General features: G+C 38.0%; 12 protein-coding genes and 1 non-coding gene across 16 annotated transcripts in view; 7 read left to right on the top strand and 6 right to left on the bottom strand.

Moving 5' to 3' along the window:
- The window catches only part of LOC112050369 (uncharacterized protein C1orf198 homolog), a 9,646-nt gene extending 7,778 nt beyond the window's left edge, over window positions 1-1,868 (top strand). Inside the window, exon 3 of the mRNA XM_052883177.1 lies at window positions 217-1,868. Within this exon, the coding sequence (XP_052739137.1) occupies window positions 217-350 (134 nt within the window). The 3' untranslated portion in view covers window positions 351-1,868. The remainder of the gene's footprint in view (window positions 1-216) is intronic.
- Window positions 1,869-2,099: 231 nt separating this feature from the next.
- Window positions 2,100-5,909, bottom strand: LOC112050370 (protein dj-1beta). Its single transcript, XM_024088623.2, has 6 exons — window positions 5,752-5,909; window positions 4,555-4,663; window positions 3,859-3,978; window positions 3,292-3,406; window positions 2,950-3,092; window positions 2,100-2,327 (listed from the first exon to the last, which is right to left on the bottom strand). The coding sequence occupies exons 2-6, from the start codon at window positions 4,639-4,641 to the stop codon at window positions 2,223-2,225; spliced, it is 570 nt and encodes a 189-aa protein (XP_023944391.2). The 5' UTR covers window positions 4,642-4,663; window positions 5,752-5,909; the 3' UTR covers window positions 2,100-2,222.
- Window positions 5,910-6,149: 240 nt separating this feature from the next.
- LOC112050361 (zinc finger protein 567) lies at window positions 6,150-14,796 on the top strand. Its single transcript, XM_024088615.2, has 3 exons — window positions 6,150-6,499; window positions 7,885-8,761; window positions 13,495-14,796. Exons 1-3 carry the CDS (start codon window positions 6,431-6,433, stop codon window positions 14,775-14,777), a joined length of 2,229 nt encoding a protein of 742 aa, XP_023944383.2. The 5' UTR covers window positions 6,150-6,430; the 3' UTR covers window positions 14,778-14,796.
- Window positions 14,797-29,491: 14,695 nt separating this feature from the next.
- Window positions 29,492-31,441, top strand: LOC128198302 (uncharacterized). The gene has a single exon (XM_052882827.1). The coding sequence runs from the start codon at window positions 29,492-29,494 to the stop codon at window positions 31,439-31,441; it is 1,950 nt and encodes a 649-aa protein (XP_052738787.1).
- A 15,749-nt stretch (window positions 31,442-47,190) lies between these two features.
- On the bottom strand, window positions 47,191-82,350 carry LOC112050368 (homeobox protein engrailed-like SMOX-2). The gene is made up of 5 exons (XM_024088621.2): window positions 81,503-82,350; window positions 65,579-65,701; window positions 63,457-63,528; window positions 61,914-62,059; window positions 47,191-47,784 (listed from the first exon to the last, which is right to left on the bottom strand). The coding sequence occupies exons 1-5, from the start codon at window positions 82,212-82,214 to the stop codon at window positions 47,425-47,427; spliced, it is 1,413 nt and encodes a 470-aa protein (XP_023944389.2). The 5' UTR covers window positions 82,215-82,350; the 3' UTR covers window positions 47,191-47,424.
- Window positions 82,351-88,610: 6,260 nt separating this feature from the next.
- Window positions 88,611-129,251, top strand: LOC112050379 (SID1 transmembrane family member 1). The gene is made up of 31 exons (XM_052882826.1): window positions 88,611-88,987; window positions 93,184-93,293; window positions 94,115-94,279; window positions 94,673-94,728; window positions 95,137-95,354; window positions 96,827-96,973; window positions 98,006-98,154; window positions 98,994-99,119; window positions 99,725-99,852; window positions 100,734-100,900; window positions 101,650-101,885; window positions 108,245-108,362; window positions 109,892-109,961; window positions 110,585-110,681; window positions 112,509-112,631; window positions 114,393-114,663; window positions 115,070-115,190; window positions 115,783-115,866; window positions 116,472-116,641; window positions 117,512-117,648; window positions 118,452-118,577; window positions 119,218-119,320; window positions 120,067-120,178; window positions 120,584-120,766; window positions 121,196-121,316; window positions 121,703-121,825; window positions 122,606-122,722; window positions 123,435-123,567; window positions 124,935-125,060; window positions 126,139-126,217; window positions 127,036-129,251. The coding sequence occupies exons 1-31, from the start codon at window positions 88,749-88,751 to the stop codon at window positions 127,210-127,212; spliced, it is 4,332 nt and encodes a 1,443-aa protein (XP_052738786.1). The 5' UTR covers window positions 88,611-88,748; the 3' UTR covers window positions 127,213-129,251.
- An 804-nt stretch (window positions 129,252-130,055) lies between these two features.
- Window positions 130,056-219,449, bottom strand: LOC112055764 (GTPase-activating protein CdGAPr). Of its 3 annotated transcripts, none has more exons than XM_052883168.1 (26): window positions 218,922-219,449; window positions 162,417-162,517; window positions 161,620-161,699; window positions 160,416-160,522; window positions 159,628-159,760; window positions 159,347-159,506; window positions 158,947-159,131; window positions 157,910-158,001; window positions 157,398-157,455; window positions 157,173-157,317; window positions 155,756-155,934; window positions 154,981-155,176; window positions 150,539-150,667; window positions 149,826-149,976; window positions 149,284-149,373; window positions 148,994-149,085; window positions 148,546-148,684; window positions 148,190-148,250; window positions 147,939-148,045; window positions 147,113-147,234; window positions 146,339-146,477; window positions 142,952-143,049; window positions 141,967-142,074; window positions 141,135-141,209; window positions 137,013-138,986; window positions 130,056-135,974 (listed from the first exon to the last, which is right to left on the bottom strand). In XM_052883168.1, exons 2-26 carry the CDS (start codon window positions 162,494-162,496, stop codon window positions 135,896-135,898), a joined length of 4,779 nt encoding a protein of 1,592 aa, XP_052739128.1. In that variant the 5' UTR covers window positions 162,497-162,517; window positions 218,922-219,449; the 3' UTR covers window positions 130,056-135,895. The 3 variants fall into 3 exon arrangements, with proteins under 3 accessions (XP_052739128.1, XP_052739127.1, XP_052739129.1); XM_052883167.1 differs by lacking the exon at window positions 218,922-219,449 and adding an exon at window positions 169,520-170,332; XM_052883169.1 differs by lacking the exon at window positions 218,922-219,449 and adding an exon at window positions 169,520-170,332 and having other exon boundaries at window positions 157,173-157,299.
- On the bottom strand, window positions 143,846-145,295 carry LOC128198332 (uncharacterized). Its single transcript, XM_052883170.1, has 2 exons — window positions 144,410-145,295; window positions 143,846-144,309 (listed from the first exon to the last, which is right to left on the bottom strand). The coding sequence occupies exons 1-2, from the start codon at window positions 144,564-144,566 to the stop codon at window positions 143,966-143,968; spliced, it is 501 nt and encodes a 166-aa protein (XP_052739130.1). The 5' UTR covers window positions 144,567-145,295; the 3' UTR covers window positions 143,846-143,965.
- Window positions 197,050-197,122, top strand: Trnak-cuu (transfer RNA lysine (anticodon CUU)). The gene has a single exon. It is a non-coding gene; the product is annotated as a tRNA-Lys (tRNA).
- Window positions 219,450-220,772: 1,323 nt separating the features above from the next.
- On the bottom strand, window positions 220,773-229,253 carry LOC112051141 (arylalkylamine N-acetyltransferase 1-like). Its single transcript, XM_052883122.1, has 5 exons — window positions 229,120-229,253; window positions 226,096-226,264; window positions 225,136-225,305; window positions 224,342-224,508; window positions 220,773-221,100 (listed from the first exon to the last, which is right to left on the bottom strand). The coding sequence occupies exons 2-5, from the start codon at window positions 226,262-226,264 to the stop codon at window positions 220,899-220,901; spliced, it is 708 nt and encodes a 235-aa protein (XP_052739082.1). The 5' UTR covers window positions 229,120-229,253; the 3' UTR covers window positions 220,773-220,898.
- A 143-nt stretch (window positions 229,254-229,396) lies between these two features.
- Window positions 229,397-244,761, top strand: LOC112051143 (ankyrin repeat domain-containing protein 65). Its single transcript, XM_024089645.2, has 10 exons — window positions 229,397-229,540; window positions 237,139-237,254; window positions 237,601-237,755; window positions 238,074-238,206; window positions 238,710-238,892; window positions 239,283-239,388; window positions 240,386-240,526; window positions 241,481-241,572; window positions 242,672-242,821; window positions 243,679-244,761. The coding sequence occupies exons 2-10, from the start codon at window positions 237,144-237,146 to the stop codon at window positions 243,997-243,999; spliced, it is 1,392 nt and encodes a 463-aa protein (XP_023945413.1). The 5' UTR covers window positions 229,397-229,540; window positions 237,139-237,143; the 3' UTR covers window positions 244,000-244,761.
- A 6,840-nt stretch (window positions 244,762-251,601) lies between these two features.
- On the bottom strand, window positions 251,602-259,665 carry LOC112051144 (importin subunit alpha-5). The gene is made up of 11 exons (XM_052882883.1): window positions 259,459-259,665; window positions 258,001-258,151; window positions 257,557-257,704; window positions 257,041-257,122; window positions 256,251-256,468; window positions 255,476-255,567; window positions 254,886-255,064; window positions 254,258-254,451; window positions 253,526-253,697; window positions 252,717-252,818; window positions 251,602-251,760 (listed from the first exon to the last, which is right to left on the bottom strand). Exons 1-11 carry the CDS (start codon window positions 259,519-259,521, stop codon window positions 251,629-251,631), a joined length of 1,533 nt encoding a protein of 510 aa, XP_052738843.1. The 5' UTR covers window positions 259,522-259,665; the 3' UTR covers window positions 251,602-251,628.
- A 1,381-nt stretch (window positions 259,666-261,046) lies between these two features.
- LOC112051150 (homeobox protein PKNOX2) overlaps window positions 261,047-266,929 on the top strand; it is a 38,842-nt gene continuing 32,959 nt past the window's right edge. Inside the window, exon 1 of one of the 2 annotated variants that reach the window (XM_052882881.1) lies at window positions 261,047-261,877. The gene's annotated coding sequence lies outside the window, so the exon portion shown is untranslated. Of the gene's footprint in view, window positions 261,878-262,429; window positions 262,597-266,929 lie in introns of those variants that run through there. The other variant, XM_052882882.1, reaches the window with a different exon arrangement.

Below are 266,929 nucleotides of genomic sequence, written 5' to 3'. Positions count from 1 at the left end.
GTTCTAACTTCAATATTGTATACGTAATAATAACCAGTGCACAGTAAAACCAACTGTGGTTTGTGTTGCACTATGGTTAATTTAAATATGTATTTTGTAGAATAATAAATATATAAATAAATGTATTGAGAACATAGTGCCAAAATAATAATACAACAATTCACTAGCAATGATTTCAAATTCTTATTTATAAACAATAATAACTTGTTGTTACAGATCTCTCAGAAGAGAATCGCGGCCTCCTTTCTTCAAGTCAGGCCTCGTCGGGAACGGATTTCCAATCCACGGAGACTTTGACGGACTCCACAAACCTACCAAAGACTGGATACGATTTCTTAGATAATTGGTAACATATTGTAGAGAATCTCATAATTCTTACCCGCGCAACGAGGAACAATCTTGAAGGCTAAATTTAAAAAAAAAACACAAAACTTACCAGTAGTTATTCCTGCTTTACAACTAAATATATCATACAGACAAAAGAAAATAAACATAGAGAATAAAGTTCGTCTAGACTTGTATTTCGGTAAGCTTGATGCGCGCCAAGAGATTTATCTACATTGCTCTCTTTAGTCTGAGCTCGATGTTTTTAAAGTAAAACTTACTTTGCTTGAGGAGTAACTTGGCGTTACGAAAATTGTAATCGGGCGATGCGTGCTGCCATCTACAGGCATAGTGAAACAGTGTTTATTTGAATCTACCAATAGATGGCGTTTTTAGAGAACTTTGAAACAAACCCTTTTTCCAACCAAACTTTGAAACATTTCAAGAACCTGTTGCGATGCAGCTATGCCTGAGGTTTCATATTGAGCTTTTTTATTTATGAAAGAAGTTTTACTAGTCATATGCTCACATCACACTCGTTTTTTTAACATCTCAAGCGTTTTAGCGAACAAAGAGCGATAGTTTCGTAACATTTTCGTTCTCATATGTCAAATCTCAACGAAAGAGAGCGATATGTTTACATATAGACAAAGTTGTCTCGTTGTCTTGTGATCTTGAAAAAATATCTTATCATAGGCGCACTGGAGGTTGCTTCTGTAAGACAACCCCAAGTTTGCTGTAATACTTCGAGTACAGATGAAACTAGGAATATTGTGAAAAAACACAAAATCGGTGACAGTTCCTCTGTTGCATAGGTAAATTTATCTATTAGGTTTACTTTCAGATACTCAGTGTAACAAGATGTGCTAGTAGTTGTTGTATGTGTTCATGCGGTCTTTGATTTTATGTGGAAGGCCAAATCGAAAAAAATTAAAATATACTCGAATTTTGGGCACTAAAACTGTACCATTAATTTTAGTTATATTATGTTTTACAAAAAATATTTTTACATAAAACCCAATTTTACAAAAATCGAGTTAATTTTATGATAAAATAAATTGTTTTTATTTGTACCAACAAGTGACACTTACTCGTTTATGGAACAAATTCTGTGAATTATGCTACCACTGAAATTAGTACTTACTCAAATATTTATTCAACTATGCTTTGGTTATTTTACACTAAAAGTATCATATACCTAATTTTTTTTTGAACATTGAAGGAAAGGGTGAGAACTGAGAAGTAATTAAAATTCTATTTATATCATACAATAGACAACAGAAGTTAATATTTTAAGAGGTACAACCCATAGACAAGTCAAATAGAATGCTAAATTCCTAAAAAAAAGGTGGAAAGTTCTATTATAATGGACATTACTTATTTTAAAACTCCAGTTTGAATTTATACTTGCATGCTCTCAAATATAAATGCATTTATTTTCGTTTATTTATAGTATTATCATAGTCATTATTATTTAATCTATGTGCTATTTTTTTTTTATGTAAATTTTGTAATAATGAAAATAAAACTTTTATTCAAACAAATTGGGTTTCATTTATTCCAACAAGTTACTTGTATCTGCCCTGATCCTAGATATTAAAAAAAATGATGTTAAATTCAAAGCAGTTTGCTATAAATGGAAACATTCATTCAAAAATGATCCATAGTCACAAATGCTAAAAAAGCTGGAGGTAATTTTTTGTAGCATACTCAATACTTGTATATTAAAACCATAGATATACGAGTCAGTATGGATGAATAAAACAATAGTAAAATAAACTTAAACATTTTATTGTGATGAAATCAAATTTCACATATTAATCTTAAATTACAAGCCAATTATCACTTTTCAACTATACAATATACTTTGAGTAAATTTCAGATCATGTTATACATGGTTAGTAGCCAGTTATAATCATCCCCTTCTCTACTTGGTCGGCCTTCTCCTTGCCGGTTAACATCTCAATGAGTTTCAGACCAAACCAATAGGCTGTTCCAGGACCCTGGAAGAAAAGCATAGAATATACAATAATACATGGCTACTACGGCGACCTGGGCCTGCTAAGATTCTGAAGCCTGCCTGGGCCTGCTGAGCTTGGCTGGATGGAGTGAATCCAACTGGAACCTACACCGAAAACCCATGTACGATGGCCAATCACATGGCCAAGTGCGGAAATGGCCCAGAAGGACGAAGAAGATACATGGCTACCAAAAGATAAAAACAAAATTGAAGTTTCTTTAAATGTGCTGATCTATCAAATTGAGTGTAAACTAAAGAAAGCTTGGCAAGTTCGTTGATGACACTCCCATGATATGCGGGCGACGGGAGGGGAAGGACTGCGCGGGTGTGAAGTCGGCCTTTTGTCACGCCCCTAAGAAGCGTATTTATAGTGCGTCAAAAGATAATATCCTATCAAGTCACATCACAAAGAGATAGCATAAATATTTAACGGCCTCCGTGGCGCAGTGGTATACACGGTGGATTTACAAGACGGAGGTCCTGGGTTCGATCCCCAACTGGGCCAATGAAGGTTTTCTTAATTGGTCCAGGTCTGGCTGGCGTATATTAAAGTGGACGGATAACTGTGCCTCTGAGTATAGTTGGACAATATGATTACAACTTACTCTGCTTGTAACAATGTTGTCATCCACAACAACTCTCTCCCCCTCCACATAGCTGTAGTCTGAGGTGATCTTGTCCTTGGTGGTGGGGTATGACGTCACGCGCTTGCCCTTAGCAACGCCGTGCGCCACAAACGCCGTGGGAGCTGGAAATATGTAGGATGTTTCAGTATAAGAGTGAGTTCAAGCTCGTGACTAGTTGAACCTTAACTTAAGTATTTGGTACGACTGTACGAAGTCCCTGAGTGCCACACTTATTTTTAATTTTTTTTAAAGAATTATTTAAAGCACAAGCATTTAATTTCTTGGTTCTTATTATAGTATGTATTCAGTACAGCAACTCACCAGCACAAATTGCAGCAACTATCTTGCCAGTGTTCTCATGCTCTTTCAGCAGAGTGCCCACTACGCTGGATTTGGAGAGTCTGTCGGAACCTTCCAGACCACCGGGCAGTATTACCTGTAATGTTACATTTGTAATGCATGAAGTAATAAATAAATATATGTACATGTATTTTTTTCTACTTGGCTTTGGATGTAGTGGTAAGATGTTATATAGACGTTTACGTTTTTACAATATTTTTGACGGACTCAGGGGCCCAGTGGTGCACAGTGGATTCACAAGACAGAGGTCTTGGGTTCGATCTTCAGCTGGGCTTTCTCCAGGTTCCAGGTTTCCTTATTTGGTCCATAACATAACATTATTTCGGTTTTACATAACATAGTACCGGAACGCTAAATCGATAAAATGTGGCAGTACATCTTTGTCGGTTGGGTGTTTGGCATCACTCCGCGCGCGTCTCCCACTTACTCTGCGTCGCCTCACGCGGCTTGACGTATGACCAACGCGTAAATACTACCACAGCTCATTTCGGAGACATCATAAATAATGCATCGGACTATAACACTCACAGCATCATACTGTTGCTTCTCAGTGAGAGCATCAGCCAGGGACTTGTCTGGCACCAGGGTGATCTGTCGGGAGCACAGCACCGGGTCACTGCCGTCTAGGCCTGCCACTGTCACTGTCACCTGGAAATTGATAATAATAAGCTATTCTATGTAAAGAAATTAATAATTTTTACATACATTGCATTTTGTTTTAATTTTTTTAAAGAATATCTCTTAACATAGTGTGCCTCTCGGCATAGGCCTCCTCCAGCGACTTCCACTGCTTGTGTGCCTCAGCCTATCCATTTTCTTATGGCCGGTCATGCTCCTCTCCATGGATCTTGGCACCTGGCCAGTTTAGCTCTTTGAGCTATGTTATGTTATGTTAGGCATGGCAAGATACATTTGTTGAAGGCCTTTCTCCTAATTCCCATGCCCAGTTCATGCTAAAAATTGATTGATGTTCGTTTATTACTTATTTAGACCACCATTATAAATACCAATACCAAAATGATATTACATATGAATGGTCAGTGGAAGGTTGACCATTGTACAAAGGGTCCATTAGATGCTTGACCCCACTGAAGTCACGCCAGTAAACTCCTCCAGAAACTTAGCAGGCCATGCAGGTCGCAGAGTTCCTAATAGAATGTTGCTGGGGAGCCAATGTATGTTGGTGTGTACTATTCTAGTTGTACAACATATTTTCTGACTTACTCCACCCCTCCTGAGCATGTCAACTGTGATGACAGTTTCCATCTCCTCAGCACCTTGAGCCAGGATTACCAGTGCTGACTTGGACATGGCTGGTGTGGTGGACACTAACCTAGAATTAATACAATAACATAATTCAACATTATTAGGTGATAATGTTAAATTCATTAATAACCAAAATTACATAGAGACTCATTGCTCAACGGTAAAGTGTTGAGACCCATTACTGATGGGTGGTGGATCAATCCCTGCCTACTGGACTATTGTCGTACCCACTTCTAATACAGTCTTTCCTGAGTAGTTGAAGGGGAAAAGGAACATTGGTCAATGGTTGTGTTTAAAAGATATGGCAATTATTTTTTTTAAAAGATTTTTTTCTTTTCTTTTCTTGATATCTGTGATCAGTCGTTAGACTATAAGCAGGTGAGTTCTGTGACTTAGGGACGGTTTCTGACAGGAGAGCCAGAGCTCTGCCATCAACTACTCATTGAGCATGTCAGCTTGTTTCAGGCACTTGATTCACGCCTGAAGCGATGCCTTTTTTTAAACGATGTTAATGAATTTGACTTGACATCTTAATGTACTAACTCTGTGCTGAGAGTTTTAATTTACCATTTCTTACATACTATTATTGTGAATCGCAGCAAACTTTCAACAGTGAAATAAACTGTCACCCACACCATCCTACATGAAATGAACTGTAGTCTAAGATTTAATCATTTATTTCTTGCACACACTTAAAAGCCTCAGGTAGAAAGGAAGCATTATAGGTGCAAGTGCATTGAAGGTTTTCTTTTTGCCCTACAGCCCCAGTATCTCATATGCATGTAAATAAACTCAACCTGATTTGAATATGATTTACACAGTCATCTGACCGAAACAGAGTAATCTGATTGAATAAGAGTAGAGGTCGAAATAACCAAGCTTCCCCAGACAAGCTCCGTCACAAAATTAGTACTATAACATCTAACAATAACCAATTTGTAAGCAATTTAAAAAGTCCTAAGTTGTTTGCCGTGAACTCACAGGCAAAGAACAAGATTCGCAGCTTGTATTCCATCTGGATTTTGTAATTCTTTTGGTATTAGTAAAGTATTTGGGTTTTTTAAGGTTACCGACAAATTCTACAAAATAGTATAATGTACTACTTTGTACGAATAACTTCTTTATTAGTTAGGAATATTAATTTACAATACGTACCTCGTTTGAAAATGCGATAATTTTATATAACTTAATGAGGAAACTGTAAACTTGAACAAATTATATTTTTTCGTAAAAATAACGTTTTTGACACGAAATAAACATGGAAAAACAGAAAAAAGTTCCACAATTTTTGAGTTTGCAAATTGTCAAAAGGTCAAGTTTAAAGGTCAACGTCAAACAAGCACTCCCTTGACGAATTTAAAATTTACCTTAATTATAATAACAAGAATTTAATAAATATTTTTTTGCTTATTTATTACATAATTATTAAAATAATTTGAAAGATAGACAAATAAGAAATTAATGTAAAAAAGTTATAAACCATAGAGACAAAGAGCGGTAACCGGCTATCAAAATCAAGATTAAAAAATCACTGACCGACAGATGTTCATTGACGGAGCCTCTACTTTGTCTTTGACCAGCTTCCTTTCTTCTCGATAACGTCAAGCGACTAAAAAATATTCTTTTTGTTTTATTAGTTTTAAGAATAAACTTGACCTTTATACGTGAAACATGTAATTTCGTAACCCCGCTAACATTTGGTTTTTTCCTACAATTTTACGTAATTGTTTTATGTTACTACCGAGTGTAAATACTATTGTTAGGTTAGGAATTGAACGTTATAAAAAATTAAGATAAAACATCTATAAATGATTTGAAAAGTTACCCATTAAATATGGATTTCGTGAAGCGAGAGGAAAATAATATCCTGGATGAGGAGAACTATAAAATTTACATGGAAAACGTAAGTTCTAATTAATGTTTTTGTTCACAATCTAGATGAACTCTGAGAATGGCATTATTTTACTGTTATAACTCTCATTTTTGAGTTTTACAATAAATTAAATATTTATTATAACAGACTATCGATAACTCCTTTTATTCTTATAAATATAATCTACTAAAATTAAATGTCAACTGCAAAGGGAAACTTCTAAATATACTTTTGCATGTATGATGTGTTACATTAAGTAAGTAAGAACACATAATATATCGTTAATATTTTACTCAAAGGATGTCAATGAAAATTTTAACTTTATGTCTTGCCAACATTCCAATAACATATACAGCTACTTTAGTATGCTATCATGATTTAGTAATCAGTGAAATTTTGATTTTATACAAAGTAACTTTAATAACAGCCCAGCTAACGTGCAGGATTTCATCATCCTCCTCATATTCCTCGTATTTCCCTATACCATTTTAAATTTAATTTCCCTCAACTACTCTTGTACTTAGTTGGTAAAATTGATAAAGCAGTTCTGGAGTTTTATATAAATTAATAACAAACTGTATTTTTTGGTAATGATTAATTACTTACTAGTTAAGCCAGTATTTATTTTTATATAAGATTAGTAACATAGTGACACAAGTAGAAATTTAATCAAAACCATTTAGATATCATTGTGAAGCAGTTATCACAACTGTTAAAGATAATTTTGTTTCTAAGCCAAATTAACATAATATCTGAAAAGCTGGGCTTTTTATAATTGAACTTCATATTATATAATTTTGATCAGAAGATGCTTCTATATTTTACATCATGTTTAAGGAATAGTATACAGGCACATGAGGCTTTGTAGGGTGTGTTTCTTCATGTACTGTGAAGTGGTTCTCTGTTTATAGGTCATGGTTGTTCACTTACAATCAGATGGACCATTGGCTTGATCTAAAATTAATAGACAATAAGCTAAATGAGACTTGATAGCAGATATGACTTCTGCCTTAGATTCGGTGGGCATAAGTTTTGATTCCGGTCCGGGGAATGCACCTCTAATTTATCAGTTATGTTATAAATTTATAAAAATTAATAATATTTTAAGAAATTAAAATATCATGTGTCTCAAACAGTGAAGGAAAAACATTGTGAGGAAACCTGCATACCTGAGAATTTCCTAACTCTCTTTGTGTGTGAAGTCTACCATTTCATATTGGGCCGGCATGATGAACAATTGGCCAAACCCCACTAATTCTGAGAGGAGACTCACATTTAATAGTGAGCCAAATATGGGTTGCGAATGATGGAGCTAAATGTGGGAATAGATTGAGGTGTCTAGTAAAAATAAAAATAAGAATATTTTATACTGAATATTAAGATTATTGTAATATATTCAAAAATATTTTTTACAGCTGCAAAAGTCACATCAAATTGACACAACCGACTGTCATCACACAATGTCAATGGAGCAACTCCATCAAGCGGTCGTCCAATCATCCTTAAACACCAGTACAATTGTTCACAACTTCCCACTGCCTATATCGCCGAGACAAATTTCTACACTCATGATGAAGACTAACCATCTCTCACGTTCCCTAAATTTCAATGAAATACCTGCTCACTTGCCAAAAAATTTAGCAATGGATATGGAATTATTGGGACTACCAAATGACCTATCACATAACTTGAGGCACGAGGAGTTGTTAAGCCAGAATTTATCCAGAAATATAGATAACTTAATGCTAGCCCGTACTCTAAACAATGATTTTGAGCTGCAAAACAGTTTAGCGCACATACAAAGTTTGCAGGAGCAAGAAATTAATAGAAGTTTAAATGCAGAGATGGCACATAATTTGAATAGAGTTAATCTGTCGCAAAATATGAGTCGAGATATGCAACATGATTTGGGCAACGAAATTGACTTGTCTCACTTAAGCCGTCAGAATTTAGAGCAAGATGTTATAATGGCCCAGGAAGTTGCACGACGGAGTCCATTAGTACAAAATGTTGATAATCATTTATTAGAACAACATATAGCTCAAAGGTTGGAGCAACACATGACATTGAAATTGGATCAGGCTGTAGATAGAATTGACCATTCCCTCTCACAAAGATTTGATCAAAGGTTGGACCCAAGATTGTTGAACTCTGGTGCACTGCATGACCAACGAGTGTTAGAGCAAACTGAGCAATTGTTTCCAATGCCAATGAATATAAAGTCGGAGCAAGAAGACGATGGGTATTTCTATGAAAATATAAACCAAGGCCTTAGCAGTACAGGAATTAATGGTAAGTTTATAAATCATACCTCTCAGCTACACATATGGCATGCATATTTAAAATAAGTTTTAATTATGTACTAAGGTTAAGAACATTATCAATCTTTAAATTTGTCTAGTTGTTATTTTATTCTGAATGATATAACCACTATTTATAGCTCAACACATCATATAGTGTCCTTTAAAAAGATTTACTATTCCCTGTTCTGTGCTTTTAAATACAGCAATGCTGTTTTTGACTTTGACATAGGGTTCAACCACTGTATCACAGGTATCAGAACTGATTTCACTACCCACAATTCTCACATGACACTTTCAGGGTACTTTCCTCCTATAATCTTATAGTCCTGAAACACATCTGTGGCAAAGTTTCTATGCTCAAAACGCCCTGGTGATACTGCTAAGGTCTCATTATTTCTTTTTTTTACTAGTAGTTGTTCACCTTCCTCCTGCCATAACTTGATAATTTGACTTGTGCAGAAGGCAAGGGGAAACCAGTGCATTATTTTTTTTATTACAGAAATGGTATATCATAACTTGATAGGACTTTGTGTTTATGCGGCTATTGTCAGATGCCACCTACCCGGGAAGCTGGTGAAATATGTGAACCTGTAGGTTGGGATCATTCCCAATCATCGTTTTTCCTGATTCATACCAGGTTCAACCTAGTATGAACCAGGAAAAACGAAATTAAGTAACAATTGCAGATATGTCGTTTATTTGAATAGAAAAGTAATTAAGACTTCGTAGGTTACGAAACTTCCTTCCTTTATCTACTAAAATTGCGCTTGCACAATCTCTCCTGTTACCAATTCTCGATTACGCGGACACTTGTTATCTAAATTTGAGTGAAGAATTACTGGATAAACTTGAGCGCATTCAGAATGTTTGTATAAGATTCATATTTGGACTTCGCAAATATGACCATGTTTCCGAATTTCGCGAAAAACTCAAGTGGCCCTCGATCCGCCTTCGCAGGAATACTCACATTCTGTCTTTTTTGTATAATGTCCTGTTTAATCCTACGACTCCGATTTATTTAAAAGAGCGTTTTAGCTTTCTAAGTGATACTCACTGTCGCTCCCTTCGCTCTGAAGACAACCTAATCTTAAAAATTCCTTCCCATAATACTTCCTTCTATTCTAAATCCTTTTCTGTTAAAGCTGCTCGGCTCTGGAATTCATTGCCCTTAGACACTCGGCGTGCCCAATCTCTAACCTCTTTCAAACGGCTGGTAAACATGCACTTTTTTCCTCCCTGATCTTTTAATTTAACTTATTAATCCAAATTACGCTTGTATGTGTATGTTTATTTATTATTATTTTTGAATTATTTTGTTTATTTATTTTTCTTTTGTCTTCCCTTAGATGCCGTCTTGTTTTTATGTTTTGCAGGTTTTCATGTATGTATGTATGTATGTGTGTATGTATGTATGTATGTATGTATGTATGTATGTATATATGTATTTCTTTGTATATATGTATGATGTAGTTAAGTATAGTCTATGTATTGTTATTATGTATTATTGCTTAATATTTATGTATTTAAATTACTTAACTTTTCTTATTTTTTGTGTGCGTATACCCGAATCGGTGCTTACGTTTTTTTTCTCTTCCACAGTGGTTGTCTGGAAGAGATCGCTCTTTAGCGATAAGACCGCCATTTGTACATTAGTTTCTAAGTGTTATTATAAGTTATTGTTTATTTTTGTTTTTAATGTACAATAAAGTATATTTCTTCTTCTTCTTCTTCAAAAGTTTGATTTTAGTAAATTACCTATGTTTTAATAAATTCATTGCTCAAGTACTTCCTTCGATCATATTATATTGAACATCAATTTGTATGGTTTGAGTGAAAACATGACCTTTAATAATACAAGATAATTAAACCAGTGATATTAGAAACTTGTTCACACTTGACCTTTCTGTCTTGGCGCTAAATATTCATGATGCCATTAGGGTTGGCACTTGATAGTTTTATCTATTCTTTTAATAAGACTTAACAGGTCACATTCTGTACATTGAAGATATTTTCAAAATTTAAGTTGGAGGGCATTCTATAATCGAAATTGAAGCCAAAAATATATACATATATTTTTATTTGTTGTCTATCCGTTTTTTTATAGAGCAGGCATCACGCTGAAACTACTGAATGGATTCCAATGGAACTTAGCACGCTTTGAAACCATAATACGAAAAAGCGAAAATTAAATCAGAAGGGGTGAAATAGGGGTTGAAAATTTGTATGAAAATTCCTTAATTTTTCAAGTTATTTTTGTATTTTTTTTTAGCTCAATAGTCATGACATGATAGAATGATAAATTACTGGGTGATGCTAACTACTAACTAGCTCCGACCTCTGTACCAATGAAGGTGTTGATTTTGACGTATTGTAAATCGATGAGCGCCGGCTGCACGCATGAAAAAAAATGTTACGTTCCGCCTGAGCCGAGCGTGCAAGCGAGAGAGCGGAACAAGCGATAGAGAGGCACGATCGGCCTTAGCATTGGGCTTGTTTTCTTAAATGACGTTATCACGTAAACCGACTTTACAAATCAATTCTTTTTACTTTAGGATGACTCCATAGTTGGTTTAAAATCGCAGACATACGTATGGTTCGAAAACGGAACATTCATTTTTAATTTTTTGGTAAAAAAACTGGTGGCAACCCTAACCGCTATTGACATAATATTGTTTATGTCATAAAAGTGAAAAAAAAACCACGTTTTCACAATTAATTACCACTTGCTTCATTATAATTACACTTTGTGGCCATTTATGGCACTGAGGTGCGGATGCTGGCTCGTCTAAATGCTAAATGTTCCGGGTTCGATGCCCGATTATGTTTGTTTCAATGTGAAGGTCATATTTGGCCGAAGGTGACGCCGATTCGTCATTTCCCATAACCTTTCGGCGGGAGATTTTAAATTAGAATTGTATAAACACTTACATCGACTCTATTTGATCCGCGGACTTAAATTTAGCTAGAGATTTCAAAAGTGCTTACAAACTGAGCCTAAACTTGAAATAAATGAATTTTTAATTTTGAGGTTGTCTGTTTATAACGCGTAACATAGGCGCTTGGCACTATTATTAAGATAAGATAAGATAAATATACTTTACTTGCACACCACAAAGACAAAAACAAGTGAAATAAAAAACAAATTGAGAAAAGATCAGCATACAAAAGGCGGCCTTATCGCTAAGTAGCGATTTCTTCCAGGCAACCTTCGGTTTAGGAAAACTTAAGGACATCAGCAGGTGGCGTAAAACAAAAATAACCATAGTATTAGTAATACACATACATACAAATAATTTACATCCTAATACATAAACAATATTACAACCTACAATAATGAATAAAATACATATCAAAATATACTAATAAATACCTTATATTGAAAAGAAATAATATATACAGATCGTCTTTACTGCACCAGATAATGAGTCTTTACGGCATTTTTAAAAATGCCGTAAAGACTCATTATCTGTTAAATTAAATTATTCCGGGTTTTCGTGATCGGAAATGGATGTTTGGATGAACTTGCTTGTAATATCTAATTAAATATTAGCCCACGGTTTGGACCTAAAATATTTGCTGAATTTTTACCACATAACTTTAAGTTAAGTTTACCATTTTAGTTATCATCATTTAATGTCAAAATTACATTTAATAAATAATTAATTCAACATTATTTAAGTCAAACTTTGGTCAAATGAGTCTCAAAATAAACTTAGTAGACGTCCGGATTTTGTGAGAGGGCCGGATTAAAGAGGTCTAGGCACAGGTGAAGTCGCGGGCGTCCGCTAGTTTTAAATAAACGAATTAAAATTTACATTTATTATACGATATTTAAATACAGTAGGTATATAACGAAACACTTTTTTGTTGGAGTTTTTTTTCTTAAACGAGCAGACTATGGATGAGATGTTGTCGTCTTAAAGTTCAGGCAAAAATAAAACACCAACCATAAACCGGGAGCTTGATATGAAAGTAGTTTTACCTCATTGTCTGTTTGTGTTCACGTTTTTATATGCCAAACATCCATGTTTATTAAGGTCATACATTTATGTTTTTTGGTCTTTCTACTTTCCGAAGACATTTTGGCTTTGGATGTAAGGTGTCATGGCATGGTCATTATCATAATCAACCAATTTTAACATCAATGATAATAATAGCCTTTGTTACATGAAATTATTTACAAACTAGCGGACGCCCGCGACTTTGCGTGAAACCCTACCCCTACCCTACCATCGTTATTAAGCCATATTCGGCTCACTGCTGAACTCGAGTCTTCTCTTATAATTTATTTATTTATTTATTTATTATTAATTAGCACGGATAAATCCAGTTACACTAATTAAAAGAAATGTACATAAAAATTAAAAAGAACAAAACACCACAGTAAAAATAGACAAAAATAAGAAAAATTAAACATAAAAACTGATGTACAGAAAGCTTATTGACTATCTTAACTAAAATAACAATTACAATAATTATCAAATAAAAAAATATATTTAAATTACATCCTCTCGCAAAATTGCAAGATATCCCTGCACAATTTGGCCCAATTATCGAGAGGGGTTAGGCTAATAGTCCACCACGCTGGCCCAATGCGGATTGGCAAATATAAAACTAGCAGACCTGGCAAAACTACGTTTGCCAGGTCAGATAGTTTTATATTTACATAGTTTTTTTCTGTTTACATAAATATAGGAACATATATTTTAAATTTGTTTTCAGGAGAAATTCTGACTCACACGGAACACCCGACCCAACCGAATGCGGCAATACATCAAGAGCCTTTGTACACGCACCCCGTCTACAACAACCAGAACCTGCCGGTACCCGCTTTGAACCCCATCGACATATACTCGCGACCGCAAAACTACGTGCAGAATTACATTACAGAGAACCCTCAAAACTTGGTGATGCAACGACAGTTCGAGAACGCCAGCCCATACACGGAAGATTTGAAAAAGTTACGTCAAGATTCCATTAAAAAGAATGACGTGAAAACCGCGCAACCCAAAGAAAACTTAAAACCGACAGATCAGAACAAAATATACTACGGTTATGTAAACGATTACGCTATAGTGGAAAAGAATGAGAACGATTCCAGTTCTCACAACAAATTGACCGAGGAATTAGCTATGAGCATAAAAGGTGAATACATTTGCTATAAATGCAACGAAGTGTTCCCTTCGAAAAGAGTGTTGAAACAACACGCTAAACTATGTGACAATGCCGAGGGGGCAGATTTGGAAAAACTAGGTAAATTCACATGCAGCCAGTGTGCCTACAGATGCCAGTCACCTGCTATATTGAAAATTCACGAAAGGACTCACACCGGTGAAAAACCTTATGCATGCACCTTTTGTGATTACAAGTCTGGACAAAAGAATAATGTAGCAAAACATATATTAGTTCATATGAAGCAGAAACCGTTTGGTTGCCAGTACTGTGACTATCGGTGTGCGCAGAAAAACAATTTGGTGGTGCACGAACGAACCCACACGGGAGACAAACCATTTGCATGCCCGTACTGTGATTATCGGACTGTGCAAAAACCTAATTTAGTCAAACACATGTATTTGCACACCGATCAGAAACCGTTTAGCTGTGATCTATGCAATTATAGGTGCGTACAGAAAGCCAATCTGACGAAACATAAGCAGAGGCATATGAATGAGAAAGACGGGGAAAAAGTTGATGTTAAAATGCAGATGAAACCGTACAAACCCAGGCAGAAGTCTGTCAAATGTCCACTCTGTTCGTACAGATGCGTGCAAAAGTCTAGCCTAGAGAAACATATGCAGTATAAACATGTGGACGCTGTCGATTGTCAGGAAAACTTAGACTGTGGTCTCAATCTGATGAAAAGTGTTTGTGATAAAAATGATCTTCACAGTGAACCCCATCACGATCACAACAGTGACAATGGATTGAATCTTATGAAAAATGGACATGTCAATGACATTGAACATGTTTCTATATTTCCCAAGTGCGACAAAAGTTCTGTTTGAGAAGTGAAAACACTAAAGTGCTGGAACATTTTGAATCTAATTTTTTGTGTTTGTTTTTAGGTCAGCGTAAAATTGACATTGACTACGAAAATCGTTAATAGATTTTTAATCCACTTTTGGAAATCTGTTTGGCTTTTGTTGTAGTGGTAAGGCATGACAACAAGAACAGAGAAGGGGAGTGTTACTTAACTGTCAAGGACATCTTTAATTCTGCAAAGATAAGTTTGCGCGTGACCAAAATCGGAACTAATCTAAAGTGGCGCCATCTTGTCGTCTATCTCTATCTATCTCTTGGCGGGTAAAAAGACCACTAACGCTGGCAACATAATAGGGTAGTCGAATCATATCAAATGTAATTTAAACAATATAAATTTCGTTTAGTACATGTACTACACGAATCGTTTAGTCCATGGACTAAGCGTCCGAAATATATCGATATCAATTAATAAAAGTTAAGGATTTCTTATAAAACTTAATTTAAATATCACGTATTTTTTCAAATTTCCCTAACTTCAAAAACGCTGTCGTCGATTTTGTGACGTCACTAACACACTTGATGTACTGAACATCAAACTAAATTTTTAACTAATATTTTTGTCAAACTCTCCGTTTGTAAAGGTTTTTTATAGTGACGTCATGACCATCATGGCCGACAGGCGTTTTGGCTCGTATTGTCAAAATCTTATTTTTGAATCTAGTATAACAATAATGAACTATTTAAGAACATTTAAAAAAAAGTGTCAACTAGCCTATTGCGCCGCCAGTAGCGTGTAGACTTATCTTGCGCACACTACACTTAATTAATGAAATGTTAAGATATTTGTCTTGAAGTTGTGTAAAACTGAAGATATATTCTTTAACAAAACAAACCTTCAATTTATACACACAGCCACAATAAGTCTGTCATCTCCACACTACATTCAAAACCAAACAGAGTTCCCAGAGTAGATTGCTTTTATTTGTCATTTAATTTTTACAGTGGGATTTGAAAAGCTAAGCATATTTTTTTGTATATACTGTGAATCTAGTGGATTTTTTAAATTTTACTTTGACGTGAATATATTTTGTGTTTACTTGCAAAGCATACGACTGAGTCCTCTCCCGCGTGGTACAGGGGTGGACGAATTTGACCCATAGACTTGCTTCAGTCCAGAAACTAGAAGGAATCACCTTAGGAGCAAGTTCTCCAGCTTCTTACCCGGGCAAAGCAAAGCCTCAAGGCTCATACCCCCATCTGATGAAGATGACCCAACAATGCTCTGTGTCTCGCTGTAGAGGACTTGTTATGTGATTTGCCTATAATTAGTTATTCTTAGGTAATGTGCAGTTCTTTTATATAATTTTTCAATGAAATGACAAGCGCACATGATGATTTATTTTTGTATTTTTATTAAACTTAGAATGACGTCATAATGACAGTTTGAACTTTGAAATGTTCACTAATGAAACAAGTGCCTGTGATTGCCAGACCTTCTAAATCTAAAATGTTATTTGATTTTTGTTTGTTTGTTATAATTTGACTCGAAAATTTTTCAACGGATTTTAAAAATTCTTTAATCATTACAAAGCTACATCTTTTGAACGTAATATATTTTATCCTTATATTCCCACAGGAATGGGAACTAAGCTGAAAGTTTGTTAGCCCATCTGAGCACGTGCATTATGGAGGTCTAGTCTTCACAGGCCCAATGTGGCTAGTGATAAAATCTTCCTGTAGGTAGGTAATAAAATAAATACACGCTAGGCATGTTAACTTAATATTTTTGATTGATTTGTACTTTTTCGTGTGCATTAGTTGCTCTCTTATGAAAATTGCAGTTTTTAGGTTCCATAGTCCTTATTTAAATTTGAAGATTACATTATCAGAATTACAAAAAAAATAATATAGATATGTTATTGGACGAATATATTTTTTACGTTTTTTAATTTTTGGCTTTGACTATTTATCCAATAATTCATTTGACTGACTATGGAACTCATGCTACGTTTTGAAACTCTGTTTTTGTATTCAGTAACTTGGTTGCTTTCAGTAAAAAGAAGAGATAATATATCTCTCGAGACGAAAGGGAGAGTGATATGTTCGATTCGCTCATCTGTGTAGGCAGTTTTTGATTTATGAAATGCATGCCACTGTCTGTAAGACATCGAGTTATCGAATAACAAACTTGACCAGTGATTTTCCAATTAAGTTTCTGATATAAGTATTTTGTAATATTTACGAGAAGGTATGTTTTTATACTTGACTGATAGCCTGCTACAGCCAGACATACCTTGTTTTATGAAAGCTGAAAGGAGAAACACAATCTCTATAACGACTCGGCCCAAAAAATACATAGCTGAAAATTGGCCATAATTTATAATATATAAGGAGATTTAATAAGGCGAATTTTCAGAAAAATTTACATTGGCTAAATCAGCTAAATTATTGTTTGTTAAATTTTTGCACATTTGCCCAACTTGATTGGATCTGTTTGACATCAAATTAATTGCGTTATCTGTGTCAAACTGAGAGTTTTTCTAGGGTTTTGACATTAGTTTGACACATTTTGTTAAAATCTCTAGGAAGACTGTCAGTTTTACAAAGGTAGTATCTATTTATAGTATAAATTAATTTACTGTCAAACATATGCGATGACATTGACATTCACAAAGCTAAGGATTTGGCGACTGGAAACAAAAAACTACATTTTATACTTGGATTGGTTTTTGGTTGGTTGTCCAAGTATAAAATGTGGATTTTTGTTTTTTTTGGTACGTACGTCACACGAATCACAAACGGTCCAAACTGCATAATTGGCTATCAACAACTTTGTGAAACTTTGTCTTCGTAAAATGAAGTATGTCTGTCTATTGCAGGCTCTCGTATACAAAGTCGTTATAAAGTATTTATAGAGATACCGGATCCGATGCGACATGAATCGGATCTGATCTAAAATATCGGTGCGATTACAATTTTTTTTTTTAAATAATTTGTTTTACAATTTTAAATCTTAAGGCTAGTCATTTAAATACTAGATCAACAATTTATTGGATTGGATTGGGTAAAATGAATACTTTTTAACAAATTTTGCTTTGTTATTTCTATGTACAAAAAAATACATTATTTATAATTTTTAGACAGAAAAAGAGGTGTGCTAAACCGAATCCAAATAGTTTGCTTTCAAAGAATTTTGTGCTTTGGAGATGTAAAAGACCTCTTGATCAACTTTTCCCGTTGTACATATGAGATCTGTGTGCCTAGTGGGAGTTTTCCATATTTTCATACTGCTACTATCACGTTGACGTAAACGCAAATTTATATGGAATTGAAACAGTTGTGCAGTAGTGCCACTAGATGGCACTGTTTCAATCCTTTAGAAATTTGCGTTTACGTTACGTGACAGTAACAGTATCAAACTGCCACTAGGCCCTCTGATCAGCCTCTTAAATAAGAGTTTTTAATTTATATCTTCCTTAAAAAGCACGGAGTGTATATTAGATTTTTACAGTGCGTTAGAGATTAAACAATTTTTGTTTATTAAACCATTGAATTAACGTTGGTCATTATCAGTTTTCATCCGTCGACTGCTGGACGTAGGCCTTTTAAACTTTAAGCGGGAAAGAAATTTGTCTTAGTCATACTCAGAGGAATGTACCAATTATGACATTACCAAAAACCAGCAAGAGGTCTTTCAGATCTCACAACACAGTGAACATAAATAACCTTGCCATCCCTTTTCAGGTCCATTATTTTCCTCTCTATTACCATTTCTTGGGTTTTTTTAAATTACTATTTGAGTTTATGTTTAGCACGCCACAAAAAGTTGCTAGAGTGCCATAAAAACGTAAAAACATCCAGAAATCGTGAATTGTATTCAATACATATTTCAATAATAATAATAATCAATTATTTCAAGCTTTTTTAAAGCTGTTGGTAATGAACTAACCGTTGGTTCTGAGTGTTGTTCCTATTGAGAATAAATAACAGGTAAGAGGTCACGGACTTATATTTAGTAGATGCCGCTTTATTCATGAGTCCCCTAACCGTAGCTATGACGTCATGACATGTTTCAATCAAAAGTAGGTAATAAAAATCATGAGTAGTTACCCTAACCGTAGCTATGATGTCATGACTTGTTTGAATTAAAAGTAATTAAAATCATGAGTAGTTGCCCTAACCGTACCTCTGACGTCATGACATGTTTCAATCAAAAGTAATTAAAATCATGAGTAGTTACCCTAACCGTAGCTATGACTTTATGATATGTTTCAATCAAAAGTAATTAAAATCATGAGTAGTTGCCCTAACCGTACCTCTGACGTCATGACACGTTTCAATCAAAAGTAATTAAAATTATGAGTAGTTACCCTAACCGTAGCTATGACTTTATGATATGTTTTAAACAAAAGTAATTAAAATCTATAGTAGTTACCCTAACCGTAGCTATGACGTCATGACATGTTTTAATCAAAAGTAATTAAAATCATGAGTAGTTACCCTAACCGTCAGTGGCGTGCATAAGATTGTCGATGAGGGTATGCACTAGTAATAAAATTAAGCAAACTGGAAAAATCTGTATTTAATAATCATTAAGAAGACAACTCTTAGGGTATGTAGTACTTTTATGCGTGTATGAAGTGCACGCCACTGCTAACCGTAGCTATGACGTCATGACATGTTTCAATCAAAAGTAATTAAAATCATGAGTAGTAAGCTTAACCGTAGTTATGACGTCGGAGATAAAATGGGACATTGAAACTTAGTGGTTTGTGGACTAAAGATCATTGCTCACGGGATCACCCGGTGAATAGGTGCATTGCACTAACATTTCGTGCCACTAAATATAGGTCCGTGTACGAAACTCATTTTAATATCCCTATTACGAGATTGTTAACTTGATGGTTATCAAAATACAGAGTATAATGGACCGTAAAGTGTATAGTTTTAAAGTTGTAAAATTATACTACCCATATAAAATTCACAAAATTGAATGTTTGTTTCTGTGAAACGAATTTCAACTTTATTACTCATAAGTTAAGGTTCATTATACTGTGTCGGTTTGCAATTGCTTACTGAATAGAGGTATTGAACAGTTGAGTGTTGTCATTAATTTTAATATGTATGCCTTTAGGCTGTGATGGACTTTCCATGATAGGTATAATAATAATAATAAATAGTGTTACCAGAGATTTAATGTACCTAATGTAGGTTTTACATCACGTTTTCTATTGTAGGGCTTAAAATTGTAAGTTTTTTCTAGTGATATTTTTTTAATGTTAATCATTTTTGTATGTTCATTTTTTTGTAATTAAATGCCGCTTACCAAAGTGATTGTGGTTGTTTTATTTTTATGAAATTAAGTCTTGTTTATTATTATTGATTATTTTCTCACATTTATTTGAATATCCTTTTTTATTTTACCAATGTTATTAATACTAAACATTATTAAAATTTGATTAAGATTACTATTAAAAATATTCACACTATTAAACAGAGGAAATAAATCATAATCTCTAACATCCTATCCATATTATGTTCAGGTTTCTTCTTTCACAAGACGTGTTTTAACAGCCTTTGTTTATTAGGACGAATTTAGTTCCATTTTTTCCCGTACCATAGCGACAAGCGAGGCTTTATTTTTCTAGTCCTGCTATCATTATCGCAGGAAATTCTCGTAATTTATCGACAATGATATTTATTTAATCCTTGTTTCTCTTAAAATATAGCTTAGATTGTTTAACGCCATCTAGTTTTAGGATGAAAGCTTACATAATATATTTTAAATTTGTTGCTACTTGTGAATAGATGTCGCTTATTACTTAATGAAACTATTCCTCGACAGATGGGAGCACAGTATAAAAGGATAAGCTTAGAACGTATAATTTGTTACTACTTTACTAAACTTCTGACGATTTATGTGTCTGGTATACGGAGCACAGGGAGCAACAGAGTTTCAGGCCTACTAAACATAGGCGCTGATTATCTTCAGCTCGGCCTTTACTGGTAGTCAGGATTGCAACACTTGGTGCAACGTCGACCCTGGCCTGCCTGTAGCCTGCTGACACACGGCGTATTCCATGTGGGCCATGGTCAGGCTGACGTCGATGGTGCAAGTCATGTAGACGTCTGCCAACTGCCATCATATGTCTTACCCTCGTAGAATACGTAGCGACCTCGGAATGTCGGTCGCTGTGGCGGGCGTTTTTTCCACGTTAACGGCCATTCTCCATTTGTCCAACTATTAAGGTCATAGGTCCTTGATGTTGGAGCTTTACTTTACTCTGTGTATTTAAGAGTTAATAGAAATCATTAACTTATTCGCAAGTCGTAACCTCATTTATTGGTCACTGGTACTTATCTTATGACATTACGCCTCGTGACTTCGTTTTACGATTCGGGTTCAATTCCTGCGTGAGGCTGTAAAATATTATATTACTTCATTATCATAACTAACAGAATGACTTCTTTTGCGTGACGTGAAATATAATTTTATTATTGCAGAGTTGGAGTCCCAAGGTGCTGGAATGGCCGTACCGGAAAGCGCAGTGTTGGTCTATTCTTCAAAAAAAGAAATGCACACCATGTAATTGTTCACCCATGGGCAAGGTACCCAATATGCTGGCGTTAGCCTATTACCCCTCTGGATGGCAATTGGCTAGGCGTATCCTTTGCGCCAAATAAGCGCCAGCTCTTGGGTCAGTGGTCACCTGACGCTTAGATCGATTAGTTAGACGTAGAATTGAAAAAATATGTTGGTATCTGATGACCAAGGGCCTAAAGCAGAGGTCCCCAAACAAACTTTTATTTCTCATGCACCACTAGCTGAACCACTATGAAGGCAGATCAATTTCCTCTCCATTTACGAATTCTGTACCTTTTTTAGGCTTCAAAAATATTTTTTGACACTGGCGAAATAAATGTACCCAATTAGCCACTTGCGTCGGCCTAGGTTGACAATGATACAGTTTCATCATTACAAATACATGATAAATATTGAACATCTACATAGCGCCGTACAGAACCGTTCATTTACTACACAGTGCCATCTGTTAGCAAAGCTATGAACTAATAAGATCAGTTTCTATTCTTGAAACTCCTAGTATTTCCTACTCCTTAGTGCCGTACTTAAAGTAGCTTGTCGTTTTTACATTACGTCATCTTTGTAGTCAATTTAATTGTCTGCATCTAATCAAAATAACCTTTTAATACGAAAACGATCAGCTGGCCTATTCACTATTTTGATCTATAATATCAACCAATTAAAATTAAAATAAAATCAATTGAGAAATCTACTTACTGTATGATATCAACTCAATAGGCATCCGATAATATTTGTTACATAGAATCTTAATTTTGTTTAAGTCAACTAGCTTAAGACAAAAATAGTGAATTAGCCTGGTTGCTTCCGTTGTAACGTCATGAACTGCCTGCGAAGGGACTAACGAAAGCATTATTATCGCGACCGTCGACTTCCCATCATAACTTTGAAATTCAGAATCACGCTGAAGACACTATTATACAACAAACTTCAACCTCGTTAGAATTATCTCAAACCAACATACCTAATTCCCGGAAAATCCACAATTTTCAAGATTTATACATTCAATAATTGTATTTTCAAATAAAAGTTTTAAATTGTTACTTTTAGCGGACTGAGAAGTGATTACAAAAATAAGAAAACTAATGTCGAACAAAGGTATATATAGGTAATGATTCACAACATTTTTGTCAGGACAACTTGATTAACAAATCAAACTGTAACCATAATAAGACCCTAGAATGACCTTGAGTGAAGTCTTACTGAAGGACTTACTCACACGTTCGTCCATCAATGCCTCTCTTGCCAGCCGCTGCAGTAATGAATTACAGTGTGTTTTGTCCTGTTTATTTCCTAAAGCATTTTTTACAAGGCGGTGTTGCCATATTTATGTTTAAATCTGTACTTCTAGTTTATCATAAATTATATTATGGTAATTATTTGATGTGCAAAATGTTGACCTGTCAAATAAAAAAATAACAAATAAGTCAACGTTTTAAAAGTGCTTATAAACTAAACTACTACTTGTAATAGATTATTTTTATTTTTTAACCGACTTCCAAAAAGGAGGAGGTTCTACGTTCGGCTGTATGTATGTTTTTTTTTATGTATGTCTGTTTAATGTTTTAATTAAAGCCGTTTATACTACAAAATTTCTGTGGAAACAGAAACAGCTTTAATTAAAACACAACACTGTCTTGGCACCGCCTTCAAACTGATGAGAAGGTAGCACATAGGTAAGATGTTATTTTTTGCTTTTTAGTTTAAGTTTAAGTTGGAAGTTGGTTGAATTTTTTTATTAAAATTTTTATTTTGACACCGGACTTGACACCGCTCCAGCGCAGGACAACGACCATCTACGGTGTGCAAAAGGTTTCTTACAAGGTAATTTATGCGTTTTAATTGTAGAATATGGAAAATTTCTTGTCCAATACAGGTTCCTCAGGGTAGGAAAGTGCCTTTTTGCAGCTATGCAATGCACCCTAATGGCGACAACCCACCTAGGTACTCGAGTGCAGTACTAGGTACATAGCACCAGCCCCAGCGACTAACCTCAATGAACATGACTCGCTAACTTTCATCTCCAATTTAATGATGAAAACCGCCTTAAATTCCTTTGTTATTTTATACCAAAGGTTCCCAAACTTTTTTCCTGGTTCCGGTGGACCTTCTGCTAAATTTCTATTCAAAACTTTTATTTCAACTTTTATTTCAACCTATGGAAATTTTTGCTGAATCAACAGCCACCATGAAATAAAAAAGAATTTCTAAGAAATTGAAACAGTTGTGCAGTAGTGCCACGAGATGGCGCAGTTTCAATTTCTTAGAAATTCGCGTTTACGATAACGCGATAGTAACAATATCAAACTGCCCTCTGTTAATTCTTAGTTTTAATTTAATTACTTCTCAGTCGAGAATATATGTATACAGTATGTAAAAATTAAGAATTAAATTAAAAAGTGTTTTGGTTTTGGGATCATCATTACGTAGATCCTTTAACCTTCACATTTTTCAAATAAGTAATTTGAAGACTACAGAAGCCAAATTAATTCAATCCGAGACACAATCAGTGTAATTAAACCAGAACGTTTTGTTTTTTAAGCCACGAAAGTATAAAAGACACGCAATTACGTCGAATGTCCTTTTCTTTAAAGTTCAAGCCATAACCGCTCGTAGGGTTATTTTTTAAGCGAAATGCCGAGATTTCCTACGTATTGTATAAATAACAACAACCTGCGACAGCTAGACTTACCTCATTTCATCAGAGCTAAGAATTTCTATGTTCTTACCATAGGTTAATAAGGACTACGGTATCAGTGTATGCTTTTATTTTATGTTGGTACTAGTATGGTCTCCAATTATGGAGATTGAACTGAGATGGCTTTGGATAGTAACAGGTTTTAAGGATCAAGCTAGCCTATTCACTAACTTTGGTCTATTAGCCACCTAATTTAATAATTAACATCAAATCAATAACAACCGCATTTTGCGTTTTCCATAGGGCTAATTGTCAACAAAAATCACAATGTCGAATTACCTGGTTAGTAATTTTGATCAGTTAGCAATAAGTAAATAGCGAATTCTAAATCACGTGACTTACGAATTGCTACAACAAGAAACATTGTTGCACAAAATCGTTAACGCGACAAGCAGCGTGACGGCGTTCACGCTCCTTAACAATGAATTGAACTTAAGTCATCAAATACCCTCTTTTTATATTATCACTGTTGTAACAACTTCATACATATATTTATAATAATATAAATAACGCTGGTTCCTGTTGCCGTAGGAATACGGGAATAATATATAGCTTAAAGCCTTCCTCGATAAATGGGCTATTTAACACTGAAAGAATTTTTCAAATCGGACCAGTAGTTCCTGAGATTAGCGCGTTCAACCAAACAAACGAAGATACAAACAAGAAAACTCTTCAGCTTTAATATTAGTATACATGAATGTTAATACCACCCGTACTCGAGAAACTTTCAGCCTTCATAAAATGCGGTAAGTCTAGCTCTGCAAGCTCGTTCTATAGGTATTGTATAAAGAACGGGGTAAAGACGTCCCCGCTCTCGTTTCTGCTGTCAAAAGCACTCCCACATTATCTTATCTGCGCGCCTTTCATCTGTTTATGTATGTGTGCCGGGGTCACTGACCCCGCCGGGGCTTTTCTTTAGACTATGTTCTTTATACTTTAGGTAATGCGTGACATTGCACTGTATCTTCAAATAAGTACATGTAAATGTTTAAACCTAGTCAGTTAAATTAAACCAACATATTTTAGTACAAAATGTAAATATGCATACTTATACCTTTTGGAATTTTGCCTTGATCCAACAATCTAATGTTCTAATTAATCTATACTAATATTATAAGGCTGAAAAGTTTGTTTGTTTGATTGAACGCGCTAATGTCAGGAACTACTTTTCCGATTTGAAAAATTCTTTCAGTGTTAGATAGCCCTATCGAGGAAGGCTATAGGCTATATTTTATCCCTGTATTCCTACGGGAACGGGAACCACGCGGGTGAAACCGCGCGGCGTCAGCTAGTTGAAAATATATTGTGAAATAAACATTAATTAGTTAAAATAACTTAATGTGTTTTCCATTCATCACTACACGCCCCCCGGCCCGCGCGTAACATCGGGAGTGTTACGAACGAAGTTTCCGAGCTATACCTAATAGCCCCATTAAGAGCTACATACAAATGTACCTAATAGTCGTCGTCAAACCATATTCGGCTCACTGCTGAGCTCGAGTCTCCTCTCAGAATGAGAGGGGTAAGGCCAATAGTCCACAACGCAGGCCCAATGCGGATTGGCAGACTTCACATACGCAGAGAATTAAGATAATTAATTCTCTGGTATGCAGGTTTCCTCACGATGTTTTCCTTCACCGTTTGAGACACATGATATTTAATTTCTTATAAAATGCACACAACTGAAAAGTTGGAGGTGCATGCCCCGGACCGGATTCGAACCCACACCCTCCGGAATCGGAGGCAGAGGTCACATCCACTGGTCTATCAGGTGTTGTACCTAATAGTAATAGGTAGATAATATCGTACATACTACCACGTTCTGACAGTAAATTAATTTTGAATTTCAACTGTTTGTGTTTGACAGAAGTTCCGAGCTTCATCCAAAACCGAATGTCGGTCAAACATTTTCATCCATTACCGTAAACAAAACGAGTGAAGCAATGGACGCGTGCGAGGGCGCCTCGGGCGACGTCCATCCAACTGTTCGCAGTTCCCAATTTGTACCGGCTGTAACTGCGCTAACTGTATTAGTTGATGTTTCTGCCTCTGACAGCGGGTTGTTTTTGTTGATATCCTGATTGTATTAACTTTTGATTCATCCGTAAACTATATTCATTATCTACCTGGTTCATTGATTTTGTCCGTGACGAATTCATTTTATTTCATCATCTTTACTAGTCGGCCTCCGTGGCGCAGTGGTATGCGCGGTGGATTTATAAGACGGAGGTCCTGGGTTCGATCCCCGGCTGGGCAGATTGAGATTTTCTTAACTTATCCAGGTCTGGCTGGTGGGAGGCTTCGGCCGTGGCTAGTTACCACCCTACCGGCAAAGACGTACCGCCAAGCGATTTAGCGTTCCGGTACGATGCCGTGTAGAAACCGAAAGTTGTGTGGATTTTCATCCTCCTCGTAACAAGTTAGCCCGCTTCCATCTTAGACTGCATCATCACTTATCGTCAGATTGTAGTCAAGGGCTAACTTGTAAAGAACAAAAAAAAAAAAACGATGCATGCTCACTGCTAGACATAGGACTCTAAGATGTAAAGATTTCAAACACCACACCTATGCGTATGTTAAAATATACATTCTTTTAAATATTTTGACACAATAAATTAAATAGCCTTCCTGGTGTTTCAAAATAACGTAACTTTGTATAATATCATACGCACAATCTAACGCAACTCTTGGATATGTAAAAGGGAATGTTTGATTTGTTTTGCTGTTTTCTGCGAAATATCGACGAATCTAAGTGATATCATCATCCAAATCCATCAGAATATCCTCTACGGAGGTACGTTTCACTCCGAAACAGAAGCATTCTTGGCCCTTGGGAGATGTAAACTCTACGATGTAGAGTCGGAGAGATTAGACAGTTAATGATATTTTTAATGAACCCTGCCATTACTAAGTAGGTATTAGAAAAAATCGTGTTAGTCTCAGAAGTGATAACTAGTTAAGGGTTCATTTACACGAGTAGGCGACTGCCGTCGACTGACGCAGAAACGTCGGCGACTGCAGTCGACTTCAATCGTCGCGTCGGTAGCAGTTGTTGCTCGTGTAAATGAACCCTAAGTTATACTTGCTGCTCCTTTAAACGTGAGTGCTATAGCTATTCGGAGTAGAGTACATTACTTACACTTCAAAAGAAGCAGGGGCTGGTATAACCGGCGTAACTGCTGTTAACAATTAATAATAATAATAATAATAAGCCGTTTATTCCCAAATCACACAGATCACATAAAATTATACAATACAAACAATTAAAAGGATAAAAAAAAACTTAAAACTAACTTAAATTTAACTGAACTTAATTTTAAGATAATGAATAATTATTGTAGGTTAATATTATTAATTAATTGTTGTTGTTTATTTGGGTACCCATTTTCGGGTAAAGGCCTCCTCCATCATACTCCAATGTGCTCTATCTGCAGCAATCCTCGTCCATGTATGACCTGCGATCTCTTCGATATCGTCTCTCCAACGAGCGTGCGGTCTGCCGCGCGGCCGGATGTGATCACGCGGCCACCAATGTAACACTCTCTCGCTCCACCGACCATCTCTAGTGCGCGCCAGGTGACCTGCCCATCGCCATTTTAGTTTGCACGCCAGTTCTGCAGCATCGATCAGCTTTGTCTTATTCCTTATGTCAACGTTCCTTTGACGGTCACTGAGTTTAAGGCCTAACATGCTGCGCTCCGTCGCTCTTTAGAATTTTTGTATTCTATCGATAATACGTTTGATCAAAGTCCACGTTTGACACCCATATAAAAGTGTAGGAAATATTGTGTTTTCCATTGCCTTCTTTTTCAACAACAACAATTAACAATTACTATGTAGAAATAAATAATAATTTGCGCAGCTTTAGGTAGTCGAGGGACACTGACACGCGATATCTGTAACTGGACCTGCAGCAAAGTGCTCCGCAAACACAGGGGTCACTTGTGTTTAACATTACTACACAACACAACACTATCAATACTCTAATACTTGAACAACAACTAATAGCGTTGGGGTTAACGGACAATCTGGGGAAATAGAAATAATGTAATCAATACAAATTATGTTTATTGTAAATCTGAGTTAGAAATACATACCCTTTTTTATTCTTTACGAGTTAGCCCTTGATTACAATCTCAGCTCATGGTTAATGATGATGCAATCGAAAGTGGAAGCGGGTTAATTTTTTAGGAGGAGGATGATCCCTTTCGGTTTCTACACGTCATCGTAACGGAACGCTAAATCGCTTGGCGGTACGTCATTGCCGGTAGGGTGGTAACTTGCTAAGAGCATGTCTTGTCGAAGAGCAAGTCTTCAGCCCTGTCTAAACTCTAAACTTAAGTAGGTACCTACCGTTTTTACCGTTGGTATTCTATTATGGTAGGAGGCTGACAAAATTTCAGCTTTTATAAAATAATAGTCTGGCATAAGCTATTTCCCCTTTTTTCATCATCATCATCATAAACAACCCATATTCGGCTCACTGTTGAGCACGAGTCTCTTCCAATGCGGATTGGCACACTTCACACACGTATAGAATTTATAAAATTCTCAGATATGCAGCTTTCCTCACGATGTTTTTGCTTCACCGTTTATGACACATGATATTTAATTAGGTACTTATAATGCTGACTGATGATGAAACTGAAGAGTTAGATGTGCATGCCTCGGACCGGATTCGAACCTACACGCTTAGAATCGAATGCAGAGGTCATATCCACTGGGGTATCACATCTCTGTTATGTTACATAGATTTTATTTAAAAAAAAATATATGTACCTACACATTTACATCGCATACTTAGGTAAGTACCTACAGTATATATGTATGGAACTGGCGAAGTAAACAACAGTCCACTCGCGTTCGTATCGAATGTTAGCAAATTGCTGCGAAATGTAATATCTTTGCAGTTTGAGAGCGCACAGGGTCGGACTACGACTATGGTTAATAAATAGTTTTCTTTGTGATAATTCTACACGTTTTCTGCCTTTATATCGATAGGTGGAAATTTTTTGCAGCGATGTAATATTTACATTGTTAGATATGTAAAGCCTGACTATAAAAATAATAAACCTCGTCATGTTGAAACAACGGAAGGAACTAATTTCTTCCATTAGCACAAGACACATGGCTAGACGCGGATAAATTGGCGCCCCTAATCTAGGTTACCTAAAGATAAATGACACAAGAGGAGAGGAAACCCGAAAAAGACATGATAGTAAGTGAAAGATGATCATGAGTTATGTGTGTAAGAGGTGGTGGTGATATAATTAGTGGAATAAGGACGGGTAAGAGTTGCCAGGCAACTGTGTGGCCGTGATGTAGTGGTGACGTCACATCGCTGCGGCGCCGAGCATGTGAAGCGGCGTGTTTACAAGCACTACACTCCGCCTGTCTGCGCGACTATTGATGGCTGCACGCGACGGAACGCGCGGCGGATGCGGCAACTGTGTGGCCGTGATGTAGTGGTGACGTCACATCGCTGCGGCGCCGAGCATGTGAAGCGGCGTGTTTACAAGCACTACACTCCGCCTGTCTGCGCGACTATTGATGGCTGCACGCGACGGAACGCGCGGCGGATGCGGCAACTGTGTGGCCGTGATGTAGTGGTGACGTCACATCGCTGCGGCGCCGAGCATGTGAAGCGGCGTGTTTACAAGCACTACACTCCGCCTGTCTGCGCGACTATTGATGGCTGCACGCGACGGAACGCGCGGCGGATGCGGCAACTGTGTGGCCGTGATGTAGTGGTGACGTCACATCGCTGCGGCGCCGAGCATGTGAAGCGGCGTGTTTACAAGCACTACACTCCGCCTGTCTGCGCGACTATTGATGGCTGCACGCGACGGAACGCGCGGCGGATGCGGCAACTGTGTGGCCGTGATGTAGTGGTGACGTCACATCGCTGCGGCGCCGAGCATGTGAAGCGGCGTGTTTACAAGCACTACACTCCGCCTGTCTGCGCGACTATTGATGGCTGCACGCGACGGAACGCGCGGCGGATGCGGCAACTGTGTGGCCGTGATGTAGTGGTGACGTCACATCGCTGCGGCGCCGAGCATGTGAAGCGGCGTGTTTACAAGCACTACACTCCGCCTGTCTGCGCGACTATTGATGGCTGCACGCGACGGAACGCGCGGCGGATGCGGCAACTGTGTGGCCGTGATGTAGTGGTGACGTCACATCGCTGCGGCGCCGAGCATGTGAAGCGGCGTGTTTACAAGCACTACACTCCGCCTGTCTGCGCGACTATTGATGGCTGCACGCGACGGAACGCGCGGCGGATGCGGCAACTGTGTGGCCGTGATGTAGTGGTGACGTCACATCGCTGCGGCGCCGAGCATGTGAAGCGGCGTGTTTACAAGCACTACACTCCGCCTGTCTGCGCGACTATTGATGGCTGCACGCGACGGAACGCGCGGCGGATGCGGCAACTGTGTGGTCGTGATGTAGTGGTGACGTCACATCGCTGCGGCGCCGAGCATGTGAAGCGGCGTGTTTACAAGCACTACACTCCGCCTGTCTGCGCGACTATTGATGGCTGCACGCGACGGAACGCGCGGCGGATGCGGCAACTGTGTGGCCGTGATGTAGTGGTGACGTCACATCGCTGCGGCGCCGAGCATGTGAAGCGGCGTGTTTACAAGCACTACACTCCGCCTGTCTGCGCGACTATTGATGGCTGCACGCGACGGAACGCGCGGCGGATGCGGCAACTGTGTGGTCGTGATGTAGTGGTGACGTCACATCGCTGCGGCGCCGAGCATGTGAAGCGGCGTGTTTACAAGCACTACACTCCGCCTGTCTGCGCGACTATTGATGGCTGCACGCGACGGAACGCGCGGCGGATGCGGCAACTGTGTGGCCGTGATGTAGTGGTGACGTCACATCGCTGCGGCGCCGAGCATGTGAAGCGGCGTGTTTACAAGCACTACACTCCGCCTGTCTGCGCGACTATTGATGGCTGCACGCGACGGAACGCGCGGCGGATGCGGCAACTGTGTGGCCGTGATGTAGTGGTGACGTCACATCGCTGCGGCGCCGAGCATGTGAAGCGGCGTGTTTACAAGCACTACACTCCGCCTGTCTGCGCGACTATTGATGGCTGCACGCGACGGAACGCGCGGCGGATGCGGCAACTGTGTGGCCGTGATGTAGTGGTGACGTCACATCGCTGCGGCGCCGAGCATGTGAAGCGGCGTGTTTACAAGCACTACACTCCGCCTGTCTGCGCGACTATTGATGGCTGCACGCGACGGAACGCGCGGCGGATGCGGCAACTGTGTGGCCGTGATGTAGTGGTGACGTCCGTGTGTGTGTGTGACGTCATATCGCTGCGGCGCCTGTTAAGCAGCGTGTTTACGAGATTCTGGAAGTTTAATGCGTAATGTTCTTCTAAATTATACCTACATACAGGATGGTCAAAGATAATGACCACACCGCCTATTAGGAGATTTTGAATTTCTTATTATTATTTTGTAATTGAACGACCCCGTATCGCAGCAGTAAATATATTAATGAGTAAGTACATTAGCACCTCCTTATAAACTTCTTGTAGTGAACTGAGTACCAAAATGTACATTTATAACCTCAGAATATAGCGGCTTATAAGTTATCGCTTTTGATTATAGTTGCCGCATCCACCGAACTTCACTCAGGGTATCAGCACTCAATAGTTGTTCCGATGTACGACAATATGTGCAGACATTCAATTTAGCCTTTTGTAGGTATTATTAATCTCGCATTACATGCGATATTTTTGCGCGATTGCCTGAAAATGGTTTTTACTATTATTTTCAGCCGTTGGTCACGGTTTTTACTCTGTACTCTAGGATCTATGTCTATGGTCACGGTCATTAGAGTTTGGCTAATGAAAGAAGAGACTGAAATCGCCCGCCGAATTTCAAAAAAATCGGGGTAAATTCTCAAAATTATAGAGCACATATTGAAATAACTGAGTTTATTACTTATAGTATAGGTAGTAATGTATTCGCAAATAAAAAAATAATTTAAGAAAATTCTGAAAACGCATGTTTTTTTAATTTGTTTAATTGTTTTTTTTTATTTGGCGGGCGATTTCTGTCTCTATTTTCATTGGCCAAACTCTATCAAAAAAATCTCATCACTCCTTTAGGTAATTATTCTAATAACGACTTCTGTCAGAAATTATTTTTATCATGTTAATGTGCGTGCGTGTAATCGTGCGAATGAAAAAATGGAATAAATGGAATAAAGAAACGGTAATCATCATCATCAAAATTGGCTTAGTAGTCAACGGGTTATGGTGAAACATAAAATAATAATGACAAACAGACATGAAACTCATAGGAACGTTAATTAATTAGTCTTTGTATTAATAAAATCATTAAAGTTAATTTTACGAGTAGCTTCTCGGCGGTCGGCTAAAAATAATGTAGCGGGTTTGAATCTTTCGAAATTTCAGATACATACCTAATTCTTTTTTTTATTGTTTTACAAGTTAGCCCTTGACTATAATCTCATCTGATGATGCAATCTAAGGTATATGAGGGCTAACTTGTTAGGAGGGGGAAAATCCACACTCCTTTCGGTGTTATCGTACTGGAACGCTAAATCGCTTGGCGGTACGTCTTTGCCGGTAGGGTGGTAACTAGCCACAGCCGAAGCCTTCTACCAGTCAGACCACTCAAGAAAACCTCAATCAGTCCAGCCGGGGATTGAACCCAGGACCTCCGTCTTGTGATCCCAACGCGAATACCACTGCGCCACTGCGTCAAACTCCTATTACTATTACTATCTATTGAGCTGTTGAGGGCATATGACACTTGTTTTTAGAATACAAAATACCACCCAAGCTGACAAAACATTTAATCTTTATAAAAAATGGCAACATAAATACGTTCTCACGTATAAAAATCGCGTTAAAAATGTAACTTGCATTCTTTTTGAGATTACGTCGAGCAAAAACTGCGCAATCCAAAAAGGCCTTCTTGAAAAAAGGCCACACGCGATCTATAAATTTAAGTATCTAAATAAATAGTGGGTTATTGGTCAAATATACATTAGGTACATATGCATTATTTAATTAGTGTTGTATTTTATTTTATTAACTTTGATTCACAAATGTAAAAAAAGTCTGTGATGTGATTAATAATAAACTATTTACTAGTAGGTATATCCATGCTAAATCCTGTAGAATCTAATATAGGTAAAGTAATGCTTTAATACCTATAATAATTTTTGGTTAAGATTTTGTGAAATCGGTCGCTTTCACAAAATGAATACCATTGATATCATTTAGTTCCCCTGGCAACGTACTGCCAAGTACCTAGGCGTTAGCTTCGATAACCGCATGAGCTTCTCCATGCACGTTAACAAAGCGAGAAAAAAGGCCGCATACGTAATGCACCGCCTTTACGCTATGATAAATAAGAAAAGTAAATTGTCCCTCCGCTCAAAGCTAACGCTTTATAAAACTACGATCCGTCCGATCTTAACCTACGCTAGTGTAGTGTTTGCCCACCGTCCCAAAGCGACCCTTAGGCCGCTTCAAACCCTACAGAATCGTTTTCTGCGTCAAATCACGGGCGCGCCGTGGTTTTTACGCAATAATGACCTCCATAGAGATCTAGAATTACCGACAATAGCTAAGTACATGAAACAGCTCTCTCAAAACTATTTTGACAGAGCTGCCATCCATCCCAACCAACTAGTGGTTGAGGCCTGCAATTACACTCCCAACCTAAACGCTAACTGCAAGCAGAGGCGTCCCAAGAACGTCCTTTACGATCCAGACGATGACATAACAACCGACAATGCTTCCCAGGTAACACAATCACAAGCTACTCAGCGTCTTCGCCGGCGAAGACGAGGTCCCCGATATCTAACGTCACCCGGACGTGGGTTTTCTAACTCACGATCTTGGGGGCGTCCGGACTGATTCACTCAGGTCACGGTTACCTCCTCCAGAATGGCCTTCTAAGCCGAGGTCCGAGTCTCATAGGAGACGCCCGTAGAGAGCCGTTCCGTCCTCTATCTTTCTTTCAGCCTTCGGGTCACATCAGGCGATGCTTCTGCGCTCGCCCAACCCCCCCGGTGACGCCGTAGTGGTTCCGCAGGGAGCTATCGGCACCTACTCAGACAGGAAAAAAAAAAAAAAATCATTTAGCTTAGGCATAGAGTTTAGGGAATTAAGGATCTTGGAACATTAGGTACATACTATTTTTAACCGACTTCCAAAAAGGAGGAGGTTCTATGCTTGGTTGTACCTATGTATGTATATATTTATTTCTATCATATCATAAAATTAATATCTCCAAAAGTTAACGGGTTAGCAAATAACCCCTCTGATTATTTCCAATCTGGTTGGCTTTGACCGTGGGTCATTTATTATTATTTTTTTTCGTGGATTATTCATTCGTCCTTTCTTATTTATTTTTATGGACAACTCTTTTTCACCTCTTCACAAAGATATAAGTTTACAAAAAAGCTAAAGTTACCACAATATTTTTTGAAAGTAAAATATTTTAATTGTTGGGTAAATTTCATGAAAATAATACGCAAAAATCAAAAAGAAACAAGCAAGTATCAAATCAAAAAGGCCGGTAAAATCCCAGACCCCAAATAAACATTGCGATCACCCCTTCTTTAAAAAAAACGTATGAACGCGTGAACGCACCCAAAAAGAACAAAAGAGGTTGACAATTGTCAAAATGGCGGGCTAATTTGACATTAAAAAACGCGCGAATTCAATTGTCAGATAATTTATCGATGTTTTGATAATGGTCGACGTTTTATTAATGATGTTTTTTTTGTGAAACTCATTCTCTCGCATTTGCAGACCATAAATAATGTTAACTTTGAGGAGTTTTACGCTACAATTCATTTTAAAGCGGTTAATGTTTACAAATTATCATTGTCACTGTAAAGGTTGTTACACACGATTTCAAGAGCATCTTCATTTAAGTGCATTCTCGACTCTCGTATTTCATTCCTTAATAAATAGCTAGAAATAAAATATAAAAAAAAATCTGTGTACACCAGGCTCACACACGATTAACTACAGAGCAAAATAGAACAGATAGACAAAAAAACACGAAAAACTTCAAACGTGTTATTAATAATATCTCCTTCAAAAAGTCCAAAATAGCTAGATAGTCTTAAAATGGACTGTATAGTTTTAGAAATTCCTCACCTTTTGATTTGTCAAATGAAAAACTATTTTTCAATTCTTCAGACTGTAGGTATAGTAAAAGCATGGTATGATTCCTTATGAGATTAGCGTGATCTTTTTTGCTGTAAAAGTGTAAACTGTTAGTAGGTAGCTCCATTATCGAATCAAGAGACACCTTCTCTTCTCTCTCTCTTTGAATCACTACAAAATAAACATACAGAAAGATTTGATTAACGAATTCATGTTACAAAATAATGCTTGTCAGTGTGCAGATACCCTGTAATAAAACTGGTTCTTGTATTTTCGTAATACATTGAATATTTTTCCGCAACATTAATTTTACAATTTAATCTGTACCTTACTCAGTTTTTAGTTGGTACTGGTAAACATGCTCGTACATGGTAACCTAAATTTTAGTTTAGTAAAACCTTTGAAAGGTTATTTTAAAAAGTTAAATTTGATTTTTGAACGTTCCACAAAAATGAAATTTCCCCCGACACCTGAACTTTTAGAACGTCAGAAGCGTTCCAAATTTGAAATAGGCGGGAAGCTCAATCAAAGCGAAACGCTGTGCGGGGCAGCTGTCAGTTTGTAGCGTACTGTTTCATTTTTAGTTTGTTTTTTAATATTTTTTTTTTCACTTTTCACCTGTGTTTCTAACGTTGGCTGAAAGCTGAAATGCTTTGTGTATGAAAGTTGAGAGAGCTTTTGTTCAAAACAATTTTCGTAGATGAGCAATATTAAAAAATGTTAGCGCAGTAATTTATAATGCGTGATATAAAAACATTATTATATTGGACAGTTAGAATGTGTAATAAATCAATGCATTTATAAATCGAGGTCCAATGTTTATCATAATGCCGATTTCGATCTATTCTGTACGTTAGTTACGACCCCACAGATGTCGATATTAATACGTCGTAAACTTGCGAACCCTTTACATTATTTGATATCAATTTGAAATGTAAACTGCGTACAATAAAAGACCTTTTAAAAAAGGCAAGCAAGGTTACACGATATTTGCTCTATAAAGAACCTTTTGAAAAGATAAGAGTCTTATTTTGAATTTAGAATGGAACTGCTTTTGGAAACTGTTTACTCGGAATTAATTGATAAATAATTAATGTTAACTTCTTAGGCTCCATTCACATTGGCCCAGAGTCCAATTGAATTTCAAGTATAGTTTGTTTAAAAAATATATCTAACTAGCGGATGCTCGTGACTTTGTCCGCAATTCGACCTCTTTATTCCGGTCCTATTGCAAATTCCGTTCTCAGCGGATACCTAGTAACTATAGACTACCTCCCTGCCAAATTTCATCTTCATACGTCAAGCGGTTTTCGAGATTTTGTGATGCATTTAAATATTACTAGCGGACGCCTGCGACATAAGTCCGCGTGGATTTCAGTTTTTCACATATCTAACGGGAACCATGGATTTTTCCGGGATGAAAAGTAGCCTACAAGTTAATATAGGGACAGAAAAAAGCGACATTTTTTTACTATGTTATCAGTCCAATTACAGTCCAAGGCATGCCCCTCCAACTAGGTATTTAGTTGGGTGCGTTTTAAGAAACTAAATATCACGTGATTCAAATGGTGAAGGATCGTGAGGAAACCTATGGTCGAAATTTTCTTAGATGACTTTTTTACACAACAATAATGGCCGACTATGAATCAAAGACAATCAGTAGGGTTGAGAAGTTAACGGCGGGCATCGGAACGATATCAAGTAGGTATCGTTATAACTGAAATACCTAAACTAAAATATCCGTTACTATACTACGTTATCTTAAAAGGGAACGTATAGTAACGTTTTTCGCTTGTGTGCATTTTAAGAAATTAAATATCACGTGTCACAAACGGTGAACGGTGCACGGTTTATGCCTATGGGTACGCGTGGTTAAGAAATGGGGTAATCTTTTTTTTATTATTATTATAAATATACTTAAACAATACACATCACTATCTAGCCTCAAATTAAGCATACAGAGTAGCTTGTGTTATGGGTGCTAAGATAATTGATATTATAATATTAATATACAATTATATACTACATATAAATATATAATGTATAAATACGCTACATATACACTTATTCTATATCTATATCTATACTAATATTATAAAGAGGTAAAGTTTGTAAGTTTGTCACATTTTTTAAATGGGGTAATCTTTGGAACTACTGGTCCGATTTTAAAAATTCTTTCACCAGTAGAATGCTACACTATCGGGGAGTGCTATATTTTATATTGGTATCATATATATTAGCCGAGTTATCACAGTTTTTATCATACAGGTCAGACTGAAAATCCTCTTAAACAGACTTATTCGCATGCGCTGCCTTAACTATTGTGTAAAATTGAAATTAATGTATGGAGACTTTATGTATCTTTAAAAGTTCTACAAAAAAGTCCGCGACACCATATATCTATCTTCTATATATTAGCAGATATAGTACCTTTTGTGTTTTAAAAATTATTAATTTTATATACTTAGGTTTACGTCATTATTCAACAACTAAACTTTAATCCTTATTAAAATAAATTATTTAATAATCACAAGGATATTATGGAGATAAGATTTGCCCTTTACAGTATGTTAATTACTTAAATAGTTTCGGAGATAATACAAAATTTCTAAAAGACGCAGAAATTCCGCTATATGACGCCCGGCGCTTTCATTTACTTAGTTCCCGTTCCCGTGTGAATATGGGGATCAAACATAGCCTATGACACTCGCAAATAACGTAGCTTTCTATTGGTAAAACAATTTTCCAAATCGGTCCAGTAAATTCAGAGATTACCTCCTACAACCACACGAACTTTACCTCTTTATATTATTAGCATAGAAGTCTCTATTTCTCTTGGTCATACCACCACTCTCGAAGGACTGGATCGATTTTGCTAAGGGTAGGAGTAAGATAGAGAAGTTACAGGGTAGGGTAGGGTACGGGTAGGGAAGTGTAGGGGTAGTGCAGGGGTAGGATAGGTTTAGGGCCGGGTTTAGGGTAGTGGTAGGGTAGGGGTAGAGGTAGGGTAGTGGTAGGGTAGAGGTACGGGTAGGATAGGGAAGTGGTAGGGTAGGGGTAGGATAGGCGTGAGATAGGGGTACGGGTGGGATAGGGGTAGGAAAAGGATAGGGTACGGGGAGGCTAGGGGTAGGATGGGGGTAGGGTGTAGGTAAGGTAGGGGTAGAGTAGGAGTAGGTTTGGGGTAGGGGTAGGGTAGGCTAGGGTAGATGTAGGGGTTGGGTAGGGTTGGGGTAGTGGTAGGGTAGGGGTAGGGTAGGGTAGGGGTAGTAGTAAAGTTGACATCGAAATTTACGCGGACGAAGTCGCGGGCGTCCGCTAGTAATGTATAAATACACACAGACACTTAAAAACACTCAATCTCATCACACAAATATTTTCCAGTTGTGGGAATCGAACCCACAACCGTGGATGCAGAAAGCAGGGTCACTACCCACTGCGCCACGCGGCCGTCTCTTTCTTTAATCTTTTGGGGACGTACTAACGTCCAAGATTTGCTTATACTTCAAAAAAGTGTGCACGTATCCACATACATACTGGGTGTAAGGGACATGATACCGAAAACTGCATGAAGAGGTTAAATTTAGTTTCCACAACGATATTTTAAATACCAATTACGTTTTTATTTTGAGCACGCAATGTACAGCGAATAATGCGATAACAACGCTCCGCAATCTACTGTGTACGTACCTACGTGTACGTACGCAGTAGATCGACAGCAAATCGGCTGGCTACACTTACCTATCTAATACCTATTTTTTATACTTTACAAGTTTTTAACTAGGTACAGGTAGTTAACTTACTTCAGGTTGTTTCTCGTTTACGAGACGTTATGTCGTCGTAGTAGGTACGATATTCATGAGTACTGAATTGATTTGATCTAATCATTTCAAGACTTCTCAGTCAACACACACAAACACACACAATACAAACGACACAATTGTATGAGTATTCGTTACAGAAAATCACTACTAACATAACATAAAACATACACAAAGGTTTTTGAATTTTGGTTTGTTTGTCAACAGACCGCCGAACACGAACTAAAGAAAAAATAGCGTAGCGTCTAGCGAAAGGACCTAAAGTTTCAATATTTTGAAAATACCTATTAACCGCGCCGCGCGGCTTAGGTTAGAGAGAGATAGCAATTATTTTCCTCGGCACCGGCGGCGGTCGGCAATACAACGTCGCGCAGTTTGTTTGTGACTTTGTATATATACCTATTAGTCGTGACCTGCCTATTTGACCTCTTGGAAAACAGCTGATCGCGCGCATTTTGCAAATTAAATTTACATTGCTAGTTTTTGTTAAAAATCTTGATTTGACGATTTTTATTAAAAATCGTATTGAGATAGATGAAATAAGTACTTCTAAGCTGTAATTAGTTAAAAAAAACTGTAAAAAAAATTTCAATATCGTGAAAAGACCGACAAAAAATTTCAACGCTGAGAGACTCAAAATCATGTACTGAACCACTGGATTAAGTTTTCGTTAGCATGTCCCTTACACCCAGTATAGGTAACCGTATTTGAATAAACTAAAACTGTAGACTCTGCCCTGCATGCATATTTTTGAAATATGTAAAATAGTCAGAAAAAAAGTTAATTATTACGAAAATACTTATAGAGCACGGCGTTTCCATGAAAAAAAAACTCATTTACCCTTCTTCATAATTATTACTCTACAGCTACAACTTAATGTTATCCATACCAGTGTTTGAATAATGCTACTATTCGTAAGATATCTTTTACGCTATAGAATAACGTGAGCATATTTATTGTATAACATTTTCATAAAAAAACTATTTTTTAAAATAAAATGATTATAAAATATCAATTTTCCATCTTTAAACTAACAACATATCAATTATTAAAGAATCATTCATTATCATTTATCGATAAGTTAACGCTCGATGTTATTTACCCATCCTTGCTTTTCATAGACAATCTAGCGTTACGAAATGTCAAATTGCCGTAATCGTATTTAAGCTGTGCAAATTAATCTCGTTGTGATTTTGTTTTTCAGAAAATAAATGTGAATAAATCGTAAATTCGGTGTAGTTTTTGGTGTAATTCGTACTGTACGCGTATAATAAAGGATTTAGACACTTTGTTCTTTAGAAATTACGTATAACGTAAGTGAAATATGTGATTTTAGTGACAAGACGGGTTTGTTTTGTTCATAAGACTTCTAAGAAAATTTCGACCATATATACTTAAGAATCTCTTCTTTTGCCAACCCGCATTGGGCCTATTATCCTAACCCCTCTCATTCTAAGAGGAGACTTGTGCTATCGAATCAGAAATGGGGAGATCCGTAGAAGAACCAAAGTCACCGACATAGCTCGAAGCACACAGTTCGAAGAGCCGATGGACGTTGGGCTCCCAAGGTGCTGGAATGGCGACCTCGCATTAGAACACGGAGTGTTGGTCGACCCCCCACCAGGTGGACTGATGATATCAAGCGAGTCGCAGGGATTCGCTGGATGCAGGCGGTTCAGGATCGTGATGTTTGGAAGTACCTAATAATGTGATAATGATACGGGCATGGAACGGCGTAAACCAAACAGTTCAGTACATCAGTTCTCATGGCCGCGCTACAGATGATCAGGAGGACTATTCTGTAACGATGTTCTGTTTAACTCGCAAGTCGCAAGTCAAATTTACCTATATCTTTCTCTTTCTATAGTATCGTATTAGACAGCGAGAGATAGAGGTGAATTCGGAAGTCACCCTGTCGAGTTATAAAATCCTCGTTATAGAATTGCCCTACAGTCCCGTGTTGTTAGTGGCACAAGTATGCCTCTCTGACTGAGAATTACTTATTTGTTTCTTTTGCCGTGGAGACCCTTGGGCCATGGAGTCGCAGTACCCAAAAATTCCTTCAAACACCGCGGCTAGTTGCCTCAACTGGTGACAGAAGATCTGGCTTATTATTGCCCAAAGGATCACGTTTGTTGTCCAGCGCCGAAATGCATCCACGTGGGCATGATTTGTATAATTATTAGAATAAGTTAGCTTAAGTCGCTTGTATTATTTCTCACAGTTTTAATGTTTAGTTAAAACTTCTGTAGTGCCTATTACATTTACGCCGTGGTCAAAACAAATGTATATAATTCAAACTAAAATAAATAATAAACTCATGAATATGGAGCCGTATGCGTTCGAAATCGACCAATAAGCATTGGGCCAGCGTGGTGGACTATTAGCCTAATCCCTCTCATTCTGAGACTCGTGTTCAACAGTGAGCCACACATGGGTTGTTATTTATGATGATGTTTTCGAAACAAGTTTTGTATTCCGACTCCGACAATAATCACGTTAGTTTTAGGTAGCTGTTTTACCGAAATTTAAAGTGTCTATGTTCGGCTGTAAAGATCTCAGAGCCATAAAGATGGTATAAAAAAATATTCATACATTTTAGTTCCATTTCAATAATTTAAATCTTTTCCCTCTCCCTCTGTCACATAGCTCCGTCTCGCTCGCGCAACAGATGTGCGGCGCGTGCAGGTCACGTGGCCACTTGTGAGGATTTTCTATGCATTTGTGCGTTTTATATCACAGAGTTGTTCCACGGACGGTTGGGCGCATTCTCATTAATCTTTGATCGCGGATTTGGAAAATATTTGGAGTTATTACACGCAGAATAAATAGTTAATACCCATAGAGCTATTACTAGAGGCAACCATAGATACTTAGCCCCTTGGATATTATTTTTTTTATTTTGTATAATCAAGCGCTTAGCTGCAATCACACCTAATGGTAAGCGATGATGCAGCCTATGGTGGAGCTTGCCTAGAAGATGCCTATTCACTCTTGACTTGAAGATACCCATATTATAGGTGGTGGGAAAAAGGAAGCTGGGAGAGCATTCCACATCTTTGCAGTGCGTATAAGAAAAGAGGAACTAAATCGCGTCCGAGGAATTTCGACAACATAGCCGTGCAGATCTCTGCGATGACAATTTTTATTCAATGACTTGGAATCTCACCTGATGTTATGTGACGATTAGTCTAAAATGGAAGCGAGCTTAGGTACTTGGAAGAGATACAAGTTAATTTAATAAACTTGGGTTGGGTTGAATGAATAACTATTTTTTCTATCCGTACCTGTCGGTCTCTACGCGAATCATACCATCCTCCCTAGCCAAGTTGCACGTCGATTCTCTGTCTACGATCGCTAACGCTCGAAAAGTAGAAAAATGTATGGGAATGACAGATCTTGATCACGTGACCAGTCGATAGCAAATATCATTCCCATACATATTTCTAGTTTTCAAATCGTTAGCGATTGTGTAAGAGAATCGACGTACAAATTGGCTAGGGGGGCAGGACTTTTCTGTACTATTGTATGCTACTATTTAGTAAAATAAAATAACTAGCCTAGCCTATCCAGAACTTAAATCACATGGTGGTACTTCTTCATGACTTCATGAGTCATAGGGTCTCATGATTTTTGTTACCTTCCAAACCCACCACAGTTCAAACTCCATAATTAGCTACCGTACTTACCATTAGTACGATAGGCTGATAAACTTTCAGTCTTTTTTATTCTGTACAAGTTAGCCCTTGACTACAGTCTCACCTAATAATAAGTGATGATGCAATCTAATATTTCCATCGTAGATTGTTAATATAACTTCGATTATTGTTGTTTCGGGATGGATGAATATCCACACCCCTTTCGGTTACTACACGACATCGTACCGGAACGCTAAATTGCTTGGCGGTACGTCTTTGCCAACCAGCCAGATCTGGACCAATTAAAAAAAACGTCAATAGGCCCAGCCGGGGATCGAACCCAGGACCTTCATCTTGTAAATCCTTAGTGCAGACCACTGCGCCACGGCGGCTGTCGAGGAGGTATAGTCCTTTTCATGAAAGAAAACCCGAGACGCGGCGCTAAGGTCTTAATGGCTCTCATTGTCATTTGATAATGGCAGTCTTACTGTCATTTGCGTAAGGCGCTGTTTTTAGTACAGGTATTAACCGCGGGACTTTTTTCATGAAAAGGACTCTATGTCTGATTAGCGCATGTTCTAAGTTCTTAGTGATGTGAACATTGTGCTTGAGCTCGCAGCGCCCCCTCGCGTGTAATGCGCGTAACGGCGATATGCAGCGATTAGTGTGCGTGTCGGTGACGTGCCGACACGTGTCTGTCTGGCGGACATCGATCTGTGGAACAGTGGCACGCTGCTGGTGATTTTTGAGATTTTTTGGGATCCGTACATAAAAAGGAAAAAAAGGAACACAAGGATCAAATTGTTGTCTGTCTGTTATCCGTTAGCATTACTAACTTGCTGAACTCCGAGATGAGTATTTTAGAGTAAATTTCTTAGAGTCCTTATATTATTATATGTCCTTATCTTATAGTGTCATCACTAACATCAGATGAAATCGCAATCAAAGGCGAACTTATCATCATATGATCGGTAAGGACAAAAACAGTTAAGCATAGGACCTCATCCTTTTTAGAAGTCTGGTAAAAATACAGGCGTGAGCACATTAGTCTGGTAAACAAATAAATAAAGCCTTCCTGCGCCTGACGCACCAGCACACCTTCCGTTACCGTCCCGCCGCCCCTGGGGGTTGTGTTTGACAAAAAGGTGCGAAGCTTTGGTCGGGCGTTTATTAAAGCGAATAAATATTTTTGAAGTGAAAACTTCTTTGGGCTTGTTACGTGCATTTTATTTATTACTAGACTTCGTCCGCGTGGAATTCAGTTTTTCACAAATCCCGCGGGAATCATGGATTTAGCCTATGTGTTAATCCAGAGTAAAATCTATTTCCATTCCAAACAGCCAAATCGCTTTAGTAGCCACAGCGTAAAACAAACATACATACACACTTTCTCACTTACACACAAACTTTCACCTTTATAATATTAGTGTCAAAAATTTGTGTGACATTAGTGTGACAATAAAACAGAAAGAGAAACTTAAAACTACGAATAGCGTGCAAAGGCGCCCTTATCGATAAAGTTATCTTTCAGATAACCTTTGGTAAAAGGAAATATTAAGTACAAAACTATTTTTAAGCATTTTAGTGTGAGGAAAAAATACTAAAACATAAAATACCTTGATGTGTGTGTTTTGAGTATGTAGCCCAGTTACACATAAATACACTTTCTATCATCGATCACACAAAGAAAGATTTTTATGGAGATAAAGAAAAAGAAAAAATATTGAGGAAAATAGTAGAAACAACACTTTTTATATAAATAGTTAAACCAAAATCCAAAATCCTCGATTCACGAAATTAAAATCGTTTTCATTCATCTTTTTTTGAGTTTGTGATACAAGGTTTTCAAGGAACGAAATATTCAGAAAATTGTGCAGAATGTCGTAAAACATAACGAATAATTTATAAATGTTTTTTATAACTCAATCATGCCTCAACACGGATTTGAATGAAATCTCCCACAGAGATAGTTTCATATGCACATCAGTAGTACCGATATTCCCATATAGAAAAATCTACGTGGACGCCACAAAGCACAGTCGAAAAAATCCTTAACCCTCTGCAAATATGTGTGGAAAATCTCGGAAACTAAATTCCATCAGTAATTTTCTAGATTAGACTTAGATACGTAGGTACCTACTTGTATACCTAATATTTCTGGTAACAACGCTTTCAAATGGTACCGTGGAGCCATACTCTATGGTAGGAGTAAGAAATAAAGAAAGAAATAGGTATGTTTATTCATTTCTAGTGTCACAAACAATATATCCTATTTTAGGATAGGATCCATATGACAAAGGTCTGGCACTACAGGCCTTAGACTAAAACATTTTAATACTGCAGACAGGAATATAAAAAGTAAAATAAAGTAAAGTATGCATTTTATAGTATTTATTTCTCACATTAAATTATGACACATTTATGTTAATATACGACAAAATCTTACAATTACGAAATATTTACAGTTTTTGGTGCATTTTACATTCATAGATAATATAATATTTTAAAAGTTACACTGAGTCAAGTGTTACACAGACAAGAAGAAGTCAACATAGAGTTTAAAATTATTAAAAATAATTGTTATAGCCAGACCAAAGATAAAAAAAATCGCGGCACAAATCGGTAAAGTGTACGCCAAACATCGAGTCCGCTCTGCCGCCCTAGTCAAGTGGCACGTCGATTCTTTTTCTACGATCGCTAACGCTTCAAAAACTAGAAAAATGTATGGGAATGACAGATCTTGATCACGTGACCTGTCGATAGCAAACGTCATTCCCATACATCTTTCTAGTTTTCGATCCGCGTTAGCGATTATTATTAATTATCCTGATGAAATACGTTTCGTACATTGCTCAGCCAGGTCACCAGTAAGTAGAGTTGATTCAAATATGGCGCATACCTACTTTACTTATGTTTTAGCCATCTGAGTATGCTATTTAAAACAAATTAGTGCCTTTGTTTTTCGCAACATGTCGAGGTGTTTTAATTGATCAGACAGAACAGCCATAAAGCGTAGTTTGGAGTAAGTACTGCTTCCTGACATTAATGAGTTAAAACAACCGAACAAACATAAAGTTTTTTATTTATTTGTGTTTTACTATGTGCATAAGATTGGATATTTGGCATAAAAATAGTTTGTAATTTACACAAAATCCTCCGAGATTTTTCGACAAAAGTCTACGGTAGTGACCGAACTCACCCCCAAAAAGTCGTGGTTCGATCCCCGCCCACTGCAATATTATCGTATCGTACCCACTAATATAATTTGATGTGAGGAAACCTGCATACCTGAGAATTTTCTTAATTCTCTACGTGTGTAAAGACTGTCAATCCGTCCGTTTGCCCAGCGTAGTGGACTAAGGCCTAACACCTCCCATTATGAGAGGAGACTCGTGCTCAACAGAGAGCCGAATATTGGTTAATGATGACTCACTCCTAACACAGGTTTTTTCCGAATGTGAATATTGGTCATAAATAAAAGGTATGGCAAATATTCTTCTACAAAAAAAAAATTTGAACTTACTCTTCAATGCTGACGCAATCATGATCAATGGGGTATTGAATCTTTTCATAATTTTCCTTGGTCATAAAAAGGAGGAAATCGTAACACGTAGCTTGCACATTGTGAGTTGAAAATTTAAATTTTAGTTGAAATTTCATTTTGAAAACAAGTTATTTCATAATTTTCGTGTCTATTTTAATTATTCGTCTTACATTGTAACTTCAACTTTACAAACTTATTATATATTATTATACAATTATTTAGAGTTTTCTAAGTATTATTTTACAAAATCGCTTAATTATAGTAAGTTATTATTTACAATTACATAATAAGTAGATTTTATAAATGGTTTGACATGAAACTTTTTTATGTAACTATCTGTTTGTTATAAATGACTAATTTAAATACACATAAAACACTTTGACATTTATTTTTACACTTTTCATATAGAGCACACAGCGACGGCATTAACTAGATGATAGATAGATATTATCATCACTATCAGCCGATGGAAGTCCACTGCTGGACATAGGATTCTTTAAGCATTTTTAACTCCACGGACCCACGATATGGAGCCGCCTGTATCCAACGACTCCCTGTAATCGGATTGATTTCATAGGTTCACCTACTGGATCAACCACAAAGAGTATATAAATGGTCGACCAATATTGCGCTCATGATTATCATAACATAGTTTTTGTCAATCATAATTTTTCTTTTCGTTTCTTCTCAGTTCTGACTTCATAATCAGTGGTAGATTTACTACTAACAGATAAACTTGACGTTTCAAATGTGTATGTAGATTTAGCCTACTTGAAATAAAGACTTTGATTATTTTAGAGTGCCTTGTTAAAGCAGTTATAATCATTTGGAAATACAATAAATGTTTGATAAGAACAGATCCAACAATAACTAAACTAAACTAAAACTGTTAAGTTTTAAATTTCTATCCATCCCGTTGCTTAATCCCTTCATTCGTTGCATTCATCTAGGCATGGAACACAATATTATATTAGCTAATCAATATTTGTTTAAGATCTGATGTACGGAATCCTAGGTACTCGTATCCGCTTGGTATAGAATAATAATCAATGGTACGATCATGAGCATTAATAATAATAATGGCGTCAGTAGATTTAAACTTGACTCGCTCTTGTTGGTTAATTTAATTTTCAGGGCGTCAAATTAATTAATTCTGTTAAAACTATAACAATTAAGTGTGAACAGGTCATGTCACATTGATCTCCTCATCGGAGGCGCTGGCGTCGCTGTCAAAGTCGTCGCCATCTTCGTTACCATAGACGTTTTCCCGCGCAAACAGCGCGCCGCCGGACATCTTGTCGTCGTAACGGTAGCTGTCACTTTGACAGCTGGACGTCGAGGCGTACATTTTGTTTTTTAATTCCTCCTCCTCGTTGCTGGGCGGGGGTGGTGACATTTTCGGCTTGTCGGCTTCGGCGTCTGACAGGTCGGGGTGTGGGTTGTTCTTGTTTGGGAGAGTCTGTTCCCTGGAGCCACCGGAGGCGAGGAGTTCCCGCTCCTTCGAGTTCCGCCACTTCATGCGGCGGTTTTGGAACCAGATTTTCACCTGCAACAAAACACAATCTTGATTTTTTTTTCTTTTTTACTATTTACTCGACCGCCACAATCTACAGGAGTGGCGTGAAGTAGTGAGGACAGTAACCGAAGACGTCGTGTGGCCTTTACTCGTTCAGCCTTATACCATGCCGCTCTATCTGCTCACCGCTCCCAACTTGTCGGTTTCGACTGCAAGTCGACTGCAAGTAATTGCGAATACTTGCGCGAGTAGAGCAATGCGGCATTAGAACTAGATTCTAATCAGAAACATTATAGGAAGAATTTTAGATTTTTAAATAAAAAATATGTTTATTGCACAAAGCATCTACAAGAGAATCAACTCTCAATTGTTCCATAACAAAGACGCCAGACTCAAAACCCCGCTCTCTAAACTAGAACCTTAGGCTTAAGTCGACTAACGACTAACGACTTAAGCCTGTTAGGCTTAAGGCTTAACGAATAACATCTTAAAGTAGGACGAGAATATTGTTCATAATCAACAAGATGTTGCAAATATTCTTAAAAAAATCCAAAGTAACAACAAAAAGAAATACCACATCGCGCCCCCAACAGCCAACACAATAACTCCAAAAAAAATTGTCATAATCGTAAAAATTATAGATTATCATCGAGCGGGGTTGTTTTTTGTAAACACATCGATTCCTCATTTTGGGCACATTTCCGTCGGGTTTTTTCGCGGATTGTAACAGTTTTGCGCAATAATTGGGAGCCGAGCATTGTGCGCGTGACGGCTAGCTTATTGATGGTAGAGGGCGGGACTGCTTTGTCGCCAGAAATGTGACATTTGACATTTAATACAAGTAATAATATAATAATAATAATAATTTCTTTATTTATGGCAACAAAGGCCCATTGGTTAGTTACATTAAGATAACTTATAAACTATGTTAGAAGATGCACAATTATATTTAAGAGGATAGAATAAATTACATTAACAATCTCCTCACCGCACCAAAACAGAAATAAATTTCTGCAGGATTGGTGAGTCAGTCTTGCTTGCTAACATGTTTAAGATACTATTGGGGCTCGCCCGCAGTCTTGCCAGGAGGGATGACTTCCGTTTTCTATTTATTGCATAAAAATCATCTGTCCGCTCCTGCGCAAACATACCTGACGCTGAGCAAAACCGGGGCAAGCCCAACAGCATCCTGAACCCATTGTTATATTGCACCCTTAGGGTGTCCATACACTTCTGTGTGTAGTTAACCCACAGGCTCGCGGTGTAGAAGGTTTGGCAATATGCTTTAAATAGAGTTATTTTTGCTTCCTTACCACACTTCGCGAATCTGCGGTCCAACATGTTGCACCTGGCCGACAAAGCTCTCCTCTCTCTTTCAATGTCTACCTGATCCTCAAGGCTCTCCGTAACATAGTGACCTAGATATTTGAATTGGGTAACTCTTCTTAAAGAAGTCCCACTGAGAGTGATATTAGGTTCATATCGCACTTGATTGCGAGGAGCCCTAAAGATCAAATATTCACTCTTTGCCACATTATATATCAGGCCATTTGCAGCTGCATAATTCTCACAAGCTTTTATCAGCTCTCTGATTGAGCCAGCCGTAGGACCCAGTAGCACCATGTCGTCAGCATAGCTTATATTATTGACGCATATGCCATCGATCCAGCACCCGACTGGTTTTTTGCTGAGTTCTACAATCAGCTCATTTATGTACAAATTAAAAAGCTTGGGCGAGGTTAACCCCCCCTGCCTCACCCCGCATTCCAACCTGTACGGATTAGAGAGCTCATTTCCCCACTTAACATTATTCAGCTGGTTGGCATACCAGTATCTCATGATATTGAGCAACTCCGGCGCTACGCCTGCCTCCTTCATCTTTTTCCATAGCACATTATATGAAACTAAGTCAAAAGCTTTGGAGAGATCAAGGAAACAGGCGTAAACAGGTGTTTTTCTATTTGTATAGTACTGGACTGTCTGCTTGAGGCTCAGTATTGCTGTCTCAGTCGATAAGCCCGGCCGAAAACCGAACTGCGCATCATGAAACTTAAGTGTTTCGCTTAACTTTGAGTCAAACAAACCGTCCAGCACCTTGGCCAAAACAGTTGCGAGAGTAATATTTATACGGTACGATGGGCCAGTGGTTGGTCTTGTGGCGGACCATCCTAATTCGAGCCAAGATTCGTATCCAGCAAGCTTTTTCCCAAGAAATTCTGTAGCTGCCCAGAGTTGGAAAGTTGGTGGCATTACACCGCTTATAGCAAGCCGTTGCGTCGGTCATCTTTACTTATATTATAAAGAGGTTATATTTGTGGTACTGTATGGGGGTAATCAGTAGAAAGTCACTTTATTTGTGAGTGTCATAGGCTGTATTCCCACAGGAACGGGAACTAAGCGGGTCAAATCGTGGGACGTCGGCTAGTTAAATATAAAAAAACCTTAATTAATTAATCTGTTTGGTGTAAAGCAATGTGCGGTTTATGTTAAAACGCGTTTGCATATAAGATGCCTGTTCACTCTCTTGTCTCAAAAGTGCACAAATCTAATGTGTGAAACATAGAAGCGTGAAAGACATTTTATATAGCAGCATATAAGCTGTTTTATTTAGAAACTTTTAATCCAAGTCAAAAAGATGCTAAAGATTTGAGAATGATTGTTATCTATAACATTATCACCAGCCCGTCGCATTGACTATAGTAGAGAGTAGATAGTGTTCTTAAAGTATGTTGAAATAAAATTGTTTAAATCCGCAGCTTGCTTTGAAAGAGTAAACAGTCATATTGAATTAAAAATAAAGCTCTTCGAACATTGCAATGTAAAGTATGAATTCGAAGTGACAAATCACTTTCACCGATTGGCCGAAACGAATCAGTTATTGATCGTTTTCGAAATTCGAACGCGGATCATTTGTCAAAGTTTGAAAACGAACGTTTTTTGGCGCGCAACCTTTGTTCAGATAATTGAAACGTAAAGACAAATTACGCAGGGCTGTCTAAAATTTGTCTTATCTGTTTTAATGATTTATTTTTTTTACAGTTTCATCACCTTTTAAGAATTTACATGGCTGTCTATACGGAGAATATTATTTATTACTTGAAGTCTGTTCACAGTTAACGGTCGCACGAAATAACACACATTTTTTAGTATTTTGTTCATTTTGATTTTTTGTTCATTATTAAAATAAAAAAACTTTAATCCACAGATATTAGGTAACTATGAAATAAAAAAAGCTTTGAATTCAGCAAAAAAACATACAATTTGGTTACCTAAATTAAATAAAAAAGTAAAAGTGCAACGAATATACGAATATTATGTGTGTGTATCTGTTTTGAATTTTAAGTTTTAAAGAGATAAAACCAAAATTACTTTAGGAACTCATAGACTCGGTCAAAAAAGTAGGATTCTGTAAGCGATCGGATAGTCGTACTGTATATTTTCGTTGCATCGTCGTATTATATCTCAGACAAATTATTGTATAGGACCTGCCTCGCTAGACGTTACTTTTCTGTCAAAGTATATGATCAACGATCTAATTAGGTACGAACGATTATAAAAACTGTCTCTATAGAATCGATGTTAAATAGTTGTAATCGTGTTCGTAGGTTAAAGAGCTCCGTAAAAATACCTTTTTGTGTAATTGAATTGTGTAAAAAACGAGCAAAAATTTCTAGTTTAGATATATACAAAATCTAAGCTCGTTTTCCTCAGAAAATGATAGACAATTTTGTTCGTGACTATGAGCGATACAGGTCCTTCTATAATTGGTCTGATTATTATATCTATTTGGTTTGAATTGAAAAGATTTAAAGTGTAAATACATATATTTCAAAATCAGAACGGACCCTTCTTGACCGCGTCCCGTGACGTCACGCGCGTATTTAGCGACAATATGCCGTCGCCAGCTGACGCGACCCTTTCTCACTGTCCTTGCGATTCGCTAGTGTGGGGAAACTCTTTTGGTATCGATAATAATGACTAATAGTAGTATTATAATTATTACATATTTTTAATTACAAACCGTGAAAGTTATAAGCAGAGGTTATAATCAAGAACAAAATTTATCATAGTTATATAGAATTTCGTGTGGACTTGAGAGTAGCTTTGGATAGATTTTTGGTATTCAAGCAGTCAATCACGCTAGAATGGTTAAGCAAATCTGGGTGATATTTGGTACAAAGATAGATTATTTGTAGTTTCGAATCCACATCACATCGATTTAACTTTCATTCCGATATTGCCACAAAAACAAAGATAGCTGGACGTATCTCGTTATGTGTACTTATTCGTATAGACTAAACAATCTAGACATACCTATTCTTTTTTGTATAAATTTCTAGTCACACTCAATATTTATTTGTAATGCTTTTGAATTTATTTGTCCAACAATGTACCAAGTATTAAGTAATTGTTACCTCCTAATAAGTAATTAGTTTTTATAATTTTGCATGCCAGATCTAGGCTTAATATTGTATAAATACTTTATTTTCATCCACTCCACGTGTCTGTAAATAAACGATTGAATTGAATTAAACTAAATTAAGCAATCGATACATTTCACAAAGAAATAAAGCGCATCCCTCAGTAAGACAGGGGTGCGAGCGCCTCAGAATTAATTACTTTTTGACAGATTCACTTTTATTGCGAATTAGACCGAATAAAGAGATACCGAGCCGCGACTAATGCACCGCGAGGGGGAGGGTACTAACGACTGTATCGCGATTAACATTCAGTTCTGTGCAAATGACGTATGTTGTCTTTGATTTGTGTAGCAATTTATACTCGTAGTTCAATTGACAGATTTTTTTCACTGTGATAAATTAAATGTGAAAGTAGATACCTAAGTCTTTCTGTATGTGCCTCTGTAAGTACGATACCTTTTCACGGATAAACCACTGACGTAGTCGTGGATGAATTTTAGTATAGAGATAAATTGGACATTGCTTTTATTCCAAAAAATCCATAGTTCCTGTGGGATATCATGCGAACGAAATCGCGGGAGTCTGAATAGAGATGACATAGAAGAGGAATATCGTAAATATTCATATGTGGAAAATACTATAGGTTCATCACTAATTTTTGGACATGAGAGTCCTCTTGTTTTCTTCCTGTTTGACACTGGCCACAGATAGAAATTATTTACTTGTTTAAATTTTATTGTGGAAAGTGAGGTCATGAGGCAAAACTCTTGTTACAGTCTAACGGAGGTATTGGTTATTATCAAGAATCAGACTTCAAATAAACACGGAATTGAAAGTTTTCCTTACGATTAAAAGCCGTGTTGAAAAATAGATCTGACTTACAGCAGTGAGCAGACAGTGAGTGCATGGATATTGGTGTTATTTGCTTTTTACTATTGATCAATATTCTGTTCTGCTGCAAGCAAGGGGGTGCGGTGGAGGGAGGCATCTCACTTTGTAATGGTAAACAGGCACGAAGCACTGGACGCGTCTATTTCGACCTACCCACGTCCAATGAATCTGATTTTCGGACGCGAGCGTTTCCAAATTTGAAATATTCATATTTGGAATGAATATTCAAACGGCCCGCTGTTTACATTCACGGCGTTCCAATTTCAAATATTTGCATTTATTTATTTTGAATTCGGAACTTTTTGTTGGCGCGGTTTTCGCGAGAGTTGTGATTGACATGCGGCCATGATTGTTTACGTTATGTCAAGTCGAAAGTCAAATTGGTAACTTTATATTTGCGTAGTCAAATTTTTAATTTAAATAGAGCGTATTGTGAACGAATAACATTGTTAGACAACCCTTTTTGCAAACGCAAATAGACAGCGATCCGCAGTTTATACATTTGTTTTTTATTTTATTAAAATTTAATTGTTATGACGATGGGAAGTCAAAATATTAGAAAGAAATAAAAGTAGCTACACGTGTAACCAGCGTATGATACGTTTGAACTTTGAATACAATACGAGTTTAAAAGCTAATAGAGTTACAGTGTGCTAGGTATCTAACTTCTAACTTCTTATTTTACTTAACTTGTGTTATTAGGTTTCTTTTTAATTTTTTATAATCAATGTTTGTTGAAACAAATGAATTGTAGAGTCAACATCAAAAAATTTTAATTTCTTGATTTCAACAACTTTTTTCTGAATATTTAATTTTACTTTTTATTGGTTAGCTGTTATATTACTAGCGGAACCGACAGACGTTGTCAGGCACAGGTTGTGCCCAGATAGTGACTTCTGCATATAAAATGTTTTTGTTTTTCACAAACCCCATAGGTTCTCTGGGATAAAATATAGCTCATGGTCTGTGATGAAGTCCCATAGACATCCCATAGCTGTACCAAAAATCATTCAAATCAGTTCAACGGTTTAACCGTGAAACGATGTAACTAACCTGACTTTGTTTTATTTATGTATAAAAAATAATATAGGTATTTTATTTCTTGGAAAAATACCGAGATAACCTCAGAATTCCGGCATTGCGTTTCTTTAAACCCGTGCTTGACAAAAAACGGCACGGGAAGTCCCTATTCTCGAAGGCAACCCTAGCTCACTCACCACAGATAAACGACAACTCGGTTAGAACAGATTATGCCATTGTTTAGAGAACAAAGCGACAGCGAGATAAACGCAGAGTCTTTGGTTTAACGTCTATTAATACTTACGTTTAATATCATCAATGGTACACCCTGATACGTTATTGTGATTCATTTATTAGATACAGAAATTATATTTATCCTGTATTACAGCTAACAGATGCTAACGTTTTTACTCGCGTAGTTCTCGTTCCCGTAAAAGTACGGGTATAAAATAATAGCCTATCTATCTATCAAATAACGTGGCTTTTTCTTGTTAAAAGAATTTCCAAAATCTCTTTACTCCTTCAACCTTACTTTACAAACTTTACATTTTTATAATATTAACTATACTTAGAAATAAGAACTACCTCGATAGTCATAGTGGTTAGCCGTTAGCCCTTTCATAAGGTCCTTGTTTGAATGTTAATTCGACATATGAAACATTGACTTTAATATTTATGAAAGTAAGCACATAGTGATTATTACGTATGTTTCTTAAACAATGCTCCTTTACACCTATATAACAAACTTTAGAATTTTTTTACGAATTTCGATGACATTTTGCATAGAATCAAAATTATTAGGTAATATAGAATAACAAATAGGCTAACTTATTATCCCGAAATTATTTCGAAAAAAGACCTAAAAGGTTTAACAAAATATAAAAATTTCGTTATTAATATAAAAAAGGTTTGGTTAAAAGTAAAATTCAAATATCGAACGCAGACATTAAGCCGCGCGCACACTCGCAAGGCGTCCACAATCTTGGCGCGCTGCTTGCGTTTGACGTTAAATAATTGTTGGGCGCCGGCCGGCGGGGGGAACGCGCCTCTGCTCTATTAGATCTGGCGGACTATTATTTATAACCGATTTAAAAAGAAGGAATTTTTAAAGTAAAACTTCTTTATATATAACACTCTAGCGGACACCTGCGACTTCGTTCGGGTGAAATTTAATTTTTCACAAATCCCTCGGGAGCCAAAGATTTTCCGGGATGAAAAGTAGTCTATGTGTTAATCCAGAGTAAAATCTATTTCCATTCCAAATATCAGCCAAATCGGTTCAGTATTTGCGGCGTTAAAGTGTGAAAACATTCAAACAAACATTCATACTAACTTTCGCGTTTATAATATTAGTAGAATTTGATCTGTCTATTGGACGAAGACAGTTGACACGGTTGAAGACCGATCAGGGCAATATCATTTCTTCTAAGCCTGAGATCTTGAGTGAGGTCGAGAAGTTCTACGGACAGTTATACACCTCTACCCAAAAGCCTGTTGACAATTTGGCCAAAGATCCTAGAGCCAAATTGACCCGACACTATACCGAAGATATCCCGGACGTCAGCCTATACGAGATTAGTATGGCTCTCAAACAACTTAAGAACAACAAAGCACCAGGTGATGACGGAATCACAGCAGAACTCCTGAAAGCGGGTGGAAAACCGATACTTAAGGTCCTTCAGCGGTTGTTCAATTCCGTCATTCACGAGGGTACAACACCTAAGGCGTGGCACAGGAGCGTGGTAGTTCTGTTCTTCAAAAAAGGTGACAATACCTTGCTGAAGAACTACAGACCCATCTCGTTGTTGAGTCATGTCTACAAGTTGTTCTCAAGAGTCATTACGAATCGTCTCGCTCGTAGGTTTGACGACTTCCAGCCTCCCGAACAAGCCGGTTTCCGAGCAGGCTTTAGTACCATGGACCACATTCATACGCTGCGGCAGGTTATACAGAAGACCGAAGAGTATAACCAGCCACTTTGCTTAGCGTTTGTGGACTATGAGAAAGCCTTCGATTCGGTGGAAACTTGGGCTGTGCTGAGGTCTTTGCAGAGATGCCGGATCGACTACAGGTACATTCAAGCGTTGAAGTGTTTGTATGAAAGCGCCACCATGTCAGTCCGTATACAGGATCAGACTACGAGGCCAATCCAACTGCAGCGAGGAGTGCGGCAGGGAGATGTGATCTCCCCAAAGCTATTTACCGCTGCATTGGAAGATGTCTTTAAGCTTCTAGACTGGAACGGATTTGGCATCAACATCAATGGTGAGTACATCACTCAACTACGTTTTGCCGATGATGTAGTCATTATGGCAGAGACTCTGGAGGACCTTAGTACCATGCTCAACGACCTCAGCAGGGTTTCTCAACGTGTGGGCCTAAAAATGAACATGAGCAAGACGAAGATCATGACTAATACTCATGTACCGCTCCACCCAGTTATTGTTGAGGACTCTGCGCTCGAAATTGTAGACGAATATATATACCTAGGACACACAGTCCAGTTAGGTAGGTCCAATTTTGAGAAAGAGGTGAATCGCCGAATCCAGCTCGGCTGGGCAGCGTTCGGGAAACTCCGCGACATCTTTTCGTCCGAAATTCCTCAGTGCTTGAAGACGAAAGTCTTCGATCAGTGCGTGTTGCCAGTGATGACATACGGATCCGAGACTTGGTCGCTCACTATGGGCCTTATTAGAAGGCTCAAAGTCACTCAGCGGGCGATGGAGCGAGCTATGCTTGGAGTTTCTCTGCGTGATCGAATCAGGAATGAGGAGATCCGCAGACGAACCAAAGTCACTGACATAGCACAGCGAGTCGCGAAGCTGAAGTGGCAATGGGCGGGCCACATAGTTCGAAGAGCCGATGGACGTTGGGGCCCCAAGGTGCTGGAATGGCGACCCCGCACCGGAAAGCGCAGTGTTGGGCGACCCCCCACTAGGTGGACCGAGGATATCAAGCGGGTTGCAGGGAGCCGCTGGATGCTGGCGGCTCGAGATCGTTGTGCTTGGAGGTCCATGCAAGAGGCCTATGTCCAGCAGTGGACGTCTATCGGCTGATAAGGTAAGGTAAGGTAAGGTAAGAATTTATTAAATCGATACCAGCATTGGGAAAATGTGTTTAATTTTATATTAATAAAGATAAATTTTTTAAATTTTGTTTCCTTTATATTTAATTACCATATTACAAATTGTTGGTGTCGAAATATAGATAGAAATAATTTGAGTGACCATCGCGATTAGATACATTTTATTTTTTCACTTTTACTCTAAAACTGACAGTTTTTTTGCTTTCAACATCATCAGCTTATATTTTTGCGCAGGACTTGTATGAGATACTTAAAACTCTAATAGACGTAATCCCTGTCTCTGAGAGTGGTAACTCTATATCGCGGAGGGAGAAGTAGGAATTTATTTAATGACAGCGTGCGGAGGGTTGAGGCGAGTAGGCGACGCTCGCTGCGGGACTTTTTATATTTTATCGCGAATTAGCCGCTTTTGTGATGCTTGATAGCTGACAATACGAAATTGTTTCTAATCTAAGCTAATATCATAAAGAAAAAATCATAAAAAAATCATAAAAAATTATATTATAGTTGTTTGTTACGAATAGGCTCCCAAATGACTAGACTGATTTTGTAAATTCTTAGATAAATCTACATTATTTGCGAGTAATTGTAAAACCGGTAAAACCGTGGAGGATCTGCTAGTAAGCATTGCATACAATGAATTTCTATAGATTTGAGGTAGGTATTTTATTTTATTCAAAATTATAAAATAAAAAGAATAAAAAAGTGTTAAGAACTTTTAAAATGTAATTTAAACTGAAGGAACATGAACTGCCTGGGAGATTATTCTAATGAAAAATTACTATTTTTAGTTAGACGTTAACCCTCTAATATTCTTAATTAGTTTGTTAGCAAGTACTTGTATGTAAAGTTAAAAAGAGTAATAAAGGTTTTTTTTTTATTTTACAACTCATACTTCCTGCTTAGCCCGTGTGGCTTTGGATAGCGAGTTTCTGATTTCGAATCCAAGCTGTGAAATACACAGCTTGACCTAGGACTTGAACCTAAGCTTTTCTTTCTTCTAATGATTTTTCAGTAGAAATCCAAGCCCAGAGTGTAAAACCTTATCTTAATATAGGTAGGTAGATTACCCTACCCTCTACAATGAACAATTGTATGAACCCACCTTAATATCAAACAAAATCTAATAACAAACAGTCAAGTCCATAAACCGACCCATTCAGCCTAATCCGAAAACATTCAATAAACAGTAAAACCTGCTTGCAAGTATCCTATAAAAATCAGATATCATAAAAAGGCCGGTACGAGAAACCGAACGCGGAAAAAAAATAAAAGCGCGGCGGCCAATAGAATACGCGAACACACTTTTATACGATACAAATCGCCCAATAGAATCCACGTTTAAGAAGCAATACAACGCTTATAACTATCTCTTTCTAACTCCCGTAAATTATATCTTGTATTTCGCTCGTAACGTTCCGTTGTCTTGACTTCTTGAGTCGTTTAGGAACGTTATTTTGTAAATTTATGGATGTCATAGAAAGGTACATTTTATTTAGTGGCGGTATTTTCTTTTCGTTTATATTTTATTGGGTCGAAATGATCGTCTCAATGGTTTTGGCGGGTTATTTAGATCTGTGTGGGGTTGGATGGGCTTTTGTGAAATGGAAAAGCAATCTTTGTGTACAATTTCACGTTATTTAAGATTGCGAGCTTTTTAAAGTTTTTTTTTACGGGCTAGTAAAGTTTCTGTATGAAGTTTTGCAGTCTGTTTAGAAATTAAAAAAGGATTATGCTTTGATTCTGTACATTAAAGACATTTTAAAATTTTAGTTGGAGGGCATCATATAATCGATGCTGAAGCCAAAAATATTTCATTTTTATTTTTTGTCTGTCTGTCTATTCGTAATGTTGTCGACATACAATGAAACTAATGAAAGTTGGCAAGAAAAGAGACCATAATACAAAAAAGGTTTTTGGGTGAAATAGGGGTTCGAAGTTTCTATGGAAAGTCCTTCATTTTAAAAGTTACATTTGTAAAAATTTATGTGGGTGGCCAGAAAAAACCTGAAAATAATGTACCTAATTCAAGATTTTAAGATATTCTAAAAATAAGTTAAAAATCTAGGTAAAGGGGTTGAATGTTGTTTTATATTCATCGTTCATGTTTGAGTTATATTTTTTATAAAATGTTTAGTGGACTATTTATAAAACATGCAAAAATATAAACAGAAGGGGTTGAAATAGGGGTGGAAAGTTTACACTGATTTTCACGTGGACAAAGTAGCGGCTTTCTAAATAAGATAAAATACAAGAATTTATTGACATTTATTTAATTTGTAAAACATAAATGAACTGTAAATGATGTTGACCTGTGGATGTGACCTCTACCTTCGATTCGGAGGAGGTAGGTTCGAATCCAGTCCGGGACATGCACCTCCAACTTTTCAGTTGTGTGCATTTTAAGAAATTAAATATCACGTGTCATAAACGGTGAAGGAAAAACATCGTGAGGGCACCTGCATACATGAAAATTTTCTTAATTCTCTGCGTGTGTGAAGTCTGCCAATCCGCATTTGGCCAGTGTGGTAGCCTAAGGCCTAACCCCTCTCATTCTGGGAAGACACTCGTGCTCAACAGTGAGCCGAATATGAGTAGTTGAACTGGTGGTTAGAACGAGGAGGTCTTGAAGAAGATGTCAAGAGTGTCGGTGTATAATTAGTTAAGATTCTGTGTAAATTGATTGAAATCGGTTAAAGTGAAACTCTGCCTGAAAACTGTTATGGCTTTCCTTACTCCGAGATTTTTTTTTTTTTTATTGTTTACAAGTTAGCCCTTGACTACAATCTCACCTGATGGTAAGTGATGATGTAGTCTTAGATGGAAGCGGGCTAACTTATAAGGAGGGGGATGAAAATCGACACCCCTTTCGGTTTCTACACGGCATCGTACCGGAACGCTAAATCGCTTGGCGGTACGTCTTTACCGGTAGGGTGGTAACTAGCCACGGCCGAAGCCTACCACCAGCCAGACCTGGACCAATTAAGAATATCTCAATCTGCCCAGCCGGGGATCGAACCCAGGACCTCCGTTTTGTAAATCCACCGCGCATACCACTGCGCCACGGAGGACGTCGAGATATAACAAAACAATGCCTGGAGGTATAAGTCCTAGACCTAGTCTAGAATTCTACAAAAAAGTCTGCGACGATGATCCTATGGGTACTTAATTCAGTGGCGATGGATAGAATTTTGACAAAGGTAAGCCGTCTCAAAGAATAGGAAATTCATATCGCTTTAAACAAACTCCGGTTTCTCATACATCCACACATATTCATTACAATAATGAATGAAACGTTTTAAAAGGTAACCTGGCGGGAATCGGTCAGTATGACTCTTCGCCGCTGTTATTTAACTATATTTTATAATTTTATCTTTTATCAATGGTCACGTACAATCAAAGTTTACCTAGGTTTTCTCGCGGATAAAGAAATAAAAGAATTTTATTTAATAACATCTGATTGACTATAGAACCTTCTTTATTCAATAAATACTAACAGTGCCATCAAATCCCAGAACAAAGCCTAACCTGCTCCACGAAATTCCAAGATAGCATCGCCCGGAAACATAACTACACCGCACGAAAGGGGAGCACCCTGTGCCTACAACAGGGTGTTACAAAAAACTCACCCTGAGGGCACGAGGGAGTGTCAGACGCAGCCGCGCTCCTACCCTCAACAATTACTAGTTATTTGCATTTTGTGATTCGGATGGAATTAAATGGCTTTTTTTTCGACAATTTTGGGGGTAGTTCGTGATACTTACTGATAATAATTGAGTTGATGATTGTTTCTGTTTCTTTTAATATGTATAATTGTTTTGGTTGACGTGTTGATAGAAAGTACTTTATGGGAGGAGTTAAAAGTACAGCGAAGTGAATAAATAGTTGACATTATTGGCGGATTCATGACGATTTCAATGCATTAGTCGGTTTAACGTTTGCTGTTTTAGTTGCTTTGAGTCAAGAAATCTTGATAAAACTCAAAAACCTGAAATGGACTATCTTCTTTTGACTAAACATCGCCTATAGAAGAAATAATCGCCTAGAACTTTTTACTAAATAAGAGACACTGATTTTTCATATATTGCTGGGCCCAGATTTGATGAATGAACCGTTAAAATGGCCAAATTAGTGTTTCAGACTTATTTAATTTCAGTTTGATTGCATAATCAAGATATGGACAAGTAGGCAGGTAGGTACGAGTAGGTACCTACTTTATAAAATGCACGATTTCACCATATAGCACATTTAATTGAAAAAAATATTAACAACTGTCAATTGTAAGTAATTATTTTTGATTATTTCGATTGATTACAAAATAAAAGATTTTTCGTCATGTATTTTTTCTTTTTTCTGTATTTTTTTGGAAAACGGTCGGTCCTGTCTTGTTTAATTTTTCTCAAGGAAGCTTACACTTTAAAAGAAAGTAAAAAAACTAGTGTTTTTTAGATCTATTGAAGCTCTTTAGCTTTCTCTCTCTCAACGCCCGTTCGCCTCGCCCGATTACAATAGTCGTAACTTACTCCCCAAGTTAAGCGCGCTTTTTCTTTTTTTATTCTTTACAACTTACCCCTTGACCACAATCTCCTGATGGTAAGTAATGATGCAATCTTGGATGGAAGCGTTCTAACTTGTTACCGGTACGCTAAATCGCTTGGCGGTTGGGTGGTAACTAGCCACGGCCGAAGCCCGCCAGCAAAAAACTGCTACTCTCCAAAAATGCTAATGGTGAAGGTCTGTACCTGGCTGTCCTTCAAGCCCAGCTTCTCAGCCAACTTCTTCCGGTCGGGCTTGGAGATGTACTTCTGCACCTGGAACCGTTTCTCCAGCCCCTTGCGCTGCAGGTCGGAGAACACCGCGCGTCGCATCATGCCGCGCCGCGGCTTGCCTGCGGAGACCACTTGTCATCAGGAAGACTCATCATGTTTCTAAGATTTTTGGACTTTACTCCTTAAGAGAGAGAGCCGTGATAGATAGATAAATAGATATACTTTATTTGCACGCCACAAAGACAATAACAAGTGAAATAAAAACAAATTAGGAAGAGATCAGCATACAAAAGGCGGCCTTATCGCTAAGTAGCGATTTCATCCAGGCAACCTTCGGTTTAGGAAAACCTAAGGACATCAGCAGGTGGCGTAAAACAAAAATAACCATAGTATTAGTAATACACATACATACAAATAATTTACATCCTAATACATAAACAATATTACACAAATACCTACAATAATAAATAAAATACATATCAAAATATACTAATAAATACAATATATTGAAGAGAAATAATATATACAGATCGTCTTTACTGCACCAGATAATGATGCAGTAAAGACGATCAGTGCCCAGTGGATATGACCTCTGCCTCCGATTCCGGAGGGTGTGAGTTCGAATCCGGTCCGGGGCATGCGCCTCCAACTTTTCAGTTGTGTGCGTTTTAAGAAATTAAATATTACGTGTCTCAAACGGTGAAGGAAAACATCGTGAGGAAACCTGCATACCAGATAATTTTCTTAATTATCTGCGTGTGTGAAGTCTGCCAATCCGCATTGGGCCAGCGTGGTGGACTATTGGCCTAACCCCTCTCATTCTGAGAGGAGACTCGAGATAACGGCGACGATAACTCCTTAAGAATCGATCTTTCATTAGCCCCCGATATAAAAAAAATATGGGCGGTGAAATTCAATGAACGAATGGCAGCGTTGCGTTTTTTTGGCGCAACCTATTCTGTGCACCTTTCACTTTTTAGGCGTAAGTATTGAGACATACATAGAGAATGCTGCGGGGCAACATTCACTATTTAGACAGTCGATCTGAAAGATTAACTTAAAGTGTGCGTCGGAGCTGACACACACTTTTTTTACTCTATGACAAGTTAGCTCTTCACTGCGATCTTACTTGATATTAAGTGACGATCATAGGCGTATAGAGGGGGGGGCGTGACCACCCTAGAAAGGACCTGTGGCCTAGGATTCTGGGCTAATATACTTGATGTCAGGGGCCAGGCCCACCTTAGGGAATAATCCTACTGATAAATACGCCAATGGTGACGATGCAGTTTAAAATGGAAGCGGACAACTTAGAAGAGGTATGAGTTTATTCAATTCATATTTCATGACGGTTACTATGTGGTAACGTTCCGGAACGCTAAATCGTTTGGCGGTATGTTTTTACCATGGCCGATACTACCAGACACCAGACTCGTGTCAAAAGTAATATATTTTACAAATATAGATAATTGAAAAACACATTTGTTTATAGTCTGCCAATTGGTGCAGCACTTACCTCTCGAACTGTGCGCCCATGGGAAGCCGCCGGGCAGAGGGAACACTTGCGTGTGTGCCTGCGCAGGCCTCACTGCGAACAAAACCATGAATTAGAATGCTGCTGTTTTATCAACAATCATTTCTAATTTTACCAAAACTCAATAAAAATCTTTGATGAAAATATATTGCTAAACTATAGCTATGGCAACTTCGTTCGTTACACTCCCGATGCGGAAGCGAGCCGGGCGTGTAGTGAGTAATGAAAAACCCACGACTGACGCACCTCACGTCAACGCACACACGCGCAGTTTTCCCCCCGGCGCATATCATGAGCGCATATCATCAACGATCTTGCCAAACTATAGCAGACGCCCGCGACTTCTTCCACGGAGAAACCCCTTAGGCTACTCGTTGGACACGTACTACGTACCTATATTTTTTGAGACATAAATACACAAAAATTAAAATGTTTACATATTTTTTGAAAATACGAGCCAAAAGGCTATCGGCCATAGATTTACAATTCGGTACAAGTACCGTTATCGGCCATGTCATCACGTCACGTAAACACTAAACCGTCTATTGATTGAGAAGCAGAAAATAGGACATGCTCTATTTGACGTTTATTCCTCAAGTGACATCAAGTAACAAAAACAAAATGAACGACTGCGTTTTTGACGTTTGGACAAATTGAATAAATACATAATATTTGAATTTAGTTTTATAGAAAATCCAGTTATATTAGTTAATATCGACATATTTCGGACTCTTGTCATGGCAAACTATACGTACTTTCATCATTGTCATTTGTGTCGGCCTACTCGTACTTTGCGGCTAAATTCATATGGCTTCTATAATTAAACTGGTCTTTGTGGCCACTAATGCGTCAGATCATTCACCTTTTCCCATAAAAAAACCGCATGCTGCGTTGATTTTCAGTTTGAACCATAGGCCAGTAATTCAATGGAACGTCATGTTGCTGTTATAAACTAATTTACATTTGACCCACACGCAAGTTAAATAAAAGCTTGTAATTAATTCGCACGTAACAAAATAGATACGATCTTAGCAATACATTGATTCACCGTGCGGGTGGCAGAGAGAAAAACTCAGAGCAAAGTCCAGTACTCGTGACCACTGCATGTAGGGTTAAGGAATTCCTTGACAATTTATTAACACTCCACTTCTGCGCTCGTGTTGTTCTCCCAGCCTAGCCAAATTTCCTATTAGAGCAGCTTTGGATACCCGTTCTAATATAGAACTCGCTTAAATAAAAGTTTATAATACGTAGTAAGTGGTTATGTGTACAAACACCCGCAGTGTTATAGGTTGAAGCCCACAACACAAAAGGCGTATTGTGTGGCGCGCTTTTTGCGATGGGGCTACGCTCAATTAGCAATTTGTTACACAAACAGACAAACTTTGATCCTAAAGATAAATATACCCTGGATATTGTTGTACTATATTTTTATGAACCGTGATAGACCAGTGGGCGTCTGCCTCTGATTCCGGAGGGTGTGGGTTCGAATCCAGTCCGGGGCATGCACCTCCAACTTTTCAGTTGTGTGCATTTTAAGAAATTAAATATCATGTAGTAACTATGGGCCTTATATGAAGGCTAAAAGTCACTCAGCGGGCGATGGAGCGAGCTACGCTTGGGGTTTCTCTGCGTGATCGAATCAGAAATGAGAAGATCCGCAGAAGAACTAAAGTCACTGATATAGCTCAGCGAGTCGCGAAGTTGAAGTGCTGGAGTGGCGACCCCGCACCGGAAAGCGCAATGTTGGTCGACCCCCCACTAGGTGGACTGAAGACATCAAGCGGTTTGCAGTCGTTGGATGCTGGCGGCTCGAGGCCGTTTAGTTTGGTGGTCCAAGCAAGAGGCCTATGTCCAGCAGTGGACGTCCATCGGCTGACAATTATGATTATGATGATGAAATATCACGTGTTTCAAACGGTGAAGGAAAACATCGTGAGGAAACCTGCGTACCAGAGATTTTTTTAATTCTCTGCGCGTGTGAAGTCTAAAGCCTAACCCCTCCCATACTGAGAGACTCGAGTTCAGCAGTGAGCCGAATATGGGTTGATAACGAATGATCGAGCCCCCCAATCCTCCACATGCCCAATAAGTGGATACTCACCTAAGTACGGGTGGTGGCAGTGAGCCAGTAGATGCTGCAGGTGCTGATGCTGCACTGGTATCGGCCGGCTCGCGATCGGCTTGGCGATGGGCCACGGGTTGCCGACCAGCGGCTGACGGTATTCTGCTGACAATATCATCTATATCAATATTATACGTGACGCAATGGTATGCGCAGTGGATTTTCAAAACCGAGGTCCTGGGTTGAGATTTTCTTAATTGGTCCACGACTGGCTGGTGGGAGGCTTCGGCCGTGGCTAGTTTAGCTACCGACAAAGACGTACCAAGCGATTTAGAGTTCCGGTACGAAGTCGTGTAGAAACCGAAAAGGGGTGTAAGGATTTTCATCCTCATCCTACCAAGTTAGCCCACTTCCATCTTAGACTGCATCATCACTTACCATCAGGTGAGATGTAGTCAAGGGCTAACTAGTAAAGAATAAAAATAAATAATAAAAGTGTATTAAAAGTATTTAAACTATCTCTCCGGCGTAGCCGGTAGTGCAGTGGTTCTCAACTGAGAGGTCGTGGGTTTCATTCCCAGATCTTTGGATCATATTCACACTACACTAATAGTTCTAAAAATTTTCTTCGAATCATTTCACCGCGGCTAGTTGCCTTGACTGAAGACACAGGGCTGGCTCGTTTTTTGCGCAAATTGTCAACCTGGCAATTGAATTAATATTCTTGCCACCATTCCACGTGGGCATGATTTGTATAATTATTAGGATAAGATATTAAAAAAAAATCATAATTTGAGACCGTCTTATCCTATATTGATTTATTTATAGTGCTAGTGAATGGTAAGTGGAAACTATTGCCTAGAAACAGTGCAATACTTTGCAGGATATGCAAGAAGCACACTACAAAGTACCGCCCTGTGTCTGGCGTTGCCTGAAACTGACTAGTCTGTCCGGCTATTGGGTTTGGCGACCTGGCAACCCAAGCTGTGTCCATCCTAATATACCTGTAATTATACTGGCAAATCGAAACGCAGCAAACTTACAAACTGGATGTTTAAAAAATTTCTAAAACCAAACGTACTTCATACGTTCGAATAAACAAAATGAATTTGAAATTTGAAAAACTGCAGTGGTACTGAGGAAATCAGAATACCCCATATTATTATTGAATTAAGTAAAGACGCTCCGCGACGAGAATAAAACGATCGAAGCTAATCGTTAAACACCCTAATCGCGTTACGCTATTATAAACACTGAGAGCGGATCTCACCCGCGCTGCGAGCTATAAGCGATCAGCGGGCAGAGTATTTTACTGTAATATCTTTTTTTCATTTTAATCTATATAAAAAATTAAATAAATATAATTGTTTGTAATAAACTAGCGAGATAATGTTAGTTGGAAATAATCATTTAATTTATTTTAAAGATTTCTTTTTACCACGTGATGAATTTTTTATACATGAGTAAATTGTCGACGACTTGTTTATGTAAATTACTAGCGGACGCCTGCGACTTCGTCCGCTCTTAGACCTCTTTAATCCGGCGAAATTCGTTCTTAGTGGATACCTACTAACTATAGAACCTCCCTGCCCAATTTCATCTTTATACGTCAAGTGGTTTCCGAGATGTCGTGATGAATGACATTTCGTATTTATATATTAAGGCTAGCTGACGCCGCGCGGTTTCACCCGCATGGTTCCTGTTCCCGTAGGAATACGGGTATAATATAAAGCTTATAGCCTCCCTCGATAAATGAGCTATCTAAAAACTGAAAAATTATTCAAATCGGACCAGTAGTTCCGGAGATAAGCGCGTTCAATTGAACATACAAACTTTTCAGCTTTATAATATTAGTATAGATTATTAAGATTATCAGTCTGGGAATCCAATAACTCAATGTGCTTGTTGAAACGACGGTACATGGGCATTAGTTAAATAACATAGCATCAAGTGTTTTCGTGCGAATAAAATATAAATTAAAATGAATTGTATATTGAATTGAACTAGGTCAAAATTTCATTATGCTCATTTTGTATCATCATGATACATTTGTTAGGGTTTTCCATCGATATAAATCGTTAGATGGACCCCTCCATACTAAAGAACACACAATTTTATGTCATTATCCAAAGACGTGCACGCACATCTTATCTTAGTACGTAGCAAGCATGCTGTGAGTGGCCGTGGACTTAAAAAAATATTTACTGTTTTAATTACCTTAATTATGCCTTCGTGTTCATTTTGGAAGTGTAAAAACTCAAACATGAATAAAGAGAAATGTGTTACGAGTGATGACGTACTTAATGTGCGAAATCAATAACAATTCCGCGACGCTTTAAAGCCCATCTAACGATCTACGATCGATGGGTTTTTCTACATTAATAATAAAATATGGTAGTAAAAATTAAGTGGCAAACTTCAAATTAAAGTTACTTGGGCTCATGCAGTCCGCCGCCCGTGCCTTGCACCATCGGCGCAACACCCCAGCTATTTCTTACCACCCCGTCTGTCAAAGGCAGACCGGGCGTTATATATTGTATGGCCTTTGTAATGCCATTAATCATGTTCAAAGTGTTTTGTTTTTGACTCCGTGTATTAATTTAAACCTATAGGGTATGAGGTGAGTGAGTGTATCGAGAGGTCCGGTGACTCCTTAATGCTCCGTGATCTTATAAGGGTTGCAGGTTTGACTCCATTATTTTTTTAAATAAAACTTATTTAAATAAGTAAGTGCAAACTGCAATAGCTACTTTATATAGTTATTGAAAAATAATGATTATTATGAAGTTTCCAATAAGTTGTTGACACCTGCTTGGACCTGATTGGTGGTACACATCGCATTTGCTCAACAATAGACTTTATACATGTTTCTTGGTGTTTGTCGCATAATCCGTTGTTAGTGGATACCTACTAACTATAAACTACCTCCCTTCCAAATTCAGCTTTGTAGGTACTTCAAGCGGTTCTCGAGATTTCATGATGAATTCTTTTCGCATTTATATATTAAGATTGTGCGCATAAATCGTGAAAAAAAAAAACCAAAATATTTTAAAATTCAACCTCAAAACGGGGTTTGGGTTTTCTATTTTGTTCTATCCGACTTTTCATACAAACTTTCAACCCCTATTTCACCCCCTCCTCTTTTTATTTTAGGGATAAAAAGTATGTTCTGCTCCAAGGTCCCATTTATCATCATTCCAAAATTCATTTTGATCGGTTTAGCCGTGAATGGTAATAGACAAACAGACACACTTACTTTCACATTTATTTTCGTATGGATTGACAATCTACATAATTGGCATTAGTCATAGTTACAAATAGTATAGTTATTTTAAAGAAAAACAGTTAACGAAATTTCTTTTTTCGTCAAATCCAAAAATAACTGCGACTTTATGTAAAATGACGTTGTCAAGGTCATTTCGTTGAAAAAACTATCGTAAAAACTAAAATACGATGAAAAACCATTTGTTGGCTCAATCGGTATCAAAGTTGTAACAAACATACACACACAAATTTTCGCTTTTAAAATGTGTAAAATTTCTCTATTAACGTTTTTTGCGTTCGGTTACAATAGCCGTATTACCTTTTACGATTCTACTGTCAGTGATTTCCTTGAATCGGCAAACTTTTTTGGAGCATCGCAAAAAACATATCGAAATAATTTGGCTTCGCAGAGGGAACAGGTAATTGTATAATGGAGGCCCGAGGGCGGAGGGCCGAGGAGGCGTCGACACGGAAAACTTCGCCCTGAGCCAGCCCCTGAGTGTTATTTTAATTATTTTCACCTATTAATTTGTTAAGGGATGGAGTTTAATTAATATGAACAAATTTTGCAGAAGATTTTAACTGCTTTTATAAAACTAATTATAGGTATCTAACTGACCCGATGAACTATCTAAAATTCCAATACCTACCAAATTTCTTTCTTCAATGTAAAAAAGCTCAGGGCAGTTCTTCGAGAGGCTATATTTACCTAGCTTAAGCTATATACCTACCAGTCATCTTAATTTATTGCTTAGCTGTGCCTCAAGATCAACCCTTAAAAATATTTTAATTTGCCAAACAAGCAAGTACCATATTGGCATTACAAAATACGATTTTTTATTCAAGAAAATCTATCGACTATTAATAATTGTTTGTTATTAATGTAGGCTATTATTTTTTGTTGCTCTATGGTATTAACATTAAAAACGCCTTAGCTTCTACGAACAAACCGCAAAAAAACTAAGCCGCAACAAAGAAGAACGCATATCCCAACACGTCGTGAAAAGAACATCGAACCCCGAACCCCGTATAACACTTGAGAAAACATTCAAACAAATCCTTATTCGCAATTACAATAAAAGAAATCGCAATAAAATAATCCCCAAACATAAACATTCTAAAAAATGGCCGACAACCGACATGTTTTTTTGCGTTCGGATACAATAGGCGTATTATCTTTTACGATTTTTCGACTTACTGCGCTATTGTTTGGTGCCCGTATTAAAATAATATTAAGTATAAATTCATTGTTGGCCATTTTATTAATGTTTTGATAGGTGTGGACGTGGGATTTAGTGATATAGTTAATTTAGTATCTATTGTAGTTAACGCATCATAAACATTGCTTGTCTGTGGTTTATCTGTTTTTGTATTAATTTTATTCTAATTTAGTGTTACTAAATCATAAAAAAAGAATGATTGTTTTACTTTTCAATTAAACCAAGATCAAATATTATGCAAGTATTGCTTGATTTTGCTATACAAACAGCATGTTTAGTAGCTTACGAAATGAACAAGAACAGACAGGCAAACAAACCGGTATAAAAGTATTCAACGTGTTATATTAAGTCAGAAACAATAATCATGTCTAATTAATCCAAATCCGTTCACTGAAAATCACAAATGTGTAACAATATCTAAAAATACAACAAAATAATGTAACAATTTATTATAAGCCAATTTTACATGTCCTTCTGTGTTATTCCTATATATGTCTATCGTAAGTTAATAATCTCATTATTAATTAAAAATCACCGCCATCTAATATCATAAAAGCCAAATGAAACGTTGAAACAAAAAGGCGGGCATTCGTTTTCAATAAACCCGGTCGTCCCCTCGGGAATCAATTATTTTCACACTTTCGCGCGAAAAATTGGCGCCGACTCGCCGCGACACGGCGGACTCCATCGACGAATAACGGTTAATTAAATAACGTTATTGTTGTACCTTATACCAGTTTTTTTATTTACTTCAGCTTTTTTTTAAATTTCTTAACGGTCCTGGAATCTTGAGAGAGGTGCAACACTAAATCGTTACTTTAATAATTTTTTGCTTTACTTCTTATTATCGTCATCGGCGGTATTAATAATAATAATAATAAAAGCCTTTATTCGCTGACCTTTTACATTTTGACTTATAATTAATACAATTTTTTAAATTCAACTAAAAATAAAATAAAATATAATTTTAGCAACCACTTTGTAGGTCAGGTTGTCCTGCGACATAGGCCTCCCCCGCTTTTTTCCACTCATCTCTGTCTCGAGCTAACCTCCTCCATCCTTTTGGTAAATCAAAACAATAAGTCACTACATCGTTTTTTCGTCATATTTTCGTTTTTGTGATCATCTAACATATTTTTATTCTACGAAATGGCCTTGACTTCGCAATATTACATCAAGTGCCAATGATTTTCTGTTTTTAACGAACATCTTATATTATTATTTCAATGAAAATACGTAAATAATGATTTATCGTTAAAATAACGTTACTACTTACTACCACTAATATACTAATGCCATTTTACGTAATATAACCATGTTATGTCATTTCGTTGGAATCACAATATTAGTTGATTGCAAAAACGAAAATACGATGAAAATCGGCATAGTGACTCATTATTTCAATGGTACACTGAGATATATAATAACCCTGCAGGTGCCCTCTTCAAACTGAAGTTTGGCGATCAGACGAAGAAAACTTTCCCGATCACTAGAAATATTGTTCAACTGGCTGTAAATATTCTTGGTCCACTGCTTAATATCGTCCAAAAATTAACGTCGTTATTGTCCTGGTGCCTTTTTTTCGACTAACTTGCATTCTAGAATCAACCTAGAAAACTCGCAGAGGGGTACTCTTTGCATATGTTCGAAAAATTCAACTATTCGCTTCATTACAGGTAACATCTCGCGCTTGCAGTTTGCTCTCTCCAAGACTTGAGCATTTGAGACAAAATGATATATATTTTCCTTAATCCCCACTGCTCAAATGATTGCAACCGTCGACAGCAGTCCTTTTTCAGGGCCCACGTTTCACAGCAATTTAAAAGAGTGGACCAAACGTAGCATTTTACCTACTCCATAAGCAGCGTTCAAATGTTATCACGTTTAGAAATATTCAAGATCAGTGTAATGTATTTTTGGAATAGACGTAGAGATTACATTGTAAAGTAGTCATCATTTAATAGCCTATTTCAATGGCTCCCTACCAATTCACTATTTTGGTCTTTCTTATCAACCTATTATAATAAACATCGAATCAATTAACAAAATGTCATTTACCTACTATAAGTTTCCACCAGTAGACTCCGAATGACATTTATTACATAGAATTTCAATTTCGTATATGTCAACTAGCGTGCGTCAAAGATAGTGACTTAGCCTGCATCTGGCCTATTTTCTATTTAGTCTAGTCTTTAATATCAACCTATTAAAATAAACATCAAATTAATCGACAAAATAGCATCTACTACTAAAAGATATCCACCAGTAGGCACCGGATGACATTTGTTACATATAATCACAATTTCCACTAGCATACGTCAAAGATAGTGAATTAGCCTGCTGGTCTCTCTTCATATAAAACAGATAGACCTACCACGCTACTACAAGACGAGTTGACGGGCTTAGGGTGATAATCTCTTTCTCTCTCTGATCCAGAGCTGTGAAAGAATTGAAGCTGTGAAAGATTTGTGATGTTTCGGTTCTTCCAGATGTTTGTTAACCTCGTTATCGCATCCCTAGCGATTAGGGTATATTTACATCTAAAACAATCACTATTACATATTTATAGTAATAACCGAGACTGACGGCTTAACATGCTCTCCAAAGCACGGGGCCTAACACCACCAAATTCCCATCTTTGAGCTAAGATTTTTACGGAGAGAGATTTTTTTTGACGAAAGAAAAGCACCTTAACTCAATAAACCCAGGACCGAAGCAACTTAAACTGACTACTGTCCCAACGAACAGTGGTAAAATACATTTCTTTTCCAGCCACTGGATAAAATAATAATTAGCCCGGATGTAAATTAATTAACCATTTTGCTGTTAAAATGTATCAACTGATTTCACAGCGCAAACATTATTACGTCAGGAGCACGGACGCCCACAGTTACCTACGCATGTAATAAATGTGATACAGCATTGTATATTCTGTGATACAGCGTAGGTGGTTTGTAGGTAATAGTTAGGTGTATTCATGTATAATAAATTACACTAATTTCATTTCTAATCTTCTAAATGTAAAAGTGAAGATCACTCATCACGAAGTTTCAAAAACTGCTTGACGTAGAAAAATGGAGGTAGTTTACTGTTAGTAGACGTCCACTAAGAACGGGTTAAAAAAGTCATGGACAAAATCGCGAGCGTCCGGAGTACATAAATTGAAATTTTCTGATAAAATGAAATGAAAACTGAGTTATTCACAAATCCGGAATCGGGTCAATCGTGAAGTTTTCCGCGATAAAAAGTATCCTATAACCTCCACTACCTTATAGATCCCATAAAAATGAGTTCAACCGTTCCAAAGAAATAGACAGACAGACAAAAGTTTTTGAAAGTGTGTGTTTTAGTTTCCTGTAAATAACTAAAATGATACTATATAAGCAGTATTCGAGATACATTCGATACACAGTTATTATAAAATGACAGACATACACTTAATAAGCAATCAGCAATCAATAGTTCAATATGTACTAATAAGCAGTTAATTCAATTTATGTATCTCGGTATATGATTCTGCAGGCTAATTCACAAACTTTGACGATGATATGATGGTTGACTTATACGAAACTAAGATTCTATGTAACAAATGTCATCCGGTGCCTATTGATAACTCTTCGTGGATATCATTCAGTAGGTAGATGACATTTCAAAGTTGATTTGATGTTCATTTTAAAAGGTTGTAAAGTTAATAAAGACCAAATTAGTGAATGGTGGAGATGGGCAGGCCACCTTGGCAGGCAAAAGGACAAACGGTGGACTAAGAAAATTACCTATTGGAAAGATCCACTTAGTAAAAGGAAGGTAGGAAACCCTATAGGAAGGTGGGTAGACGACATTACCGCAGTGGCTGGTCAAGGTTGGATGGAACTCACAAAAGAAAAGGGACAAATGGAAAAGATGGAGGAGGCTTTTATCCTAAGGGGCCCATTATTAACTAGTACATAATTAATTATTTAGATAAATATATAGATTAGTTAAAATAGTTTTAAGATATTGAACTATTTAAATGGGAAAAATAAAGCTTATTATTATTATAAATCAGTGAATGGACCAGCTGGGCTGACGGCTTAAAACGTGCTTTCCGAAGTACGGCGTACACACAAAAACAACTTCCCTTTTCCGGGCTGAAACTTGGACGTCCAATATCTTAGTGATTACCACACTAGATATTTTATTTAAATAAAAAAAAAACATGAAAATTTAATTTTTGGTACCACACCCGTCGCTTTCCTAATTATAATTACTAGACCTCCGATAAAAAAACGTAATAAAAATAGAAACTAGCAGACGCCCCGCGGTTTCACCAGCGTAGTTATAAGAAATATACCCCTCGTTTATCACGTGGCTTTTTATACATAATGGCAGAAATCGCCCCCTCCAACCTCACAAAATTTTCTCCTATAAAATATTAGTACCTATATAGATATCTATTTCCATTATTATGTTATCTTCTCCATTTATTAAACAAGTAAAACTATCAATTTGTATAAATAATATTCTTACAACAAAAATGCTCATATTAAACAAAGGTAATATTTCTGAAGTATAATCATAAAATCCGTTATCATTTCACCTGGAAACCGTAGAAGATAATAGAAAACCCAATAAAACCCACACCCCGAAAGCCGTTCCAAATTCGAATAGCGTTAACTCGCGACCGCATCCCATTGGGTCGTTTAAATTCAGAACGCGTCTGCGGTCGTGTTAACCGTCACCGAGTGTTTCAAAATTAGAACGTGTGTTCAGGTTGTAACGTTAGTGAATTAGTGTCGTGCGGTGTCGCCGACGCCTGTATCAGAGGATATTTTAAATTATAATTATACTCGTACCTGTACCACTATTACGATTATGCGATGACGGAATAGTGATGGGCCATGATAACCTTTTGAATATCGATATTAGGACTATTGAAATTTCGTGTTCCACTCCAAACTACAGAGACCATGTTGCCGACGGACACTTGGATCTTGACCGTGTGCGGAAAAACTACGCACTGTGAGACATACACTACAACCCAAATACGCAATAAGTTGAAAGTTACAAAAAAGGAGAAGGATTACACTTCTTTTGAATTTTGGAGGGGTATATGTCACAAGCTATGTGGAAAGATTACGCATAGGTACAATAGGACTTTACAGCCTTGTTAGTGAGATTTCTTAGATTGTGACTGTCAAAAATAAAAAAAAAATCCATTATTTATTTTGTAAGATATAATAATAATAATCATAGAAAACATTACTAAGACAAATCCGTAACTTTTAATCTAAATGATCAAAAAATGACGGAAACTAACTTTTTGGAAAATCATTTGGATTTTCCGCATAAAATAGGTAGTTCTTTGCCCCCTTTTATCAATAAAAGGAAAAAAGCGTTACATAAAACCCACAGTTAGAAGGCGATATCGGAAAATTCTATTAGAAAATTATGCATTTCGGCTCCCGGACGCCCATATTAACATGTCATTGGACGCCATATTGCGATAATATTCGAATTCCGAACGACTCGGGCGCTCTTACTCCGTTTTATTCCTACGTGTAATATACTTGCGCTCACTGTTACGCTATATTGATCCGTAACACGTTATTATAAGGTCGTCGGAAAATTTCCTACATGTCAAGTTAAGTTTGTCAGAAGTTTATATTACTGGCTGGTTTTTACGCGAAAGCTATAAAGTCGGCTCGTAGATGTAGAAACGATTTATCGATATAAATCGTTTGGGAAAGTTAGATTCGATTATCGACTAAAATAATAGGGATGGGAGTGATTGCTTCCTGCTGGTGCTTTTCGAAGTTTCGGGATGTCGAATACTGACTTTTTTGTATTTTAAATAAATTATTCGCTATTTAACTTATTACTGATTAATATTATTTACCTATATTTCTTTACAAATTAGTAAAAATACTTACTTTTACTGACATTTATATAAATCATACAGATCAAAATAAACCTGGGGTCAGACGGTCGTAGAAAGCGATTAAATACATAGGCCTGAATTAAAGCAATGTAAAACGCTTGTTAACCCCCGACGCAGAATGAAGGTCCTTAGGTATAAGTTTAGCGCTGTTTGTCTGTAGCACCGTAGCTCACAAACGGGAGCTTATTCTCAAAAGGAGTAGAAGTCATCCATAAAGCCGAATTAAAAAAAAACGGGTGAACCGATTTGGATGTGGTGTCTTTTATTGAAGAAATATGTTATGTTTATAACATATCAATCATATAGCTTCGAGTTGGACCATTGTACAATACACACTTGTTTTTACACCCCAAAGCCAAAGAGACTTTTATAAGAAGACAATCTTTACAAAGAACACTGAAAAAAATCAGTTTTCGAATTCTGGAAAAATCTCATCATAAAGATACTAAATATATCAACATCGCCTAAGTATTTATTACATACTTTAATATCAACACAACGCAGAGAAAAATATATTAATAGAGAAATATCAAGCTTTGACATCAATAATAAAATAATAAAGCGACTTGCGTCCAACGAAAATGTTAAGAAAAAGACATATTAATTTCGACACGCGTCGTCCCTCTCCGGCTCACTGTCCCCCGTATAGCGGCGTCTCGCTCCCGCCCCCGCGCTTAAGTGTCCGACCAGATGTTGCCGCTTTTATTGAAAAAGTCAGGCGCCATGTTGCGACTCTGTTAGTGAATTAAGATGTAGCATAGAGAAAATTGTTATTGGTAACGTTATGTTTGGAACGTTAAACGGCACTTTTTTTCGGTTAATTATTTTTTTTTACGGGAACGATATATAAAGTAATTGATATCGAAACGTGGAATAGTGCCAGCGTTGATTATTCAATTGCGATGGTCAAGCAATGATGATTCTATAGTACGATTATTAATTCCAGTCAGTAAAATGACAAGTGCAACTGTCACTGAAATGTCATTTCACTGAGTGGATTTAATAATCATAAGTAAGATTATTCGTACGATTACTAATTCCACTCAGTAAAATGACATTTCAGTGACAGTTGTACTTGTCATTTTAGTGACTGGAATTAATATTCGTACTATAGTCACAGAAAAGATTTCACATATTATTCGGATAGGTTGGTGCACAGATTAATAATAGGCAGATAATAGATAAAATCTATATTCCGTGGGTTGGCGTAATTTTTTTATGAGCTTTAATTTAGCAGTCAATACGTTGTAGTAAATCTTGTGATAGTTGAAGGTTCAAACCCACCATGCATATGACACATCTACCATTGATGGCACTTGATGAAATAAATTGGTCAGGTTAATAATACTAACGATTATTTTTTTAATTTCTTCAACATTATTTTAATGGCGAGCTCATTCATTCATCATTATTTTAAAATAATGATTGAATGATTCTGAAAAAGTCTTAAAAGAAGAAAATATCAACATAAAGTAGACACATGTGCCAATAATGGCACGCTATGAAATTATTCGGTAAAGTAATTTATAATAATTAACGACATGTTTTTAATGGGTTTTGTTTTTTACTACATCATATTATTAAATGCAATAATTGACTAAGTATACTATATACGAGTGTACATAAAACCGTTGAGGGACTATGAAATGGACCACTGATTAGCGTGCGTCGAAAGATATTAGAGTTTGACATAGATTTTGACGTGATTTTCACATCACAACACTACTGAACCATCTGACTAACTTGTCAGGAGATCTACCTATTAGGTCTTCAAAAACGCCCACGCGTCGTAGCGCCGAATAACGAATCGCCTTGTCTCGTTTCTTACAGTCGCTGCATAAGATTTTTGTCTTTCTAAAGCGTATGCGACAGATGCTATAAAAAAGTCTTTTTTTATTGTAGGAGGAAATCATTATGGATGAAATCCAGGTGGCCTGGGTGATGATGTCCGACTTCACTGATTCACGGCGCCCTACGGACTAAAACCTCCTACATTGACCGACCGTCCTTCCCGGTATCGATGTATTCAGTAATACAGTTTTATACTAGTTCAGGAGTTGTTGTAAATTGTACCTAGGCTTCACACATCTTTATATTGCAATAAAAAAATGTATTTACTTCCTATTTAGCTACTGTACTGTTAAAAATAATTTGTAAGTACATGTAATTTGTACATGTAAACATTCATCTGTATTAATATTAGTAAAGATTTAGCTTAAGGTACACATTATTAAATGTAACACTTTTGTATAATAATAAATAAATAAAATAAAATAAATAAAACACACAAAAGAGGCTTTACCAAGCCTCAACTCATGTCTAACGATAAAACTACTTAAACTTAAAACAGTAACGGAACTAATGACAGGGCACTGTTCATTAAATAAACACCTTTCGGTTCTAGGTATAACCGACAGTCCTCTGTGCAGAGCATGCATGGAGGAAGAGGAAACCCCGATACATGTTATGCTTAGATGCAGAGGTGTATCCAAACAACGTGCAGCACACATTGGATCCCCAGCAACACTCCAAGAGACTTTCGGCGACTTGGGCGGCTTGCTAAGCTTCTGGAGCAAGCTCGGTTGGCTGGAGTGACTCCAGCGCGGACCAGCAACAAAAGGATCTACGTACAACGGCCAACCCTAGTGGCCAAGTGCGGAAAAGGCCCAGGAAAGAAGAAGAAGCCCATTTATCGAGGAAGGCATATAAGATATATTTTATCCCACCCGGGTAAATCGCGCGGCGTCAGCTAATTAAACATAAAGCTAAAAGCTTACACGACGCACACCTGTAAAACTATCGGCATGATTTTTTTTTGACATCTTAGCGAATGACGATGATTCGTCTTGCAAATCAATTATCTAATGAAAATATTAGTATAAATCATTCTAAGGAAATTAGAAATGTTTATTAATAAATATTCAGTTTAATATAACAATGGCACCCTGGCCTTTCAACTAGGTAAGACTTCCCTTAGGTAGGTAGGTTCTTAAAACAATAATCTATCTTTAAATTCTTTATAAACAATAATAAATCATGCAAAACGTAAAATTTTTAATAGTAGATTGTTATACAAGGGGCTAAAAAGACCCATTATATACGAGGTATTTTTAGGGCCCGAGACGAAGGCGAGGGCCGCCTAAATAGAAACGAGTTTATAATGGGTTTAGCCCCACGTGTTACACTCTGCTTTTCACTACGATTGCGAGAAAATAAAATAGCTTAGTACAATATTCAATGATTTATTTTAATTGAAAATTAAATGTACAAAGTCTACAATTTTGGATATTAAGGGAGATGCTTTTACCCGGTAACATAATTTCCGACTACTTTGAAGATGAATAATGAATATATGAGGTAAACGTGGGAGATAATAGTTTAAAAAACTCCTTTCGTAAGTGAATCCATTCGTTGTTGTTTTCTTCACTTATTAAATTTTTCGTAGGTATCGTAGGTAAGTATTTAAGTAAATGCGTCTCGACTTTGATGGTAACAGATTGAAAATTTCATCCATCTCCAAATTAGGATATTATCACCATTCTCACTAGACGAAGACAACAATAACAATTATTGTTGAAAAATATGTAAGTTACGGTCACAAATTTACAATGAATTTCGGAAAAAAATCAAGTGTGTATTATTAACGCCAATTGTTTTTTAAATTCTCGCTTTTTAATTTTATTTTTTTCACATGAGTAAAAGGCAAAGGTATTACACCGTAAAGGATGTCCCATGTCTTCAAATCTCGCTTTATTCGCAACTCAATAAAAATTAAGTAAAAAAATAAACGCATTCCACAGACAAGAACGCTGCATTTCATTCCAATTTAAAGTTTTTTATTTATTTTTCAAAACAATCAGGGCCTTACCTATAATGATTCTATTTTCGAATAAAACCTCCTCCGTTTTATAGTAGGCTAGTACTTGGCTAGTACTCGTAACAGACAAGAATTAAAAAAACAAAATTACTTTAGCTCCTAGAGGCTAATATGCTTGTTTAGCCCCGCTGTGGAGTGGTAATATGACAGTGTTCTTGAGCAAGAGTAGTGAAAAATTATTTTCAATATTCAAATTGATAATGATTCATTCAATTATTATCAATATAAAATTGAAGTGACTGACAGTGTTTTCAAAATATAACTGTTTTTCAAGTGATTATATAGATAGCTATTTACACGACACTAAACATAATATTTTGTTTTAATATTTATTTTTTTATTCTTTACAAGTTAGCCCTTGACTACAATATCACCTGATGGTAAGTGAAGATGCAATCTAAGATAGAAGCGGGCTGACTTGTCGGGAGGAGTATGAAATCCACATCCTTGTCCGTTTCTACACGACATCGTACTGGAACGCTAAATCGCTTGGCGGTACGTCTTTGTCGGTAGGGTGGTAACTAGCCACGGCCGAAGCAGGTCCAGGTCTGCCAGACCTGTGAGAAAACCTCAATCGGCTCAGCCGGGGATCGAACCTAGTACCTCTATCTTATAAGTCCACTGCGCATACCACTGGCCATCGAAACGTCTATGGAACGGCTGACGTGATTTTAATGGGAGTTTCACTGGAAGTTAGAGGCGGTTGTGGATCAACAAATAGTCTACTTTTATCCCGGAAAATCCATGGTTTCCGCAGGATTTGTGAAAAACAGAATTTCACCCGTACGAAGTCGCGGGCGTCCTCTAGCTACTAATAAAAAACCTATGAAAATCCTTTCATACCTTTAAAATATGATCGTCGATCTGATTATCTTGCCACGCATCGTATGTAAGCCGACCACTTTTGGTATGAAAATCCAAACTTAACAATCTTATGTTTTCAATAGGCGTTTTGGATGACACTCACAAACATTAAAGTGCTTTTTAGAGAGGATGGGTACGGTGACAGTCGCCTCTATGACGTTCATAATACGTAGGTACCTACTATTATCGTGAATCGCGGCAAACTTTCAATAGTAAAACCACAGTATAACGAACTGTCACCCGCACCATCCTACATGAAACGAACTGTTGTTATAATTATACTCTATTATGATAATTATTAATTACGATATAATTTAAGTACCTAACAATTATTAAAAACCGAGTGGGTGACTTAAATAATTTATTACCAAAGTACCCACATATAACAAGTTATAGTAAAGTTTGGTATAAGCTTGAGCGCTTGCCCCCCTAGCCAAGGTGCACGTCGATTCGCTTTCTACGATCGCTAACGTTTCGAAAACTAGAAAAATGTATGCGAATGAAAGATCTTGATCACGTGACCTGTCGATAGTAAATGTCATTCCTGTACATCTTTCTAGTTCGTTAGGGGCTTATCTGTTCTATGGGTCCAAGACAGATGGAGCAGGGGTACGCTTTGTTTTCCAATTCTAATCAATTAATTAGTTTAAATCACCCGCTTCGTCCGTTGCTTCACGACAATCCGTTCAATAAGCTTTTGAGTTCAGTGCATTCATATAGACAGATGAACAGAGGAAATTTCATTTTATACATATTTCAAATTCGATATACTAATGCGTTAAATGAAAAATTGCGAATAAATAAATTAAAGAATAACATACCGTTAACATTATTCTTAACAGTGTCTCGTCCTTGCTCCCCCAGTATCGCACTAACACTAAATTTAAGCAAAGGTTTTTTCTGTTCAACATTATAGTCCTCACAACTCCTAACCATGTCCTCTGTATTGAACCTCTCTTTGCCATCCTCATCGCCTGAGTTCTCCTGATAATTGTGCAAATTAAACCGTTTTTCTAATTCCTCCAAGCGACGGATCCCTGATTTCTTGCACGCGAACGGCGGGCAGTCGAAGGAACCACAGTGACATCGGCGCGAAAGGTTTGGGATATTTAAAACTTCTTTCTCGTTTCTGTCTTCAGTTCTGTTATAGAAATCGTGGTTGTAATAACCGGCCTCGTTTTTCATATTGAAGTCCTCGTCTCTACTTTTCGAATCTTCGTCATCGACTTTCTCTATTTCATCTGTCCTGTCTTCTTCGTTATCTATCTTCGTTTCGTCAACCTCTGGAGAGTTTTCACGCGAATAACTCTGACTCTGCATGTAATTCTCTAACTGCTGGTTCAAGAACTGGTTGTGGAAGTTGACAGTTTTCTGCTGGTGCAATATGTTGTCGACCAGGAACGGTGACGTCATATTAAAACCGTTACTAGTTTTGTTGTAGCACAAGTTCTGAATAGTTTTCAACATAATGTTGTGATTGGACGTGAAGGGATTCAGTTTTATCGTTCCATTTTTCAAATCGGTCGGGTACATAACGTTGTTTTTGTAACCGTTATTTTTTCGCACTCATTATTTGTGTTTCACTTCACTAATGTCAAGTTTGAATATCGAATGGGCGAATTGATTCAGCGGAAAATGAGGGTGTAAGGGGTGTAAGACATGCGCTCCCTTTCCCGTCTGGACGTCGACTGACATATTTGGGAGTGGTTCTTAAAAGGGGCGGGTATAGGGGTGGTTTTCTACCGACGCTTTTGTTAGCGCGTCCAATATAAGTTGACCTTTACCACCCCTTATATCGAACAATAGAATTTACTGTAAAAGCGGGATTGCTTGTAATGTCTTAGCTCTTTTGCAGTGGTCACTTGGTTTGGCGTGCAATTTTGGTTTTGCACTTGATGACAATCGAATTTAAGCGTTACCACTTTGGAATAAGATGCTGTTTTGTTATTTTAAACTTGCTTTTATTTTTGTAAGTCCCGTATGCATCGCTGTTTATAATATGTGGATTTTATTCATAGGTTAATAGCGAAAGGGTGTAAGTTTGGACCTCGTTGGCGTCCATTTTATCAAGATGTTGGTTTAAGAGTCTTAAGCCATTTAGTTCACTTATACATTCCTTTAGAAGTAGCTTTGGTTTTATTTATCCTATTAGTACCCATTGTTGGTTTATTTTTAAATAATAGCAATGAATTTCAATTTTCAGTCCATAGTGTACAATAAAGTATATTTTCCCGTCTTCTTCTTTAGTTTAAAAATCTTTTGTAAAATTATACATAATTATTTATTATTTCAATTATATCAAAAAATATTGTTATGTATATCAGTGTACACCACAAAAATACATATTAAATAATATTTTTAATGTTTCCAATACAAAGTGTCGTAGTACGATGTAGCGATATTGCTACGAAACGTCTACAAATTAACGTAGCGACCGTAGCGACTCGTAGCAAACTTCGTAACTTCCGTTTGAATAAAACCATGCTTCATGGAGAGCAACGACGAGGTACCTTAAAGTGCTTGTACGAACTCTAGAACGTACCTACGAATGTCGAGTACTCTTTCTTAAGCGCCACCCTTACACAGTCAAGTTTGCCGTCAAGCCTGCAGCGCGCTGCAGGGATGTGGGCTGTGAATAAAATAACACGACCATACTTATGAGTATACGATATATCGAAATAATATATGAGTAACATTATTTCGGTTTTTTTTTAATTTCTCACATCCCTTAGTGCGGTAGATTTGATTGTGTGTGTGTCTGGCGTGAGGGTGCACAAATCAAATGTAGAATAAAACACGGACCCCAAAAGAGCATCAGATTATAAGATTTATATAAGTAGGTACTTTTAATATTATTTTTAAATATACCTACACATTAGTGCAAAAAATATATGTAAAATAAATAAATTAGTAAAATAAACCTATTAGACACGATTTTTGATGTCGATGTCGATATCTACGTAGAAGATGGTCATCTCGTGTATATTTAGTGAATGAGATTTGTTTTATATAAATAAAATTAACAGATCATAATAATATTATGTGAATGTCTTATTTTATATCGGTTGATTTATAAGTCTGTTACTAAAATAGCAGTAACCGATAAAACCGTCGTCTTCGACGGTCCATCGAAGACTGCCAGAAAATTAAAAGAAAAAGCCCGAAGAGAAAAGCATTCGGATTTTGAAATTAGCCACACCCCTTGCTTGTTATTGGTTACTCCTCGCGGAACGGAATAGCTTATCTGTCGTAGAGAATGCAATTAAATTTGAGCTTTAAAGTAAATAGTATGAAGTTGGTATTACATTGCGTTGGTTTTAAAAGAGGTTGTAAGAAAAAAGGTTTTAAGGTTTAGAATATGAATATATTTCGCTGTATTTGAAGGAGAATAATGGATGACGATGGAGCTTTTGGATTTTTGTATGAATTTTATGGACTTATTTACGTAGTCATTTAGTTGGCTGGCTTTAATGACCAAACTTATGGCAGGTCTAACTTGAATTTTAACTTAATTAAAGTTCAGGGAATGGACTTCGGAAACAGACTCAACCATGATTTAGGTAAATAAAATTTAAATCTATATTTATACAAATTAAACAAAGTTGGTTTATAATTGCGAAACAGCTAAACCGATCTGGAACAACAGATATAGCTTATTATACTCGGCAATAGCAGATATTATCATAAACTATTTTTTCTCAATATCTTCTATATAAAAATGAATCTTGAATCTTCTTAAGCGCATATCTCGAGAAAGGCTGAACCGATTTCGCTAATTCTTTTTTAGAATAAGTACTCCTTGAAGTACTAAAATGGTTCTTACGGAGTTTTTTTTAGGGTAGAAGTAGGGTAAAGTAGAAGTAGGGTAGGGATAAAGAAAAGTGCAAATAAATTAAAGCGAAGCTTAACCGGCTAGTTGTTAATATTAATGCGGATAAAACCGCGAACTACTAGTAAGTACATTTATAAGTCGGGGTAACCATTTACAAATCCAGAGTGGGTAAACGGGTAGACAAGAATTTTATCACTGAGATAGATTATAATCTGGAATAGCATATAATAGGCTAAGTTTTGTGCAAACAGAGTTAGAGTAAAGTAGTCATTATTTTGCAGATAAACTACTTAGGTGCTTATTTAAAAAAAAATTAAATTTTGAAATCTCTGCTTTCGCTTTCGCTTCACATACGCAGATAATTCAAAAAAAATCAGGTATGCATGTTTCCTTGCGATGTTTTTCCTTCACCGTTTGAGACATGTGATATTTAATTTCTTAAAATGCACACAACTGAAAAGTTGGTGGTGCATGCGCCGGACCGAATTCGAAGTTGCTTACTTTCACATTTATAATATTAAGTCCATACTTAATATTATAAATGTGAAAGTAGACAACGTAGTAGGGGTCTTAAGTCCATATTTAAAACCCCTTTCATATCTGGGTCACAGTAATACGCCGCCACCCCAGCGCGATGCTGCACCGCTATTGATGCAATTACCGCGATCCGACACGGACAGTTGCGGAGGGGAGCGCTGTCACAACACAGCTTTGTGTTTTTAATCACAGCTAACTTTCACCCGCGACTTTCAACGAGATGGGTTCAAAAATAGATAGATAGACATGTTTTTTATTGCATACTAGGAGAACGTCGCCGTTTCACCCGCGAAGTTATCGTTCCGTGAGAATAAGGGTATAAAATATAACCTATAGCACTCTGAGATTGTGAAGTTTTCTAACAGAATTTTTCTGTACAGTAGTTTCGAAGCCCTTTCAATGCAAACAAACAAACAACAAAATCTTTCCTATTTATAATATTATTAGAATAGAAGTAAATGAAAGTAAAATGCACTTATATTAACTTCTTTAACTTATAACTGGAAAACTAAAAATCAACTTATCCTTAAAAGTATAGAAATTAGGGCCAATTGAAATGGTGGCAAGAATACTGGCTGCATTTTTGCATTTCAAAGTACACCATTTATACTTACTTTACTTACTTTGGGACGTAGTGATATGTGTATTGTGTAAGTATATTACATTTATTTGTATTTAAATACTTGCGAAACGGCTGAACCGATCTGAATGAAATTTAGCACAGAGATTATAATATAGAGATAGCTTACCTGCAACAGCAGCTAAATTATTTTTATTTCAGTATTCTTACGGGAATAACTTGAGCCTAAATGCGACTCATGACCGAGAGGTGGCGGTTCGATCCCCGCCCGTTGGACTATTGTCGTACCCACTCCTAACACAGTCTTTCCTACTAATTAGAGGGGAATATTAGGTACTCATATCCCAAAAATATTATAAATGCCCAATCATTTAATATTTGTTGTTCTGGAAAAATTCTTAATAAAAAATACAAGAAAATATTCGTTAGAGCAATTATCTATTAATTCTGCACACAGGATAACATAATTATAAAATATTATATATCCTAGTACATATTTATTTTAAAAGGGCAACTGCTGATTTTCTTTCAATCTTTGCTCTGCAGAACTTTTACTTTACTTTCCAAACCTCTAGGACAGACTTGACTTGTATAAAAGTCTACTTAAAATAAATGATTTCGAGATTAAATTTTCGAACATCTGCAGTTATCATCTATATTATGGTTGCTGGCTACTAATTTGAAAAAGAAAATAATTTAGTAGAAAAGTAAAATGCTATCATATTAATATATTTCAAATTAGACTCATCCACAGATTATGACAATAAAAAGAAGGAAATTAAATTATTTATGGGCGAGTGCGGTTGTCAGTTGACGCCGATTTGCGCGGGAGAGCACGTGACGCCATCTTTTGTCTATTTTGTCACACTCCCGTTTAGAAATTAGTAACGCAGATTTGGCCGAGTTTAGTTTCGTTGTGATTCGGTTTGCGAAATTCGTAGCAAGCTCTATAGTTTATGCTATGAGTTTAAGTAATATAACTTTAACCAAACCGAAGGTGAAACAAAAGCATGCAAGCTTTGAAATAAATAAATATGAATTCGTTTAATTTACTTATAATTAAATTATTCGTTAAATTACTTTTATTTCAGTTATTTGATAAAACTCATTTCTTCTCCTATGTAATGACATTATTTATTTTATGAAATCTAGACAAAATGTATTTATAATAATACTAGCCGAAGTCCTGCGGTTTTTCCTGCGTCATTCCCGTTCCCGTGAGAATATGGAGATATATTCAGTCAGTAAAATAAAATGTTAATTTACAAGTAAAACGACATTTCAGTGACAATTTCACTTGTCAGTTTACTGACTGGAATTAATAATCGTATTATAGATATGACACTCACAAATAACTTATCTTTCGAGTGGTAAAAGAATTTTCAAAATAAGTTCAGTAGATTCAGAGATTATCCCTTACAATACCACAACCTTTACCTTTCTAAAATATTAGTTTAGAAGTAGGTTTAGATATTTTTTTAATAATAACTGTAATCTGTTTTTAAGTGTAATCTGTAACACTGCGACACTGAGCGCGGACCGCGCTGTAATGTAATCGTTCTTGAATATTTTATTATTAAAAATTTATTTGAATGCAAACTAAACGTTAATGACATTTTTACGCTTTGATTTAAGTTAATTTATAGCGATAAAATATATTGGATTATATTAGTAAAATATTTAATAGGTTTTTTAAAACCGTGACAGCCCAGTGGATATGACCTTTGCCTCCGAATCCCTGAGGGTGTGGGTTCGAATTTGGTCCGGGGCATGCACCTCCAACTTTTCAGTTGTGTCCATTTTAAGAAATTAAATATCACGTGGTCTCAAATGGTGAAGGAAAACATCGTTAGGAAAGGAAACCTGCATATCAAAGAATTTTCTTAATTCTCTGCGTGTGTGTAGTCTGCCAATCTTTTACTTTTACAACAGCAGGGTAAGTAACAGTCTCCAATCCCAGGCTCCTCACCTACCCTCTTTAATTAATATTAAATAGTCTCCGCGAAGGTTTTGAGGAGGTAATTTTATTTATTTCTACTCTATATTATATTTCTCACTGACAACTACTAATATTTCATTCTGAGAGTAGACTCGAGCTCAGCAGTGAGCTGAATACGGATTGATAGCGATAATAGGTCTAAATTTTGGATTTTCAACGATCTTTTTGAGTGTCAATGTTTTAAAATATATTCGCGACTAAAATATTTTATTTACTTTAAAATAATCTATAATAGTTAAGACAAAAAGAAATTGTTTGTTACGTCTTAACTTCGTCGTCCACTTGAAATACAGTTTTCCACAAATACATTTCACAAATAATTTCGCGGCATCCATGGATTTTTCGCGATAAACGGTAGCCTCTAAGTTGTTCCATGACCTCGTCTATCTTCCAGTAAAGTCCCGTTAAAATCGGTGCAGCCGTTCCAAAGATTTCTTAGCCCGGACAAACAAACAGACATACACAACCAAAAATCTTGACTGTGTTTTACAAATAACTTGTAAAACTGTAAGCACTTGAAAAAACACAGTTATCTTGAAACCGCAGACAGACACTTCAATTTTATTTTTAAGTATTGATTTTAAAAATTTTATAAAAATTAAAAATTATTTTGTGTCTGTGTTGCGACATCTATCTCCAAATAGTTTTTAAATGGACTTCTTAAAGTGACATCTAGTGGTAAGTAGCAAAGATTTGCAGGATATTAAAAAAATATACTAGATGGCGCTCTATTAAAAGCTCTTAAAAGTGTTGTTATAAATACAAATCTTTTAGAATATTAATCGTAAAATTAGTATAGTTTATAGTAGAGTAATACAATATTTAAGTTTCTATAATAACTCTAGATTATTTTAAATTCCTTTTACATATTTTTGATAGAATCAGTTTCTGAACGCAACTTCGTTATTTTTAAAAAAGCCCAACCAATCCAGTGTCTGAATTCATCTCACCGGTTTATCTTTCCGCTGTGATTGGTTGATCAATTTAACAGGTGCAATGGTGGTGCTATGCGTCATCCGCCATTACTGTTGAAAATTGTGAAAGTGTTTTACGAAGCTGTTTGGAATAAATCAGAAAACCCTGTGAAAAAGTTGATAAAAGTGAAATGTGTAATTGAACATGAGTGATTATAGGATGAAGGACGATATCGACAAAAATTCGAATACATCTGAATTGTCAGTGGAAAGTTCTTGTGAAGTTTCGGACTCGTATGACATGTTTTTGAACAATATATCCATACCGGTTTCTATAGTGTCGAGGAAGCTAGATTTCAATAATTTGGACGATGATGATGGCAATGGAGAGACTCCACGGCCGCCGACGTTTAGCCCTCCGTACAAACGGGTCAGGGCTCTCAAGTAAGTGTCACCACCAGATAGTTGACAAAAATACCACGCTTTAGCATTACGAATTCTTTAAACGCTTTCGACATCCATTCCCAAGACTACGACCTAGAAATTTCCGTACTTTGAGTCGAATTTTAACAAGAACTAACGGAACATGTATTTATGTATGTAAATGTATGTTTAGTTTTCATACAAAGTCAGAAATTAACTTTTGGATGTATAAATGGTGCGGTATTTTGATTATATAGTATTATGGTGGTATAGAGATAAATAGAATCTTGGAGCAGATATTTGGGCTACTTTATATTCCAGAAAAATCCATGGTTCCAGTGGGTTTTGTAAAATATTGAAAGAACACGAACGAACATGAACGAACCTGCAGGTAACTGCTAGTTGCTTACAACTGGAAGTTCTTAGGTTCATTCCTATCTCAGGGCAGTTTTGAAACCCATAATTTAAAAATTCGCTGACAATACTGGAGCCTCTGGGCTTGTTTATTTTGTGTCAAACGGTGTTCTTCCTAGTCTTATGGCATCTGTGCAGTGTACAGAAACATATCTATATACCTGCACAGTTCAACCATATTGCAATTTCAAAAATGGTATTTGCATATTGAGAACTAAAACAATGCTCATGTTATAGACAATCAGGTGAGATGTGACATTAAAGCTAGTAGTAATCCTGACTAGCTTTTATTTCTAGCAAGCTATGAAAGTAACGAGTATGTTACTTTAGAAGCTTACTAGCAAGCACCTACAGTTTTGCCCATTTAGTCTGAAGTTTGTCATTTAGTGGGAAAATGGTGATAAAATATGTAGCCTATAAAACTCGGAGGTAACAAGACTATCTATTGGTTAAAGAATTTTCAAAATCAGGTTAGTATGTCCTGAGATTATCCCATTTTATAATATTAGTAAAGCAAAAGTAAATTACAACATGTTTGAAGGAGAATCTATTGATTATGAAATCAATGTAGCATATTTATTTAATGACTTCTTATGGTCTCTTAAGTTGATTAAAATTTTCTGTAGTTAAATAATTGTTATTACTCTTAAATATTTCTCATTTATTTAGAGCAAGATTTCTCAAAGTAGGGTACCCCAAACCCCTAGGGTTCGCGATTCAACGGTAGGGGGTTTGTGACAAGATTTATGTAATGGTGGCCTTCACAAATTCCTGTATATACATGTTAAAACATGATTTGAGGCAGGATCAGTTTTGCCTTGTTGCCTTCACTAATATGCTAAAACTGGTTTTTGAAATATTAAGGTCAAACAAACTTTTGCATTGGAGATGGATTGAATAAATTTGTTAATAAAATACCAATATGGAAATGTTATTTTTATATTTTACTAGCAGATCCCGTCAAACTTTGCTTTGACTTATGTGCACTTCTTCCCAATTCCTACTCTACAGTACTCTACCCCTACCCCCTTGACTCTAAATGTATGTCTGAGAAATAGAAAAGGGTTGTTTAATGGTTTTCTCAACAATTATTTAAATTTTTGTCACCTTTTAAACCTTCCCTATACCTCCACGAACATTTCAAGACCAAGATAAGATGAATCTGTTCAGCCGTTCAATATTATCTGACCACAATAAATAAATTCAGGATTGAGGGTGTCACTAGTGCTTTCTTGTTGGCTGATCTGATTATATTATATTTAATGTAGCATTAGTGTCACATTTCACCTGCCAAGCCACATTGGACCAGATTGATGGGTCTAAGCTCTATATCCATCGCTTATAAGGAGCAAGGACTAGCCTTATAGTAGGCGGTCATAATAAGGTGATAATTATAATTTGATATGACCTGGTGAATTTGTTGTTGTTCTATATTAGAATGGGTATCCATAGGCAATCTAGCAGGATCCTACCAGAGCTGGTGAGGGAGAACTACACAAACAGAGAAATCAAATGTTGACATGTCATAAGGGAGTTTCCAGGACTTGTAACCCAGGTGTTCCTAAACTTTACAACCAGGTTACACAAGACCTGGCTACACCTAGCAGGTCTAATATGTAACCAAACAATAGACAACCAGAAATATTGTATCTCTTTAATTGCATTGGACAAGAGACTGGGACTACTCCGCTGCCATTGGTCAATATTTTATCTGTTTCTCTTCATAAAATAGTTGCATGCTAGGGTTAAGGATTTCCTTGATCGATTGTCAAGAAATTCCTGAACCCTACATCCAGTAATCACAAGTCCTGGACTTTGCTTGGTGTTTTTCTCTCTACCACACGATGACACATGCACAGTGAATTGATGGAATGCTAAGATATTCGTCTCACTGTACCAGCCTCTGCTAAGACCCTGCGTATTTTTTGTCACACGATGGACCTTACACCCGCATGGTGAATCCATATTGTCTTGTTAGCTTTGGTGACGCATTTTAAAACCGGTCGCCACCGCCGATACATTTCTCGGTTCAAATTTCGGTTGAGAAAAATCAGTTAAACAACAGTTACGGCACAATAACAAAACATATGATCCAAACAGCTGACATCTGCCGCAAAAAACGCCTACGACGCAAAAGAAACTGCCATTTATAAATACGAACAAGAGAAACACCTTTACGCCGAAAAAAACCTGTCTCGCTCAAATGCACCTTGTGCTCTCGACGTAGGGTTTAGTTTTGCGTGTTTTTAGGTATAATTAAAAAAAACATACTAAAGTTTTCTTACATTGTAGGTGAACAGCTGAGATTTTGTGCTATTGAGAAGCTTTCGAATGCAGTTTTTTATGTGAAAAACAGATTTTGCTAGTTTTCGCGTAAGACTGAATGTGTATGACGATTATTGTACCGATGCAGTTGGCAATGTTTTCGTTTATATATGTCTTGAGTCATAGGATTTCGTTTATCTTATGACTCGACTCTCGTTAGACTTTGATATTGCGGTCCTCATTCGCACGAGAGTTTTTTTAACGGACGTTATAAAAGCGTTTAAATATAGTATGAAGGTCTATTTCCAACGCCCAAAATTGAAAATGCAACAGCTCGGAAAAGCGTCGATGTTTTAAAATCGTTTGTTGAATGAAGATATATTTAGGAATGAATTTGTTGTATTTACACGCTTTTTTAACGGACGTTAAAAAAGCACTTGTGAGAATAAGGGCTTAGGTAATTGTCTATCCACCCGTGAATAAACTTCAAATCGTAGTTAAGTTCGAACATTTTACCTACTAAAGTGTCTATCAACAAAAACGAAAGCGCATTTGCATCATAAAGTTGGCAGTTAGAAATTGGGGCAACTTTCCAAATTAATTTAAAAAAATACGATCTCTCAAATAGCTCATAATACAAACTAAGATTTGCATTAAAGACAATCTAAATATTGACGTACGAAAATTAAATAAGAGTAATCAAAATTGGTTAAATATTTTGTCAAACCTCGTCATTTATTACTTTTAGTGTCTCATCAAATGGACGGCTACATCTATTCAATAATATCTTTAGAATCCCTCTTTCATTCTATCTCAGGTGCTCCATAAGAATAGCGACTTGTGCTAGTGTGCGTGAATGCCGTCTTGCAAGTGTGTATTTATTGTTGCGCACAAGTGTGCGTGCGAGGAAGTTAGGGGAAGTAACAATTGACGATCGGTTAAAATTTCGCAAGCGCTCTTTTTTTGTTGATCCTGTGTTTTGGAGATTTCATAACTAGTTTGACTTTCGTATAGGTAGGTCGTGTCGAATTTGTAGCGATCTTTTATTTATTAGAGATTATCGTATTTTTTTTTTCTATCAATCGGGCACTGGTCTGGATGAGAGGTTCTTATATTCCATTGGTTCTCAACCTTAAAACGCGCCATTTCTTCATACACAAAATTCAACTTCTTATGTTCTTGAAAAAATTCGATTACAACATTTAAAATGCATATGTAGATCTGAATATGTTAAATCTCTCGGTTCAAATGTAGTAGTAATAATAATAATTTATTGTGTTGTGTAGATACACCAATTTGTTTAAAATGTTATACTGAGTTAATAACTTATTCACTCTGTATAGCCCGCGGTTTCATTCGCGTAATTCCGACCCCTGTGGAAATATAGGGATATAATGTGGCCTATGACACACAAATAATATGGCTTTTTATTAAAAAGAATTTTTATAATCAGTTCAGCAGATTCAGAAATTAACCCTATAAACCTCACAAACCTTTTTATAATATTAACATAGATTATTTTTTTATTTTTGTTGCAGACTCTTCGACAGCCCGCACACACCAAAAAGTCTCCTTCTCAAGTGTTCCACGCCTTCCCATCCCTCGCCGAGGACTAGACTTCACCCGCCGAAATTCAATGTGCCCACTGGTTAGTGCTGTCACTTACTCTCCTGTTGTAATTTTGAAAGAATTTTGGGATGTGGAGTTAGTGTACTGGTTCAAATATGACTTATTTGGATGCTGTGGATTGCCAAGCCTGAAGATTCATTGATTTGTTTCTTTCAAAAATATTTTATGAAATATTTTACTCTGGCTTAAGTGATTCTAATGGAGACCAGCACCTAATGGACTTATATACAATGGCCAACCTTAGTGGCAAAGTGTGGAAAAGGCCCAGGAAAGAAAGAAAGAAGAAGAGTGTACTCAGAAATATAAAGAGAATTAGATGATCCAGTACACCTAAAATGTGACATGACTTATCTCGTGGAGACAAAATCACATATTGTCATCCAATATAAGTCGTTGTTCTGATACAATGAAAGAGAGAGCAGTATTTCCAGTTTGGTCGCTCATTTGTCGTTTTGTATACAAGATATACATAGTTTAAGCCAGCGGTTCCCAAAAGGTGTTCCGCGGAACCCTGAGGTTCCGTGAAAGGCCCTCAGGGGTTCCGCGAAAATTCAAGATTTTCATATTGTAAATCGTTTCAATAATATTAACTGACGGAAATAATTATACATTTTCAATTAACTTGTTTTAAAATATTGCATTCCAAAATTCCATGGCACCATGTAGGAAACCGATATGATTCTGGCGCGCTACCACACGCCACGAGACGTAAGAGTTTTTCGTCTTTAGTTTACTTCTTTCTTAAGCTTGGATTCCGCCGAAAATGGTGAAACAAAAATGGTTCCGAAGTCAAAAGAATTCGGGAACCGCTGGTTTAAGTTTTGGCATTTTTTGTCCCAGGCATGCCCTCGGGCTCCAGCCACCACCTGCACCCGCCGTGCGCGGCGCTGTACACGCACTCGTCGGACGAGGACAGCGGGCTGGGCAGCCTGCCGCCCGACGAGCTGGAGCACAGCCGCCGCGCCTCCGCGCCGCTCGCCAACATCAACCCCTTCACGCCAGACGGTACCGATCATACTTACTGAATACTCAAAACATCACTTACTTTTATCAGACTCTTGACGGCGCAGTGGTATACGCGGTCTATTTACAAGACTGAGGTTTTCTTAATTTAGTCCAGGTCTGACTGGTCATGGTTAGTTACCACCCTACTGGCAAAGACATACTGACAAGCAATTTAGTGTACAAGTATGATGTGTAGAAACCGAAAGTGGTGTGGATATTCATCCTCCTCCTAACAAGTTAGCCCGCTTACATCTTCGAATGCATCATCACTTACCATCAGGTGAGATTGTAGTCAAGGGTTAAAAAAGACTTGAGTTTCAATTACTTTTGGTGGTTGTATAATAATACATATAAACTATGAATCTGGTCACTAAATGATATTGTATTTTGCAGGCCCAGCGTTGAAGAGAGCCCTGTCGAAAACACCTAAAAGCGACCGGCTAGTGAGAGTGAGTTTTGATTTTTTTTTATCTTGATTGGTTAGGGAAATATTTTATTTAAAAACATATATTATTATCGATCTAATCACAATCCTATACCTCGGCAAGTTTGTTTATGACACTCCTATGGTACACGGGCGACGGGGGAAGAAGGACTGTGCAGGTAGAAAATTGTGCGCATGGGGCAGGGGCTGGAAGTGAGGTGCATTAGTTGTAGACAGTCACTGTCAACAATAACTTAACAAGTTATGTTTTATAGGATATTCAGAGATATCTGAAGACTTACTCGTAATAAGTTATGTATAGTAGTCAACTTTTTTCTGTCCTCCGTCCCCCGCGGACAATCCCGAGTGTTTCGAACGAATTAGCCAAACTATAGAAGCAGAAGCATGAGATGTGACGTGTTGTGTGTTACAGGAGACGAACATCTCCCGGTACAACGTGGAGTTCGTGGAGCTGGACGTGATCGGGCGCGGCCACTTCGGCATCGTGACGCGCTGCGTGAACAAGCTGGACGGCTGCGTGTACGCGCTCAAGCGCTCGCTGCGCCCCGTGGCCGGCTCGGCCGCCGAGCGCGCCGCGCTCAACGAGGTGCAGGCGCACGCCGCGCTGGGCCAGCACCCGCACCTCGTCACGTACGTCACATCTTCATACGCTGATACTTCCAAACACAGCCCGCTTGGTGTCCTCGGTCCACCTAGTTAAAGTCAAAAAAAAAAAAATCAAAAATCATTTATTTCAAGTAGGCTCAGTTTACAAGCACTTTTGACACGTCAGTTGGTCCAAGAGGTCCAAGAGTCTACGGAAGACTCGGCAAGTGTCTGCGTTGGCATGACATAATCATCCACTGATAACGTCTCTTGCATGAACTTCCAAACATCCTGCTTCATGTCCTCGGTCTACCTAGTTAAAGTGGTCTAAGAGTCTACGGAAGACTCGGCAAGTGTCTGCGTTGGCATGACATAGTCATCCACTGATAACGTCTCTTGCATGAACTTCCAAACATCCTGCTTCATGTCCTCGGTCTACCTAGTTAAAGTGGTCTAAGAGTCTACGGAAGACTCGGCAAGTGTCTGCGTTGGCATGACATAGTCATCCACTGATAACGTCTCTTGCATGAACTTCCAAACATCCTGCTTCATGTCCTCGGTCTACCTAGTTAAAGTGGTCTAAGAGTCTACGGAAGACTCGGCAAGTGTCTGCGTTGGCATGACATAGTCATCCACTGATAACGTCTCTTGCATGAACTTCCAAACATCCTGCTTCATGTCCTCGGTCTACCTAGTTAAAGTGGTCTAAGAGTCTACGGAAGACTCGGCAAGTGTCTGCGTTGGCATGACATAATCATCCACTGATAACGTCTCTTGCATGAACTTCCAAACATCCTGCTTCATGTCCTCGGTCTACCTAGTTAAAGTGGTCTAAGAGTCTACGGAAGACTCGGCAAGTGTCTGCGTTGGCATGACATAGTCATCCACTGATAACGTCTCTTGCATGAACTTCCAAACATCCTGCTTCATGTCCTCGGTCTACCTAGTTAAAGTGGTCTAAGAGTCTACGGAAGACTCGGCAAGTGTCTGCGTTGGCATGACATAATCATCCACTGATAACGTCTCTTGCATGAACTTCCAAACATCCTGCTTCATGTCCTCGGTCTACCTAGTTAAAGTGGTCCAGGAGTATACGAAAGACTCGGTGGGAGTCTGCGTTGGCATGACATAAAAATGGAGATTCAAAAGTGGGGGTCTGCAAAAATTTATCTGGTTTCAATGGTTCCAATGGGGAGTTTTCTAAATAAAATAATTGTGAATTGATTGCTTCCTTGTTCTTTGAGTAGATATCAAAAAACTGTTATTTCGTAGATGCTGTTGATTCAGCTGCAACGAAAATTTCCATAGGTGAATCTAATAACTTTTTTTTGTTAAGTTTTGGATAGGTATAAATTTAGCACCACAGAGGTCCACCGGAACGAGTTAAATTAGGAAGTGGTCTATGAGAAAAATAAGTTTGGGAACCTTTGACCTAGTGGGGTTACTACCCCAACACTGCACTTTCCGGTGCAGCAACACCAGTTCCGGTTATTTATGTGCGTTTCTCCTACCTACAGTTACTACTCGGCGTGGAAGGAGAACAACCACATGATCATACAGAGCGAGTACTGCGACGGCGGCTCGCTGCAGCAGAAGATCGAGCAGGGCGCGCTGCCCGAGAGCGAGCTGCTGTTCCTGCTGGCGCACGTGGCCAGCGGACTCGCGTAAGTGGCTGCCTTACTCAGTTGTACAGTGAAGGAGGACATTGTGACGAAGCCGGAAGTAGATAGATACTTCTTTCCTGGACCTCTTTCCGGACTTGGCCACAAGGGTTGACCATTCTACGTCGGTCCATTTGATGCTGGTCCCGACTGGAGTCACTCCAGCCAACCGCGCTCGCTCCAAAAGCTTTGCAGGCCGTCCAGGTCGCCGAAAGCCTCATGGAGTGTTGCTGGGGATCCAGTGTGTACTGTGCGTTGTGCGGATACACCTCTGCATCTAAGCATTACATGTATCAGTGTTTCTTCTTCCATGCATGCTCTGCACTATCTACACTGTCAGTTATACCTAGAACTGAAGGTGTTTATTTAGTGAGCAGTGCCACGTCATTAGTTCTGTAACTAATGACAGGGCACTACACTGTCATGTGGCCATGTTACTCGTCCTACTGCATATCCTGCCCATCCTCAGGATGAGCGAGAGTCATCATTCATCATCTTTAACAGCCGATAAACGTCCACTACTGGACATGGACTTCCAAACATAACGGTCTCGAGCCTCCACCATATAGCAGCTCCCTGCAACTTGCTTGATGTCGTCAGTACACCTAGTGGAGGGGTTAGAAAAAGCGTTGTGTGGCTGTAGCATTAAATACAGACATTTACTAGCCCCGCACGTTGATATTGCGACTGGCGCCCATCTTGGTGACAAATGATAATTAAGGTGGATATAGTAAAAGAGAAAAAGTTAGTCATTCAAAATATAAACTGCGCTTTAAAAAGTCTAACAATATAAATAATTATAGAAATATAGATAGTAATAAGAAGATTTTATTTTTAGATTATATTTATTTTTTTCCATCCAATTTAAATTTTATCACATTTTTTTTGCTAGCTATCCTTTTGTGCGACGGATGACGTCACGCAGCTGTTATTGTGGCAAGGTTCCATCGCAATATCAACGTGCGGGGCCTATAGAAGTTTTTTTACTAAGCTAGTGTTACAAGTTACTAACAGAACTGTGTACAAATTGTCCAGGTACATCCACTCGCGGCAGCTGGTGCACCTCGACCTGAAGCCCGGCAACATCTTCATCTGCCGCGACGACGTGGCCGCCGCCGCCGACAGCGAGGACAGCGCCGACGACGACGACGCGCCGCACAGCGCGCACTACAACTACAAGATCGGTGAGTGCTGCTCCAGTTGGATCGTGTGAACGAGGCTTTACAACACTATAAAGCGGGCTTTATTGTATACTGGCTCAGACTAAATACATAAGGACTAGTATCGCACCCAAATTCACGAACAAAATTTTCTGCCATTTTCTAAGGAAAACGAGCTTAGATTTTATACATATCTTTTATTAAACTAGCAGTTTTTGTTCGTTTTTTATACCATTCAAGTACACAAAAAGGTATTTTTACGAAGGTTTTTAAACGACGGACACGATTGTAAACTATGAAACATCGATTCTATAGAGACAGTGTTTATAATCGCATAAGATCGTTGATCATATACTTTGACAGAAAAATAATGTCTTGTGAGGCAGGTCTTTATCTAATTAGTCTGAGTATACTGGTATTGCATGCAGGTGCCAGGTATGTGTAGGACCCGGCACCTGCACTGTGAATCCATGGAATGCTAAGATTCGTCTCTTGTCTAAGATCGGGTCTATGTCTAATATCAAGACATGGGTTTTTTGTAAGGACTGAAAAACTCAATGATTTTAAGTTGCATTCATCGGCATTTGAACTATGTTGTTACCACATCAATTGCCACTTCATTTTGCGACTCTTAGAGGTATACCAGTGACTTTGGTTCTTCTGCAGATCTCATCATTATTTGATCACTCAAAAGGTAGTTAACCCAAGCATAGTTTATGGTGCATGAATTATACACAACTTATAAAATAATATAAAATGTGAAAAACTAAACTAATACAAGAAAACTTCACAAATTAATTATTATTATCAATCAGTTTATATAATCCCTTTTGAGCAGAAATTAAATAGCTACGTAATTGCAGGTGACCTGGGCCACGTGACGTCGACGTCCACGCCGTCGGTGGAGGAGGGCGACTGCAGGTACCTGCCCAAGGAGGTGTTGCAGGAGGACTACACGCATCTCACCAAAGCGGACATCTTCGCTTTCGGTGAGTGTACTGATACCTCACACCAATAGGACCTGCCTCGCTAGAGGTTACCCCTTTTTTTTTGAGATTTCCCTATTGCAAAGACTATCGCAAAGAATGTTTACTCTGTGACCGCTCCGTGTCAGCCATCGGTCTACCACCCTGTGATATCTTTAATGCCACCTTTTCAAGTCCCTAATTAATTCACTCGTCCTTCCTACCCGCGGAAGGTTACTCCTCTGTCAAACCTATATCACTTTTATTTTGAATCATCATCATCATTATCAACCCATATTTAGCTCACTGCTGCACTTGAGTCTCCTCTCAGAATGAGAGGAGTTAGTTAGGCCAATAGTCCACCACTCTGGCCCAATGCAGATTAGCAAACTACACACACTCAGAAAATTCTCTGGTATGCCAGTTTCCTCATGATGTTTTTCCTTCACCATTTGAGACACGTGATATTTAATTTCTTAAAATGCACACAACTGACAAGCTGAAAGTGCATGTCCCAGACCGAATTCGAACCCACACCCTTCGGAATTGGAGGCAGAGGTTGCATCCACTGGGCTATCACAGCTCTTATATTGTAAGTGGTTAAACTAAAAGAGTAATGTTGTCCGCAGGCCTGACGCTGTACGAGGCGGGCGGCGGCGGCGCGCTGCCCATGAACGGGCCCGAGTGGCACGACATTCGCGACGGCAAGCTGCCCGACCTGCCCGCCCTGTCGCGCGACTTCAACCAGCTGCTGAAGGTATGCCGACACTTGTCTACATAATAGCGGACACAAGTCTCCTCAAGCCTCTCAGAATGAGACGTGTTAAGACGAATTTGTATTTAACTTTATATTTGTGTATCAAAACAGTGAAAGAGGATGTTCAACAGTGTAGCAGCACTTATAAATAGCGATTGGAACACCATCGCAATCCACCGGCAGCTCAGCTCACTATACCAGACTATCTCAAACATCTGAAAAGAAAAAGAATCTTGGAGCTGGATGTGTAATACTCCAGTCTTAACAACAATATGAATGTCTCTAGTGGGGGATACTCATGTCATACCAACATCAAACATAAAACCCATTTGCTCATAGTCTTTTTGACTGATTACACGATATTTCATGGAACAAAAAAAAAACTTTATATTTGGCCACGTGTCGTGTCCACGACGTGATGGTAACTATTTGAATACAGTCGTGTTCTGATGTATCACGACAATGTTTTGAATCAATACAGTCGTAGTTCTTGAAGAAGTCAAAGCTGTGAATGGATGTGGACCTAAAAAATATTTACTGTTTTTTTTTTAATTCCTTAATTATGCCTTTGTATTCATTTTGGAAGTGTAAACACACAAGCCACAACATGAATAAAGAGAAATGTGTTACGAGTGATGACGTACTCAATGTGCGAAACCAATGACAATTCCGCGACGCTTTGAGGCCCATCTAACGATTTACCATCGACGTGCAGAATATATGATGTCGATTCGTTTCTAATGCGTCACGACACGACTCGTCAGACAAATATAATTTCGCCTATAAGCTATACTAATTTGCCAAGCTATACTACTACTGCACATCACTATTACTTCTACCATATTTATCGATTAACTGAATAATTTGATCATTCGTTACAGAAAATGGTGGACCCGGATCCGGCTATGCGGCCGTCGGCGGCGCGCATCCGCCGGCACCCGCTGCTGCACCCCGGCGGCAACAAGAGCAAGGCGCAGCTGCGGCGCGAGCTCAAGGTGGCGCGCATGGAGAACGAGTTCCTCGCCAAGAAGCTGCAGGAGGCCTCCAAGTGAGTCACTTGTATGACGTAACGAGTAGCAACGACAGTGATTTCGTATCATCATTTTAGCGGTAGAGGAAACACCTCGAGTAGGTCCCAGGACTTGTGACTTGGGTGTAGGCATGCAAGGGTAAAGGGATCCGCACATGTGAGTATGGAGAACATGTGATTTATGATCAATTAATACAAAATAACTCATCAATTATCTAAACACATAACATTATTGCACAAAATCACTAACGCGACCAGCAGCATGACGGTGTTCACGCTGCCTAACATAGAACTGAACTCAAGTCATCAAATACCCTCTTATTTATACCATCATCACATAAAGTCACTGACTCTGATAGCAGGAGGTGCCAAAATCAGTCGGATGAGTGTCTGATAGCTTATTCACAAATTTTGTCTGAGTTGTTTAAAGTCACAAGACTTGAACACTTATTTGAAGAAGTCAGACATAAGAGATCTACTTGTATATCCAGTAGTCAATGTCATTTCAATTTGTTTGATCTTTACAGACAACTATTATTGATTAATTCATTAATCGAACGTTTTTGTATATTAACCAAGTTCATTTTTGTATATTTTCAATTTAATTTATATCAAAACTGATTACCAAATCTTTAGTTGTAACAGTACTCTTCAATCAATATGTTTTGACTTTTAACCCGCAACCATCCTATAATAAACAAACTTTAGTCTAGTAGTGTTACAAAAAAAGAAAAATTCGTATATGTAATTTTGATCCTTATTCTTAGGTGCATAAAGTCGCTAACACCGAGAGTGCCCTCCAGCGGAGTGGTGCAAGAGTCGTCGAAGTACCTCACCAGGTCGGCCAAACGATTGCAGGCGGCCACCAGGCCGACCAGGGGCACCAGGAAGTCAGATGCCGACGTCAACAGCAGTAGATACAGTGCGACGAGCAGTAAAAAGCAGAAATTACAAAAAATCGATCGCTTTTTGATTCAAGACGGAAAAATGTCGACAAATTGTTAACAACAAATCTATATTTTTTGAAAATTTTGAACCAGAACTAAGAAGAAACCTAAGAAACTTGGGTTATAAGGGACTTGTTTCACCACCTTTCTTTTATGTGTTGGGTAGTCTAAACGTGAGTTTTGTCACTTTCCTTCTATAAGAAAATGACAAAGACTAAATTATAAATAAGCTCTCTGACACTCATCAGAAGGTGGTGAAGCCGGCCCTTAATATTTCAAGTCAATAAAAGTCCAGGACTTATATTAACGTAGACGCCGCTAGTTCGTTCAATAGTGTTAAATGTAGTTGTATCAATTTTTGTTACCTACGATGACGTCACGAGTTACATCGTCATGTCTAAAAGTAATTGAGACAATTTTATTCGCCATACGTGATAAATATTATAAAAAAAGATTTTAACTTAATTAAAACTAAAGTACCAATAAATCAACAGAGGTATGAATAGAATAAGAGTTTTTTCTAATTCTAAGCATACCAGCATACCTATTCCAGTGAAGACAAAATGCCATATTGTCGACCATTAGCGGCGGACCGAAAATATCACTATTATATATATACACTATCGTCCCACCACAGTGAAAGAGAGCGATATTTTCTGTTCGGCCGCTATTGGTCGGCAATATGTCATTTCGTCTTAACGATATGTTTCTTGGCGCGCATCTTGGGCCTACAAGTAATATCAGTATCTTACGAGTGCATTGTGCACTGATACATCAGCCGCCTTAGCCAAGTGGCACGTCAATTCTCTTTCTACGATCGCTAACGCTTCGAAAAGTAGAAAAATGTATGGGAATGACAGATCTTGATCACGTGACCTGTTGAATGCAAATGTCATTCCCATACATCTTTCTAGTTTTCAAAGCGTTAGCGATTGGAGAAAGTGAAAGAGAGGCAAATAGATTATAGTGGTTCAAATCGAAAGAACTACTAGAATCATATGCCTAACATTTTGAGTTGTATACCGATAAATGGCTGACATACGAGTCAAACTTTACCGTAGCACAAAAATTTGGGTCTTTAATCTTTCTCATCAGAACTACCTGAATGTATGTGAGAAATAACTAGTTTTCTACTTTGATTATACCAACGAAATGATTTAAAAGTGCCTTCAATATGTTGAATAACCGATATGTGATCTATAAATGCTTTCAAATCGAATTTACTGTGCATAAGTGTGATTAAATTGAATGAACATGTGTACTATTGTGATATTTAAAACAGCCTTACACAATGAAATACACGAAACTTTTTACTTTTGATCTATTCGCAGGTGTTACTTTGCGAAATGTTATAATGCATACTGAAAACAAGGTTATTTTGTCACTTTCTGCGAAAATCTGACAAAGATGTTCGCCATGACTTACCTTGTGAAAATTACATATTGTCAACCAATAGCGGTCGAGCGAGGAAATGTTGCTCTCCCTTTCGTTGCGAAAGAGAGAGAGATATATCCGGTTCGGTTCTAGTAGTCTCTCTTATGTTGTGGCGCGCATCATCTGTCTGTCGTGCTTTCCCTGGCCACTCAACCAGTTCACGCCATTAGGATGATGTCGAGGTTGGGTTTAGATTAATTCGCGTTTTCTATAACTTCGTTGTTTTTTCCGATGTTGACGTAGGCTGTTTAAATAACACAGTTCTTTGATATAATATCTTCCATTTTTCTCTTCATGTGATATTTGTTTGAAAAAAAATCTTAATACGTAAGTTAGGTAAGTGATATATATGTTAGAGTTTTAATTTTTTTCTTCATAGTATGTAATAAATTCCTTATAGCTATAAAGTAGAAGTAATCATTTTTAATAGGATATAATTTATTTGTTGTATTAACATGCGAGTCCATATTGAAACACATTTTATATTTTTAGCATAAGGCAGCGTTATAAAGTATAAAAATGATAATTTAGTTGGTAAAAAAAAATAATAATTTATATTAATTGTAATTTTTAATAGTGTATAGTTGTAAAAAGAAATGAAAATAATAGTTATTATTATTATTGTGTAACCATTAAATTTCGATTTAAATTATAATATTCATCCATCCAGTATATAATGAATAGTGTAAGTTATCATAAAATTAAAGTGAGGGTATAATTAGACATTTACATTATTTAAGGTTTATATTTTTTGTAGTACGTGTTGGGTAAACGCTCTACTTGTGGTTAGGGGTGCAACGCATGGGCGTAGCGAGGTACCCAAATCAACGAAATCTATGACCGAAGTAGTAACATTATTGTGTTGTCTATAAAAAATACAAGAATTCATTCATTTTTAAACAATTCCTTTATTTGAAATTATCAAAAGTTTATTGCACACTACCACAGCAGCCGTTCGGATATCGCACAACTTCGTCTATACTAACTTACTCGTATTTGCGTAACACACGTACTCTTTGCGGTTTCTGTTATACCTAACCTGCGATTAACTAAATATCTAAATCTATAAAAAAGATTTTAACTTTAATTAAAAAACTAAAATATCAATAAATCAACAGAGGTATGAATAGAATAAGAGTTTTTTCTAATTCTAAGCATACCAGCATACCTTTTTTGAAGACAAAATTCCATATTGTGGACCAATAGCGGCGGACCGAAAATATCACTCTTTCGTACCACCACAGTGAAAGAGAGCGATATTTTCTGTTCGGCCGCTATTGGTCGGCAATATGTCATTTCGTCTTAACGATATGTTTCTTGGCGCGCATCTTGGGCCTTCAAGTAATATTAGTATCTTACGAGTGCATTGTGCACTGATACATCAGCCCCCTTGGCCAAGTGGCACGTCGATTCTCTTTCTACGATCGCTAACGCTTCGAAAATTTGAAAATGTATGGGAATGACAACTTCATGGGATTAACTAAATATCTAAATCTATAAAAATTGGTGTGACGTCCTTTTAAATAAAATATTGATAGATTTAATTTTAAAAGCCATATTTTATAATATTTTCTTTAAATAAGTAAAGTTATAGATATACATACTTGTAACCTTATAGATCCCTACAATAAATAATTAAATAACATTTCATAAAATGTAAGCTAAATTAAATAATTTACCTTACATTTTATGAAATCATATAATATGTTATGCTGACGTACTTTTAATTAATGTCATGCAGGAAACTACATTTAGATTTACATTCTCACTTGCCATCAAGTGAAACTAATATTGAGGTTTGTATATCGGTGATTTTTCTTGTTCGGATGGTTGAATGAATGAAACTTTATATGTGATTTTTTTTATATTTCCTTTTTGTAAAAATTAAGATTTAATCATTTAGTTTTAAATATTATTAAGTTATATTTGTTTCCTTCGAATGTGCCTTTTTAATTTTATTTTAATACATGGTGTTTCTGTATCATATCACAAATATTCAAGTCTGTTGTAGTAGTGCAGAACGTCAATAAGCATATTTATAAAATCTGAAACTGACAATATATTCTGTGTACACTGAAATATGCACTACAACAATCAGCTTATCAGCCTTCGGGTTATAGATAAACCTAATACTTATTACTGCTAGATTATCACATTATTATCAATAGTTAGGTTATTATTAAACTGCCATAAAAATTATTAACTTCACTGTTACCACTAAATAAAAATGCTGGATTTTGAATGAAGTATTTAACCAACTGGTAAACGTAGTATTTTTTTTATTTTCATTCTTAACTATACCTCCGAGAAAAACCAATAGAATTGTATCTGTTTTGTCATTACTATTATTATAATGTGAAAAAAATAGTGTATAAAATATTTATGGCTGTCCCACCTAGTGGGTTGTCTTAGGATCTCAAGCTTTGTCTTTTCTATTGATTAATACACTTATTCTTTTTTTATGTAATTATTAATGATTAACATCGACTGTGTTGAATTGCGTGGGTCAAATCTTTCCTTTCCTAATTATATTGCTGTTCGCATTTTAAAACAGGTGAACCGCACGCATCGAATTTACGATTTTGGATTTTAATTTGCTATTAAAAATTCATATATTATGGTTTCTGCATACTTTTCCAAAAGTTTTAATAGTAAAATAAAAAAAATCCTATAACCTTGTAATTTAAAAAAAGAATTCAATAGTATTTACTAGTATTTTTGATAAAAAAAAATTATTTTTCCCTTTTTTGGATGGTGATATTTTTTTAATGGCTAGTAATTTATTAACTATAGCGTATGGGATTATCAAACACGGTTTTTTTGTTTACCATTTCAATACCCCTTTTATAGCGTTTGCGGTTCAGCTCCTATGTGTGATTACTTTATAATATTAATTTGCTTTGTGTTTTTAAGTCAAATATAGACAAAAAGTTAACAGTAAATATGTTTTGGTGATTAGTTGTAAAATTATTACTTTTTATAAGGCTTATTTCGTTTGTAATAAATAAAAATTCTAAATTATATTACAAAAAGGGTGTTCCTCTAATCAATTGGGTACTAATTTAATAAGATAAATATTCTAAAAAAGAACTTTAACTGTATAAACAAAGATTATAACAAAATTGGTGTATTGATAGGTTATTAAGTACTATGTCAATAATGCTGGTGTGATAAATCAATACTTGATTTAAAATGAAATTTAACTATACACACGAATTTAGGAATCTTTTGTCTGTACTATTCCAAAAACTATTTGTATCCATACAATATTTTTTTTAAATAAAGCCAACAATACAAGATAATTTCCAAATAAATTAACAAATTCAAACTGGGAGACTTCATTTTATGCTATGTATATGTATTGTAGTTACTATTATTAGCATAAATGGCAAACTAGAGAAAATGACAGAAAATATAACAGCAGGCATTTCATAGAGTCGTAAAAGAACTGCATAATTTTTAATTAGAGTTCTTTTTTTTTAGTTTTTAGTACTGCTATTATGTGAGGAGATGTCCTCAGATATGATCTGACTTATGGCATGTTCCACAAACTTCAATACTTTTTATTCAATTAAATTGGTAATTTTTCTGCACATTTAGAATGATATTCCATTGCTTATTTCATATTTAGTTAAAAACACTGCACACTTAAGTGTTATGACTCTAACTTTTTAAATGTAATGAATTATTATTAATATTAATTTGTCTTGTTTAGTTGGCTTGCTTTTTGGTTGTTATTTAGGTAGTTAAAACGGTTTGTTGTACACAAAACTAAATTAAAAATGCTTGAAATGTGATGCACACTTGAATTTACTTTGATATATTTACTATCTGTATATAAATAATTTTGAATTTGCAATTTCCATCTCGTTCTCGGCACATTCACACATGTCTATGAAATGCAAGATTACTAAAAAATTACATCTATTTTAGTTGTCATTTACACAAAACAAGTGAAGTTTTTGATGTGCTGAGTAAAAATAATCAATATATTGGCTAAAGATTTGCTTTAATTTTGGGCATTCTAATTTCAAGTTTAACCCGTATACTTGCAATCAGGGTTTTAAGATTTTTAATTTCAGTTTTTTGTACCTACGTCATTGTACCAAATGTCGAAGTCAAAAGTGGTATATTGTTTGCAACATCTAAATTGTTATTAATCAGGTGTATTTTTCGATTGTTTAAAATAATGATTAGATTTGACCAAAGTTGGTGTCGGTAGCTGTGAATGTATAATATTTGCTAATAAATGAATATTAATAAATGTGCTTGTTTCGATTAACGTTTAGTTTTATTTATAACAGACGGCCGTCCCGCGGTTCTACCTACGTAGTTCCCGTTACTGTGAGAATCAATACAAATATTATAAAGCTTAAGAGTTTGTTTGCTTGTACGCGCTAATCTCAGGAACTACTGGTCCGATTCTTTCAGTGATAAATAGCCCATTTTTCGAGGAAGGCTTTATATATTATCCCCATAGCGTTACGAGTCGGTACAATATTCCTGTATTCGTACGCGAACGGGAACCATGCGGGTGAAACCTTGCGGCGTCAGCTAGTCTATAATAAAATCAATGAATAAAGAGTTAATAATACTTGCTTCTTTTACTAATACTAGCGGATGCGCCACGCTAACTATGAGTTAATCCAGAGTAAAATCTATTTCTAATTCCATTCCTAGTCAAGTCGCTTCAGTAGCCGTAGCGATATAATATTAGTGTGATAGGTGTGATGTGATTAGTGTGATGTTTTAGTAGTCTGTGCAAACATACATAACCTGTATATTACATAACCTGTGGTCTTTGATTGTCAAATGTCAGATTCAGATGTCACTGTCAAAGTGACAGTGATTGTTAATGAAGGAAGAGGGTTTCCCATTTTCTCTGCATTTTCCAGTTTTCAAAAAAATATTCAAACAATATGCCGGGTTCTAAGTAATATTCAGAAATAAAGGTTTCACATAATCGTGCTCAATTAAACAGTAAATGTCCGTTGCGAAAATAAAATGGAGGTGATGTGGATGAAGTTTATAATTTTATTTATTCCGTACAGTCTGAGCCACACGATACGTGAAGAAATTATATTTCATTATAACAACACGTAAGTTCTTTTGTGTTCTTTTATTTTGTTATTTGTTCCAATAAGAACGAATCACTGCTAACATAAGGTTAGCACTTATCAGGTTTGCTATAAGATGTTGTTTATGAAGCAATGTGTCTATTTCATGATCTATTGATTTAACAAGTTACTGCAACGAAGTAACTGTTGCGGACACAATTGTTTCAGTGTCTATTCAATTATGGATCAATCTTATTTGAATTGAACAGACCAAACGCCTTTGTCGTGGTGTATGTATTCAAATGTTTTTTTTTTGGTGTACCAGTTTTGCATTTTTTGTAGATTATTCTTTATCATACTTATGATTTTATCTAGTCTAGTCATTATATTTTATCTGGTATTATAAAACCCAATGTATGAAATAAACAAAATATAATATGATGACATAGTATTTACATGAATGTGTTTGGCCTACATTAATGATATTTCTTTGAAAGTTTTCTTTATTTTTTTGACCTTATTGGAGTTTTTATGGGACCTTAGCGGCGTCACCGGGGGGTTTGGGCGAGCGCAGAAGCATTGCCTGATGGGGCCCGAAGACAGAAGTAGAGTAGATGGGCGGAACGTCTCTCTAAGGGCATTTCCTCTGAGACTCGGACCTCGACTTAGTGGGCCGTTCGGGAAGGGTGTTTTGGCCTGAGTGTTTCAGTCCAGGCGCCCCCAAAATTGTGTGTTAAATAAAAAGCCCACGTCTGGGTGACGTCATATATCAGGGACCTAGTCTTCGCCGGCGAAGACGCTGTGTAGCTTGTGTTTGTGTTGCCTGGGAACTTAAGTTATCTATTTTAGTTAGTATTGCAGACCAAATGCTTATATGGACTTGTATCACACCCAAATTCAGTAACAAAGTTTTCTATAATTTTTCGAGAGAAGGAGATAGAAGCTCACATTTACACCAATAAATATATTTTGTGTCCATACACTACACACTAATATAAATTTGATTCACAATACAAATATTATGCATCATATTTACTTCAAAATTTTTCAAACATATCTTTGTGGTTCTTTCTGAAACTCCTTTAGTTATCATGCCACTATGTTTGGCACCTTCAAACTAACATACAATGTTATTTTTTTTAGTTTAGTTTAGTTTAGTGGCTCAATTTTTAGGTTTCCATGCCTTTACAGGAAATAATTGAAATCTTGTAAGATCACTTTGCTCTTTATCTGTATATCTGTCTGTCTATCTGTATCTGTCTGTCTGTCTATCTGAATGTCTGTCTGTCTTATTTTGGGAGTGTGTGAAGTAATCAAGTTCAAATTAAAACTGTATACTCAGGTTTACTTGCCATGAAGTTGGGGAAAATCAAATTTTTAAGTTTTTGTAAAACCAACAGGTAATTTGATATTGTGTTTACAATTTATTGTAAAGAAAAGCAATAGTGATAAATAGTCACAAACCTAAAAGACAATGTACTTGGCTTATCTCATCTCATTACAATAATTTATATGTATAATCTATTTAGCAGGAACATCTTGTAAATAAACATTTATTTTTATGTTTTCAGATATAAATACAATGAACCCTATACCGTTGAAGTCAGTAAAACTTCTGAGTTTATTATGGAATTTGCAGGAGTGAGTATTGCACATTTGGTATGGTTAGTATACTAAGTAGTAGCTATGTAGATATATTTCACGTTGACCTTGTTGGGTAAATTAGTTGCAAACTCTTAAACATGGTGGCGAGAAACTATACTAAAGCCAAAAAAGTTGTAGAAATCTACAAATAAATTAAAACTGAAGGTAGAAATCTCATTTTTATGCATACACTCAATAGAACACACACACAGACATTCCACAGACAGTCTGACTTCAGTTTATAAAAATAATAAATGTTGTTCTTAAATATAATTTGTTTTATTAAAATAATATGTTAAGTTTTTTTTTATATTCTGAATATTTACGCTTGACTACAATCATGCCTGGTGGAAAGCAATGATAAGGTCTAGGTTGGAGCGCGCTTGCCTAGAAAATGCCTATTCACTCTTGCCTAGAAAATGCCTATTCACTCTTGCACAAAAAAACTGAACAGAAGGGCATTCTGTATCTTTGTTGTTCTTATTAGAAACATTGATCTAAACGTTTTGTGTGAGTAGACTGGACATCAACAACAAAAGGCTGACAATTTGCACTGTGTTTGTTCTGTGGTAGAATGAAAAAAAAAAAGTAGCAAAGTATAAATATCTGAACTATTTCAGGATCACGACGGATACAACACTCCAGCGCGCGTGACAGTAGCGAGTGACTTCGCCAACCGAACCTACCCGCTGTTTATTACTGCGAGACAACAAAAAGGTTCGCATCATTATCTGCTTGTATCTCAGACTAATTACTGTCTATTGGACTTGTATTGCACTCAATTTCACTAACAAAACTGTTTGTCGTTTTTTGAGGGGGACGAGGACAATACTTGACTCCAATTAATATATCCTTAAAATACAAACAACCTTAAATTTTAAATTGTAATACACGCACATGTAATTTTACCACAATGAAACATTGACTCTATTGATGTAGTTTGTACTAACATGTTAGATCATGATCATATATTTTTGTTAGAGGGGTAACCTCTAGGGAGGCCTGTCCTATAGAGGGTAATTGGTCAGAGGATTGTATTATTGAACCACTAAGCCAGGTCTATAGGAAAGGGGTTATGGACTCACCATGCTGCTCTCGGCGACATTTGGGTGATAATTTTTGGCTCTTTTAAACTATGACTGATTCCAAAAAATCGTACGTCTGTGCTATACAAGATTTATTTAAGGTATCACCGGGAACATATCACGTGACGTCATAAAGATTGCATCGTACTCTAGGAGATGTTAATCATAATGACTGGGGTCAATAAATTAACACGCTCTTTTAAAAAAAGGGGTGTACGCCACTAACTTCTCAACTCCGTTATGATGGTCTATATGCGCGGTGGATTTACAAAACGGAAGTCCTGAGTTCGATCTTCGGCTGGGTCGATTGAGGTTTTCTTAACTGGCTCAAGTCTGGCTGGCGAGGAGTCTTCGGCCGTGGCTAGCGACCACCCTACGGGCAAAAACGTAGCGTCAAGCGATTTAGCATTCCGGTATGTTGTGAAGAAACCGAAAGGGGTGTGAATTTTTCGTCCTCCTCCTAACAAGTTAGCCTGCTTCCATCTTAGATTGCATCATCACTTACCATCAGGTGAGAATATAGTCCAAGGGCTATTTCATAGCCATAAGACTTGAACCCAGAACCTCGTCATTCGAAGCAACAATCAGCTTACCACTGGACCAACAAAGTACTCAAGAAAATTCAAATATCTATACTAATATTATAAAGCTGAAGAGTTTGTTTGTTTGTTTGTTTGATTGAACGCGCTAATCTCTGGAACTACTGGTCCGATTTGAAAAATTCTTTCAGTGTTAGATAGCCCATTTATCGAGGCTATATATTAATCCCTGTATTCCTACGGGAACGGGAACCACGCGGGTGAAACCGCGCGGCGTCAGCTACTTAGTTATGAAATGGCAATTAGTTTTTAAAAAAAGTTACTATAGTTTCATTTCAGTCAGCCTTCATTGTTTATCATGACATCATTGTAATTCCAATATAATTGTCTCCCATACAATTTTAAAAACATCTGAATTTGCTGTCTGCAAGAGCACCGTCAAACTATTTCTGTAACTTGCTTAAATACCTTGGCCTCACTAGAACTGCAGCATGTTACATATTAGAAAGGGTATCTAATGCTGCTCTAGTGATCTTACCAAATTAGCTCAGCAGGGAGAACAACACGAGAGAAATTGCAGAGTGTTAGTTAACAGTCTAGGATATCTTTAACCCTACACACATTGCTCACAACTCCAAGGATCTGCTTAGAGTTTTTCTCTCTGCTACACATGGTCTCTGAAACTGATGTTTTTGATTGACGTGTTATTCCATAAATACTTCACCTCATTGTTCAATAAAAAAATAAAAATGTAAAGACTAAAAATTGTGTTTTCAGCTTGATTCAAATCTTGCGTTAATTTTGAAACACCCTTTTTTGCTGTACTCCTAGTAAAAATCCCATATCCATCAGTGATAGATGCACATATAAGATTAAGTATGTAAGTAGTCCATAAACTGATGGTGTTTTTTAAATTTCAGGTGTATTCTCATGGCAGCTGCCAATGTTGGTGCAAACTCTGGACACACTGGAGCAGTTCACCAACATATCGCGAACACTGTGTCCGCATAACAACATATTCTCTGAAGATGAAGACACGTGTGGTAAGCATCATTATACTTAACAGTATTTGATTTGGCCTCATACATTTTTCCTCGTTTGGAACAGATTAATTTCCCATTATCATTTTAATTAATTTCTCTATTACTCTTGGTTTCCATGTAGTTCCCGTTACTCTGTAAATACAGGGATAACTTATTATATGGCACTCACAAATAACTCTGCTTTCTATTGGTAAAGGAATTTTCAAAATCGGTTCAGAGACTACCACCTACAATATCACAAACTTTACCTTTATGTAATAATAGTGCAGATTATAATAAAACATTCTGCTAGATTGTTTCTAAATACATTTCTGATAAATATTGTTGTACAGTTATCACAACCATATACTTTCACTGCCCACATCTCTAAGGCAACTACCACACCAGAAGGCTAATTTCGGATGTATGCTGGTTAATATATATAAAATTGAGATTCTATGTAACAAATGTCATCCGGTGCCTAATGGTCATAGGTTGATAATAAAGACCAAAATAGTGAATAGGCCAACAGAGCCTCCTATGGGCGCCGGTGATAATGGAATGTTAATCTTTTCCTATATTCCTTTTATGATATGTAAGAAAGTAAATGTATGGTAAGTATTCTATATTCTAGCTGTATGTTGAATGTATTGTACAATTAGTGTATATATTCCACTGAGACTCTAGAACCCTGATTATCCAGATTATTTTATAATGTGACTTCTCTTTGTGTTTATTGCATATGCATCAATCTACATGTACTTGTAATTCGCTGTACTAAAGGCTGATAGGTTCTGGCTCTCCAATACATGACAGTTTGACTGCTAGCATACCTATTATCATACTTCCTTTGAAAATGGGTAATAATCCTTTTTTTATGAAAAAATCCTCTCAAGGTATAGTTAAACCTCAATCAAACAGAATTCTGGATAGTCAGGTTTCTGCTGTGATATTATATTGGGGTTATATGTTAGGGCTCTCCTAATGCTTTATGTTTTTTGTTCACGCCTTCTTAGTAAGTGGGAATCGGATCACCGTCTACTGTGGTCCTTTGATACGTAAATACCTTCTCTTTATATTATTTTATATATCACACGCCCAATCGCTAATACACGCGTTTTCAATGCTATTAAAATTTCATAATAATTATGTTATTCCAAGCTTCACACTATCTCCTTGATCAGTTTTGATAAATTAGGCTTAAAAGGGCAAGAACCCCGAGCCAGTTATAAAAAAAGCAATGACTAAAAATTACCTAAAAAGTAGATGATAGTGGGCTTTATTATATACTCCGAACAAATGTAGATGCAAACTAACGTTATTTGAATTTCGAAAGACGCTCAATAAGACATGTATCCAGAGAGACTGCTTATTCCAAATTAGTTGATACATTTGATACTCCTAATAAATTATTCTACAGATGAATTTTATTGAATAGTTCTAAATTTAAATCATGTTATTTGCCACGCGATGGACACGGCACCCTCGCGGTGAATTCATGTAATGCTGATATATTCGTCTCTCTATTCTATAAAATGTTTTTATAAAAGCGATTCCCATAAGGCTTGTACAGATCCTACCCCAGTTGTGAATTTAATATTTATAGAGGGCGGACGCTCAGGATATCTTTTAAAGCAGTCGGGTCTTTTGATTTCGTTGCGCGCCAATTTTTAGTTTCAGAAACAGCTTTTCTGCGCTAGTGAGACCACAACAGTTTTTCCACCTTAGCTTAAATTCCAATTCTTGTGTAATTTCTCTCACGCACCTCTCTGCTTGTTACAGACGTATCTTCCCTCAACACGCCGATTGTGCACCTCACGTCGTCTTCCCCGGACCCCATAAAGGTCACCATAACAGTGGAGACGGTGGAAGACTTCTACATCAAGCTGAACAGTGTCACCAACCTCACGAGCACGCCGAGCCAGCCCAAGTACTACTTCTATCCGTTCGACCAGGGACCCAACAAGATGGTGGATGTCAACTCGCAGAGCATCAAGAAGAAGTATATATGCAACAGGGATTTGGATATGGAAGAGCAGAGGACACTCGAAAGGTGGGTTATCTAACTTCTAGTTTAAGTAACATTATAAATGCTGTACATGGATGGAATGTTTGATTTAGCTCAAATATATTTATTTACTAAGAGTGACGTGATAGCCCAGTGTATATGACCTCTTCCTTCGATTCGGAGGGCGTAGGTTTGAATCCTGCGCATGTACCTCAAAAATACTTTTCGGTTATGTGCATATAAGAAATTAAATATCACATGTCTCAAATGGTGAAGGTAAAACATCATAAGGAAACCTGTATACATTGGAAGAAGTGTGTGAAGTCTGCTAAGTCGAAAAACGATTTCCATACTATAATCATAGTTTAGAAAAGAACATTGGCTATATTTTAACTCACGTAGGGTATGTTATCCTGTAGTTAAGATATTTTCTAATATATGAATGTTACAGGTACTTCGTGAAGAGCAAGCAGCGCGCCGAGAGCAGCTGGTGGTCCAAGCCGCAGAGCGTCATACTCATGATAGAGTCGGACGACGACATCTGCGCCGTCGTCTCCATACAGAACTTTTCGGTAAATGACAATAATCATTTAAAGGATGGCAACAAATGCTGCTGCTAATGTCTTGACATTACTAGCAGGGTCACTGAGCATCAAGTGACCCGGAAGCTTTGTTTGTCCTCCATTAAAACAAATACAAACCTCCTATGTACCAGCTTTAAAAAAATTTGATTTCAAACTTCTTTACAAAATGAGTGAGTTTTTTGCGTTACGAAGTGTAATTTGGCGAGGCTATTTCAAGACTTAAATTTGAGTTAAGTGACATCTATTGACACGTTGAAAACTAAGTAAAAAAACAAAAGCCATTGTATGATAAACATTTCGAACTTTTCTCAAATAGTACCTTAAGTTTATAATAGATGGCGCTAAATGATGAGAGCTAAAGAAGTTTTACTTCAGTTGTGTGGTTTATAGCACACTAGTATCTGTTTAATTTTTCTGGCATTAAAAAAGGCATTATTAGTTTAACTTCAAAATGATCAAAGATCCAAATGCCTTTTTTAGTGCTGGGGATTGTACAACTTGTCATAACTTTTTTGCTGTGACACTGGAGGTTTTTTTTATACTTTGTTATAGCATTGCCAATGTTGACAATCGTTTTCAGTGCCCGGTGTTCGACAACGAAAGGGACATTCTATACGACGGGTACTACTTGACGATGACGAGACGCGGCGGCATCACGCTGACGGTGAGCATTCTCTTTTATTTATACCATCGCCTGTAACAGCAGTACTTCGCAGCTTCACTGACTCCTCCTACAATGCCCTACCTTGTATCCGTACCTTGTACCTTGTGTGTGTACCTTGTACCGTCTACCTGAGGAGTGGCTGTTAAGCTGTGTACCATCGAAGGTTTGTGGCAAATTTTTAGAATGTGGTTCCTGATCCTCATTTTGTATAGTTTTTGAAATAAAACTTCCTTATGTAAGTACACTTAACTTGAAGAGTAAGTTGGTAAATGCCTTACGAAAATTGTAATCAGGCTCTGCGTCCTGCCATCTATAGCCATAGTGAATCAGTGTTTGTTATTTTAACCTACCGGTAGATGGCGTTGTTAAAGAACTTTGAAACAAACCCATTTTACACTTCAAGTATCTAACTATACAACAAAGCGTAACTATTGCGATGCAGTTACGCTTTGTTTTTTATTTTTAATGTTAGATTATTTTTGAGCTGACGGACTGCGAAGTATTGCTGTTTTTATAGGCAATAGTTTTGCGCCAATCGTTAATTGTTTAAAAAAAATGAATTTAGTTAAATTTGACATATTTGCCATTTTGATTTAATTTTGCAGCAAGACACGTTTCCTCTGGGCTTCTACATCGTGTTCATAGTGAAGACCTCTGACGACGACTGCACGGGCAGTGTGTCCAGCAACACATCGTTACCCAAGATGGTGCAGTACTTCGGTTGGGATGACTCGGTCAGCGTCGGGACCAACGACGGTAGAGTCAAGAGGTTTAGGTGAGTCATTTACCTTCTGAAGTAATATTCTTTTATATTAATAATAATTGAGATTTTTATAACCTGTACAGGCATATCGACCGTGACTATGTACCACCCTACCGGCAAAGACGTACCAAGCGATTTAGCGTTTCGGTACGATGCCTCGTAGAAGCCGTCAGAAATATGGGTAGAATAAGCTGGTACCTCTTCCAAGTATGCCCGCTTCCATCTTATCTTAGACTTAGACTTAACATTAGGTGAGATAGTCAAGGGCTAAGTTGTCATTAAATAATAATAAATAAAGAAATCTATACAAGAGACTTATTTTCTAAAAAAGACGTTCTTCGGCTGATTGTTTTTGACTAATAACCAATCCGACATAATGTTGCTTCTTATTTTTTTTTTATTTGAATAGGACACCAACCGGTTACAATAACAATCTTACAATAAAATATAAAGAAATATATAACTTATGGCAATTATTGCAGACCCATTTATTGGTTGTCACAGCATCCACTAACATTAATAATATATAAGTAATATAGATTTCTTATGTACAAAGACGAACAATATTAAAATTAGATTAAAGTTAAACTACATGAAAACAAAATATGTGAGTATAGAACAAAATACAAAAACAAAACACTGTCTAACTCTATAGGTAAAGAAGATGCAAGGTTTAAAGGATTTGCAAAGCAATAGTTTTTAAATTAATTTTTAAAACAATTAAGACTATCAAAGCTTATTTATATATCAGTTAGTTTACTGATGTTATTATATAACATAAGCGTTCTATTTACGAGTGCTGAATAGCCAAGGTTGGTTTTAAATATATGAGGTCTGAATGGTAAATATTTGTTGCGTAAAGAAGTTGTACGTTTTGTTCAGTTTCAAAGTGATCCAGACGATATCGTACAAGGAGTACGCGGTGGCGGCGGGCGCGGCGCTCGGCTTCTTCCTCGCCTTCTACGTGGCCTTCGTGCTCGCCGTGCTGTGCCAGCGCCGCGCCGACCACCGGGACACAGGTACACTGACCACGACACTGAGAAGCGGCTATGGCTATGGCCTATGAGCTATCTAGGCAATTGCTTACGACATCCCGCATAGGGGGCACTAGAGACGACTGAGAAAAAGAAGAGTACATGAAAGGTAATGCAATTTGAAAATCCGTGAGTTTTTAATCCACCTTAATTGATACATATTCTACCAATGGTACGTATTATTTTTTTTAATTAATTCTTTGTAGTACTCTTAAGGATAGGAGGGCCTACAGGATAAAAATATCAAGCATCAAGTTTCGTTAAACCAGCACTGCTGTGTAGATAACTTTTTCGTTTTTCTACTGAATAGGCACCTTGTAGGTAAGCGTGTTCCAAAATGGGTTGCATCATTAAATACCATCATAGGCTTGATTCCAGCCAAATGATGGTCTGGTCATATAAAAAAAGAAAATTTTACAATAACTAGCAGAACCTCGCAGTTTCACCCATGTAGTTCTCATTCCTGTGGGAATACGAGGATACAATCTAACCTATGTTGCTCTTTGATAATGTAGCTTTCTATTTGTGAAAGATTTTTTCAAGCTGGTCCAGTTATTCTCTTTATAATATTAGTGTACATTTAGTTCAGGCACGCAAAAGAGATCCACCTGTAGCCCAAAGATGCGTAATCGACGTATCTCCTGAAGAAAAAAAAACATTTTGCAGGCCTACTGGAGCATTCTCTTTTTTCCCGAATGTCGGAGGATAAATATTTAGAATACACGTAATAGAGATAAGATACGTTTTAAGTTTACAATGTTAGCTTTTATAACAAAAGGTATTTCCAGATTCGTTAAGTGCGCCCGTGCTTCCCCACAACAACGAAAACGTGCGCGTGTGCACGCCGCGCCGCCGACACGTCGTCAACGACACCAGCAGCAGCTCGCGCGACCTGGTCGATGACAACCATTCGGGTAAGTGTTGCATCCTCTGAGCACTATTTCATTCGGCATGATTAGATAGATAGATGATAAATGGAGAACACACGACTGAAGCAAAATTTCTTTCAAAACAGAAAAGAAAATAAAGCGCCATCTATGAGCCTCAGTCCTAACTGCATCGCAACAGGTTCTCGATATGTGTACAAGAAGGGATTGTTTCAAAGTTCTCCGAAAACGCCATCTATTGGTAATTTAAAATAAACACAGTTTCACTATGCCTACTATATGACAGCACGCATCGCCCGAATACAACATATTTTTGTAACCAACTTGCTCCTCAAGTCGAGCGTGCTTAAAGAAGTTTTACTTCAATAAAATGCCACAGCCGGACTTATAAGCACACAAAATGCCTTTTATCAAAATGAAAATAAAAAATCTTAAATAACAAGTACTGTAATTTATGAACCCCCTAGTAAGGCAACGAATACTACGTGTTTTAAAGAGATAAGAAAAAAATAAAGGGAAAGAGATTGCTATAATATTTTGTTATTTAACAAATACTCAGTTTCTTAAGAAGATGTGGTTTTAAAGTGTAATTGATTTATTTTCGTGAAAAACCAAGGAATCCAATTACCATCACCCAAATTTGACAGAATCTTTATGTACATTGCAGGAGGCAGTTCGTCCTCGGACACGGAGTCCGGCGCCTCCACGGAGGAAGCGGACAATGACGCCTACCCGCACGGCGGCCGCCTGTGTGTCGCTAGCCTCGCCAGGTACCTATCACAATGATTATAATAACACTAGCTGACGCCGCGCGGTATTACCCGTGTGGTTCCCGTTCCCGTAGGAATACAGGAATAATATATAGCCTATAGCCTTCCTCGATAAATGGGCTCTCTAACACAGAAAGAATTTTTCAAATCGGACCAGTAGTTTCTGAGATTAGCGCGTTCAATCAAACAAACAAACAAACTCTATACTATACTAGATTGTCACTGATCGAATCGATCGACCGACTTCGGTCAATGCGTGTTGCCAGTGATGATTTACGGATCCGAGACTTGGTCGCTGACTATAAGCCTTATTAGAAGGCTCAAAGTCACTCAGCGGGCGATGAAGCGAGCTATGCTTGGAGTTTCTCTGCGTGATCGAATCAGAAATGAGGAGATCCGCAAACGAACCTAAGTCACTGACATAGCTCAGCGAGTCGCGAAGCTGAAATTTCAATGGGCAGGCCACATAGTTCGAAGAGCCGATGGACATTGGGGTTCCACGGTGTTGGAATGGCAACCACGCACCGGAAAGCGCAGTGTTAGCCGACCCCCCACTTGGTGGACCGAGGATATCAAGCTGGTTGTAGGGAGCCGCTGGATGCTGACGGCTCGAGACCGTTATGCTTGGAGGTCCATGCAAGAGGCCTATGTCTAGCAGTGGATGTCTGTCGGCTGATAAGGTAAGGTAAGGTAAATCATCGTCATCATCATCGTCAGACGATGTGACGCGATATCCGTGTGCGCAGATGCCGTCCGCGCGTGCTGCAGGCTCGCTCCAAGATGTATCTGTGGAACGTGCTCACCGTGGCCGTGTTCTACACGCTGCCCGTCATACAACTGGTCGTCACCTACCAGCGGGTGAGACGTCTACCATACTTTTTCTTAAACGTTATATTGTTTAGTAGCCTTGGATTCCAATTATTTGATGTGTAATAAACTCGTGAGTTTGTTGAAGTTATCCTTCAATGACTGGAAGAATACTTGGAGGAAATTCGATCGGTGGATTGTAGTATTTGTAAGCAGATACGGCTGACGAACCTTGTTCCTTCTAGACAGAAAGAACTCTTTCTAGACAGCCTCAGGATCTGATATGGGTATGGGTACCATATTATCCTTTTCTTGGCAGTCTCAACTTAGCCTTCGTATTTGGTATTTTGCAGATAATATTACCCTTTTTTGACAACCTTAAGCTAGCCTCAGGATTTGACGTTTTTCTGAAGTTCCAATGTCATGTCAGTTTTAAATGAAACATTTGTGCACCAGTTGCTCAACCAGTCGGGCAACCAGGACCTGTGCTACTTCAACTTCCTGTGCGCGCACCCGCTGTCGGCGCTGTCGGACTTCAACCACGTGTACTCCAACCTGGGCTACGTGCTGCTCGGCGCGCTGTTCCTGGCGCAGGTGTGGCGGCGCCACCAGCAGCATCGCCGGAAGACGCCCACGCAGGTGACACACGAACTAGTCGTACTTGCGTCATTACAGTAGCAGGCACGCCAATTTCTTATTTTGATTTCTCTTCTTCGTAGTCATCCTTGACAAATTGGTTGGTTTATCAGAGGTTGTAGTAACCTTCGTAACGTGGAGTTGTTTGCGAGCTGAGTTCTCCTCGACCTTCGGCCTGTCGCGCGCTTCTTGTGTCTTCTGCTTGCTATAGTGTTTTCTTGCCCAATTAAAAAATATAGTTCGATGAGCTGATGGACGTTTTGGTGGCAGTACAACGGCGAATGTATAATGTATACTGGATAATGCAGTGTCGGCTGTCCCCCACTACATCCAACAGTAGACATCCAATCGATCTGCGAAATGGACCTTTTTTGAAGTTTTGGTGATTGCGACCTAAGTATAGTATAAAGTGTTATTGGTTGTCGTAATCAGAAGGAGCTGGGCATCCCGCAGCACTTCGGGCTGCTGTACGCGATGGGCATCGCGCTCGTGAGCGAGGGGCTGCTGTCCGCCGCCTACCACGTCTGCCCCAACAGCATGAACTTCCAGTTCGGTGAGCAACACATGCAACACCTTGAACTTCCTATTCTTAGAGAAAACTCAGAACACCATAAACTTCTAATTATGTAAGAAAACTAAGAAAAGCATATGAGAGAGTAGATTTGGGGTCAGTAGTCTTCCTGTCGGGTTTCCATTTCATCCCACCATAATCAGCTTAAAAAGTTGTTGTCGGATGCCAGTACGCTTAGACGCATCACATAGAGACAAATATCGCTTTATCTTTCCTTGCGATGGATTGTTAATTATGCTAATCGTACCGATGCGCATCTTAAGCCTACATAAAGAACTGAGAATGCATACGTTCTTTGTTTTCAACATTCATGCACAAACTAAAAGGATTATAAAAGGGTTATTAGTAGTTTAACGTTTGGTCCTCAGACACATCGTTCATGTACGTGACGTCGGTCCTGTGCATGGTGAAGATCTACCAGTCGCGGCACCCCGACATCAACGCGCGCGCGCACGCCACCTTCGGCGTGCTGGCGCTCATCATATTCATCGGTACGTGTCTCCACTCCGTCGGGAGTTCCTCATAGTCAGGGATCCGTAGAATATTTTGTACAACTGATTACTATCAAGGTAATTTTTCGTGAGTAGCTTCATCTGGATGAGACGACCAACTGTTTTATCAACAAACATTCTTGTTTCTGGTAGTTAACTGAGTTACCAGAAAATAAAAATGTTTCAGCGTCGGAACGAGATAATGTACCACGCAATTTGTAGGATGTTGTTGTTAAGTTGTATAACTATTAATTAATCAACAGTAAATAAAACTTCTGGTTAGTAACAACTTTTGATAAACTACCCTCCTCCCAACTTGTATCAATAACGAGGTTATTAATACTGTTAGTACTGTAGTTAGCTACTAGAATCAAGAATTTTTGTTAATAAAAAAGTTGATCGTCTCATTGAGATGAAGCTACTCACGAAAAATTAACTTGATAGTAATCAGTTGCACAAAATGTTCTACGGATCCCTGACTATCATGGATAAAGTTTCGCCACGGAAAGGAAGACGGTTGTGTCAGACTCTAACCGACTTAAACCTTGGTGTGTCAATTTCTCGACTGCCAATTAACCTTCATTTTTCACTAAGCTTTCTGAGAATTTTAGAAATCTCCACATTTCTGATCCCATACTCTAAATATACCAAACATTCAATTCTCCCATTTAACCCTATTGTTGTGATTAAAGGGGAAAATTATAGCATATTGTGTATTCAATAAATGACTCTAAACGTCACCGTGAAGAGTTAGACATACCATGATGAATCCTCCCTCAGGTCTGGTGGGCGTGCTGAACGCGAACTTCTACTTCTGGGTGGCGTTCACAGCGCTGCACCTGGTCACGTGCCTCATCATGACCTTCCAGATCTACTACCTCGGCCGGTTCCGACTCGGTAACTTTGCTTTTAATCAAAACATTGATTATAAATTGATTTGAAAATTTTTGCATGACATGAAATTTCGAATTTACCGACGGAAATTAGAGGATTTTTCGACTTCAAGAATATCGGATGTTGAAAATTGTCCCCAATAAATGCTTAAGTATCAGAACTAACGAGCAATCCGATCATAATAGTAGCTTATGGAGTTATTACAGCATTATTGGAATCGATTAGATGATAAAAGGAATAAATGGTTATATACTTTTTTCGCTTTCAGCGGTGGAGAAAAAAACTACAGAATTTAAAGATTAAAGAACTTTTAATTATTTTGGCTTACTGATATCATCAGAAAACATGAGCAAATATTCAGAAGATCATTTCATTCAAAATGAGTGAAAAAATTAACCGCAATCGTGGCTCAATAACAGAAATATAAGGGTTTTATTTTGCAACTTTGGAACCCTCCCATTCCATTACGCTACGCTCAAATCGTCAGTTTTCCGAAATTGACACCTTTTAGCTATCAATTCATCTACTTAATCTGACGTGCTGGTTGAGTATTTCTGAAGTTAGTTTTTTTTGGTTGCCCTAATCGCACCCACCAATATTAAGGGCTCATACTTGGTGGAGGTACTGAACAACGTGCAAGGTATACTCCCTTATGTTCCTGCCGCGTTCGGCTCCCGTACTATAAGAAGCACAATTGACCGGTGTTTGTCGGCAGACGGCGGCGTGGTGTACCGCGCGGCGCGCGCGCTGCTGCGCCGGCCGCTGGCCGCCGTGACGCCCACGCACTGCGGCCGCTGCGTGCTGCTCGTCATCGCCAACGTCGCCAACTGGGCGCTGGCCGGCCTGGGGTCAGTCTCACACGTGTGCGGACTGCGCCTGACGTTTAGAACTTGTCCAGAAGGGGCGCATTCATACGCGCGTTGTTGAAGTACTAGACATCAATACATCGCGTCCACATGCATCACGCGAAATCAAAATACGCGCGTAAATCGCGTGCACTACGCCAGACTCTCGACTCGCGCGTGATTCGTGCGTATTGCGCGCGAGTCGAGACACTAGGGACGCCTTGTAGCGTCCAGTTAACGCGCGAACTCTAGAGCGAGTGCACGTTCAACTCCATGTTTCGTACTGAATTCCTCACCAAATGCTCGCACGTTGGTACGCGCCTTGTGGACGCAACGGTCGCGCATAAAACGCGCAAGAGAATCGCGGCGAATTCGCCCTTTCTGAACTGAGCCTTACCATACCAGCCGTTGCATTCTCTAAAAATATATATGCATGGACTCTGTAAAGAAGCGAAACAAAGAGATTCAATGTTCGGTATTGTGACACGTAGCAGAATTTCCAGACCTGACAAGTCAAGACTGTCTGACAAGTCTTTCAATGATAGATTTGTATGCTAATCACACTTATATTACAAATGCGAAAGTTTGTGTGTAAGTATGTTTGTTCCCCTTTTACGCTGCAGTTACTGAAACGATTTGGCTGAAATTTGGAATGGAAATAGATTTTGCTCTGGATTAACACATAGGCTATTTTCAATCCCGGAAAAATCCACGGTTCCCGCGGGATTTGTAAAAAACTGAATTCCACGCGGACGAAGTCGCGGGCGTCCGCTAGTATTAAATGAAAATAAAACTTAATTAAGGCACATAATTACAGCCTCAAATAGTTGCAAATGATAAGTAATGCAACCTAAGTAGTATACCTACACAAGTGTCCAGACATGACATGACACTGTGGTGTTTGATGCCTCTACTTGAGTTTTGGTCTGGCCTGGTCTTGTCTTGGTTCAGACATCCACAGACATAAGAGGTAACTAGATTTATAATGTGCCATTCTTTGCATTGAAACCAGCGTACCAGGGGCGTAGCCTAATATTTAGTGAAAAAAGAAATATGTTAGCCTTACTTTAGAGTTGAATATTATTTTTTTCTTTTATCAGTAAACAAAACAAGGCTAGTACATGCGCGAAAACGCTTGCGATGTTCCGCACACCCGGGTGTACGCGGGCCACGCCCCCTTGCTACTTCTATTGCTAAAAGCGTTAGCTTTTAGCGCTGTCTTTTCTGTGGAGGCATCAAATACTACAATAGTACTTAAGAATTGTGTTGTGTGGCACAATTTGAGAACGATTTTTTTCCTAATGCTTGCATTGCACTAGTATCAAGTAATTGCACGAACTGATCACCATGACGACCGAGACTGTCCGCAGCATGTCGGAGCACAGCCGCGACTTCGCGTCGCACCTGCTGCTGGTGCTGATGTCCAACCTGTTCCTCTACACGCTGTTCTACATCGTCATGAAGCTGCTGCACCGCGAGTCCATACGCTGGTACAGGTCAGTACATATATTACTTTGACTATTTAGACTATGGACCTGTTTCGCACCCAATATTCACCAATAAACAAAAATGTCTGTCGTTTTTTGAGGGGGACGAGGTAAACTCACACATTTTTTTTTTATTCTTTACAAGTTAGCCCTTGACTACAATCTCACCTGATGATAAGTGATGATGCAGTCTAAGATGGAAGCGGGCTAACTTATTAGGAGGAGGATGAAAATCCACACCCCTTTCGGTTTCTACACGGCATCGTACCGGAACGCTAAATCGCTTGGCGGTACGTCTTTGTACGGTACATCGAAAATATTTAACACTAATAAATATATTCTGTGTCCATACACTACACACAACTATAAATTTGACTCGCAATACACACACGCGTAATTTTTACACAGACTAACAAACACATCGCTTAGACTATCCACAGAATATATACATAGAATATTCGATTACTTGATCGATTTTTTGCTGTTCCGTCAAAAAAATCGATTCTTTATAGAAATTGTTTTTTTACAAATTTGATAGAATTAAGATAAAAATATTTGCGAGGCAGGTCCTGTTATTAATGGTCTAAGCATATATTACAATGAAAACTTTTATCAGAACAATTTGTTGAAGAAGAACATCTTTACGCACGCTTGACTTCCAGTACCCTGTAAATATGAATGCGTTGCGAAAAGTAATCGAAATGACGTTCTGTTAATTTTTCAAAGCGCCATCTGTAGTAACACTGCTAAACTACGACACAACAAGTAAGCCCAGCGCCGAATCCGTTTAGTATTTGACGGCATAATTGTGAACTAACTAGTAGGAGCTTGTGAATCAATTTCGACACGATAGATGGTGATGCTATTTTTTAAGCTTCTATTTCATGTATTTATTTTTAAGCAGACAAAAGTTTTTTTTGCATACTTGCGTAGTTGATATCGTAAAATTACTAGCGATATTTATAATTCATCGTTCAGATCATTTTTTTATTTTTTTGTTGATAAACATTCCACATCTTGTGAGTTTGACTGTAATTTTTGACTGAATGTGTTCAAAATATAATGGAGTGTATATGTGTGTGTGCAGTTGGATCTTCATAGCGACGACGTACACTATCTGGTTCGGCTCCAGCTACTTCTACCTTGACCTCAGCACCAACTGGGCGGTGAGTCCTAGCATTTACACACACTTCTAAGGCCTAGGATACACGCGATAAGATGTCTCGTGACGAGAGAGACTTTTACCAATAGCAATCGAAAAGAGCTCGATATTTCTGATTCCGTTTCTATTCGTCGACAGTACAAATTTCTCTTGTCCCCAGATATGTTGTTATTGCATCCTAGGCCTACTGGTTTTGTTTTCACACTACTACTACGAGACTACTGTACGTAATTGTTTATTATCGGAGAGACTTTTGAAGCTATCTGCTCAATTCTGCTATACAGGTATAGTATAGCGCCATGGAGACAATATCGTCTGATGACCGGAAAGTTTATATTATTGAATTGAAACAGACATGTTTTGATAATTTTTTTTAGAATTCTGTGTGGCGTTGCCACTCTTCAGAGCTGAAACAAAATATGTTTATTATGATTTCTTATAATGATAGTCATCATCATCATCATTATCAGCCGATGGAGGTCCACTGCTGGCCTCTTGCATGGCCAGCAGTGGACCTCCAAGCACAACGATCTCGAGTCGCCAACATCCAGCGGTTTCCTGCAATCCTCCTCTGTCTCCAATGTCCTCGATCCACCTAGTGGGATGTCGACCAACACTGCGCTTTCCCGTGAGGGGTCGCCATTCCAGCACCTTGGGACCCTAACGTCCATCGGCTCTTCGAACTATGTGACCTGCCCGTTGCCACTTCAGCTTCGCGACTCGCTGAGCTATGTCGGTGACTTCGGTTCGTCTGCGTGATCGAATCAGGAATAAGGAGCTTATAGATAGTAGATTAACATGAATATTGTATTGTGTCGTCAGCTGACGCCGGCGCAGTCGCGGCAGAGCAACCGCATGTGCTCGCTGCTGCAGCTGTACGACTCGCACGACGTGTGGCACTTCCTGTCCGCCACCGCCATGTTCTTCTCCTTCAACATGTACCTCACCATCGACGACAACCTCGCCGACACGCCGCGCGACCACATGATGGTGTTCTAGTGCTGTTGTCATTGCACTAGTCGCCAAACAGATCCGACAAATTAGCGTGCACTTATATTTTCATGTCTTATTGAAGTAAAACTTCTTTACGCACGCTTTACTTAATGAGTAAGTTGCTGTAGGCGTTACGAACATTTTTAATTGGGTGATGTGTGCTGCCATCTAGTGGCATAGTGAAAACTGCGTTTTTTATTTTAAACTACCAGTAGATGGCGTTCTTAGAGAACTTTGAAACAATCCCTTTTTGTATACTTTAAGAATCTGTTGCGAGGCAGTTGTGACTGGGGCTCATAGATGGCGTTTTGCGGATGCGTCGCGTTGTATGTAAAGAAAGTTTACTTCATTGTAGGCGTTAATATGAAGGAGTTTTTAAATTAAACGATCTCTCCATTAGTTCATAAAACTGTTCTACTTGTAAACTGTGCTATGATGGTGCGTGTTAGACAAATTATAATAATTAAACTAATATTTTGCCTTAAAAATCATGAAAATCTGCATTAAATTATTTGAAATTAAAACTCTTATGCAACGCTATTTTGCACAGCGTTGAAGTTTAGCAATAAAATTGAAGACCTGATAAACTTGTTAATTATAGGGTTTAAAGTGTATTTCACTAATTAAGGAAATCTAAAGAAAAATGTTCAGTCATTTTAATAGGCCACTTCAAAACTTTCTTTAGGTGCCTTGAAAATTTTTCATTAGGTATTATTTACCAATACCAATATTAAAACGATTCTTGTATTATCAAGAAGTTCCGCTTAACATATTTAACATTAAAGAGGCATATTAAAATGACTATACTGTTAGATATGACAAAAAATTACAACATAGTGTTACGAAATGTTATGATTTTATAAATTCCTCTCTATTCACTTAAATGAAAGAAGAATGTGGACACATGTGAGTGTAGATATGTAAGTATGGCTATACTAAAAACCAACAGTAGCCGTCTGCTTAAGACAACTGTAACTACCTACATAACCTAGTATTTTTATTTACTATGTCTATGAATTATGAATTGCTTATGAAAAGGTATGAATCGTGTTCTTATGTTAATAAATGTAATATGTGTTCTTATGTTCGATATAGTTGGTCATATTATGTACTTGCTAATTGTTTAGGCCGTGAACAACCCATGTTTTGGTGTGGACGGGTAAAGAGGAGCCATTGTCTAAGAATCACGGTGCGAATAGTTGTTCTCGTTGTATGAATTGTTTAGTTGTACAGGGTATATCTACAGTCATTATATTATAGTTTATAATTATTAATATTAAGAATCATTTATGATTTCTTATGAACCAGTGCTTGAGTTTGTTTTTCTTGATCAGTGTAGGCCACCAGGGCTTCCAAATATTATGGAAAAACACAATCTTTATAGTTAAAAATAAATTAATCTACGTACTTCTTTATTGAAGGGGGAATTATGGGCCTGACGTTATTATTTCAGGAATTTCATGAAAGTAATAGCAAATTATTGACATTATCTCCCTAGGCTCCGAGTTATTCCAGAAAATACAGAAATTTTAAATATAACAGATTTATATGAATAGAAATATAGAATATTCTTGGACACGTTTTTTTATGTATTTAACATTTTCTTCTTTCTTTTTTAACATTTTATTGTTTTTTAAAAATGAGTAATAGATTTTTATATTTTTTATTAGTCACAAATCATCAAATTATGGAATTATTTAAAAAGTGATATATTTTATTAAGATATTTTTTTATTTGATCCATAGGCTAGTCCTTTTCCTAGTAGTATCTAATAAAAAATGGCGTCCGTGCACGAAAATCACAATGTCACTTATCCTCTGTACTGTTACGGCCATAATAGCATTATTTTTAGTTTTCTGTATGAATGGTTAATGTACGAGTAATTGTAATGATCTAAGAATGTTAAATCGCTCGACAAGATCTCGCGGGGAATGCGTTTGTTGCAGAAGTATCTATTCTGATGGCTGTGTATTGTGTATTTTTGTACAGTACTGAGTTTATGTAACTACGATTAGGATCTTGTAAATAAATAGCTTTTTTATGAACTTTTGTTTTATTTGAGTATTTTTTCTAATTTAATTTAAATATTTGATGCAAAAAATCAAAACTAATCAGTGATTCTTTGGGGTGTTCTCAAGAACACTCCTTAACAGCTCATTTAAACTGGCGGCACGTAGTTAACTGCTGTTGGTAGAGACAACTGCTGCCGTCGGCACATGCAAGTGTCGACCTATAAAAAATGTGGCAAATATTCTTTAAAAAAAAGCCGTGGATGGATAAAAAAAAATATTGAAAAGTTTTTGCTCGTTTCTTCATTAAGTGGATAGGGTGCAAAAAAAAGTCCCATCTTGTTTTTTCGTTTTCATCAAGTAAAAAAAAAGGTCCATAAAAATGATTTTTTTTTTGAATTTTGTAACTAGTTCCTGTTTGAAGAAAGTTGACGACGGCTACCGCAGTCCGCAGATCATTGACTGCGGTCAATAGGTGGCGACAGCACGACAAACAACAGTTGCCTCTGCTGTTGTCCGACGTGCCCCCCGTGTCTATGAGCCCTAAGAATCACTGATTGAAGTTAGTTTTTGTATCGTGCAACCCTGATGAAATGTTGCAATTTAAGGAAGTTCTAGAGGACTAAGGGTAGCTATCAGCTCTTGATAGAGGCACCAGCTCACCTCATTACGCTATATGATGTTAAAAATATTTTACTATAAAAACATGGCGCCATTTGTTGCTGGGTGCGAATTATGAAAATTACCATATCAATCGAAAAGTTTACAAAACCTTACACGAATTGCACCCACGCATAGCACAAGTTTTGGAAGACAGGAGTTTTGAAGAAAACATCTATATTCAGTAATACCTTTTTATTGTGTATAATCAATTTTCCATCGTCTAATCTAAGTTACAAGCCGGTAGAATTTGTTACTCGTTACACATCGTACAATACAATAAATTACACTTTATTTTATTTATTTACGCTTAATTAAATACAGCAAGCTCCCGGGGAGACGCTTAAAGCTCAGTTTTATTTAACATTACTACTTGCGACTGCATTTAGACGAGTTTTTTGGTCTTTATTATCAGTAATTAATGGTGGGTAATCTAAGAAATTGTAACCTTGTTAGACCTGTTAATTTTCGTTAAAGACGTTTCACAGTCTTTAAAAAATAAATGAAAATACAGATAATCAATCAACAAATTAACCATAGGCACGTCACTCCACAGACAGTCCAGAACTCTACTGTTTATGTATAGAAAATAACTTTTTAAGAAAATTTTATCAAAAACCAAAACTTAAATCCTAATCTATCTTATACGAAATAGAGAGCGTCAATGGAAACAATGTATGTATGTATGTATGAAAATGAATAAAACAATGTATGAGCATGAGTATAGACATTAACTTATTACTTGTGTCATAAAGAAAAACCTAATTGTTCACCTTTCTTACTACCTACACAGTAAGTAGTCCATCTATCTACATCTATCTACTAGCAGTAAAATGCAATTTAACTAATGTTATAAGCAATTGTCCTGTAAAATTATTAATGTATAAAATCGGTAAATGCAAACATCAAATTAGAGGTATATTTAATTACAATAATTTGCATTTGTGACTCAACTCAACTCGACATGTCAAACAGTCCAAACGCAGTCTTGTAGCGATGAAAGTTTTTTCACATATTTTACAATATAGCCTTATTATATTCCTTAATGTTTTGAAACTGGATACAATCTATAGAACCTTATTTATGTTTCTAAGTCCACCGTAATATAAAAACATGAATATTGAGGTATTCATAATTTGAAGCTTCAGTAAAAAGAACATAAACCCAAAGCAAACTATTTTTAACAGGCACTTTTACAGTTGTATTAAAATCTCTGCACTAAATTGACAGTCCTAAACTACTCAAACGTGTTTTTTTTTCATCACTGCACATTGTGCACTTATCATTTATTTTACACCTGTCAATTTAGTGCCTAGAGATGAGTTCATAATCAATTTAAAGTAATTTTCTTTAACATGAATTATATTTCGGTGTGTATAGAAGTATTTTTTACAAAATGGAATAAGTATACAGTATTTATTTATTTGGCAGATTTACAGTCTGTTACAATTGATGAAATTATCACTATCTATTCAGATATTTATTTTGAATTCTTACAGCATTGTAATAATTTTGTGACATCACCAGCACTGTGACATTAACATTACTGTGGCATCACCAGCACTGTGACATTACCCTTACTGTGACATCACCAGCACTGTGACATTACCATTACTGTGACATCACCAGCACTGTGACATCACCAGCACTGTGACATTAACATTACTGTGGCATCACCAGCACTGTGACATTACCCTTACTGTGACATCACCAGCACTGTGACATTACCATTACTGTGACATCACCAGCACTGTGACATTACCATTACTGTGACATCACCAGCACTGTGAGATTTCACAGTAGTATGATTGTAGTGGTTGTTAATTAGTCAAATGTTTCATTATATTATTTCACCTCATGTTGGTTTTAGTCCAGGATCTGTGGTGCATTTTTACAATTGCTTACTATCAAGCAAATTTTCCGTGAATAGCTTCATCTTGATGAGACGTTCAACTTTTATATTAACGAAAATTCTTGATTCTGGTAGCTAACTGGGTTACTGGGTAATAAACATTTCTGAGCGTAGGAACAAGACATATTGTATAAATATTAATTAAGCAACAGTAAACAAAACAGTTAGTTTACTTTTTGATGAACTCCCCTGCCCCAACTTGTATACAGAACTTTATACTTGAGGTCAAAAAAAAATTTGATAGTAATCGATTGCAATAATGCTCCCCGGATCCTGCACTATTTGACATAGGTTCACTACAAAATTAGCTTGGTTAGTGGTTCTTCATATATACAAAACAGTTTTTCCTACACTCAGAATTTAATTATTTTGCCTGCCTACCTTCAAAAACTTTTTCTCAGTTACAAAATGACGTTACTGAAGATCATTTCACAATTTCCATAGGTTTTCAGTAAAATGTAATTGTATATTATTTATGAAAAAATTTCAAGAAAGTAGTCTAATAATAGTTATTTATACAAGAATATCGAAATATTTTACCTTTTAGTTTATCAATATTCTATGAGAGTCGAAAAATGAGATTATTATTAACAAGAGATTAAATTTTATCAATTCATAATTTTATTGTCTGCTTAATTTTAGTTAAGAGTTTAAAATCAGCAACAGATTTATTAAAAGTATATATTTTAAGGCTTTTTCTCGTAAATACCCACCAGCAAAGAGCATAATCTTTAAGCAAATATGAACTTTAATTTGTACATAATGCCCGGTTCCCAAATATGATGAAACGATTTTTTTCGCAATTTAAACCGATTTTAACGTCGTAGTCTTTTACCAGTCATCAGCAGTGAGCTATGCACTTTATTGACACTACAAATATGAATAGGCTCAAAAGGGCTAGAAGTTCGAGCCGTAAAACCAGTTTATAAAAAAAAAGGTTAAAATGACAATGAGTCTACATTTTAGTTTAGTAGTCCATGGACCAGACACATATTTTTTGCTGCAGATTTATTATTTTTGTCAAGATACCTCCCGCACCGATTTCGATTTTTTTTCGGACTTTATTTACTAACCCAAACAGTATTACGAGTTAATAACGAGATTCATTCAAACCGCTCGTATTTTCACAACTCAATAAGAAAATAAAAGAAAACAAAAAAAAAACAAAGCACAATCTTCATTAATACTTTAAGATCGTGTTGATTAATTGTGATGGAGCGTCCAGAAATGTACATTTATTTAATGCGCACTGACAATTTCTTTTTTAAAACACCAAAAAAAAAATGTCTATGGTATGCACAGTATGCATACAAAAAAATTAAAGACGGCTTTTTGGCGTACTATTCCTGGACAATGTGTAAATTCAAGTAGTAGTAGTAGTATAATATGTACAATAATATATAAATAAATAAAAATAACGTAACAACAACGATTACAATCCGCATTACAACATTATCTTGTTATCTGTGTATGTAAAACAGAACCTTTTAATGAGTTTCTTTTTTTACAAAAACGTTTTTTTAGTACAAAGTAATTTGAGGAACGTCTCTCAATTACGCAGCCAAGAACTCAGACTTATTACATAAGAATCTGCCTCGCTAGGCGTTACTTTTCTGTCAAACTATATGATCAACGATCTAATGCGATTTTAAAAACTATTCGGTAAAAGAGCTCCGTAAAATTATGTAATTAGTCTGAGGCCAAGAACCGTATATAGTTTTTTTAAATCTGTATCAATACTACAGTTACATTAGAAATGTAAAACCAAGATTATGGCAATTTTCATTTTATTTAAATGTTTGAAATTAATTTGTCTATCAAATTAGTAAGTTGACACTACGACTACAGATTTGGATAAATTTTTAAAAACTTAATTTTTTTTTTACAAAATAAATAAAAGTTCTAATTACATACACAGTAAAACACTGCGACAAATGTAGAACTTATGTGATTGTGAGAGAATTATGAAAATTGAATTTTCTCATACTCTCTCTCGTCTTATCCGGCATTCTATTGTAATAAATCTCCATTGAAACGTTTAGTGAGGAGTTATTTTGCATAACAAGTTTTTTTTATCATTTTTATTATTTTTCAAGTTGACCGTGATGCTTTGGAACAATTGCTGCACATTTTATTCTCAATTTTTGATTTAAATATGAGTGATCACTAATAAAAAAAAAAAAACAAAAGTGCGCATAGAAAATTGTCAGATATTTGAATACCCTTTGATATTAGATATAAAATTAGGCGATGATTTGAAACCGAGTCAGTAATGTATGACTCTAATTGAACAAATTAAATGAATTCAACTTTAAAAAACGATTTTTTTGTCGCAGTGCCTTAACAGTTACACACTCAAGACACAACGTCGCAGTCTCATGTCTCGCGACCGGCGCTTACACACTAATCATACGTTTTGCGACTAATAAAAAAAATATAATTTTCGAAGCATCCATCCACAATTTTATACAAAAAAAGGGTATTTGTTTGTAATAATACTTTTTAAGGCCTCAGTACTTTCATTAAAATGTAAAACAAGTAAAAAAGATTTCTTGGAAAAAATCCGCGAATTGGATGTTTATATGGAATAATAACATGATCTTACCTTACTGGCATAATATTAGAACCATCGCACACTAGCGTTCCTCCACGTTAAAAGCTAAATAAACGCTAGTGTGTGAGAGACTTTAAGGATTATGACGTCAGTGTTTTTAATTTTCGAAAATCACCAAAATCAAATACCCCACAACCGCAATAATAAAGAAATAAAGATTAAAATAACAAGTTACATTAACAAAATGTAATACAATACAACCCGCACATAACTTCTCTAACTTTAATAACACACGAAATGCAGCGCTCCTCAAACTTATGTTATCTACGTTTTGGATACAATACCTAGTTTAGGCGTTAATTGCAATATGGTTTATATTAAAATAACCACTAACCATTTAAGCATGATCATATAAGATAGAATAATTAAAAAAAAATATTGCCAAAAATGTTGCTAATAATTGTAAGATGGCACGTTAAGAAATATTGTTTTTAAGAAAAAGTATTTCAATTTAGTTATTTTTGTTATATACAAAAAAAAACAGTTTAAAATTTACTATTAGACAGCCATTTATTAAAAAAATATATGGTTGTCTAACCTGACAACAATGTATGGGCATTGTCATTTGGGATTTCGTTACATTGATACTGTTTCTTAATATAATCCAGTTTTAGGTTAAAAACATTTATTGTGTTCATTTTGTTATGCGCAAACTAATATAAAGCATATTGCAACACCAACTATCCACAGTTAATCTAAAATAACAGTTTATTAAATAATTTAAAGCGTTACAAATATTATCCACATTCGTAACGGTATAACGATAAACGCGTTACGACTTTTACAAAAATTAAAAAGTAGTGTCCATTATCGGTATAACGGTTACTGTCACTGTTAACAAAACTAAAACTGAAATGATATACTGAAAATAATAAATAAATTATAAGTAATACATTATCCCGAAGTTAAAAAAATAAAAAAAAAGTTCTCCTTTTCTGTAAAGCAAAACATTTCGTTTTTCATTTAATGTGTAATGTGTAATTAGTACGACTTTTCTAACAAAGTTTGACATGCATATCTCTTGTATACTTGCTCACTGCACACTTTACTTCTTTATTTATACTACAATACAATAAATGCGTCAGTATGTTCGTGTATTTTTTAAAACTAAATGAATCGGTATTGTTCGAAAAATCTTTATGATATTCAGCACTGAGATAGAGAGTCATAGTTTAAGTATATATAAAAAAGAATGATTCTATGATATGCAGCTAACAATGTTGCCCCTCAAATGCATCATTTTATATATTTTCCTATTTTTCACAAAATCTGTGTTACGCAGATAATAGCAAAATAAATCAAATCAAAAATAAATCATTAATTTTTTTTAAACAATGCAAAAGCGTCGCCATACAAATTATGTATTAATTCTAGAAACAGTGACAGTAAGCAGTTATCGACGTAAACTCGTTACAGTGATGAAGTATAATAACGTTATTGCACGTTATAACCGGTTGCTCGTTATAACGGTTATTCGTTATAACGAGGCGAGGGTCAGCCGTTGCCTTGTGATTTCTGTTCGAACATGGCGGCCATGTCGCGTATGTTGTATGACGGTGACACTTTCTCTCGCCTGCGAAATTAAATTAATTGAATTAGGTGATAAACTAAATAAAAGATATATATTATATATACAGGGTGCTCGGGAGCATTTCCCATAACTCTAGGGTTATATTCTTTAAAGACAATTAATTAAAAATATCTAAGGAACGTGTGTTCTAAAATGAATATTTTCATTTGTAAATAGATCTGATATCGCATCCTTATGACCTATCCAAATTTATTCATTGGTAAATATCATGAAGTAGCTTACTAATGAAGTGCGGAGTGTCAGTTGTCTGTCAATATCTCGTCGATATCGACAGTTTTACCACGTAATCGTACGTTTCTATTTCGTCGTCGATTTTTAAATGCAAGGATAGATAAAAGCAAAGACATGGACATTCGGAATTATTTGAATTAATTTGTATGAAAACATATGAAGATATGGGAAATACTCTGCAACATCCTGTATACAGCAATAAGTTGAGATAATGTTTGTGAACATGATGCTATACATATAAAACAAATATATAAATATATATAATATAATAATATATAAATATCAAACGGCCAGAATGGCTAACTGGTTAAGGATGAAATTTAGCAATAATATAGATCGCAGCCTGGAATCACATAGGTTACTTTTTATCCAGTTATTCGCAAAGAAATGAGAGAAGATATATGAAACTGTGACGCACCAAATGAGACCAAAATGAAAATCTTGGGTTTTTAAACTTATTTTCAGGTACAAAAAACTTTTGAAAAAAAAAACTGATTTAGCTCTAGTACACACATGATACATGATTATATTAATTTTAAATGTTAAAATGATAACTACAGTAAATTACAAAAAAATGCTAAAAGTGTATCAGTTAAGTTTTGTGATTCTTCTATTAATATTATTTATGTACTAAAGTTTGATCAGTATCCAAGTATGCTTGCTGCTCTAAAATTATTATTATACTCCCTAAATATACTCAGAGGCACAATCATTCGCCCACTTTAATATACTGGCGTCATATTACAGTGGGTGGATATTGTGCCTCTGAGTATAGTTTGTAGTACATACCTCTCTTCTCGATTAATATCATCGGCGTCCCCATTCCTGGGCAACTCGTCTGCAGGGCTAATAGGAGATGGAATCGTGTCCAAGTTGTTGGCGCTTCTAGCCAAGGAGAACCTCATTCTCTGACCCAAGTCCACCGTGTTTCTCCTCTCAAACTTTGGCAATTCTTCTTTTAATCTCTCGCACTCTTTCTCATCCTTCTTTAGCTTGATTCGAGTTAATTGTTCGGGATTACTTCTAAAGGACTGCGAACTATATTTTTCCCTTAAAAAATTACGCCTCTCTTCTTTATATTTCTCTATTCGTTCTCTGCTTAATTTTTTTTCTGTGTCGAAGCCGATTAGGTTTTTCAAATCGGTGGGCTTTTTAACGTCGAATCTTTGTATTAGGGATAGTTTGTTTTCAGTTGTAGGCGTTATACTCTCCAATTTGGTCTCCGGCTCCTCCATGTTTAAGTTTAAATCGGGTAAATATTTGGCCTGACGCTTTACGTCCTTGACTTCTAAACTTCTTCTTCTATCCTTTTCATTGCCAAACTCTTTTACGAACGCGTTCTCATCGAGAGATCTTGCATTGGAATTCTTGGATAGTTTGTACGTTTTTGGGGAAATCGGTGGCGGTTTTGTGTCTTTTTTCTTTTCGAGTTTCTCCTCTTTCCTTTCGAGAGTAGGATATTTAACTTCAGTCTTATATTTGTCGAAGTTAAACGGACCCTTTTGTTCCGTCGGACTTTCGAAGCGAATCGCCAGTTCTCTGACATTCAAATTCTTAGTTGTAACTGTCGGTTTTATAACGTTGCCGTTCTCTTTTTCCAAACTTTCATCCTTTTTAACACTACTTATTTCTACTTTATCACAGATTTTGAGAGTATCAACGTTTATATTTTCGTAATCGCGCTGTATCGTTTCTTCAAACTCTACATTTTCATACACCGAACACGGCTCTTTCTCCGGAGATTCTAATATCATGGCGTTCACTTCCTGTATACTTTTTCTAAAGAACTTCACTTGACTGTACACATCTATGTTATCTTCTGCGGTAGATTCAGTGGGAGTTTCCAGAATGATCAGATCTTGGTCGAAATCGTCGGGTTGGCAAGCTTGCTGCGTTGGCAGGCTCGCATCTGTTTGAGGTACCGTAGCTTCCTCGACTATAGACAAATTCTTCTCAAGATCTATATCCTCGTATACGGAATCTCTTTCGTTCGTTGGCGTTTCCATATTTCCTATCGGTTCATAATCATCTGTTTTAACTTTAACTGGTGAACGGAATGTTATACTAATAGTAGACTTTAGCGGGCTCTTCAACGGACTGCCGGGGGAACTTTTAGACGTGCTAGAAGATAAATTAATATAATTCGGCCTTGAAAAGTTGTAGCACTCGTACAGCTCGTCCTGTTTAAAACTGACATTGGAATAACTGGACGAACTTTCGTGAGACGAGGTCATGATTTTCATGGCGTCACTCTCTTTCTTGTGCGAGTTCTGATCGGAATTGGACGACGTAGACACCGCCGACAGCCTGTTGAGGTTCTGGTAACTTATGTCTGTGGAATGCAAGGGGCTGGCTTCGAGGCTGTCGTGTAGATTCTGTTCCGAGTACTGTCGCGACATGTCTTTGATGTTTTCGTAGTCTGTCGCTTTCAGTTCGCATTTGAGACATTTTTCCTCATCACAAGTCTCGCAATCGTTGCTCTTGATGGTGATCGTGTGCTTGTTGTCGCTCACTTCGGAGTCGCTTTCCAGAGGATCGTAAATCGGCGTCAAAGGAGTGACGGGACTAGAATTCAAAGTGCTAGTAGTCAAATTGCTTATAGAGGAGTTCTCTGCTGGCCAGTCGATTTTTATGAGCGTGGAATGTCCGTCTTTGCCGTGCCAAGTGAGCCTCGTGACGGACTTGTCCGGGTCGCTCAGAACCGGGTGATGCATGCCGCTGTACCGGGCCGAGCCTTTCTGTTTTCGCGGTGAGTGGCGCTCTCTGCAAGCGGTGTTAATAAGCGTTGTTTACTTTGTGTTAATGGTAAACTTGTGGGCCGGTTTAGAATGATGTTTAGTGTTGCGTGTGTTATATTTATTTTCATTACCTGTGGTGTTTTTTCGGGTGTAAATATAGTAAATTTGATTATCCTGAAATGAGGAATAATTTTATTCTGTAAAACGAGTATATTCATTTCGCATTATGTACAATTCCTTTTGACGATGGTTAACTTAAAACTTGTGAAAACAAAATCTCAATTGCTAATAGTTTTTAGTGCTAGACATCATTCTAAAACAGCCACTATTTATACATTTCAGGTTTAAATTTACAAAAAAGGACATTTTTAAAACATTCAATTTATTTTCAAGATATGATTCTCAGAGCATGCTAAATATTATTTCGAATTATTTTGTACATATTTTCAAATGTCATGACTATTTCTAGTATGGGACAATTCAGTTATAGGAACTAATAACTACGTATAATTTCAATTAAAACTACTCGAAATGGAGAACTAAATATATATGGGTATCGACATTGATGTTATTATAAATATATGTATGCCATATTTCTGCCTAAATTAGTGACTTAATAACTAGTGTATTTTGCGTAACATGCAATCAAAATTATATCAATGCTGTGTTAAAATGTGATATATAAGTGATATTTGTCGAAATTTAAGGGCAAATTCTATCAGCATTATAATGTTTAGGCGCACGCAATATGAAAGTTTTGTTAAAAAACTGACCAATTTTTATTAGATAAAACCTCTGACCTTACTTGCTTCAGTTTACTAGAAAAAAAATGAAATGTGTGTTGTTTTGTTTTGTGTGAGTGAATCTATTTTGTGTTCCTTGTCTTACGGTAAGAATAGGACATGATATTTTCAAAGAAATTCAAAAAAATTTTTTTTTTTTTTTTCATTTTGTTTAATGTAACATGAGTTTATGAATCCATGGTAATGTTTCATACAATTTACGTGAAATTAACGTCCTTTTCTTACAAATGGCAAAAGAGTCATGCAATGTCTTAAAATGTGGAGGCGATTGCCGATACCCATAACTTCACTATATTCTACTTAATTAAGTGAGAGGAGGGGGCAGTAATGGCATATCATTCACTCGTGTTGTCTCACCTCTGTTTACATTGTCACAGTCTAAACTGTCGGACCTATTTCAAATCGTAAACATTTGTTAGTAATTAATCCTTCGGCTGCGAGGGTTGGGGAATTGGGAAAATGTTGTTAACTGGAAATGAGGTTTGATTGTCAACTTTTAATTGTCTTTTATTTCTATACTCATGGAATAAGAAGTTGCATTTGATGTTCCATTTTTAGGGCAATATCACTAAGAATATGTCGTAGGATACCTGATCCTGTCAACTTAAAGAATATGTTTTATTGCCTCATAAGCATTGGTGTGCTACTATCGTGGACTAATAATATTAAAAATTAAATTTACTATCGACTGTAAATGTAAATGCCTAAAGTAGCTGCTATTTTAGTAACATCTAAATATTGAATAGATAAACGATAATAAAATTGGCACTTGAGTCAGATTTTATATTACAATACAGATAATGAAATCTTATTTAGAATTTTAGTTGTGAACTGCCTGGTATATAGAGAATGTTTTATAATTGTTTATGTAACAGACTAAATTCATATTTATTTATTTAATAAACTCTAGCTCAAAGCTAAACCACACTTTAGTACAAGTGTGTGGACTGTTCTTTGTCCTGGTTCTAGATGTTGTAGTGAATGTCCCAGTAAGCCTAAAGACAAACTATGCGAATTACGAAACATGTTACAGGTAATTAAATTCTTCACAGTCAAGGGCTAAGTTACAAAGCAAGTCGTTCTTTGGACACTAGAGAGGAAATCATATTATGGCTCAAAAATTCACAAGATACAATTTTGGTAATGTTTAAAAGCTATGAATGAAATTCATTTAGGTATTTCTTTACCTTTCTAACTCAGTTTAATTGGTATGGTCTATCCGCCTACAAACATGAAATGTGGTAAATATTTAGCATACTATAAGATTGGGTTTAAGAACACCAAACAACAGATAATATTACGACACAGAATGGTTTTATTGTACAGGATGTATGAACGTCAAATAAGTATTCATGCAAACAATATCTCACCTCAGTTTGACGTTCGCTAGAGACGTTTGGAAATCCGTAGTCGAGGACAGAGGACTGTCGCGGTCTTTGCATAGTCTGAAAAAAATTAAGATTTATTGCATATTTGCACAGTCATCCTTTAACTACATTTTAACCATGGGTAACCCCACAATTGTAATAGTACATTATGATATAAGTGCGGCAAGTCGAAAATTACAGCCGAGCCGATGTTGCTAGCTCGAGCCGTAGGCAAGCTAGCCGAGGTAAGAAAGCAGAGGTGTAATTTTCAAAGCACACGTATGTCATACAACGTTTTATAACACATTTGGAAGGAAAAAAGGAAGGAGGAACTTTGAACACACTTTCTGAAAATGAATTTTCATCTTTGCCTTTCTAAAAAAATTAACTTTATTAATGTGTCAAATGATGAAATGAAAAGATTTTAAACTAAACCTGAAGTGAATCTTTGATGTTTAATTATTAACACTTTTTTTTTATTTTAAAAATGCATAATGAACTTTTAATATAATATTAAAACTTTAACTTAATATAATATCAATATAAAAATTAATATTAAAACTTTAACCAAAAATCATCCTTTCTGTTGCGGAGCTGTTGAGTGCCCAAGCAACCGGTGGTCAGGGCTCTTGAGTGTAGAAACTCCTCAAAATACGCACCGACTCGAGAATCACTGCCTTTTGTATCTGACCCTCTTCAATAGTCAACAAAAACCGAAAGGAGTGTGGATTTTCATCCTACTTCTAACAAGTTAGCTTACCTTAGTTAGGTGAGATTGTGGTCAAGGGCTAACTTGTAAAGAATAAAAAAAAATATCTAGTGTAAAAGGACTCACCGCTTGGGCGCGGCAGGGCGCTTGTCGGGCAGCGCGGTGTCGGGGTCGCCGTCGATGTAGCCCAGCTGCGCCACCTGCGCCTCCAGCTGCTCCAGCGCCACGCGCTTCCTGCGACACAACCACACCAGGGTTATTATGTAAGTAGGTGATCATCATCATCATCATCATAGTCCGCCCGGCCACCTACCTGTTCTGACACCGCCCCGACGCAGGAGATATCGAGCAATTGCAGCGCGTGGCTCTAGGATTTGACACACAACTCTTGGCCGAAGGCATCAACCTCGAAAGGGGTTGAAAGAGTTTACTGGGGGAGCAAGATCCCCCGCAAGGTCCCGGGCAAAGGCGAAGTTTCGAGGCCCGTACCCCTGTCCATTTCACGGGAGGAGAAGATCCACACATCATAGGCGAATGAAAAATACATCAAATGATAGCTATTAATTGTTTTTACGATCATCTGTCGTGGTTATTTCACCGAGACATCACAGTGGATCTTTTTTTTTAAAGGTCACTAGCACTACTAGGGATTTATTCAAGATGCAACACAGAGTATGTCTTTCACTACAATACAGTAGTCGACAGCCGCGACTCCTTCTGCGGAAGTCTGTCGCGCAGCTATTTGAGCTATTTATTCCGGAGTTATTTTAAAACTATGAAATCTCTCAAGATATTCAGCATCATGAATATTTTGTTTAAAATTAAATATTTTTGACAAATATTGAATATATTTGGGTAATTATTGATATAATGTTTATAAAAACCCAATTTTTAAAACAAATTTAATTACTATAAAAAAAATTATAGCGAGTTACTTTTTTTCCTCAAAATAGACATATACTGTCGCTGATTTTCCGATAACCAACCGATTCACTTTTGATTTGAAGATACCCATGTTGTAGGTGCTAGGTATATGTTTAGTACCGCCGCTATTGGTCTGTGTGTGCGTGACCTATAGCGTGTGCGTGCTCACTGTCGTGTCGTGACGTACCTCTCCGCGAGGTCGGTGTCGGGGCGCGGCGGGCGGCGCGGGGAGGGCGCGGCGCTGGCGGCGCCCGACTCCGGCGGCGACGAGCACAGCGAGTCGTCCTGCAAGCGACAATACAGTTAAACGCATGTTGTCTAAATGTTCTCAAAGGTTCTAGGTTGAATCACTAATACATCACTCGCTTCGACGCTTGACGAAGCTCATTTGAGGAAAGTAGGCCCAAGGCTGGGCATACATGAACAGCTTGAAGCAGTCAGGATAGTGGTGGTGGTGATTGCACGCTTCAAGGTGCGACTGAATCTTCTTCTTCATAAGGAAGAAGAAGATTCAGTCGCCCCGCACTTGGCCATGTTATTGGCCGTTGTACGTGGGTCCCCGGCCGAAGGGTATTCATGATTTTTCTCATTAATATTTTATTTCTTCCGACAACGACCCCGATCAGAAGTTCAAAATATCTGGCATATTTGAACGGATAATAATTAGAAAGAAGTCGCCTTGACCGAGGGGTTTTGGGGGGAGGGGGAGGCGGGGTGTAGGTGGGGGACCTCCCTACGTTATTTATTTACCGCTGAAAGTAGTAGTTTTTTTATATGATTTTTTTAAATTTACGAATTTTTTAGGTTAAGTACGTATATTTTTAGGTCAAACCTCACTGGTATAATCATCACTCACAATCATCTTATGCATCACTTGTAACACAAGATAATTCACTTTTTTTATTCGAAAATTCACTAATAAATTCGCAATTATTGCCAAAATTAATGGATGGATGGATGGATACTATCTTTATTGTACTGATAATGGCAAACTTCTTTGTTATACACAAGCAATATTATTTTGTATAGGTACAACGAAAGAGTGAGAAGGAAGGAAGTGGGTAATTGGTGCAACATAAATGATACAAAATACTTTAAAATTATTTATTTATGTCATATACAAACTTAATTGCTTCCAACAATTTAATGAATGGATCTTTTTTATATTTCATAACATTTCTCCTCCACATGTATTCCATGATTAGATCGGCAAAATTATTAGGGTTATTATAATTTTCTTTTTTGAAATATCTTTTACCCCTCTGCATTGGGACTCTATTCTTTGAGTATAAGTCCCATCTGGAGCAACAAAGGGGTTTTCTGGATCTGAATGGTTAACTATCTTGTGGGTGTACCCGTGATGACTAAGGCAATCATATGCCTGCCAAAAGTAGGTGTGTATTGTGGTGCCCACTTCTACGTGTTTCTTTATAAAGGGCACCAACACATCCGCACTCCGAATATTATCCGGGCACACCTCCAATCTCAAGTCTCCAGGTCCATCTTCAATCATTCCAATAACCCAGTGTCCTTCTATATGCCGACCTGAAACAATAAAAGACAAAAATTAATGAATAGATCAAGTGTATGTAAAGTAGAGTAATCTGGTTTGGCTTTATTAATTTTTTAAAAGTTTAATAATTACCTTTATTATATTTTCTCTTGCCAAACTTGGATTCATCATTCTGAACTATCTTATTAGGTCCTCCAATTGTTCCTACATTATCTTGTTTGTTTATAAAATATAGTACAGCTTCCCTGCAATAATAAAACCAATCCGATATGGTGGCTCGGATAAACATTTTCCCTCTTCTTTTAATGGGTCCTCGTGTATTGTAGTGTCTTGGTTAAAACCATGGGCGTATGCATATATTAAATAGAAAACATGTCTTATGTCAATCTTGACATTTTCAAAAAATGTTTCTTTGGCTCTGGGTATTTTGTTTTTATTTTTACAAGATTTTTTGTAACAAGCCCAAGAACCAAAGGAATCATTTGTTGCTTTTAAATGCAACGGCACTTGGTGAGTCCGGCATATTTTTTCCTCTGCCACCATATCTTTTTCCTCCGCGAAAGTCACACACTGCTCCTTTGCCCCCAGTAATCGGTTTAATCTTGTTATATTCCAATGATTGACTACTTCCGACACATACAGTCTGCGTTTAACAGGTGGTTCATTAGAATCACCTACTCTAGATGGGCCAGGCACAGGGCTCTCAGCCGTTAAGTCGCCTGCCGCCGTTGAACCTTCAGCCGTCGAACCGCCTGCAACCGTCGAGTCGCCTGAAGACATATCTGATGGTCCAGGCACAGGGCTTCGTAAACCATCGTCCGTCGTATTAAAAAGAGAATCAACGTCCATCTTGCCAAAAGCGAAGTCCAGTGTGCGTGGCAAAATCGTTCGTGTGTGCAAAATCAGAATCAAGAATACGTGCCAAGGTCGTTCGTGCGAGAAATCGTCGGAGTCCGGTAAACAAAGCAAAGTCGTAAAAAACACAAGAAAACAATCCACAGGCAAGCACATTCATGAACTCGGATGGTAACGGAATGAAAGATTTTTGGATAAGATGGACGCTCTAAGCGTCCTGTCAAACCACAGACTAAAAGCTTAATTAAAAAAAAATCAAAGATACATTTTTCTTTGTATTTTAACTTTAGTGCCAGGTCAAGTTCTAATCTAATTTTGGTCTGTGGCAAAGTTTTACTAATGGCAGAAAGCATTATTAAGTGGCTACGTCAGAAGACTCGCTTCGTCGCCCCTTCATTCAGCTTCACCTATTCGGACCATAGCCCAAATTTTGAATTTTTTAAGTAATTATCTAACACTATTTCATTATCTATGGTTATTCTAGGTTTACTGTCATACATCTGTAGCTAAAAACACGTTTGCTATGTTAGTCTGTGACATTATTATTTTTGTCAATGCAGTTGTCAAATGAAAATTGTCAAAAATATTAATTGTATTTAATTATTTATGTTTTTTTGGGATTTCTTGTTAAAAATGTGTATTATCTTGTGTTGTGAGTTATGCTTGTGATAATTGTGAGTGAAAAAATATGAAACCAGTGACTTTAGACCATAAAATCTGGCCAAAATATACGCATGTAACCTAAAACTTTTTAACCAAAAAAATAAAATACTATGAGTCTCGGGTATAATCATGTTGTAGAGGTATTATAAGACCGCACAATATAAATAAATAAATATACTTAAACAATACACATCACTATCTAGCCCCAAAGTAAGCATACAGAGCAGCTTGTGTTATGGGTGCTAAGATAGTTGATATTATAATATTAATATACAATTATATACTACATATAAATACTTATATAATGTATAAATACACACAGACACTGGAAAACACCCATGCTCATCACACAAATATTTTCCAGTTGTGGGAATCGAACCCACGGCCGTGGATGCAGAAAGCAGGGTCACTACCCACTGCGCCACGCGGCTGTCAATATCCTCTGATATCATAATCTTATTTCTAGGAAGGCGACCGCACTCTAATGCCAACCCTTTTGAACTTCTGCTCTGGCAACCCTAGCCGGCTGCTGGCAGCGCGTACCTGTGCGTTGTGCAGGTGCACGGCCGTGTCGTCCTCCTCGCTGAACATGTTGTGGTCGCGCTCCTGCGGCGACAGGCGCAGCCGCATGCCCGCCAGCTCCGCCTGCCACGGCTCGAAGTACGAGTCGCACGACGACGACCTGCACGGGAAAATAGTTTTTATTACACACAAGATAAAGGTCAATGTGGTTTTCTTTTAAAAAAAAGAACATTTGCCATATCCTTTAAATATGATCTTCCCCTCCTAAATAGTCTGTGCAGGACTTACACATCTGAAAGTGCAGTGTTAGTCCTCCACATTAGTTTTGACGGCCTCCGTGGCGCAGTTGTATGCGCGGTGGATTTACAGGTCCTGGGTTCGATCCCCAGCTGGGCCTATTGAGTTGTTCTTAATTGGTCCAGGTCTGGCTGGTGGAAGACTTCGGCCGTTGCTAGTTACCACCCTGCCAACAATGGTATGATGTCGTGAAGAAACCGAAAGGGGATGTGTATTTTCATCCTCCCCCTAAGTTAGCCCGCTTCCATCTTAGATTGCATCATCACTTACCATCAGGTGAGATTGTAGTCAAGGGCTAACTTGTAAAGAATAAAAAAAAAAAAGGTGTACCACATAAAAAGTGCTTAAGGTAGAATTGGTCTGATGACATCGAATTCGTAGAGCTGCTGAAGGTGCTTACAAAAGACCTATATCTAACAGTGGACCTCCATCAGCTAATGATGATGGATGATGATGAATGTATCTATAGTGTCCACCGGCAACGTCGTGATCACTCGCCTGGTGTGGTGCTTGCTGGGCTGTGCGGCGGCGGCGGCGAGCGGCGGCAGCGCGTCCGTCTCTGACGTCAGCGATTCGCACGACTTGGCGGGGCGCAGGCCGGCCGCGCACGCCACCACCTCCTGCAGAAAACATTTCATGAATGAACATTCAATAAATGAGTAGTGATATTTTCAATGCGAAAAAAAAAACACTTGAATCGCGCCTTTTTGCTAAAGCCGCCAAGGACCCTAGGTAATTTCAGCCCTGGCCAGAAGCCCTAATATTGTTGCCGGCATCCAAGCTGCATCGTAGCGCTGTTCTGCCTCAAACATAACTCCTCCTGTCACCTTACTAAATGTGCCCGAAGGTGTTGTGGGAGGGAGGGGGGGACTTGACTGATATAGTCTGTGGACAGACCATCCATAAAAGAGTCTCTTTTAAGTGCCGATTTCGAAAATGTAAAGTAAGCAATGAAGCAATCGAGCTATTGTTACACGTTCCTCAATTACAGGTGATATTAACATTCATTATTTACGTTATTGCAGAGGGGAGTTATCAGATTTGTTATTAATAAGAGGGTATTTGATGACTTGAGCTCAGTTGTTTGTGAGGCAGCGTAGACGTCACGCTGCCAGTCGCGTCAGTGATTTTGTGCAATAACGTTTTGTGTTAAACGTCGGGCAGGTGAGGTAAGTGTTTATGCTATCTAAAGGGATCCCTTAAACCTACTCCCAAGGTCACAAGTCCTGGGATCTGCTTGAGGTGTTTCCTCTGCCACAAAATAATGATACCTCGCTCGTTACTACCCGTGACGTCACACTACATCAGAGGAGCTGTCGCTAACCTGCTGCGGCGGCGTGTCGGGCGGGCGCGCGGGCGCTCGCTGCAGCTTGCTGCGACTGAACAGCCCGCGCCAGCCCGACGGGGACCGCTTCAGCGCTCGCTTCGACCCTGAGACACACAATCATTACTTTATAGATCACTAGCGGACTAACTTGCGGTGACAGACGGACAGACATACAAATTTACTTTCGCATTTATAATATAAATTTAGTAGTATTTTAGTTACGAAATACGTAAATAATAAATAGAGACCTGCAACTGGTAGTTCCAACACAGTGTGGTACTGCGGCAGGTTGTTGGGACCGGACCCCACCTGCAAACAATATTCATTATTTAAAACCAACGTTATTCAATTCCTTTAGTTTAGCTAAGTAATCATCACTATAAGTGAATTGTTAAACTCAAAATAAATGTCATACCTTAATGGTCAGAGTAAAATGAACCCTAACATGTATTAATAAATTCAATTATTTTAAAGACAAGTAGAAATTGTTACCTCGATGTACTTAGACCTATGGTGTCTGTGTGTTAAAGGTGTGGCTTTCAAAGTAAAATAAACCCTAACCTGTATTAATATGGTCTATTTTACAGTGACATGTAGAAGTTACCTCGATGTACTTTGGCTTGAGGTGCGAGGCGGGGCGCAGGGTCTCGCTGGCGGCGGCGGCGATGGCGCCCGAGGCGCCGGGCGCGGGCGGCGCCGTCTCGCAGATGATGGACTTGCCGCGCCGGCGGGCCTCCTCTAAGCTGTAACACAAACATTATTAATGTTGTTGAACACACACACACACATACACAGGTATTACGTGTTAGTTCATTCATCACGTACATGCGCATCGGTGGACGCACGCATGCCCATACGTACGCACGCATGTACGTTAGCAAGCACGTATGTCCGCACGCATGGACGTCAGCACGTACGTATGTGCGCACGCATACAAAAACCTTGCAGGAATTATTTTATCTCATATATTTTTTTCTTCTTTAACTTCATGTGTGATTAACCGTGTGCATGTTTCCGCAAACACCTTAAATAATCAAACAATAAAAAAATACCTTAATAATTTAGTAGGTGGGTGCATAGGCAAACTTTTCGGCCTCCTTCCGGCTTCTAACCCTCTCAGTTCCACGTGAGAGTCGTATTGGTCCTGCAAAATCAATTACAGGTCTAGTAATACTGTACGTACATATACGGACAATCATTTAAGCACAGTAAAAATTCGATTATTCACATATCAGATATACTTTAGTTATATTCTCAGATGTACAATTATACGCCCACTTTAATATACACGTCATATTAGAGAGGGCGGATAACTGTGCCTCTGTGTATAGTAGCATTGTACCTGTTCCAGCGACTGCGGGCCCGAGTCCGCGCCCTGCTCCTGCGCGAACAACTCCTCCGCGTAGCAGATCAGGAACTCCGTCACCACCGCCTGCCAACAAGTTATTATTATTAGCGTCGCTATGTATTTTCTTATAAACTTCGCGATTTTTTCATCCGAAACTCCTCAGTGCCTGAAGACAAAAGTCTTTGAACGGTGCGTGTTGTCAGTTATGTTACGTAGCTTATGGTTACGAAACTTGGTCGCTAACTATAATGGGACTTTTAAGAAGGCTCAAAGTCATACAGCGGGCGACGGAACGAGCTATGATCGGAGTGTACCTTCGTGATTGATTGATTCAAAAATTGAGACATCCATTGAAGAACTAAAGTCACCGACATAGCTCAGCGAGTCGCGAAACTGACGTGGCAATGGGCGGGCACATAGTTCGATGAGCCGATGGACGTTGGGGTGCCAAGGTAAGGTGTTGGGCGACCCCCGACTCGCTGAGCAGTGACACTGCACAGGCGGGGGTCAGGTGTCGTGTGCTAGTGTAGCGTTACCTGCACAGCGACCCCCTGCAGCGCGTGCTGCGGCTTGGGCGAGCGCAGCAGGTTGGGCGCCCACACGATGGCCATGTTCCGCGCGGTCATGCCGGTCGACTCGCTGAGCAGTGACACTCTGCGCAGGTGACGCATTAGGTATGCTAACGTTCTGAAAAAAAAATAAAGAAAATATTTCTAAAACTTTTCATCATTACCCTTCCTTCTGGCTTTACCATACTCGGGTAAAAAAGAGTATATTGGAAGAAATCGGTACACCTGTACGACTAGACATTACAGATGATGTGCCTTCTCCAGTGACAGATGACATTATCATTATCATCATCATCATCATCGTCGTCGTCGTCAACGACTGCTGAGCTCGAGTCTCTTCTCAGAAGGAGAGGGGTTAGCTCAATAATCCACCACGCTGACCCAATGCGGATTGGCAGACTTCACACACACAGAAATTTTAGAAAATTCTCTGGTATGCAGGTTTCTTCACGATGTTTCTCCTTCACCATTTGTGACACGTGATATTTAATTTCTTAAAATGCACATAATTGAAAAGTTGGAGGTGCATGCCCCGGACTGGATTCGAACCCACACCCTACGTAATCGGAGGCAGAGATCATATCCAGTGACAGATGATATTATCAAGGTCTACAAAAGGCTATTAGAGTTAGGGCTACGAGAAGTGGCAGTGGGTAGTGAGTAAGTGGGAGGCGCGTCACCTGTAGTGCGGCGGCGGCAGCTTGACGACGGTGTCGCGCATGGCGCGCAGGCGGCAGTCCTCGGGCGCCTGCACGGCCGACACGAACCCGTCGTACAGCTGGTACGTGCACAGCGGGTTGGGCAGCTCGCTGCGACACCAAGCAACACGTTGTACTGCATATTCATCATCATCATCATATCAGCCGATGGACGTCCACTGCAGGACATAGGCCTTTTGTAGGGGCTTCCAAACGATATTGAGTCACCTGCGTCCTGCGACTCGCTTGATGTAGTCAGTCCACCTGGTGCGGGGTCGCCATTCCAGCACTTTGGGACCCCAACGTCCATCGGCTCTTCGAACTATGTACTGCATATTACAGTTTATAAAATTCAATGTCTAGTAATATAAAATACGACTGCAATAAAACTTCTTTCTAAAAGGAAAAAAAAGCGCCATCTATGAGTCTCATGCATAACTGAAACAGATTCTTGAAGTGTACAAAATGGGATTGTTTCAAAGTTCTCTAAGAACGCCATCTATTGGTAGTTTAAAATAACAAATACTGTTTCACGATGCGTTTAGATGGCACACAATATATGAAAATCCTCACCCGATTACACCTTTCGTATCACACTGACCAATTTACTCCCCAAGTCAAGCGTGTGTAGTTTTACTTTAATAATGATTGCATTATCCATCATTTCAGACTATGGACGTCCACTGATTAACGTATTTTATTATTTTTTTTTTCTCTCATTTATTTATTACTTCTTTTTTTTTAAATTTTTAACAATATAAGTATAATAAAATACAAAACATTATTAAAAATTTATAAAAAAAAATTCACCCTCCCGCTGCGGGACATTTGAGTGTCCAAGCAACCGGTGGTCAGGGCTCCAGAGTGAGGAACCTCCTCACAATACGCGCCGTCTCAAGAATCACTGCCTTTTGTATCCGACTCTTGATCCAACAGTTAAGCGAAAGCTTCCTAAGGTGTTGGTCGAAGCTTTTCGCTATAAGACCATTGACTGAAACAACTATCGGAACAATAATAGTTGACTCAACATTCCACATGGCGGTAATCTCGTGAGCAAGGTCCAAGTATTTTGATACTTTTTCCTTTTCAGCTTTAACCAGATTATCGTCATGTGGAATAGTAATATCAACAATTATTGCACGACGCACTGACCGATCGACTAGCACTATATCAGGTCTATTGGCTACAATATACCTGTCAGTGATAATCGTTCGGTCCCAGTAGAGCAATGCACTGCTATTTTCAAGAACTGACGCTGGGTCGTACCTATAGTAAGGCGGCATCTCAAAATCGATAAGGCCATATTGAAGAGCAAGCTGTTGGTGGATTATCTTGGCTACTTGATTATGTCTGTGCAAGTATTCGCCGTTAGCAAGGTGAGAACACCCGGACACAATATGCCTGAGGGACTCCCCAGGACGATGACACGCTCGACAGATGTCTAGAGTGCCATCTTTCATAATGTGTTTCCGGTAGTTTCTCGTCTTTATAACTTCGTCCATAATTGCACAGACAAAACCCTCGGTTTCCCCAAAGAGGTCACCGAATTGCAACCAAGATACAGATGTTATTTGATCTACATCCGGCCCAGTAAGGGCCTTGTAGAATCGTCCATGCAACTCCTTGCTCTTCCATATTGCCACACGATCTGAGTTACTGATTACTATAGGCTTGCGCCAGTTCTCTTTGCCTAGGGATAGCGGGGTAAGTCCCTTATCCACTGCAACGACATCCTGATACATACTCACATTCATCTTGAGAAAATGATCTCTGAGATTGCACACCTCACGATTATGGAGGTTCCTGGCGTTTAAGAAGCCACGTCCTCCACACTTGCGTGGGAGGTACAATCTCATTACAGATGAACGGGGGTGATGCATCCGGTATGACGTCAGCAGTTTGCGGACTTTACAGTCCAGGGAATCCAGTTCGGTTTGAGTCCACTTTAGAATGCCAAAAGTGTATATGAGTAAGGGCATGACCCAGCTATTAAAGGCACGCACCTTGTTACCGCCTGATAAAAGACTTTTTAGGACTTTTTTCAGGCGGCCAAAGAAGCGTTCCTTCACTACCTGTTTCATATTCCCTGCCTCAATACAAAGTGCTTCTGTCATTCCAAGGTATTTATAGGTCTCGCCTTCAAGGAGTGATCTGAGAATGACAGTTTCTGAAATAACTATATTCTCGGAGCTCACTATCCTTCCTCGCTCTACATTGATGACCGCACACTTGTCTACACCAAATTCCATCCTTATGTCATTGCTAAAGGTTTGAGTAATCTTCAGCAATGACACTAGGTCTGTACGCTTTGATGCATACAGTTTGAGGTCATCCATGTAAAGCAAGTGGGATATGAGCTCACCACCCCTGCGAAGGCGAAAGCCTAGCCCTGAATCCCGCAGTAAAGTACTGAGAGGATTAAGAGCTAGACAAAACCATAGAGGGCTCAAACTATCGCCCTGGAAAATACCTCGCCTAATCCCTATCAGTTCATTCGATTCAGAACACTCAGAAGCGCCTGGGTGACGAAGAACTGTCATCCACTGTCTCATACATGACTCAAGAAAAGAGCATAGTGTTGTATCGACCTTGTACAACCGCATGACCTCCATGAGCCATGAATGAGGCACTGAATCATAGGCCTTCTTGTAGTCTATCCAAGCAGCCGTGAGATTTTTTCTGTTTCGCCGAACCTGTTGGCAAATAGCAGTGTCTATGAGGAGAAGTTCCTTTGTACCACGAGACCGGGCCTTACATCCATTCTGTGTTGGGGCCAAAATATGATTTGCATTTATATGCATCGTTAATTTTGATGACAGAATGGATGTAAGGAGCTTATAGATGGTGGGTAAGCATGTTATCGGTCGGTAGTTTTTGGGGTCTGTGGTACTTCCGGATTTGTGTAGCAGGAACGTGACACCAGTTGTTAAAAATGCCGGTAGCGATCCAGTGTCAATGGCATTTTGAAATTGCACTGCCAAGATAGAATGGGCGCTACGAAACCATTTTAACCAGAAGTTGTGCAATCCGTCCGGTCCTGGGCATTTCCAGTTTGACGCCGGACGAATTGCACAACTTACATTTTCTGTAGTAATGGATATCGGAATCATTTTTTCCACCATTGCACACTCTTCCTTGACAGTACTCATCCAATCGCCTTCAGTGTGGCCTACGGGGGCCGACCAGATGCTACGCCAGAAATCTGACATAGCATCAGAAGTCGGAGGTTCCCCATCTGTCACACAGACACTGGATCGTTCCCAGTTCCTGTACACTTTCCGTTGGTCACTTTGGAAGATCCTATTCTGATTATACCGGTCAATACGCTCTTTATAACGCCTAATGCGTTGTGCCCATGCATAGACTTTCTGCTTCAAGAAGTCAATGCGTTCGGTGACACAAGCCAAGTACTGGAACGGACGTGTGTCAGTCCCAGCAAAAGCCTGAGTCACAAATCGCATAACTCTAGGGCGATTATTGCCCTCCTTGAAGCAGATTAGCTTAGCTATGAGAGTTCTAGTCAGTGTGATACGCCTTTCGATTCTGGTCCGCCAAGCTGGTGCTTGACCCGTCCTCTGCGAAGCCGTGCGTGGTTCAGGGAATTTGACACCCGCAATACGACACGCCGCAACGGCTCCACAGAATAGAATCGAATGCGTATCACTTAGGTCCTCAGATGTTACGAGATATTCACCTAAAACCTGATCTAGAACCCCCACTAACGCCATATTTCGTCTATGTACAGGCAAACGAGGCAATTTTGGACTTAAATTAAGAGGGATGTACCTATATGTCATAATAGAATCCTCCAAAGTTCTCCTCAATTGCTCATAATTCTGGCTACTTACTTGCATATCGATACCATCCTGTAGCACCTCTGGGATGTTGGTTTGCAATGTTTGCTGAGGTAAGCTACGGATGGTATCGATTTGTACTGAAGTAGAGCGCAGTCGTTCAAGGTTAGCTTCATCCAGCAGATGACGTCGCTGGATTGCTCGCACCTGATCCGATAGTCGCTGCGCAGTCACGGTCACTGTTGGCTCAAGAGTCTGAAACATAGACAACATCCTTGACCGGTACGCAGTAAGGTTAGTTCCCCCCTCTGTTGCCCCATAGTACGCACGCATGACGCTCTCATTGAGTGGACGAGACCATCTCATGCGGCGCACTATACCACCGGTAGCGGGAGCACTCACTGGAGCCCGCAGCTCCACTTGCCCCAAGCTCTCCGGTAGTATATCGTCGTCACTCTGCTGCTGGTATTGTTGCTGTTGTTGTTGCCGCCGCCGTGTGGTGACACCCCGATGAGTCCTCCGAACCGGAGTGGGTGTCACATCCCCCGCAGATGTTGGCGGGGTTATTATTATTATTATTATGGAGTAAAAGCCAGCGGTTTTTTATCATCATTTTTTGTGACAACTCACCGGAAGTACATCTTGAGCAGGCTGGCGAGCGCGTGCGGGTCGCGCTGCAGCGGCGCCAGCAGGTCGACGGGCTGGCCCGCGTCGAAGGCGGCGCGCAGCCGCTGCGTGAGCGCCGCGCCGCCCGACAGTCGGTACACGCCGTCCACCGCGCCGCGCCGCTCGATGGCGCGCGAGCACTCCACCAGCACCAGCGGCACTGCGGACAACCACCACTGTCAGCGACAATCCATACTCTGCACATGCACTCTAAAGCTTCATGTACACTATTCACTTCGAAGTAGGGATGTTGGACATGTACCAGCCTTGCCTTCCCACAATAGGGATAATAACAGTTTTTTTTAAATTGTATATAAATTAAGAGTATGCTAATAGTAAAGCAAATTTGCAAACGTAATTTGCAGGGTATCTGCGATCATTACTTTCGGAGCTACAGGGATTTAAAGGATCCTTGAAAAACGCCCCATACAAAATGGTACGATTTAATGACATCGTAGGTACATAATGATCGAGATGATGGGGGGGGGGGGGGAAGGCGGTGAGCTACTCGCTTCGAGTGTAGATCTAGTAGAGTAGCGCTTCGTGTGCAATGTTTCGAGTCCTTTCACACAAAAACAACGATGGAGAGTAGAGCGAGACGAAGCTAGGCACGAAGCGAAGCGAAATTTGTTTCTACACTGTTGTATTGGGGAAGTAACATTAACTGAGACGAACTTCGTATGATACACAGAGACACATAATAGCTGGTGTAGAGCCAACAACAAGATGAAGCTCCCACCGTCGTGGCCGCAGTTGAGCAGGTGCTCGCCCAGGTCGCAGCCGAACACGCGCTCGCGCAGGATGCCCTGCTGCTTGAGGCTGCGGCGCGACGGCCGCGACAGGATGAAGCTGCGGAACAGCGAGATCAGCTTGCCGTGCTTGCGCAGCACCGGCTTTATCGGCGCCACCGCCACCGACCTGCCGACAGATGACGATCTAGTTAACTACGTTTTTGAAGCAAAACTTCTTTACGCACCCTAGACTTGTAAACTCGTGAATGTATTACGAAACAACATTTATTACATATAACGAAATTAAATGTTTCAACGGCATAATTATGAAGTAGTGAGTAGTTTTATTTTAGTCTTTTAACGGCATAAATGTGAACTAACTAGTAGGAGCTTGTGAAGTAAAGCGAATCCGACACGCGAGATGGCGCTGCTAACCGCTAGTAATTTTCAAGTTTCTCTTTCATATATAATTTTTTTTGAAAGAAGTTTTACATTCTTAATGGTCTAAAGAACCCTGTGCCTGGGACAGCACTTTACGTCGGTCCGGGTCATTATCATTACATCTGATAGAGGTAATTAATGAATTTAACATTATCACTATTACCAACACGCATCAGAGCAACCTGTCTAAGCCTATATCTCCTTTCCTATAAGTAACAAGGCTTGGCCCTGTAGTGGGCCATTAAAACAGCCGTGATGGTCCAGTGGATATGACCGGTCCGGGACATACACCTCCAACTTCTCAGGTGTGTGCATTTTAAGAAATTAAATATCAGGGGTCTCAAAAGGTGGAAGGAAAAACATTGTGGGGAAACCTGCATACCTGAGAATTTTCTTAATTTTTATAGCCTATCATCACCGAGGGGTGGTTCGATCCCTGTCCCGTTGATCTATTGTCATACCCACTCCTAACACAGTCTTTCCCGACTAATTGAAGGAGAATGGAAATATTGGTCATATTAAAAAAGATATGGCAAATATTTTTGAAAAAAAAAAATCTTCACGTGAGTGAAGTATGTGACTCGTGCTCAATAGTAGCCGCATATTCGGCTACTATTGAGCACGAGTCACATACTTGTTGGTCTTGGTTGTTAACTCAGACTAATTAGATAAAGACCTGGCTCGTATGACATCATTTTTCTGTCAAAGCATATGATCAACGATATTGTGCGATTATAAACACTGTCTCTATAGAATCGATGTTTAATGGTTTACAATCGTGTCCGTCGGATAAAAAACTCCGTAAAAATACCTTTTTGTGTAGTTAAATGGTGTAAAAAACGAACAAAAACTGCTAGTTTAGTATAAGATATGTATGAAATCTAAGCTCGTTTTCCTTAGAAAATGGCAGAAAATTTTGGGTGATACTAGTCCTTATGTATTTAGTCTGAGGTTGTCAATGATGAATGATGACGCTGATCTCACCCCACGATGGGCGGCGGCTGCGTCATGTGGCGCGGCACCTTGTCCCCGATGACGGCGACGCAGTGGTGTGGGAAGAAGCCGACGCGGAAGCCGCGCTTGCCGCGCCACCACAGCGACTCCTGCGGGCCTGCCGAGAACGACAACACTATTGGCATTTTATTATTCGTTCCTTCCCATATACAACTGCATGGCGAATTATGTACTCCACAACTCCTCCGGCCTTACCTGGCATGTCGATGATTGATATCATGTCGCCGACTTCGAAACTAATTTCGTCCCGCGCCTGCAATACAAAAAAATCATTATTTTTTTGGGTATTTTTACAGATACCAGAGCCCCTTGTCTCCTCGGTAGTGTTGGAACAGCATCATAATATCTCATGATGCTATGCTACAGTACATATTTATAATAATCTATCGTAATACGATATTTTTGATAATGTATGCGATGGACCCGGCACCTGCACGGTTAATCGAATGCTAAAATATTTGTCTCGTGTAATGTCAAATTTGTCAAATTATAAGGCATTTTTTTGGAAAACAGCTCAATATGTCTCAGACTACAAGAGCTCTGTGTAGTACTCTATAGACAAATCCAAAATCTGAGACTGTCTTTAAAAATGTTTGTTAAATTAAATATTTCGCAACCTTGTCGGTTTTTATACAAAATTTGTATGTATTGTATCTATGAAATTAGATTGATTAGTTTCACAGTATGTACGATAGGATCTGCTTTACCTGTGATACATATTTCCTGACAGAGTATGCGGCGGCGACGGCCGGCGTGTTGATGGAGCTTGAATCTTCATTTGAGACCAACAGTTTGTGACCTGGGACAAAATACCAATAATATAATAGATTCCTCCAAAACAACACAGCCTTTTAATATAAAGTGTGTCAAATCGCTTTGTCTATGGTTCAACTTTAGAATCCTTTGCTTCAAGTTGTATGGAGTTTTATAATGTATTTGTGGAAACTTGATGTTCCAATAATTATTAATATTAATTCACGCAAAAACAGCGCACGATTAAATAACATGCAAAAACTGCACCTTAGCATATCAATAGAATGTTACGAGACTGAGTGTACTAAAGACAGAATCCTAAAAGTAGTGAGCGGTTCAATGGTGCAAGAACCAAATCTTTCATCAAAACCAAAAAAGCGGCTAAAGATTTCGTTTGTCGCAGATAGGTTGAACATCATTGGTTGCTTAGTATTAGTACACTAACACAAGCAACCAATGAGGTTGTCAAGTTAAATAAGTTCTATTATTACTGGGTCTAATAATAGGCTAGTTGTCACTTTTTGTAAATGGTCTTGATTGTTCATTATCATTCTACAAGATTGAAAAAATTTCTCATATATTTTCGAGACGTGAATACATAAAAATTTAAATTTTTATATAATTTTTAACAATAAAAGCCGAAACGCCGTCGGCCGTGATATTGTATCGTTTGATGACGTCACGTAAACACTAAACCAAACGGTTTAGTGTTTGTCAAAGACTTTTATACCTTAGTACATTAACATTCTGACGTCCCAAAATGGACGACAGCGTTTTTGACGTGTGGAAAAATTTATAAAATACATAATTTTTAAATTAAGTTTTCTATTAAATTCTTAACTTTTACTTAATATCGATATGTTTCGGACCCTTATTGTTATTTCATATACTATACGAATTTAAAATTGTTTATATTAGGTGAGATATTCACCTAATATAAACAATTTTACTACTATCCTATTATAATTATAGGTTCGGGAGGTCAACTGACCTTTGTTGTCCATCTGCAGCCAGTTGAGCGCCGGGCCGCAGTTGATGGAGTCGTCCGCGATGATGGACAGGTGGTGCACGTAGTCGGCTATCAGCTGCCGGTACTCCGCCTCGTCGCTCACCAGCTCCGGCGTCATGCACTCCTTGAGGTTCGGGAGGCCGGACACCTTCCTCTCGTATATACATCTGGAAATTGGAATATCTTCGATTTACTTCGAAATTTAAATTTAAAATATATTTATTCTAGATTAAATCATGATTTATATCAATCACTCGATAAGCTCGTGCTTTATTTTAGAATCCTTGACTTTATTTATAGAATCCTTCGCTTCAATTTAGAATCCTTTGCTTCAATTTTAGAATCCTTTGCTTCAATTTTGGAATCCTAAGTAGCAAGTTACCTGTGCAGCATCTCGTCCAACTGCAGGAAGTTGTCCATGTTTCGGGTAAGCGTCCACTCGCGCACATCGCTCGCCTCCGTCCAGCTGGCGCTCAGCGCACGCGACTCAGACGACTCCTCCGCACTGTTTACGTGTGACCGCACCTTTAGGCACACCCAACCTGGAAAAATTTATACTTTCAGACAAGTCCAAAATGGAAAATGTAATACTTTCAGACACAATCAACCTGAACATGATATATAATAGATAAATGTTATAGGGGTAAGATCTATCGCATTTACCTTCGCAGGGCGAATCTCCGCTGGTGTCGCAGGGGACGAGTTCCACGCACAGCCCCCCCAGCGACACCCGCTCGTAGTGGAAGTGCGCGCACTCCTCCAACTTGGGGAACCGGCACGCGGCCGGAGGGGGTGGCTAGAGGGAACAGAACATGTATTACTTAGGGATGTTTATTGCTGCCTCTATCTAATGTCTACTTGGCACGTTCGTTGATGACACTCTTACGATATGCGGGCGACAGAGGAAAGACTGCGCGGGTGTGAAATCATGCGTGCGGGGATGTGAGGTGCATCGGTCGTAAATTTTTCATTCATCGCTACACGCCCCCCGGCCCCCGCGGACTATCAGGAGTGTTACGAAAGAACTTGCCAAGCTATAGTTTTATCTTGTTTAGTCGCGGTTTTGTTAGAAAGTGTTCCCACGATCTGACGTTGAGTTTAGTCGGTAATAGTGCAGTGTCACTTGCAGTGGCGTGCACAAGGTTTTTAACTAAGGTATGCACTGTATGTAAAAATTTGAAAATTCCTTGTCCAACTATGTATTGTGTGGTCCAACATAGGTTGTATTGAGTCCTCATGGTAGGCAGTGCATTTTTGCATCTATGAAGTGTACGCCACTCGTCATTTGCAGTGTTAAAAGCCGGTTCACCAACATCTACTCAATTTTGGATAATCTAATTCTTCTACTTGTACTTTATGTTAAATGACAAAGACAAAACATAGGAATAAGCTATCTGACAATAATCAGAAGGTGGTGAAATCGGTCCTAAATGGCTTGTATTGTATCTCACCGAGTCAATGTCGATGTCAAACGTGGTGGAGGCGGTGGGCGCCGACTGGCTCATGGCGGAGCCCTGTGACATCGGCGTCACCGACAGCGCGCTCAGCGACATCGAGCCTGGAATTTTTTTTAATCAATGTTTAATACTCAAAATAAATATTAACTGAGCCTAGTATTCCTAACAGCGACTAGGCGTGAGGTGCATTTACATCACAGGTCAGAGTCATAGATATTGTAATATACTTAATAACAGTCTGTACGTACCTAATTCAAAAAATAAGTTCACTAATACTAAGAGTATTAACGCTACAGCCAGTATTTACATTGTCATGACTCATACTCATACCTAGTAATTTTATAACAAGGAATTATATGTTATCTTCTTCATCTCTTCTTCTTATCTAAATATATATAAAAGCAAAAGGTCGTCACGAAATCTCGAAAACCGCTTGACGTAATAGAGATGACATTTGGCAGGGAGGTAATTTATAGTTAAAGCTCCCGCACACGGGCCGCCGGCCACAACCACAAAGCGCCGCTACCGGCATAATTTCTGTGGTTTTCATACATTTTATATGGACTCGGCGGACATGGTAGACGTCGGTAACCGCCACACGCTACAATCGTCACTGCTCGCTTCTTGTGGCCCGCACCGGCCACTAAACGCCGACCCAAAACGCCACGACACAGGGCCGGATGGGCCTCATAAGAAGGCTCAGAGTCACACAGCGGGCGATGGAACGAGCTATGTTAGGAGTATCTCTGCGTGATCGAATCAGAAATGAGGAGATCCGCAGAAGAACCAAAGTCACCGACATAGCTCAACGAGTTGCGAAACTGAAGTGGCAATGGGCGGGGCACATAGTGCGAAGAGCCGATGGACGTTGGGGTCCCAAAGTGCTGGAATGGCGACCCCGCACTAGTAAGCGCAGTGTTGGCCGACCCCCCACCAGGTGGACTGACGACATCAAGCGAGTCGCAGGGATTCGCTGGATGCAGGCGGCTCAGTATCGTGATGTTTGGAAGTCCCTACAAAAGGCCTATGTCCTGCAGTGGACGTCCATCGGCTGATATGATGATGATGATGATGATGAAGTCGCGGGCGTCCGCTAGTATTACATATTTTGGCTTATTATATATTCGCTGGCTTCATTTCTCATGAGTTATAGGTTATTCCCCTATTCCCAACGCACTGGTGTTTTAAACCACTTTACCTGGCGTATCGCGCTTGCATTCTGTTTCGTTGGACGTCCTCGTGGTTTGGCTGCGGGAGTCTGAGCTGAACCGCACCGTTCTGTAACGACAAAGAATACTGTTAAGAATTTTAGATAAATACATCTTGTCCTTATTTTGGTGGTTGGTTTATGACTGGGTACTCTCTGGCAGAATGTGCGTCGCAAAGGCACTAACTGGTGCCTCTTCTTGACAGATACCTTTTGCTGTTGAGTATGTAATTGACGAGGACTGATGGTCTCACGTGCCTTTTCATTAAACCGACATCTTCTTAAAGGAGACGTCGGAACGAGAGAGAGAGTGAGCGGCTGATACACACCCGCTTCGCAGAAGAACGGGTGCTAGGAGACGCCAATATGCGCACCTCTTGCCACCCTTGTACCAGCGACTGGCAGGACATCACCGAGTCTATGCTACACACGATGGCTGGCGACAGACACGACGCGCGGTGCACTGTACCCTCAGACTAATTAGATAAAGACCTGCCTCGCAAGACATTATTTTTCTGTCAAAGTATATGATCAACGATCTTATCCGATTATAAACACTGTCTCTATAGAATCGATGTTTCATAGTTTACAATCGTGTCCGTCGGTTAAAAACCTCCGTAAAAATACCTTTTTGTGTAGTTAAATGTTGTAAAAAACGAACAAAAACTGCTAGTTTAGTATAAGATATGTATGAAATCTAAGCTCGTTTCCCTTAGAAAATGGCAGAAAATTTTGTTCGTGAATTTGGGTGCGATACTAGTCCTTATGTATTTAGTCTGAGACTGTACCTGTGGAAGGTGGTCCGGGCGCAGTGCGAGTCCTTGTCCGGCTCGGCGAAGGCGCGCGCCGCCAGCGACTGGCAGGACATCACCGAGCCGTGGGGAGAGCCCTGCAACAACAGTTTGCACATGCTACAACAATGTCATTCCTTTTTAACAGAATTCCATAAAGGTTCTGAGCTCGGTTGAAAGTATGTTTATTTGACCACTATGATATTCGTCCCATCGCATCGAAAAATATCGCTAATTTCGATCGCTATTGTCTTTCACTTGTCTCGAGATATGTCGGGCTGCGTATCCTTCCTAGGCCTGGACCAACCTCTATGGTACATGGCCTATGAGCTGGCAAAGTATAACAGCTTTTATAAAATGCCGAAGATCCGGCTATCATAGGCCTACAATCTACAATATTTTGTTGGTAAATAGTTTCTCAAGTGCACTGTTTATCTCAGGCACGCTGCCCAAATCAATGAATCACTGGCACCAGACTCTCGACTGTTATCTCAACAGTCACCGTGTCGCGTGTCGGCCTGCTTACCGGCTAACGATGCGTTTCGCACTTATCGGTACCGCCTTTGAGGCTATGGTACAGCCATAGCATCATTATCCTATCGATTTTTAACCGACTTCCAAAAAGGAGGAGGTTCTACGTTCGGCTGTATGTATGTTTTTTTTTTTTTTTTTTTTTTTTATGTATGTCCAGCGATAATTCCGTCAATTATGGACCGATTTTGAAAATTCTTTTTTTGTTTTGAAGGGTTTACTTTCAGGGTGGTCCCATTTTTTTTATGTCAGGATCTGATGATGGCATCCTGGAGAAATTGAGGGGAACTTTCGAAAGTTGTAGAGACGGCTAGTGCGTTTGTTAGTGTTTCCATAAGGTATTTTAAACCACTACATTTTTATGAAGGTTTGGAGTTGGTCTGATGATGGAGCCGAAACACAGACGATGGAACTCGTCAACGATTTACAGCAGTCACCTTTTGTTTGGGCTTGATTAATTTGTATTGATGAGTACTTTCCACCTATATGGGTTGTGACTGTATTAAGGGTCTGGTGATGAAGACGAGGGACAGTGAAGAGAACTCCTCGATGGTTCACAGTAGCTACCTCGTGTTTGGACTTGATAAATTTGTGTTGATGAGAACTTTCCACCTAGATGGATTGTGACTGTATTAAGGGTCTGATGATGAAGACGAGGGATAGTGAAGAGAACTCCTCGACGGCTCCCAGTAGCTACCTTGTGTTTGGACTTGATAATTTTGTATTGATAAGAACTTTCCACTTAGATAGGTTGTGACTGTACACACGCAGTAGGTATGCTAACACTAAAAATAAAAAAATAAAAATTTTAATAAAAAAAATTCAACCGACTTCCAAGTCAAAAAATAACTTTAACTAAAAAGCAAAAAATAACATCCTACCTATGTGCTACCTTCTGATCAGTTTGAAGGCGGTGCCAAGCCAGTGTCGTGTTTTAATTAAAGCTGTTTCTGAAAGAACCACAGAAATTTTGTAGTTAAAACGTGTTTAATTAAAACATCACTGGCTTGGCACCGCCTTCAAACTGATCAGAAGGTAGCACATAGGTAGGATGTTATTTTTTGCTTTTTAGTTAAAGTTATTTTTTGACTTGGAAGTCGGTTGAATTTTTTTTATTAAAATTTTTTTAGGTTCCGCATCGGGAAAATTAGTATTCGTTAGGGTTCTCTACAGTTGCTCTTTTTTTTGTTTTTTTTTTATAAATGTAAAATATCTATTAGTATTAGTTCCAACCTCTTTAATAAATCCCCTAAAAGAATGATTGTTGATATATAAACTCGAGCAAATATTCTCGAACTATTACCCATTAGGTATAATTAGCATAAAACAATTTTCCTTATTTATTTTCCTTGCAGTTCTAGATGATTACGCAAAGTGATATCAATTTATTCAAATACGCGTTAATTTGTAAAGCGTATTGATGAGATGAGAGGCTCCGCGGTTTCACCCGCGTAATTCCCGTTCCCGTGAGAATATGGGGATAAAATATAGCCTGTGCCGCTCACAAATAACGTGGCTTTCTAGTGTTAAAAGAATTTTCAAAATAGATTCCATAGATCCAGAGATTACCCGCTACTATACTACAATCTTCACTTCTTTAAAATACTAAGTATAGATTATAGAATTTATAGATACGCAATATAATGTTAATGTATGTCTGTCACGTCTGTACATACTCGTATACTTGTAGGACACGTGTGCAACAACTTGTTTAATGCTCTATTAATACCATTTAAGAATACAAATATTCAAAATACTATATGTATATTACGCTAAAGCTATCATTAAGTAGCTGGCTTAGTAGTACTTTGACTAAACGTAGGCGTCCACGTAATGTCAGACAGATCTAGTTAAGTATGTAAGTATGTAGATTTCTCTTGCTCATTTTTAATTATTTTTTAAGTTCATAGTAGATTAGTATTATAGTATTATACAGTAGTAGATTTAATTACAGAATTACAGTATTGCAACGGCGAAGGGTGCACAGAAAAACTTTAACAAGTTTATGTCTGCACCTTTTAATTTTTATCATGTAATTATTATATATAATTAAATAAATAAAAAAAAAATAGAAAAATATTCTTTGAATAGAAAGTTTTACAAGTGTAGCCAAGTGGCACGTCGATTCCCTTTCTACGATCGCAAACGCCTCGAAAACTAGTAAAATTTATGGGAATGACATTTGCTATCAACAGGTCATGTGATCAAGGTCTGTCATTCCCAAAAAGTGTAATTTATCACTTTTTCGTTCTTCATGCGTTCGGCTTCGTTGACACACTTTGTGGCAGTCTCTGCCGAAGGGTTGTCATTTAGCTAAATGTCTAGCGAGCAAGGACACGATTTCTCATGTTGTCGATGACTACGAGTAGTTCTGCTAAAATGAGCCCTATTAGATAGATAGATTCTTTATTGCACATAAAAAAAAACAAATATAAAACAATATTCATCAAGTAACAAAATAAGTAGGTAGAAATATGCACAAAGGCGGTCTTATAGCTAATAGCGATCTCCTCCAGACAACCCGCAATGCAAGAATCAAGTAATAGAAAACGGATAGTGCTATAATAAATAATATTATTGACCTATTATTGACTACTAATCTTATAAATATCATACTAATATAGTTTAGAGCTAAAGTTTGTAGTGTTGTAATGGGAAATCTATAGATCTATGAACCGATTTTGAAAATTCTTTTACCACTAAAAAGTCACGTTATTTGTGAGTGTCATAGGCTACATTTTATCCCCGTATTTTTCCGAGAACGGGAACTACGCGGAGGAAACCGCGGGAGTCGGCTAGTATTATACTAATTGTATAAAGTATAATATACCTTTAAGCAGTTTATTTGTTATAGTTACCCGTTTTCCCTAACAAAATTCCACAAAACGTTTATAAATTCGTTACAAAATTCTTACAATGTCTAGAGGAGATTGCTATTAGCGATAAGACCGCCTTTGTTCATTCTATTTTATATTTTGCCTTGTTATGTCATCTCGGGAGTGCAATAAAGAATTTATCTCTCTATTTCAATCTGAAATAACTATAACTTTCAGTATAATGATCTAACATAATAATATAAAGAATTTATGATTTTATATTCTCATCTAAAATGCTATAAATGTAGCATAAAGCGAGGCACGCTTGATGGCATTGTAAATTTTTATAACATCTCAGTTATGGGCCGTAAAGTGTCACCGTGTCAGTTGTAGACGCAGAGATGGACGTTTAACCTAGTTTAAAGCATTTAAACTATGCTCTCTCACAGGGAAACGCAATATAATATATCTTTTTTCAACGTTTTTCTGTTATCTTCCTGGATTATAAAAGTTGTTGGTAGTTTGATGGGTTGTTGAAATTATGCGCAAGCTTTTGCTATATGGTAGGCGTCCACATATCCGCATCGGACTCATCAATCGGATTTTTAATTTTACGGTAGATAAAAACAGTTTCATGCGACGCGTCCCATACCTATGATGCGGATCTGTGGACGCTTACCATAAACATTTTTGTCTTAAATCTTTTTCTTCTTCTAATATTATAAAGAGGTATAATTTGTTAGTTTGTAGGGGGTAACCTTTAAATCTACATAGCCAATTTTCACGGGTCTACACTACAGGGTCTTTTTATAGAGGGGGTATGCAGCTTTGGTCCACCACGCTGCACCTATATGATGCGGGCTTATAAAGATAATGTTAAAATGATTACACATAAACTTAACGTGCTGTCCAAGGCACGAGTGTAACACCATCAACTTCATAACTCCGCCCCAGGACTTCGTGATCAGAAACCACATAGCCTAATAACCCAATTTGGCATTTAGAACAGGGCCATATTTAAAAACTATTATTAGAGTTAATACTACTTGTATCCCTGGAATGGCGCCCCGCACTAGAAAGCGCAGTGTTGGTCGACCCCCCACAAGGTGGACTGACGACATCAAGCAAGTCGCAGGGATTCGCTGGATGTAGGCGACTGAAGATCGTGATGTTTGGAAGTAGCTACAAAAGGCCCATGTCCTGCAGTGGACGTCCATCGGCTAATATGACGTATGTCTAGTGCCTACCCTACTTAAGAAACTTGTGCACACCACTGACAATGACGATACATAACAAAAAAAAACGTGTAAACAAGTTAGATCAAGTGGTGCGGGGAAGGCGCAGCGCATCTGTCACGCACGTGGTACAAAAACACGCTTCTTGCGCGAATCGTTGCGACGCCGGCATCGCTTCCGTGACGACAGAGCAGCTAGAGAAGAGACGGAGCCGACTGTACGAGAGGGCATTGACCTATGATAACATAATAGGATATTGTTATGAGAAAGTACCTATTACTTGAATAAACCTAATGGTAGACTCCAATTAACTTTAAGGCTTATTTTTTTCAACTAAAACAAACTTAGTAATTTTTTAATCTATTTAAACTAATATTGTAGAGGTAAATTTGTTTTTTTTGTTTGTTTGTTAGGAGTAGGTTCCACAATGATGTTAGAATTTTTTCATCAACTGAAAGTTACATTATCAGCTAGTAACATAGGCTATATTTTAACCTATTTTCAGTTTCTTCCACATACTTTCTATGCGGGAGAAACCACAGAGAGTCTGCCAGTATTACATATAAAGCAAAATAAAGTTTAGTGTCTCCTATTTAATCTTCAGAATGCCTTAAACATATATGGATAAAATATACACTAGAGAAACTGTGGGGCAAACTATTATAAAAAATGACGTACCAAATACTGCTACTCAATCAATTTCAATTTCTTTATAATTTAGGTTGCTAGACCTTTACTCAAGCTTGTATTAATATAGGGTGCCCGGCCCCACTCAATGATTAGAATCCTATCATGAAGTATTTTCTTATGATCTTTAGAAAATCTTTTAACAACCATGCCAATTCGAACCACGGTTAAGGATTTAGATTTAAAATATGACTTCTAAAATAGGATCCTTGCTTGATTGTGTAACAGAGAATATTGATTGATTTTATGGTCGAATATCCATGGTCTTCATATTTAATTGTATACTTTTTTCTCCATCATCCATTGTATACAATAACAAACATGAGAGTTATAAATTTTTTAAAACTCTGTTGTTTTTTTAAACATAAAATTACTTATAATTAGTTTTCTCATGAACACATTAAGTATTAACTAACATGCTTGTACTAAGAAGGAGGTTCAATGTTGATTGGTAGTTAATGTGAATCATACACAATAAAAAGCAATAGAGTGAGTTAAACTAATGTTATATACATATCTATGATGTACAAACACACAGCCAATCAACAGGAGAATTAGTATCTATAAAGACAAATCAATAAAATAAAAATTTCAATACATGCACACTCACTGTACAGCTTTTTGCAAATGTCATAGCTCATAAAGACCCTGTTAATGATCAAACTGTTTATCAAACATGTTTGTCAAACAATTTAATTGTCACCAACTTTGTTTGAAGAGTTTGTCAAACATTGCTTAGTTATAAAGTCAAGTTTAACAACCTTGTCAAACATGTTTGATAATAATTAACCTTAGCCTTGGTGCAAGTTTTCAAGTTTTTACATCACCCTAAATCACAATTAAATATTGTTTAGTTCTGATGCATTTGCTGCTATTAAATTTAATAAGGCTACAGCACTACCACTGTAAAGCAGGGGTCACCAATTAGTTTAGCTCTGGGTCCATTTTCAGAAATGAAATTACCATCACGGTCCACACATTTTATAAAAAAAAATATTAATAAAAAATTATTTTGAAATTACAAGGGTATTTATTTACTTATCAGTGAGAAAAGTAACATTTTATGTTGCTGATTATCCGTCTGAAGTTTGACAACAAATTGGTGCAAGCTATTGACATTAAATCCTGGTGATGTTCATTAGTAAGTTGAAGTCGAAATTTATATTGTGGGGATATTTTTTTCGGTCTGCACACAATGGCTCGGCGGTCCGGATAATAAGAACTGTGGTCTGCCATTTGGTGACCCCTGCTGTAGAGTATGAGCAAGCGCAGCTGGCTCTGCCAGAGCTCAAGTTGATAAAATTTAATAGACATATTCCATTGAGTAATTCTATAGATACATTTTTTTATTCAAGCAAGTAGGTACCATCTTAGTGCACACTTACACTTAAATACCACCAGAGATCATGGTGAAATATATTATTGTAAAAAAAAAAACAAATAATCAGCAATATTTTGAAACTTGAATACTTCTACAAGGGACTCTTGCAAATATTTGTATAGTAAAGCTTTATTCACCTTATTTCAATAGCATTTTAGTTAAATATTCTGGTGTCTATCACAGTTTCTGGTCTGCTGTAATTTAAGAAAGACTACTTTTATTGTAAAGGTTGTATGACAACCAATCTTTGCCTGTACCATAGAGACAAATTCAAAACAACAATAAACTATCATATTATGTATGTAATTAAAAACACCTTACCAATTTACTGTACTTTAATTTTGTGCGGTAAGTGCTAAATAAATATAGACTATATTAAATTGAAATAAAGTGAATCAATTATATTAGTCTTGTAAAAAAAAATAAACAAAATCAAAATCAATCACATACAGACAACAAATAGAAGACAGCCACTAGCAGCTCACATTCTGTCCACAAAGGAGCCACCCATCAGAGCAGACACCAAATACCCTTCTCATAGCTGGAGATTGAGACACAACATTCCTGTTTCATCTGCCATCTATACCAAATACATACAACTTTATATTTAGCCTTTGCCTCAAACACTGTATATTTAAAAATAAAACAAACTATTTTTTTATCTGTTCAGTCTTTTGAAAATGGAATGTCACAGCCATTCTCAATTTGAGTCTGATTTTGGTGCAATATACACAAATTTATACGGCTTCACGTTATAATGGGACAAAAAATAAAATCAACACCGCATTTTTAGTGCGTGTCCATCAAAAAAGGTATCAATTTACATTAACATTTAGTTTTGGCACTGTATTTTAGGGCACTGGGTACTGGCGCGGTCGTATGCACTGACACAAATTCACGGATTGCGAAAGTCTTGTTTCAATATTTCTGCAACAGTTTTCACGCTTCACTGCTTCGTTTAGGGAGAGGATATAAAAAAAACACAGCACTAATATTTCAAGACACCGTAAGAATAATATTTACTGTGGCACTGGACTACCAAACAAAAATAGCAGGTTACTATGTGACTTCGAAATTTGGAATGAAATATTTCTCATTTCTCTTGAATATTTTCGTGCTTGAGCGTCGTTCGCCCGAGTTTAGATTGGAAATAGCGAGTAAATTAATTCAGGCAAAAGCTTTCCGAGCGAAATTAACGTGAATCGTAACTCGGGCCGTAATTCGATTTGACAGCCGCCCCTCCGTCCTGCGCCCCGCACCGTAATTGCGCTCGCCGCCCGCCCGCGGTCGATTGTAGTGTTGCCAACGGAACGGAATTCTCCCACATTTTGGTGGAAAATAAGAATTTGCGTACTTAACGTACTGCATGCGTATGAAATAAAAGCATTTAATAAAAGGACGTTACTACATATAAGTTTTTTATAAAATTTATTAATTTTTATTTAAAAAAACCATAAGTATTCTTACAAAGTATCTTGGTCACTCTTCAGTTTTACGAGTAGTTCAACATTACAGTAGGTACCAAGTAGTATATAGTAAAAAGAAAACTGTAAAAGGCAGTAATTAACTGTTAGTGCCTTTCGCACATTTTAGTCAAACTAAAATTATAATAGGTATTTTGTAAAGATAATACTTTCTTTGTAATTTTCAAGATTTTATTTGTGGTTGACTGGTAAGAGTATGATGATTGTATGTCCGTCCGTTTTCTTAAGAACTATTGTTCTGATTTGGATGTGGGTAATGTTAAACCCGTTACATCGGCCCACCTGGTGCCTGGGTCTACATGCTAGAAACTAGAGTAGTTCCTCCTTAATTTTACGTATTATTAAAAAAGAGACTTGTCTTTTTCCGCTAGCCTAGATAGCTCTTATCTCTTAAACTTTTGGTCTATAGTTTAAAAGAAATTAGTTATACATAGAAACAAGTATATATGGATGACTGATAAAATACCTTTGTTGATACTACGCAACAACAAAGGTATATATTAAGGATGTGTGAACGCGCGTGCGGCGTACTTGAGTACTTGTGCACTGACGGGAAGTAAAGCAATTAAAAAAAACCAGTCCGGCATCCGTCGGGGCTGGAAAGTAACGAATCAATTCGCAATGACTTGCCCACTTGCGGCGAATGGAGTCGGTTAGTCATAACTCGTTAAGTCATGAATTAATATTTCTAAATAGCCGCTTTATAAAAGTAATACTAATAATTACTCTTTAAATTTCAATCAACAACTTAGAAGCTTTCGCTTAGCTGTTGGATCGAGGGTCGGTTTGAAGGCAGTGATTCTTGAGACGGCACATGTTGTGAGGAGGTTCCTAACTCTCCGGTCGCTTGATCACTTAAATGTCCCGCAACGAGAGGGCTTAATTTATTTGCTTACATGTATTTAAAAAGAAATATAAAATTAAATAATATAATAGTATCGGAATGAATATGATCGACGTTTCAAACTCAAACAACGTCCTTAGTCATTACGTTGTTCATGACTAACATAGTCGTTCATATTATTCTGTGTATAACCAGTTTAGTCGTTCTTTATATTTCAGCATTTATTACATAATTATACAAACAGGTTATGTAACATTATTTTGGCACCTTATTATTGATCTTGGAAGGTCACTGGAGTACGTGCAAGTAGATTTAATTTTACAAAATTACAATGTTACTAACCAACTTCCAAAAAACGGATCCAAAAATCGTTGGGCTACACAATAGTGCTGTCCCAGACTCAGTATATAGCCCAAAATCCATCAATACGTAGGTACAACAGCTAGTAATAATAAAAGTCAGAGCTCATAACCATAAATTACTATTATTGAACGTCTCCATGATAATAATATGTATATGTACGTACGTTTGTAAATATTAACTGTCTGTACGATCACATCATACCATCCATCTGCTTGACATACGCCTCAAATGACGCAATGATAGTACGTACCACGGACTTGTATTAAGATAGATACCGCAAGCAATCCATCCAAGTTGTTTAAAATTAAACACCTAAAGGTTTATTAGCTCCACAGTTTCTGAATTAAAATTCAAGAGGTCTAAACTTTGACACGAGTATACTGGACTATAATGCGGCGTAACCTAAATTCAAGGAATCAGAATAAATTCCGTCAATTAGTTCGTCAGGCAAACTGGCCGCCTTTCTGATATGAGAAAAAATACAATTGTTGTAAATCACATATTAAAAAAATTAAGTACATTGTTTGACCGAGCATTGCTTGGGATTTTATTTGGTACGCTTTCTAGTACCTCGTGGTGGACACTGGCTTGACTTTTGAGAAATAAATCGTGGTATCTTAATTTTAAACTTGGAAACATCATCGTAGGTAGCAAAATGTGACTATAATGGATCCCACACTTCATTTCACGTTCAATGTACAAGCGGCGTCTAGTTCAATATAAGTCCATGGAAAATATAATATCCCCCGTGGGTGGAGCGAGAGTTCCGTACAGTTTGCGTGGACGAATCCATTCGGCGCGACCCTGAGGCGTTATTGTGCCTAGGACGAAAATATGCGACCTAAACCGACAGACGTTGGTAAAAGTTATTCCGGCACGAGATATCAAAATTTATGCTATTAACTGAGTAATGGCTGTTTGAATAAATCGAATACTAACTACGTAACTAATAAAATTTTATTGAGTCGGCAAATAAACAACCAATAATAAGTAATAATAAATTTTTGAGCTACTGATCAGGATGATGCATAAGTATGCTTTGAAATTAATGTAGGTAAGACTGTTTGTCACTTTGGTTCAGTGGTAGGCCTGTGAGCATATGCACCATGAGGCCTAGTGTTTGACTGCTAGGTCACGCTAATTTATTGCATTCGGGCAAGCAAATTGTCCACTTTATGCCAGTATGTATAATATAACGGCCTGTCAGCAAAGAGCATCAGGCAAAGAATACGTCCTACACAATCTAAGACATCTAAGACCTTACCACAAACTCTTAAATACGTAGCGATTTCATAATGTTTTGATACCAAATTCGATCGATTCTAATACGGACGTCATCGACCATTTCATTCACTCAATTTGTACCACTTATTGAGGTAACATTACTTACGCCCTTAAATAAGATGGAATGATGGTTTTGCAAAAGGCTTCAGATCGGACCGGACACAGCAATGCTGCTTGGCAGCATAAATAAGCATGTCAATATTTAGTACTTCCCCGTACAAATAGCTCTTTTGAATTCTTGATTTTTTTTAATCACTCCCAGATGATGCATTAGTACCTATATGGACTCCCGACTCATTTGTCAAATGTTCTACTGTCTCTTGTTCAAAGATAATCTTTAGTATGTACATACTTTACATTCAAGAATTCTACGATCATCCAGCGCTAGTCCCACGCACAAACTGAATTGAGTTATGATGAACGTGGTAATAAATTGTATAGTTGAGTACGTATGGGCGCGTCCGTGACCGCAAATAACTCTGTATGTTTGTTGTTTTCACACCTAAACTACTCAACCCAATTTTGACGAATTTTAGTTTAAAGGACACATTTCTTGAACAAGGACTTCCAACGTGAACACATCCTCGCCTTTCGTGAATAATTGCTTCTATAGTATCAATTCAAATCGGGGAATACAGTTATGTTGCAATTGCAACACTAAACTAAATTAGTTTATTTTTTATGGAGATGACAGTAATTAAGTAGATACATTACCATAATCTCCATCCAAAAATTTAATTAAACTACTGGATAGATGTACCTATCTAAGATCAAAGAGTTTACTAATCTAGGTTAGGACTATTAAACGAATGGTAGAGAAGGACGCTCGACGTAGATTGGGCAGTGTAGAAAAAAATTATCAAAATCCAATTCCACACGGATAAAGTCACGGACATCTGCTGGTTTAAAAGTAATAGAAAAATAGTGTCGTCGCACACGGGCCACACGAGACAGCCACAAACGCCGCTACAAGATGCAAGAAGAGGCCACAAAAGTAGCTGACGCGCGACAGCCACTTGTGGCTGGTGGTCGACTCTTGTGGTCGGTGGCTGCTACTTTTTTAACCCATACCTGCAGTATCATAATCGCGGCGGGGTTTTGTGTCGGCGTTTAGTGGCCGGTGCGGGCCACAAGAAGCGAGCAGCGACGATTGTAGCGTGTGGCGGCCACCAGCGTCAACCGTGTGCGACGAGTCCATATAAAATGTATGAAAACTACAGGAACTATGTCGGTAGCGGCGTTTTGTTGTGGCCGGTGGCCCGTGTGGGGGAGCCCTAAATCCTTCCACTCTGAAGTGCTACAAAAACGAAGCAACAATTATTATTGAATAGAATGTGTCACGTCCCGTTCTCGGACAGTTTATTTTTCTTCAATCGAAATTCTATTGATGCATTCACACTGCGATGGCCAATCGAGATTGAACGGTATCCAATAGTGTTTTGTTGAAAAAACTGTACCCCAATGGAATCTACCACAGGAAGTAAAAATGAATTTATTTGATAACTAATACTGCCGCGAGACTTTACCTGCGTGGACGTTACGCAGGTAAAGTATTTTATGGTCGTTACCTGTAAATTCTATAATTATAATATATTTTTTAATTTTCTGCGCATTATACTTAAATAAGTATATTTAGTTAACCAAAGTATTATTAAAACACGAATTCGGAAATTCAACTTTAACCATTGAATTGGGAGGGGAAACGCAATTCCAACGCTATTGTCGATACGATATATTAACATTTATCTGAAAAAAATAAAAGCGAATTAAATCAAATAAATCATTCTCCTGCACTAAAGTTACTGTAAACTTCCAAATAAACGGTAGAAGGGATGTAGAGCCTAACCCACTACATACTAGTTAAAAACACACTTATAAACTTAAACGAAATAATAAAGCCTACTTTGTCCGCTAACGTTCTTCAGAGTAACATTTGACCGCAATCACACCAAGTAGCTGGTACATTACATGGAACTCAGAAAATTCCTGCACACTATTTAAAGTATTTCATCATTCCATTTAAAATCTCATCTTGCTTCATCTCTCGATTCACACAACCTACTTTTTAAAAGCATTCAACATAAGCCTGTCCTGGTATTTTTAACCGACTTCAAAAAAAGGAGGAGGTTTATCAATTCGTCGGAATCTTTTTTTTTATGTATGTCCACCGATTACTCGAAGACCCCTAAACCAATTTAAAAAATATTTTTCATTTGAGAGGGTATGCTTAACAGTTGGTCCCATAGTAATCATGTCAGGATCTGATGATGGGATCCTGACTAGCTGACGCCGCGCGGTTTAATCAGCGTGGTTCCCGTTCCCGTAAAAATATGGGGATAATATATAGCCTATAACCTTCCTCAATAAATGGCCTATTTAACACTGAAAGAATTTTTCAAATTGGACCAGTATAGTTCCAGAGATTAGCGCGTTCAATCAAACAAACTCTTCAGCTTTATAATATTAGTTGAAATCTATACTTCTATAGATTTCTATATCTGATCCAGAGTTAATGTTGATTTCAATACACCAGCCGGTAATGCCGTCGTCACCTTGCTAATTAATGCCGTGTCGCATGTCATATCGTGCACTTAGGCTGCTCTCAAGTACTCCACTGCTAAATTGGCTTGATGATCGTTTGTCACGGAATAGCGTTAAAGGACATGTTATAAATTCGCATCGTTGTGACTAAAGGATCAATGTTATATTCGTTTGCTACGCTCGAGAATTTAATTAAATTCTCAAACAATTTAATTTCATTACGCAATAGTGAATAGACACCTATTGGGCAAGCGCATCTCATTCTAGACTTCATTATTGCTTTCTATCAGGTGATTTTTGTGAAGCGCAAGCCTCATCATCATCATTGTCAACCCATATTCGTCTCACTGCTGAGCTCGAGTCTCCTCTCAAAATGAGAGAATTAAGAAAATTCTCAGGTGTGCAGGTTTACCTACGATGTTTTTCCTTCACCGTTTGAGACACGTGTTACGTGATTTTCTTAAAATGCACGTAACTGAGATTGACCGCTCTGTAATCCAATTTGAAAGACTTATAAGATAGGTAAAGGTCGTTTCTAATTCGAATTGTCTACGTGATTTTACAAAATAAACCATCCCCTTGCTATGTTAACGAGTTAAGTTAAGTTATCACTTAACTTAACTCGTTAACATAGCAAGGGGATGGTTTATTTTCTCCTCCTATTTTTAACCTCTAGTCACTAAGCTTTCATATCTAAGTATAATTTAAATTTATACTTACTAACCTCATGTTTATCTCATCATGATCAGTCTATCTTGACAGTCCACTACAGGGCCAGGCCTCCCTCCTTATTGTCCTCCTTTTTGTAGAGGCTTGGCTTATGGTAATGATAATTACCTGGACCGATAGCTTAGCATGCTCTCTGAGGCACGGGGTTGTTACACCACCAACTTCGCAACTCCAGAGTTACCACTGAAAATTTTCTAGGAAGAAAGAATAGCTCAGTGTCTGAGAGAAAAAATACAACCTCGTAATCTGAAGCCACATAGACAAACGTAAACCGAAATGACTCAGTCATTTCAGCCATCTAAAAAAAGATTATTAAGTCGAATTGTATGCGACAAACGGTTCAGTTGGATATAATTAAGAATCAATATCGAGCAGGGAATACCAATGTTTATGAAAACCCCGGAGTCCTTACTAAACAATACCTACCCGATAGCCATCAAACGGAAAGGCACGCGACATTACGCCGGGCTATCCAACTAATTGGAAAATTAGCTTAGCTACTTCACGGAATGAGGAAGTTGTCATTCAAATAGGAAGTGTAGCGGAGATTGTACATATAAATAATGTTCTCCCGACCTAATTGTTGTCTATAGTTATCTTTACCGAACAAGTGGCCTACCAGGAGTTAAGTGGTAACCCTCGCCTAGCAAAACTACGCCGAACTATGCACTGCGGCCTGCTCATAAATATGAGGCGTGGGTTTTTAAACTTTGAATAAAATGGCGGCAGGTCTCAGGTGTACTATGACCCTCAAATGCCGCTTAGGCTTAAGGGTAAAATATACAAAACGGTTGTAAGACCTGTCGTGCTGTATGGATCAGAATGTTGGGCAGTAAAAGAAATGGACAGGAGAAGAATGCATGTGAACGAAATGCGTAAGTTGAGATGGATGTGTGGTGTGACACGAATAGATGAAAGGAATGAATATAAGAGGAAGTCTGGAAGTGGCGCCAGTGACAGAAAATTTGAGGAGTAAAAGGTTAGCTTGGTATGGACATGATTTTCATCCCTCCGCTATGGATGGATGAAAGTCATACTCATATATTACAAGAAGAAAGTGAATTTGCAAATGGAAAGACACAAGAGGAGAGGAAGTCCAAAAGAGATGAGGAAATAAGATGATGATGGTAGATGTTATAGTAATATGTTATACTAGCCGAGGCCCGCGACTTCGTCCGCGTGAAAGTCCATGTAAACTTTCAACTACCCCTATCCTACCCCTACCCTACCCCTACCCCAACCCTACTCCTACCTACCCTTACCCTACTTTTCTGGCTGATTTTTTACACCTTGTGTCCGAAAAATCCAAATATTTTACGGAACCCTATATTTTTCCAAAATAAAATTTAGCCTATGTTACTTGTGGATAATGTAGCTTTCGAATGATGAAAGAATTTTTAAAATCGGTCCAGTAGTTTTTGAGCCTATTCATTACAATCAAACAAACAAACAAACATACAAACATACAAACAAAGTTTTCCTGTTTATAATATTAGTATAGATAGGTTATATTCCACATATTCTGCGAAGTGTATGTCAGCCAGACGTGATGGTTTCCCATTTAATTTCAGATGTTCCATATACTTGTCCTGACAACAATTACTATTAAAAAACTTTGCCAAATATATCTCTATGGAGTCTAAATAATTTGATTTTGAAAATTATATTCGTCTGAAAATCAAGTTATTTGAGTCTCCATTTAGAGGTAGATTTATTCTTGGCTAGACAGGATTTTATTTAAATATAAAAAAAAATATTTAATATCTATGGTGACTTCAATATCGCAAAAAATTATTGAAGTCACCATAATACCTATTTAGTTTCATATATAATAATTTATTTATTTTGCTATTATCCGCGAAAAGCCGACGAACCCACGCGACAACGTCACCCAGGTCCGACAAAATACTATTTTGCAATAGGGATGATGACAGTTTTTTAAATTGTATATAAATTAAGAGTATACTAATAGTAAAGCAATTTTGTAAAAGGAACAGGGTATCTGCGATCATTACTTTCGGAGCTACAGGTATTTAAAAAGTCAGATTTGCGGCGCTGCCGCGGATCCCTGAAAAACGCCCCATACAAAATGGCTTGAAAAAATGACGTCATAGGCAATGTAATGATCGTTAGATTTGTATGCGCGTTCAAACAAAATTACTAATATCTTTGTTATTTGTGCGTTTATCTTTATAGTTCATATATTAAAAAATGTCACATTTAATGTAAGGAAGCTAAAACTGTATGAATTTTCATCTAATTACGATAAAAAAATTTTAGTAGTTTTTGAAATTTTATAATCTCATTTATTTTGCAAATATCCAGACAATCTTTGCTTTTTATGTATAAATTAGTTAACATTGACCCTATTTAACCGTATGTATCATAAAAATCAATATATTCAAACCTAGTCATCATCCCCATTGCACGTTGTAGAGTCAACATCTCCTGAGGATACTCCGGTTCCGGGGTGAAACGTACTTATAGAGTATTTTTACGGACTTGGGTGACGTTGTCGCATGGGTTCGTCGGCTTTTCGCGGATAATGTCAAAATAAATAAATTATTATATATTCATGATGAACTTCCGCAAAGTAACGCATGCTTCCATCCAATATATTTAGTTCCAATAAAATATTATCGAAACTAAGAAACTATACATATAAGATTAGGTTCGATAATTTTTTTTTCATTCATATCAGCCGATAGACGTCCACAGCTGAACATAGGCCTCTTGTATGGACGTCCAAAAACATCGGTCTCAAGCCGCCAGCATCCAACGGCGCCGTTGATTTTCATTATAATTTGCAAATTGTAGATCAATTAATCTACATGAATCGTATAAACCAATAACCCAACTCGAGCAGGTGGATTCCCCGCGGGCGGGTCAGTGGCCCCGTACAGGAATGCAGATTAGCCTGATCCTATAAGGAACTATTGGGCTTCATTCCGTATTGACGTGGTAACCAGGCGGAATGTTCATTTTATTGCTCGATTCATTAAGAGACCTCGGCTTCTTTTGATATTCATTTAAATTTGTTCAGTTTTACTCTACCGTTGATTGACTAAAACTGTTAAATACATTTGGGAATGTCATATGCAATATTTTATCCCGTTTCCCACGGGTACAGGTAAAACGCCTAGTACGTATTACAAAGAGGTAAACGTTGTGAGGTTGAAAGGGAGTTAGGGATGATCTACTGTACCAATTTTGAAAATTCTTTTACCAATAAGTACATACATTATTTGTGAGTGTCTTAAGTTATTCAATCTCCTTACTACCACGGGAACAGAGACATGGGTAAAACCGCGGCAGTCTACTAGTCTTAAATAAACATAGCTTTCCATATTACATACTTGTAGAATATAATCTACTAACTTGTGAAATAAAAAAAAAATCCGTTGAGCAGAGACAGAAATACTTACGGTTTAATATCCACGTAAATATAGTTATATACATACGTACGTATATTCAAGGGCAAATGCTAGTAAAAATAGTAATGGAGGGCAAACATACAGTGCCATCACCTCTTGAACACTCGATTTACTGTATTTAAAGCGACTTGACAGTGTTCAAGGTGGCCTGTTTCCGCGACAATTACCAAAACAACTTATTTCACTTAGTCATTCGCGTATAAAAAACATGTGTGGTCGTTTACCGTTAACAAACAAGCCACCAATACCAGCAAGTTGTGATTAGGTATCTTCAAAGCTAAACAAGTTATAATAAAAAAAAATTGGAAATCCCAAAGTCATATTTGCAGATTATTGATTGTCGGAATCATTTAGACGACTTTTGTGTCGGAAATTATATCCGGAAAAATGCTATTGAATTGAATTTTATAAAGTATCATAATGTTCCCTTATTTTTCTTTTTATAGAAAACTAAGTCTGGTAACGCTATAAACAGAAAACAAGCGAAAATCTGACAGCTATTTCTGTAGTCAAGTTGTTCATAAAAGACAAACGGTAAAGACTAGATAACCAAATAGATTAACCAAACACCGTTTGGAAGAGCCGATAGACGATCGGTTTCAAAGGTGCTGGAATGGCGACCTCGCACTTGAAAACGTAGTGTTGGTCGACTCCCTACCAGGCGGACTGATGACATCAAGCGCAAGGGTTCGCTGGAAGCAGCGGCTCACGATCGTTATGTTTGGAAGTCCCTACAAAAGGTCTACATCCTGCAGTGGACGTCCATCGGTTGATATGATGGTGATGATACACAGTATTCTGTAGTATCGTATTCTTATTAAATTGCAATTGTTTTCCTGTTATACGTTACATTATTCTGTTTGTGTGTATCTACCGAGAAACACTTTAAATGTTGTTTTGACTGCCACATACTTATCCAACGATTTAAGCACTAGTGATAAAGAGGCAAGGTTTTATATTCTTAGGGCTAACTTACACGATTATTTTATTTCAATTAATTGATGAATTTTTTGAACGATTGTACAAGGAAAGTAGTGGTTCCGTATCCGTCTATTATCTTCAAGTTTAATTTATTATATGATAGCCCAATGGATATGACTTCTGTCTTCGATTCGGAGGGAGTAGGTTCGAATTCGATTCGGGGCATGTACCACCAACTTTTCATTTATGTTTATTTTAAGAGATTAAATATCAAGTGTCTCATACGGTGCAGGAAAAATATCGTGAAGAAACCCTGAGAATTTTTTTAATTCTCTACGTGTTTGAAGTCTACCAATCCGCATTAGGCCACCGTGGTGGACTATTATTATAACCCCTTTCATTCTGAGTGGAATCTCGTGCTCATCAGTGAGCTGAATATGGGTTGTTAATAATGACGGGAGCTTTATGCGGCAGAGCTCGTTTGAGGAAGTACAACCGTCGTTCCTGTTTCTACCACCAAGTATTATTGCTGTTTTGGTCTGCTGAAAGCCATGGTTGCCGGTGTAATTATAAAATAAAATGAAATGGGTATAGGACGTTACTTTGACTTTCGTTCTTTATGCTGTAAAGTGTTCCACTGTTTGTTCAGCGTTCTGGTATAATGCCGCGTATAGAATTATTCATTAATCTGTGTGAGTATAATAAACTTGAGGCTTCAAGTAAGCTCGCATTCATTTGAGACTGCATCGTAACTTAACATCAGGCGAGTTCGCAGTCAAGAACTCACTTGTTATTGAATGAAAAAAAAATACTCTCCTCGTGTGAATTAGCCCTTAATCAGTTTCCAACGCTAAGCTTGCGCGAACAATCGCTGATACAACGTCTAGCCTTTACATTGTGAGTGTAAATAAACAAACGGACAAAACAGTACAGTATACACAGTACACACACGCCGGAACAATAGTTCTTTTCATTCACTATCTAATGTTTACATTCGCGGCGAATGCTTGCAACGTGATGCGATTTTGTAGATCTCGAAGGGCGATTTCTTAAAACTCTAGGCGACGTTAAATCTATATTTTCGTTTGGTTCGAGATTATTTTCAAATTTAATTTATTTCGAATAGGCTTATGTTCTAGTCTGTGATGGCCAGACCTTCATTTTATTAAAGCTGAAAGTTTGTCAGAACTCTATCAAAACATTCCATATTATACTAATATTGTAACGGCAGGCTACACAAATTCGCATCGTACGGATTTTATCTATTGTAAAATTATAAATCCGTTTGATGCGATGCGTCCGATACGTACGATGCAGATCAGTAGACGCCTAGCCTACCATTAAGAGGATAGATTTGTATTTTTGTATGTACTAAAACTACTGGATTTGTAAAAAAACTACTGGATTTGAGAAACCTCTAACAAAATCTGTGCCGATTGCTGAAGTAATCTCAATGTGTAAGCATACCGTCATAGATAACACTACGACTTTGTGGCACATAGGTAACATATTTATTTACATAGATAGTAACTAGTCGAGTAATGTGAATACGTGATATTTCTCAAGTAGACGATATTATCTAAAGCTCTTGTTTAAACAATAAAGGACGTTTGTGTGAACACACGATATCTTTATATCTATCGGTCTGCCATTCCTATGATACTCGTAACGGTGTTCGTATACGTAAAATTACTAATAACACCATTGATTAATAGGCAAGTAAGGAGTATGTCCATAATCCCTGCTGCCCTGCCTCCTCGGTATGTTTGACTTGGATAATATTGCTTAAACTTCGAATAACATTACGCCCCTTTTACACAGCAGTCCATTCCGCAGGATCCCGTTTTCTGCAGGATCCCATTTGATGGCCATTGTTTATATACTAGCGTTCACACGACCATCCCGCATGTGGGATCTTGCAAAATACCGATCCGGTCGAATTGTGCCATTCGGTTTTGGCACTAGAAACTGGATCCGTAATCCAATAAAAAGCGGGATCCCGTTTAATCACACATATATTTCAATAGCAGTGTTCACACGGCTTCCTGCGTGCGGATTATTACTGGACATTGTTTTTTAAGCGATCCTACAAAACTGAACTGCCCATGTGAACTAAGCGTCCAGTTTTACAGGATACAGTAAAAAGCTGGTCCTGCAAAACTGGACTGCAGTGTACAGGGGCGTAATTTTACTCCAAGTAGGTACCCCCTGTAGTGGTGATGGTCGTACTTCCCTAGGATCTCTTCTTTCCTTCCCCTCAAATGCGAGATTTACGGCTTGCATTTTGAAAATCGCCTTTTTTCCAATACTCTGTCAATATGCGACCGAACAGTCGCTTCTGAGAAAGTCGCAAACCTTATCAAATACCCAATAAACCAGAACAGAGTTAAAACATAATTTATGACAGGCTAACTGGTTCGTGCATATAATAAAAAACGCGTACGCAGCAAAAAGTATAAGTGTATGTATGGAAAACATTACGGTTGTTATGGGGAAAAAATTAACAGTTATTGTGAGAATTGTAATCTGTATACTTGAGGCGTTATCACAATGGGAAAACTTTAAAATATTAATAGTGTGTGACGTCGCCCGAATTTGTAAATCTTCAAATAAAGAAAAATCTTAATAACAGACAGCCAGGAGTTGGGAAGTTGATCCCCGTGTCACAGAGAGCACGTTAAGCCGTCGGTCGTGCGCCTGATCACCCACCGGTCGTGTCGGTCTGCCGTCCCATCGGACTGTGAGAATGAGGGAATAGAGAGTTCACAGTTCATTAGGTAGGGCGCATCCTACTATCCCACTAATATAAACGCGAAAGTTTGTATAGATGTTTGGTTGTTTGTTACTCTATAACGCCGCTACTTTTGAAGCGATTTAGCTGAAATTTGGAATGGAAATAGATTTCACTCTGGACTAACACATAGGCTACTTTTTATCCCGAAAAAATCGATAGTTTCCCGAGATTTGCGAAAACTGATGATTTTGATGATATGAATGTTTGTTACCTACTCTTTCACGTCTCAACTACTGATCCGAATTTGGTACTAAGATATATTATAGCCTAGATTATACACATAGACTATTTTTTATCCCGGAAAAATCCATGGTTCCCGAGGGATTTGTGAAAAACTAAATTTCACGCGGACGAAGTCGCGGGCGCTCGCTAGTATTATTATAAATATTATAGTTATACCTGTAACTTGTTTTATGGCGTGGAGTCTAGTAGTGTTTGGAAGTATTTACAATAGGCTGAGCGACCACCGGTTGATCATGATGAAGCCCTTAGATATAACATAATAGAGCAAGTTTAAGTCGAGTAAAATATCTTTCAATTCTCACATGTGCACTTATCCCACACTATAAATCATCCATGCAAATCCATTTCTCTGAACGCACCGACCGTGAACGAGATGCGAACGAGGCTTTTGAGGTAACCTTTCCACAGACGATGTGTTGCGATAGCGACCTCAAAATGTTTTATAGCTTATGGTGGAAAGTAGTTTTCCAAATTAAAGTAAATACATAATATACAGAGCCCCGATAGCCATTTTAAGAAACAAAAGAACATCATTCGTTTAGTTACTTATTTGTTTGACCTCTGCCTCCATTCCGGAGGGTGTGGGCTCCCTCAATACTGTCCGGGGCATGCACCTCCAACTTATCAGTTATGTGCATTTTAAAAAATTAAATATAACGTGTCTCTAACGGTGAAGGAAAAAACATCGTGTGCAAACTTACTTACCTGCGATTTTTCTTAATTCTCTACGTGTGTGAAGTATGCCAATCCGCATTGGGCCAGTCATCGTCGTGGACCCCCCTCTCATTCTGATAGACACTCGTGCTCAGCAGTGAGCCGAATATGGGTTGATAATGATAATGATGATGATGATGACATATTAAACACTGCGGAGTGGATGTGATTATAAAACGCATCTCTCTGAAAACCGCGGCCTGAGTGTGAATTGGTCAAGTTAATATAGCCTTGGTTCACATTATACTGGTATGCTAATTCATATTAACTTTTGAGAAGTCAGAGATATGAACTAAGGCACCTTTATTCTAATTATGCATCCAGTTCCGTTTATTCAACTTCTTTTTCAGCAAAAATAGTATTTTCGATGTATCTTAACCGCTCCGCCACTTCAGTGGAATTACGTAACTCACACACATTCGTAGCTTAGCTCCAACGCAAATGTTTGGTGGTAATGCACCTTAATGATATTAGTTCCGTAAACAAACCTAGCTGTCTGCAGTCATGGCACACTGCAAAGCGTGATCGCCTAGTAATTCAAAATTTTACATTTCATCTTTCATCATAGATCAAGTTGACGTAGAAACGCCTCTCAAGATCTTGGTATTTGGAAGTTAGTAGTAATGGCTATTGAAAATCGAATAACCCATCAGCTGGCCTATTCACTATTTTAGTCTTTATTATCAACCTATTAAAATAAACATGAAATCAATTGAAAAAAATGACATTTACCTACTGTGTCCATATACTACATAAGTATCCACCAGTAGGTAAGCACCGGATTACATTTTTTACATATAATTTCAATTTCGTATATGTCATACTCGCATACGTTAAAGATAGCCCAGTAAAGAAGAAAGTGAATAAGCCTGCAGATGTCAGAAATAAATGACCTTAAGTGACGCTTTATAAGCTCTCCGAGGCACGAGGGTGTATTACCATCAAATATTTTTCAAAAAATTCTTTCTTCAGCTCCTGGAAATATCTTGGAATAAAAAAAAATATTTTCATAGCTCGACCGAGACGCGAGCCCAGATATTTTTGATCCGTTTACATATAGGCTCAACACTAGACCAACAAAGCAAATAACTAGCACTAACATTTAATAGTGAAGATAAATTAAGTACTACGAGATTTATAATTTACAGCCCGAGAGCTATAATTTCGAAGAAAGTGATACATAAAGTTATTTCATAGCTACTTTTACTTATTTCCAATTTATATTATTACCACATCACACGATTGCTTTACTCACTGTTAACGCCTCCTCTCTAATAAGATGATCTAATAAGATGGAATTCAAGTAATTTATAATAATAAAAAATTTAGGGTTCCACAACACATATTTTAACGGAACCTTTAGGATCGATCTCTATAACAAAAACAGCTGTAAGTATTATTTATTAATGAATAAATAATAAAATTCCTTTAAAAAATTACAAAAATTCGAAAACTAATCTATTTAATACATAATACTTCTCAGAGACTGATAACTTGTCAACTAAAGCAATACTGTGGCAATATGCCCGACAGTTCAAACTGAACAAAACTGATATAATCATAACAATGTACATTATACATATATACATATGCAATGTATAATGTATACTTTACATGTATTTTTAACACTCGGTCTTCCTAATATGTGCAGTTATAACTTCAACAACCGGGTTGTTTAAACACCTCTCTTTCGCGGAACCCTCGTAAGACGTCACTTATTTTTGCACTTGACCGTCTTCGTAACTGTAATAAATGTAGGCATTAATTAGTACAGCAGTGTTACGAAATGTTTCATAATTTCAAGCGCAGCGCAAGTGAAATCATAGTAGGTAAGTCCGCATTGATATAATTATTGTACGAACACCTCACAATTACGAACGAAACCAAAAGTTTACGAGCGTTAAACTATCATCGACATCGTGCACGGTGCTCGGTTATGTTTAACGATTATGGTGTGCAAATTGCGTTTCCTAACTGGCAACATTAACAGTTAGGCTCTGACGTCACAGTTGCGTTTCTGCGGCGGACTTTAAACGGTTCCTTTAACGTTGAAAAAATATTTATAAATCAAATAAATCGAAGATAAAGTTTGGATAAATATATGTTTTTTTGGCAGCTAAGCATAAAGAACCGGGTTTAAAGTAGTCATTACTTTACTGGTTGGATGCAATCAAAAGTTTGCAGCCTAATGACAATGTGTACTTTGCGAGCTTTTATTTAAGGTAACTGCGTAGAAATTATTTAAGGAATTGTGGTATCACACTACGCTTAATGAAGCCTTAACTCTGTAAACTTGGCTAAGTAACTATACTGTCAATATTATAAACAAGTGTTATTGATTATAACATAGGTTTCCCGATTTAATAAGTATCAATTAAAAGTTTCCCTACATGTGGGGTAATTTGTTACACACACTGACAACACCGTGACATATTAATTTCACGGATTGGTCGTGGGGAAAGTGAACGGGCGGGATTACGGGTAACCCGCGTTATTGTCACTTCCCACGACACTTACGCTACTATAAACATTATTTACTAAATAGATTTTCGAGATGAACTTTTAGTAGATAGTAGAAGAAATCGTAGTGCGTTTTTGGTCATCGCGGAAATTAGCTGCATATGTCACTACGCGCAGTCGTAGAGTCCTTTTCATGAAAGAAGTCCCGCGGCTAAAACCTGAACTAAAATTGAATGCGCCTTACACAAATGACAATGAGCGCCATTAAGAGGTTAGCGCCGCGTCTGGGGGAGACTTCTTTCATGAAAAGGACTACAAAATGAAATGAAATGAAAGAAAAGCAACAGGATATCTGCGATCATTACTTTCGGAGCTACAGGGATTTAATGGGTCAGCCCCCCTAGCCAAGTGGCACGTCGCTTCTCTATCTACGATCGCTATCGCTTCGAAAACTAGAAAGATGTATAGGAATAACATTTCCTATTGATAGGTCACGTGATCAAGATCTGTCATTCCCATACATTTTAGCGTTTGCGATCGTAGAAAGAGAATCGACGTGCCACTTGGCTAGGGGGCAGATTTGCGGCACTGCCCCTGTCCCATGTCATCCTAAAATATAAATATTCATATTTACAAAGTCTATATATTCATATAAACATATTTAATAGTAGGTAAAATAATAATAGGTTATTTAGCGGTAACCAGATAGACATAACGAAAATATTTATGCTTTCTTCACTTGAAATCTGAAATCGTACATATATGACGTCAAGGACAATCGCAGTTAAATAATATCTCATTTCAAGTTTCTCTACTTTGTCTGAATTACATCAAAATCAGACTCGTTACTTTAAGTAGGTAAGTAAGTAAGTCATTCGTAATAGCTCATCCCGGCTGTGCGTTACCGGTCGGCGGTACTAAACCGGTCCGCTTTCTATACGACTGATTATATTAATGCCTATCTATCGCTGTGCCACTTACTTTGTTGTGTTTTACAAGCCTTTATCATAGAAAAGAATTTTCTGTGCCTTTCTTACTTATGCCTTGTTGTTTTAGATCATGTGTGGCTATTTATTAGCCGATTTCCAACAAGGAGGAGGTTCTATGTATGTCCAGCGATATTTGTGGACCGATTTTGAAAAATCCTTTTTTTGTTTGGAAGGGTATACTTCCAGGTTGGTCCCATTTCATGTCAGGATCTGATGATGGCATCCTGGAGAAATCTAAGGGAACTTTCGAAAATCGTAGAGACAAGGTACCCCTTGACTGCGATCTCACCAGGGGTGTGATTCGGCTATTTTATGCTCGTCGATGTAATATTCGTCTACAACGAGTTTTATTGGAATTTGAACTTTATTTCAATGGGATGCCAAAAATAAAAGGTCACTAACAACGAAGTTTCCATGGAAACCAACGATGTCACAGCGCTGTAGCTTTGAAGAATGCGGGGCTGATGTCAAGTGACGATGCAGACTAAGATGGAAGCGCTTAGTTAAAAGAAGTACAAGTTTGTCCTATACCCACACTGACGGTTTCTACGCGGCATCGTACTGGAACGCTAAATCACTTGGCGGTACGTCTTAAGCGGTAGGCCAGCCAGCCAGGGATGCCTAGCTTCAGTCAACCAGGGGATGAAGCAGATAGCAACGGCACAGAAAGCGGGCAACCCTTCGCCCCATCTTAAAAAAAAAAAGAATGTTCGATAAAGAGTTGCCATTAAACTATCTGGCGACTGAAGACTAGACTAACCAATGGACCAAAGACGCAGTTAGCTTTTTGCATAGTTGGAGAAAGTAGGGAATATTTAAAGGCCGAATTTTTAAAGAATATTTTTAGCTATTGATTTTAAACTTATTTCGTGGTTGTTCATTATGATTATTATTTAAACGGGTACATACCACATAAAACGACGAGATTTTTAATGTCGATATTTCGACCCAGTTCCATGGATTGTGGTCACGACGGGACGGGATTAAAAATCTTAATTCTTAGCTATATTAATAAGAAAATTAAAACAAGTGAACAGTGAACACTCGTTTACCCAAAGCTCGTAATCCCGTTTACATAACTGTAGCACGATCCGCGACACAGTTATAATATCAAAGTGGCGGGAAAAAGGGCAATTGTATTGTGCGCGTGGGAAAATATTTGACGACCTGTGGCGCAGGCGACGCTGCGGAAGCCTTTCTTGGACAGGGTTCATTCCCGGTGTGATAACAAACAAGTGTTACAAGAAAAATTTCAAACTAAATCTATACTGACATGGAAAATACCTTCCTATATGGAGCCCTGCGGTGTTACCCGTGAAAAATAAATATCTAATTTTTACCGGAATAAAAAGTTTAGCCTATGTTTTAATCCAATATAATATATCTCAATTACAAATTCCAGCTAATTCGGTTCAGTAGTCACAATGTGAAAGAGTAATAAACATTATCACTATCATAACCATATTTTATGCCTATGTGTTAATCTAGGGTATATTCTATCTACGTCTTAAATTTCAACCAAATCGATTCAATAGTTGCGATGTTATAGCGTAACAAACATTCAAACATAATTACAAACTTTCGCGTTTATAATATTAGTAGGATAAATTACGTTATAATTATTATTGAAAATTTTCACAAATCTTTCGATTCATGGCCAAGATCTCTATGAATTAATTACGTCCCTATCTACCTAATATTCATTGAGAAAACACGGGCATTTATTACAAAATGCGAAATATTTACAAATCCCAAATTCCAAGAGTTAATCATGTTTTGTCTAAAAGTGATACATGTGACGTCATGAGTTTATGTCCGGTCACGCACAGCCTCGCGGAGAGCATCTCAACAGTTCATCTCACCTACTAGCTATACTATATAGTCAAACTATCGTCCGCGTGGAATAGTTACTTTGGGCTAACGCCTTTGCGAAACTTTAACCGTTTACGCAGCGCACGCAGCATAGGCTATCAATAGAAACACATCCTCCGATTTTGAAACAATCTTTGCTTTTGATGCTCCGTCCCTATTGGTTTATAAAGCCTTAGCCTTCCTCGATAAATGGGCTATCAAATATTGAAAGAATTTTTCAAATCTGACCAGTAGTTCCTGAGATTAGCACATTTAAACAACTCTCCAGCTTTATAATATTAGTATAGTAGATGCTACATCTTTTAGTTTTGGTGGACACATACCGCTCGCTACATAGTTTCGTAGCTTGACGTGGCTTGGCTTAGTTCGGATACATTTTTCTACGAGTGCTAATAATATTTCAAAGAGGAAATATTTGTATTTTTGTATGTAACGAATAAACTGAAACTGATTTGAATTAAAACTCCCTTTAACAATAGAAACCTACATTTCCAGGGTGTACTCGTAACATGAGGTGACATAAAGGGTGAGATTCTACTAGTTTAATTATAAAACATGTACTAATATAGCAATTGAAAATGGGGTGTAGGGAGTGTAAACACTTTATAACCTATTCTAATACCAAATAAAACGACGAATACCAAATAAATTGATGAATCGGTTTGGTATGTGTGCAACACATATTGTGGTCATATTGTTGGCTCTACTTGTTGGGATTTTTTTAGATACATTTAATAAAGATAAAAAACAGAACCCTTCTTGCAGTCGGGTAAAAAATATCGAGTAATGAAAATATTATTTTTTTTTGATAGCTAGATAACGCGTCCCACAATACCATGAGTTTTCGTGTCTCACATCGCAAATGTTTGATAAAAATACGACAATTTATTGCCTACTATTTTCGTTAGTGATCATCTCATGTAACGTTAATCGGTATATTCGTTTCTTTGTACACTCCCACTCAACCAATAAATCATTTACAGTTACTATCTAAATGATTAGAACATTCATAATGCCAGGTGTGGCAAACATTTTGCCTATTTTATATAACTACGAGTAAATAAGACATACAGCGTTCCGTCTCCGTAGTTCCCGTCTCTGTGGTAATACGGGGATAAAATGTAAGCCTAAGACACTCACAAATAACATGGCTTTCTAGTAGTAAAAGAATTTTCAAAATCGGTTCGGTAGATCCAAAGATTGATTTGATTGAAAGGATTATTAAACAGGTAAAGTTTGTGAGTTGTAGACCCCTACAACCTCAAAAACTCACAAACTTTACCTGTTTAATAATCCCATCATGACACGATGACATGTATTATAAATATTTCTGTTATCAATAGTAAATAATAATAAATGAATAATTATTAGTTTATCGGTATGTAAACAAATATTATTATCGGTTCAGTAAACTATGAAAGTAGAATAATACTATATTAAGATGGAATTTACATTACAATGTTTAACTTAACTGAACCCTGCGTTTATTTGCATTGCATGATTAAACCATAAATTGAACGAACGGATTCAATCATCTCGGTTTTTGAGACCGAGCACAAAAATAAAATAAAAATAGTAATTCCGAAATCCGAAACGGCAGTTTTAGATTATATTAATATTTTCCTACTACAATATTAATCATCAATACGTATTATAAATAAAATGTGTCTGTCTGTGAATTCAAAATAACTGTTTTACAAGTCTTTATAGCTATTTACACGATAATAGAACAATCGAGATTATTTTACAAGATGTTTGTTTGTCTGTCTACCTGTTATCCCGGGCTAATCTCTGGAACGGCGTAACCGATTTTAATGGGACTTTCACTGTAAGATAGAGGAGGTTATGTAGCAACATATAGGCTACTGTTTATCCCGTAAATACATGTATCCCGCGGGATTTTTGAAAAACATAATTACCCACGTAATAGGAAGTCGCGGGTGTTCGCTAGTTAAAAATAACCTTCATCTATGATTATTATGAGTTCCCAGTCGCTTTGAGTTCACTACACCTGACTCGACCGTTATACAAATGGCACAAAAAAAGTGATTCAAATGCGAGTCATTGCTCACATACACAATCGATGAATTAGCGCTCATATTATTATAGTGTAGAGCTAGACTAGCAGGACACTAGGCAAGCTAACTAACTGCGTGATAACATTCTATTGTAGCCTATAATCTCATTCATACTCGTATTACAAAGAGAAAATATTTTATTTGTTTGTTAGTTTGGGCTCCGAAACTACTGGACCGATTTCAAAGGCTACATTATCAGAGAGTAACATGGGCTATATTTTGTCACCGTTTTGACACGGGAACGAGAACTACGCGTGTAAATATAATGTCGTTGAGTTTACTTAGTAGTAGTTTGGCGGACGCGCGTGACTTTTTTTGACGCGAAAATCATTATAAACATTCTTCCCCTTCTTAAACCATTAAGTACATTTAACATTTTAACGATAGTCGATGTATTTTTAAATTTCCGTATAACTTGTGAAATAACAAGTTGTCATACTTTCAACTCTTATCATCATTATCATCATACCATATTCGGATCACTGCTGACCTCGAGTCTCCTCTCAGAATGACAGGGGTTAGGCCAATAGTCCACCACCACGCTGGCCCCACTTCACACACGCAGAGAACTCACCTCCACCTCACCTCGTTCACCGTTTGAGACACGGCATATTTAATTTCTTAAAATGCACACAACTGAAAAGTTGGAGACCAGAACACATTAAACATTTTACTGTGCCTCGACATAGGCTTTTTGACTTCGACACTTTTCGATATTATTATTAGATATATCTATAGCTACAATTAAATAGCATTTTATATGTATATAAATAAAACATCGCGGTCAAGCGTAAACTTTCTAGTTTGACAAAAAAGAGCAACGAAACGAATGACCCAAATATCGGGTAAATAAAACATTTAACGCCGGCCTAAGCCACGGACCGAGTTCGTATCTGGGCGCATATAAACAGTTTCTCTTAGCACTTAGCGCTACTAACGCTTTCTAGTAGGGCTGCCACAGAACTATTTCAACTTATTTTAACTGTAATAGTGTTCATCAATAATACTCGGTCACATACAATAACATTATGTACATCATCATCATCATTATCAACCCATATTCGGCGCACTGCTGAGCTCGAATCTATTCTCAGAATGAGAGGGGTTAGGCCAATAGTCCACCACGCTGGCCCAATGCGGATTGGCAAACTTCACACACGCAGAGAATTGAGAAAATTCTCAGGTATGCAAGTTTCCTCACGATGTGTTATTATGTACAATGAACATATTTTTTTTTTTCTGTTTTGTTGATTTATATTAAGAACTCTTTAATTTAGTGTTTAATTTGTGTTACTTTAATTCTACTTAAACTATAGTGTACGGTTTAGTAGACATTGACACTAATTACTGTTTGAGAGGAGTTAGGCTATTTGTCCACCACGCTGGCCTAATGCGGATCGGCACACTTCACACACGTGTAGAATTAAGAAATTTCTCAAGTATGTAGGTTTTCTCATAATGTTTGTTATTCACGGTTTGAGACACGTAATATGTACCTATTTAATTTCATAAAATGCACATAACTCTTGAAATTTACCGTATCATGTTAGCAACCCAGAAAATATTTAAGCATTAAAATAACAAAAATTACATTCAAATTGGATTTGTTGTAGTATGTACGACAACCACGGGAATTTATGAAATCGGTTAAAAGATGTGTTATGTTAACATTATTATATGGGCGCTGGCCTTTAAAAGATGTCAATATAAATAAACGAGACAGTGCCAGCCCTAGCTAAAACTTGTTCATAAGCGTTATGCGATAATATTACGGGCAACGCTAAATCTCAGTGGAAAGCGCTAACAACGATGACTCGCAAATATTTAACACATAACAATATATGCATTCGTAACTTTATTATACTTTTCTTATATAATTCGCAGAACGAGATCAGACACCTACGCTTTGTGCCGAACTGCGTTTTGACATTAGATATTGAGCATCATTAACAATCCATGGTCGGCTCACTATTGAGCACGAGTCTCTTCTCCGACCATAATAGTCCTCCACGCTGGCTTGAGTTTTTCGACACTTGGTATTAGAACGAAAGTCTGCGGGCAGACATATATCTACTTCATTTTATAAATGCTGATAGTTTGTCATCCCGTGCTCCTTTCATAAGTGAACGGTTAAGGATCTTGACCTTGAAAGCTGCTACCTTCCAAAGTCACCACAGTCCAAACTCCATTATTGGCTTCCGTACCTACACACCTATGGTAGAAGCACAGACTGACAAATTTTCTGACTTCATAAAATGGTCTGGTTAACACAGGCTTTTAGTGATTTAGTCCGTGTCTATACTAATATACAAAACTGAGCTTGTTTGTTAGTTTATTTGCGTGAACATGCTAATCTCAGGAACCACTCCGTCCGATTTGAAAAATTATTTCAGTGTTAGATAGCCCATTTATCGAAGAAGGCTATAGGCTATATATTATCACGCTAAGACCAATAAGAGTAGAGCACCAAAGTAAAAGGTTACGCTGCGTGCGCTGCGTAGTTTAGCAAAAATCTTGTGTGACAGAATTGTTCCCCTTTAAAAAGTTCTAAAAAAAAGTCCACGACTGTATATAAGGTTAGTTCATATAACCTTTTTTATACTACCCAAATTTGTTCAAAATAATAATGCGTTATTTACGAAAAGTTTACACCGATTTTTACGCGGACACGTAGCATTTGTTTTCGTGAAGAAATCGGGACATAAGCCTATGTTAGACTCTCTGTACCACGATTTCTATTTATTTTTTTATTTTTAAGAATAACGTTTCCTGCCCTGTGCGATGTTATTAATGTCTTAATAAATTATATTATTGTTGGACAAGAAAAGGAAGCAAATCCAAATGAAAAGCTAGTGCGTAGTTGGGTAGGCAACAAGTAGTTAAACCTGGTTCATGTACGTTAGTTTAATTTGTTTACGCGATTATAGTAAACCGGCAAGGCGTTAGGTGTTGTACGGTTAGCAAAAAAAAAATCAAATGGACTTAATTAAGATGTACCTATAACAATTACGTATTTCTAGATTGCTTTAACTTAATATATCAAAATGTAAAAAAATATGTAGTTTCGATCTGACTTCACTGAGCAAGTGTTTTACAGCTACAGGTAGAATACTAGACATATACTTACAACTTAACTAATAATTTTCACAATTCTCTGCGTGTGTGAAGTCTGCCAATCCGCATCGGGCCAGCGTGGTGGACTATTGGCCTAACCCCTCTCATTCTGAGAGGAGCCTCGCGCTCAATAGTCAGCCGAAAATGGGTTGCTATTGCTAATGACGATACAACTTGAAGGTGATAAATAGATAAAACGTATAAAATTTTAACTATCGACTAATAACGCATCTATGTTTGTAAGTAAGTACATAATACCTATACTAGGCCAGTATAAGGTATAAGTATTAGTATTACTGGCGAGGGTCCGTGCGCTTTCACCAACAAATTGAGCGACTCTCAATTTAGTACCTGAAACAAAATTAAACCAATTAAACATTTTTGACAACTTAATCTAATTAATTTAAAAGCAATTAGCCGCCGTTTCGCGGTTCAACCGCGTAGTTTCCGTTCTCGTGAAAATATGGGATATAATATAACATATGACCAATGATATTAAATATTGTCGTAAGACACTCACAAATAACGCGGCTTTCTAATGGAAAAAAGAATCAGAATCGGTTCAGTACATCCAGAGATTACTCCAACAACACCACAAACTTTATCTCTTTATAATATTAACTAGGTGACGCCGTGCGGTTTCACCCGCGTGGTTCCCGTTCCCGTATGAATACGGGGATAATATATAGTCTATAGCATTCCTTGATAAATGGGATATCTAAAACTGAAAGAATTTTTCAAATCGGACCAGTAGTTCCTGAGATTAGCGCGTTCAATCAAACAAACAAACTCTTCAGCTTTATAATGGTATAGATATAGATAAACAGAGAATAATGTTTTGTAAGGAAAGATGGAAGATGTATTAATAGCTATTTATTATATTTCAAGATTGAATACTCAGAATAAAGAAAACTCCAGAAGGCGCATAGGAATAAAGCCGTTGAAAGTACTCTTTTTAGGTGTAATTTCACGAACAAGCGATTAGTCACTTTGTGTATGCCGTTTTGTGGGACTTGCATTCTTCGAACATAATGCGTGCTATAAAATGACAACTGATCGTGGTTTTTCTGTATTTTGAGATGGAATATTGTATCTATGATGGCAAAAGATGATAAATAAATTAACAATAGAAAATTTATATATACCTATGTATTGTTTCATTTTATAGAAACGAAAAACGTGTAGTTCTACCTTTTTTGCTATCGGTACCGAATCAAAAGTTTTCACTTGCCACCTGCATTATATCCGTCACGCCAACGATTCTACTCGTAGTATACTATACGATACGCAATATATTATATTATACGCATTTCTCGTTTCTATGGCGCGTTTATTATCAGTTCAAGCACCTCATGATGTATCTGCGAGAATTTCTCGCTAAAGTAATGGCTCCTACACACCTGCCACGATGGACTTGTACAAGCGATTTCGAGTGTGTAGAGGGCATAATCGACTTTAATAAGCTCGTCTCTAGCGCACTTGATAGTGGTTCTCAACAGAGAGTTCCCGGGTTCGATTACCAGTTTAGGATTTTATAATTTCCAAATTGGTTCAGGTGGTCGTGGCTAGTTACCAGTACCAGTAAAGACGTACCGCCAAATGATTTAGCGTTCCGGTACGATGCCGCGTAAAAACCGTCAGAGGTGAATGGACTTGCACCACTTCACAACATCAAGTGAGGTCGCAGACAAGGGCTAACTTGTTATAAAATAAATAAAAAAAACAGAGTAATTAAAAAAATAAATGTACCCAAATACAAAGCAAAGTCCTAAGGTCATTCAATCGACTTGCTTTGTAATAACAATCGCCCTGTAATACATTATTTAGTACTGTTTACACTATGTACTTTTGTCTCTACTCAGTCTTGTTATTAACATTTTCCTCATTCCCCACAAAACCAGGTGGTTTCTGGAGCCAATAGATTGAAGGAAGAAATAACTATGATCGACATCAGTTCGCACTTCAACCGGACTAGAGATTTCACAGAGGAACACCGCGAGACAGAGTACCCTTCGAATTATTCAATACGTTTAAAAATATCTCTCCTTGAATATTTATATTATCACATGATATTAGTAAACGAAGGCATATTGATATTTCGCGACCCATCGCAACAGCCCGGCTAGCTCAGTCGGTAGAGCATGAGACTCTTAATCTCAGGGTCGTGGGTTCGAGCCCCACGTTGGGCGAAACACCTTTTTAATTTTTTCTTTTTCATTTTGAGTATTAATATATTATTATACATACACTGTGAGTATAGCCATATTGCAGTAAGCGCTAACTTATTTAGTATTATGGTTTTTTTTTTACATTTTGTATTTGTCGCCTCCTAGGTGACACCTGCATGCAAGAAACGAAGAAAACAATGCGTAATAAAATGCGTTTTAAATTGGAAAAAAATCTTATAGCGTGTTAAAAACTCAACGACTATTTTATGAATACTTGCTCTCTAACACGGCCTAGAACAAAACAGATCTGGATAAAATTCTAGATTACAACCTGATATAGAAAAAAAAGCTACTTTTTATCCAGACATTCCCACAGGAATGATATCTACGCGGGTGATAACAGTGGGCACAGCTAAGTACATAATATAATAATGTAATAAATATAATACGTTTTTAGTCTCGCTACTGGGGCTGGTTATAATGACCTTCAAAATGAACAATGCATGCACACACACATTGCAACTTGCCTTTCTCAAAAGCAGTCTGCTGACTGGTAAACCAGTAGTGCCCTTAGTGTGAAATTTGCATACAGGCAATCGATGTGTCGACTTACGAGTCTTAAATGTTGAGGGTCATGATTTGTCATAATCCATTTATTTAAAACTTAGATTTGTTTAAAATTTAGTGTTACTTGGGGAAAAAAATGTAAAATATATTTTTATTAAATATTTGAATAACTCTCACTACTTCTGATGTATGCTAGTTGACATATTATACAGAATTGAGATTCTATGTAACAAATGTCATCCGGTGCCTACTGGTGGATATCATATAGTAGGTAGATGACATTTATCAATTGATTTGATGTATTTTAATAGGTTTATTTTGATGACCAAAATTGTGAATATGCCAGCCAAGCCTCTGGTTAGGTTAGTTATGAGACAAATAAACCTAACCAAAACTTACATTGGAAGAGCTTAACAGGTCAATTTTCCCTCTCCTATAAGTTAGTAGGCTAGTCCTCCGTGAGATAGTAAGGAGACCTTGTGGGTTGTTAAAATTTGCTGATTTTTTTTTCGGATTGTGTAAGTGCAGTAGGCTCCTTATGGGACCTCAGCGGCGTCACCGGCGGGTTTGGGCGAGCGCAGAAGCATCGCCTGATGGGGCCCGAAGGCAGAAGCAGAGTAGATGGGCGGAACGACTCTCTAAGGGCGTCTCCTCTAAGACTCGGACCTCGACTTAGAGGGCCGTTCTGGAAGGGTGTTTTGGCCTGAGTGTATCAGTCCGGGCACCCCCGAGATCGTGAGTTAAAAAGCCCACGTCTGGGTGACGTCAGATATCGGGGACTTTGCTGATGATTATGATGAAACTCAGCCGAAAACGAGAGACCGTTTGCGAGCGTGTATACCTCTTACTAGGGGTCTGGTGTGTGATTCATTAGGTGCACAAGTGCTGCACTTTAAGAGATAAGTCGGGGTCGAGTGCCTCACTATCGAGCACACTCCACACGCGCCAAGGCGGAGCTTTTTTCTATAAAAAATGGAAAACAATAGAAAAGAAGGCACTTTGAAAGGCGTGCTATAAAAATTTTAATCTTGCATTAAAACTTTACTTAACATTGGAACTTGGAAGTAAACTCCTTGACTAGAGAATATCCGCGTAAGAGGCGAAAATTTTTGGACGTCATAACTCATAATCTGGACAGAAAAGCTTACTGTTCGAAAACTTCGTTTTGTAAATGGATGAACAGTGCTGATTATGAGCAAAACTTTGAAAATCGATAAAACTGAAACATAGATCTGAATTAGTAGGGCTTTTTGTGACAAAACTTGCTGTATTCTGATCTGAATTAATTCAAATCTGTAATAACACCACATAAGTACTTAATATGAGGATAGCAATTAGAAATTAAGAATTATAATAATAAAATGCACTACAATAAAAGAAGATAAAATGCAAAATCTGATGTAAATGACGCTAAATACTTTAGGCAACACTATAGAGTACATACAAAGCTGCTGGTGACAATAACAACGTTTTCTTTTTTGTACGTTCCAAAGTGGAACCCTAAAAACCATCATTCTTATCATTCATCATCATTATGACGTATATTTTCGGAATCCTACAATACGCGAGGCCCGACACGCACGGCCGGATTTTAATTCCTTTTTTCATTGCAGTAACTATATTATCGAAGATAAAGGATGACCTAAAAATTACACATGCAAACTAGATTAGAATATTAATTAATTAGTTACTTAATAATATAACAATCACGGTCCTGCTAAGGACATGAGATCCCGTGGGAATATAATCCGCAATCTAAACTAATATTATAAAGCTGAAGAGTTTGTTTGTTTGTTTGTTTGTTTGTTTGTTTGTTTGTTTGTTTGTTTGTTAGTGTTTGTTTGTTTGTTTGTTTGATTGAACGCGCTAATCTCAGGAACTACTGGTCCGATTTGAAAAATTCTTTCAGTGTTAGATAGCCCATTTATCGAGGAAGGCTATAGGCTATATATTATCCCCATATTGCTACGGGAACGGGAATTACACGGATGAAACCGCACGGCGTCAGCTAGATTTTACAACGCACTCTTATTGCAACACAACACAGGTCATTATTAAATTGTAAACTAAACTACACGTATGCTAAACATACTCAAGTTTTCGGGACTTGCCAAACTGAGTGGTCGAGTTAAAAATAATCATATACACAAGAACTTAGAGTTACTAATGGGTTGCACGTATTCTCTCACCATATGGTCAGCGCTTGGGAATATTTTTTCAAATGTAATATTTTAGGCCTCTTTTTTCAAATGACAGTACATTTTTTTTTTTTTTTTCTGTCTGAGTAGGTGCCGATAGCTCCCTGCGGAACCACTACGGCGTCACCGGGGGGGTTGGGCGAGCGCAGAAGCATCGCCTGATGTGACCCGAAGGCTGAAAGAAAGATAGAGGACGGAACGGCTCTCTAAGGGCGTCTCCTATGAGACTCGGACCTCGGCTTAGAAGGCCATTCTGGAGGAGGTAACCGTGACCTGAGTGAATCAGTCCGGACGCCCCCAAGATCGTGAGTTAGAAAACCCACGTCCGGGTGACGTTAGATATCGGGGACCTCGTCTTCGCCGGCGAAGACGCTGTGTAGCTTGTGATTGTGTTACCTGGGAAGCATTGTCGGTTGTTATGTCATCGTCTGGATCGTAAAGGACGTTCTTGGGACGCCTCTGCTTGCAGTTAGCGTTTAGGTTGGGAGTGTAATTGCAGGCCTCAACCACTAGTTGGTTGGGATGGATGGCAGCTCTGTCAAAATAGTTTTGAGAGAGCTGTTTCATGTACTTAGCTATTGTCGGTAATTCTAGATCTCTATGGAGGTCATTATTGCGTAAAAACCACGGCGCGCCCGTGATTTGACGCAGAAAACGATTCTGTAGGGTTTGAAGCGGCCTAAGGGTCGCTTTGGGACGGTGGGCAAACACTACACTAGCGTAGGTTAAGATCGGACGGATCGTAGTTTTATAAAGCGTTAGCTTTGAGCGGAGGGACAATTTACTTTTCTTATTTATCATAGCGTAAAGGCGGTGCATTACGTATGCGGCCTTTTTTCTCGCTTTGTTAACGTGCATGGAGAAGCTCATGCGGTTATCGAAGGTAACGCCTAGGTACTTGGCAGTACGTTGCCAGGGGATGGGTGCTCCGTAAAGGGAGACTTCTTTGAGTCCGGACTTGAGACGGGAGACCGCTTTGCCGGTGAAAAGCACGGCTGCGCTTTTCTCTGGGTTGACTTCTATACGCCAAAGGCGGAACCATTTACCTATAATGTTTACCGCCTTCTGGAGGCGGGCTCTAATGTGGACCCGGTTTACTGCCGTCGCGTACAGTGCGGTGTCGTCCGCAAACTGGGCGACGTGTACGCCCGGGTGGTCGGTGGGAATGTCGCTTGTGAAGAGCGAGTATAAAAGCGGGGAGAGCACGGAGCCCTGAGGGACTCCTGCGCGAATCTGTCTGGGTGAAGAGAGAGTGCCGTCTATACGGTACCTGAAGGTGCGGTTGGACAGAAAGCTGTGTAGCAAGCGTACCATTTTGTTTGGTACGCCGAAACGGTTTAGTTTGAATATCAAGCCTTCGTGCCAGACGCGGTCAAACGCTTTAGCTACGTCAAAGAAGAGCGCCCCGGTGGCGATGGGGTTATGAAATGTATTAAAACCGGTTAGAATGTGCTCCGTGAGGCGGTGCACTTGATGAACACATGAGTGTTTACATCGAAATCCAAACTGTTGTTTGATGAGAAGTTGCTTTTCATCGCAAATGGCTTTGAGACGATTCAAAATGATTATCTCATACACCTTGCCAATGGTGTTGAGAAGACTAATTGGGCGGTAGCTAGTCGGGAGGTCGCGGGGTTTACCCGGCTTGTGGATGCCAATGACCGTGGCTTCTTTCCATGCGTCTGGGAAGGCGCAGTGAGCTAGGAGAACATTGAAGATGTTCACCAGGAGGTTGATTATCTGGACCGGGAGAAGCTTTAAAGCTTTGTTGCTAATCGTATCAGGCCCCGGAGCCTTCTTTTTGCGCAAGCCCTTGATAACCGCAGAGACTTCCTCGCATGACGTAGGGGTAATTTCGACTCCGTCCGGGGGGCGAGATAAGATAGAAGTGAGTTCGGACTTCACTTTTTTCGCGTGTGATTTTACAAATGCCGTAGTGCTTGGAGTGCACTGGGCTTCCAGACTGTCGGCTAGGCATTCGGCCTTATCGATGTCCTCGATCGCGTTTGGGAGGCCAGGGCGTTTGAGAGGTGGGGTGGCTGCGAGGCGGTCGGCTTTGAGATATCTTGCCACGTCGTAGAAGGCTACGTGCGATGGCTCGAGCTCTCTCAGTCGGTCGTCCCATTGTCTGTCATAACGCCAGCGCAAGCGACGCTTGCACCGTCTTCCGAGAGTCCAAAGAAGACTCGCGTTTTGTCGGGTCGGTTCAGATTCGTAGCGTCTTTGCTGTGCGTTTCTATCCGTTAGTAGGGCCCGTAGGTCCGACGACAAGGGGGCCTTGCTGAAGGCAGGGACCTCCTTGGTGCAATCTTTTATTGCTTCGCGAATATGGCCATTTAGGTTCGAAGAAGCTGCGAGCGCTTCGCCTAACGTTTCTATCTCGTCAGGAATTTGATCTAGGTGCTGTGAAGCCAAGGACTTGAGACGCTCAGACAGTCTCCCGTAATTAATTATAGTTTTGGTCGGGGGGGTCGTGGAGGGCGGGGGGCCAAGCTGGAGTATAACTGGTCTGTGGTCCGAGTCCGAGGCCAGATCCGAGAACACCTCCAAAGGACTCACTTCAAGAGTGATGTTCTTTACGAGTGCCAGATCCAGTACGCTCGGAGTTTGGTTTCGTGTGTCCGTCAGTCTCGGGTAACGTGTTGGTTTGTCGGGGGTGAGCAAAATGAAATTAGCATCGTCGCGGTCAGTCAGTCTTCTTAGAGTGTTGCCGCTAGTGTTATTATAAGCGTTGAGCCAACTTGTATGTTTAGCGTTAAAGTCACCGGCCAAAATGACGGAGTCACTTAAGGAGAGGAGTGTCTGAATGTCACTCTCTAAGAGACGTTTACCGCAGGGTTGGTAAACTGAAACCAATGTGATCGGCGGATGGCCGGTCATACTGACCTGACATACTGAGACTTCCATGTTAGTAAGCTCGGGAGGATCAAGAGGAGTGCAGTGAAGAGCCCTTCTGTGATATATAGCTGTACCTCCCTTCCTTTGGGTGGTCCGGTCGTTTCTAATCATTAGGTAATTCCCTATTTTGGGATCGCGAAGGCTAGGTTTCAAGAAGGTCTCTTGCACCAGAAAGATGTCCGGTTTGTGGTCGCTTATCCATTCGCGGACCTCGAGTAATTTATCGGTGAGCCCGTCTGCATTGAAGAAGCCGACAGTCAGGGAATGTGGTTTTAATCTACCGTTGTGAGCCATTTAGAAAATTTTTATAGTTTTCGATCGCGCGGAGCATGATACTGTGCTCGCCTATTGCCCTTAGGGGGTCTACTTTATATTTCTCAATGAAGAGATCGTATTCTTCCATACGGAATACATCCGAGAAGGAGTGAGTCGCGTATGAAGGTTTGGACGAGGCTTGAGGGGCCGAGAGAGGGGGTTGGGCCGCAGGAGCGGCCCTCGGGGGCTGTTTGGCGACCGGAGAAGCCGGTGCCGCACTAGGAGCGTTAGGCGCTCCGTACAATGGCTTGTTCCAAGCGTTGGTGGTAGGCACCGGCGCTGGAACAAACCTGTGAGCGGGCTTTTTGGGTGCCGCCGGTTTGCGGCCCGCTGCCCTGCCCCTTCGCTTGCCTGGCTGTGGGGCCTTCCGGCATCCGCGATAGTTCGCGGGATGGCCGGCTTCGCCGCACAGCACGCAGCTTGGGGGCACTTCAGCGATCCGTTCCTTGCGGGGACAATCTATCGTGCCGTGATCTCCCAGGCACTTAACGCACCTGGGACGGGCAAAACAATTCCTTTGAGAGTGTCCATAGGTCTGGCATCTATGACATTGACCTATGCGGCCACGGTTGTTGGGCTTCTCAAAGGAGAGGCCAGAGAGGTGGCATATCGCCTTCAAGTTGTATATCCTCTTGCCCTCAGGAGAGAGCTCGAGGATCACTAGACAGAGGTCTAGCGGCTCTTTTGAGCGTGATCGGTACATTCGGTGTACCTCCTGGACGGGGAGATCCTGTTTAAGCAGGTCGGCTTTGATGAGCTCAGTATCAAGCTCCTTGGGGAGACCGCGGACTACTACGCGGAGGACTCGCTCATCGCTCAGAGCGTAAGTGTGATAGCCTATTGAGTTTGACCTCAATAAAGCTGTCAGACGCCTATGGTCACCGGATGACTCGCATTCCGCACGAATACCTAAGGTGGTAAGCTGGGCGTTTGGAATAGGGATATTGTTTTTTATTAGCATGGGGACAATTTTGTTTGCCCATGCGTCCTTGTCCCTAATAAACATTGGGGGGATCTTCTCCTTGCGAGGTTCCTCCATAGGAGAGTCCTCACTTTCGGAGTCTGAATCGGATAAGGTTTGTGACCGAGCTTGGCTCTCGGTCACAGTGACCTTGCTAGTGGTAGTGGGCTGAGCGTCGGTTTTAGTAGCCTTTCGCCGTTTTCGATTACTTACGACGACGGTGAAGCCATCGTCAACTGGAGCCGGTGAGCCCTGCGACTCTGGGATATCGCAAATGTCCATGGCGGAAGGCCTATGGAACGTGTTGGTCGGAGTGCGAGTCATAGATTCGCGGGAGGGTGGCAAAGTGCCCTTTGGGTGGGCTGAGGGCCCGGGGAGCGCGTTAGGCGCGCTAGGCCCTACGGACGGAGCCGGAATCGGTGTTGCCGGGCGACCCGAGGCCGAGACACGTGGGTCGCGGGCCGCGGATTGGCTGCCCAGCGGCGGGCGCACTACCTGAGCAGGTAGCACGTGGCGCTGGGTCACGAGTGGCGCGGGGGTTGCGGGGATAGCGGGGGACGCGGCGGCATTTCCCGGAAGGGGACTACCTGATTGGGGTTGACTTTGAGTCAAAGTCACGGTTTGAGACGCAATCGGTTGCGAAGACATAAAACTTTCCAGATAGCCTGGAAATTTAACTCGGAGGTCCTTGAAGAGGGCCTCCAAGTACGGCGGCGGAACGGAGTTGGGGTCCATAGTGGACCCCGGAACTAACAGGGCCTCCCCACCGGGGCGGGGAGGTGAGTACCTACTGTGTGGCCCTAGTGGTCCACGCCTTTAGGTGACGTGGGTGTACCTACTCTTATTCTAGTGTACTCACGGACCGGAACCACTTAACTACACTAGAACAACGCAGAACACAACACAACACAGCACAACGAAATCGGTGGTCAAGACAGTACTAGAAAAACTAGCACCCTCTCAAAAGAAGAACCAATATTGGTGGCCTCCACCGTGGGATCGAAAACCTGCATAGGCGAGGACAGACGACCGCACGGGACGGCTGCCAAGATCGGAGTCGCTGCCAAGATCGGAGTCCAGACAATGCTGACAGTACACTACCAACTGCACACCATACGCTACGACATAAAAAAAAACTAAAATTCGTCATGGTTGGTGACAAAATGTTGAACCTCTAATTCATGTTCAAAGACGAAAAATGCTTGACTAAAGATTATAAGCCACCACGCTTGTAATTTCATCGGCTACCATAGCTAACTAATTAATACATAGACTACATATAAACACAGCAATGTTGTTTGTTGGTAGTAATAAAAAACGCAGTGTTTGTAATGAGTTATTTAATTATTCTACTACCTACCCGTATATTACAGAAATAAAGCATTGTAGCAGTAGTACATACCCAAAGGAGCTTTTAAACAAAGAGGTTTTTGTTAAGGAGCTCACGTGGTTTATCAAAAAAAAAATGGACTAATTGCGAAATGTTAGTCATACAAAAAATGGCAAGCTATCGATCGCACTCGGCACTGATGACATCCGTGGGGCATTACGGATCCATTTGGCTGTAATCCCGTGGGGCTGAGCTGTGACGTCACGCGTCTAGGCGGCCGGCGCGACTACGCGGCGCGGGATACTCGCTTACAAAACTGCTAAACATTCACCAATTATCTCTAATTATATATTTAGTTTGTCACGTCTTCGTGTCCAAGTATTATGTTCTTATTACAGAAATATACCAGAAAAATAATCAAGAATACAGAAAAGAGAAAACTTTGATTATGGAAAAGTGTACCTACTGATGCTTTGGGAAATTAGAAAACACTTTTAAGAAACAGGCAACACCTGGCGATAAATTAAACTTTAAAGCAACAATAACGAATAAAGTAACTAATATAGGACTTCGAAGCGTGTACCTATAATAAAAATAATATATAGGATTGCTGATTCGGTGGTACGAGTATGGTGGTGGTGTACAGAAGGTTGAATTTGCAGGCAAACGGGACTTTAAATCTATGCCTCAAGTTGGCATTAAAGGATGGATATAAAATGAGTGAAGTTACCAAAATTACGATTCCCACGACAACTCATCGCAGCATTGAAACATGGTTATTAAGTTTGCTAATAAACTATACATCGGGTAACTATCCCATTCTTAATAAAGCTATAACACTTTTGTGGACAAGTGTATAAGTCCCGGAAACGCACGAACGTCTGGGATAGTTTCAGGATAACCAGCTCCCCTCTAATAGCGTTTCGCCGAACTGTCTGAAACATGGCTGACTCATCTTTTATGACTGAAAAATAATTGCTTTCTCATTTCTATCCAGCGTTATACCTACATAGCTAGTGGACGCCAGCGACCTTAGACTTCCTTAATCCAGCCATGTCGCAAAATTAGTTCTTAGCGGACGTCTACTAAGTTTATGTAGAAACTATCTTCTTCCAAATTTCACCTTTGTACATCAAGCGAATATATCGAATGTATGTTTAATGAACAGAAACAGTCATTAGTTTATGGAAGTTCATTACGAATTATGAAAAATTGGTTTATTTTTCTATCCTCAAAGAAAATCTTTTGGGCCCTACACACTATGCTCCTTGCGCTGAACTTCGCTATGGAAACTGCGCCGGTAAAACCGCAGGCGAATGCTAGTTATTTTTTAAAGGAGATGTCCGAAATTGGGCCCACTTTTCAGAACGATATCGAATTGAAAAATGTATTAAAAATCTTTATAAATAATAATATAAAAATAGTTTATTTCGTTAACATCGATCAGTAAGAAATAATTAAAGGCTAGTCTTTTTTTAAGAGCTGTACACTCCTGTGACAGAAGGCTCCGCTCTTTCATTATTATTTAATATTTTAACAAAATGCTTAGGTAAAGTGAGTGTCAAATCCTTATTAAAACTGTCCTGTCAGTTAGACACTGGTAATGCAATCAATTTTATGTCAAAGGAATACGAATTATTGCCTACCTCTAATAAGTAATTTAACTGATTAGGCAAATATAGATTTCTTTAAAAATTGGCCTCATGATTTTCCATAATTGTCCTAATTTATTGCCAATTTTCAGCCCTGTATCATTTGTATAAATTGGGCCCAAGTTTGTATGGAGACTGGGTTTCTCCTTTGTAGAAAGTCTTTGGTGTACGACAACTCAACTCATGGATGGTATTTTAAAGAGGAGTTGTTTGTAGGAATTTTGACGGCCTCCGTCGCTCAGTGGTATGCGCGGTGGATTTACAAAACGGAGGTCCTGGGTTCGATCCCCGGCTGGGCAGATTGAGATTTTCTTAATTGGTCCAGGTCTGGCTGGTGGGAGGCTTCGGCCATAGCTACGTCTTTGTCGGTAGTTACCACCCTACCGACAAAGACGTACCGCCAAGCGATTTAGCGTTCCGGTACGATGTCGTGTAGAAACCGAAAAGGGGTGTAGATTTTCATCCTCCTCCTATCAAGTTAGCTTCCATCTCAGACTGCATCATCTCTTACCATCAGGTGACAATGTAGTCAAGGGCTAACTTGTAAAAAATAAAAAAAAAGTAATTTAACTGATTACGCAAATATAGATTTCTTTGAAAATTGGCCTAACGAGTTTTCCATAATTGTCCTAATTTAGGGCCAATTTTCAGCTCTGTATCATTTGTTTAATTTGGGCCCGAGATTGTATGGAGACTGGGTTTCTCCTTTGTAGAAAATCTTTGGTGTACGACTCATGGATGGTATTTTAAAGAAGTAGATTAGTTGATTGTAGGAATCCTTTGGTGTGCGTGAGCTCAACTCATGGACGGATTTCTTTTCAAGTTGACACCACGGGCCGATTAAACAAGCCAAAACTCAATGGCTGTATACAATGGCCCGCGACACAAATCAAAGCAATAATTACGAGCAACGCTGTGTTACCCCCCGCACCCCTCGCCGCGGACCCTTGACCTATATCCCGTTTTGCGCAATGCGAAACGACATTGTGATCCGAGCGCTAGTGATGTGACTCGCGTCCCGGATAATCCAGTGGGAAGAAAACTTCGTCCCGAAAATACTAGAAGGGTGATTCTTAATAGTTTTAAGATAACCAAAAATATTGGCGTTTTTTTGACATACATAGAAAGTAGGTGCATAATGTTATGTACATACATTTTTTTACATGCTGCTACGAGTATGTACATCGAAAGTATACGAAAAGCATATTTTTGATGCATATGACCAAGATTAATGAGCTCAGGATAGGCAAATAAAATGGGGGAAATTAATAAAATGGGTAGCTTTATAAGGTCCACAGTTGTGACAGATCGTGCCTCAATCGTGACGTTACTAGAGTAAAGATAGTTACTAACTATGACTGTGCCAACTGTATCAATCATGCATATGACAGATTTAAATTTTTCACTGTAATTATCATATACATATCATCCTAATTTCAGGTGAGGGAGATGAATTAAGTACTTAGATAATACATGGAACTATTTGAATCAAAGGTTATGTAGTTGAAAGTTTACATTGAGTTTCACGCGGACGAAGTCGCGTGCGTAAGTAAGTAAATAAATGTAAGACAGGCGGTCAATCCAAAACACATGTACTTCCCGAATTGAAATTCTTAGTCCCGAAATGTCCCGATTTTGTTCAACGCGGGCAGCCCTATGTCGCATACAAACGAGAGCTCGTTCCACGCGCCAACTGCCAGCGTGGTATCCTTCGCATTGAATCCGCATCATTACCGCGCCGAACAAAGCGCGCCATCGGAAGCGGTCGCACTCTTCATCTACTTGATACCACGTCATCTTTGACATCTCGATGTCGCGGTAGAATGCAATGTGATCTTTGATAGTGTCTGTAGTTCTATAAATCGTATCGACATTTTTAACGATACACTTCATGACCTCCCTCCTTATAAAAGAGGGGATTTTGAACGTAACGTGGATATAATCCACCACGTTGTTTCAGAGTAGGTACGCGAATGGTGATAACGTGACTCTATAACGATCTCTATCAGATGGTGATCCATCTGATAGTGATAGGATACGTGCTCTCCGAGACACGGGAGTGTAACACTGTCAATTTCCAATTCCGCGCCGATTGGACTCCGGCTTCGGAATATCTACTGAGAATTTCTTGGAAGAACAATAAGCTCGTAGCCCGACCCAGGACTCGAACCCTGGACCTTATAATCCGAAGCCACTTAGCCACTGAACGTACGACGCAATTATAATTATAATTATACATATACAGTACCTATCTTTTGACGGCCTCCGTGGCACAAAGGTATGCACGGTGGATTTACAAGACCTCCGTCTTGTAAATCCTGGCTGAGCCGACTGAGGTTTTCTTAATTGGTTAAGGTCAGGCTAGTGGGAGGCTTCGGCCGTGGCTAGTAACCACCATCCTACCGGCAAAGACGTACCGCCAAGCGATTTAGCGTTCCGGTAGAAACCGAAGGGGGTGTGGATTTTCATCCTCCTCCTAACAAGTTACCCTGCTTCCATCTTAGATTGCATCAACACTTACCATCAGGTGAGATTGTAGGCAAGGGAGAACTTGTAAATAATAAATAAAATCTAACATCATCTTCATTCGAATGCCTATCTTCAAACGATATTACATCTCTACACTTCGTATTCGGGTAAATCAATCCATCATACCCAAATTGATGTTTCGCAGTGCGGCACTGCAGCGAGCTGATTACTCAGTATATAGGTCAAGGGTAGACAAATTTGATGAAAACATGGATGGAATTTAAAAAGAGATACCATCTTTTTTGATGGAACAAAGAAGGAAACATCCCAACCAAGTAATTTAAGTCAAAATTTGTTAAAGTATTTCAATTTGGTTTAGATTACAAGCACTTTCGAAACTTCAGGTTATAATATTATTATATGGTGATAATAAACAAATTCATAAAGTGAAGAATGTGACTATCAGACAAAAAACTTAAGTGACTGATGCTCATATCCATGCACTCACACTTAAATGGTAATGGGCCGGCCACATCTCAAGATATGTGGACAAAAGGTGGACTATTGAAACAACACGATGGAAAGGTCCATTAGGAAAAAGAAATGTAGGAAGACCAATCAGACGGTGGGTTGATGATATCATTCAGATAGCCGGAAACGAATGGATGAAATCTGGCAAAAACAGGGAGTTGTGGAAGAAGATGGAGGAGGCCTTTACCCTTTCAAGGGTCCATATTTAATAAAAACTTACTAACTAATATTACTAACATAATTTAAGATAATAAAAATTTTAATAAAAAAAAATACAACCGACTTCAAATCCTAAAAATGTACCCGCTAAACTAAAAAGCGAAAAATAACATCATAATATGTTCTACCTGCTGATCAGTATGAAGGCGGTGCTAAGCCGGTGATGTATTAATTCAAGCCATGTGAGAATATCTTATAGATTTAGATTTTGCAGACAGTGTTGTTTCATGTGGTCCTGTCAGAAATGGCTTTAATTAAGACAACACCGGCTAAGCACCGACTTCATACTGATCAGCAGGTAGAACATATTATGATGTTATTTTTCGCTTTTTAGTTTAGCGGGTACATTTTTAGGATTTGAAGTCGGTTGTATTTTTTTTTATTAAAATTTTTATTATTTTTCCATTTTTAGTGTAAAATTTCATCTCAAACGAATACATCAGACCCCTAATGACAGTCACAACCCATCTTGGTACAAAATTCTCAGCAATACAAATTAATCAAGCCCAAGCACAAGGTAGCTACCGTAAACCGTTAAGGAGTTCCCTTAATTGACCTTGGTCTTCATCATCAGACCCCTAATAACAGACACAACTCATATAGGTAGAAAGTTCTCAGCAATACGAATTAATCAAGGCCAAACACAAGGTAGTTACTGTAAACTGTTAAGGAGTTCCCTTAATTGTCCTTGGTCTTCATCACCAATCCCCTAAATGACAGTCACAACCTATCTATGTGGAAAGTTCTCATTAATACAAATTAATCAAGCCCAAACAGAAGGTAACTGCTGTGAATCGCCGAGGAGTTCCCTCGTCTGTTTTATGGCTCCATCATCAGATCGACTTTAAACCTTCATGAAATTATAGTGCTTAAAAGTACTAAATGGAAAAGTATACAAACACACTAGACACCCATATAATTTTCGAAAGTTCCCCTCAATTTCTCCAGGATTCCACCATCAGATCTTGACATGATGGCAATGGGACCAAATGGGGGCTATACCATTTCAAACAAAAAAAGAATTTTTGAAATCGGTCCAGGCGTCTTTGAGTAATCGGTGTACATACATAAAAAAAACAAAAAAAAAAAAAAAAAAAAAAAATACCGACCGAATTAAGAACCTCCTCCTTTTTGAAGTCGGTTAAAAACTTGCTAACAAACTACTAACAACTTTTGAAATGTAATTTAGAAATGTAAATGTGTATGTAAAATATGAAATAAACGGCTTATTTATTATTATTTTTATGGTGATAATAATTGGTCGAAAACTTACAATTAAAGTTACGAGGACGCCTTGGTCTGAGAAGAGCCGGATATATTTATCTAAAGTACACAATCGTATAGTGCAATTTAATGCCAAGCATTTTTATTATCATCTAAATAATCCTTAACTTTAAGCTTGCGTTTAATAAGTGAAAATACATACTAAATGCATAATATGTATGTATGCTTCTATGGAAATACTATTATGAATTTTTAGGAAGATGAATCGCCAGTAGACTTAAAACTTGATTTCGATCAATTAATTAGTTACGGAATAGTTCACTACCATCGGTCTCGATCCTTGCATAACGTTCGTAGACATCGAAAAGAGATGAAGAGAAAGTGATTTATAGTTTAGTTTTATAACTACTGCTACTGAATGAGATTTACACTCGTAATTCGTGTAATCTGCATTATCTTATCTTATCTATCTGTGACATCGAGATGAGATTGATACTTCAAAGTGTCTTGTAATTCTTTAATCTAAACTATTTACATTGTACCGTTTCTGAATAATCTAATAAGATAAAATTTCATATTTTTTAGAAATTCCCCGACATTTATGAATTTAGCTGGAAGAACGATTTCATTTCAGAAATACTTTCATGAGAAAAACGCCGATCAAAACAAAAGAAACGCCGAAAATCTTCGGATTTGCATGTATTTTGCCAACCACATTGGGCCATCGTTCATAACAATTACTGGTTTGTGGAGAAGAAGGAGGAACAAGATTCCTTCGATGGTCTCACGACACAAATGAGATCATATTGCGTTTTATACCCGCCCGCAGAATTGTCTTTTCAACTACTTACTAAATAAAAAAAAGTAACAAATAAAAAATTGCCATATATCTACTTAGAAAAAGAATTAGAAATATTGTTCGCTCGATTAATCTAGTCATCACTGTACCCGAATTAAAAATATTGTTCATTGTAGCAGATTATAGATTTGTAAACGTGATTTGTAAGCGTGTATGTAAAGGCTACCCCTTTGTAACCTACTTACAAGCCAACAGTAACAGAAGGGGTGCCGCCGTGACTCATTCGACCTTTGACGCCGACTCCGATTTTAGGAAACTACTACATGTGAAACTGGAGCTAAACTTTTATAGCTTTGCTTCGCTTCGTCTTCTTATACGTATCTACGAGTATTACAGCTCGGCTGGGCAGCGTTTGGGTAACTCCGCGACATCTTTACGTCCAAGATTTCTCAATGCCTGAAGACGAAAGTCTTCAGACAGCGTTTTTGGCAGTGAAGACCGGATCCGAAATTTGGTCGCTGGCCCTTATTAGAAGGCTCAAAGTCAGCAGTGGACTCATAATGATAATGATGATAAGTGATCCTGCTAGAGCGTTTCCACTATGATTCTTTTCGATCTTTGAATATGTCAATGCCAGAAGATCTCAGAGTCTATTCAGGACTATAGCTACATCGAGCGAGTCCGTCAATTTCACACATAATATATCCCTTCTCTCTTTTATATCTCTTATGTCAAAATGAGATATACCAGTATAATTATACCACACGTTATCCAGCAGCATAAGTTATGGCATGTGGCTTTAACCGATGCGTTTCATAGTATAGCATCAAGTGTGAGCCAGACCGAACCCCGCCCTATTAATTTTCATTTCGCATGAAAGGCATTTCGTAACCTTTCCATCAAACAAACGACTTCCAAATTGAGTATGTTAGTTGTACATAATGTATACTTGAAACTTCTACACTGTTAGCTTTGTCGGCTGCGATGGATCATTTAATTAACGGACTCGAGTCCGGTTCAGGCAACTAAAGTTTAATTTTTATTCTTGTCGTAGTCGATATCTCTTGACTACGGTTAGAAAAGCAGAATTTTGAAGTGAAACAATTTTTTTTCTGCTAGATAGGACAGAGTCTGATTATAGTCTAGCGTCTAGCCTGATGTTTCCATCACTCAATAATGAGGTCTATAAGTTTTAGCACGATTGCCAAAAAGCTTTCCTGTTGTTTTGAAGCTGTTAAAAAATCGAACACTGCATAAAATTTCCATACTTACGAGTACTTTAAATGTTGTTCAAATTAGAGAATTATACAAAAACGAATCGTCTTATATTTAAGTATATTAATTACCCAATAATAAGTCTAGTTGACATAATGAACCTAGGCTTATGTACTTACATGTATGTAAGTACTTAATTTATATTTTTATTCTTTAAAGTTAGTCCTTGACTACAATCTTACATAATTGTAAGTGATGATACAATCTGAAATGGAAGCAGGCTAACTTGATAGGAGGATGAAAATCCACAACCCTTCTGGTTTCTACACGACATCGTACGGGAACGCTAAATCGCTTGACGCTATGTCTTTGCCGGACGAGTGGTAACTAGCCACGGCCGAAGCCCATCAGCTAGTGAAAAACAGGACCAACTTTTTAAAAAAAATATATTAAATTCGCAAGCGTATCCTCGTCCACAACTACTAGCTGTAGGCAACTTTTCCTCATTTATTATAAAATACGCAGCGGTAATCTTATATCGAACCACATTGCGGTCAGCCCGTAGATCAGGTGTCCCCGCGCCAGCTTCGTCTTATTGCCACCACGATAGCGCCCACAATCCCGCGCCGAGCTGGCGTGGTGATTTCACCGGCTTCAGGGGTCAGATAACGTTGTGACCTTGGTATGGTTTTATTTCTACATTTTATTATTTTATTGTTGGCCAATATCTGAGTAAAATACGGTAAAAGTAATCAATATTAGTTTCGCAAACTGTTAGTTTACCTAGCCGTTGCGGTAATGTAGGTCTAGATCTAAGACAATCTGCATAAAAGTATTTTTGTTCGTAAAATGTATTAAATTAATTAATCTTAATTGGTCCAGATTTGGCTGGTGGGAGGCTGCGGCCGTAGTTAGGTACCTACCGTAGGTTCGAATCCGGTCCGGGGCATGCACCTCCGACTTTTCAGTTATGTGCATTTTAAGAAATTAAATATCACGTGTCTCAAACAGTGAAGGTAAACATCGCGAGGTAACCTGCATACCTGAGAATTTTCTTAATTCTCTAGGTGTGTGATATCTGCCAATCCGCAATGGCCTAACTCTCATTTTATGGAGACTCGTGCTCAACAGTGAGCCGAATGTGGGTTGTAATGATGATGATGATTTTTAACAATAAGTAAAACGTGAAATGTTTGACGGCGCGTCGGGTCGCACAGACGGACGGGTTTCACTCACGCGCGCTTTCGACTTTCCTACTCTTTACAAATGCGCGCCGCGGCCGCCGGTCCCAGATTCTATTACAGGGCAGAGTTATTCCGAGCGCACCTATGTGTTCGCGGGCAAGGGAAACATTTTCTCTGTATAATATTTGTACTTAACTAACAGACACCACTAACTTCGTCTGCGTTGAATTTTTTTTTTAGTCTACCTGATGGTAAGTGATGATGCAATCTAGATGGAAGCGGGCTGACTTGTTAGGAGGATGAAAATCCACAACCATTTCGGTTTCTACACGACATCGCATCGGAACGCTAAATCGCTTGGCGGTACGTCTTTGACGGTAGGATGATAACGAGCCACGGCCGAAGCCTCCCAAGAGCCAATTATTTTTAAAGGACGGTCTTTCATAAGAAAATTTAGGGAAACTTACACATAGGTCATCGATCACCTATGTACATAGGTAGGTATAGGAAAATATTCCCCTCTCTATACCGTTTAAAGTAATCCTGTATGTTACTCTATCTAGTTGCCATATATATTTTTTTTAAATAAACCGACTTTTACGAGTAATTCCAGAGATTAGTGCGCAAATAAACAAACTACTTTTCTTCAGATTAAAGGTTTTGTTCCAGTGTTCCCTTAATTTATGTTCACAAAAGCCTATTCGGACTTTTCCGGGCTTAAAAGTCGCTTCCCTATTTGCCCCGTGCATTATACCACATTACCGGCAAAGCCTCCATTCGTCTGAGACAATGCTGCGCTATTCATTGAAACGAACTCGTAGCGGACGTGCCTGCGTTGCCAAGTGTTGCCATATATGACACCGGTAGCGGGACGTGGAATAAATACGCTACGTTGTCCAACTAATCAATACAATAACCGAACAGTAATTGATTAACTAATAGTTCTGATAATTTATATAAGTAGTAGCAATAGTATATAACATATTCATCATTAGAAACCCATATTCGGTTCACTGTTAAGCACGAGTCTCTTCTCAGAATGAGGTGTTAGGCGAATAGTTGACCACGCTGGCCCATTGCGGATTGGCAAACTTCGCACCTAGAAAATTAAAAAAAACTCTGGTATGTAGGTTTGTTTTCCTTCATAGAATATATTATTTTTTTCTAAATAAATAAATAACAATAACAATTAAGGATACCTTCCAAAGCTACCACAAACTCTATTTGCTACCACTCTTAAGCTAGTGTAGGTACACAGGATGACGTATTTTCCGCCTTCCTGTAATGAGGTATGTCAGGCTATTGCAAGCTCTCGGTCTATTCTAGCCCTTTAGGCTGCCGGTCCACCAGAGCGGAGCGAGTGAGCATAGCGGAGAAACAAACTGCGGAGCGGAGTTGCGTACTGTGTCTCTCCACCGGAGAGGAGCGAGGCTGCAGAGCTAAGTGAGAAAATAAGCCGAGTTGCAGACGTAATTTTCCGCTCCGCTTACCGGTTTTATATGAATTTTTATACTACTCGCATTTCACTTAAGAGGAGCGGATATTTTGTGCAATCCTATTGGTTATATTTCTCCGTTTGTCGGCTCCGCTGCCTCGCTCCGCTTTGGTGGACTGGCCGCCAACAATACAATTAAACAAAAATCCTGTCACTATTTTATCATGGTACAGTCACTTTATGACGTTTCGAACATCGTGCGTTAAGCTGCGCAATACAAGATTTTAGGTATCCCCCGTTACGCAGTGGCGCGGCGGCAGAGCATCACCTCACGCGTCTTTATTTTTTTATGACCTGCGCGTAGGATCATCCGCACCTTATTTCAGAGACGTCATAAAGATTGAATCCCACTACACATCATCAAACTACTCAGAAAGAAAGCAAAAGAATGAAACTGGCGTGGAATGTACATTGGCTATGGCCAGGGCGCATGATTAGACATTGTGATTATGCATGACGCAATGTTACTCTCGTTAATCGGCGCCACTTACACTAATTGCCCTCAATTGTAATGCTTAGATAAGCAGGCCCTTTGTCCGTGTACCTTCCTATCGTACTGCTACATACATTTTAAACATTTCAGTACAGAGTGATCGAGGATCAATATAAAACACCACACCACAGTATTGTGGTCATCAACAGAGAGGTCCTGCTCGGGTAAATTTAGGTCCACTTTACCGCCAAGTGGTTTATGTTCCGGTACGATGGCCCAAACAGGGCTGTGCTGAGAGATTTTCTCTCTACCACATGATGTACTAGGAATTCATGGAATGGTAAGGTAAAAGATATCACAGTGAATATTCTTCAACCAAAAGCTTTACTTTGGAAATACAATTGGATCGGCTTTCATCATCACACAAGAAGTAAAATTAACTATTTTAATATGTACTTAATGGTTATAAATATTGTAAATAATTATGATATTAAAAGAATAACTGTTGAGTTTATTGCTGGCTCTTCTCAACAGAACCTGCCTTCTAAAAATAGTCAAAATTGATGATGAATGAAAGTGCTTGTAAACAAAGCCAACTTGAAATGAATGAACTTTGATTTGACATATTATTAGCCATCATTTACACAAGAGTATTTTTAATGGACATTAAAAAAGCATTCAAATATAACAAATGCATTCCCAAGTATATGTTCTCAGGACAGCACAAGGCTTTTTTTCGAGCAGTGCTGCATTTTCAATTTTGGGCGTTGGAAATAGACCTTCAATTAAATTAATTGATTATGAAACACGGCTAAAACTCACGTGATATTAGGTCGGAGTATGCCCGACTAGTTACGAACCCATACGGGGCCTTTAGTCATGAGCTGGTTCTTGCATCTTGCACCTTCAATTAAAACTATATTTGAGCATTTTTTTAACGTCCATTAAAAACTTTCGTGTGAATGAGGGCTTAGTCATGCTCAAAAACACATACTTAACAGCCTTAGGCGATGCTAGCTTAAAATTAGCCTAGTTATGAGCAAACACTACACCAACTGGGTCAGGTCAGGTTAATTTGATTAACAAAGATTTTTGCAAACTTTCATTCCCTGTTCCAGTTTGTAGATTTTCTTTTGATTAACATTTATTATTTGACTGATTATGTATTTTCTGTTTGACCTTATATAGCAAGTCTGCAATGGCCAGACCTTGGCCATTTAATAAAAGCTGAAGTTATTCAAACCATAATAGTCCTAGGGCCCAGGAACAAAATATTTATTCACGAACATACTGCTCAAAGCTTGTGTGTGGTATTCACATGGTGAATCAGACACAATTATCAACATAATGGCTTACCACTATTATGTTGATAATTTTGTCTTTGCCTTTTGCTTCCAAGCCATCTTTCAGACTTTGGTGTGTTCAATAAAGAAAACTGTTCAATAAAGATATTTAAAACCAAATGGTAATTATCAGACAATTTTCAGAGGACAAATTTTAATTCTCTACATGCAGGGACAGACATGCTGACATAACTCATAAGGATAGGGTACTGACTGTCTGTAACTTTTAGACATGAATAAATTTATTTTCTTTCTTCTTCAGGGGAATGCATTATTTAGTGGTGTTATGGTGGTGAAACACTTTGGCAAGTTGGTTGTGTTGGCTTTCTGGGCCTCTATTGAGATAATCTAAAAAGAAAAATAAGCTCAACATTTTGTAGTTTGACACTGGAATCAAACCTTCTTAGGAAAGGTCTCTTGATCAGAACCGCATTGAGGCTAAACAATGAGACAGTTAGCATCTTTGCTATATTAGAGAATAATATTATATCATAATTATGTAGTTAATTAAGTTATTATCACATCAAAAATATATTAGAATTTTCTATACTTACTCAATTCATAAAATAAATGTGAAAGTCTTTTTGTCACCTTTTGACTGCATTGATTAAAAAAAATCAATGAATTTTGGTATAGAGATGGTCACTCAAACCATGGGAACTTTTAACCCCGGAAAAAACTATGCTTCCTGAGGGATTATTCAACTCATAGAGTGCAAAACAGAATTTCACAGTACTTTAAAATATGTTTTAAGAAATTAACCCAAAATAGAGTTATATCTAGTTAACATTTCATTTATACATGGACATAGTGATATCACAGGGTAATTTTTTTTAAAATCTTCTCATCTTGCTATAAACGTGACATGTACATAATATAAATAAATTAGCAAACAACAAATATAAATCCAATTTAGATAAACAGCGTTAAAATGAGACGTAATATCAAGTACTTGACTGGAGATGTATAATTTATTTTTACACCTACCTTCAACGCGGGGGGGTAATTTCAACCACGCCTATGCGGAAAATCCATAACACACAATCACAAACATGACACCGAAACACTATTTAGCACAAAATAAAAGCCCAGCTCTTTTCACGATACGGAAAAAAGTTAATTCGATGTAAAATGTATTCGAGTTCCAGGCAAAAGATTTCAAAAGAGTTCGCAGTATGTAACAGGAAATAGAGTGAAAATGCTGTGAAAATAACGAAAAGGTTTGTTGCACTTTTTAAACAGGACGTGGAAAGCAAAACAAGGCGTAAGTATTTCACAATCACAAATCGATGAAAAGGTATTTTTTCGAAACAACACACAAGAGTCGCTAAACGTTCAATTAACTCGACCTTTTTATAAATGGCACACGCACTTTTAGTCACCGAGGACCCTACATAGTGCCTCTGAAAACAATTATTATTGACTTTAATTTGTTGTTATTATTGAAGATCGCAAAGGAAGGCCTGCTGCGTATTCACACGAGTCAACAACCGTTTGACAACTGCTGGCGAACTCACTCATGCAGAGGTTGATTTGACAACTTGTCAGCGGCTTCAATGCACCTTGGACGCGACGCCATTTTAAATAATGTTGCTACAACACTTATGCAATTTCCCCCAAAAACTATTGTATTTTAATATTTTTAAAAATATTTCTTTTGTAAAATGTCATTTATTGTTAATTAATATGGTTAATAATTTGGAATTTTATGATTACAATAAATTGCTGGCTTAATGATTGCAAGCGCCACCTATTGTAGCAGTAGTTTAAGAGCTTCTTGTAGTGTACGTCTTTTGTATGTTTCTTAGACGTTTAAGAAAGCGTATGTAGATGGCGCTAAGTATAAATACTACAGTACTTTAGAAATTCACGGACAGATGGCAGTTTTTGGAATGAGTTACAACTTACATGTAATCATAGATTTACAAGTCGGTACAACGTACAAATACAATGCACGGTTATTTTTTATTACCGAGAGACTTCGTCCTCGTGAAATTTAATTTTTCATATCGGAAATCATGGATTTTTTTGGATAGATCTTTTTTGTTAACTGATTATGAAACACGGCTAAAACTCACGTGATATTAGGTCGGAGTATGCCCGACTAGTTTCGAACCCATACGGGTTGGATCGTGCCGTGTTGCAAAAACCAGCTCATGAATAAGGGTCCCTATGGGTTCGAAACTAGTGGGGCATAGTCCGACCTACTATCACGTGAGTTTTAGCCGTGTTTCATAATCAATTATTATGAATAACACTCACGATAGTTTAAATTCTAAAAAAGATCTTTTATATTGCTGAATAACCTCCTGTATCTTCCAGTGTCTCACTAAAATCTCAATAAAATCAGACAAAACTTTAAAAAAGCCTGTTTGTGTATTAGTATCGTGTAGATAAATGACTAGCTATTGGCACTTGGGAAAATATAGTTAAGTACTTATTTTGAAATCACAGACAGACATCGTAATTTTATTGAAGTAGGTAGGTACTTGGTACCAGTGTTGATTATGGGTACTTTTTAGGTAACAACACAAACAAAAAATAAGCATACAACAATTTTATTATTAGGCAGGTTATAGGTAGGTGGGTATATGACTAGATACTTGTATCACAATAGTAGATATAAATAAAATATAGTAGAACATTGGTGATTGTAGGAACATATAGTGAACCTTTACCCAGTAATATTAATAAATAGTAAGGTGGGCACATATTTTAGGGTGACCCTGGATATATATTTATTACTAGCTGACGCCGCGCGGTTTCATCCGCGTGGTCCCCGTTCCCGTAGGAATACTGGGATATTATATAGCCTATAGCCTTCCTCGATAAATGGGCTATCTAACACTGAAAGAATTTTTCAAATCGGACCAGTAGTACCTGAGATAAGCGCGTTCAATCAAATAAACAAACTCTTCAGCTTTATAATATTTAGAAATAGAAATCATCTAAATAATAAATAATTTAGATGATCTCTAATGCCATGAGCTTTGAATATTTAGTGTTCTCTTCAACTCCTGGGAATCGGAAGCCGCGTTGAGCCAGCTCCTCATATGAGATCTGGAACAGGTCGTGGAAGCCCGCCTTCTTGGCCACCGCCTGGGACGCCGCCGCCGTGAACACGGTGGCCGTCACTTTGATGCCAAGAGCTTTGCACAGCGGTATCCTAAAAAAATATATGGGTCAGTTTGGATCATCATTATTTTCAACCACTACAAGGCCAGGCCTCCCTCCTTATTGGAGAAAGAATATGGGGCTTAGACCATCCAAATAGGCGCCTAAATTTCCGCATCGTACGAATCGGACGCATCGCATCAAACGGATTTTTAATTTTACGGTATAATATATAAAATCTGTTCGATGCGATCCGTACGATGCCGATCTATGGACGCACTTGTATGACTTTCTATACAAAAAATACTACAAGACGTTTGATACGACGCGTCCGATACATATACGATGCGGATCTGTGGACCGCCATTAACCACCACAATCAGATGTTAATGATAATGGTTCGAAATTCGAATCCTAACTCGGGACAACTTATGATTTTATATTTTTCTGATTGGCACAGATCTGATGGTAGGCTTCGGCCGTGGTTACTTACCACACTTCAGGCAAAGACATACAGGCAAACGATTTAGCGTTCCCGTATGATGCCGCATAGAAACCTTCAGAGATGATACCTACCTCTTCCAAGTCTGGTCGCTACCATCTTAGTTTCAGTGTGTACCTTGGATGGAAATGGTTGTAGACAATAATACATTTTTTTTTACTAAATGAAAATGATTATAATATTAAGAAAATGATACAAAAGTAGAGTATATTATTTCAAATCAAAGATCAAAATTTTATAAAAGCTATTTACTAAACTGCTAAAGCTTTGCCGCACTTGAAAATTTCCATTTAAATTAGATTTCCATGCAATTCCGGAGCTCTAAAATTTATTTTTATCAGTTTTATCGAGTTTACGTCTCTGTTTGCAATCGACTTTAACGGCTTTCTTGTCTGGCACCGCATTTCTTGTTATGTGATATATAGGTTGTGCCAATCCGTAGTCGAGTTCACCGTAATACAAGTGTTTGTTTCTATCAGCTGGATTCGGATAATAAGCGGCGTGAAGTACATCGTCAACCTCGTACAATTTGACATCGATTGTGTGTTGAAACAGCGCTCCACTTAGCAACATTCTCTGTATAACAACACAACTTGCATGTGTTATTGTGTTCCCCCATATATTCAAGAAACGCATGAAGTAATATTTCTTCAGCGTATTCAAAAGATCTAGTATACCATCATCGGTTATTTTATTATAACTAACATCTAATGCACGAACTTTTGAATATGGCAATCCAAAACTTAACGCTCTCGCTCCTGTATCCTTAATGCCATTACCAGCGATGTTCAAGGAAATCAAAGGCGGCTTTTCAGACAAATATTTACCAAGTAACTCGGCTCCGTATTCACCAATTCTGTTGAAACCTAAATCGAGATATAACAACGTATCGTTTCTACGAAGACCTCTAGCAAAATACTCTACATCGTGTCCGATGAATTGGTTCTTTTGCAAATGTAATTCGATTATTGTTGCGTTCCTTTCGAGGAGATATTCTATGTGGTAAGCTAACCATTTAGTTTCGTACGCGTAGCGGTTAAATAAAGGCACTATTCGACTAAAATCCAGTACTTTCAAAGTGTTATTGCCACCATGGTCGTAACGTAACGCAGTAATTATATGGGCTACACCTGTTAACGTCAGATTCGTCTCTGCTATATCACAATATTGTAGAGTAGCGTTCTTTTTAAGAAAATCCGCAAAATATTCAGCACCCTTCACACCAAAATCGTTACCATTCAATCTCAAATATTTCAGCTTTACCAGCTGTGCATATTTAGCTAAATTCAATATCGACAGTTCTGTTATATTATTATTCATTATGTTCAAGTTTATCAGACTCGAGCGAGATTTTACAAGAATCCTTTTTAGCAGTTTAAAGAATCCTGCATCCGTAATACTGTTGTAACTTAGATCGAGTCTAGTGATTCTACGCGGTTCTTCTTTTATATACAAACAAATGGCTCTAATATCTGCATCTACAATACGCCGTTTGTATCTATCGAAAATATCTTTACCCTTCAAGACCAAATAGCCAGTTCCATCTGAATTCCTTTCCGTGAACAGACTCAAACGGATTTTGTTCAATTCTGTAGTTTTTAATGGCTTAGGATTGCCGGTGATTTGTTTAAGGATTGCAACTGTATTGCAAATGCATTTCCTTTTGCGTGGGGATTTCATTTTTAAATAAAATAGTTATTTATCGAATCTGTCGCTTTTCTTTTATAATTTTTGTAAATATTTAAAAAACCATAGAATTATAATGTAAATCTATGTAAAAAACAATGTTTCTTTTTCTTTTTGCAAGTGCAAACTGTTGTTGTTTGTATTTGGTGCGTTTCTTTGTCATTTCAGTGTCATGTCATTATGTGTACTACTATAGTTTTCACTTTTCTCTAGTTTAACTATGGTTAAGATATTCCATTTTCGGAAAACGATTTGGTTTTGGCTGTAGCGGTAAGGTTTACCTACCTACAGAAGGCCTTTTACAAACTGAAGAAAAGCAGAATATTGTAATAATACAAATCAAATAGGGTACATAAGTATCGTACCTTTGTTATTTGTTAATCACCTCGCTAGTTAACTTGCCTATTTTAACTCATAAAATTCTCATCAAGAAGATTCCCCGAGTGAGAATTTGTGAAAGTTGTAGAATAATGAGGTTATATTGCGGAATTCCTTGCGGCCCTTGCGTTCCTCGTCGTCCCCAATAATTTGATCCCGATCGTAATTTACCTACCCACATTGTTGGAATTCCTATACTTATAAATGTACTAAATCCTTCTGTATAACTAAACCTGTGAGGTGAAAATATTCAAGTTGTATCTTCAGATGTTAATTGTATCTACATTAATTGTATAACAATTTCTGCAAGTTCTTTACCTATTTTAAATATAGTCTCTGATAATGTAGCTTTCTATTAGTGAAAGATTTTTTTTAAAACGGTCCAAAAGTTACAAACAGAAATTCAAATATACTAGTATGGATAAAGTACCTTCCAAGTACCATCATTTTACAAATCTCACGCACTGTCTAAGTATCTGGAAATATAATTATGATCTGGAACAAAGGAACGCCTAGGATCGTGGAACGTCAAGAATTTTTCAATAACGCACCTATTGCTCCGTGAATTCTATTGATGGGAATTTCTCATTTTATATGAATTCCAAGTCAGTGTCACAATGATTCTCGCCCTCATTGTCACAGCCCTCCACTGTGGTGCTACCACCAGCTCGCATGCTGTGAGGTAACACTGCACCTAATACGGTCTGCAAGTCTCAAAGAGTCTCACCGTGCCCGCAGGATCTCGCCTCCGATGCCGCAGCCTCTCCACGGTGGTGCTACCACCAGCCCGTACGCTGTGAGGTAGCGTTGGACGCCGAAACGCGCGAATATGTCAACGCTCTTCCCCACCAGCTCCACTGCACCGAACAGCTTCGCCCAGATCCTGTTCTCCGTCTGTCAAAGAAGATAGAAAGCTATGTAATCTAGTAAATACTGTAGAATCCGCTTAAGACTATCACACTTAAAACGTATTTCTCGTTTAATACGTCATTTTACGCCAGTCCCTACAACTTGAGACATGTTTTCATACATTTCCTAATACGATACGTCATCCCGTTTAATAAGCCTACATGACACACGCGTGTAATTCCTAATGCGAAAAATAAATCACAACATATAGATCAGGACATCATAAAGCTCCAAGGTTAAACAAGGTTGCAAGACAAGACTAATACATGATATCTTAAAGAACTGAAAGACCCTAACAGCAAACGACCCTTGACATGATGTGATTCTAAACTGAAAATTTTGAAGACGCACTGCAAAAGTAAAATTTAATTGAAAACTTCGTAATTTCTAATGCATCAAAATCTTTTTGTCATACCAGAATAAGTGATTACTTTAAGTAGCATAATTTGGTAGTCTTTACACCAAATACAGTAATTTTTATAACTATGTACAATAGTCGTTATATTTTTCACTATCGCCCACCCATATCCCGTATAGTACGCTTTCCCGTCTAAGACGCGTTTTTAGTTGGGTCCCTGCGAAATCGTAATAAACGGGTTCTACTGTATTAACCTTAAACTCTTCTTCTTCATCACTTCTAGAGCAGACGGTGAGAACATTAACGCCAACAATCTCCTTCGGCTCGTCGACGTCCTCCACACACACCAGGGACAGCTGGTCTTTGATGGTGTTCCTCCACAGCTTCTCGAGCTCGGCCACAGCTCCCGGGTGCTTGTTGATTTCTGAAAAATGTTGCTACAGTTCGTTTCATGAAGGATGGTGCGGGTGAGTTTGTTTCACTCTTGAAAATTTCCCGCGATTCACGATAATAGTACGTATTATGAACCTCATACAGGCGATTGTCACCGTACCTAAGCTATTTGATAAAACACTTTAGCTTGGAACTGACGGATCACAAGGTTTCGACCTCTATTAGAGTTAGAGGTGTTGGAACTTCAGAGCGTTTAGAAGTTTGTATTAACTTTAAACTACCACGTATGTCCAGTTTGTGTGTGGCTTCGGATTACGAGGTTCTGGGTTTGGGCTATGAGACACTAAACTTTTCTTTCATTTTGAGACTCGTGCTCTACAGTGAACCGAATATGGGTTGTTGATGATGATGATGAAGCTAACCAGCATTCGATGTGTTTAAGATTGGACCTTAGACCTGCTCCAATACTCTCTCCTAAGGAGCGACAATGATTTTTTTTTAATTCTTTACAAGTTATACTTGACTACAATCTCACCTGATGGTAAGTGATGATGCAATATAAGATGGAAGCGGGCTAACTTGTTATGAGGAGGATGAAAATCCACATCCGCTTCGATTTCTACACAACATCGTACCGGAAAGCTAAATCGCTTGACGGTACGCCATTGCCGGTAGGGTGGTAACTAGCCACGGTTGAATCCTCCCACCAGCCAGACCTGGATCAATCAAGAAAACCTCAATCGAACCCAGGTTCCCCGAAATTTACCGCGCATACCATGCGCCACGGAAGCTGTCAATGATGAATGAATGATGATGACGACCTATATACTTGCACGGCGGCTCGTCAGCAGTGAAGTGCTGGAGCAGCAGCCGCACCGCTGGCTCCACCTGCTGCTGGGTGAGGTCCTGCACCCTCAGCGTGACGCCGCGGGCGGTGAAGCGGTGCCAGACTGTGGGCACTGGCAGCGACGAAGGGCGGCTGTACACCATCTACACAATTATTAGTTTAGAAGTGATAACTTAGGGAGTGTAAACCGCTTCGTAACGCGTTACGGCGCCATTCTCAGTGGCGTAGCGTGCCTTAGAGGGGCCATGTATGAAAATAAAGTGGGGGGGGGGGCCTCAATAGACGAGCAATAAGTAATCCCAAAAAATCTATTTAGTTTTCTCTACCATGACTCTTTTACCACAAAGTGTTGCTATTTTTATTCTTGCCATTTCCGAAGTTTTTTGCTTTCACACATAATGGGCCCCTGTAGTCTAGGGGGCCCCGTGTCATTGATACGGCTGATACGGCGATAGCTACCCCCCTGTCTTCTCTTTCTGCCACAAATACGGATGTCACACTGTCACAAAAAAGCAAGTATTGTTTGAACTGTCATGTGCACTTGTTTACCTTGCCTTAAAGCCTTAGCACATATTAATCGGGTTTGAATATTTATGAAGAATTTTCATTAAAGTCTGCTTAAAGGCAGCGCTTTTCCTTAAATTTTCCTTACTTTTGAACCATAATAGATGATAAAAGAAATTAATCTGGTTTATATTCTAATATTATCACGAAACTCCATCGAATTATCACTAATGTCAGCAGTAAGCGACTCACCGTTGGTGTGCGAGGTGTGTGAGGTGAGGGGTTGATAAAATTCGCAAACTGCCGTCGATGTGGCTCCAACACTCCGACTGAGCTGAATTGAGAGCTAGGGGGTGGGATTGAGTTGAGGGCACACTCGGTGATGTAAAAAAACATGAAGAAAAATATATTTTTCAAGATTTTATTTTACGACTTTATTTACATTTTTAGTGTTCTTACTCATGGTTTTTACAGCTTTCTAGTAGTAATAGTGTCTGCACTAAACCGCGGCACTTTAATCATTCGACTTGTTATAGGAAAATGTTTTTTTTTTCTATAATTTAATTGTTTATTTCTTTTTAATTTTAACAATGATTTATATAGAGACGCCTAATATGTCGGGACTATTGAAACCTAAGGACAGGCTTGTGTTCATCTTCCAAATATTAGGCCTAAAGCCATTTTAATCCAAACAAATTGGCTAATATAAAATAAACTCCATATATATTTCTTTTCTTTATGGCTATCGCTCTTAGTCCTTTAGTTTGCTTTTGCCACCTTGACCTCAGCTGTCTGTAAATTAATTTGGCATCCTGAATCCGCGATATGGGTTCAGACGTGTACTATATAAGTGCTTTGTGTTCTGTGGGTTCAGATAATCTTGTTAAAAGTAGTAAAATAAAACTTAATTTTTATCTAATATCTTACACGAGTACCTAGTAGTTCTTTTCTAGTCATGAAAACATACAGACGAATTGAGAACCTCCTCCTTTTTTTTGAAGTCGGTTAAACATAAAACGTTTTTAATTTTGTTTATTGTGTTGGGCTCGGTGTGTCCACAACTTAAAATGATACTGTCATAAGCTAATCTGCCGCTAAACGGAATTTGCTCCCAATTCAATGTTTGCGGCGCGTCAGCAAGTCGTGAGGCTGTCGTGTCGTACTCGTAGGATCATTTAAAGACATTTTTACAATGACAAACGAACGTCGTCGCCGTCATTTTGCGGCTTATTATTTGTAATAATCGTTATCGACCAACGAATAACGTCTTCTTAAAGTTACGGAGGCAACAAACCTTTAACGGTAATTTTTAATAAGGTCATTATTTTAACCTTTTTTCGTCGCTGGGAAATGCTTGTACGCATCCTGCTCGGAGACTGCACAGACAGAACTGCGCAGTCTACGACCGGGTATGAGGGACTCGCAGACAGGCCAGAATAATCATTACCACCCCACAGAATAAATAATGATCCAGAATGAGACTTTACAAGCAGCGTGGTGAAGCCGGTAAAACACATTAAAAAAACCTCCCCTTCCTGGCCTCCCTTATAGGAGCAGAGATATTGAGCTTAGAATAACGTCACGTTGCCTTTGAAACTTTTTTTTTATTTTTTTATAAGCAAGCGCATAACTGCAATCACGCCTGATGGTAAACGATGATGCAGCCTATGGTGGAATGCACTTGCCTAGAAGATGCCTATTCACTCTTGACTTGAAGATACCCATATTGTAGGTGGTGGGGAAAACGGAAGCTGGGAGAGCATTCCACATCTTTGCAATGCGTATAAGGAAACAGACAGCTACTACTTAGATTAAATACTAAGCCGGAAAATGTGAGAAAGTAATGGAAACATAGTGGCGGAAAAGCTATCAAACCAGCAAGGTGTCAGACTGAAGCTGTGCGCATCTGTGCCAGTAGTGTGGTGCAGGTGATCACAGATCACTTGACCACAAAGTGCGTTGTTTTCAGGTGCATGTAAGTAGGGTGAAGGTGCGTATTATCGGCCATGTAGTGCATTCTTATACGTACTATCTAGTGCTTCTAGTTGACGAAACGAGCAGATAGCCCACCGAATTTTAAAAGAACACCGACGAGTATAACAGAACAGAACTGCAGCACATGCTTGTCTTATAGCTTCCTATGTGCTAGATACCGTCATTTTGAAGCAAAATGACGGTATCCTGTATCTGTAATTTCACTGACAGCATACCCTTTAGACTGAAACGTAGTGGCGCTGCGGGCGGCAGGACTAAGTGTGAACATAGTTCTCCTCCTCAAGAACCTCACTACTGAAAAAGTATATTATTGCATTTCCTAGCTATTTAAATTATGTTTGTAAAGATTCTACACTCGTAAATGTATTAAGTGTCATGATTATGTATAAATGATTTACATAATCCGGACAATACTTATCATATTTTAAATTTCAGTAAATAAAATGAAGTTTCAGAGCTAAACCAAATTTTCCTTAATTTAAACTTGCTGTATACTTACGTCATAATTATATCTTCCGTTCGTGCATTGTGCCTCAAATTGCCTTCCATATTTCAAGTAACTGGTTGGTAATTCACCCTTTTACCCTGCCTTTCAGTTTTCATTCGTACTTCGTATTTGGCAGGGCGCCATCTTGGCGGCTCTCCAGGCATGGCTTCCCCGACGCGCCACAGTTCTTCCCAATCTGCTCTCTTGTACACACGTTATAGAACCTGTTAATTATAATTAAATATTTCATTAACACGTGCTTTATAATAAGATAATAAGTACGATTATATTTACCTACATATTGAAAAGTACCGACGTGAAATTGACAGGGCGGGAAAGTCGCGTTTTTTTTAATCCCCGACTCAAACAGTGGACAAAGGCTTTGTGCTGTACGTCCTAGTGATTCGATTTCGGACTTTATATTGATAATCAGGTAAGTGGAGTTTTAGATAATAGTTTTTTGTAAGTTAGCCTAAGCGTAAGCCTCAATAGTTCTGTGCACAAGAGGCTTTAATCGATATGTCAAGGGTTCGATTGTCAGCCGATGGACTATTGTCGTAACCATTTCTCAGACAAGATTACGAATAAAAACAGAAGATTTACTGTCTCGGTGATTTCTATAATTAACTATTTATTTAAAAATGTGATTGTCTAAGTTAACTAAGCCACAGAAAACATATGTACAAGCTTGTACAAATACAAAACCCACATTAAAGTAGCGCGGTTAATCCAAACTTTACAATAACCTCTCATCCTGTAGGATCAATATTAGTCTGAATACAATTATTAATTGGCCTGATGCAGCTCGGTTAGGTACCAATTGATTGAAACTAAACAACTGTTTAGTTTCAATCAATTGGTACCTTTGGTTTAATAATAATAATTATTCATATACAGACAAATGACAATAGAGATTTATATCTGTATGTCTGCTCGTTTGGTCGTTTGTCCAGTGGTTATATATATTTTTAGGTCCTGGGTTCGAGTCCTGGGTCAGAATATGTAAATTGTAAAAAAATCTCAGTCCTAATGGAAAGTTCATGGTGGTGTTACACTCTCTTGACCAGAAAAGAAGGTGGGTCTGTCTGTGGCCACATAGCTCCTGAACGGATGAAGCCATTTCAATTTAGTTTTTTTTTTTGTGTTGAAGATGACTTACGGGCGTGTTCTTAGATATGTTTGATGAAAATCGGTTGAGCCGTTTAATAGTTGTGGGGGTGAAAGTGGGGAAGAACAACCAAATGTCTGCAATGTCTGCAATGAACTGAAAGAGAATATTGATGACTCATCGAGAGTGTAATTAATAATTTCCTGACATACCTAGGGGGGTTTTCGAAATTTCCAATTTTGTGTTTTTGTTTTTATTCAAGTACCTAGACTTCATTTTAGAAGCACTTTTGAAACGTCAAGTTTGACGCTTTGTAAAGACCACAGAACTTAATTTTACGTTAAAGCTAACGGTAAAGACCCTACCACCGGATCGGACGGCAGGATAAGATACCTAACTAAGAGTGTGCAGATACGACTATAGATCTAACTCAAGGTTGTTCGGATTTGAGTGTAAACCCTTATCCGTGGGGTTATTGGGGGCGATAAATGTAACATCGGTAACATCAAGGTAACATCATAATTCAAAGATCCGATGGATGCTGAGTTCCCAAGGTAATTACTACAATGGCGACTTCCCCACCGGAAAGCGTTTTGCTGTCAATCCCCTCTCGGTAGATTGGCCGAGACCGACATATATAAAAGTATAAGTGCCTACTGACAGTAAATAAATTAATTAATTAAACAAATAAAAAAACCCGACTGCATAAATTATACAAAAACTGAAAAGAAAACAAACAAGCTCAGTCCAGAAGTGTAGAAAGCAATTAGAAAACAGTCAGGACCTATTAAAAAATGTAGACGAAAATCATTCTATTCAATAGAATAGGTCCCGACATGGCTATTTTGTAATTTTCTGAAAAAGCCCTTGAATTTGATACCCATGTTGCAATATTAAAAAAAAAAAAATATTTTTTTACCTCGAGTTCATAGCCTCTCACAGTCGTCTGGTTTATATTTTTCAAATTTCACCTATCTAAGAACACTTGGGTTATTAAGACAAATCTAACGATATCTTAATTACGAAAATCCGTCCAGCGGTTTGGAAGAGAGGTAATAAAGAATATTACATACATACAAGATACGCGCGAAAAACATAACCCTTCTTGCAGTCGGGTAAAAAGTAGGAGCAGAAAGCTGCTGGTCACAATCTGCACCGTCATGTTGGATTTCCTTACAAAAGGTTTACGTCAAGCTATGATATGATGATTGATGATGAACGTAAGATGGAACGACTCAGTATTCGGTACAACGCACTCATAAAAACACAAACAAGACAGATAGGTGCCTCCCTTGAACATGTGCGTATAAACAGGCGACTGTTTGAAACAATAACACAATAACCTCACGCGGCGCCTACATAGACGATAAACAGATCGGATATTTTTGGGAGGAATTGAATGCGCACTTTCGTTTATAAACACGCGCCCACGTGTTATACTTACTCGATACTTCTGGATCATTGATTGATAACATCGTTAAACTTTTTTATAACTTTCTTATTTAAGAATCACACGTGTTATAGGTAATTATGGTTTGTGGCGATAACTGTACTCAGTTTTAAAACGGTGCATTGAAGATTTTCGTCTCGCCATTATTTTAATGTCCCTGTTCATTGAACCCAACTGCATCAATAGTCCCGTAGTTTGTTGGTTCAGCTATGGATAACAGGGAAGGTCTAAGATTCAAGTCCTTCGTTAGGCTACAGAATACTTAGATACATATAGGCCAACAAAAAAAAAATTACTGATTTATTATTGATCGCAAAAGCATATTTTCTATTACGTAAGCACAAATTTAAAGCTATTTATTGCTTATCCACTACGCAGAAACATTTAGGTACTAATTTTTTTACAATATTATTATGTACCTACATTTAATGCATCTTTTTGTCTTTCTGACGACGCAATTGTGAATTCTTTGCTCTCTATCAGGAGTCACAACGTCATAGGTTAAATTGACAGTAGGTCAAATAAGGATTTCAGGTACCTACCTGTGTTTTTTACACCGATTCCAGTTTGGTTTGGGTCCTGAATTATTTCCCACCCTATCGGGTATCGGCAAAGTCGTACCTTCCCTCAAACAATATTATTTTGGTAAGATGTCGTGTAAAAACCATTCGAACAGTATATTAGCTAAAACACGTTTTTTAGGATAGGTTATGTAGGACAGACCCAATAACGTCACAGTCTAAAGGTAGGTACTTCATTATTGTCAAAGGATTACCTGCCATTGCTAAAGATATCCTACGAAACGTATTTACATACTAAAGTGCTCAGTAAATCCCTTTATTGCGTAGTAAAACGACCTAAAAATCCGATTATCTTGTCTTCTTTATGCCAAAACAGCGTGTTTAGTGTCAAGGTTCCGGTCATCAGCCCGCGCGGTTATTTTTGGCTACCATTTTGTTTTGGTCGGCCATTTTGAACGCCTGTTCCGATCTTTCAAGAGATTTAATTCCATCAGAGGCTTAGTTAAGATCCCTTTAACTCTTATTATGGGATCGAGAATTGACATAAATGTTATTTTAAAACGAATGAGGATTTCAAAAATGCGCATTTAGTTGCGTGTTTTGTAATTTTACTTGTACACTTTCAATTGTCAGTACGATTTATTTTTCTCGATCGTGCAGAGTGGTCGTGGTTGTACGATGTCCGATGTTTTTAAGGCGATGCTACTACGGTCTCGAACTCTTGAATATAATGGAATATTTTTAACTTTTTCATAATTTTTCATAATTATATAATTTGAGTTAGCCAGTAACAAAAATAGATTGCTGTTACTTGCTTATTCAAGTTAGTAGAGTTTGTCGAGCTTATTTTCATTTCAATTGAAATACTTTTATAGCCCTTTTATTATCCTGTAGGCCATACCTATAATTATATTTAACTTGGTAAGTAAATAGGAAACAAATCCCGAAAATTTCAAATAACAAAAACAATACAAATCAAAACAAACATTCCTTCAAGGCCACTCCGTATGCATTTATTATTAAACCTACACCGTTTCTATAGCAACGACCATCTGATTGGCAAACGCAGTAGACGGCCGACGTCATGACTAACCTTGTACTGACGTCACACTCGTATCACTACATAGAACTGAAATAAATGTAATAACCGTAGTTACAAAATTATTTCAGTTTAATAAACACGGGAGTAAATATAATTATGAATGTAACGAATGATGCAGTTTATATTTCCTGTTTGATTGCGGAAATATCCGATGTCTAAAACATTTTTAACTGCTAGTGGAAGGCTAAATATTTATTGTCGGTGTAAATGGTGATACACCATACCTTACTAACCTATTTAAATTCATAATAAAGTCTTATAAAATATCAATTGGTAAAGTTTGTGGTATTGCAGTAACTACCTAATTCCTGAACTTACAGAACCGATTTTGAAAATTCTTTTACCAATAGAAAGCCACATTATTTGCGAGTATCATAGGCTATATTGTATCCCCGTATTCCTACGGGAACGGGACCTAGGTGGGTGAAATCACGAGGCGTCGGCTAGTAGGTTTTAACTTTTAAACTAATATCCAAAATTGCAGAATAGCCGAAAATTGCAAAATTGCAAATCGACTCTATTTGGCTATCGCAGGAAAAGTGGCACCACCAATTGAATTATTATTCAATAAATTATGATCGTTGGTTGGCTTAGCTATAACGTAGTCGTGGCCACAACTGCGCCACGCAGTCTCATCTGCCGTATAAAAATAGTTTAAACGTCCATTTTGATTGATTTGAGAATGTACACTAGTAGTAAGCTACACTCGCACCGTCATAGAAATTAATAAATAATGTATTCGTAAGTAAGCTTAGTATTTCAAAGGCCGACGAAGGACTCTGAATTAGAACCTCGTGATGCAAAGCCACATAGCATTGGCTTACCCATCACTGGACCAACGAGACAGTTTCTGGTAACTCGGAAGCATCTCGAAATCGAGTTTCGAATTCTTTCCCCCTTTCTATCTTATATCACCATTGTCAAACAGACGAATTCGGTATCCAGACTGTCGACTTAGTAAAAATTATAAACATTAAAGGTTAGAAATCTATAATAGTGAATTGGAAGGCGGTCTTTTGAGTATCAAAGTGATGAAAGTAATAAGTTTTTGTAAAGTCGACAAGCAGTCGCAGTCGACAGCTACAAAACATTGGCGGGGCTCCAAATTTAAAGAAAATTTCATAATTAATTCTTATTTCCAGAAAGGAAAATAAATTTATTATTTTGGGATTCGCTTTTCTAGGAAGCGTTTTTTCAACAAGTAGAAATCGTGCTTTAAATAACCACAGAAAACATATGTACAAGTGATATACCTAATATATTATAATATATAGCAATATATTATTTCATTTGAATACAAGCATATCATTTGGCTGGCTCATTTTTTGCGCAAAGGATCAGCCTGGCTGTCCAGCGCGGAAATGCAGCCAGTATTCTTGCCACCATTCCACGTGGTCATGATTTGTATAGTTATTAGGATAAGTTAGCTTAAGTTCCTTATTGTATTCTTTCTCAATAAAAAAAAAAAAAAAAGCATATCATGATCATAATCATTATCAGCCGATGGACGTCCACGGCTGGACATAGGCCTCTAGAGAAGTCTACCACCACAGTCTTGTCTTGCATCCAGCGGTTCCATACAACTTTGATGTCATCGGTAAACTAGTGGAGAGTCAACCGACACTTCACACTGCACTTTCCGGGGTGGAGTTGTCATTCCAGCACCTTGGGAACCCAACGTCTGTCTGCTCTTCGAACTATGTAGCCCATTGCCACTTCAGCTTCGCGACTCGTTGAGCTATGTCAGTGACTTTGGTCCTTCTACGGATAACCTCTTTTTAGATTTGCATTAAGTGATGGCGTTTTATCGTTGAAGATTTTTTTGCTAATAAATCATCAAAATATCTAAACATATAGCTATTCATCATTTAAAGTATACCGACATGATTGGCAACAGCAGACAATACAAATCAACCTTTGTTTTTACGTGTGATGTCACTTTCTCGTGGAAATTGGCCGCGTCCAGGGTTGGAGGGACGCCATCTTTGTCTCGAGTTTTCCCAGCAATATCACTCGTATTTAAATGTACCTACTCGGCGACGATTGATGATCTTACATCGTACCTATTTCACGCGTACTTTGATCTCCCAAGGATTTCCGATTTTGAGCTTTGAATGTTTATCTTCAAGACTCATACTCATACTGACTTTTGAGCGTTGACCTGTGCTGTTGGCCCTACAAAATATTAATTCAAAGGTGTTGATATATTTTGGGCAAGTGAAAGGACAGAAGATGAGAGAAAGGCCAAAAAAATTGATAAAATGTGTGTAACTGGATTAATTATGTGTAAAAAAAGATTAACATGATAGAAGCCGGACCGGACGAATAACTTCAGCCTTAAAAGCATGCGTTAACGGTTAACGCCAAAGTATTACCTTGTCGATTAATAATCGTCAGCATGGGATGAGGACAAAGCGACAAGAAGTCTGGATCCCAGATGACCCCCATCGTCCTAGAAAAGATTCATGGCCATATAGGCCATGATGCGCGTCATAACATAAAGTATCTTGTGAAGATAAAACGAATATATTGTCGACCAATAGAAATACTCTCTATTTCTTTGCCACGGGACTAAATTTCCGAACCAATAATTTAAATTCGGCCGCCATTAGACTGTGTTACTTTCTATCATTCTAGGTATATCAGACCAATAATGATGGAAACAAACAAATTGAGAGATCAGCTGAACTATTCGCAAACTAATTTGACATTGGCAGATGATAATATCTTTGGATGATACCACAAGAATTCCCTCTTTAATCGCATCAAAACATGAATTCTTGACATCGTCAACACGATGCTTATTGAGGCGTCGACAGATGAACGTGACAGCACGCGTTCCTGTGTCAGATCACACAAGCACTGCAGTCTGAGTATGACTTTAGACCAACTATAGAATAGTTATCTATTTAAATGGACAATGAACGCAACGACGTCGCAACCGCATGCGCACTATTTGCGCTGATGTAAGGAGCCACGTGTTAGTGTTCGCAAATCGATGATACCGTCTCTTACATATCGATTTGATGCAACACGCGTTGCGTTATTTTTACATTTACAGTAGACAATGTTGTAGAAATGTTTTTTCTATTACCACACGGGTAAGGTGTGGATCGAGAGCGTGGTGTTTGGAAGTCCATACAAGAGGCCTATGTCCAGCAATAGACGTCCATCGGCTGATAATAGGTCAACTGCGTGCAAAATGCGCAATATCAATAGCTGACATTGTATGCGCGGTAGACGACGCTATGCTTACCCTTTGCGAACGTAAATTCGACGATGGACGTCCATTGCTGAACATAGAGGCTTCCTTTCAACCTACTTTAAATTGGTCGTAGATCTAATTCTTCGCAAACTTCAAAATGAGGCGGGCCCTAATGTGAGACGCTACAAGCGTCGACACATTAGCACTGTGTCATATCAGGGAGACAAAATCAAGACCGGGAGCCGCAGCAGAAAAAGCTGAAACGTTTAAGTGGTTCAAGTATGCCTCTCTGACAGAGAGTTACACATTTGTACCTTTTGCCGTGGAGACCCTTGGGCCATGGAGTCGCAGTACCAAAGAATTTTACCGAATCATTTCACCGCGGCTAGTTGCCTTGACTTGTGACAAAAGAGCTGGCACGCGCGGAAATGCAGCCAGTATTCTTGCCACCATTCCACGTGGGCATGATTTGTATAGTTATTAGTGTTAGATAAGTTAGCTTAAGTCCCTTATTGCGTTCTTTCTCAATAAAAAAAAAAAAACTTTAGCAGTAGGTAAATATAAATATAATCTTGTCTATCGTAGACAATGATATCCTTCTATGATGACTGTGGTTCTATTAATTGTAACTGATTATTTTTGCAGTGAAGATGCCGTCCGAGGTGATCGCCGACAAGTCTCTGCAGCGCGAGCTGGCGGACTCCATCATCCGCATGGTGCCGCTGGACGAGATCCGCATCCTGCTGGCCTGCGGAGCTAAGGTTCGAACACTAGTCGTTACACAATACACAGATGCAAATCTGTCGGTTATAGATAATTTGCAAACCTGTCTGGTTTTTACCAGATATAGTTTTATGAGATTTTATATTTTCGGCATGATCGTAGTCAAGCGCCAGACTATGCACCATAAAAAAGTTCCGTCCAGTACCTTATAGTAGCAAAGAAGTGGGTATGATTTGGGTATGATGAGTTATTAAAGTGGTGTAAGAAGACTCTCGTTTCAGTAATGCTATATAGGATGAAAATCACATTCAGCAGTGTTATTATTATATCATGAAAGCTATGTGATGTTAGAGAGGATTTCAAAGACTCACCCTTTTTCGTCAGGTGAACGAACCAGTGACGCAAGGCCTACGACCCATACACTACGCCATCTGGCAGCGCTACCTGGAGGCGACGCGACTGCTGCTCGTCCGCGGCTGCGACATCAACGCGACGGACGACTGCGGGTACAGCGCTCTGCACCTCTCCGCGGAGCACGGGTAAATACTCGTAGACACAGCTCTACGCTCATACACTACGCCATCTGGCAGCGCTATCTGGAGGCGACACTACGCCACACATACTTTACAAACTTTACCTGTTTATAACATCCCTATAGATTTATGTAGTCTAGGACTTTAATGTCAAACTGTGATTGCATACCCAAAATCATAAAAAGTCAATTTTGCAAAACCAATCCAATACAAGAACAGTCAAGTTATAGGAACATTGCTAACCAACCAATTGACCATTTCGTTCAAACCACACTTGCTCTAATGAACATTTCATTACGCTCATAAGCACAAAATCACTTTCAGATACACGGAGCTGGTAAAGTTACTCCTGGAGAGTGGCGCGGCGGTGGACTACCGGCCCGACACCGGCGAGGAGTTCCCGCGCACCACGCTCTGTGACGAGCCGCTGCGCCTGGCCATACGGAACAAGCATTATGTAAGTGGGGTTAATTGTAGAATCCAAAAAACGTGTATCGAATTCACTGGATGGCGCTCTAAAATAATCACGTTGTTATCTGTATTAATCTTACCCTACCTTCTAAACTCACGGCGTAGCAGGCTACGCCCTTCAAGCCATGAGTCCGTGGCATGATCCTTACCACCGTATACACACATATACACTGGGCCTGAGCCCAGAAGTCTGTCACATTCGAGCATAGGCATAACACTCGAAACCTGTGTGGATTTATGAAACTTAAAATTTTGGTTTCCTTCCAATAAATTCTTTGGAGAAGTGCGAAATGGTGGTACGTCTAATCTAAGCTAAGAATCGTATCTGTTATAGACAGAAACCTGGCCCTGTGGTGGGGAATTAAAGTAAAATAACAATGTATAATTTCGTGGCCTATCGATAAATAAAGCATTCTTGACAACAGCATAACTTCTTTGCGATTCTTTATCTCTCACCACCACACTACAATCATTTAAACCCTTTTTCAGGCGGTCGCCCGTCTCCTTTTAGAACACGGTGCGGACCCCAACAAACGCTACTTCTTCGGCTCCGAGATCAACCTGGTCTCCGACCCTGAATATCTGGAGCTGCTGCTCATGTTTGGAGCCAACCCTGACTCCAGGGACAGGGCTGGTCTGACTCCGTTAATGAAAGCTGCGAGACAAAGAAAGGTAATGATTGAGTAAATGTTTTGCGTTATCTTTCAGTGCTGATAATTTGGGAAAATGCTTGATGTAAAAATTGTACAACTCAATCCACCAATTAGGTGATTCAATCTTAGGTGAGTTAAATGTGACTTTTTAAGATTGAACGCGAGCGTGTGGAAGATTCAGTCATGTTCTAAAAATATCCAAGTCGCAAGAATCAGAAAACACTTTAGTATTACGAGTACAACACAAGATTCTATACTTGAAGACGCGAAACGCTTCTTGGGAAACTTGGGAAGTTCTCGATTCTAAACTATAATTGTATTTCCATTGTTCTACAAAACTGAAGAGAAGAAACGTCATGTTAATATAATAATAATGATGAATCAACTTTGAACTTTGTGCTTGTTCCAGGGCATAGAGTCAGTGCTACTGTTGATCAGCTATGGTGCGGATGTGAACGCTATGGCAGACGCGCGCAACGACTATAGGACCGTCATGCATTACGCTGTCCTAGGTGGTAAGTTTTTATTACTATGGATGGGCATTCTTCCTACTTCACTTCCAGAGGATGGTTGTGGAAAATTGTCCTTTGCACCCGACACTCTACAGAACTAGAGAAAGTACACTTTACTTCCGAAGCTCATGAATTTTTGATTTAACCTGATGATATACCTGATTATGATAAAGTTAAAGTAGCAATCAATGTGTCCTGAGTTTCTTTGAACCTTGCATTGTGATCTTCTTTTATAAATCTTCTTATATTTTTACCTGCCTAAAATCACAGGATAGGCACCGTGCACATTGCATGCTTGTAAAGTTGCGAATTCACTTCGTAATTTACATCTTCGGGTGACATTTAGACAGAAAAAAAGTGATAAGATAAATAAAAAGATAAATATACTTTATTTGCACACCACAAAGACAAAAACAAGTGAAATAAAAAACAAATTAGGAAGAGATCAGCATACAAAAGGCGGCCTTATCGCTAAGTAGCGATTTCTTCCAGGCAACCTTCGGTTTAGGAAAACTTAAGGACATCAACAGGTGGCGTAAAACAAAAATAACCATAGTATTAGTAATACACATACATACAAATAATTGATACATACAATACATACAAGTGATGATTATTATGTTATCCTTTAATTGGTATTTGCTTGATTTGCTTGTCTTTCGTCATTACTTTACTATCTGTGTTATCAATGATTCACTCTTTTTAAATTAACACTAATTTAGGTATTCGTAAATTGAAAACTTCTTAGCTGAGCTATCTAAGCCAAGCTTGTTGAACTCACCTACGTGCTTTTATCGTTTGTCAGAAAGTTAGCCTAAATAGAATATCCATTTTAGATCTAGAAATCCGTCGAATGTCTCTCACTCTCTCTTTAAACTCTGAACGAACGAAATAAGTTTAAAATCATTAGTTTAAAATCATTAACTCTGAACAATAATTTAACGTTACAATACGGAGAAATAGTTCGGAAGAAGAATTTAATATGACGCTTCTGTCACAGGTAATACCGATGTAGTGAACCTGTTGGTGAAGCAAGGGGCGCGCGTGAACTACGACTGTCCGGACCTCAACAAGCCGAGCGCTCTGGACCTCGCCATACTGAAGGGGGATGTGACGATGCTGCAGCTACTGCTGACTGCTGGTAAGTCACATTTGTAGCTGGCCACTTTTTCTATATCTTTCTCGGCAAGGACAAAGATCATCTATTTTGATTACCGATTGTTTCTGTATTTGCGTCTATAAAATATGTTTCTTTAATTTGAGTTTGTTTCTAAATTTATTTGGTCAATGATGTGAAGTTGCTGAGCTGATTTAATATTCAAGGTTTTTAGTACTCATATGCCCTTCCACGGATAGCTTTATATTCTGTGTGCCGTTCCATATCCCAGATGCACATAAACTTCTATATTCCCATATTATTTATATGAGATGGAAATATGCGTGGCACTTAAAAACCGTCCAACTGAATAGTCAGAATTTCAAGTCTGTGAATATTTCAAGCGTCTACCAGTTGCCGATATCAATATCAAGCAAAAATGAGCAAAGAAATAACATTTGTAGTCTATTCTGTTTTTTTAGTACCAATTACTAGAGTAGCAACATAAATACATCATATGTGCCATTATTTCAACTAGCTTGACGGCCTCCGTAGCGCAATGGTATGCGCGGTGGATATACAAGACGGAGGTCCTGGGTTCGATCCCCGGCTGGGCAGATTGAGATTTTCTTAATTTGTCCAGGTCTGGCTGGTGGGAGGCTTCGGCCGTGGCTAGTTACCACCCTACCGGCAAAGACGTACCGCCAAGCGATTTAGCGTTCCGGTACGATGTCGTGTAGAAACCGAAAGGGGTGTGGATTTTCATCCTCCTCCTAACAAGTTAGCCCGCTTCCATCTTAGACTGCATCATCACTTACCATCAGGTGAGATTGTAGTCAAGGGCTAACTTGTAAAGAATTAAAAAAAAAAAAAAAAAAAAAAGCTATTACGGCTCACGGCCTGGTGATAGACGGACGGACAGCTGAGTCTTAGTATTAGAGTCCCGTTTTACCCTTAGTACAGAATCCATATAAGTAATTATTATCTGTTTAACTCCAGGTGCTCAGGTGAATTCTTCAAGCTCAGTGATCGGCACTCCGCTGCACGTGGCTTGCTCCGACAACATTTCCAACAGAAAGGAAATGGTCAAGGTAATGATTCAGAGCATTGCTGTGTTACAGTCAGATTGGTGTACCTCAGATTGTCGGACGCTTAAATGGTGGAGCATCTACTTTCAGTATTTAAAATACAAAAGATGATGTTATGACCATCGTCTGCCCAGTAACCTACGATCATACGATCATACGATTACGATAAGTTCATGGTTATCATTTATGGACCTAGCAGATGGCCTATGGTACAAGTAAAGCCTTCGCCTATTAACACACACTTTCTTCATCCTTTTGCTGTAGGACCAGCAGCTGGCCTAGGTTGCGACAACGACATAATCGTGAACAGAAATAGACAAATGACGATCAACGGTGGCGGAGTTATCCCAGTCCCATATCTTACGTTCCAACGACTGAATGAAAGGGAAGATATTTCCTGTTGCGAGTCTATCGGTTGATATAAATTCATAAATTTTTCTTCAGATATGCCGTTGATCCTTATTATTGGTCAATAAGTTGATCTCATGTTATATTGTAAAGCAGTAGTTGTACCTATCCGTAGTTGATCTCTCTTGGATACTCGTACTTATACAAAAGTTTTTGGTTCGTCGTTCCTTTGACGTTGGGGTGTTGGACTGGCGACCCCGCACCATCATCAGGACATGAAGCGGGTTGCAGGGAACCGCTGGCGGCTCGAAACCGTATTTGGAAGTCCATGCAAGAGCTGTGTTTGCATGTCCAGCAGTGGACGTCTATCGGCTGATAGTGATGATGATAAAGACCAATTATTGTATAGGACCTGCCTCGCTAGACGTTACTTTTCTGTCAAAGTATATGATCAACGATCTAATGCGATTATAAAAACTGTCTCTATCGATTCGATGTTATAATTGTAATCGTGTTCCTCAGTTAAAGAGCTCCGTAAAAATACCTTTTTGTGTAATTGAATTGTGTAAAAAACGGGCAAAAACTTCTAGTTTTCCTCAGAAAACGACAGACAATTTTGTTCGTGACTATGAGTGCGATACAGGTCCTTCTATAATTGGTCTGAGGATATAGATGATGATGAAGTTAGGTCTGCATATTGTAAAGTCAAGAAATATCTGACAATTTGAAATTTCTCGACATCTCATTCTTTCAGATCCTTCTGGAAAGCGGCGCAGATCCGAACCTGAAGGTCTACAACGAAGACGACGGGGCGCAGCTGCGGCCGGCGCTGGCGGAGTACCTCGCCAGCGACACCGACCCCTGCGCTGACACTGTCGCCCTGCTGCTGAGATACGGAGCTAGAGTGAGTGCTGGTATTTCTTCTCTTATTTATTCATTTCTCATTTTTTTTTAATTTTTAACAATGTTATACATAAAATATCGACGTCATCGTCGTGTTCAACCCATATTCGGCTAACTGCTGAACTCGAGTCTCCTCTCAGAATGAGAGGGGTTAGGCCAATAGCCCACCACGCCGGCCCAATGCGGATTGCCAGCCTTCACACACGCAGAGAATTAAGTTAATTCTCTGATATGCAGGTTTCCTCACGATGTTCCTTCACCGATTGACACACGTGGTATTTAATTTCTCAAAATGCACACAACTGAAAAGTTGGAGATGCATGCCCCGGACCGGATTCGAATCCACACCCTCCGGAATCGGAGGCAGAGATCATATCCACTCTCTATACATAAAATATGCAAAACACTATTAAAAACTTATAAAAAAAAAATTAACCCTCCCGCTGCGGGACATTTGAGTGCCCAAGCAACCGGTGGTCAGGGCTCCAGAGTGAGGAACCTCCTCACAATACGCGCCGTCTCAAGAATCACTGCCTTCTGTATCCGACTCTTGATCCAACAGTTAAGCGAAAGCTTCTTAAGGTGTTGGTCGAAGCTTTTCGCTATAAGACCATTGACTGAAACAACTATCGGAACAATAATAGTTGACTCAACATTCCACATGGAGGTAATCTCGTGAGCAAGGTCCAAGTGTAAGTAGTGTGAAATCTGCCAATCTGCATTGGGCCAGCGTGGTAGCTTAGCCCCTCTAATTGTGATAGCAGACTCGTGCTCAACAGTGAGCCAAATATGGGTTGATGATTATGATTTAGATCACATTTATTCCTTCTGAGCTAAAGATTGCGTTTTCCTTTTCAGGTAATAATGAAAACCCAATTCCGCGATCCGGACGGCATCCTCAACCACCTCCAGAACGTCACTACTGTAGAGCACGAGCACATCTTCTACATGCTTCTAGAAGCTGCCGAAGCCTTCGACCTATGCATGATCAAAAGAAATAACATCCTGAACGCTGTGCAAAAAGAAACCTTAATTCAAAGAGCTAAGACTCCTATTGCTTTGCTGGCTCAAGCGAGGATATTTTTCCGAAAATTCTTCGGTTCAACGCTGATAAAAGTTGTTAAGAAGCTGGAGATTCCTAAAACTCTCCACAGTTACCTTCTTTTCGAGTGCAGTTAAATTTTCAAGATTCTTTTTGGATTTTTTTGAGCCTTATGACTAGGCATGACAGCTTTAGACCTTTGCCAATAAAAACAATAAAAAAAAACAGATATAAATGTTTTTAATGACTGGCTTCACAGGTCTACAAGACTGGCTTCAATGGCTTGGGCTCTAACCTGAAGGAGACAAGCCTTTTTGATTAATGTTGCCAGGTGTCTCAAAGCTATTTTACCGACTTGGTACCTAATTTTAGATAGGTATAGGATTGTAAGGAGGGTTGTAGGTTTTTTATTTCTTCTACTGACTGTATGTACGGTATTATATTCGTTTTTTACACAGATAGCTACGACAAAATATTAATATATATTTTTTTAAATGTTTTTAATGAGTAGGTTTTTTATGTTCATGTGACGTATTCATTCATACATAATAAATAATTGAATGATAATTTTGATTTTTATTCTATAATAAAATGTAGGTTGGGTAAATATAAATTGGGTATTCTCGAAAAAGATACACGACTTTCAATATATATATTTTTAAAGTAGCTATATATATTTGCTTTTAAGAGGCATGCGTATAATATTATATAAACTACGCATACAATAATTTTAGAAGGTATCCTCTATTTTTGTAGTCTGATATTATTATAATATTGTGATAATATTTTGTGATATCATAAAATGTAAGACTTTTACTTGTAACTTTAATTAGGTAAACTACAAGTAAATATGTATTGGACTGGTTATTATTATTCTGAATATAGTTTGTGTGTAGAAATATTTGTAGTTTTATTGCGATTTACTGTATATGGGGTATGTACTTACATTTTATAAGTAAGTAAGGAAAAAAATAAAATCTTTTGATGATATATTTCTCAACAAAAGTGAAAAATAGTAGATTATTATACAAGGGGCTTAAAAGACCCATTATATACGAGGTATTTTTAGATAGAAATAAATAGAAACCGAGTTTATAATGGGTTTAGAAGTGTTACACAATGGGGATGATGACTAGGTTTGAATATATTGATTTTTATAATAAATTCGGGTAAATAAGGTCAATGTCTAGTCTATTTTTTATTTAATTTTTATTGAGTTGCGAATAGAGCGAGATTTGAAGACATGGGACATCCTGGACGGTGTAATACCTTTGCCTTTTTCTCATGTGAAAGAAAAGTAAAATTAAAAAGCGAGAATTTAAAAAACAATTGGCGTGAATAATACACACTTGATTTTTGCAATTCATTGTAAATTTGTGACCGTAACTTACATATTTTTCAACATTAATAATTATTGTTGTCTTCATCTAGTGAGAATCGTCATCAACCCATATTCGGCTCACTGCTGAGCTCGAGTCTCCTCTCAGAATGAGAGGGGTTAGGCCAATAGTCCACCACGCGGGCCCAATGCGGATTGGCAGACTTCACACACGCAGAGAATTAAGATAGTTCTCTGGTATGCAGGTTTCCTCACGATGTTTTCCTTCACCGATTGAGACACGTGATATTTAATTTCTTAAAATGCACACAACTGAAAAGTTGGAGGTGCATGCCCCGGACCGGATTCGAACCCACACCCTCCGGAATCGGAGGCAGAGGTCATATCCACTGGGCTATCACGTCCTAGTGAGAATGGTGATTCTAATTTAGAGATGGATGAAATTTTCAATCTGTTATCATCAAAGTCGAGACGCATTTTTTTTTTTTAAATAAATTAATACTTAAACAATACACATCACTATCTAGCCCCAAAGTAAGCATACAGAGTAGCTTGTGTTATGGGTGCTAAGATAGTTGATATTATAATATTAATATACAATTATATACTACTTATAAATACTTATATAATGTATAAGAACACAGACACTGGAAAACACCCATGCTCATCACACAAATATTTTCCAGTTGTGGGAATCGAACCCACGACCGTGGATGCAGAAAGCATCCGCGCCGAAAGGCCGCGTGGCGCAGTGGGTCACTACCCACTGCGCCACGCGGCCGTCAAATTTATTTAAATAGGTAAAGTGGAGAAAACAACAACGAATCGAATGGATTCACTTACGAAAGGAGTTTTTAAAACTATTATCTCCCACGTTTACCTCAACTACTAATTATTCATCTTTACAGTAGTCGGAAATTATGTTACCGGGTAAAAGCATCTTCCTTAATATCCAAAATTGTAGACTTTGTACATTTAATTTTCAATTAAAATAAATCATTGAATATTGTACCAAACTATTTAATTTTCTCGCAATCGTAGTGAAAAGCAGAGTGTAACATGTGGGGCTAAACCCATTTTAAACTCGGTTTCTATTTAGCCTGAAAATATCTCTTATATAATGGGTCTTTTTAGCCCCTTGTATTACAATCTACTATTTTGGCTTCAGTATCGTATAAACAGGATGTCCCGTAAATAGTACGACATACTCTAAAGCTCTAAAGGGTGTTAGCTGTCCATCAAGGCCTACTAAAATAACGCTTTAAGTTAGACGATATTTTACGGTTTTTAAGTTATATTGATTTTTGTACAAAATACAAAAATCCCTACTTTCAGTGCAATTTAGTCCAACCATGCGCAATTCAATTATTTTTGAATTAGAATTCACCCAGTAGAACAAGCAGGATTTCGGACTTTCAACTGGATTTTCAACAACGGTTCACATACAGGTTATGCAACGAATAACAGAGTGTATTTCTCTTTAATGAGAATAGAATAGACCACTATAAATTGTTTTCATTGATTACACCAAGTCACGTTCGACACTATCTCTCATGATGCAATTTAGGAAGCTCTGAATAAACACGAAAAATATACAAGAGAACTTAAATTATTATAATCTATAGGAATAGCATAAGTCAAGTCAAACTAGAAGTACGATGTCCTTATATACCAATCTGCAGAGCAGTGAGACAAGGAGACCCCCTTTCACCTAAACTTTTCATATTGGTAATACAACAAAATATTGACAATCTTAACCCTAGAAGCCCAATCTACGTAAATTTTACGTATACCACGGCGAAATATCTCTGTCTCTTTCACGTTTACCGTCCGATCGCCGCTAACTTCTGAACCAACTCAGTGGCCATTAAGACCTCGCAGGACGCAGTTGCGTTATCTCGGTAAGTGCCGCCATTTTGTTGTAATAGAGAGGTTGCACGTAATTTTGACGTATAATTGGGCTTTGTGTAACTTTTGAAATTGTTTCTAATTTTTATTTTTGTGATTTATTTGAGTTAATCTTAATGCTTCGTTACATTTTTCATATGATATTAATATTTTCAGTTGAATACAAAATGGAATCCCGTCAACAGCTAAACCAGGACGAAATAGTTGCAATTTTAGAAAATGATGACGATTATCCTCCGCTGGATTCGGACTCCGAGGAAGAAGATCTTGTAGTTGAAGATGATGTCTGGAGTGATAACGAGGACGCGATGATCGACTTCATTGAAGATACAAGAAGGCAAGAGGGCTCCGATAACAATATTGCTTCTCGGGAATTGCCTAATCTTGAGGTAACTTCATTGACTACACACAGAATAATTTGTTTGCCTCAGCGGTCAATACGTGGAAAAAACGACCATATATGGTCAACTACAAAGGGACGTACGACGGGAAGGACTTCGGCTATCAATATTATACGCACAAATAGAGGACCAACGCGAATGTGTCGGAATATTGTTGATCCATTGCTCTGTTTTCAACTTTATATAACAGACGAGACAATATAACAAATGTTTTGAAAAATGTGGTACCGCCATCTCCGGAAAATATTAGTGATGAGCCAGAACCAAAGAAACGACGCTATTGTGGATTTTGTTCATATAAAAAAAAGCGGATGACCAAAGCGCAGTGTTGCAAATGCTTAAAGGCTATATGTGGAGAACACAATATTGATGTTTGTCAAGACTGCATTTAAAGACTGTTTTTTTCTAAGAGACTTATATAGTATTATTACAAGTTTATTTGATTTTATGAAAACAATTAAAACTACTTGATTTTTTTTTTATAATTACGTAATTTTAAGAAATAGTGTTAGAAGCTTGATGTTTTTGTTGATTTTTTTCCAAGATTTGATTAAAGTGCCATAATTATATTAATAAAGAGTATTTTTAACTTAAAAAGTATTTTATTTATTAATTAAAACTTAAATTATGATAACTCATGCAAAAATATAGTTCATTACCAGAAAAACATTGGAAAACTCTGAAATTTATTTTTACACGTAATTTTTACGTATGATTGGGCTTTATAGCTATTTAAATATGATTGGGCTTCTAGGGTTAACGGGGAGTCTGAGGGGATAAAAGTTAACAGCAATCGACTCACTGTAAGTTAGCGATAGTTCTAAACGCATTCAGTTAAATATTTGCTGATCCGATGGTGAATTGTTGTTTATTAAGCTGCAAAAGCCGCACTTTGAGTAAATATGAAAATTAATTGCCATCGCTGGCGGTATGGTGGTGTTGGCCAGGAATTTCGCCAGGAGGCCGGTGTGTGAACGAAGGCCTTCTCAAAGTCGAGAAAGACTCCGACGGTGATGTTCCGTATAGGTCTCTCACTGGCAATGTGGTGCAGTACCTACTCGTGCCAGCTGGAGCGTCGTGGAGTGGTTGCTGCGAAAAACGAAGTGTTTATGTGGTGCGCTGTTTGATGTGGAGTAACAGTGTTCGCAGCAACAGATACTCAAACAGCTTAGCGGGTTTTGGATGGGATCCATCTAAAATTGCCGCTGACTTTAATTCAAAAATATCTCGTATGCGGAAATAGTGTCGCTGCTATATACAACGCTTTCGTGTATATGTGTATGTAAATTCACTTCTTCTCCTTGGAATATATATTCTTTGATCTGTAGTAGTCAATAGATATTTTTTACTTTAATCTGAGGTTACTTTCATAACGTCTGTGTTTGTCTGATGTCTCATTGTCTGTGTTTTTGTTTCCTCTATAATTGTCGCTGTGATTTGTCGTCTGTGTGTTTTTCATGATTTGTCAAAAATCGAACAAAGTACCTACACGAATTTATTACGAAAATTAAATTAATTCCTAGTTTCCAACACTTATCCAATTAATTCTGTAATAGAATGGCAGAAAAACCGAAAGTAGATCTTGGCCTTTTGGAAGAAGATGACGAATTTGAAGAATTCCCTACGGAACGTAAGTTTGAAGCGCCGGTCATTGATGAATATCAATCGAAATGAACTCAATTTTAACGTTGTTTTCATTGTTTGTGATAGATTGGGGCACCGAGGATGCGGATGATGCCGACGTATCTGTGTGGGAAGACAATTGGGAGGACGATGTCGTGCAAGATGATTTTAGCCAGCAGTTGAGGTTTGCATTCTTTCTATTTTGTTAACGAACGTTAAATCTCAGCCTGCACTGTAAAGCTCGTTAACAAGTCAACACTGGCACCCAATGATGAAAAAACTAATGAGCCAATCAGAGACAATAAATATATTAGTCTGATAACTTTTTCAGGGCATATTCTTCCAATACAATCCTCCAGCAGAGTGAATAGTGTAGAAGCCTCATGAAATTTTGAGCTTTGCGATGTCTATGTGTTGCACATCAATGTCACATTGTTTTGGTTATAAGGGTATGGTGAGATTACTAGAGTTCCTATCCTTAGCAAGTATCCTATAGTCAAACTATTCTTAGACAGTATAGTTCACTGTGTAAGATTTGGTGAGCTTTGTTACTAATTTTGATGAAAGTGATTTAATAACAAACTATGAAGGTTAATTATTTGTCAATACTCGACATATATGTGAGTCAATCTTTAGTGCTTTGTAAGACAAAAAATTCAATATAGCATTCTACTTTTGCAGGCAACAATTGGAGAAGCTGAGGGAACAGAATAAGAGTTAGATGTACTTCTTATCACTTAATTTAAGTAAATTTTTCAGAAAAATAAAATGTTATCACTAACAATAATTCATTGTATAATCTCAATATTGCATCGACTCTCCTGCATTGATAACTAAAATGGACTATCAGTTAGTTACACACTTGTAAAATTTTCTGTAATATTTCATTGTTTAGTTTATAAGTTAATTTAATTAAATACAAAAACTCCATTGCTTTATTATTTAATGAAATTATCCAATTCTGAACATGAGAATAATCATATATGCACACTAAATTGAATAAAAATTGTAAATTTTATTATATTGAGTTTTTAGGGTATGTAAATATTTTTTAACACAATTGTTGACTTTCTCTCTTGATAAGAAAAGCAAGAACCTCTGATGCTGTGGCTCATAGGTCCTAGATTACATTCCCAGCTTGGGGCAATTTATATTTTAAGGATTTCATCACTAAGGTTTTAAAGAGGTTTGTAAGGTTGTAGGGGGTAATCTTTGGATCTACTGAACCAATTTTGACAATTCTTTTACTAATATAAAGCTACATCTTCATTGAGTAATAATATTTAATATATTTTATCCCCATTATTGTACTGGAATGGAATCCAATATTAAAATACTTTGCCATGTTGGCTAGTTACTAGGTAGACGCTATTGGTTTACAGTTCCAGTTTGATAAAGCATAGAAACTATCACAAGTACCCAAGGGTAGAATAAACTTTTACCAAGTTAAGTATTAGTGGCATAGCATGCCTTTGATCCTGTATCAACATTAATTCGGAAGGGGGGGTGGTCTTTGAAGGGCAAAGATTTCGCACCAAAGAAACAAAAATCTATGTAGGATGTTTCCAACTTAGGCGCATACTTAACCATGGAAAAAAGGGATAACTTTTGAGTTTTGTCATTTCTGAAGTAAAAACTATGCAATTTTTTTCCCGGGACGCACCAGGTCAAGTGACATTGTGGATTACATTTTACGAATTTATGGTTCCACTCATAAGGTGCCCCTATAGTCTGGGGCCCCATATCGTTAATACGGCTGATAAGGTGGTAGCTATGCCCCTGTTAAGTTAAGTTGTATCATCACAGAAAATAAAGATTCTTGATTTTTTTACAAACCTTTAATTATCACAAAGTATCACAATAACAAGGCACTGTATCATACAATATAAAGATACACCAACTATTAAATTTACAATCAGTTTATTTGAGACCAGCTCAAACTTAAAAGTGAATTGTGCAGTGTGTTGTGTGTTTCAATTATTCTAATCATGCAACAACTTTAAAGGGAATGATTTTAAAGTATTCACATTCAGTGATGATTTTTATTTAACCAAAACTTGTATTGTTGGGCAAAAAATTAATAATTAATCTATTCCAAATTGAAGTGTTGAAAAAATTCAATATAAAAATAACTAAGTATAAAAAATAATGCTAAATCTTAAAAAAATGCTACATCTAATGTGATTCATCAGAACATGGAATCTCATTGAAATAGTAAAATTATTATAGATTTCTGAAAGTTTGATGACTGCTAAAAAAAGGGGAAAAGTGGGCAGTTTTTTTTTTCTTTTTTAAATTCTTAAATTCTGATAATCCTTATCCTAAAGGATGTGTATTAATTCAGTCTTCATTGTTTGTTCAATCATATCACAAACAAAAAATTGTTGAAACCGCAAGGGTATTATTTTTTACCCTACAAAAAATAATACCCTAGTGCAGTACTCAACTGTACACTAATGAATATTAATTACACTATAAAAGTATGTAATTTTACACTAAAAATGAATATTCTGATTTTCACTAGTGCCAGTGCCAAATTGAAATTGATCTTCATTTTCCTCGGGGACTGCGCCAACGTCTTGCTCACTGAAGTAAGTTAGTATAATGGAGTGCGCCTTTTCGTATATCTGAAATAAAATTATTGCTTTAATAATCTTATAACAGTGGAATTCATAGACATTGAAGGGGTACCCCCAGGGGATCTTTGAGCTGCTGAGTGTCGAATTTAACTTCTATTTTTTTTATTCTTTACAAGTTAGCCTTTGACCACAATCTTACCTGATGGTAAGTGATGATGCAATCTAAGATTGAAGCGGGCTAACTTGTTAGGATGAGGATAAAAATCCACACCTCTTTCGGTTTCTACACATCTACCGGAATCCTCAATCGCTTGGCGGTACGTCTTTGCCAGAAGGGTGGTAACTAGCCACGGCCGAAGCCTCCCACCAGCCAAAATTTGATTAAGTATTTGACAGTCAGCGGGTGAACGGTCCCCTGGGGGTGCCCCTTAGAACGTCATAAATGCCACTGTTAGGCACCTCACTAACAATACAAACATGATTGACAAACAGTAGTGAGTAGTGGATTTACAAAGCTGCCAGTATGTTGTTCAATATAATTCAAAGTTACATTCTATGCTGCTTCTTCCTGACCTCTGAAATTCGATACCAGAGTTTCCCAATCATATGAATTTAATTTTAGTCTGTCAATAAAATTTGCAATGTTAAGATTTCTCCCCTTTCGTCCTAATAACATACATTTTTAATTTTCATTGAATTCTCTTTAGATTTTCAAGACTAGTTTTTTCTATATTTGTATTAAATAATGTTTAATGGCTAATTTTGCTGCCCTCTAAAATCTTAGCTTGCTGGTAAATCCACCACTGTTGACAAACTTGCCTTTATAAAGGCAAGTTTAACATATACATATAAGTAATGTTTGACAAAACTTTAAACAAGGCTGCAGTCAAATTGTTTGATTTGAGCTGACAAATTTTCAGTGTTTATAAAAATAATCTGTCGTTGGGCTAGGCTAAGAGTATGAGTCCACAAGAAAAATGTCTGTAAATAGTTCAGATACATACAGTTTCATTTTCATGGTTCTGTAGCATTTCAATGTGGTCCAGCGCGTTGATCTCCTCCAGCGTGGCACACAGAGGGTCCACTTGACCAAACTTGGCGGCCGTCTGAAACAAAATTATTTAAAACTAGCGGAAACTTTAAACTTTTGACCTCTACTTGACCACATTAGGTGTTGAATTTTAAAAAATCTTGAATCACATAGTATGTTATTTATGATATATGAACAATTTTTTAAAACTGTAACGCTAAAAATTAAGGACTTATTAAACCCTATTTTATTTTTCTTTTTCAGTAGTTTCAGCGTGATGCCCGGTTAACAAAAAATACGGACGTACAGACAGACAAAAAATCGAAAAAAAATATTTTTGCCTTCAGTATAGATATGTTTTCCAACAAAAATTTTCAAAATTTCTTAAATGTACAGAATTTGACCCGTTACTGTTTCATTATAAGTATAGATCTTACTTCCACACCAATCATCTATTTAGGTATATAGAATCTATGATTATATCTATACTAATATTATAAAGAGGTAAAGTTTGTGAGGTTGTAGGGGGTAATCTCCGGTTCTACTAAACCAATTTTGAAAATTCTTTTACAATTTGTATACCTACACAAAAGTGAGTATCTACTCAGTTGGCTGAACAAGGCCCTATGTCCAGTGGAAGCCCATTAGCTAAGGAGATGATATAGAACATTAACCTGTTAACGCATTAGATCATTGACCTTATAATTTGACAAAGAGGTAAAGTCTAGCAAGGCAGGTCCCTATATAATTTGTCCGAGAGTCACAATGATGAGGAACACAAACCTGCAACAAGTTATTGAGGCCGTCCAGCACAACTACAACAGTCCTCAGGTCGGTGGACTCCAGGAGAGCGCAGTAGGGCTCCAGGAAGCCGGACGCCACCAGCGCGTCCAGCTGGGCCGGGGTGCCGCCCATCGTCAGGTTGGTGATACCCCAGGCGGATTCCCTTTGACACCTGATGACAGTGATATACATGCAATCATAACATTCTTATCATATCCGACCTTTATTATTACAGATTAGGCATTCAAATTATACAGTGTGACTACATAACACATTGACAAAAAGGAATGAACCTTCACCAGAAACATTCTTTCTTGAGGTGAGATTGGTGCTCACCTGATGGTAAGTGATGATAAAATCTAAGATGGAAGCAAGTGAACTTGTCAGGAGTATGATGAAAATCGATACCCCTTACGGTTTCTATACAACATAATACAGAAACACTAATTAGCTTAGTGGTACGTCTTTGCTGGTAGGGTGCCAGCCACGGCCGACGCCTCTCACCAGCCAGACCTGGAGCAATTGAGCAAACCTCAATCAACCCAGCTGGGGGTCGAACCCATAACCCACGTCGTGTAAATCAACCGCGCACGCCACGGATGTCGTCGTCCTTCTCAAATTAAGCGGAAATCACTGTGTTAGGAGTGGGTACGATAGCAGGCAGGGATCATACAACAACCTCTGGGTGATGAGTCCGGCCCCTTAACTGTGGAGCTATTGGGGCTTTATTACCTGATGTCGTCGGAGGAGAGCACGTGCACGAGGTGGCCCAGCAGGCCCCTGTCGATGGCGCACTGGATCTGGTCGGTGGTGCCGGCCAGCACGTTGCTGACCGCCCACGCCGCCTCCTTCACCAGCGCGGGCTTGTTGCAGCGGAGAAGCATCGATAGGTGCTCCAGGCATCCCGCCTCGAGGCAACGGTCCGTCTGGAATATGCATATTTTTATTTATTCATAATTAATAGCTTTTTTACAAGCATTTATTTACTGCCTGTTATCTGTGTGTATCTCGAAAGTTAAATTTGACACACATCTCAGTTTTCAATTGAGCTGAAATTTTCCCTGCAAATGTAGTGTGACTATGGAGATGGAAGGTAGCCAAAGGATCTTTATAATTAAACAACATAACCCCATCAAGCTTGTATGATTCATCTTGACAAGTATTTTGTCTGGATGGAAGATTGTATCCAGGTCTGGTGATAGAACTGGAAGGTGGCCATAGAAAGGCTGTAATAAAACGACAGAACCCCATTGACTTTGGGCTTGTTTGATTTGTCTTGACAAGTACTTCGTCTTTAGATGGTATCCAGGGTCTGATGATGAGGTTGGAAAGTGGCTATTGAGGTACAAGAGTGACTCACTTGGACATCAGAGCCGGTGAGCATGTTCCCGGTCGCCCGGAGCGCTGGCGTGCGCACGGCGGGCGACTTGTGCTGCAGCAGAGCCACCAGCCGCGCCAGCAGATTCTTGGTCAGCTGCACCTCCTCTATGCGCTCATTGGGCCCGTCAGTGAGGTATGAGATCGCCCAGCAAATATCAGCTGTAAATATGTCAACTAATTTAACAATATGGTCACTAGCAACATGGTCAGCAGCACTAACAGCTTCTTAAGAAAGTTTATTCAATCAGCAGGCAAGGAAGACAGGATCTAACTCTAATTCAAAGTATATTTTTGTGATAAAATAAACAAAAAGAACTAAAGCAACAAAAATATGTCACCAATTTGAATTTCAATGTTTGGGTCAAATGTCTGGGTTTTTTTCCAAAGTTTTGGAAAAAAACCCAAGAAAAGACATTGTTTTCAGGATCCCTAGCTAGTTCAACTCACAACATCAAGTCTCAGGGGTTTGCTAAACATGGTGTTCAGGTCTGTAGCGTTTAGAACTGCTAGCTACATCGTGATTCAACCCTTTGATTGTTGAAGCATTAATAGTTAAGAAATGTCACTCACTCAGCACATCAGGATCACTGACAGTAAGCAGATCTGTTACAAAAGGCAATGCAGGCGCCACCAAGTCTAACGGCACTAGCGGATTCTTGTTTCTGAAACAAATATTATGTGATCACTGAAAAAATCATTTTCTAAAGATTGCAGTGTAATGCAATAGTCACTCTTAATAAATATTAACATATTTACCTCACTTGGGCTATATGCTGTGCATTTTTTTCTTGTACTATGACAAGTCTAATGAAGCAGACTTACTTGGACAAACACTTAGCGGGTACAAGTTTATTCTACACATACCTTTGTCAGTTTCTACATGGCATTGTGCCAGAATGCTAAATTACTTGGTGGTTACTGGTAGGGTAGTCACTTGTTTCAATAAACTAACTGTTTCACATTTATCAATCCACTATATACCTAGTACTTTAACAGGGTTGCAATGTTGCAATATTCAAAAAATTATTGAGAGTTAGTGCAGGGTTGCAATGTTCGATAAATTAATGAGAGTTAGTGTAGGGTTACTTTGTCAACCTCTGGAGGTAAGTCCTTGAGTTGTTGACACTCTCAGCGTTCTCGATGCACTGTCAACAACACCAGAAGAGAACCTGATGTACCGGTGGCTCTGGCTGGGTTGGGGTAGTTTAGGCAACATTCCCGTGGCCGTCATCAGGCGACGAGTCTAATTATCGTGGGGTTTTATTTAGTTGAAATCCGACATAACCTTCTGGCATTGGCGAGATCAACAAGCCCAGATTCAATTTATGAAGGTGTTAGCACTTACCTGCAGAGGTTGCTGTAGGTCCAGGCGGCGGTGCGCAGCTGCGAGGGCGGGGTGCTGGGCGCCAGCATGGGCAGTAGCGCCGGCAGCGCCCCGTGGGCGAGCACCACATCGCGCTGCATGGCGCCGTCGCCCGCCACGTTGCCCAGCGCCCACGCGCTCTGCTCGCCCACCGTGCCGCCGCGCCCTAGCAGCGTCACCAGCTTGGGCACTGCGCCAGCCTGACAAAACATGTTTCACGTACAATGGCAGCTTTAGTTAAATTTTAGCTGTTGGCATTATCTATCCACTTTTTTTGCTGTCTTCCTGGAGTATGTTTTCTGGAGTATCTTACCTTCTAGGATCAATCTAGGAAACTCATAGAGGGAACCCTTTGCAAATGCCTGAAAAATGTTATGTTACTCCTCATGATGATTGTCATGAGGTCACAATTTGGCTCTTATAGGAACTTGAACATCCGAGACAAAATATTTCTATGAAATTATAAACATTTTCCTTAACGGTTGCATCTCAAAAGCTTGCAACCGTTGACATCTCTTTTTTTATGACCTATGCAACATAACCATATCAAAAGGTTGACCAAATATGACACTCAAGACACTATAGATTGTAGAGAAATCTTAGGGACACATAATGTACATTTTATAAAATGCAGCCTTTCCTTGTCCAGTTCTGCATTTTATTTCTTCTTGATGCTCCAAGTATGATGTGAAAAAACGGCCCAAGTATTTCAATTAACTGGCTCTTCTCATCTTAGATTTTCTTTGCATATATGTTTTTTGTTAAAACTTACATCAATCACTGCCATTGTGTGTTCATGTGTGCCAGACGCAATGTTGGTGATGGCCCATGCTGCCTCAAACTGTAGGTCTTGGCTGAAAAATATCAATAGCCATAAGCCCTACCAACAAAGACATACAGCCAAGCGATTTAGCCTTCCAGACGATGTGGTGTAGAAACCGAAAGGGGTGTGTGTTTTCGTCCTCCTCCAAACAAGTCAGTCCGCTTCCATCTTAGATTGCATCATCATTGACTTACCAGCAGTTGAGATTGTAGCCAAGGGCTAACTTTAAAGAATAAAAAAAAAAAACATTTTCAATTCAAGATTGAATATCATTCTTGTATCTTATGTGTATTCGTATATTAGATAAATAGTCAGTCGTACAAATTAAATATGTATATTTAATTAGTCCTTATCTATATATTTGAATAAAAGTTAATTTGCAAATGTGCTGATGTATGAAAAACTGAATTTGACACTAACGAAGTAGCGGGCTTCCGCTAGTAATATAATAATCTTTAGACTCACCAGTCATCTCTGTCCAAAGCAGCAACCAGAGGCTTCAGCACACCAGCTTCCACCATGATACTGATGGGAGGGTTCTGCTCTCGGGAGAGCATTCTCCTCGCAGCCCGCGCAGCTGTCATGTTGAGGACCAGGTCACTTGACTTCAGACCTAGAAGCAAAATAAATACCTGGCTGATATGTGGGTTTCTGGGACTTGGCAAACTCTCATCACTTTTTTACTTAAAAAAAAATGTATAATGTAGTAATAAAATTAAAAAAAAAAGAGCAACTGCTTTAGACTCCCTCTCCCACACCCTTCAAACCAGACAGGTTTGACTTTTGGAAACTAATTAGAAGCCTCTGTAAATTAATTAATTTTATTTTTTGCATTAATTTGATTAAAATGATAAGAATAATACTTGAAAAATTCCATTATAGATAGTCAAATATAAACACAGAATTTACCTTGCATGATCTCAGCTGGTGTCATAAGTTTCTCAGGTACTTGGACTTCCTCTCCTGTCTCGGGGGACATGGCCCTGCGCTTTTGCAACTGCTCATCGCGTGCCTGCTTGCGGAGAGTGACACTGAGCTCCGCACGTTTGCGACGAAGATCCTGATGATATAATATAAAGTTTGTTTCATGTAGGATGGTGCGGGTAACAGTTTGTTTCACTCTTGAAAGTTTGCTGCAGTTCACAATAATAGTACATAATACAAACGTCATACAGATGACAGTCACCTGGGTACGGTGATAGTAGCCTGTATGCTATCTGAAAAACACTTTAGATCATGTACTTTTCAAGTTATAAAATATTGTACAGGTAGCTCAATTCTGTTTTGAATGGAAGAATTTGTTGTTGTCTGTTGGTTAAAGATTATGTATCATCAGAAAGAGCAAGTCCTTCAACAAAACTCCTATTATGTGCTGTATTCTAGTTTCTTTCTCAGCTAGATTTTGAAAACTGTAGCGCTTCAGTTTGCAATAGACTGCTGTCTCCGAATAGAAGTCATAAAGAGATACCTATATTCAACAGCGTCCATCTATTGGCTGTTATTGATGACAAATAATCAAGTTTTAGAGGACTCACAAATAAATTGAGATGTTCGATTAGTTGACAGTTCATACATTTATAAATGTTAAATAGGAGTTAATACAAAGGTGCTCTGGTCCAGAGATGTAAGTACTGTACTATATTATGTATGTATGTTTAAGCAGCATACTTGTACTTAAGTAGTGAGTAGGCCAGTTAAGTACCCGCAGTTTTTAAAACTAAAGTTTAATTTATAATTTTGTTGAAAACATTAAGTATACAAAGAAGTAGCTGTGAGAATAGATATGCAACAGAAGTATGGGCATGTCATTAGTATCTTAAATTGACATTATAATATTTTTATGTACAAGTAAGTATATAATAAATTGCAAAGACATAATTGTTTTTCCACACTTTATGAGTAGCTTGTATAATGGCTAGTTGGCAAAAAATGTAATGCTTAGCGGTTTAGAATTCCAGTACTAAATACTAGTCGCATACAATTTACATATAAATTGAGGGTATAGTCTGAATAAAGTCAATATTTAGTCATTTTTTATGTGTCTATTTTAGCTCTAATTTCTTTATTCTGGTGTACATAAATAAGATTACTAATGTTTAGTTAACGATTATTAAGTTTACTTAACAAATTCTTTGTCAGATCGAAAAAAAGCGGATCGAAACCATCACACGTGGACTCCGAAAAAAATTACCCGTTAAAGCAGTAAATGATGTACAATTGTACAATGTAATAAAATCAACAAACTCGTTACTTTTAGAGATAGTATTTTGTTAATTTTTTACATCATATTTTAAGGAAACAATTCATTTTCATCAGAGGCTGAAAGTTTTAAGTGAACGTTCGAGTTCAATTTTCAAAATAACTTACCGTAGCCTCGTGCCCAACATTTTTGTACGATGCCAGACGCGACTTGTGAGTTTTATCTGCCATATTAAACTAATGTAAACTAATAAAATAGGTAAGTAAAATAATAAAATTCCTTTTTCTTGATGAGCAAGTGTTTAGTGTAAAATTCCAGATCAGCAAAAAAGTTCAAAAATTAACGGCCAAATTTTGTGACGTGACAACTGACAGTGACAATTGACAACCGTTTGTAAATGAACAATACCATAGATATATAAACCTGACATGATGACTCCGAGGTTTGATTTTTTTGCGCAATTGATATCTTTGGATGTTATCTGTGCATCTATTAACTTCTTTGTCTACGGTCTCAGACTAATTACAAAATGACCTGACTCGCTATATATTACCCCAAGTGGCCGAAGCTTCAATACAAATCTTTTTTTAGATATATTCTTTGGGTTGCCTGTTGGGATCTGTTAAAGATCAAAAATCAACGATATAACGTTTAAATAAAAACTGTTTGTATAGAATCGATGTTTCATTGTTAAAAGGGCTGTTGTTTGTGTAAAGGGCTCCTACTATTGAAATGGACTAAACAACGCTCAACAACTTCAAGTTGATTATAAAATAAAGCTACATTTATTTTGTAAGTATTTCTACCTTCTCTACCTCTAACAGCGAAAGATCGATCAAGGTAATCTAATTTTTTGTGGATATTCTAACTGTCTAAGTGATGTATAAATTATGTAAAAATTAAATGTGTGTGTGCAATTTTATGGTTGTGTGTAGAACACAGAATAAATTTATTAAATATATCTGATGTGTGAGTGTTTACCTTAACCCCTCGAAAAATAACAGACAATATTTTATTGCAATACTAGTCTTTTGTAATTAGTCTGAGTCGACGGTCTTCTCTTTCGTCATAGACAAATCTGCTGTTATCTGTCATCATTATCAAAAGAAAACTAAAATTATTAATCAATAATTAGTGCCGTGCTTGTTACATAATCGATATTCTTTAATCGATCCTAATAATTTAAACAAAAACTTTGAATCGCAGTTTTTTGTCTTACTTACATATATTTTTTCCGTTGAAATTTTTTTTGTAGAGTTTTTGCATTTGATTGATGTTAAATTTTAAAAAAAGTCAATTAAATAAATAAGAGATAAAAACATTTTATTATTAAATATCCGTTTACTATTGTTTTATTAATGAAACCTATTAATTAAAAAAAAAAATAATGTAAAATTTTTATAAAATTATATTACACTCTGTAGTATGTATAATATCTCTGTGTGGTATGGTTTTTATTGTTTCTTACAGGTTCGATCGTAATTATTTTATATGAATGTTATATGAATGATACCGTATAAAATCACTGTTCGACGCTTTTGGTATCTCATTATCAATCAATTTTTTTGATAAAGGAACTTTGGAAATCTATGTGTTAAGTTTTAATTTTAAAACCTTAAAAGTGTTATAGAACTTTTAATTGATAAAATTATATAGGTACCTATATTTAAATAATAAGCAACATTGAGTAAAAATTTAGTAATTTTAAATAGACGTTTCAAGTTTTTTAAATATAAAATTCTTGAGTAGGTACAGTAATTTTGAAGACAAAGAACTATAAGGAAACTTATTAGACCTGACTTCATTATTAATCAAACTGCATTGCGACTGTACAGTGGCAGCGAGTTAATGCAGTCGAGACTTAGAACTGAAAAAATCTGAATAAAATAAGAACAAGTAGGAGGCGCTTTTACGACAGATATTGAGTAGTGGGACGGGCCTAACATGCGCAAAGACGAATTACCCTACATTATTAGCACGCTGCACTATCATTAACCTATGCCATGACCAACACTTTCATCCGATGACCTTAAAACATAAAACGGTCGTTAATAAAAATTATTAAAACAAGTTTACAGACCGTCGTGGATATGTAATTACGCAAAGCGTTACGCCGCTGGGCGTGACATCACAAATCAGTCCGGTCAGGCTGAAGACAACGCGTCTAATGACTATCTCTTTTTATGCCTCACGTTAGAGTAAGAAAAAAGATACGAGCAGGCTGGTGCTGATCGTATTCTGTCGAGGGTGTCGCCATTTTCGTTTTGACGAATATTGACAGCACGGCAGACAGACAGTGGCGCGGCCGTCGACGCAGCGTCTGCCAGATTATTTTTATTTTGATTGTAAATCATATAACGACTGGGCTTGATTTATTTACACGTAGTGTATTTATTAGTGTTTAGTTTCTTATTTACAAAACAATAACTTGTGACGAGTGATAGATTAATTGAGCGGTAACAATATATTTGGTGCTAACCTCCTTCTTTTTTTACTTGTGTTTTGAGAACTGCAAGACGTGATCGATATGTGCAAGATGTATTACAGATGACTTTGCATCAAATTTAGCATCGTGTTAATTATCTGGTAAGCATTTTTATTAACCATTTATGCGAACAAAAGCAATATTCTGTAAGTAAACCGATGTTTTATCGGATTTTTTGTTGATTAGTGTGATTTTTCTTAGTCAATTTAAATAATATCTAAATGATCAAGATTATTGAATATTACGAAGTATAAAATGTCACTTGTCCATTGTTGCGGTAGCTCCAGTTTGTTTACGAACTGTCACGGGCAGTATACGGCCTAAGATATATTGCCTGGGTTGGCGACTATGCGTGGCTAACATGCTCGCAGCAAATTGAACCTTACCCCGACGTATTTGAGTTGAAAATGCTATGAACCGTAACACGATAACAGCCCGTGGAATTAATTTATCACACGCCGCGCTTGACAAGTTGAAAACATAAATTCGACCTTGGCGCACCACGTGGTTTAAGTCGATGTTCTTTTCTTTTGTTTCATTATTCGATTTAATCGATTTTTTATAATTTTTAAAATTATAGTTTTTTTTTTGTGGGTATTGTGATTACATCACTATCCATTTTGACATTTGATATTATTGTCAAGTCCACAAAATCACAAATATTATTTTATTTCAACTTCAAAGTTTGTTTCACATTTTAGTATTTTTAATAGGTACATATTATTATTTTAATTTTTAGTGAATAGTGTTGAACTTATAAATTTATAGCTATATAATTATTAGATAATACTAGTGAGCTCGCTGTTATTTTGTTCTATTGGTAAGTTCAAAACTTCAATTTGAATTTTACGCCTACGCGTAAATGTTTATTTACCTTTCTTTGTTATTTAACACTAGCTGACGCCGCGCAGTTTCACCCGCGTGATTCCAGTTCCCGTAGGAATACGGGGATAATATATAGCCTATATCCTTCCTCGATAAATGGGCTATCCAACACTGAAATATTTTTTCAAATTGGATCAGTTTATTGAGATTAGCGCGTTCAATCAATCAATCAAACAAACAAACTCTTCAGCTTTATAATATTAGTATAGATTACAATAATGAAAAAAAAAACAAGCATTATAGTATATTTTTTGGCAAAGAAAAGGCATGCAAATTATGAAATCAATTTCATTTTAGGTACTAACTTTATTTTATACATGGAGATTATTCTATTATTTGACTAAATAAAGTTTGTAAGTTTACTGTTCTTTTTTTTAAACATGAAGATGACATAGTCTCAAAACTCTTCCAGGGTATCTTTTATGTCAGAGATACATTCTTCTGTCACAGGCTTTTCTCTTAGATAGATGGTAGAGGGTTGAAGGGAGAGGAAGTTCTCATGTTTAGTAGAATATGGTAGTAGGTATTTTCTTTTATTTTTTTAAATAAATTATAATTTTGAGCTAATTATTATAAACCCAACCCAAACGCTGCCTTGTTGCACATCTGCAGATGCAGTCCAGCCCAAAGTTAAACATACTAAGTCTTTAGCAAAGTCATTAAATTTTCTGTCTATAGCAAAGTCATCTGTTGTGACCTAGGTTACTCTGAATAATCTCAACCTACTTACTAGTTACTACTATTGTGTATTAAGAATTTAGAATTTATCAATATAATTTAACTGCCTCACTCACTCACTCACTCATCACAAACGGTGCAGGATAAACATCATATGGAAACTGCATACGGGAGAATTTTCTTAATTCTTTGTGTATGAAGTCTGGAAATCTGCATTGGGCCTAAGCCTTCACATTCTGAGACTAGTGCTCATCAGTGAGCTGAATATGGGTTGTGATAATGATGATGTAATGTATCAGCTTTGAATCATGAGGTTATCGGTTGTGTTATGTGGAGCTTTTTATTTGGTTCTAAGAAATTTTCAGTAAAACTTACATGCCCATAGTTGGGAAGTTGGTGGTGCTTTGTGCCTCAGAGAGAATATTAACCTATCAGCCAGGTTAATTATAGTCATTAATATCTGATCTTCTAATATAATGTCTAAAGATTTGACAACATTGCCTTCAGCCTGCCAACCAGTATTTCAGCAGAGTGGTGGCTCTATGTTTGCATGAGGAGGAAGGCCTGGTCCTGCAGTGGACAGTAAACATAGGCTGATAATGATGACATGTTTTAGAATGTAAACTATAGTGAGTGTTATTCATATTAATCAGTTTGTGCCACGTTGCAAGAACCAGGTCAGAACCACGGGCCCCGTGTGGATTTGAAACTAGTTGGGCATACTCTAACGTATAAAATTTTAAATTAAATTGATGACATTATGAAAATAATTGCACTTTTCAATAATTTTCATCTTTTTGATCTTCAGTGTTCATTAACATCTTAGTGGGTGACTGGTTGGGTAGGATTATATGTATATTGCTTGGGAGGAGTATATTATTAAAGGTTTTGTATATGGTAGATATGTGGTCCCTGGTTGCAACTATTTTCATTAATTTTGCTGCCAAATATTATTCCAGCTTGAAGAGCTTGTGAAATTATAGGCTTAAAATGCCACAAATATGGTGTGTGCAGTGAAATAATCTCATGAAGAGGAAAAGACTTTCAAGCAATGAAGTCAAAAGTCAAAATCAAAGTTCATTTATTTCTATTTGACTTAGTTTACAAGCACTTTCATAAATGTCAAGTAATAATATTATTAGATAATTGTGATAATAATTGGTTGAAAACCTAAACATAAAGATACTGCTATCTCTGTTATTGTGTTAGGATGAAAGAGATAGGACTAGGACAACTCTGCCATCCTGTGATGGACACCCGTTTAGCTTTGGATGTAGTCTTGGGAACCTTTTTTCAGTCTCTCAATATTCCTGCAGTGTGTTGTGAGACAGTCGCAGGATGGTAGACCAAGCTTGGTTGTGCTTGTGTATCATACTATACTAATTTATACGTGTTTCCATTTAAAGTCTGCAGGGCTATGTACTTGTTCTGTCAATTACTACTGTTTGGTTACATGGATTACATTGGATTTAAAACTAATGCCTTTGAGCATTTATGAGCTTTTAAGAGCTGATAAGCACAATTTTATCTGACATTATTTTTATGTATTGAAGAGGAAGCTCTGACCCATACTGAATAAAAATAACCTATAACAAGAATAACAAGCAAGTTGCAGGAAACCAGTAATGAGTGCTATGTAACCAGTTTCTTTAAATTACTTTTTTTTTCAAAGCATCATTATTTAAAATTAGTTACCTCTTTGACTTTAGAATTACAGTATGTATAATAAATGTGTACCAGAGATCCATCTATGTTTAGAAGTAAAAAGTCACTCATTGCTTGACAAATAAAAAGATGAAATTTGACAGGGAGGTAGTTTATAGTTGGTAGATATCTGCTAAGAATGGGTTGTGAGAGTGAGCTGGATTAAGGAGGTCTAAGGAGTAAGGTTGTGGGTGTCCTCTGCATACTTGACTTGCATTTTTCACTGGTCTAATACCAGTAAAAATACAGTTAAAGCTCCAATACAGCTGAATTTTGATTGAAAAATGTCCATGACTCTTGGATCCAAGAATAATTTTCTATCTAAGAATCATGAGTAAAAAGTATATAGCTACAATTTATGGTGTAAGAGGAATTAATTCTTAATGCAGAATACCTTAAATAAAAATAAAATATTATTGTGCCTTATTTATAAACCTCAATAATGTTTTTTTACGTATTTATAATCGGGGAGACTAGTCGACAGTTCGGCGATCAAAAGCGACAATAGGCTAATGATTCTCTATATTTTTTTTTCTAGTGGTCACATATTTGATGTACGAGACTACAAGTCGCTAAGTCGCGCGCTACGTTACAGAAAATCGCTCGGTAGAAGCGACTAAACGCCCGGGCACGATCGTCGATTACTCACAAAAATTGATCGCTCTTTGTCATTAAATAATTATTACAATGGAACCCTGTGAGGGTGTTGTAAGTAACTAGTATAGAGGTGGATTTATTCTTTTTCGGTCAAAAAGTCATTTTTTTTTTCTAGTAAACTTTATCAAGCAACAATTTTTTTAATACTTAATGTCAAAAACGGTAATGGTAGGGCAAGAATTTTTAATGATCTAAAGTGGGGATGCGATTAACTTAGTAGTTTTTAGTTTTAGTTACGGCCTTTGTCGACTCGTATCTACCAAATCCAAAGTAGCAAGCTGCTATTTATCAGAGCCATACCATAAATAGAAGCAACGCGATCACACGATTGAACCTGAGCTTGTTATAAAGTTATAAGCAATTCAGTGGAGCACTATTCACTTATTGAGGATGTCGAGTTAGGTTTGGTTACACCCAGAAGGCACAACTGTCGATTTTGGAAAGTAGGATAATTTGAAAGGAATTCTTTTTGGTGATGGATAATGCCACGTCCGTATTTTGAAAGCATAAAATTTTACCAAATTGGTATTCTCTAATCTCCCCATACTCATTTAAGGTTTCATGAACACGTTTTACTAAAACCTCTATTTACTCAAGGACTGCAATCCCACCACGGAAACTACAAGCGAGTAAATCTCTCCGGCTTAAATGTAGCAGAACAGTAAAGAACCGATCCCGGCGGAACTCTGGCATTGATTGCCATTTGATCAGAGACGACTACTGGAAACGATCGTTTACTAAGGAAATCTGATATCCAATGATAAAGCTCCCATTAGTAATTCCCGTAGCAAGAAAGCTTGCTTAAAATGCTTTCATGTCTCATGCAAACCCTGTCAAAAGCCTGTAGTGAAACTGCAAGCGTGTCCCAGTACGACGACGATCATACCGTAGATATCAAATATAATAGCAATTTATAATTCTTGAAATTCTACTCACAAAGCGTTAAAAGGTAAATAAACCTTTCGTGTTAACGCGATAGCATCTTACACTGCATCGACACTTAACATCAGGTGAAATCGCAGTCAACCATTACCTAAGTTGTCTTTGAATAAAAAACAAAAACTCAAGATTTGTAAAGTTGCAAGAATTAATTGCACAAAAGGAAAATCTCCTTTCTAGTCTGGGGAATGTGAAAATTCTTTACCTCTCATACTTAATTTACTTTTGTTTGCTTAAAACTTCAGTAGACACCACAAAATTTATGCAAACTTTTTAAATTAAACACAATT

Source organism: Bicyclus anynana, chromosome 8 (assembly GCF_947172395.1).
Source record: "Bicyclus anynana chromosome 8, ilBicAnyn1.1, whole genome shotgun sequence".
NCBI classification, from domain to species: Eukaryota; Metazoa; Arthropoda; class Insecta; order Lepidoptera; family Nymphalidae; genus Bicyclus; species Bicyclus anynana.
The sequence above is the reverse complement of the archived record's forward strand: the minus strand, read 5'-3'. Positions and strand labels throughout refer to the sequence as shown.

Coding starts and splice junctions, on each gene's coding strand:
- LOC128198302 (XM_052882827.1), top strand. CDS start 29,492: ATGCGGCAACTGTGTGGCCGTGATGTAGTGGTGACGTCACATCGCTGC.
- LOC112050368 (XM_024088621.2), bottom strand. CDS start 82,214: ATGTACCCGACCGATTTGAAAAATGGAACGATAAAACTGAATCCCTTC. Junction 65,702..81,502: donor TGTTAAGAATAATGTTAACG/GTATGTTATTCT, acceptor TATTGTCAGCAG/AATACCGTCAGCCGCTGGTC. Junction 47,785..61,913: donor TGGGCTTGAAGGACAGCCAG/GTACAGACCTTC, acceptor GTTTTGTTGCAG/GTGAAAATCTGGTTCCAAAA.
- LOC112050361 (XM_024088615.2), top strand. CDS start 6,431: ATGGATTTCGTGAAGCGAGAGGAAAATAATATCCTGGATGAGGAGAAC. Junction 6,500..7,884: donor ATAAAATTTACATGGAAAAC/GTAAGTTCTAAT, acceptor TATTTTTTACAG/CTGCAAAAGTCACATCAAAT. Junction 8,762..13,494: donor TAGCAGTACAGGAATTAATG/GTAAGTTTATAA, acceptor ATTTGTTTTCAG/GAGAAATTCTGACTCACACG.
- LOC112051143 (XM_024089645.2), top strand. CDS start 237,144: ATGCCGTCCGAGGTGATCGCCGACAAGTCTCTGCAGCGCGAGCTGGCG. Junction 237,255..237,600: donor TGCTGGCCTGCGGAGCTAAG/GTTCGAACACTA, acceptor CTTTTTCGTCAG/GTGAACGAACCAGTGACGCA. Junction 238,893..239,282: donor AAGCTGCGAGACAAAGAAAG/GTAATGATTGAG, acceptor TGCTTGTTCCAG/GGCATAGAGTCAGTGCTACT.
- LOC112051144 (XM_052882883.1), bottom strand. CDS start 259,521: ATGGCAGATAAAACTCACAAGTCGCGTCTGGCATCGTACAAAAATGTT. Junction 253,698..254,257: donor CTCTCCTCCGACGACATCAG/GTAATAAAGCCC, acceptor CACTGTCATCAG/GTGTCAAAGGGAATCCGCCT. Junction 252,819..253,525: donor GCCTCAATAACTTGTTGCAG/GTTTGTGTTCCT, acceptor ATTTTGTTTCAG/ACGGCCGCCAAGTTTGGTCA.
- LOC128198332 (XM_052883170.1), bottom strand. CDS start 144,566: ATGTTTATCCGAGCCACCATATCGGATTGGTTTTATTATTGCAGGGAA. Junction 144,310..144,409: donor CAAGAGAAAATATAATAAAG/GTAATTATTAAA, acceptor TTATTGTTTCAG/GTCGGCATATAGAAGGACAC.
- LOC112051141 (XM_052883122.1), bottom strand. CDS start 226,264: ATGGTGTACAGCCGCCCTTCGTCGCTGCCAGTGCCCACAGTCTGGCAC. Junction 225,306..226,095: donor GCCGCCGTGCAAGTATATAG/GTCGTCATCATC, acceptor AACATTTTTCAG/AAATCAACAAGCACCCGGGA. Junction 221,101..224,341: donor GGCGAGATCCTGCGGGCACG/GTGAGACTCTTT, acceptor ATATTTTTTTAG/GATACCGCTGTGCAAAGCTC.
- LOC112055764 (XM_052883168.1), bottom strand. CDS start 162,496: ATGTCCTGCCAGTCGCTGGCGGCGCGCGCCTTCGCCGAGCCGGACAAG. Junction 159,761..160,415: donor TTGACATCGACATTGACTCG/GTGAGATACAAT, acceptor TGTTCCCTCTAG/CCACCCCCTCCGGCCGCGTG. Junction 149,086..149,283: donor GCCCGCAGTCGCTGGAACAG/GTACAATGCTAC, acceptor TTGATTTTGCAG/GACCAATACGACTCTCACGT.
- LOC112050379 (XM_052882826.1), top strand. CDS start 88,749: ATGAGTGATTATAGGATGAAGGACGATATCGACAAAAATTCGAATACA. Junction 100,901..101,649: donor AAGCTGCAGGAGGCCTCCAA/GTGAGTCACTTG, acceptor CCTTATTCTTAG/GTGCATAAAGTCGCTAACAC. Junction 115,867..116,471: donor GCGGCGGCATCACGCTGACG/GTGAGCATTCTC, acceptor TTAATTTTGCAG/CAAGACACGTTTCCTCTGGG.
- LOC112050370 (XM_024088623.2), bottom strand. CDS start 4,641: ATGTCCAAGTCAGCACTGGTAATCCTGGCTCAAGGTGCTGAGGAGATG. Junction 3,407..3,858: donor AGAAGCAACAGTATGATGCT/GTGAGTGTTATA, acceptor GTAACATTACAG/GTAATACTGCCCGGTGGTCT. Junction 3,093..3,291: donor AGTTGCTGCAATTTGTGCTG/GTGAGTTGCTGT, acceptor ACATATTTCCAG/CTCCCACGGCGTTTGTGGCG.